The sequence below is a fragment of the Haliotis rubra genome, unplaced genomic scaffold, assembly GCF_003918875.1.
Source record: "Haliotis rubra isolate DU_JTF1 unplaced genomic scaffold, ASM391887v1 Scf591, whole genome shotgun sequence".
Taxonomy (NCBI): domain Eukaryota; kingdom Metazoa; phylum Mollusca; class Gastropoda; order Lepetellida; family Haliotidae; genus Haliotis; species Haliotis rubra.
The window spans coordinates 239,804-528,161 of NW_025767292.1; the positions used below are offsets into that span (position 1 = coordinate 239,804).

General features: G+C 39.8%; 5 protein-coding genes and 2 long non-coding RNA genes across 8 annotated transcripts; 3 read left to right on the plus strand and 4 right to left on the minus strand.

Annotated features, from left to right (window-relative positions):
- The first annotated feature begins 55,985 nt into the window (after positions 1 to 55,985).
- LOC124255066 (glutamate receptor-interacting protein 1-like) lies at positions 55,986 to 122,679 on the plus strand. Its single transcript, XM_046688900.1, is given in 22 exon segments — positions 55,986 to 56,224; positions 99,295 to 99,351; positions 103,244 to 103,315; positions 103,960 to 104,023; positions 105,212 to 105,357; positions 106,082 to 106,241; positions 106,727 to 106,876; positions 107,382 to 107,522; positions 107,964 to 108,012; positions 108,015 to 108,162; positions 108,605 to 108,772; positions 109,439 to 109,631; positions 110,433 to 110,572; positions 112,207 to 112,284; positions 112,808 to 112,877; positions 114,155 to 114,300; positions 115,070 to 115,211; positions 115,386 to 115,528; positions 116,079 to 116,104; positions 116,932 to 117,094; positions 117,849 to 118,441; positions 121,381 to 122,679. Coding segments are annotated over 22 exon segments (3,198 nt in total). The 5' UTR covers positions 55,986 to 56,076; the 3' UTR covers positions 121,582 to 122,679.
- Positions 102,989 to 112,639, minus strand: LOC124255068. The gene is made up of 3 exons (XR_006892618.1): positions 112,627 to 112,639; positions 104,358 to 104,365; positions 102,989 to 103,092 (listed from the first exon to the last, which is right to left on the minus strand). It is a non-coding gene; the product is annotated as an uncharacterized LOC124255068 (long non-coding RNA).
- On the minus strand, positions 116,800 to 126,316 carry LOC124255067. The gene is made up of 3 exons (XR_006892617.1): positions 126,211 to 126,316; positions 124,116 to 124,117; positions 116,800 to 116,835 (listed from the first exon to the last, which is right to left on the minus strand). It is a non-coding gene; the product is annotated as an uncharacterized LOC124255067 (long non-coding RNA).
- Positions 126,317 to 141,043: 14,727 nt separating this feature from the next.
- Positions 141,044 to 172,814, minus strand: LOC124255069 (ceramide kinase-like). Of its 2 annotated transcripts, none has more exons than XM_046688901.1 (12): positions 172,625 to 172,814; positions 155,028 to 155,300; positions 153,688 to 153,816; positions 152,849 to 152,912; positions 152,194 to 152,336; positions 149,132 to 149,206; positions 147,876 to 148,028; positions 147,230 to 147,335; positions 146,320 to 146,396; positions 145,726 to 145,934; positions 144,732 to 144,943; positions 141,044 to 144,022 (listed from the first exon to the last, which is right to left on the minus strand). In XM_046688901.1, the coding sequence occupies exons 1-12, from the start codon at positions 172,773 to 172,775 to the stop codon at positions 143,923 to 143,925; spliced, it is 1,692 nt and encodes a 563-aa protein (XP_046544857.1). In that variant the 5' UTR covers positions 172,776 to 172,814; the 3' UTR covers positions 141,044 to 143,922. The 2 variants fall into 2 exon arrangements, with proteins under 2 accessions (XP_046544857.1, XP_046544858.1); XM_046688902.1 differs by having other exon boundaries at positions 145,726 to 145,931; positions 172,625 to 172,813.
- Positions 172,815 to 182,238: 9,424 nt separating this feature from the next.
- Positions 182,239 to 204,139, plus strand: LOC124255078. Its single transcript, XM_046688913.1, has 5 exons — positions 182,239 to 182,340; positions 195,821 to 195,938; positions 196,898 to 196,960; positions 197,497 to 197,526; positions 198,620 to 204,139. The coding sequence occupies exons 2-5, from the start codon at positions 195,917 to 195,919 to the stop codon at positions 202,855 to 202,857; spliced, it is 4,353 nt and encodes a 1,450-aa protein (XP_046544869.1). The 5' UTR covers positions 182,239 to 182,340; positions 195,821 to 195,916; the 3' UTR covers positions 202,858 to 204,139.
- Positions 204,140 to 262,566: 58,427 nt separating this feature from the next.
- Positions 262,567 to 271,071, plus strand: LOC124255076. The gene is made up of 4 exons (XM_046688911.1): positions 262,567 to 262,896; positions 265,090 to 265,344; positions 266,457 to 266,901; positions 269,353 to 271,071. The coding sequence occupies exons 1-3, from the start codon at positions 262,656 to 262,658 to the stop codon at positions 266,876 to 266,878; spliced, it is 918 nt and encodes a 305-aa protein (XP_046544867.1). The 5' UTR covers positions 262,567 to 262,655; the 3' UTR covers positions 266,879 to 266,901; positions 269,353 to 271,071.
- Positions 271,072 to 274,047: 2,976 nt separating this feature from the next.
- Positions 274,048 to 278,660, minus strand: LOC124255079. The gene is made up of 2 exons (XM_046688914.1): positions 278,450 to 278,660; positions 274,048 to 274,377 (listed from the first exon to the last, which is right to left on the minus strand). Exons 1-2 carry the CDS (start codon positions 278,646 to 278,648, stop codon positions 274,136 to 274,138), a joined length of 441 nt encoding a protein of 146 aa, XP_046544870.1. The 5' UTR covers positions 278,649 to 278,660; the 3' UTR covers positions 274,048 to 274,135.
- Between the last annotated feature and the right edge of the window lie 9,698 nt (positions 278,661 to 288,358).

A 288,358-nucleotide genomic window follows, 5' to 3' on the forward strand; every position in this document is an offset into this window, starting at 1 on the left:
CTGACATTTTGAAATATTAAAATGTAATCGTTTTATTATGAAAGATTTAATGATTCTATGTAGCCTCGGATATAAGTATGCTACTCGAAAGAAGTTAAGGAAAACCCGCGTTTTCGTATACCTGTGTTCATCGGGTGTTGGGGTTTCTTTTTCACTTCTTTTGAGTTTTTAATTCTTTTAGCATCGGGTCTATAGGCAACTTTCATATGACCACATGCTCGAGGTCCACACATATGGGACTTATGTCATCATCCGATGATCTTTGACTCGCGGTGTCGTTGAAATACGGCTTGCTCTCTCATATGATCTCGTACGACTGTATCCTTTAGGTGCCTCCAGTGCTCACATGTGTACATCTTTGCTAGTATACAATTTTGTGCTTTGAATTTATTTGACAATTGCTCAATTGTTCTTTGTAATATTTCATATTTTTATCATGTTTACTTTACTGAATACAGTTCTCAAAACATGTTTTTGTTGTTTGATTTTTGAGAGAATGTAATTTGTCTGATATTTTGGATGGCACGGGCATGTTTGAAGTGCCCCTGATTTAACAGTTCTTTCAGTGAATGAGTGAGTGAGTTTAGTTTTACGTCGCACTCAGCAATATTCCAGCTATATGGCGGCGGTCTGTAAATAATCGAGCCTGGAACAGACAATCCAGTGATCAAAAGCATGATCATCTATCTGCGCAATTGGGAACCTATGACATGTGTCAACCAAGTCAGTGAGCCAGACCACCTGATCCCGTTAGTCGCCTCTTACGACAAGCATGGGTTACTGAAGGTTCATTCTTACCCGGACCTTCACGAGTACAGTTCTTTCAGAACATACCCATGAAGATCGAGGTTGGAATTGATTTTCTGTAACCCATGCTTGTCGTAACAGGCGACTAACGGGATCTGGTGGTCAGGCTCGCTGGCTTTTAGGACACATGTCATCGTATCCCAGTTACGATGCTCATGATGTTGATCACTGGATTGTCTGGTCCAAACCTCGATTATTTACAGGCCGCCGCCATACAGCTGGAATATTGCGGCTTTCAACAACCAACACATGCGTCATTGGTAATTGTGAATTAGGCACTTGTATCGTTGGGCACATGTGTCATTGGGCTTAGTGCATTGGGCACATGTTTCATTGGATCTTTCATTGATCTTCAGCAAACCATGTTTATAGAAAGAGGCGACTAGCGGGTGAGGCTCGCTCACTTGGCTGACACGTCATCGTATCCAAATTGCGTAGATAGATGCTCATGTTGTTGATCACTGGATTGTCTGGCCCAGACTCGATTATTTACAGACCGCTGCCATATAGCTGGTACATTGTGGAGTGCGGCGTAAAACTAAACTCACTCACTCACTCAGTAGGTTGCAAAACTGTAAGCTTGTCTGATAACTAACGGTAAATTTCGCGTTACATAACAATCTCTCCCACGGGATTCTTACCATTTAACGACCCCGTCTATCGATGTGGAATCGATCTGCTTTGATAGTCAGATGATGATGGAAAACCCTCGTGGTTACAGTCCGAGTCTTCTGTCTTGCCCACCGAACTGACCCCAAGCCTTCAAATCTTTTGTCAGATGACAAATCTGTTTGGAATTCAAACCAGACATTTAATGGTGTTGCTTTGGGAAAGGGGTTCAAAATGAGAGAAGAGGAATGCGCTTGTGAGATTGTTTCAGTCTTTGGGGTAAAAATTCATCAAAGTTGCTTTCAAAGTTAATTATTTCAAGCGCCGGTTTTCGCTGGATTGACCTTGGTTTCAATCTTTCTGAGAAGGCTGTTTTTAGCCATTTAACTATATTAATCACGGCGTTTGGGGAAAGTTTGTTTCGTCAGATGTCGACTGGTGTCACTCAAACGGATTAAGATTAAAGTTGTGAGTGGATATTGGATGAAAGAAAAATGCAAAATAGTCGTTTCTCAAAAATTTGAAAAAACCCCGGAATTATGGAGTTTTTAGCATTTTTCTTCCAAACAATCAAACCGATATTTTAGGTTTTAAAGTTTCACTGATCTTAACTTCAAACATTCTTGTCGCGAAATTGTATTTCAAGTTTCGTTTTCTCAGTGGGTGACAGTTTGCTGACACAGCTGTTTTTCAATCTCACCAACCTTTCAACTGAACAAGGTATGATTGCACGGATCCCTGGGGAAATGCTACCTAGGACTTTCTTATTCGCAGTTCCAAATGGTGTTCGTTCTTTGAACAATATCCGGGGCGGTGGGGTAACCTAGTGGTTAAAGCGCTCGCTCGTCACTCCGAAAACCCGGGTTCGATTCCCCACATGGGTACAATGTGTGAAGCCCATTTCTGGTGTCCCCCGCCGTGATATTGCTGGAATATTGCTAAAACTTAACTCACTCACTCTTTGAACAATATTCAGGTATGCCAAGGCGTGTCAGCTTGACGATGGAAACCCGTGAGGACGAGTATGGTGCCGACAAACCAGACCTTGTTTTATTACCGCAATGCCGGGCGTGAGGCGGGACAACAACAAGTACCATCGTTTTAACGTCTTTCTGGTATGTCGTGGCCACAGGATCTAAACACCGAACTTCAACTTGTCGGGAAGACGCTTCTACCGGAAAGTGAGTGGGTGGGTGGGTATGTTTTAACGCCGCTTTTAGCAATATTCCAGGAATATCACAGCGGGGGGACACCAGAAATGGGCTTCACGCATTGTACCCATGTGGGGAATCGAACCCGGGTCTACGGCGTGACGAGCGAACGATTTAACCACTAGGCTCCCCACCGGGTTTACTCCCATAAGAACTACATCCCATTGGAACTAAATCCCAAATTAACTACAGGGATTAAGTAGGGATTAATTATCTGAGTAGAGGCACCCCCATGGCATGTAATGAGCACAGCCCATCAGCTCTCCCAGAAGAACTACATGCTTAAAATCCTATTGACCAGTAATTATGTTGTTGTAAAGGTAATCTAATAACCAGAAAGTAAAGGACAAGAGAGAAGGGTGTGTTGTAGTTAGTGAATGTTCTTGTATTCATGTAATCGAAAAACAAAACAAGCCAAGCTAAATATATTGGAGTAAAGGTAAAGGTATATTGGAGTAAAGGTGAAGGCATATTAGAGTAAGGGTAAAGGTATATTGGAGTAAAGGTGAAATACAAACGAATGAGTTTTTTAATTTAAAATAGTATTGCTATAGACTGCAATGCAGGACCTCGATGCAGTTGGCTACTTATTGAAGCTGGGCTAAACTAGTTCTACATTGATCAGATTGAACACTGAGGATGAAAGTGACACTAAATTATCACACTAAATATATAAGCCTATCTATAGATGAATTATCTATACTTCTATATAAAAAACTCCAGACTTTATCTGCAGAAAATCTTTCGCCGTTCAACAGCTCTTCATGTGTACAATGAACACTTCCATTTGTTTGTACAATTATGCCCATTATAAAAGCAAATCTTCCAATTTTGTATAAAAGTGATACTATGAAAAAAGGTTTAACAGTCAGTGTAACAAAATGTCAAACACCTCGATGTGGAACTTGTTCAATCATAACTGAAGACTGCAAATTTACATTTTGTGAAGGCAAACTATTTACTATCAAAACCAACATGAACTGCCGCAGCAAAAATGTTATATATGTTTTCTGTTGGGCAAATCCATTAAGCGGACGCAGATGACAGCATGTAGTTAATCTGTGCACTGGACCATAACATGTGTTGTTTTAAGCTGTAGTTCTTATGGGAGGACACCCCCCACCGCCACCCTAACAGAAAGCCACGGAGGGGGCTTTGTAGATACAGGTGTGAGTGTAGTGTTGTAGGTTGGTGCAGTGGATCAGCTATTGTTTGTGGTGTCGGTCTTGGTTGGTTCCTTGGAGGTATTAGTTTGTGTTGCCGTGGTTGTGGCTGATAATTGTGGTAGTGGTTGTGGCTGATAATTGTGGTGGTGGTTGTGGTGGTTTGTAGGTGGGGTTTTGAAGCGGTGGTGGATGGGGTACTCTTTGTAGTTGGACTGACTGGCTGAGTATGGTTTTACGCCGTTTTTAGCAATATTCCAGCAATATCACGGCGGGGGACACCAGAAATGGGCTTCACAAGTAGTACCCATGTGGTGAATCGAACCTGGGCCTTCGGCGTGACGAGCGAACGCTTTAACCAATAGGCTACCCCACCGCCCCCTTTGTAGTTGGAGGGCTGGTGGTGGTGCTGCTGCTGGTAGTTGGGGTTTAGGAGTAGTGGTAGTGGAAGTGCATGGTGCAGTCGTAATGGATAAGTTGTTGCTGCTGCTGCTGCTGGTTGGAATTACCGTAAAGTCAAAAGCTTGCCTATACCAAGCTTTCTGGTGCAGCAATCGGTATAATTATTGACGTGTTCAACATGTTCAATGTGTATCTAAAACAATCCCCAGTGAAGAGCCTCTCACTTTCAGCGAACCGCCTCCGTGGTGTAGTCGTTAGAGCGTCCGCCCGGAGAGCGGAAGGTCGCGGGTTCGATCCCCGACCGCGTCATACCAAAAGACGTTAAAATATGGTACTTGTTGGTACCTGCCTGGCGCTCGGCATTAATGGGTACAACAAGGACTGGTCGGCTCGGAGTCAGTATAATGTGTCTGAGTGGGGTATTCATGCTTCACTGCGGCATGGTATCTCAGTGAGCTAGCACTATAAAACCAGCTTAAGTCTGGGCTAGTACAAGCAGCCACACATACACATACACATGCATGCACGTCATCATATGAGCGAAATATTCTCAAGCACGACGTAAAACCCAGTTTCACCTCACTTTCAGCGAAATCGTTCTCCTGACCCTGTAAGTAGGGGACGTTAAAGTGAATGGGTGAGTGAGTTTAGTTTTACGCCGCAATATTCCAGTTATACGGCGGCGGTCTGTAAATAATCGAGTCTGGACCAGACAATCCTGTTATCAACAGCATCATCATCGATCTGCGCAATTGGGAACCGATGACATGTGTAAACCAAGTCAGAGAACCTGACCACCCGATCCCGTTAGTCGCTTCTTACGACAGGCATGGGTTACTGTAGATCAATTATAACCCGGATCTTCACGGGTAAGGGGACGTTGAAAACAATGCAAGACACAGGCTGATGAGATTATTTTGGAGTGCACATGCACTATTACGGTAGGACATGGAGTTTTAAGAACAGCCTAGCTGTATGGGATTCTGACGGATTTATTGATAAGGCCAATTTCAACTTAAATAAACCCATTACATTAGTGGGGATGATAAATGTCCGCATGTCGAATACCGGACAGTTATGGCAGATTCGCCCTCGTCCCGCTAAGTAGCTTTCTATGGTGAAGTCATCAATGGCGATACAGTTGCAATAAATAGTCTGTATAATCCAGAGACATAAAATGGTTCACAGCAAATTGTCAGACACCCCATTTGTCAAACCCAGTTTTGATGAGATTGACATTTTGGAAGTCTTGTTGACTTTTCTTTCAGAACACATGCAAAATTCGTTTTTGTGAATTGGGCACATGTGTCATTGGACACAGTGGACTGGGCACATGTGTCATCGGGCACAGTGGAATGGGCACATGTGTTATTGTGAATTGGGTACATGTGTCATTGGGCACAGTGAATCGGGCACATGTGTCATTGGTTATTTTGAACTGGGCACATTGTCATTGGGCACAGTCAACCGGACACATGTGTTATTGGTTATTTTGAACTGGGCACATGTGTCAATGGACACAGTGAACTGGGCACATGTGTTATTGGTTATTGTGAACTGGGCACATGTGTTATTGGTTATTGTGAACTGGGAACATGTGTTATTGGTTATTGTGAAGTGGACACATGTATCATTGGGCACAGTGGACTGGGCATGTGTGTCATTGGTTATTGTGAATTAGGCACGTGTCACTGGACACATGTATCATTGGGCACAGTGGACTGGGCATGTGTGTCATTGGTTATTGTGAATTAGGCACGTGTCACTGGACACATGTATCATTGGGCACAGTGGACTGGGCATGTGTGTCATTGGTTATTGTGAATTAGGCACGTGTCACTGGACACATGTATCATTGGCACACAGTGGACTGGGCATGTGTGTCATTGGTTATTGTGAATTAGGCACGTGTCACTGGACACATGTATCATTGGGCACAGTGGACTGGGCATGTGTGTCATTGGTTATTGTGAATTAGGCACGTGTCACTGGACACATGTATCATTGGGCACAGTGGACTGGGCATGTGTGTCATTGGTTATTGTGAATTAGGCACGTGTCACTGGACACATGTATCATTGGGCACAGTGGACTGGGCATGTGTGTCATTGGTTATTGTGAATTTGGCACGTGTCACTGGACACATGTATCATTGGGCACAGTGGACTGGGCATGTGTGTCATTGGTTATTGGTAGTGGTAGTGGTTGGTGAAGTAATAGCGGTGGTGGTTTGTGGGGCCGTGGGGATTGGCTAATTGCAGGTATTGGTTTGTGTGCTGGTGGTGGGTTTTTTTAGGAGTGTGTTGTTGTTTGTTTGGGTTTGTTTGTTGTTGTTGTTGTTGTTTGGGTTTTTTTTTGTTGCGGCGGTTAATGAGGTACTTTATGTAGGTGTAGGAGTTGTGGTGTTGGTTTTGGGGTGGTTAGGCTGCATTAAGGTGAGTCTTTAGTAGTGGTGGTGGATGGGGTGCTTGGTGTAATCGTGATGGATAAGCTGCTGCTGCTGGTGCTGGTGGTTGGAATGGTTGTAGGGGATGCAGGCTATAGTACACCAACATTGCATACATAAACCATAAAGTCTAAAAGCCTGCCTACAACAATCTCACTGATGCTGTAACAGTTACTTGTAGTAATTATTCATGTCTACAAGATTATATGTCAAATGCAGTCCCCGGTGATGAACATATGGGAAGCGATTAAACCTTTTTCCTGCGCCCTGTAATGCAAGTGCGCACAGGTTGATAGAAAATACAAAACACAGGCTAGCCAAGTAGGCACAGGTTGATAGAAAATACAAAACACAGACTAGCCAAGTAGGCACAGGTTGATAGAAAATACAAAACACAGACTAGCCAAGTAGGCACAGGTTGATAGAAAATACAAAACACAGGCTAGCCAAGTAGGCACAGGTTGATAGAAAATACAAAACACAGGCTAGCCAAGTAGGCACAGGTTGAAAAAAATACAAGATACAGGCTAGCCAAGTAGGCACAGGTTGATAGAAAATACAAAACACAAGCTAGCCAAGTAGGCACAGGTTGATAGAAAATACAAAATACAGACTAGCCAAGTAGGCACAGGTTGATAGAAAATACAAAACACAAGCTAGCCAAGTAGGCATAGGTTGATAGAAAATACAAAACACAGACTAGCCAAGTAGGCACAGGTTGATAGAGAATACAAAACACAGGCTAGCCAAGTAGGCACAGGTTGATAGAAAATACAAAACACAGGCTAGCCAAGTAGGCACAGGTTGATAGAAAATACAAAACACAGGCTAGCCACGTAGGCACAGGTTGATACAAAATACAGACTAGCCAAGTAGGCACAGGTTGAAAAAAAATACAAGACACAGGCTAGCCAAGTAGGCACAAGTTGAAAAATAAAACAAGGCACAGGCTGATGAAATCATTTTGTAGGTCACATACGCCAATTACTACAGGACAGGGGGTTTTAAGAATAGTCCAGCTGGAATGGAATTCTGACGGATTTATTGATAAAGCACATGTCAGCTTAAATAAAACCATTACATTAGTGGGGATGATAAGTGTCCGCATGTCGAATACTGGACAGTTCTGGCAGATTCGCCCTCGTCCCGCTAAGTAGCTTTCTATAGTGAAGTAATCAAAGGCGATATAGTTGCAGTAAACAGTCTGTATAATGCAGAGACATAAAATGGTTCACAGCAAATTGTCAGACACCCCATTTGTCAAACCCAGTCATCAAACAGACCAGTCAATTAATTTCTGAATATTGGTGTTGTGTAAGGTTTTTGCGTGGGTGTATTTTTGTCTTGGTGCGCTTGTTTGTGTTTTGGGGGGTTTTTGGCGTGGGTTGTAGGTGCGTGCGTGCGTGCGTGCGTCCGTGCAATGACATTAGGTAACATTTTCATAGAATTTTCTTAAACATTTTCCATACAGACAAACTTTATGGACAACAACTTCTTTATTGCGAGAGTGCGACGTTTCGATACTGATTCCTGCTTGACAACGATACAAGAATATGTATCGAAACGTCGCACTCTCGTAATAAAGAAGTTGTCTATATTGTACTCCCAGCTTCTAAAATGCCACACAAAGAAACCAGTAATCCAGTAATTCATGCAAACGTTTGGTAAGTGAGAAAAAATCCAGCGTTCCAATAATCTGGTGGTGTTGGTGCGTGCGTGCGTGCGTGCGTGCGTGCGTGCGTGTGCGTATTGGTCTTTGAGTGGGTGAGTGAGTATGGTTTTACGCCGCTTTTAGCAATATTCCAGCAATACCACGGCGGGGGACACCAGAAATGGGCTTCACACAACGTACCTATGTGAGGAATCGAACCCGGGTCTTCAGCGTGACGAGCGAACGCCTTAACCACTGGGCTACCCCACTATTTGTGTTTGATCGTGGGTAAACATAATAAGTAGCAGAGAACACAGAGCGAACAGTTTTCACACATATTACCGTGTTATCACTCTTGTTGTGTTAAGATCGATCCCTCTAGTGGCATTTACTTTAACAAATGAATATGATAAGGGAGCTTTTGTGTTTCATAACCTATCTGTGGCTTTCAAGAGGTGAAATTGCAAAAGTGAGTGAGTGAGTTTAGTTTTACGCCGGACTCAGCAATATTCCAGCTATTAATATTCGAACAGACAATCCAGTGATCAACAGCATGAGCATCGATCTGTGCGAAATTGGGAACCGATGACATGTGTCAACCAAGTTAGAGAACCTGACCACCCGATCCCGTTAGTCGCCTCTTACGACAAGCATGGGTTACTGAAGGCCTATTCTACCCCGGATCTTCACGGGTGGAAATTGCAAAAGCGTTTCACATAGATTCACCAGCTATCTCAAAACTGACAGGGGCAAACCCCTTCACACACACACACACCACTCCCCAACTACCGGATAAACATGATGCGCGTGCGTGCGTGCGTGCGTGTGTATGTAGGGTTTCAGATTGACGTAGTAACGAACACGTGTGTGGATGTGGTCGTTGACATTGGTAGTTGCGGGTATAGAAGAGGATTGTGTGACAGTTTAGGCATTCAACTTGAGTGACAATAGATACACATGCACACAAGGATGTATCTCTAAAATACAACAGTAAATGTGTCATCAGCCATATATACGTCGTTTATGAAAACCATCAGAAATGCAAAAGAACTGCAGTTGTTGTTTATACGTCGTATGTGCTTACCGGATGCTATTTTACGTGCGATTCTTCCAATAACCCGTTTTGGCCAACTTTTGCCAGCAATATTCACAAATCACGGCGGGGACACCACAAAATGGGCTTCTTTGTACAATCGAACCCGGATGTTCGTGAGGTGAACGCTTTAACCACTGAGGTGAGGTGAAGTGAAATGGGGTTTAACGTCGTACTTGAGAACATTTCGCTCATATGACGACGTGCATGCGTGTGTATGTGTATGTGTATGTGCGGCTGCTTGTACTAGCCCAGACTTAAGCTGGTTTTATAGTGCTATCTCACTGAGATACCATGCCGCAGTGAAGCATGAATACCCCACTCAGACAGATTATACTGACTCCGAGTCGACCAGTCCTTGTTGTACCCATTAATGCCGAGCGCCAGGCGGGGACCAACAAGTACCATTTTAACGCGGCCGGGGATCGAACCCGCGACTTTCCGCTCTCCGGGCGGATGCTTTAACCAGTACACCACGGAGGCGGTCTTCACAAAAGAGAGTCCTTTATAACCTTAGAGACCAACCAATAAGATAGACATGAGTAGATTTGTTTGTTTGTTGTTTAACTCAACAATATCCCAGCTTACAACGGCGGTCTGTAAATAATCAAGTTTGGACCAGACAATCCAGTGATCAACATCATGAGCATCGATCTACGCAACTGGGATACGATGACATGTGTCACGGGTAGGGAGATAAGAAATATAAACCGACAAAAACGTGAATGAGAAAAAGATTAACAATAACTCATGTGCTACGTGCACGTCGATTTCTCTTTCTGTAGTACGTCAACACCGTGTATAAAAGTAATGTACAGCGTCTAAGCAGTCGTAAGTTGGGTGGTCATCCTTAAAGAACATCCCTCAGGGAATCCTAACTTCACCTCTTGATGGCTAACAGTGAGTGAGTGAGTGAGTATGATTTTGCCCCGCTTTTAGCAATATTCCAGCAATATCACGGCGGGGGAAACCAGAAATGGGCTTCACACATTGTACCCATGTGGAGAATCGAACCTGGTCTTCAGCGTGACGAGCGAACGCTTTAACCATTAGGCTATCCCACCGCCGCTGGATGGTTAAAAGGTAAGGGATTAAACAAAGACCCCACAGGACTCGCCCGTGTGATTCACAATCCCAACCAACACTGAGCTTGATGTGTTTTTTGCACATACCGACAGATAACCATGAATCATGTGACAATGAATTGAGGAAAATGTACTACATATCAAGCAAAGAACTATATTTGAGTGGTTTCAAATTTTAACACAATGTACTTAGCTATATTAAAGTGCGAGTGTTACGACGTAAATTGTAATAAAAACGCAAATTGTAATACTTGCAGCAAATTGTAATAAACTTGATGTAAATTGTAATAAAAACGTAAATTGTAATAAAAATTGACGTAAATTGTAATACGCAAATTGTAATAAACAATGACGTAAATTGTAATAATTTTCGTTGCGGTAAAATGTAATAAATATTTACGTAAATTGTAACAACAGTTTTAATCACTCGTAAATACGCGGGTGTCAAATAAGCTTGTTAGGGCGATAACTCAAGAAAGAAATGATGGATTTTGTTCAAATTTGGTACCAAGGTATATTGGCGAGATTCACCGACACAAGAGAAATGGAGTGACCTTGAGATAATTTTCAAGGTCACAGCAAAAATCTGAGGATTTTGCCAATATAAAGATTGTTAGCGCGATAACCCAAGAAAGAATTGACAAATCTTAACCAAATGACGAAAATGATATTCGTCCTGATATATAATCGATATAAAACCTCCTACTGTCCTCTGTATCATGTCTTTTCGCAAATATCTTTGAGGTTTTGATATGTATAAATATAAAGTGGGGTGGGGTGGGATGGGGGTGGGTTTCTAACGGGTATATCAAATCAAATCAAATCAAATTAGACATTTGTATAGCGCTACATATCCAGAGTCCTGCTCATGTGCACTTAGTCGAATGCTTTGAAGAGGATGGTTTTGCGACAAGATCGGAGACTGTTGATATTTTCCGATTTTCTGACATTTTCAGGTAATCAATTCCAGAGTACAGCACCCGGTCTGCTACATGATCTGTCTCCGTGTGTTTTGGTTCGGACAAATGGAATAGCCTAGCTGACTAGCAATAAAATGCATCACAAATTAAACTCAAAGGAAACAAAATATGCAAGAAACATTTTTGTATGTTTGAGATTGGTAGAGGTCGGCTAGAATCAAACTTAGATATTAAACTGCACAAAAAGGCAATTTGAAACTACAATCGCTTGTTCAATGACTCCCCTTCGGTTTACTGAAAAGAACTCGAGAAAGAAATGATGGATTTTGTTCAAATTTGGTACCAAGGTTTATTGACGAGATTTACCGACACCACTTGAATTTAGTGACCTTGATGTTAATTTTGAAGGTCACAGCAAAAAATATCTTTGAGGTTTTGATATGTATAAATATAAAGTGGGGTGGGGTGGGATGGGGGTGGGTTTCTAACGGGTATATCAAATCAAATCAAATCAAATTAGACATTTGTATAGCGCTACATATCCAGAGTCCTGCTCATGTGCATATGCTCGTTTGAAGAGGATGTTTTGCGACAAGATCGGAGACTGTTGATATTTTCCGATTTTCTGACATTTTCAGGTAATCAATTCCAGAGTACAGGACCCGGTCTGCTAAATGATCTGTCTCCGTGTGTTTTGGTTCGGACAAATGGAATAGCCTAGCTGACTAGCAATAAAATGCATCACAAATTAAACACAAAGGAAACAAAATATGCAAGAAACATTTTTGTATGTTTGAGATTGGTAGAGTTCGGCTAGAATCAAACTTAGATATTAAACTGCACAAAAAGGCAATTTGAAACTACAATCGCTTGTTCAATGACTCCCCCTTCGGTTTACTGAAAGAACTCGAGAAAGAAATGATGGATTTTGTTCAAATTTGGTACCAAGGTTTATTGACGAGATTTACCGACACCACTTGAATTTAGTGACCTTGATGTTATTTTGAAGGTCACAGCAAAGGTGTAATAGTTTTGCACATGCCAAGCTTGGTAGCCGCGAACTTAGGAAAAAATTAATAGATTTCGATCCAATTTTATATCAACCCCCTTTCAGTTGACGTCATCATAAGGATATAACTCATCCTAAAGTTTTCACTTATTCATACATGGTGTCAAGGGTTCAAACTAAATACTGAATGGTCACACAAGTGTCAGCTCTCAATATGTTGTATATCTGGACACAATGTTTTTGAAAATTTAAAATGAGGGTGTCCTGAAAAAACAGTCCCCGTCTAAATGTAAATCAAGCAATCCAAATCTTTGAATGTTGATGATGACGGGAAGTCATCCAATACTATGCTGAACATATTTTATATGATATTATCTGAGGGTATACCATTATCCAAGAGATAGCAATAGTGCAGTTGTAAGGCGTCTGCCTTTCACGCTGAAGGCCCGGTTTCGAGGAGGAACCGAGGTTCGTTTCCCGAGATGGGCACATTTGCGTAGTATCCTTGGACAAGATACTTATATCTACACTGTCTCAGTTCACCCAGCTGTAAAATGGGTACCCGTGAGTATGTGCTGGCAATGTGAGTGTTTAGTTTATTGCGCCTAACAGGCAGCATGGCTGTACAGTCCCCAGGGAGTTAAAAAAGTATCGGAAACTACGATAGTGTCCTGTGATCGGGGAGAGTAATGTACGTAGCGCCGTGAGCAGGCAATGTGCCTGGATGTGAGCGCCATATAAGCGGACTATTACTATTACTAGATACCAAATGGGAGATCGTTTTCCATTTTCTGCAAATTTGCAAGAAACACAATACCCCAATGTTGTGATGACTAATATCTCGTTAACCACATTACCCACATGAAATTTTGGATATGACTTTGCTAATGATTCCTTCAAAATAAAATGGAAGCTTTTTTCAAAAGACATTGGACATCGAGAATATATACTGAAAGGCAAAAGAAACGTCGTAATATTAGAAATGACATTTGAGTATCAATGGAGTATTTGAACCTATTTTTTTAATTATACACCAGAAGTCAAGTTTGAGGAAACATGAATCGTGGTCGTATAGCCTGCATTGCCCCATAAAGTATTGTTTGAGATTGAAGTTAGAAATGTTTTTGTTTTTTGGAGAGGGAAATGTTCCCACAAACACAACATTGAAATCGAGATGCACGTGCATCATAAATGCATTCAGGCATAAATTGCCGGCTTGAATGGCAATCGTTCACTTGTTTTCTGAACACAGCACCTATGATTAGGTTAACGAGAGATCAACCACAACAAGCTATTGGACGTCTGCACGCTGGTCAACATGCTCGAGTCATTGCCTAATGACTTCAGTTGCAGCGTACGAACGATAGAACGTCTTAGAGTGCGATACAACGCCACCAGCAGCACTGATGACCGTCCACGTGGTCTAGAAACCAGACGCCCCAAATGGTGAAAATGTGGTGCAGTTCTGGCGACCAAACGGGATGTGATTTTTCACAATCAGGAATGATTTAGCTTTGATTTAAAGCCGGTTGTCATCAGCTACCGTGCGTGACTACCGTACAGAGGCCCTTTTAAGGTGCAACATGTCATGTCAGTTATGGCAATATTTTAACCGATAACTGGGTGGTTTAATTTAATAACTTTGGTTTGGAGTGACCGATTTTCATCAAAATAGTAGTTTTGGAATGGTCAGATCATGATTTAAAATTGTGGACAATATTATTACATATATGCTCATCGTAAAAATATTGAGGTAAGGTCAAAGGTCAATTTTAATAGAAAGGGCATTTGATGAGAAAATATGAGTTGAACTTTACAAATCAAAGGTAATTGTTTCCAAAATTATGTTTTTCTAATTCAGCTATATCATTTGAAGATCACGTATACCTTTGGTTTGCACTGTATGCATGAAAAAAACATTACAAGGAAACAAAAGTTGGTACTTTGTATTGAGATCAGCAAAATATTATATAATGTCTGTTCAACAGTAACAGCTCCATGCTTTACATAGTCAACGATACCAAATATGTCGATGATACTGTTGGACTATCATTAAAATCACACAACATAACAGAAAGCTCTTAAATGTAAAATTCTATTATTCCAGATGTCTTTCTTTGCTCATCAAATAATGATGAGTCAGCCATGTCATCATAATACAAGCAACATTTCCTTCATATCAATTCGTGTCTATTGTTCCTAATAGTCATAGTGTATTCCCAGTTGACATGTTAGCCAATGTCAACAATGTCAAGATCACGGGAACATGTTTCAAGTCCACATCCACATGCCGAAGTACACAACAGGTTCAACCTCTTTGACACCTTCCTGTACATTGACTTTTACATGCACAGTTATGAAGTTGAAGAAGGTCCACGGAAACCATTTAGTCTTTACTTATTTGCAAATTTATCAATTTTACAAATTTAAGGTAATTTTACCAAAATTATGTTTTATAATTCAGCTATATCATTTGAAGATCATACATATCTTTGGTTGGCACTGCATGCATGAAACACAACAATTCAACTGATGTCAGAAGGAGATATGTTTTGATAAGTGTCAATATTGTTTATATATGTGTCACTTCACGCTCCAGCTGCAATGACATGCTGTGAAACACTTAAAGTTGATGGATAATAATATGACATCCTAATGAAAGGTTTACAAGTGACATTATGGTGTTCCATTTTTTCTGTTTACAATGTGAAATATTACGACTTTGGTTTTATTTATTTATTTTACACCGGCAAAAGATATGACACACTGATCAGAAAGGCGTTATGGTATCTTACCACCAAATATACACACCCGTCATATACCTCTGAAATACACAGTATTCCCAATACATTCCTTTTGATTGTAATATAGGTGATGTAATTTCCGACTCTTTTCTAAGTTTACTTGGGTTCGAAATATGAATATTTCCTTAGGTGGGAAAACATTTGTAAATTTGCAAGTTTTCAAATGTTTTCATGGCTTAAAACCTTGTGCATCATTCCGGATATCAAGGGTATGTATTTGAACACTTTTTATATGCTCATGTTACCAGTACTAAAACAAAATGGTCACAGAAAATCTGGGTTCATATTGTGTTATTCACATTGAGGTTTGATAGTTGTTTAGGCTATGCAATATGTTATTACTCTCTCCTGGTTTATTGGGAGTTCACTGACAACAACATTACAGTTTGCAACATGTTTCGCATCCATGCATTATACAGCGCAGTTCTTGATTCATGATTCATGCATTCAATCAAAACAAAACATCTGTAAAAATACTTGTGATCGGAACCTGCTTAAAACTGCATTGCTCACAGGTACTTTCACACAGTGTTGTTTTACTTTTCAAAGTTCTTTTAGGTAAGCTTGTTTTCAAATGTATTGATTTAGTATTTCAAGCAACGCAGCAGGTTATCTGGATGTCTGGACGTATCAACGCATTAACGCCTTGAACATATACCTCCCATCTTTCCTCTATCTCCACTACCCCATGGATAATTGAAGAAAATAATCATCCTGATTAAGAGATCGCACAAGCAATCGTACATACAATGTACTTGGATTAACCTTTCCATATTCCATAAAATATCAAGCAAATATTCATTATCATAAATACACAAAGTTTCTCGGCTACTAAGAAGCAGCCTAGAAACGTTGTGTTGTAAATAATAAAGAAGTTGTAAATCCATACCATACGTTGTTATGTTATCTTCCAACTTCTAAATGCCTATCAAGCATCTACATGTTGATCAGTTTACAGTGCAAACATTATGAAAATTTACCCATGAATAAATATAGTGATTACGATGTAGTTGTGTGGCATTTCACCAATCAGCACACACACACACACACACACACACACACACACACTCTCTCTCTCTCTCTCTCTCTCTCTCTCTCTCTGTCTGACGTAACAAGGAAAAAACGGGAGCTTATGGTACAAACAAAAAGTAGGTGTCTTCATTCGCTACTCACTGTGTTAGTGAGAAAATAATCAATTAATCCTGCTTAGGTGGATTTCATCTTGAATAGCCCCAGCCCATACAAATACAACAAAGAAAATAATAAACAAACGCACGCACAAAGCCCAATGCCATAAGAAAGGCTACACAGCGTGCAAGTTTAATGTTGGATCTAACAACAGTTGTTTAATGTGGGAGAAATTCAGAAACATAGATATGGTCTTGAAAAAACAATAAACATATCCGGAGCATGTTTGGGTCCATAATTACAGGATCCTGGCACGTTATACCAAGCGGAAGCCTCTGAAAATAGGAAATTTTGATAGCAATATATAACTCCGAATATACTGAATTAGCCCCAGTGAGTTCGAGATTCAGAACTAGACTGGCTTCATTTTGGACTATTGCATTACAGAAGGGGTTGGGCCGAAAGTTTGAAGTATGAGACAGACTACTGGCATGTGTAAGGTCCCAGTGATACAGAGCGAATGTGGTTCTTACAAGGAGGGAAACGCATTTAAAAACCTTAATCCTAGAAATATTAGCGTACGTATTTCGGAAACTAAATATATAGATCTGGGCAAGCAGGAGATGTCCTTCATTTGAAACACACTCTGCTGATCACAGCTGGTGGCTTCGTTATATCTGTTGGAACAATGCAGTTGACTACAGCTGACTTGGTAATGTTCAACTAGTTGAAGTCTGTCAATATGTTAAAGCTGACGTTGTACTGTCGACGTGCATCAGCTGATGAAGATAGTGATTCACGTGAGCCAATTCCATGATGCGATAACTATTGTCAGTTCATTCACTCTCTGCTTGAAGGACAACGTAGTCATGCGACATACTGAAATCGGGAATGGAACGACAGTTCGTCTTTTAGTATCCATCTAGACGAGGTCACTCAATACTGTCAATATGTATACACGATTCAAGGTTTTCCGCGCAAAATATAATTCTAAAGCGTCTGTCAACGTATATACCAACTTCTGTGCGTGTACGAAATAGCTGATATTAATTAAATGCAGGCTGACAATTGGCTCTCTGAGGTACGACTTATGCAGAGACCAGAAAAGATATTGGCGACATACATTCTGTTGTCAGTAATAGCATTTGGAATGATCTACAATAGATATCATGATACTGACTATGCATTTATTCATTAACCATTCTGGCAGCTTCACAAATATGTTAATTGGGTCAAAATTGATCTTCAGCAACCCATGTTGTAAGAGCGAACTAATGTGATCGGGTGATCGTTCTCACTTACTTGTTTGATGCATGCCATCGTATCCCACTTGTGAAGATCGATGCTCATAGTGTCATGACCATGCTATGTGTAACTCTTTTGTGTATATCATTACATATTACTAAAACCGAGGTATGCATATTTTTATGAACGTTACAGTAGAAGCAAGATGTTTATATGAATATTGTCTAGGAATTTCTTTTTGAGTTGTCCACAAAACTAGGCACTTAATGTTTTGTATTCAAAGCAGTACGTTTCTTTCGTAATATATCTTCATCAAATGTTCCTCTGTTCCTCTGTGATAAGGTTGCAAATAAGTTAAAACTAAATCGTGTCCGTGGACCTTCTTCAACATATCTGTGCATGTAGACGCCAATGTACAGGAAGGTGTAACTGCAAGAGGTTGAACCTGTTGTGTGCTTCGGCATGTGGATGTGGACATAAAACATGTTCCCGTGATCTTGACAATGTTGACATTGACTAACATGTCAACTGGGAATACACTATGACTATTAAGAACAATAAATACTAATTGATATGAAGGTAATGTTGCTTGTGTTCTGATGACATGACTGTGTGTATATTTGGTGGTAAGATACCATAACGCCTTTCTGATCAGTGTGTCATATCTTTTACAATGTATCAATGATTGCCGGTGTAAAATAAAGAAAGAAAATCAAAGTCGTAATATTTCACATTGTAAACAGAAAAAATGGAACACCATAATGTCAATTGTAAACCTTCCATTAGGATGTCATATTATTATCCATCAGCTTTAAGGGTTTCACAGCATGTCAGTGCAATATGTCCTTCTGACATCAGCTGAATTGTTGTTTCTGCTAGAATGTCAATAAACGAAAATTTGTATGATAGTAAACAGTATCTTCGACATATTTAGTATTGTTGATACTTTGTAAAGCATGGAGCTGAAATTATTTTATGTTTTGCTGATCTAAATACAAAGTACCAACCTTTATTTCCTTGTAATGGTTTTTCATGAATACAATGCCAACCAAAGGTATATATGATCTTCAAATGATATAGCTGAATCAGAAACACATAATTTTGGAAACAATTACCTTTAATTTGTAAAGTTCAACTCACATTTTCTCATCAAATGCCCATTCTATTAAAACTGACCTTTGACCTTACCTAAATATGTTTGCGATGAGCATATATGTAAGATCATTGTCCACAATTTTAAATCATGGTCTGAGCATTCCAAAACTATTTTTGTTATGAAAATCGGTAAAACCAAACCAGAGTTATTAAATTAAACCATCCAGTTATCGGTTAAAATATTGCGATAACTGACATGACATGTTGCACCTTAAAAGGGCCCCTACACGGTAGTCACGCACGGTAGCTGATGACAACCGGCTTTAAATCAAAGCCAAATCATTCCTGATTGTGAAAAATCACATTCCATTCGGTCGCCAGAACTGCACCACATTTTCACCATTTGGGGGTCTGGCTTCTAGACCAATGGAGAGGGGTTATCTTCTCTGATGAAAGTCGGTACTGCATTTCAGTGGCGTATGATTTAAAAAAAATAGATTCAAATGTTCCATTGATACTTAAATATCATTTCCAATATTACATTTCTTTTGCCTTTCAGTATAGTTAGTTTGACTACTTTTTCAACGCCCCTCGTAACATAGTTAAAAGAAAAGAGAACGTCTAAGGAAAAAAGCATTTCGATCTCTGAATACTTCTGAGCTATTTAAATACAAAGCAAAGGAATAAAGTAAATAATCTAAAAAGAATAGCGAAGGAAAACTTTATATCTAATTTTCATAACTATTTATCACCTCAGTCTACTCAATCAGGTGGTTACTACAAATGTACTTGTCACTGATGATTCTGGGATACCTTCAGTTTTTACAGATTTGGATAAAGCTCAGACATTAAATGAATATTTTGTATCTGTTTCAAATGTTACTGATGGCGGCAAGACTTTGCCACTTGTTAGTCATCGCTGTGTTAACAGTATAACAAATGTCATTGTAACCGAAAAGGAGGTATCTGATAAGACCTTACCAGCAAACAAATCTAATGGACCTGATTGGCATTAACATGAGGGTGTTAAAGCGAATTTGTACATCTATAGCTGAACCTCTTTGTTTGTTGTATAATATATCACTGAGTGACTGTATTTCCTACATTGTAGAAAACGGGTAATGTTACTCCTATTTTGAAACAAGGAGATGCATCCCTCCCAACTAATTACATACCTATTAGTTTATTACCTGTCCTTTGGAAAATCCTTGAAAGAATAATGGTAAAGCATGTGCACGACCATTTCCATGAACATAACATTTTAAGTAAATTCCAGTCAGGTTTTACTGCTAGTCATTCTACTACATCTCAACATAGACATTTATCATAATATATGCTCAGTCCTAGATAATCACCACCTTTACTGTATGCTGTTTTGTGATATTTCAGCTTTTTACAGGGCATGGCATTCGTGGAAACGTACTTAGTTGGTTAACTAACTATCTATCTGGTCCCGGTTGTTCAATACTCGGTTAACCGGCCGTTAGGTAACCGAACGTTAAATATGCGTTGTTCAAAACATGGTTAGTCATGCCGTTAGCTAACGTCGCCGTCAAAGTTTAACAGTGTGGTTAACGTCACTGGTTAGCTTAGATATATCCCATAGTTCCGTTTTCTGTTTACTTCCGGTTTACCAAAAATGAAAACGCAAAATGTCGTCTGCACCCCAAGTAAAAACAGAAGTTGAAATTTCTCTGCTGACGAAGAGAATGTAATCCAGTCAATGGTTGAGGCCAACTCTATAGTTTATCATAGGCATGCGAATGTCGTAGCGTTACGATTGTTTTGTATTGGAACACAAGGTTCCAGCCGTTTGCATAATTTATATTTTAAAGACATATAATCCCAGCTCTGTGTTGGACTTAATTCAATTCCAGCAACAGAAAAGACATTTTAATGAAAAACTATAGCACAGCTATAGATAAAATATGATGAATCCATGAAAATAATATTAATATTAGAAGCATGTTGTCCGTGGATAGAAAATGTATAAATATTACACGCAGAGTTACGCTTAGACGGCTACAGTCTTAATGAATCTTTGAATTCCCACAAGACCTATCGCTCACTTTTCACTCCTTAAATTGTCATGACTGTATGGCCAAGTCGTGAAGATGCTGTCAATATCATTTATTAATTATTTGCTAAGTCTGTCAAAAGTTGTAATGTATGAACACACATTGCCAAATCTTTTAACATCAAACAATACAGATGTTGTGACAATAATACCATTAGCTTTTTATCTGAAATATGCATTCAATGCCAATAGAAACTAATATGTTACTAGCACCACGTGCAAGTAATCAAACTGTAATCGTACTATAGGCCCCAAGGCCAACACTACTGAATTTAATCGATCTATTATCCGACCTTACTTTTGACAGGAATCCCATGAATAATACTGTGCAATTCGTCATTATCTGAACGCCTTCACAGACGCATATTCCTGAAAGATGTCTTGAAAAACATGAAGCTGCGTCTAATTTATAGATGAACATAATTTCCTCGATACTCATTAATCAGATGAACCTTCATTTAGTTCAATTCACAAGTGACTGCAGAAAATGCATAATTCTTGTTAATGACTTCACGGTCGGAAATCATATATTTATATTTCATAAGTGCATTATAGAACGCTGTAGTAGATAAACATAATTTCCTCGATACTCATTAATCAGGTGAACCTCCATTTAATGCATAAATAGTTCTTTTCAATGTCATCAAGGACGGAAAACATGTAATATTTCATAAGTGTATTATAGAACGCTGCAACGATTCGGCATTCAGCTATTGTTATAAAATAAGTTAAAAATTCCAAATATTATCGAGTAATATGACAAGAGGTTTCGATATTCAAATATAACATTTAATCAAAGTGACTACGAAGTAGGTCTGCATATCACTCATAACAGGAATAGATACATAATAATGTTATGTTTATTTTCCTACACATCAGTTGCGAGAGGAATGTTTATGCTAACTAAGTTTTCATCAATTAATACAGCATTTTTAAAAGATGATTTGCTTCAATTAAACATTCGAAGAATGAAAAAGAAATTATGCCTATTGCTGAAATGATTAGTAGAAATATAATTAAAATCCATCTATGGGAAGGGATGCCAGACGGACATATCAAAACAAAATCGGATAATTACTTGGAGTATAGACTTTCAAAAATAGCATATTAATTAACAATGATATCAGTTTTTAATAAAATCACTAATAATTCTGAAACGTTGCCGATAAGCCTGGAATCGTGCTCAGATGTTTTCATAAATACACTCACACGAACGCCCATGTGCACTTTGCGCCCTATTGGATAGTGTTTACAAAATCACGTTTCGCGAAGGCCGGTATTGAAACGCCAGTTACATCACTTGTACTTCATATTCAGCGGCGACAAATGAATCACTGCATTCTAAGGCTGGGACGGGTACTCGGGTACTCGAATTTTCAGACACGCATTTGCATGGAAAGAGCATAGTAGCAAGAAATAGGAAATTAAAAATAGATACAATACAGGAATGTGATGTGTTTACACGAAACTGTCAAGTTTCTGTGATGCGTGACGCCATGACTGACGCAAAATCAAGCAGAACGACAACGATAATAATCGGCATTTCTGGCTTCTTCTCTTTCTTAAAATGGGAATGCATTTGGCAATTTCTCTGAGGTGAAGGTCGGTAGAATAAGAGTATACACAATCACCATATCCCGCCGATTACACTTTCAGTATCATAATGTAATCGTTCGGATATTTTTTCATGAAACTAATTTAATTATCTACATGTAGCCTTGTTCAATATCATATCATACGTGGGTATAGGGTGTACGTGTTATATTCCTTGAAAGTGTTTGTTTGAATAATATTTACAGAAGAAATTCACACATTTAGTGTAGTAAAGCATATATAAACCTTTCCACAAGTGTTAAAAGATGAAACGTAGGCATCATGTACTCGTACAACATGTATTTTAGTTCCTATGATGTGCATAGATACAGTTTCGTACGTAACTCTTCGTGAGAATAATTTCCAATATCGAAGTCCAGTCCACGATACACCCTATCCTGTCTTTGCTGAACTGGCATCATGAAAGCAGTGTTAGCCATGAACGCCATTTGCGAGTTAACCACACTGTTAAAAAGTTAGCGGCGGTCCTTAGGTGTGTTAACTTAGCGTCACGTTAACAGCCTGTTAAAAGTTCACAGAGTTTTGAACATTGTCAACAAGATAACCCTCTGTTATTAGGTAACAGTCGGTTAAATGTACTTAACGGCTGGTTAAAAGATAACCGAGTTTTGAACAACCGGGCCCTGATAGACGACAGTGTCTCCGTTAATGGAACATTATGAAAAACTAAATGTTACTGCAGGGGCTCCTCAAGGATCTCCCCTTGGTTAATTTGTGTTCTTTGTATATATCAATGATTTACCTGGAAATTTACAAAATATAATACAATAATGTTGGCCGATGACACATCAATCGGTGTTGCGGGAAAATATGTAAAATCCATAGAAGCAACTCTCAACTATGATTTAGCCCAATTGAATAAATGGGCAGAAAAGTGGTGTGGTGTGTTCTAACGGTTATATCTAGCATACTTTAAGACATAGAGGGGGTGGTGGTGGTTCTAACGGTTATATCTCAAATACATGTAGAGGCGGGAGGCATAACGGGTATGAACAACAATAGAAACTTTCATGCATTTATGACCCACATTTTCGAACCTTTTATCAGTCTCTAAAAGGGAGCTGGCAATAGATTTTAATGAGCTTCGTCCTTCAAGCCTGAAAACCTTTTAATATGGTTGATTAATCCTTTGTCATTTATCAAAAAAAGTAGTGAGGTTGTGCTTTATTGTTATAGATTCCTAAAATATATGGACACTATTGGGACGTTGGTAACTGTCATCAGACATTATTTGACGACATTTCTCATGGTTTGAATATAGCCGACTTTATAGAAGATAAATATCAGTTTACAACACAACTGCCTAAATCTTGGTATTTTCGGAACCAGAGAAGGGATATGCCGATATTTAGGTCGTTAACCTAGCATATTATGGTCACGAATATAATTTTCTATTTAATACCGAAGTCTTTAATTGCTGAAATTACGCGATAATCTACTTGGTACTACCTTTAAGCAAAACGTATTAATTCTGTCTTGTATTTTAACACTGTGAACTTAAAATGAGCACAAGTTTCCCAATCAATTGGTGTTGGGGGAATCCCGCCAATACACCTTGATATAAAATTGGATCAAAATCTATTAATACTTTCCTGAGTTCGCGGCTACCAAGCTTAGCATGTGCAAAACTGTTACACCTTCGCTGTGACATTTAAAATGACCTCAAGGTCACTAAATTCAAGTGGTGTCGGTAAATCTCCAATCTCCAGTCAATAAACCTTGGTACCAAATTTGAACAAAATCCATCATTTCTTTCTCGATCCGAGTTCTTTCAGTAAACAGAATGGGGAGTCATTTGAACAAGCGATTGTAGTTTTGAAATTGCTTTTTTGTGCAGTTTAATATCTAAGTTTGATTCTAGCCGACTTCTACCAATCTCAAACATAGCATATTTTGTTTCCTGAAGTTTGTGATGCATTTGATTGCAGATTTTACGTTTTTGGGGTGTACCAAGCCAAGATACAAAGTCTCACAAAATGGGGATCGTGAGGCTGCAACATAGCAAAACCAATTTGACTGAGGCCGACAGATAATATGTAGAAATATAAAACATAAAACAGCTGCATTTGTATCATATTCTAGGTGAGGCTGACTACTATTTGAACATCCCTCGTAGTTATACCCGTTAGAACACCCACCTCTCCGACTCTACATGCATGCAAGTGTGTTAGATATACCCGTTAGAAACCCACCCCTACCCCACCCACACTTTATATGTATACATATCAAAACCTCAAAAGATATTTGCGAAAAGACATGATACAGAGGACAGTAAGAGGTTTTATATCGATTACATATCAGGACGAATATCATTTTCGTCATTTGGCTAAGACTTGTCAATTCTTTCTTGGGTTATCGCGATGACAATCTTTATATTGGCAAAATCCTCAGATTTTTGCTGTGACCTTGAAAATTATCTCAAGGTCACTCCATTTCACTTGTGTCGGTGAATCTCGCCAATATACCTTGGTACCAAATTTGAACAAAATCCATCATTTCTTTCTTGAGTTATCGCCCTAACAAGCTTATTTGATGTATGAAATGCAACGAAAAACAAACACCCGCGTATTTACGAGTGATTAAAACTGTTATTACAATTTACGTAAATATTTATTACATTTTACCGCAACGAAAAGTATTACAATTTACGTCATTGTTTATTACAATTTGCGTATCACAATTTACGTCAATTTTTATTACAATTTGCGTATTACAATTTACGTCAATTTTTATTACAATTTGCTGCAAGTATTACAATTTGCGTTTTTATTACAATTTACGTCGTAACAGCGAGTTTGACGCGGGAGGAAAGCGCAGTGGCGCGATTTTGTTGAAACCCGCGACTCACAACCAACCAGCAGGATCCCGCTGCACAAATTGATCTTGGCGCTACGACCTGTGTTAGAGCATGGGAGTTGCGATTATCTTAGCGCTACGATCGCAGCGATAATCCGATAAATGTCGAATGCCAGAGCCCCGTTCCACAAAGCGATCTTAATGTTACTACGACCGTTAACCCATGTTAAAGTATGGGAGTTACGGCACCTAAGATCTCTTTGCGGAACGGGGCCCTGGGCTACGATGCACAAAGCGATCTTAACGCTACGACGATCGTAAGCCCATGTTAAAGTATGGGAGTTACGATCACCTTAGCGCTAAGATCTCTTTGCGAAACGGGTGCCCTGGGCTACGATGCACAAAGCGATCTTAGCGCTACGATGATCGTAAGCCCATGTTAAAGTATGGGAGTTACGATCACTTTATCGGTGAGAGAGCTTGGTGCATCGTGAAACAACAAGCACCAAATTTGAACGTCTTGATGCGACTGGGGATCGAACCACTGATCATGACCTTACTCCGCTGTCCTCCACTCGTCAAGTAGACATTCCGACCATCTTTCCACTACAGGGGCGGTGGGGTAGCCTAATAGTTAAAGCTTTGGCTCGTCACGCAGAAGACCCGGGTTCGAATCCCCACATGGGTACAATGTGTGAAGCCCATTTCTGGTGTCCCCCGCCGTGATGTTGCTGGAATATTGCTAAAAGCGGCGTAAAACCAAACTCAGTCAGTCAGTCAGTCTTTCCACTACAGAGGCTGTCAGTCGATTCAAAAAGATCAGTTGGTTACCTGTGACCTGGCTTATTTGAGTCATCAGTACTCATACAATCAAACCACTTGTATACTTTGACTGGTTCGTCTGCCCTAGAGCGCTTGTCGTTAGGATGCGAGTGAGTGAATTTAGTTTTACGCCGCTTTTAGCAATATTCCAGCAATATCACGGCGAGGGACACCAGAAATGCACTTCACACATTGTACCCATGTGGGGAATCCAACCCCGGCGAACGCTTTATCCACTAGGCTACCCCACCGCCCACGTTAGGATGCGAAGGGCAGGGTACCAGTCTATTGTGTACTAAGAATCGGTGGTTTATAGAAGTAGGATGTAGACAGAGACAGAAAAGCATTCACGCAATCACTCCTTGGAAATGACTCTGATACTCCCTACTTGCTTGAGAAATTGAAACTAAGAAAAGAATGTTTTGTCACAAATTCAATATACGGGGAACTAATGTATTATTCTAGGGTGTTATCATTTTCCCTTTCCCTACAGTGTTTTGTGAGAGACAGAGAGGTGCAGAGGTTCCTACAACTGTCCGACTATTTCATCTATATTTCACCCACATCACGCACATTCATCGCGAGTTTACTTACGCCTTGTCCCAAGGTGCCAACTTTTACGTGCAACAATTTAGACTTTAATCGATCCATTATGTTACCCAAGTTGTTTTGTTAGAAGTCTGCTGAACATTTCATTTGGGGAAACAAATGGGTGAGTTGGGTTTAACGCACCTTTGAACACTATTCCAGACGTGTCGCGGTATGTCATGGGTTCGAACCCACGATCGATGGTTTCTGAGCACCAAATCCTGGCGCAATAGACAACTGTTGTTTAACGCCGCGAAAGTGAGTGAGTGAGTTTAGTTTTACGCCGCACTCTGCAATATCCCAGCTATATGGCGGCGATCTGTAGATAATCGAGTCTGGACCAGACAATCGAGTGATCAACATCATGAGCGTCGTTCTGTGCAATTGAGATACGATGACATGTGTCAACCAAGTCAGCGAGCCTGACCACCCGATCCCGTTAGTCGCCTCTTACGACAACCATGGGTTGCGGAAGACCAATAACCAGGATCTTCAAGGGTCTGATCTAAACTGAGGGGCAAAATTAAATACAGGTGGCCAAAATTGAATAAGACACGATGTTGTTGTTTTTTCAACAGGATATATTACAAGCATCATATCATTGGGTATCTCACATGCAGCAGGTAATGTACTGATGACATCTAAGTACACTTTAGGGATTGCAATTTCAAATCCAAGTTTCAAATGTACACTTTCTTTTGCTCCGTAGTGTAATTCCGATAAAAATATACTGGACAAAATAAGTTAGGGATATTGGTATTTTTATGATTGATATTTTATCAATGTGTCAATGAATAAATACATCATTGTTCATAATTTCAAAATTTACATATATCCCTAACTATTTTGGTCCAGTATAGGTGCGTCACCAGCACGCTTTAGTTATGTCCGTCGACAACAACAACCAATGTGTGTGCATGAGTTGGTAGGTACAAAGCACAACTGCACATAAAAACAAACATTATCTTAACACAAACATCACCCAAAAATAATTGCTTGGAAGCTAATCAAACAAATTTCAGAGCCATATCGCGATATTTTAAGTCCGCGTCGTTCAATGATATTTACCAAAGCGTACATACAATATCTTCGAAAGGGGAAGGTTCCCAAATAAAAGGGTCGTTCTAAAAAAATATTAATGTTGTTGTTTAAACATAACACTGAGTTGCGAGTGAATACCATCCAGGGAACGCTTGGTGAAAATGGGGAAGTATTGGTCCCCGATCTGTACTGGTCGTACGACGACTGATGGGACCGGGGGGTCCCACTCCGTGAATTCACACCCGTGAAGATCTGGGTTAGAATTGGTCTTCAGCAAAACATGCTTGTTGTAAGAGGCAACTAACGGGATCGGCTGGTCAGACTCGCTGACTTGGTTGACAGGTCATCGTATCCCATTTGCATAGATCGACGTTCATACTATTGGTCACTGGATTGTCTGGTCCAGACTCGATGTTTTTTTAGACTGCTGTCATATAACTGGACTATTACTGAGTGCGGCGTTAAAAAACAAACAAACCGCGACATGGCTGAGTGCTTGCCGTGGAATACGAAGGACACGTAGAATTTATATTTGATATTAATTCCTTGTACAAACAACTGTCATATAGATGGAATATAAGCTGACCGTGGCCTTTAACAACAAAGAAATAGGGTTCTTAAGAGAAGGGACGATAATTTATTGGAGACACAACAAGGCTATTGTTAAGAAAATAGTGTGTTACTCTCATGAGTAGGGCTGGGACGATTCACCGATGCACCGATACATCGCGGTACTTTTAAGTTTGATACAGCTATCGTGTCGTCGACTGTATACTAAGGCTTAGTCTCTGAATATATATAATTTTGATAGTAACAAACAAGCCCATTTATATTGAAAAGGAGCCCTAGGGAGACCAGACTCAGAAAATCTAGACTTGCTTTATTTAGGGCTTTAGCGATACAAATAATGTGGTTCGATACGTCGACTGGTGTATCGATACAAAACGATACACGACTTTTTTTCTAAACAGTATTATCTTAAACATGACAATGTACATATTTAAGAGAAAATTACGCAAGTATGATAGAGTTACCTGTTTATTTATTACAATAGTGTTATTGTTATACACAAATACCTTGAAATAAATCATTTTAAATCTTAATACTGTGTCATTCTTTCAAGGTGTATGTATCGTGATACGTATGGTATTGCAGGTAAAATATCGCGATATGTATCGTATCGTGACATACTGTATCGTCCCAGCCCTACTCATGAGAGTACAAACAATCATTTGTGTTACTTTTAATAGGAGTGAGTGAGTGAGTATGGTTTTACGCCGCTTTTAGCAATATTCCAGCAATATCACGGCGGGGGACACAAGACTGACTGACTGAGTTTGGTTTTACGCCGCTTTTAGCAATATTCCAGCAACATCACGGCGGGGGACACCAGAAATGGGCTTCACACATTATGCCCATGTGGGGATTCGAACCCGGGTCTTCGGCGTGACGAGCCAACGCTTTAACCATTAGGCTACCCCACCGCCCCGGGGACACAAGAAATGGGCTTCACACATTGTACCCATGTGGGGAATCGAACCCGGGTCTTCGGCGTGACGAGCGAACGCTTTAACCACTAGGCTACCCCGCCGCCTAACTTTTAATAGGAGATATGTTGAAATCTATATGTATGTTGTGCGAAAATCAATATTTATGTCGGCATTATCAGTTTCTAATGTTTATGTGTGAAATTACAAAGTGATTGGTTGATATTAAGAACAATTCAAGTAGATATTATAAAATATTTTTTTATATTTTAACCACACACACACACACACACACGCACGCACGCAAGCACGCACGAACACACACACACACGCGAACACACACACATATTAACTCACCCACTCACATTATTAACTTACAGACGGATATGGGGTGGGGTGAAGAGCTGCCCTACAAAATTCTCCAAAAGCTCCATATCCGTTTAACATATATCTCAAAAGGTAAATGCCACAGCTGTGAGATAAAACACAAAATATTGAAAACACTAATTTGTTGCAGCAGACATCACTCGTAGGGATCGGTCTTGACACAAAAAAGCGACAACACGGTTAGACTGAGTGAAAACAGTACGCTTTGTGTTGCCTGCTACTTAAACGTTTACCCACGATCAAAGAACCCGAAAAGAAAGAATCAGCGTTCCGATTGAAGTGCATTGCCAATTGACAATCCTATTTTCTTCGCCACAATCACGGTAGCACATTATCACACAAGCTGTATCTTCCCATTAGTCTGTTATCATTCCACGTCTATTTACACAACAGACCATTGTTTTGTTTAACAGCGTTACAAGTCGTGGGGAAGACAGTCTTGGAGATTGGGATGCTGCAAGGGCCAACAGAAGTTCGTTTTCCGTCGGTGCTGATAGCACTGTTTACCAGTTGTTAGGAAAAGCTTACCAGACTCCATCGTGAAGTTGGAACGAGAAGAAGTGCAGGGGATGCAAAGAAAAAGTTTTGGGAGTGTTACAAACTTCTCTATGGGACGTCGATAAATTATAGAATGCCAGGTTGGAGGCCGGATTGTTTCCGAGGGTCGGTTTATGAACCATGTAAGTACATGTTTGTTTTGTAATCTTTATTGACATTCACGATTCCCCGAAGACCCATCGAAACTGTTGATTCAATCGCATAATGTTATTTCGCTATGTCCTCTGTCGGGTTAGTTTATGAATTGCAAAAAGCTCCCAACTACCCTATGTGTTCGTGATGTATATCGGCACAGTATCCACACCACGGATAACGTTGACGATCTTTTGTCGATCGCTGTCATTTCATGCCGCACGACGGGGGCCCTGTTAGGGTGAAAAATCAGCCATCCAGAACGGTGAACTATTTTACAACGAATGGTACAAATTCCTTTCACAGCTGACCTTTACAGATTGTTTATATGTAATTTACTCATTTTCAGAATATTTGACCGTCAACTGAATTGATGTGGAATTGGCAAAGAAATTATTTCATCAGGAATAATATTTATTAAAATCATGCCCAGTGTCAGGTAAAGTGTTTACGGTAGATTACACTGTTTTATAGATTTTTTTCTAGCCAATCATTCAGTTGATTTTGGCATGATAAATATTTTATATCATTTATATTTAATTAATATCACAAAGATATTTGGTAAAATTAGAATTAGATTAAAATATTTATAAACATTTCTGTTTAGGGTTGAGATTTTTCAATGGATCGATGATTCCTGTAAACTATTGATTAACAAAATTCAGCTATAACATTCCTGGGAATAATGGCTGAATGATAACATATTTTGAACAATGTTGATATCAAGTTCTTCAACTGTGTTACTATAATGCTGCATGCATCATTTATGACACTGAGATAACAAATGACCAAGATATTGCAACAGGGTTGTATAACAGATACAAATGACACCTTTGTTCAACATGTGTTGTATTTTGCATTTTATATAATCATATAACTGGTGTCTTAATGGATGTTATATCATTTTAATTTTTAGTGATTATTTATTTAAATTGCATCAGTATGTGAAAGTGTAACAGAACAATTTGATCATGATTCAAACACAATGGTGCAAATGTGCACTAAAACTATGTAAATATATTAAATCATACACTTGTTTCATAGTGAATTTTGGTCAATCTTGTCAATGTGTGCTAGATTAATCTTACATACTGAATCACCAGACTAAGTTCATCATACTGGCCAAAGTAATGATGTCTGTGTACTTGAGATGATCCTCCGTGATCAGCAACCATATGCTATGTAAAATAAACATGAACACGCTTCTAGGGGTTGTATCATAATTAGTTACACATAATTCTATTCTTCATAACAAACTCACAAAATATTGTAAGTACATTCACTTGATTTATTCCAGCAACAATGTTTCAATGAAATATTCATAGGCACAAACTCTCTGTGCCCTGTTGGTTTTTAAAGTTCAAAAGAAACTGTCACCCTTGAGATGGTCCCTTGTGTTGAGACAGCTGTGTGGGAATCCATGTGTTGTGAAAGGGGACCTCTCCCCATCAGTTCAAACCATTTGTCGTGGAGAAAAGCCTGCAGAGATAAACATTTAAAATGTTCCAATTAGAAAGTTGAATGCCCCATTACTGGTCTGTAACCAGAGAAAACATGGGAGTAGGCTGATGTTGTACAGGGCTTTGCAAGGAAACAATTTTTAGCGACTCCCAATTCTTTTTTTAATTGAGTGTCTTTTTTGTAAATTCCATGTTTTAACAAAATTTAACACTGAGTGGTTTAAGCAAAGTAAACTGTAAACAAGATAAATAGATTTATTATTTATGATGTATATTAGGTGTTTTAGAGATGTGAAATTGATCTGTTTTATGTTACCATGGTTACGTATATCACAGTAGACTAATGCTTAGTCTCTGAATATATATAATTTTGATGGACACAAATAATTCCTGTTAAATTAAAAAGGGGCCCCAGTGAGATAGGAGATTTAGAGAATGAGGAAACCTGGACTTGCTTTATTTAGGTGAGGTGAGGTGAGGCGAAATTGGGTTTAACGTCGTACTTGAGAATATTTCGCTCATATGACGACGTGCATGCGTGTGTATGTGTATGTGCGGCTGCTTGTACTAGCCCAGACTTAAGCTGGTTTTATAGTGCTAGCTCACTGAGATACCATGCCACAGTGAAGCATGAATACCCCACTCAGACACATTATACTGACTCCGAGCCGACTAGTCCTTGTTGTACCCATTAATGCCGAGCACCAGGCAGAGACCAACAAGTACCATATTTTAACGTTTTTTGGTATGACGCGGTCGGGGATCGAACCCGCGACCTTCCGCTCTCCGGGCGGACGCTCTAACCACTACACCACGGAGGCAGTCGCTTTATTTAGGACTTTAGCATTGCAGAAAGGGCTGGGCAGAAAGGGAAAAGAATGTGATTCAGGGACTGTGAGACAGACTAATATTACAGATAAAATAATTATTGTCAGTTGATTGTTTTTAATAATGGTATGGACAGTTGTAATTTCAGCCCAGACATACTGCTGATCTGTTACTTATACCAACATATGGTATTCATATAACATATTCCATTTTTCATGTATATTCCTACACAAACAGCTCAAATTTAATTGGGTAATAGGGAATTTCTTGTGCACGTTTTGCAGATAGAAAGCTTATCTCTAAACATGCACTACTGTAAATTAAGCTTGTGACAAACTTAAAGGGATGACAAATTTTAATTCCATTAAAGTGCAGTTCATTACACGCACATTAACTAAGATAGACATCAAGTAACCAGGACAGAAATATCAGTCTTTAAATTTGTTTTTATCCAAATTATATATATTCAGAAACTAAGCATTCGTCTAACTTGGAGCTGAATAACGTCCTTAGACTAACGCTTAGTCTCTGAATATATATAGTTTTGAATGAACAAATAAATCCATTAAATTGAAAAGGTGCCCGAGGGAGACCGGAGACCCTGAACTTGGGGAAATTTTTTGCTTCATTTAGGACTTCAGAGAAGGCTTGGCTGAAGGGAAAATAATATGGTTCAGGGACTGTGAGACAGACTATAATGGCCTCTGAGCAAGTCTAGTTTAATCCCTGGTCCTAATGTTTTGTCACTAGTGTAAGGACAAGAGAAGGATATCTATTGTGGCATTACTCTGTCTCATAGTCCCTGAACCACATTATTTTCCCTTCTGCCTAGCCCTTTCTGCAATGTCAGACAGAGACAGACTAGAACAGGGCGTCACTTTACGTCCACTTCACTCTATGCTTCACAAACTAGCTTTCTTATTTGCTTGCGTTTTCTGTGAGCTCAAATGGCATGATGGATGATATGTTCATGCTGCTTGATGTATCTTACATCTGGTATTACCATGATTACCTAGCCTATGTTTTATACAAACACACGTCATCTTTGGACATCAGTATATGCCTCAGAAAATCTTTTGGACCATATCCAACTGTCTAAACTTCCGAATGGTTCTAAACAGTGATTGTTATTTCAGATCATAATTACTAGGTGATGTGAATCAGAATGGGTTGTCCATCATGGAAATACTGGTGCCCAAAGATCTGCTTTCCTAGACTTGAGACCCACTGAACTGATCTGGCTCAGAACTGGTCTTCAGGAACCCGTGCTTGTAAGCTTTGACCATGTCACTCTAGAATGTTGTCCCTATTGTGATGTCACAATATATATGTAATGACGTCATACTGTAACTGCTTCAATCTCCCTGAAGAGTAAAAAATGAAACATTTTGCGTAAATCGTCAGGATATCTTGATTTCTGTCATCAAGGCTTAGGTGTTGAAACGGTAGCGAGCATATACTTCTGGTTTAAAATCACTTCAAAAACAGCGTGGTCATTTTGATTTGCCAATTACAATTCACTCAGTGTCAGATAGGCCTACTAATTACCACTAATACCCTGCTGATCGGTCATTAATCCGGTTTAGCAGACCTTGTGACAAGACACGTGGGACTTTCGCGCTTCACTTCACACGGTCAGCAGAAGATCAAGGCTTCGTACGGATAAGTGAGTCAATTTTGTGTTGATTTAGCCAGTTGGTTTGTAAAATTTACCGTCCGGAAACGGAAACCGCATATCTGCTATAGACAGTCACTTTTATAACGTAAGACATTGGTTTATAATGAAAATTGACCAGAGGATGAGGTTTCCGGATATCTAGGGTCTGGTTATCCGAGGTCTCACTGTATATTGTCAGTCACTGGATTGTCTGGTCTAGACTCGATTATTTACAGACCGCTGTCATACAGCTGGAATATTGCTGAGTGCAGGGATAAACAACAAATAAATCTGCTTGAACAAACCTAGACGTGATTATTATTGAGATATACATCTATGGGCTTATCATTTAGCAAAGACTGAGAGCAATGCTACCGACTTTAAGTACCATCCCAAAAACGCCAGCCTTTGACAAGACCACTGACATTAAACAAGAAGATCACAGGCTGTGTGTAGAGGTTGTGTTCACAGGATGATAATCAGGAGAATGCCAAGAGGACAATTTGCTTGTTAGCTTGCTATCACACCCACGCGCACTCAGCATTAGTGTGGCAGTTACTGTTAATGCAGAGTTAAGTGTGGGTGCGTGTCAGTCATTTTGTTATTACACCATGGTGGCTGACTGTGGAAGGTGAAATCTTGCCACTGAGTGCAGACTTTGTTATTTTGGCCCCATGGTCGGTTAATCTGGTGTTGTGATCTACTGGGATAACTGATTGCCTTCTGTAGTGCATGTCATTGTGTCCTAATTGTGTGGGTCAATGTTCATGATATCAGTCACTGGATTGTCTGGTCCTGAATTATTTACATATAGCTCTATTGTAGCAGGAGTATTTGTCGGTTCTGTGTTTAACAACAAAGAAACAAATCTGCAGCATAATGGGATGGTAATAATCAGGTGTGTTGTTATTATTATCCATTTTTGTACAAAGGTTGACAGTTTTTGAGGAATGTAATTGAATTGAATTTATTTCAGCAAAATAATATGAGGGATTTGGGCTCAGCAAATGAAACAACTGTCAGTGTTTCAGAACATCACAACCTTGTTAAGAGTTTAGCTTCCACATGTCATGGACCGCCTCCGTGGTGTAGTGGTAAGAGCGTCCGCCCGGGAGAGCGGAAGGTCGCGGGTTCAATCCCCGACCACGTCATACCAAAAGACGTTAAAATATGGTACTTGTTGTCCCTGCCTGGCGCTCGGCATTAATGGGTACAACAAGGACTGGTCGGCCGGAGTCAGTATAATGTGTCTGAGTGGGGTATTCATGCTTCACTGCGGTGTGGTATCCCAGTGGGCTAGCACTATAAAACCAGCTTAAGTCTGGGCTAGTACAAGCAGCTGCACATACACATACACACGCATGCACGTCGTCATATGAGCGAAATATTCTCAAGCACGACGTTAAACCCAATTTCACCTCACCTCACCTCCACATGTCATGTGTTAGATTAACGCTTAGTCTCTGAATTTATAAAATTTTGATAGTAACAAATTGACGAATTTAACCTGAAAAGGAGCCCAGTGAGATAGGAGATTCAGAACCTGATGAAATCTAGACTTGCTTCATTTAGGGCTTTAGCATTGCAAAGAGGGCTAGGCGGTAGGGCAAATAATGTGGTTCAGGGACTGTGAGACATTCTTTCTAGTCATTGATCGCTGACATTAAATGTTTACTACTCTGGTGAAACCCATGATCGTGGAGCACATCAACGGGAATCTTGGATTCAAACCCACAGACGTTACTAAGGATTCTGTCATGATGCATTTATGCACAGCTGAAAACTGGGCCACTTTGTTGAGGCTAGACACTAACGTTTAGTCCCTGAATACATATAAGTTTGATAGTAGCAAATAAACCCATTTAAATTAAAAATGAGCCCCAGGGAGACCAGAGATTCAGGAACCTGAGGAAATCTAGACTTGCTTTATTTAGGGCTTTAGCATTGCAGGGAGGGCTAAGCATTGGGGAAAATAATATTGTTCAGGGACTGTGAGACAGACTATCTTGAGGCCAATGACCCTAGATACAGCCTGACAATTTGGTCATATTAGTTGAAAACCCAATTTGATAAAGGAAACAGCATACAGGCAGCAACAGATTGTTTCCTGTCTTTGTTTCCTCTTTTAGTTTCATTCTGAAGGATAATAAGCATGATAAAGGAGACGTGATAAGGAGCTGGGAGGTCATGATTAGCAAATTGTTTGTCTTTTATGACATAAGGTATCGGAATATTGAGGATGTACCATATTCACCAAGAACAAAACACTGACAAGATGGGGCACTTATTAAATCCTTATAGACAAACTCTTAGTGTATGAATGTATATAATTTTGACAGAAACAAACATTTCCTTTTAAATTGAAAAGAAGCCCCTGTAAGAAGGGAGTTCAGACTTGCTTCAATTAAGGCTTTACCATTGCAGAAAGGGCTGAACAGAAGGAAAAATAATGCGATTCAGGGACTGTGAGACAAACTAATTAAATCCGTTCTCAATGATTTAAGTTGTTTTAAGAGATCACGTTGTAGTGGTATTAAATGTGAATGAAACTGAAACATTTTTAACAATAAATGGACAATTATATCGCTTCTGTATTGTTGTTTTCTGTAAAAGAAATCTGTTGTTTTTACCGTTAAAATTGACTGAATAGTGACAATATTCTGAGTATACATGAGGCGTTTTACTTAACATACGGGATCGAGTGGTCAGGCTCACTGACTTGGTTGACACATGTCATTCGGTTCCCAATTGTGCGGATCGATGCTCATGGTGTTGATCACTGGATTGTCTGGTCCAGACTCGATTATTTACAGACCGCCGCCATATAGCTGGAATATTGCTGAGTGTGGCGTAAAACTAAACTCACTTACTTAACGTACGTATGGCTGCTGCCAGGGTGGTAGGGTAGCATAGTGGTTAAAGCGTTTGCTCGTCACACCGAAGACCCGGGTTCAAGTCCCCACATGGGCACGCAGTATGTGAAGCCTATTTTTGGGTGTTCCCGCCATGATATTGCTGGAATATTGCTAAAAGTTGCGTAAAACCAAATTCACTCACTCACTATTGCTGCTGCCACCTTTTTTGAGTTGAAAGGCGACTAATGGGATCGGGTGGTCAGACCTACTGACTTGGTTGACATCATATCCCAGATAAGCAGAATGATCAATGATCATGCTATTGATCACTAGATTATTTGGTCCAAACTTATATACAGCCTTCCACCATACAGCTGGAATAAATTGCTGAGTGCTGCGCTAAACAACAATCAAACAAAACATATTTAGATGACAATTGGGTTTTTTTCACAGGAAGCCTGATACTAAACTGTTATAAAATATTATAATGTATTTGTTACTCATTGAACTTGAGTGGACATTTACAGATTTCAAATTTAGTTCTGTGTGAACAAATTTCTGGGTTAACCTTTAATTGCACCTTAAACATGATTAAATGTTAAAGTTAATGCCAGCATGGGTCAGACAGTTTGGTTTCATTAATTTCACAGTACAAGAGTCCTCCATGCTGTGACGGGCATCAGTAATAATGGAGTTATTATGTCACAGTTTGTATATCCAGCATTTAACATGGTTAAACACTGCCTATTATTGATAGTTATTTTTGGAATCCAAACTGAGATATAATTGTAAATATTTCATGGGTTAAATCATTGCCTATTATGAGTCCAAGCTGGAAATGCTGGCAGGTCAATTTGGGTTCGGGATATCTAGGATCTACAGTCTGTTTGAGAAAAAATGATACCGATGAATTGCAATCTAACACAAAAACAAATAGATATAAAAGAATGAAACCAACGCGGACTGCAATAAAAACAACATATATTTTCCCTACATACAATATGGTCTTAACATCTTGATTTTATCCATGGCTACTTGATAAAATGTATTTGTACACATACGGCTACTTGGTAAACAGTACCCTTGTGGTTTGCTCTCGGTTACTTACTCCATCTCCTAGTATTTTGCGACCACCTCCGTGGTGTAGTGGTTAGAGCGTCCTCCCGGAGAGCGGAAGGTCGCAGGTTCGATCCCTGATCGCGTCATACCAAAAAGACGTTAAAATGTGGTACTTGTTGGTCCCTGCCTGGCTCTCGGCATTAATGGGTACAACAAGGACTGGTCGGCTCGGAGTCAGTATACTGTATCTAGTCTGAGTGGGGTTTTCATGCTTAACTGCGGCATGGTATCTCAGTGAGATAGCACTATAAAACCAGCTTAAGTCTGGGCTAGTACAAGCAGCCGCACATACACATACACATGCATGCACGTCGTCATATGAGCGAAATATTCTCAAGCACGATGTAAAACCCAATTTCACCTCACCTCACCTCCTAGTATTTTGCAGTATATATTGTGATGCGAATACCTGTACCTGTAGCATGGTACAGTGCAATACAGTTTCTGTGTCTTAAATGTCAAGTCTAGTCTGGGAATGTCTAGCATCCAGCATGTCTAGCATCTAGCTTGTCTAGGACTGTAATATCTAGCATCCAGCTTGTCAAACATCTAACACTAGTACAATCTAGCATGTCTGGCATCTGTGGGTGGAGTTCCATGGGAGTCGATCAGATCCTGTTTTGTCAAGTTTGTTGAACAGTCACCAGTACAACAGAACCCTCAAAGCTGTAAGCACAACAAGCATGTAGAGGATGTTGTAAGATAAATGTTATATCTCAGGGGTCAAGGGAATTCCGTTGTTATTGCAACAGAACAAGAGTTTCTTTCATAAGAACGGCTTCTGCCTGGGAACACCTCATGGACGTGTGAAGGACTTAGTGTTAAACATGTTCAGTGTTTATCAGTAAGTGACAGAACACGGAAATTTCATTTTTAAATTTTGTAAAAAAAATAAAATTAGTTCAGCCTAGTTGCAGTTCATCGTGATGTTTCTAGAACTAAAAAATCTTGTCTCTGGATCTGTGCTAGCAATGCGTGAAGAAGTGCCTAAGAAAAAGGTCGACTTATCTACAGACAGAATTTGGTGGAAATGAAGTGCACAGCTATTTAGGACAAGCTGCCAGTGACAATTGTCTGTTCCATCCATCCACTGACTGCCATGTTTTTTTATGGCATATCACAGGCATTGCATCACGACCTCAAGACAATAATAGGGACGTTTTCTTTGGAAAGAATATCAGGTTATTAATTCTGACCAAATATTTGTGTGACATAAAAACCGTTACATTTTAATTTGCACTCTAAATTCGATAATCATCGATAATTTTGTGTGTGAGTTATTCCACCGATATTCCATCAATATTCAACCATTATTCAACCAATATTCTATCAATATTCTACCATTATTCAACCAACTTTGCATCAATATTCAACCATTATTCAACCAATATTCAAACATTTTCCACCAATATTCTGTCAGTATTTTATCAATATCACAGCAGGGAATGCCCTCAAATTACTTACATAATACACTGTACCCATTTTGGTATTGAACCAATGTTTACACATTTCTAACCCTTTTGAAGACAACAATTGTGACTGTGACCTATCAGCCTTGCTATTTTAGAATGATTACACACCCCAGTAATATCTGTGTTATAAATGTCTATGTACTACAAAACATGAAGGGAAATACCACAGGGGAAACTTGGGATTCCCCTTTGTCTACGGACCTAGGGGGCAGTTTGATCTGGGCCTGGCCTTTATGGCACCTTTATTGATGATAAAGGGCACAGGCTTGGTCCAGTACAAGCTGAATATTCAAGGGTATCTGTAGATTGCAGTTACAGGGGTATCTGTAGACAGAGAGGCCAGACAGAAGAAGGAGGGGAGTGTCGTCTGCTCAGATGCAGTTCAAGAGGCTCATTCATTCGGATAAACTGGTGTCACTTCTGTGAAATGTTGGAATATTGATAAAACTTTTGTGTACCTGCCTCACTCATTTAGATGGACTGAACTGATGGTGAACTTGGGCAGTTCAAGAATCTTTAATTTACAAAGAACTCTGTTGCAGAGTACATTATTTCTGTGCAACAAAATATTGAGTGTTTCTTTTACTGAACTTGGCTTGAGATCATTGGATCATTCATGACCTGTGTATACCAAATATTGCATCTGCTGGTTTGAACTTTCCTTTTCTGATTAGTTTGGACTTAAGAAACGTTCCACTGAAGACTTGGGTTTCTCAGAAGAGCCTTATCTTGATTCTCAGAGTTTGATGTTTTGATGATAAAGATGCTGAATTGATGTGTTTGATAGTTTGATGGCCAGAACACCCCATGTGTTGACCAGCTTTATGGCGGAAATGGACGGAATATCTGCAAGCTGTCGCACCATCACAGTCTGGCTCAGATGCCGAGTCTGAAACTTTTTAAAGTGTTGAGTTACTTTCTAAATTCATGGAGAGCTAGTTTGCTCGTTCAGCCAAATTATTTATGCCTTTTCACCAACAAATCCAGCATATCGCAATTGGTCGTCCATGGAATATTAACAGGATAAATGCTGCACTAACAGCCAAGGTCCACAAGATGGGCGGCAGAGGTTTGTGAATGATTGTAATTGTTTGTTTATTCCCTGTCTGTCGTGTTTGTGTTAGTCCTGTTTCAGGGCAGGTCATCCTGTGCTACCAGCATGTCTGATTCTAATGAGGTTTCGGAATGTAGTCGTGTTTCAAGTGAGAAAGCTGTAATGACTCAGGGATTTCTCTGGACCTGCTTTGAGACCAGTGTTCGACCCCCATTTAGTCTTCAGGAAATGTCAGTATAATTTCCTACAGCAGGGCCCCGTTTCACAAAGCTCTCATAAGCCTAAGATCTTGTAACTTTCCTCGTAGCATTCGTACCTCCCATACTGTAACATAGGAGGTACAACGCTACGAGAAAAGTTACGAGAACTTAGGTTTACGAGAGCTTTGTTAAACAAGGCCCAGGATCGTAAATACCTAGCTCATGTTAATATTGTTTGTTTAAGTAATGGAAAATTTAAGTAGTTACCTGGGCAAAGGGAATTGTTATTTGGTGATAACAGGATAGACTAGCATCAAGTCTTTGAAATGAGTTTATTACAGAAATCGGTTCCTAAATTATATTCATAAAATATATTAAAAAGGAGCCCAGAGATTTTCTTTTTTTTCAGAAACTGAAACTGTGGTAATCTAAACCCTGCATTTTTTTAAGCATATGGGAACCTGTAATGTGAGGGTATGTACAATGAACACTTTTTATTATCATCTGCCAAATTTCGCTGGTTTACAACGTGATTAACCTGAGCACAACAGCAGATTTATTGATATGCTATTTCCAATGACTTGAAAATGTGTGATGGCTGGGGAACTATTTTTTAGATTGGAGCCACAGATTACCCTGCTAACTGAAACCTCGGTATCCCAAAGGGTGTTATTGCGAGGGATGACTGTACCACACATTCTAGTCGTGCATGGCCTGTATTGGGTATAATTGTTTCAGAGTCTCTATGACTGACTTTTACAGAACCAAAACTGTTTTTGAGGAATTTACATTATTAAATTCAATGTATAAATAACCCTCAAACTGAGAAATTTGTCACATGAAAATACATCATTTTGAAAAGGAGTTCCATTGAGAAGGGAGATTCAGTCTGTGCACAAACGAGATTTTAAATGCTTCATGTATACATGTAGTTAGTAATTAGTCAGTTTAATTTTATGCCGACCTCAGCAATATTCCAGCAATATGGCAGCGGTCTGTAAATAATTGAGTCTTTACACGACAATCCATTGATCAACAGCATGAGAATAGATCTACGCAATTGGGATATGATGACATTCACAGTAATGCCTGGGAAGAGGGGAAAATGATAAGGACTGTGAGACAGAGTAAGAAAATACATTCAAGTCATTATGTTTTCCAAATTTGCCTGCCAAGGCCCCAATTTTTGGAATCGTGGGACAATCCCTGACATGTATTGCAGTTCAAGGTGACTTTGCCCTGCTGGTTTTTGATTCCTTGTGAGAACTAGGCAAGCATAATAATCTCTGTTTCTTGAATTTTTCCAAAACAGTAACCTCTGTTTCTTGAATTTAATCTGACGATTTTTTAAATCTTTTCCAAATATTTACTATATTCTTTTCTGATCATGCTGATATATGTTGAATTTGCAGAAGAAATATTTTCTTAATATACATGTGATGGTTTTGAGGTGTATACTTTCAACATCATCGGTTGACGTCTGTTGTAGATTTTAGATAAATATTTCCTCGAGTCTGATATGTTGTAATAGCAACACTGACATTCAAAGCAAGTAGATATTGACATTTCGTCCCTGTGTTTGGATAGGGTATGATTCAGGGTTGTTGTAATAGCACCTGGGAACTGTTAGTGCCACGGATTAAGTGTGTTGTGTTTTGAGCAAATTATTTCTGGAAATTCTGACAGGAATATGCACTTGTCTGGAGAAGTTTCAAAACAGCATATTCGGGCATGTTTTTCATGCATGTCTGCATGTTGATATTATTTATCATTATTTGTGGAGACCACTTCTTTGGTCACAAACGAATTGGATTTTTGAGGTCTAGGATTGAGTGAATAGTCTTTAACCCTGCATTAGCAGTCACAGGACTGACTGACTGAGTTTAGTTTTACGCCGCTTTTAGCAATATTCCAGCAATATCACGGCGGGGGACACCAGAAATGGGCTTCAAACATTGTGCCCATGTGGGGAATCGAACCGGGGTGACGAGCCAACGCTTTAACCACTAGACTACCTCACCGCCCCGCAGTCACAGGAACAACAGTTACATTGAACTGAAAGTGATCACTAATTTTAGTTTGTAACAACTTTAGTTCTTTACACACATTTTCTGGTTTAACGTCACACTGAGCAATATATATATTGGCTACCATGACATCACAATCAAATGACATCACTAATCTCTTAGACTAATGCTTGGTCTCTGAATATATAATTAGACCTGTGAAGGCCCAGGTTAGAATATTGATCTTCAGTAACCCATGCTTGTGGTAAGAGGCGACTAAAGGGATCAGGTGGTCAGGCTCGCTGACTTGGTTGACACGTCATCGGTTCTAAATTTCGCAGATCGATGCTCATGCTGTTGATCACTAGATTGTCTAGTCCAGACTTGATTACTTACAGACCGCAGCCACATAGCTGGAACATTGCTGAGTGCGCGTAAAACTAAACTCACTCACTCACTCACAAAATTTCAGATATTCTGGACAAGCCTGAGATATTTGTAACAGATTGTATGGATATATTTGATCTCAGAAGACACTAGTGTGAGAATCCTTATTTAATCTTTTGTTCAGCTTCATCCCTCATTGAAATGCTCCGAATTTATTGCTTGTCTGAAATGCATCCTGAATCAGGTGATTGATGGCACTGCACTGTGTGATGGAAAAGGCATTGTGATATTCCGACTCAGCTGTGCTTCCTATAAACATGATAAAGCTTTCTTCCCCAAGGCGTAATGGGTGTTCATGTTGATGCCACGCCTTCCTTTGTCACGAGAAATAACAAGCTTGAATAAACAATGGTATACAATTGTATTCAGTTTTTCACTTGCCTTAAATTTAATACTCGCTCGTAGCAAAATCCTGGCTGCTATAAAAGCGTTTGAAGTCACTGCTGGAGAATTTTTAACATGGTAACAATGCACGAGTAGAAGCTTTAAGAGCTTCACCCTTCAAATAGGCTTTTCACATCTTGCCCAAAATTATGTGGATTGGAATTTCTTAGTGCTATTTTGTTATGTTAAAAAGCATTAATTTTGATTATGTTGAAAATATTTTTGTAGTTTGGGTTTGTTAGCTTAAGAACTTGGTTATTGATAATGACTGTATATACATATATAAGTTAGCTGATAATTCAGTCAAGCTTCACTTCATTATATGGTCTGTAAGCAATTATTGTGAAAGTTAAATATGTTGGGTAATATTTCTGTTAAGTCCCTGAAGATAAAGTTGGTCATGTAAATCATGTAATGGGCTGACTTATATGATCGTTGTTGATGTCGTAAGAGATGTGTAAGTAGATCAGGTGGTCAGACAAGATTAGTGATGTCATGATGACATGTCATCATATCTAACTTGCATATGTTGATGCTCATGACGTCAATCACTGATATGTCTGGTCCAGACTATTGTCATTTATTTGCCTGGAATATTGCTGAGTGCAATGCTTCACAACAAACAAACAGAAGAAACTTGTTGATTTTTTTAGAAATGATAAAATGTGCTCTGTCAAATATGACCCGTTGGAAATATAATTTGGAGTTTGGGGATGGAAACCGCTTCAAATATGACTCACTGAAACTATCATTTCTAGTATTTGTGATAGAAATTGTTTAAACTGTGACTCATTAAAAATCTGATTTGCAGTATTTTGGAGGGAATTGCATCAAATATGTATGATTCATAAGTCAATTCAAACAGTAGATCATCTTTGGATACTAATATGGGGATGAACATAGAAAGGAAAATACCACAGGCTGAATGATGCTCAGCCTGCCTCACAGTCCCTGAACCACATTATTTTCTCTATTGCCTAATGCCCTTCTTGCAATGCTAAAGCCCTAAATGAAGCAAGTCTAGATTTCCTCAGGTTCTGAATCTCCCATCTCACTTGGGCTCCTTTTCAATTTAAATGGGAATATTTGTTATTATCAAAATTATTTTATGTTCAGAGACTAAGCGCTAGTCTAATGATACTGGACATTGAGCTGGAGAAACCTGCATTAGAGGCTGCACGCTGCTGCTGATGGATGTGTTGGTTGCTAGTACTTTCTGGTACTGATGTTGATGTACAGTTTCTATGCTTTTGTGGCTTTCCAGACAGGTTGAGATAATATTGACAGAGTATCAGCTCCACCCAACCATGTCTGTTGTTCCACATAGTACTGTATGTGCATTGTTTTAATGTGAAGTAGAGCTACAGTCGAGCACCGTTGTCTCGATATTCATGGGACCAAGGAAAAATATTGAGTTATCCAAACTTCGAGACATCCGACCAGGGCATATCATCACATATCACTATGAAAGAAAACAAAACGCTTCTCAGTATGTTTGAATTCGAAACTATAATCCGTTATCAGTAGTGTTTATTCGTAACAGTGAGTACTTCCTGATTAATTCCTTCTTAATCAATCCTAATTAAATAACAAACAAGTGACACTTTCAACTCAATTAGCCCTAATTAGTTTACACTACCGCATCCCTTTGATTCATGCTGGTCCTGTATAAACGTGTGGAAACAACCCATGATAGGCAGGTGAATATCGAGTTTCCTTTGCAAATATCGAAGTTAAAAGGGTAATTTTGCTTGTTGGGACCATCTAATTATATCGAGATATCCCAAATATCGAGACATCCATATCGAGTTAAAAGAGGTTGAATAATGATAAATTATGAAGGATTTTTCCAGGACCAAGATGTTATATATCGAGACAACCGAGATATCGCGTTATCAGAGTTCGACACAATGATCCTCGGCTGTATGTTCATTACTAAGCACTGATCCACTACTGGCCCCACCACTAAGATGTCCCACCCCCCATCCAACCACTCACTGTACAAAGCACCCCAGCCAATAACAATCCACTAGGGATAAAGACCCAAGTCCACTGTTGGTAAAGACCAAGTCCACGAGGGCTGAAGAATAAGCCTACTAAGCCTACTAGGGTAAAGACCAAGCCTACTAGGGGTAAAGACCAAATCTACAGGGGGTAAAGACCAAATCTACAGGGGTAAAGACCAAATCTACAGGGGGTAAAGACCAAATCTACAGGGGTAAAGACCAAGCCTATTAGGGGTAAAGACCAAGCCTACTAGGGGTAAAGACCAAGCCTACTAGGGGTAAAGACCAAATCTACAGGGGTAAAGACCAAATCTACAGGGGGTAAAGACCAAGCCTACTAGGGGGTAAAGACCAAATCTACAGGGGTAAACACCAAGCCTACAGGGGTAAAAGACCAAGCCTACTAGGGGTAAAGACCAAGCCTACTAGGGTAAAGACCAAATCTACTAGGGGTAAAGACCAAATCTACAGGGGATAAAGACCAAGCCTACTAGGGTAAAAGACCAAGCCTACTAGGGGTAAAGACCAAATCTACAGGGGGTAAAGACCAAATCTACAGGGGTAAAGACCAAGCCTACTAGGGGTAAAGACCAAATCTACAGGGGTAAAGACCAAATCTACAGGGGGTAAAGACCAAGCCTACTAGGGGGTAAAGACCAAGCCTACTAGGGTGAAGACCAAATCTACAGGGGGTAAAGACCAAGCCTACAGTGGGTAAAGACCAAGTCTGCTAAGGGTAAAGACCAAGGCCCTTATTCTTGAAACGTTTGTAGCCCTAAGAATTCTTAACTTTGATCGTAGCTAATGTGTCAAGATTGGGCTAGAAGTTTGTAGGGCTACGAACGTTTTGAGAATAGCTAGCCAAATCTACTAGGGATGAACACCACGTCCTCAGTAGGTAAAGACCAAGTACCCTGTTGGTAAAGACCCAGTCTATGATGGTTGAAGACCAGGCTAACTATTCTCGAAACGTTCGTAGCCCTACGAACTTCTTAAGCCCATTCTTAACACATTGGCTACGATCAAAGTTCAAAGTTAATGGCTACAAACATTTTGAGAATAAGGGTGCAGGCCCACTGGGGGTAAACACCAAGTCTTCTAATAGTAAATACCAAGTCCTCTATTGGTAAAAACCAAAATCCCCTGTTGATAAAGACCAAGTCTACGAGGGGTAAAGACCAGTTGACATGGGATAAAACAATACAGCAAGGTACCGATAAATATATCAGGATACATAGGTCCTACTCTGCTTTAGAGTTAAATCACTTGGAAACTTCTTGACTGTGCACATTTCAGAGCATGTTCCAAAGGAAAAAGTTGGCTGGCTATGTATCTATCTTCAGTAGTGAACTCGAAATGCTATTGCTAATTGCAGTTCATTTTGTGATAATTAACTGACAAAATATTGGGAAGGAGTATCCTTATATGAGTAGTAAGTATTTTAGCCAATGTAGGTCTTGTATGATGCAGAACAAAATGTATCATGTATCATATTGTTCCATGAAAACAGTGAGGCATTGATGTATTGTTTCACCCATAAAGTCTACCGGCCCGACATACCACTGTACAGGTATTGACCTCCTGTGGGGACGAAGACGTACATAACCCTCTGCCCCTCCCAGTCTGCCTCCCTCCTCCTCCCACCTTCTGCCTCCTTCCCCACCCCATATACATATGCCTCCTGGGGGTAGAGGTAAATGTGAGCACCTTTGATGTTGAGAAAGGTACTTGTTTCCTACAACCTACAATGGCTCTACACATCTGATCTCTTGGTTTCTCATGCTGTGTTCAGCTCCCAGGCTCCCTACGCTGTCCTACATCAGGGAATGTCTTTGAACATGCGATGTACAGACTGTGGGGAGTACACAGCAGATGGGTTGCTGCAGAATGTTTCCTAGCCTAGATTTTTCTGTTAAGCTCGTCAACACTTAAGTCGTTCTGTTTTAAACTGAGGTTTTCTGAGTTTTCTAGCCGCAGAGTTTAGTGATGTAATCAAATATGTTCAGTAGCCCAGATTTGAACTATTTTCATTGCCTCTCCTCATAGAACTGAAGAGTTGAAGCTATCATGATGATGAGAATATCTTTGTCCTACCATGTCTACTGCATCTATAGGATTTATTATTTACAATGTCATAAATTTGGGGGAGGTTCCTTTGTTTACTGGGGTGGTGGTGGTGTGTGTGTGTGTGTGTGAGGTAGCTGAATGGTTTAAGCATTCACACATCACGCCCAAGACCCGGGTTCGATTTCCCACATGGGTACAATGTGAAGCATTTCTGGTGTCCCCCGCCATGATATTGCTGGAATATTGCTAAAAGCGGCGTAAAATCAAATCACTCACTCACTCACTTTGTTTACTGTTTATTTACTTTGTTACACTCACACATGAACAAACCCTTAAATTATAAGTTGTGAAAATAATTCAATTTTTAATTGATAATGCTATAAACAATTGTTTGTTAATGTACTTTTCAATACTTGTTCATCTGTTATGAAGTTGACAGGAACAGTCAGTTTAAGTTGCCCATAATTCTTATCTTCTAAATGTGAGTGTCATGAAGAAATGTGTGTTGATAGTTTTGTGTTGATCTCAGAATGGTCCTTTGTTGATATTTATGTTCCTGGCCTGTGTGTTTTGGTTCTTTACCTCCCCTTGCAGTCTCATGAGATTTTAACTGAAGAATTCTTAGATGGTCATACCATAAGAAAAGCAACCCCCAAACTCCTGAGAAGCTGATGTACATTGATCCTCAAGCAAAATCTGGTAATATACACAATGCTGTATAATATCTTGTCCATTGGTGATTATTGGTAAATTGTTAGATTGGCATTCTAGAAGTTGGAAAGACTATAATGAAGGAAGGGGTGGTGGGTAGCCTAGTGGTTAAAAGCGTTTGCTCGTCACACGAAGACCTGGGTTCGATTCCCTACATGGGTACAATGTGTGACACTCATTTCTGGTGTTCCCTGCTGTGATATTGCTCAAATATTGCTAGAAGCGGCGTAAATCCATACTCACTCACTCACTCACTATAATGAAGGATACATTACTTTATGGATGAAAGCTTCTGGTATATCACATCAGCTTCATACCAGTGTAAAAAATCTACACCCAAACGTTGCCGTTATGCAAAAAATAGAAGTTGTCATCGATATTGTTGTATGCTCCATTATTATCTTTTTTAATTGTTTTTTTAATTCTCCCAAGAACATTTTTCTTCTTGATTTGGTATTTTTAGAGATGAAAATATATAGTTTAACAAATATTCGTATTGCTCTGACCTAACTTTCCTTTCAATTATGCAGTGATCGAAGTGAAACTGACAAAATTGACGTCTTCAACACCACTACACACTGTATTGCATTTAAACTTTAATTAAAGCATAAAATAAGTTTTGATACATATATAGGTGAGTCATTATCAAGTTGGAACATTTGGAATATACACCTCAGGCCCTGAAGTGATACTACTCACACTTTGCTAAGGATCACAAAATTCCCAACTTTACTTAAACATAGATTTATGATTTTAAATTGTATCCATTTAAAACTAGATAAATAATGATATGGTAACGTCTCTTTAGGCAAACAGCCACTGTAATCTAAACTTATGCACTTGATACATGAGTAACCATAAAAATGGTTTTCATGGCACCAATCAACCATTTTGCAAATCTTGGAACGAGTCATTGACAAGTACACCTGTCAATAGCAGGTATGGGATCCACAAGATGCAGTGACGTACTGAAACCTAGGATCCATGCATACAATAAGCTTAGATATTTAAACCAAATTAGACCCCACATCATAATTTTCTGTTGAATCAATGGTTTGATCCTTAGCAAAGTGTGAATAGTATATATTATACCAGTTAGAAAACTCCATCTGTCATTGAAGACTTTTGCTCTCTGTGTTCATGAAATAGAGGAGAGACATGGTGAAGTGCACGCACCATCAGTGATGGAATGGATTGAGGAAACCGATGTCAGGAACAAGCCAATTGGTCACTTGTCACGCCAAATGCACACTTATGTAACGCAGGGGGTGGCTGGCCCAGTGATAGACATTCCACTCCAAACTCGGAGTCCGTGTCTACACCTATTTCCTGAACAGGCCCAATAGGATGACATTATCAAGTGACAGTCTATTCCTGTACTGCCCAGTGGCCGGGTCGCGGTGACCTGCGCTATTATTGTAAATGCTGTGAGGGTGTTTGAGAAGCTACATAATGTCAACTCCATGTTGGTGTTTATCTGTTTTTTGTGTAGTTTTTTGTTCTATGTTTTTTTAAATAATGTGAAATGACTGTCAATATAATCAGTGGTGTGTACTGATGATTATCTTCATGTTCTATGCCATGACTCTTGAAGGTCTGGGTTAGAATTGATCTTCAGTAACCCATGCTTGTCGTAAGAGGCGACTAACGGGATCGACTGAAACATTATCGGTCAGGCTCGCTAACTTGGTTGACACATGTTATCGGTTCCCAATTGTGCAGATCGATGCTCATGGTGTTGATCACTGGATTGTCTGGTCCAGACTTCGATTATTTACAGACCGCCCATCATATAGCTGGGATATTGCTGAGCCATATAGCTGGAATATTGCTGAGTTTTTGTTCTATGTTTTTAATAATGGACTGTCAAATTATAAACTCACTGGCTCTATGCCATGATTCTTGTTTCTGGAGCCTGTGAAGATCCTGGTTAGCATCTGGCCTTCAGCAACCCAGCTTGCATAAGAGGCCACTATAAAGGGTGGTCAGGCTCGCTGACTTGGTTGACACATTGCTGCCAAGATCGATGATGCTCATTGATGTTGATCATGATATTGCTGGAATATTGGCTCTGAGTGCAGCGGGTACATTGTGTGAAGCCCATTTCTGGTGTCAATATTGCTAAAAAAAACCAAACTCAGTCAGTCAGTCAGTCTGTTCATATCTGATCATTTACAAACCCGCCAGTCATATTGATTGCTGGTGTGATATTAAACAACAGACTCAAAATGGAATTGATTACACATCCTATGATATAAGACTTGGAGCAATGCTAGCAATATTCAGGAAGAAACAAACAAATCTTGTATCTGGGGGTTAAGTTGTAAAAATTTATGCTGATTATTAGAGCCAGCAAATATAGAGAATTGGTTGGTAACAATATGTGGCCTGGATGACGAGGCATCGTCGAACCCATGGAACCATGCCCATGCTGTAGACTGCAAGTTTGCATAGCTCAAACTGAGTTGTTTACAACATGATGTAGTTGGAATTATAATTATTACTGTGGCTATGAATGCTGTTCCCACAATGTGAGTGAAGTTTATTTTCCAGCTCCATAATATCAGCTATATGGCGGTCTGTAAATGTCGACAATGTGGGGTTAGAATAGGTCTCCATCATTTACCTTATGCTGTCTAAATGGACTAGCCTCAAGCATTAAGCTCAATGGACCGGGTTTGATTCATGGGCACAATGTGTGAAGCCCATTTCTGGTGTCCCCTGCTGTGATAATGCTGGTCTTTGCTAAATGACGGCAATAGCTCAAATGGACTAATTATATATTCTTCTATTTTACCAAGATCTACACCTCATGATACCAATCACTGGTTTCCCTAATCCCTTTCTAGATGATGATTAAGGAGTGCTAATGTTTATGTAGCAAGGGGTGTTTAAGGTATGAAATACTAATGTTTGAGTTAAATGCAGGTTATTTCTATTGTAACATAATAATAATAGAAATAGAAATACATTTAGTTGAATTCAAGGAAATTCAAAATATGAGGGTTGATGTAATCACTCTGACTCCTTTGGACAACTCCACAATGTGACAGGACTTGCAGTGATGTTCATCATGTTTGTCATCAATTCATGTTCATCATGTTGTTTGTCACAAAGAACATGGAGTCACAAAGGCTGGACACATGTGGCAGTCATGGGTATATCAACAAGAACTGGTTGTGAAACTGTACCCCCAACGTTTACACCGTATCATCCTCAGCTAACAAAGAAACCCAAACATGTGACTAGTATATAAATCATGGTCTCCCAGCCAGAATCTGTCCCCAGACAAGATCTCAACAGCAGCCAACAATGAAAGGCACTGTACACATAGCCTTGACAGTGGGGGTTGGAATGTTTCAGGAAATGCATAACCAATACCACTGACAATGAATTCTATTCTATTTATGCTTCTGCTGTTAGTGAAAGTTGTCAAAAGAAATTCTTTTTTTCACACTGGTTGTTCGCAACAGCATTCAGTAATATTCCACCTGAGATATATTCAAGCTGTCCAGCCGTCTGTAAATAATCCAGTCTGGACCAGACAATCCAGTGATTGACGAGAACAGTCCACACCAGGTATAATGACATTCAATCAACTATGTCACAGAGACTGACCACCAAATCCACTTAAGACATTGTGTGTAACTTTAAAATCTGCTGTATGTGTAGTTGATAATCGATAAATATAAAAATAAATATCAGAGAAGTAACTTTGATCAAAAAGAAAAAAACTGGAAAGAAATCAACATATTTCGAATGGTGTGCGGAAAAAAAGTACCAGAAAAAAGTCCTAAATTTGCCTAGGAAAATAGTCCTCTGGAAAAAAAGTCCTATTTTGAAAATGGAATTTTTGACAAAAGAATAAAAAGTATTTGTTAGTTTTTTATAGTTTTTAATAGCGTTTATTGACTTTCATGTATTATATATTCATATAAGAAATGTAAAATAGCCAGATCCTGTATAGATTAGAGGTTTTCAGCTTTATTCCTACTACAGAATATTGATGAATATTAATGTCTACTGACTCGTATTTATTCATATTTCAAAACATTGTTCTAAAGATCAAAACATTGTTTTAAAGATCAAAGATCAATTTGACTATCTAATCTGTCCGTTATAATCACAAAATGTAAGTATTTCATGTAAATGTAAGACACTTTGTCACTTACAACACATGCCTTTGAAAACATTGTATTAAAGATATAATCACAAAATGTAAGTACTTCATGTTTCTAAATGTCATTTAAAAGATCAAAGACCAATCTAAATATTTAATATGTCCTTTTAATCACCCTTTGTAATGTGAGTACTTCATGTTTTTATAAGTGTCATTAAAAGATAAAAGATCAATTTATCTATTTAATAACCCATATTGTGAGTTATCAGTGATTTTCTAAAATCTTTGACCTCAAAGTTAATGAATAAATTGGTTTTTATTACAATAGGACTTTTTTCCTGGAGTACTTTTTTCCGGCACTTTTTTACTTAGGACTATTTTTCCTACAATCTTTCTAATCACTGGTGAGTGGCGATATATTTAGGTTTGGATTACTAACAGAACACTGACCTGAACATCTTTAGAAGCAGCACATGAATAATGAATTATCTATCCTTATGTATTGTCTGAGTAAATTAAAACGTTATTTCATCTCAATAGTTTATGTACGATATTATCAATGACAAAATTTTCATATCGATAATCATGATGATTACCATCGACAATATTTCCAGTTATCAATCTATCTTTTAGGGAGCCTTGGTGTGTAGGCTGAATGATAAACTAGAAGGCAGCAATCTTTTGAGAAAATGTTCTGCCAATTCTGCACCACATCAAAGCATTCACTCACAGGATTCTTTAGCATGTTTAACAAAGTTCATGCATATTCATTAACAAACCACCCCTCGGCCTTGAATTTTAGAACCCTTGCCCAATCTTGTGAGTGAATGAATATTGTTTTACACTGCTTTTAGCAATACCACAGCAGGGGACACCAGAAATGGGTCTTTCACATTGTACTGAGACCTGAACACAGGATTTTGGCATGATAAGGAAACGCTTTAACCACTAGACTACCCCACCGCCCTCTGAACAATCTTCACGTGCTCTGTTCAAGGCTATAACAGTACAGTTGGGGCTTGCTAGCCTTGCTCTAAGGCTTTACTGAATGCAGGGGTGGAAATAACTTTAAAATTGCTGGTGTACTCCGGTACAGTGGCACATGTAAAATCACTTGCCATGATAATTTTTCCACTATACCGGCCATTTTCTTGTTGATTTTTTAAATAAACAACATAATTAACATTGGACACCGGTACAGTGTGATATACAAATTTGCTTGCCCGACAGAAAAAAACACTGGACTGGGGCGTCGGGCAATGGGTTATTTCCACCCCTGGAATGATACAGTCAAGAATGTTTAGTAAGTCTATCCTTATAATAAGCAAGTCTAGATAAGGATGCCCATCTTTCACAGAGGAAACCTTCTTATTGTTTATATTATTGAAATTAAGATTTAAACTAATAATTATTACCTTAAAGACTTGTACATGTGTAAGACAGTCAGAAGAGAAAATATTATGTCTGAAGGACTCTGAGCCAGGATAGGCCTCCCACGTCATGTTTCTTTGTCATGATAATTGTCATGCAGCATCATGAACTGGTCACATGACATGGAACTTCAGAGATGCGATCTGTAACAGTAAGTAACCACCATCTTTAAGATTCTGTTGACCTATTTTATGCTTATGTCAGATAAGAATGAAATAAAGCTTTATCGACATGACAGAGTTATTCACAACACAGTAAAGATAAAAGAATGAAAAAAAATGACATCCTTTGTGCATGTCTTCAAAAACAAGTTTCCAGAAAGGTTACATGGGCGTTGTTAACCCTTTTAGGTCTGGTTCAAATGAATTATGTCTCCATGCACAGATAACATGAAAATGCTAACAATGTACATCCTGCAATAGATATCTCTCTCTTGTCTTTCTACTAGTGACAAAAGTTATGGAGGAGGGATTAATCTAGACTTGCTCAAAGGTTGTTATTCAGCCATATGTTAGATGATTGCTAAGTGTCTCTGAATATTTATAATTTTGATAGAAACAGATGTTTCCTTTTAAACTGAAAAGTAGCCCCTGTGAGATGGGAGATTGTGAGCAAATCTAGACTTGCTTCATTTAGAGCTTTAGAACTAAAGGAAGAGTGAGTTTAGTTTTACGCCGCACTCAGCAATATTTCAGCTGTATGGCGGCGGTCTGTAAATAATCGAGTCTGGACCAGACAATCCAGTGATCAACAGCATGAGCATCGATCTTCGCATTTGGGAACCGATGACATGTGTCAACCAAGTCAGCGAGCCTGACCACCTGATCCCGTTAGCCGCCTCTTACGACAAGCTTGGGCTACTGAAGATCAATATTCTAACCTGGATCTTCACGGGTAAACTGAAGAAAGAGCTGGAGCTGCACAGAAGGGAAAATGATACGTTTCAGGAACTGTGAGACAGATTAGGCCATAAGTCTGCAGAAACTGACAGTAAAACTTCTGAATTTGAATTACCGTAAAACTTTCCCATTTCCTCAGACTTTATGAAAATAAGAAAATATTAGAGATATCGAGAATTTTCTCAATTTGCCAGCTCAAGACAGACACTTAGTTTTAAAACCCTGATTAAGCCCTGTGGGCCATGTGATTCTATTATATTTATGTGGTTAATCTGTCATATGAAAAAGTGAGGGAGTGGTTTTACACCACTTTTAGCAATATTCCAGCAATGTCATGGCAGGGGACACCAGAAATGGGCTTCACACATTGTACCCAAGTGGGGAATCAAACCCGGGTCTTCAGTGTGACGAGCGAACGCTTTAACTAGGCTACCCCTCTGCCCCATCATATGAAAGAATGTGAAAGAATCACATGGTCCATGAGTGTTTTTATAGAGAGGGATGCCTTGCAAACTGAGGCAGTTTCAATTTGAAATGTGCTGGTGGTCTATTCACTGTGTTGCATCTCATACGAATACCAGAGACCTGTTACTGTGGGTTGTGGTGCCAGATTCTTTGATTATGTTTCTAGGTTTGTCAACCCCATGCCCATTTTTGTGGGCTTCACCAGGGTAAATGTCTTAGACCAGCGTCATTTAGGGCTATTTCTTTACCATTTGTTTACAATAAGCTGACCTGATGTCATGTTAGTTGAAAGTGGCATGAAACTCACGCACTCACTCACTCACTCACTCACTCACTCACTCACTCACTCACTCACTCACTCACTCACTCACTCACTCACTCACTCACTCACTCACTCACTCACTCACATGGTGTTGATCACTGGATTGTCTGGTCCAGATTGGATTATTTGCTGACCGCTGCCATGTAGCTGGAATATAGCTGAATACAGCATTAAACAATAACGTACAAAACAATCATGTTTAAAATGCCAGCACTGAATGCTAAGGGTTAAATCGTATATTAACATGCTGATCCGGATGATAATATCATTCTGTAGACACGAGAGATTTATAATAGTGGGAGGGACACATGCCCTTGTGCCCTTGTGTCTCTCTGTTAAGGCAGGTTTAGGATGATATCAGGGTGAGATTTTCACCAAGAGTCTGGCACATAATCCGTGCATCATGGACGAGGAGTCCGATTATCTACGTGACGTGGAGGACATCTTGAGGCGGTGCAGTGTCCAGCTAGGTGACGGGAATCTGCCGGCGGAGTCAAGGAGGCGGTCATCGCTCTGTGTTACTGATTGTGGAAGTGTGTGCTTATATGAAAGTAGGTCCTTTGTGGAGAGTTAAGTGATCAATTGTACATGTGGGACAGGGATGTATGTCAGTGTGGCTCTGGATGTTGGAATTACTATAGTTTAGGATTTCATTGCCATAGATAAGGGTCAAGTAAACCATGTGCATATGTAACAATTTCACAATAATCATAATCATCAGTGTCATCATCTCGGACATACACAGAAGACATTGTTGACATGTTGAGGCAATACATAATGGTTTTATGTAGGGTCAGGGGCGTAGCTACCATACCAAAATAAAGCCCGGGCTTACACATGATTTTGAAAATGAAAGTTGGACAAGTCCTCAATACTATCTAAATATAAGCCTTTGCAACCTATCTGGCTTACACAAATAAAATGGCTTGCTATGTGCCTGAGGGTGTTTGTGTGTGTATGTTGAAGTTGGGGCGGGGGTGGAAGCAGTGGTAATGTGACCTTGTGTGAAGGCTAGATACACGTTCACCTACAACTATAAAACCAGAATTAAATTTTTTTTTCTCATTTCTCAAAACTCATTTGGTCAAAAATACTTTTCAACAATGCATATCTTTTCTGTGACAGGCGGACCGTCTCCGTGGTGTAGTGGTTAGGAGAGCGGAAGGTCGCGGGTTCTATCCCCGATCGCGTCATACCAAACACCACTATTCTGCTTCAGTGCAATCTAAGCAAGTCTAGATTTTACACAAGGTCTGAATGTCTCATCTCACTGATCTCCTTTGAAATTAACATGGAGATCTTTATTAGATAAAAAAGATATACAGCAGTTGCCAGATACTGTGTGTTAGTACATTACTACCATGCTTCTCTGTGTGGTTGATTATAACAATCGTGTAGATTGGATGCTCATGATGTCAATCACTGGATTGTCTGGTCCAGACTCGATTATTTACAGACTGCCATCATATAGCTGGAATATTGCGGAGTGCGGCCTTAAACAACAAACAATCAAACCGGCCTCTCTGTCCAATGTTTCTGCAGTACACAACATACCCTAAACACAGTATGAACATGGTAAAACTCTCTATCTCCAACACAGCTGAGTGTCTCCTTGTAAACCTGTTAAGTACTCTAGTTCTAGGTTTGGGTCTGTATAACCCTTTGATGGAGCAGTTTAGTAATCTCACACCTGTTGCCATCAGCTATTACGACAGGCGTCAGATAGTGGTCAGGTGCTACTGGCGGCAATGGAACGGCAGAACATGAATGGTAAACCCTTGGTTAATGGCTTGAGTTGGTGTCTGACTGGGATTGTCGGATGTTGATAGGATGTTGATGGGGAGAGTGCTGGAGTGGAAAAACAGTTTTGAGGAAGGAAGCTTCAGACAGCTCTCATGATGAGGATGATGCTTTTAAGGTGCACCAAGCACAGCACTCATGATGATGATGATGATGACGACAATGACGATGATGACTTTAAGGTGCACAAAGCACAGCTCTCATGATGATGATGATGATGATGATGACGACAATGACGATGATGACTTTAAGGTGCACCAAGCACAGCACTCATGATGATGATGATCATCGTTGCCATCGTAGGATTCAATTACAGATATTTTTCTTTTAAGAAATGCAATATCGTGCATGGTGTGAGCATGTATATTACTCTGCTGCCTACGTCTTGGCATGAAATGAAAGGAAACTGGTCAGCGACCTTTGCCCTAACAATTGTTGTAAGTCTAAGCTATAAGTGTCCTGAGCCCTTGCCTAAACAATGTCTTGAATGCTTGTATGTTCAACTCAACAATTCACATTCCCCAAGGCAAGATGATCAGTTCTGACCCAAGGCAACTCTCATTACTTCAGCCATCATGGACTGAATGTATGGATTCCACATCGTCAAGCCTGACCAACAGGAGGTCTGTGTCATACACAAGTGGTCAGCAGAATCATGTTACTCCCAATGATCACTGTGAATGTTAGGAGCTCGAGTTCCATCTCACCTAGATAGATTCACATTACCACCTGTAGCACTCTGTCTCACAGTCCCTGAACCACATTATTTCCTACTGCCCAGCCCTCCCTGCAATGCTAAAGCCCTGAATGAACCAAGTTTAGATTTTCTCAGGTTCTGAATCCAGTGGCGGATCCAGAGGGGGGTTCAGTGGGTTCGAACCCCCGCCCCTTTGAAAACGACTAAAGACCACATTGAAGTTAATGTTTTGCAATGGCAGAGCCAAGGTGGGGTTCAGGGGGTTCGAACCCCCTGAACCTCCCCCTTTGAAAATTTCTGGATCAGCCTATGGAATCTCCCATCTTATTGATGTTCATTTCTTTTTTAAAGGAATTATTTGTTTCTATCAAAATTATATATTGTCAGTAACTAAGGGTTAGTCTAACTTAGGGCTGAATAAGAGCCTGTGAGCAGGCCTAGATCAATCCCTAGTTCAAAATGTTTAGTATATCATCTGATGAAGGCCTTGCAGCAAGAGGCTCCAGGTCAAACCATCCAGTGGTAGAGGAGAAACTGTGAGTACATGTAAGGATTCAAATGATAAACCAGGCCTATATCAGATCTATCTGGTGAATATCTGCATATATTGTGATTAAAACCAGTGTAGCTGCTAACAAGAGGCATGTCTAGCAAGCTTTTTACCGCATCAATATTTCGTTGTTTAAAAGTTTTCATATATTTTGTGTTATTTTTATTTTCAAATTCATAGACTTGACATTAGTTCAATCATAAACCACCAATGACAAATACATAATTACATTCCTTCTCATGTGTCATTTCATCATTTGAGAGCCTCCCCACTCACCCCAGATCTATTTTAAGAAATTACTAATGTGCCATTTCATTCATTTAAGAGCTACAATACTCACCTCAGAATTTTATTTTTTTTAAAACATTACTTGCTTCTGGAAATCTGACTCGCCATTGTTTCACACTTACCACCCAAGTGTTTTTTTGACATCTGGAAACAGTCCTCTAGGAACCCATTTCTAACATTTGGAAAAAAATGTTTTAACACTGCTGGGGCTATTTTTACCAACAAACTCAAGAAACATGGAGAGTACCAGAAGTCATAGACAAGCCATGAATGTGTTGAAGGTTATATAAAAAATTCTGAATGAAAAGAGTACCCTTAGCAAAAGAGTGAATGAGTGAGTTTATTTTTACGCCGCACACAGCAATATTCCAGCTATATGGCGGCGGTCTGTAAATAATCACGTCTGGACCAGACAATCCAGTGATCAACAGCATGAGCATCGATCTGCACAATTGGGAACCGATGACATGTGTCAACCAAGTCAGCGAGCCTGACCACCCGATCCCGTTAGTCGCATCTTACCACAAGCATGGGTTACTGAAGATCAATATTCAAACCCGGACCTTCACAGGTATGCCTTAGCAAAGAACAGAAATATAGTTGTTTAGGACATGTTCAGGGGCAGTAGGGTAGCTTAGTGGTTAAAGTGTTCGCTCATCGCGCCAAAGGCCCGGGTTCAATTCCCCACATGGGCACAATGTGTGAAGCCCATTTCTGGTGTCCCCCCCTGTGATATTGCTGGCATATTGCTACATCGGGGTAAAGCTAAACTCACTCAGTCAGTATTACATGTTCACTTAAACACAACTTTTTGGGTTTTCACCCAAGACTAACTTTGTTTAGGATTACATGAATATGTTTTATGAATATTCTACCGTCATTAAATAAGATTAAGTTTACACCATATATTAACTAATCATAAATGTGTTTATTGATACAATTTAGGAGTGAGTTCTAAGCCCACAATTTCATCTCCAATATCTTCAAAATGTTATATGCTGTAATATATCTCCGATTGTACCAGTAGAGACTCTAATTGCAATCTCTACTAGTAGGATCGGAGATTCTACCAGTAGAGACTCCGATCTCAATCTCTACTGGTAGAGACTCCTATCGCAATCTCTACTTGCAATCTCAACCCTGACATATATATTTAACTAGGGCTGTGTATTGACAAATGAATTCTATTGCAATATATTTCGATTCAGGTACCTGTATTGTGATACATATTGCGATATACAGTCAAATCCCCGATGAGTCGAATCGCTGGGGACCAAGTAATAAATTTGACTTATCAATGTATTCGAGACATAGGTATGTCTATGAGGGTAGAAAAAAAGATGATCCAGTCCTAATTCCTCCGCCTAAGCATTTGTTTATCTAATGATTTCCATATTACTAATAGGGGCACCTTATCAGTTCCAGTCTGATTAGCACAGACAGTGATTTCCGTAAAATCACTAATCTGCCTTTTGAACTCACCCATCAATGGCGGAAAGGTGTGAGCCGCGCTGGTTTGTTAATTGGATCAGTTTGCTACACCAATCAACTTCTCATTGACTGACTTCGGCTTATGTATACAAGATTGCTGTTGTTTGAATCTCATGGGACCAAATTTCCTTCTCGAGTCATCGTGTGTATTTATGAGACGAATTCGTGTAACCGGTATTCAAATGATGACAACTATAACAGGGAATGGTCGGGACCGACAGGTACTTCGAGTTATGCATAATATTCGAGACACCGGCATTCGACTCATCGGGATTTGACTGTATTGGGAACTTAAAGGTTTGACAGTAAGTGACACTAATTGTACATGTCGATCCTATTTTCTACATTATAAGTCCCTAAACATAATGGTTCTGATAACCGCAATCTCAAAATAAGGTTGCATAGTCATGGATTCTGTTCTCTTTTTTTATGCCATTTATAGTATTACAGTATGCAGTTTTGTCATTGAATAACGAAAGAAAACATCTGTTGTCAATAAAAGTATGTGTAGATTTTAATTTAAACCATGATGATAATCACAAAGAGTGCATACATATTCTTTACCCAATACACCGGTTCTCAGAAAAAATATTGCAGTACGTATCGTTTAAGAAACGTATTGCGATGTACCGGTATACCGGTAACACCGTGCAGTCCTATATATAGCAATGCATTAATAAAGGGCTATCACATGCAGGGTTTTATGTGACTTCCAAAGTATGGAGGCAAAATATTAATATGCTTAATAATGAGACAGAAAGTTGTATTTTGTCCAGTTCAGATGTCTACGAGCACTTTTTTTGTTTAGTTTGTCTCATAGATTAAGCAAGTCTAGATTTTCCTCATCTCACCAGGGATCCAGATGGAAAATAACATGGTTCAATGACTGTGAGACAGCCCAGACATTAAGTGTACAAATAATATTATGTTAGTGAAGTCTGTTACAGAGACTGGGCATGTGGTTACTTAGTCTGTCTCACTGACTAACGCTTAGTCCTTGAATATATATTATTTTGATAGTAACAAACATACCCATTTAATTCAAAAGGAGCCCCAGTGAGTTGGGATAGCATTGCAGAGAGGGCCAGGCAGTAGGGAAAATAATATGGTTCACAGACTGTGAGATAGTCTGTCATACAGACCCTGAAGCAAATATATCCAAGAAAGCTCACGCAAGTCTAGAAAATGTGGCAAGTCTAGATTTCCTCAGCTTCAGGTGAAGAAAGTCTCAGGGCTCCTTTTCATTATATTTTTTTTTTTACTATCAACTATTTTTTCTGTAAAATATGTTTTCATTTCAGAGACTAGTTGTTAGTCTAACTGTGAGACAGCTCCTTTTCTGTTGAAATAGTTATGTGTTTCTAGCAAAATTATGTATCTTCAGAGACGAAGCATTAGGTTAAAAATGGCAGAGATATGTGGCCTATAGAGAGTAACCTAATAAAAATTGTCCATGGCATTTCTCATGCTATTCCTGATGCAGCCATTAGAGGACTATTAAGCTGAACGTATCATCTGATAGGCCTCACGCTTGAACCATGAACTTCCTCCACAGATGCTCTTACATCATGGGTGTATGTTTGTATACGGAGGCAGAGCTGATGATAAGAGCTGACTATTGAACTTGTTCCGCAACACAGTTTGACAATAGAGATAATCTGCTTTGTGGGTGTGTTTAACAGGCTTAATAGAAACACCAGGACGTATAATCATGTTGATAAGAGATGTGTTCTGTTGGAACTTTGCCTTCAGCATCAGACTGGGAGATATGTCTCTTTAAATTACGTCCTCGGGAAGATCAGGGTTAGAAATGGCCTCTAGCAATTCATGGTTGTTGTAAGAGGCGACTAAAAGGGTCGGGTGATCGGACTTGGTTAATGTATGTCACTGACTGCCAATTTATGGATTGTTGCTCATGATGTCAGTCAGTGGATTGTCTGGTCCAGACTTGATTATTTACATGCTGATGCATTGGAATTGTGAATTGACACTCACCGATGATGCCAGACATTTGTTTGTCAGTGGTTCAAACTGGATTTTTTACAGATTTTTGTGTCATATAGCTGTTAATATTACTGAATTCATCATTAAACAACCACCAAACTTTAAATTACCTATTGTATAAGGCATGTTTATGGAGCAAGCAATACAGAATTTTGCAACAATTGATTGAATTCAATGTTTTGTTAGCATTTTGTTCTGCCTGAATCTGTGACATATAAATGTCAGTCATGAATTTTATATCAAATTAGGCCAGACCAATTTTATTTCTTGTTTTACGGATCCGCCGGTCGTATTTTTTCAAGAGTAATAAATTTCCCACTAAAAAAATAAAATCCTCATGTTTTTATTGGCCAAAGATGTAAACTTACAAGAAAAAATGTTTGGATTATTTTTTGCCCCATATACATTTCATAAATTGCCAAAAATAAAATACTTTAGTATTTAAAAGGAATATTACTTTGGCTGGTGATTTTTATTTTTTATTTTTTTCCCTCCTGCCTTTAGGTTTTCTGAGGACAAAAATCCGTAAAACAAGAAATAAGATTGGTCTGGCCTATCAAGTTATTTCCATATCAAATTATCATGTCAGTTAGGCAACTTTCCTTTGAGCTGTCTTCAATAAACTAATGTGTCTTTGCTTTAGTTGATAGTACATATCATCGATCATTGTCCCACACCATGCTCATCTCAATATCAATTTTGGTTATGTCTTAGAAACAGCAGACCAGCAATTTAGAAAAGAAATACAAAATTCATTAAAGGTTGTACTCTGTATGATGAGTGAGTGAGTGAGTTTAGTTTTACGCTGCACTCAGCAATATTCCAGCTATATGGCGGCGGTCTGTAAATAATCGAGTCCGGACCAGACAATCCAGTGATCAACAGCATGAGCATCGATCTGCACAATTGGGAACCGATGACATGTGTCAACCAAGTCAGCGAGCCTGACCACCCGATCCTGTTAGTCGCTTTTTACGACAAGCATAGTCGCCTTTTACGACAAGCATGGGTTGCTGAAGACCTATTCTACCCCGGATCTTCACGTGTCTCTGTGTGATGAACAAGCAAGTCAAAATTTTCTTTCCCCTCAGTTAGGCTCCTGTTCAATTAACATGATTACAATGGAGGTGGTTTTGCCTATCGAATGTATAATTTGTGGGGTTTTGCCTGACTTCTTAAGTAGGGTCCAAAAACTAATTTTAATGGTCCTTGCAGGCAACATGAGACCGTCTTGTAAAGTACTGAAATGTGTGCACTGTAAGTATAAGTCTAGTTTGAAACATACACATCAAACTCAGAGTTGGATAAGTTAACCTGAGATAATATGAGCTGATCCCCGACATATCTTGGCATGGTGCCGAAGCTCAGATTTGTAAAGTGAGGTTTTGACTGTAGCAGCTATGCTGGCTCTAGGTATCGGTTTTCCAATTACTGGTGCTAGTATTAGTCATGTATGAAGAACATCTTCGGAGTTGTGTTGAAGACACTTGTTGGAGTTGGTGTAGTTTGTGGGGGACCACCGGGGACGGACAGGTTGCAGCAAGCGTAGACGAGGATGCTGCTGTGGAGAGCAGCCTGCTGACTCAGCATGTTTAGTGGAACTAAACCATAACAGTGAGTGAGTGAGTGAGTTTAGTTTTATGCCACACTCTGCAATATTCCGGCTATATGGCGGTGGTCTGTAAATTATATAAATCGAGTCTGGACCAGACAATCCAGTGATTAACAGCATTAGCTTCGACCTGTGCAATTAGGAACCGATGACATGTTTCAACCAAGCCAGCGAGCCTGACCACCCAATCCCATTAGTCACCTCTTACAACAAGTATGGGTTACTGAACGTTCATTCTAACCCGGATCTTCACGGGTGTAAACCATAACAGTTAATTTGGAGAAGGGGCGGTGGGGTAGCCTCGTGGTTAAGATGTTAGGTTGTCATGCCGAAGGCCCTGGTTCGATTGCCTACATACCGGTAGGTACAATGTATGAAGCCCATTTCTGTTGTCCCTACCATGATGTTCCTGGAATATTGCTAGAAGCGGCATAAGGGGGTATTTCATTTGATTTTGAGAGTCTCATAACAAGTGCTTATTTACACTTATTTTCTTGAGAGTCACTGTTATTACTTGAGTATGCTATAACAAGTACAGATTTAGCTTTGCGGGTTTTTTATTGTTTTTTTTAAAACAGTGCAGATTTATTTTTAGCTTCTCAGCATTTGTTAGGTTTATCATGATTATTAGGCAGATTTATGCTAGTGGTGGTCCGATTACTTGAAATAATCAAAGATTGGTTGCAATGACTAAATGACCAAGCAATCGATCATGTTTTCTTATAATCGAACACAAACAATTCTGGAACACTTGTTTTCATTAACAATATTTTTCACATGGTTGGTTTTGTCTGTTACATTTCATAAGCACTACAAGCTCATTCCAAGTCATGATTGAATTTATCTTAAAGACTCCAGGAAATTTATGTTCCAAACATACTAATTATCCTTTAAAGATGTAAAATTTGCAAATGCATTTTGTGCAATTTGCAACAAAAAAACTCAAAAGAACCAAATGTATTTTCTAGATTTTTTTGTGCATTAACACACACAGGAATATTTGATAAATGATGCTAACCAATTATTTTCGATGATTGATCGGTTGTAATGGATCAATCATCAGTTATGAAATTTCAACCAATTCCCAACACTAATGTATGCCTCTGTGGCATGTTTAGACGTTTTTGTTGTTAATGTTCTATAACATGCAGATTCAGACTGTGTCTTTGCTGCTCTATGGATTGGGATAACACTAAATTACAAATTACTTTAATTTAGCATTCACTCACTTACTTTTCAAGTTGTTAAAACAAACAAGTTTCTTGAGAGTTATATAACTGGGGCAGATTTACACATTTACACTTATTTTTTGGAGTGCAGATTAAGACTTACACTAAAAGATTAAGATTTTTTTAGTGTATTCTAACATAATTTAACATGAGATCAGACAAGAGAATTGTTTAGAAAGTGAGTTCTGCAGAGAGTCATTATATTTTGGTGTGTTATGGACAGTTCAAACATAGCGTGAGTTTCTTGAATGTGATGCAAGTGTCAAGTTGGCATTGTTATGTTTTCGTGTTACTTCCCCGTGTGTACTAAATATTACAAACCGCCTCCGTGGTGTAGTGGTTAGAGCGTCCGCCGGAGAGCAGAAGGTCGCGGGTTCGATCCCCGACCGCGTCATACCAAAAGACGTTAAAATATGGTACTTGTTGGTCCCTGCCTGGCGCTCGGCATTAATGGGTACAACAAGGACTGGTCGGCTCGAGTCAGTATAATGTGTCTGAGTGGGGTATTCATGCTTCACTGCGGCATGGTATCTCAGTGGGCTAGCACTATCAAACCAGCTTCAGTCTGGGCTAGTACAAGCAGCCGCACATACACATACACACGCATGCACGTCGTCATATGAGCGAAATATTCTCAAGCACGACGTTAAACCCAATTTCACCTCACCTCACCTCACTAAATATTACTGGTTATAACTTGCATGTATCTGGAGTGGAGGCTGTTGGCTGCAGCACTCTGACTTGTCTCCAGTATCAGGCGTTCATGCACAGTGAGTGAGTGAGTTTGGTTTTATGCCACTTTTAGCAATATTCCAGCAATATCACCGAGAGGGACACCAGAAATGGGCTTCACACATTGTACCCATGTGGGGAATCGAACCCGTGTCTTCAGCCTGACGAGCAAAGGTTTTAACCACTGGGCTACCCCACCACCCCATATTCATGCACATGGTATGCATGATGCATAGTATCAATTCAGTTGGACTCACTGGTGTTCATGTGTACTGTAACCGGTTGAACATATTCACTATTGACATACCTTCTTGTTGGACTGGGCTGCTGTCACGTCTGTGTTTGGCCTCATGAGGAGGTCCAGTCCTTGTAGCTCCTTCTTCTTCTCTGTCAACTGAGGGCTCCATCCCAACCCTTGCTCCATATATTGGCTCCATCATGGCTGCATGTATATCTACACTCTATTGGTGCCTAGCGCAGTCTTCAGGAAAAGTCCTTTAGGAAAAAACCTTGCCCCTGGCAGCAATATGTGCCTATGGCTCCATTACATGCCATCTCTGCCAGTGGCTCCACACTTGGACTGCTTCACTGTTCCCTTTGGTTCAAATTGGGCCCTGGGCTCCACATCTACTGAATATGGCTCCATGAGCTCTACTACTCTGTTCTGTACATCAATGTCTATCACCATCCTTCATCTCCTGTCAGCCTGTATTGTAAACAGACCACTGTCATCCAGGGAAGATTGTGCTGTCCTAAACACTGCTTCTGATAAATCCTCCCTGACACACCATCCACTTCCATCTGATCCATGCCCTGTAAAGAAATGGTTCCTGTCAGAATTGTCTTAAATATTTCATGACAGATATCAGTCTTCATCATATAATTGTTAGATTTCTTGGCAGGATCTACACAATGGGATAAATAAGGATGGCTTTTGGGGGCATAAAAATGTAATAAAAATGCAAATATGAAAGGTCAGGTAGGTACTTCTTTCAGTGTTGACAAACAAACATGGCTTCACCATTTTTGGTCAGTGATCAAGTCAGAATTAATTAAATACATAGAAATTACTGAGATAATGCAATTATTATAACAGTAATGGTATAGCAGGGATTTACGGGACGCGAATTCCTGCGTCCTATACTCATAAAAATTGGCAATGGACGAAATCTTTATTATTAGCGCATCCACAGGGATGCAGAAAAAGTCTAAATACTTTTTGTAAAAATTCCATTTAAGTAACAATAAGTTATTACTGAGTTTGCTACTAGCTGGGTTATGGTATCATTTGCAATTTAATTACTGTAACAATGTGATGATCATGATACACAATACAATAACAGTATTAATAATAATATTTAAGTGTCTGGGACCCCCATCTTGTAGTCCAGGACCCCTGAAAATTAAGAGTATGAGTCCCAGGGACCCTGAAATACAGGACCCCAGGTAAATCCCTGGTATAGATGCTGACAATCAGTGTGCAACTGTAAAAGAGCATTTACACTTACACAACCATATATTCTTACACAACCACTTGCAGTTGGGATCAGGGGTCAAGCGACCCTTTGTTTGTTTTATTGCAAGAAACCACTTATTGGAGCAGACAGAGAAACTTTTTTGTTTGATTGTGTCTCATAGTACTTCCTTGCTCATGATTTTGATCAGTGGTTTGTGTCATTTCCTCTTACTATCATATAGCTAGAATATTGCTGAGTACAATATTTAACAAACAGGGTTGTTTTATAACACTACAATCATAGTAACAATGACTTGTCACCTACCCGTGAAGGTCCGGGTTAGAATGAGCCTTCAGTAACCCATGCTTGTCGTAAGAGGCGACTGACGGGATCGGGTGGTCAGGCTCGCTGACTTGGTTGACACATGTCATCGGTTCCCAATTGTGCAGATTGATGCTCATGCTATTGATCACTGGATTGTCTGGTCCAGACTCGATTATTTACAGACCGCCGCCATATAGCTGGAATATTGCTGAGTGCGGCGTAAAACTAACTCACTCACTCACTCTTGTCACCTGTTGATGACATTTTGAGGTATCTCGTTAACATTTGAACTATACCTTTTCTTACCTGTTGTCGACGTTTGAGGTATCTCAATAACGTTTGACCTGTACCTTTTTTCACCTGTTGTCGACAATTTGAGGTATCTCATTAACTTTTGACCTGTACCTTCTTTTACCTGTTGTTGACAATTTGAGATATCTCATTAACGTTTGACCTGTACCTTCTTTTACCTGTTGTTGACAATTTGAGATATCTCATTAACGTTTGACCTGTACCTTCTTTTACCTGTTGTTGACAGTTTGAGGTATCTCATTAATGTTTGACCTGTACCTTCTTTTACCTGTTGTTGACAGTTTGAGGTATCTCATTAACATTTGACCTGTACCTGTCATTGTTTCAGGGATATTGAGAACCACACACTACTATGTGACCATGAGGCTGCTGGTCTGTCTCACAGTCCCTGAACCATATTATTTACCATATTTGGTCTCCCCATAGACTAATGCCTAGTCTCTAAAGCATCTATATATAATTTTGATAGAAACAAATCTCACTTCCTACGAAACTCGTTAAATCAAAAAGGGTACCCATTGAGATCGGGATTGGTGGTCAGGCTTGCTGGATGATACGCGGTTGGCTCATATAAGAAACCATGGCCGAGGGCATATGTTCTTTAGGGTTAAAATAGATCTAGGGCGATCAATGAGACTCTTATTACTAGATACCTGATAGAATGATTTATTCTGCCTTACTTATGCAAAGAAAGATCAGCGGTTTTTAGCGGATCATCTTACATCGTTTCAGCAGCACTGACCTTATGGCTTCGTCGTCAAGGCCTCCGCAAAGCCTCATTGGGGAGGAGGCACAGCACTTTTATACAGCCCATTAGGCATCCATCTTTGGCTGGGATCTGACCAAAGGTGCGTAAGGAAGTCTAAGGATTCCAGGGGAAGTCCTTATGATTAGATCGAGGCTGGCGTCGTGCGTCAGACTATCAGGCAGATCTAAGTTCGGGCCTACAAAGAACAGAGACAGGAAGATAGCCAGCTCTAGAGGTAAAGATTCCGGCGCTGGTAGCTGGCAACTTCCTGAGGAGGATCAGGAAGAGGCAGGACTACGAAGTTTGCCAATTTATAGGCGGCTGAAACACAGGTTAGGAGCGACTGGAGTCTTCCACCCCCAGCCGTTCCAGTACAACTGGCGCTCAAGTGGGTGGGCGCCTCCACTACACTGGGAAAACTGGGAATACCTCCTGCATTCGGCATTATTCCTACTGATTTAGTATCCCTCTACAGGACAAACACTTTCATGATCAAGCCCCCAGATTCGATTTTACAAGCAGCAACTACCAAAGATAAAAGAGGCTGTCTCATCCTCCTATCCGAAACAGGCCATAGTAATAGATCAAACCAAGAAGCGTCGAGACCGGTTTCTACTCCCAGTTTTCCTAGTTCCCGAAAAGAAACTCCGCGGAGAAATACAGACTCATCTACAACATGAGCTTTTCAGCAGGAGCTATCTCGCCAAACATGATACATTTTACCTCCAGTTACGCCAGATGGTTAAGTCCCTATGAAAGGAACTGCATGGGCAGCATAGATCTACAGGATGCCTACTTGCACATCCCCATTCATCCCGATTCAGGAAATACCTACGATTTACTCTAGAGGGCTACATTACCGGTGGAAAGTATACATTGAATATCATCCCAGCCCCTGGCTGGGACCTGCCATCGAATCAAGATCGCAAAGATATCAAACTACAGTTGAAATTACATCATAAAGCTATGCTACAACTAGGTTGGTTAGTAAACTTCGCAAGTCGGGACCTAAAGTACTCGCCAAGACCACAGTTCCTAGGTATTGATTCCAAATCGCAACCGTATTATGGTACCAGAAGACCGTTGGCTCAAGATACAGCAGACCATTCCGCGAAACTTCTACTCTACTCCGTTACCACTCGACAATGAGAATTTTAACATCAACTAAAGATGACTATCTGAGCAGATTACAGTTACGATCCCCTACAGGTCTCATCAGCGCACATCTCAGCGATGTACAACCATTCAAGTCACCGAAACATCTCCGACCACATCTACTATGTAAATTTGGACCAAGAAATGCGAATGTCTCGCGAGAGTTTGTTGCGAGCAGGAATACCCATATCAGTGGAATCAGCAAATGCAGAGCTCCATATAAACGGTCTGAAATGGCTGTAATCAGCGCCATTTCACATTGGAGCACATTTCACGAAATAAGCCTGATCCATACGGAACGAGACTAGTGATTCTGCAAAGGCTCCAGCGGATGCGTGAACCTTTTGAACCTAAGCTTTCAACTTTGTTCGAATTTAATACAAGATCTAAATCTACATGTCAGAGCGATTACATTCCAAAGACCTGAGAAATATACCTTGAGCGCTCTCTATACCGACTCATCACCATCGGACAGATGGATGATCGGCCATGCGATTCAGCAATCAACTACCGACATTGGTGTCACCGGTCCCGAACCCCAAGCGACTGACGGGGCTCCTAAGTCTATCATGGAAGGCCTCAATGCGTCGAGCGTTTCCGCCGCCAACAATAATACCTCAAGTATTACAGAAAATCGAAGACAAACACAGGCCCTACGACTCCGCTGAGGTCAGCCCTACTGGCGGCCAGGCGTATTTCCATACCTAATTCAAAATCGGTCAACCAACACTGGAGCTACCCAAAGCGGCGCCAAACCTGTTAATTCATCCTCACACCAAACAGAGTGCGGAAACCCAACGATATTTCCAACTACTGCATTATGGACTGTATACAAGGTTTAAACAAGAGAGGATGGTCAGGCTTGCCTTCACGTTACTCAACTGCACAAGTATTGTCTGACGACAAGAGTGGCTTTGGTTCGAAAATTATGCAACTTTCGAAAGGAGGTTTAAATCTTGACCTGTTTGACAACAATTTGACCTGTACCTTTTCTTACCTGTTTGACAACAATTTGAGGTATCTCTTTAACATTTGACCCCTCCTCTGGTGTGCATGCATGTAGCTGGACACAGTGACAGTGACCAATGACCAGACTGATGGATGGCTACAGTGGCAGGTCAACAACACCTGATACCCTCCCCCTTAAGATGCCTGACATTCTCCAGTATCACCAGCACTGCAGCCACATACCTGTCATTGTTTCAGGGATATTGAGAACCACACACTACTATGTGAACAGATAGGGCAACATGAGGCTGACAGCTAGTCTGTCTCACAGTCCCTGAACCATATTATTTACCATATTTGGTCTCCTTAGACTAATGCCTAGTCTCTAAATATATATAATTTTGATAGAAACAAATACTTCCTGTTAAATCAAAAAGGGTACCCATTGAGATCGGGATTGGGTGGTCAGGCTCGCTGACTTGGTGGACACATGTCATCGGTTCCTAATTGTGCAGATCGATGCTCCTGCTGTTGATCACTGGATTGTCTAGTCCAGACTTGATTATTTACAGACCACCGCCATATAGCTGGAACATTGCTGAGTGCGGCTTAAAACTAAACTCACTCACTCACTCACTCACTCACTCACTCACGTAAGAGGCGACAAATGGGATCAGGTGGTCAGACTTGCTGACTTTGTCATGACACATGTCAGCACATCCCAATTGTGTAGATCGATGCTCATGCTGTTGATCACTGGGTGGTCTTGTCCAGACTCGATTATTTACAGACCACCGCCATATAGTTGGAATATTGCTGAGTGCGGCGTAAAACTAAACTCACTCACTAAACTGTATGGAGGGGTAACCTGTTGGTAATAGCTTTTGTTCATCATCCTGAACACGGGGTTCTATTCCCCACATGGGTACAATTAGACTAACAAGTAGTCTCTGAAATGAACATATTTTACAGGAAAAAAAAGTTAATAAAAAAGTAAAATATAATAAAAAGGAGCTCAGAGACTTTCTTAAGCTGTGGAAATCTAGACTTGCCACATTTTCTAGACTTGCGTGGGCTTTCTTGGATATATTTGCTTCAGGGTCTGTATGACAGACTAGGGTACAATGTACAATTTCTGGTGTCCCCAGCCATGATATCACTGGGGCGGTGGGGTAGCCTAATGGTTAAAGCGTTGGCTCGTCACGCCGAAGACCCAGGTTCGAATCCCCACATGGGTACAATGTGTGAAGCCCATTTCTGGTGTCCCCCGCCGTGATGTTGCTGGAATATTGCTAAAAGCGGCGTAAAACCAAACTCAGTCAGTCCGAGTCATGATATCGCTGAAATGTTAGTGAAAGCTGCGTAAAGCCATACCAGCTCACAAACTCAGTAAACTGTGGACAATCTTCAGTAATCTGATATATTCAAAATGAAAATACAGCCAATTAGAGATTGTGTGCCATTGTCTGAAATATGATCCCTCCGTGTCATGGCATGGATCAATATATAGGTCCAGGACCTTCATGAAGACAGAAAGTAATTATATTAGGTGTTCAGGAACTCAGTATGCAGGCCGATGTTGGTGATGTAAATGGCTGATAATATTTTCCTCCACATGGCCGATGGGTTTTATGTTTATGTTGTTATTTCTAACATGTGGTTGTCGTCAAACAGGCTTTTATGTGAGTGACGTTTTACTATACTGGTGTAACTCAAGCAATAAACTTCTACTTCATAGCCCTTTTGGGAATAGAGCCCTGGTCTGTGGGGTAACCTAATGGTTCAAGCGTTGTCTCGTCACACACCCCCACATGAAGACCCGGTTCCCCGCCTTGAATCCCCAGATTGGCACAATGTGTGAAGCCCATTTCTGGTGTCCCCCGCCGTGATGTTGCTGGAATATTGCTAAAAGCGGCGTAAAACCAAAACTCAGTCAGTCAGTTGTTTTATGGCTGATATATCAGTGAAATATAAGTTACCTTAGCAAAACAATACGCACACATTGCCACACAGGCAGCTTGGGTTGTGTATACTCCCAAGGAAGCTGAGATTGAAAATCAAACGCATACATGTCCAGTGCCTGGTAATGATATATATTATGGTCCAAGCTCATTTGTTTCTTTGTTTGTTGTTTAATGCCACACTCAGCAATGTTCCAGCTGTATGATGGCAGTCTGTAAATAATCTAGTCTGGGCCAGACAATCCAGTGATTGACATCATGAACATCAATCTACGAATTTAGGATACAGTAACCACCTGTTCCATTTGGTCACCTCTTACTGGGTGATGGGGCAGCCTTGTGGGTAAAGCATTCACTCATCGTGCCAAAGCAGAGATGCCAACCCATACGATTTTATCATATTCATTACGAAAAAAACCCATAAAATACGTGCCTACGATAGCAGTAAAAATATACGACTTTTTAAAAATAATACAGTAATTAAATTATCAAATATCATACATACCATGCACAATAAATTTTATTATTATATTAGGCTTTTTATATAGCACACATATCCAGGCAACTAGTGCATGCTCAAGGCGCTGGTATTTTTAACCACATTTTATTCAGTGTCAAACTATATGTAGATACTTACCACTGATTTAGGTGAGTACAATGTTAAGAGCAAGGTCTCAGACTATATATTTACATTTTTTATTTAATATGAAAATTATTTGGAAACGTTAATACTAAGTTTTGCATCAGTTTTTGGCCAAAATACTAATTGGGCTAAATTAGGGTTGGCATCTCTGCCAAAGACCCGGGTTTGATTCCCTGCATGGATACAATGCGTGAAGCCCATTTCTGGTGTCCCCCGCCAAGATATTGCAGGAATATTGCTTAAACCAAAGTCACTCACTCACTAGTCACCTCGTACAACCAAAATGGGTTGCCAGAAGCAGATAAAGCAGAAAGCATGTGTGATGCTTATTCTTATTCTGGATGGGGGTCCCTAAAAAAAACTTGACTGAGTGACATGGACTGTCTGAGCTTTAACTGTATTTCGTAAAGGAAATTGACATAAATCTTCAGAAAATGCCTCTATTTGATCAGCTTTTATCTTCAGTCCAGCATCTTTCCTTCCCAATGAGTTGTAGGCCCAATAGTATCTCCATTCAATCTCAGTATGTACACATACTGAATACAATATTTGTCCAGTAAAAACTCCATGGCAAAACCATCAACTCTTCAAAGCCTCCTGGCTGAAATAGTCAGGAATATCTGTTTCACAGATTTTGATTAAATGTACACACGTGTTGGTTATGACAGCACAATCACAGGCAATGGGATAAAAACGGGTCTAAGATGCTTGTCAATTCAACATGAGTTTTGTCAACACATGGCATCTGTTACACTTGGATACAGATGAGGTGGAATTGAGGACATGACCCCACTTGGTTCCACTTGCTGGGAAAACTTATCCATATGGACATGCTAGGATAGACTTGCATAAGTCTCTGAGGTAAAAATTAATAGTTTAAATGATAATTTCTAAAGTATAATACATAACTGACAGGTCTCCTTACTGTCCGCTTATCTAGACTTGCCTCTTTGAAGGATAGAATTACTATATATTCTATACTATAGCATTCAGTACAGCCTTGTAGCAAGGCTAATGCTGGGATAATGTTGTCCATTCACATGGATGGAGACAGTTAGACTCGAACAAGTCTCTAAGGAAGTGATTATTTGCTTCTATGATTTAAGTTTTAATTTCTAGATTTTCATGATTACTATCCCAATAAAATACTAGTGGACAATTCTCTTGGATATTTATTGTTAGTTTAAGTTTTAATTTCTAGATTTTCATGATTATATATAAAAGAATAGGTTGTCCCTATAAAATACTGGTAGACTTTCACAAGTCTATAATGTCTATAGCAAGTTTTTATTTAGTTTAAATCATAATTTCTAGATAATGTTGATGATATAATTGTACTATCTGCTTTAGAATTGCACAAGTCTCTAACATAAAAATTAATAGTTTAAATCATAATTTCTAAAAAATATAATCTCTAACAGACTGGCATCCTGAGACTGTATTTTCCTCTTATCTAGACTTATTTCTTTGAAGGATAGAATTACTATACATCTATGGGACTTAGTATTCAGTACAGCCTTGGAGCAAGGCTATGATAGTGACATCTGTGTATCTAGACTTGCCCATTATAGAGATAGAATTAATATACATCCATGGAGTTAGAGAGTAAAGACTTGAAGCAAGGCTAGGGGACTGTGTTGGTGGCAACAATGGTGTGACTTCATCTCTGTGGGTGGTCAGGAAATATACTGATGGTCTGTCAGGGTCAATCTATTGAATCTGAGTTTCTGGGTAAATAATCTTTCGTGGGGATTGTAGACACACATAAAGTATCATGTGTACGTGTATGTCAGCGATAATTGAATTTGTTGTTTTTCTGGTTATATTTGTGAAAAAATTGATAGAAAACTTGTCAGTCTGTCTCACAGTCCCTGAACCGCATAATTTACAGCCCAGCCCTTTCTCCAATGCTACAGCCCTAAATGAAGCAAGTCTAGATTTGTTCAGGTTCTTTCATCTCATTGGGGCTCCTTTTCAATTTAAAAGGAATTATTTGATTCTGTCAAAATTATATTTATTCAGAGACTAAGCATTTGTCGAAAAACTTGTGTTGATTCGGATTTGTTGGAGGTGAAAATGCCAGAGCCTGAACACAAACAAAACCTCCAAACAAATGTCCAAGTAAGTCTACAATACACCAACAACAATTTGACAGTAACAGATTCTAATTATTGCCTTAGAGACTTGAGTAAGTCTAGTGTAACACTTACTCTTGATCACAGCTGTTGAACATAACACATTATCACTGACCTGTGGGAGATGTCCAGATGTCAGACTGGTCAATCTGACACCACAATAAGCAGACTAACGTTTAGTCTCTGAATATATATAATTTTGATAGTAACACATAAACCCATTTAAATTGAAAAGGAGCCCCAGTGAGATGGGAGAATCAGAACCTGGGGAAATCTAGACTTGCTTCATTTAGGGCTTTAGCATTGCAGGTAGGGCTAGGCAGTAAGGAAAATAATGTGGTTCAGGGACTGCGGGACAAACTACACACTAAGGTACATTCTCAGTAACCAGTGATAACAGGACTTCTTGCATGGCATAGATACCACCCACCCAGCACCCTGACACACATATTCCACCCTGAAGTTTCAAGGATCTTCCAGACAGCAGCCCCCCTCTCCATGTTTGTATAATATTACAGTGTCACCCTCACAGTGTGAGCTGCAGTGTTATTGTTTATACTTACATGTTTCCGCATAACACCTGAGTTACATCCAAGATGTTGCAACAGCATGCTTGTTCAAGAAGGGCAGGGTTTGAAAGGGGATCCCCTTGACTGGCTTCACTGACATGAATGATGGCTCAGTATGAAAGGATTATTGTCACCACAAGAATTTATATTGAAACACATAGCTTTACTCTTGCATAGCTGAGGTTAGGGACAGTGAGCTTGGCTTGGACAGTGAGCTTGACTTGGACAGGTTGTGTGGAAATAGTACTTGAGTTTACTGCTGTGATAGACTTGCAGATGAACAGTTGGAGTTAATGGAGGATGGTCTGACTTTATGTCAGTGTGCAAATCTGAAGAAGAAATAGGCAGACGTGTATTTATTAACCTTTCTGGCTGGACACATGTTGAATGGAAAATAGTTTTGCTGTTCGAGATGCAAGCAGATGGATGTGATAGTCTATTATTGCTGAATGCGTAATCAGGGAGTACTGTGTACAGCGTACGAGGGTCCCATCATGTTGAATGGAAAATAGTTTTGCTGTTCGAGATGCAAGCAGATGGATGTGATAGTCTATTATTGCTGAATGCGTAATCGGGGAGCACTGTATACAGCGTATACGATGTGTATATGACACAGGTTTCTGAAGTCGATACAGTGAGATGTGATTGCTACCTGAATTATTGACACGCGTCACACGTGGTGAGTGCAGGCTGTGCACAGAACAGATCATCACACCTCTCTCCCCACAGTAAGACAAGCTGAAGAGGCTGCTGTCACGTTGTGTATGCTGCATTTACTGTTACAGCAGGTGCCCTGGAGCATTCATTGGGAGATAGGAGAAGTGTTGACTGTCGGGGGACTCTACAACCTGTGTGCCTTGATTGATTGAAGACTGTTTGGCTCAAGGATTTAAGCTTAAAGTTACTGTCTTACACTTTTGTCGTATGGAAGAAGATGGGACTCTATGCTGACTTCTGAACCCTTTTGACTGGTTGATGTTCTGGTTACATTGCAACCTACATGACTTGATTGATTGAAGATTGTTTTCCTCAAGTATTCAAACCTACAATGACTGTCCTACACTTTTGTCGTGTGAAACTTGAAAGAAAAAGGGATTCTATGATGACTTCTGAACCCTTTTGACTTATTGAGCTTCTGGAAAGGGGATTCTATTCTGATTTTTTGTCACCATTTTCCACTTGTTAGCTAGACATTGTGATGAAATAAGTGCATATTGTTTTATGTCAGAGCTGAAGGACACCTGCTCCAGACTGACCCAGTTTTGTGACCTTAATTTTCAGAAAAGTTGTCAATGGAACACTAGACTCATACTTGGTCTCTGAAGATATCTGTAATTTGAATAGGAACAAATATTTCCATTTAAATTGAAAAGGAGATCAGTCAGTTTGGAGATTCACCTGAACCTGAGGAAATCTTAGTAAGACTTACTTTATTTGGGCTTTAGCTTTGTAGAAAGTGTTAGGCGGAAAGGAAAATAATGTGGTTCAGGGACTGTGAAACAGACTAAATGGAACAGAAGCTTGGTGAATAGTGATTAGCTCAGTGTTCTAATGTTTCTCAATTTGTAGAAGTGCATCATATTGCTGTGTCGGAACCCATGACACTGTAACATGTTCCCCTTGGACGCATTTCATTTTCCCAGAATGACCTCAGTGGAGCTATAACATAGTGGTTTCATATTTCTAACAGCTGTCAGATGACTTACCACTGGCACAGACTTGCACTTGAAGGGACACAGTAATTAATTATTTGGTTTCCTATGTGTGGCAGAAGTGATTTAGCTAAGCAAGTTTAATTAAGGTCATCAAAGAGAGATGTTTTGGTGTGATTTATCAGCCAGATCTGTGTGCAGAGTATTCATGGGTGTAGTACCGTGGGTTATGTCACTGTAAACAGTCATACAGCAAACATTACTCTGAACGATGAACTGTGTTATGATTCACTGGCCTACAGTCTGCCTAAAACATTTATATTAATGGGAAAAGACTGGCTTAAGACACACAGCATACTGCTATAACAAAACTCTAAAACAAGGCACACTGTCGGAGCCATACTCCCAAAAAGACTGTCTGAAGTTACATACGGCACACTGTCATAGCCATATTCCCAAAAAGACTGTCTGAAGTTACACGGCACACTGTCGGAGCCATATTCTCCCAAAAGACTGTCTGAAGTTATAAGGCACACTGTTGGAGCCATACTCCCAAAAAGACTGTCTGAAGTTATAAGGCACACTGTTGGAGCCATACTCCCAAAAAGACTGTCTGAATTAACACGGCACACTGTTGGAGCCATACTCCTAAAGACTGTCTGAAGTAACATGGCACACTGTCAGAGCCCAACTCTTGAAAAATTGGAACTGAAATAATTAAAGCTGACTCAGGTTTCGTTATTGAAGTTTAAAGAGGTCAGAAGTCTGAGATTGAAACTCCATATCTGAAAACATGAAATGTGTGTTGTACAAGCTTTCTGCTCCCACTGACTCAGATATGGTGGTGTTAATAGCAGTGATAAAATCAACAGGGTGCCTCTAGCAAGTGGAATTTGGATTCTTGTGAGATATGAGCTGGTTTTGCAATCTTGCAGAATGCAAGATTTGTGCTGCTTTACCTGGTATTCTTGTCTATTTATATGTGATGTTTGTTTGTGTTAGTCTACACTGTGAAGAGCTGACATCTTCATAAGGAGTTTACAAGGAAGGTATTACTGGACTTGGAATAATTACTGATTCACTTGATGGAAATTGGAAACAGTGTTTGAAGTGTTGAAAGCAACGTTCTCATCAAATACTATCTTTTAATACAGAAAAGAATTGAAACTTGGAGCCAAGATTCTCAGAACTGTGTTGAAGCAGTACCAAGTGTTTGAGGTGTTGAAGACAACATTCTTATCAAATACTATCTTTCAATTCTGAAAAGAATTGAAACTTGTGACAACCTGAAAGACATTCTAACTCTGTGTTGGAGTAATTCTTGTTATCACTGAGTTAACAATATCTTTCAATGTTGATAATCAAAGCTTGAGACATATGGATAAGACAACCAAGATGGACATTTGTCATCTAGCTCCTACGGATGTTCACCAACCACCAGTTGAGAGATACCAGACCTGTTGATGGTGGGTTAAGTTACTGACACGGCCTCTGTGTACCTTGCTGTGTTGATTTAAGATTAATCTAGCACCAACTATTGTGTCGGCTACACTAACCAGATGGTCACGCTCCTGTCCACAGGATGTTTATGATATAAACCACCCAGTGTTGTGGACAGAGCTTCAGTCCAGGACCAGGTGCTGACCAACCAGGAGCTGACCAGGCGGAAACTACAACCAGGGCTGACCGCAGGATGCTCAGCCGATGAAGGGAAGGATTCCTGGATAAATTGTTTGTTTTATTCATCATAGGACACACATGACTGTGAGGCTTGTGTTGTGTATCTCTATTGTTGAAGCTGTATTTGTTTAATAATTTCATGGTTACAGGGTTAGCTTTTTCAAAGGAATGTTTCACTTGGACATAAACCCATGGAGGGATGTTAAAGTCTTGATGACAGACTTTCGTTTGTGAATTGTGAGCTGTGAGGGATGTGTCAGCAAATGTGACCTAGGATCTGAAAAATGAATTAGCTGAAAAACTGTGATTGTCAATTGGGCGATTTGGATATCTGGTTCTGACATCACACGTTGGGCGGCGAGGCGACACAGGATCGTAACGGCACAGCGTTTGCACTGGAGAATGTGAAGCTGCCATAGTGAAGTATAAGTAAGACTTGTTTATGGGGGATAATAACGTGGATCTTGTTACCTGCCAGGGATGCTGACTGTATTACCTCAGTGGAGTATTCTAAAGGCTTGGAGGGAACATGCAACAGCTTGTGTTTAAACTGATGGTTGGACCCATGGATGATTTTATATACTTACAAAATTTACTTTGTTGGATACTTTGAAGTCATACTGTTGATGGATACTGTGAAGTGATGCTGTTGATGGATTCTTTGAAGTCATACTGTTGTTGGATACTTTGAAGTCATACTGATTATGGATATTTTGAAGACATATTGTTGATGGATACTTTGAAGTCATACTGTTGATGGATATTTTGAAGTCATGCCGTTGATGGATACTTTGAAGTCATACTGTTGTTGGATACTTTGAAGTCTTGCCATTGATGGATTCTTTGAAGGCATACTGTTGCTGGATACTTTGAAGTCATACTATGGATGGATTCTTTGAAGGGCATACTGTTGCTGGGTACTTTGAAGTCATACCATTGATAGATACTTTGAAGTCATACTTATGAAAGATACACTAAATTCATACTGTAAATGGATACTTTGATGTCAAACTGTTAATGGATGCTTGAAGTCATACCATTGATGGATACTTTGAAGTCATACTAACAGTGGATACTGTTAGTGTTATGTCATACTAACAATGGATACTGGACTGCTCTGATGACAAATGGATACTGTTGTCTATAAACTTTACCCACCATGTAGCTGATAAAAGTGATCCATTGTGACCATTGTCAACTGTGGCCATTCCACTTCGACAACACAGCTATTGTTCATTAATCAACTCCTGCACGTAACCCTGAGGGACATAAATGTACAGACTTTCAAAGAATGCTTTTAGTCAGAGCTTTGAGCGTTCAGAATGCACAGAGAATTGTTGTAATCATATAAAGCAAAATATTCACAGATTCTTGAAACTGTATGGCATCTTTGCACCTGAGTGAACTTATTTCACATTGAGGTGTTTGTGACCACAGTGGATGACATTTTCCTCATCATCAAGGCATCTTCTGAGCAGCTCCAGAGCTTGTTTGTCTTGTGAAGGACACTGTCAGGTGATGAATCAGAACTGATTAAGACAGCTCACATATCAGCTTTGATTGAAGGAATAAATCTTCTGGCCACAAGGAATTCAGTGAATGGCTGTCAGACCATAATTCTCGCATTTGTGAAATAAACATTGTGGAAAAATCCAGAAAATCTGTGTGGTAAATTATAAACACTTGTCTTCAAGCTAGTGGTGAACATACCACATCTCAGAGGAACCTACTAACCTCGCAGTCACGTGGAGAGTGCTGACAATAGGATTGTCCCAGTGTAAAGCTGTCCAGGGTTGAAAGCGGATATATTGGCATCGCAGGCCCTAATCCCTCCACTACCAATCCTCATCTCAAGCAACATTAGCTGTATTGCAGGATAATGTCTTCTAATAGAAAACAGGCTAGCATTTACACCATGTGTCTCAGGTGTGAGAGAGGTCTACGCTGACATTTTCATGCCGAGTTTACGCGAGTTTACGCAAAGATGTTGTGTCCGAATGTAAGGATGAACATAAACCAGCAGGACCTGGTCCGATTCTATGCATGACGTGTTTAAATCGATCATCTCGGTGCACTTACTCTCACAGTTCTTGGTTGGAGTGATGGCTCATGTTATATGAATTGAGAAGGAAATCAATATTGATATATCCTCAACTGTGAGTTATGTGACTGGATGAGTTTTCTGTAATGTTGTGGAGGAGATTATAGCCTTGTGAGAAGAAGATTGGATGATACGAGAGATATTGGATATATATACAGTGTGTAGCTCCTGATGAAGTGGTTCGGGTGTTTCAGTGGCCGGAGCCACAGGAGAGGTACCAGTACAGGTGGGTCTCGTGCGATATTGATTCCAGCGTATTTATGCAACATATAAAGTGGTAGTGAATGGCTTTATCAGACCACGTGGTCTATCGGATAGAGCGTCAGCCAGGAGCATTAAAGGTTGGTTTGAATCTGGGACCATCATACCAAAATATGTTATTAAATGTTTCTTGTTGTTACCAAGCCTGGTGTTTAGTATTTAAATCAAATATAAAATAGAATTTAGTATATGTGTGCATGTCACAATGCATGTGCATTAATCTTAAATGCAACATTAAATCCCAATTTTGGTTTATTGGGTTAGTATTTGTTATTTTAATTTGTTTTGCAGTGGTTTGACATATGCAATATTGAGGTACATGCCTCACATGCTTTGAGCACATGGCAATATTTGACAATATTTGTTTTGTTTGTCGTGAACAAGTTGAAGACAATAGTTTTATCTTTCTCTTAGTGTCTGTTTTGTTTCCGCATATACATTCTGCAACTATCTATGTGTTCAACAAAAGAGGTATTGTTTTTTTGAATGGTTGATTTTATTTTCCACAAATGATATGAACTAGTTCAATTAATATCAACTAATGAACTCAATTAGATACATAATTACATCAGAGCTCCCTGATGAAAAACACAACTGTTCATAATTCATATCTGCACCTGACGCTCTAAGCCTGCTGTACTAAAAAGTATCCAGCTGATTTAATGCTGGCAGTGATTAGTATGCCCATTCAGGGCTCATGTAAGAAAAAAACAGCCCCAACTAAGTACATCATAACATGACCTCACAATCATCATGGTTTCAGACCACGCTTTCATCAACTGCTGACATATTTGTTGTATAAAATTACGGACTCATAACATTCTGATTTTCTATACATTCCATTGTCAGTAACTGTATATTTGTGTAATTGTCGACACCATTGTATGCATTATGACAGTATGCTCCAAGGCTGTACTGTATGCTAAACCCATGGATATATAGTAAATCTATCCTTTAAAGAGGTAAGTTAGTCTGTCGTACAGACCCTGAAGCAAATATATCCAAGAAAGCCCACGCAAGTCTAGAAAATGTGGCAAGTCTAGATTTCCTCAGCTTCTGAAAATGAAGAAAGTCTCATTTTCATTATATATTTTTTGTTACTATGAACTTTTTTCAGTAAAATATGTTCATTTCAGAGACTATTTGTTAGTCTAGAGGCAAGTCTAGATAAGAGGACAGAAAGTATGCTAGACTAATGCTTAGTCTCTGAATATATATAATTTTGATAGTAACAAATAAACCCATTTAAATTGAAAAGGAGCCCCAGTGAGTTGGGAGATCCTGAACCTGAGGAAATCTAGACTTGCTTCATTAGAGTTTTAACATTGCAGGGAGGGCTAGGCAGTTGGAAAATAATGTGGTTGAGGGACTGTGAGACAGACTATAAGGACACCAGTCTGGGATATGTATATTTGTTTTAAATTATCATTTAAACTATTAATTATTGCATTAGAGACTTGTGCAAGTCTAGGCAGTAGTCTATGTCATTGTCTGTGCTGGGTTCAGCCAGGTGTACTGTGTGTAGTCTATATATTGCATGAACAGTGTAGATACCACACGAGCAGTGTAACGTGATCTGGGAAAACGTTTCAGTGTGGAGGACGAGGGCTAGCAGTGTGAGGATGTGTGGAGAGAACTGTGGAGAGAGTGTGAGAGTGTTGGCACACATGGGTATGGCTGGAATGTGGGTTCCTCCTGCAGAACGGCCTGCCCTGACTTACTCAATGGTTAGAACTGTCTCTCTGTATGTCAGGAGAAGAAATTGTTTCACCTGGATTGGGAAGGGTGACACGAGGTCACTATTCTTTTCAGGATAATTCTAGACCTGTTGAGAGGTTGATATTCAGAGTCTGCAGATGTCAGTAAAAATTACCAACTTGGAATTACACATTTCCTATCTCATGCTGTGGTATAGTCAAATAAAAAAACAACATACCCACTTCATTAGGTGAGTGAGTGAGTGAGTTTAGTTTTACGCCGCACTCAGCAATTCCAGCTATATGTCTGTGGTCTGTAAATAATGGAGTCTGGACCAGACAATCCAGTGATCACACTTCATTAGGCTAAGACTGAGTGCTCACAGACTAAAAGTCCCGTGAAGGTCTGGGTTAGAATGAGCCTTCAGTAACCCATGCTTGTCGTAAGAGGCAACTTACGGGATCGGGTGGTCAGGCTCGCTGGCTTGGTTGACACATGTCATCGGTTCCCAATTGCGCAGGTCGATGCTCATGCTGTTGATCACTGGACTGTCTGGTCCAGACTCGATTATTTACAGACCGCCGTCATATAGCTGGAATATTGTTGAGTGCGGCGTAAAACTAACTAACTCACTCACTCACAGACTAAAAATTGAACTGGGTAGAAGAGCTACACTTCTGGAGGATAATCTCTGTGATCAATGCTCAGGACACTATTTCATGTCTTGTATGGTCTGTCATACAGACCCTAAGACAAATATACCCAATGTAGCCCATGCAAGTCTAGAATGTGTGGCAAGTCGATTACCACAGTTTCAGGAAAATGAAGAAAATCCCTGGGCTTCTTTTTATTGTATTTTATTTTAAACTTTAACTGTTAAAAACATTTCTGTAAAATATTTTCATTTCAGAGACTAGCTGTTAGTCTGTGTCTTGTAGTAAATATTCAGATGTAAGACACATATTATTCAATGCCCGTAGCTCTCAAAATACTTACTTCAAAAGCCATACCATCACTGAACAATTTAGACTCGTTTTTACAAATAATGAACTGTATAGCCTAGAAATAATTTGCTATCGTACATATACCTTAAAACAAATCTGAAATATCTGTAGATAATCCTTGGTCATCATACAAATAACTTGAATTAGTGTGTGTATTTTATCCTGATTTGTTGTGTATAGTTTTTATACAGTTATGTACAGAATAGACACTGTTTCTACATAGAATAATGCTTGTCAAAAGAGGTGACTGGCTGACTTGGTTGACAAATGTCATCGTATCACAATTACGAAGCTCGATGCTCATGCTGTTGGTCACTGGATTGTCAAGTCCAGACTCAATTATTTACAGACTGCTGTCAGGCAGATGGAATATTACTGATTACAACAAACACGTTAAAATTTGGTACTTGTTGGTCCCCGCCTGGCGCTCGGCATTAATGGGTACAACAAGGACTGGTCAGCTCGGAGTCAGTATAATGTGTCTGAGTGGGGTATTCATGCTTCACTGCGGCATGGTATCTCAGTGGGCTAGCACTATAAAACCAGCTTCAGTCTGGGCTAGTACAAGCAGCCGTACATACACATACACACGCATGCACGTCGTCATATGAGCGAAATATTCTCAAGCACGACGTTAAACCGAATTCCACCACCACTGATTACAACAAGCCAACAAAACAAATCATGCTTATGCATCTTAAAAGCCAAACAAACAAACAAACAGAATACATATCTTGTTTCTTGCAAACAGGGCTTGAAAATTGACAAATACTGTTGTGCCCAAGGCACTTGACCTGTTTTCCAGATGTGCCATTTTCAATTTAGGTGTGGCTTGCCTTTACTACTAAATAATTTGAGCAAAAGGCAGCATTTATATTTTAAATGATATAAACATGATTAGCATGATAAATGTTGTTTTATAGTACAGAGTGAACATGTCATGAGCTATAAATTCTCACTAATAGGTTTACCAAGTTGTTTCATGAAATACACACATGAACTGATAATGATCATAATGGGATCATAATGACATCATAATGATGACAGAATTTGTTATCACTGACAAGTCACATGTTGACTTTATACTGGAACTCTGTGATACAGGCTGTTTTCCTTGCTCCTGGTTTCCTAGAACTTTATCAGAAGTTCCAGCAGTCGGTGTGAAGAAATATATAGAGCAGTTTTTCTTATTGAGTATTTCATTTGACAACCAGAAATAGGCCAGGGTGATCAGAAAGAATTGTTACCAGTAAGACAATAATCTTGACACTTTATTAATGAAATTAGCCAGATTTACAGATAAACAAACAATGGATATTTGTGTCTATTTGCCAAGTCCATTTGTACACTGCTCGAAAGAAGATAAACATGTTTTTGATAGGACTATAGTTGTGTGCTGTGTCAAGGCAGATTAGCTAATGACATATGAAAAAACAGTTGTTCTTAAACATATTTTATGGGGTGTATATGAAGATGTTCTCACCAGTAATTACCTGGACTGGAGGTTAACATTGTAGATGTACAGGATTGTATTGTGATATGAGGCTCATGATACAATACATCCATTTACAAATCCTGTATTGCAATACATATGATTCATTACGTTACAGTGAGAGAGAGAGTGAGGGTTTACGCTGCTTTTAGCAATGTTCCAGCAAAATCATGGCGGGGACACCAGAAATGGGCTTCATACATTGTACCCATGTGGGGAATCGAACCTGGGTCTTCGGCATGACGAGCGAATGCTTTAACCACTAGGCTACCCCACCGCACCCATTATGTTACAAGATATTCAGATATAAACAAATGTAAATAACAGAAACTGTCCGAGATCCAGTTTCTGCAGATTGTTTGTTATTTTTTGATTGGCTATTAAAAGCAGCATCTACACTAGGGCTGCGCAGTATAACCGGTTTACCGGTATTAACCGGTTCAGACATGAAAACGATACGTATTGCGATATGCTGATCGAAAACCGGTATTTTGACATGCATTCGGAAAACTTCATATCACTCGGAAATCTTGATGATTGTGGTGGCAATTGTGGTAATGGTGGTGGGAATGATTGTGGTGAAAATTACATTTAAATATTATTTATATTCTTAAAGTTTTTGTAGCCAGTTATTTTGTTGTGTTTTTTGGGGCATGATTAAATGGGCAGTGTTATGCCCATTTTATTAAAGCTTTGTTATCTGCGAAACCTTGCTAGCGCAGCAGTTAAACTTTATTGTGTTTTTTTTGTTTTTACAAATAAAGTGTTAACTCGATTATAAGTAGTTTATTGTTAAAAAGTACTTTTTGCAATATATTGCAATACATATCACAATATATGCTTTCGCATCGCAATATATCGCAATATAAAAATTCTCTGCAATACCCACCCCTAATCTACACAGTGCCCCCAAGCTTTTATGTTTCACCCCCACAATATCCCACCCTCACTGTCTGAAATCTGAAAACAAACTGTTCATTGTTGTGATCATGGCGATTCACCTGCAAAAAGGGAGAGAATGTGAACGCATAAAATATAAGTACTGTATCACGATACGAGTCATATCACACCCATATTATCTTGATACATATTGTATCACAGCCTCCTTGTATCATTAGACATTTAAGCTGAAAGTGTGTTCAGAATCTGAGAACCGTGAAGATCCGGGTTAGAACTGATCTTCAGTAACCCATGCTTGTCGTAAGAGGCAACTAATGGAATCAGATGGTCAGGCTCGCAGACTTGGTTGACACGTCATCATATCCCCATTGCGTAGATAGATGCTCATACTGTTGATCACTGGATTGTCTGGTCCAGACTCGATTATTTACAGACTGTGGCTATATAGCTGGAATACTGCTAAGTGGCGGCATAAAACTAAATTCACTCTCTCACTCACTCAGAATTTGAATGGAAGCTACACAAGATATATGAGCCTGTGCATGTTCTTAATGAAGGTTGTGAAGTGTAACCCCTGAATCAGAAGAAACCATCATTTAATTGCCAACAGCCAATCTTCATTGTCGGAAAATATCTCATAATTAATCCCCTTGGCTATATGTTTTGCATTTTGATAAATTATCTCAGTTTTAGAACACCTGCTTTATCTCACAGTTAGCAGTTGGTCCTTTTTATAGGAAATATTAGTTCAACATGCTTCAGCATAATTTCATCATACTTTTAAGTGATATGATATGTTAGACAAGGAATGATTCCCCCAAGTTTGCTGATAAGATAACCGTCCCAAGGTCCATTAGACTAACTTCTAGTATCAAAATATACATATTTTACAGAAAAAATATTAATAAAATAAGAAAAAACTACAGTTAAAACAAATTCAAAGGGACCATTAATTTTAGTTCATTATAACCCAAGTTTGTTGCACACATTTCAACTAAATCATACAGTTGGTTGGTTGGTTGATGTTCAATAACACGCTCAGCAATATTCCAGCTACATGACTACGGTCTGTAAGTAATCGAGTCTAGACCAGACAATCCAGTGATTGACATCATGAACATCAGTGTACAACATCAGTCAAACATCCAGTGGTTATACATCTTTATAGATAGTTTACTGTATAATGAAATGGAGACTTTCTTCATTTTCAGAAACTTTAATAATCTAGACTCGCCAAATATTATAGACTTTAATGGGCTGTATTGGATATATTTGTTTCAGGGTTTGTTGCTGTTATTGATTATTTGCTAATCCATCTAACATCGACATAGTAGAGTGGTTGGATAAAGTATGGAATTGAACTGCTTTCTTGTTTTTATTATTGCTTTAGAACTCAAGTTCGACTAGTTAAACATCCTAAATGCTGTAAAACTAGCATCAACTAGCTGCCTTTGGGGATTTTCCCCTTATTCAGAAGACTCTTGTGTGATAATAATGGTAATATGGAAATACTTTTCACAGATGGCATGAACCAACTTGGGTAGAAAAAAATAAGAAAGTTGGTTCCAATTTCAAACATTTATTTTTTAAATATTTTTTAACGAGGCTGTTAGGCCATGTTTGTGTGTAGGCATAGCGAGTTTAGTTTAGAGTGACCTCCCTTCCATCACAGGAGTGTTGGGATTGTTTGTAACTCATCTTTTGAAGTTTTAAGATAAATTTTCAACAGGTTTTAACGATGGATTTAAAATTGTATAATTATTAGCAACAGTAAATGAAGTTTATTTTAACATTTTACTTATTTGTGGTCATAAAATACACCTTTCTGACATCTGCAGAACACAATGGCAATCAGTAGTTACCATCATACGCTTACTCCAAGATGGTGGCTATGAGTCCCACATGGAACAGACTCAGGTGCTAGGGAATTACGGTGTTTATACTCTCTCTCTTCACTGGAATCAGCCAACAATGTCTCGCACCTGATACAGGCCATTCAACACTGCCGCCACCGGCAACACCTTGTACTGGGCAGATAGTTCAGTAATGACGGTGTGTACATAGCTGGTCCAGGGAAAGAATGGCAGGTTGGGTCGGAGGTTGTATCTTCAGCATTGTAGGAGCCATCTGTGCATATCCTGCATGGGGATGTTGAGAGATGTTTGTAAATTGTGTACCTGAAATTTTTTCTGGAAGTGCCGTATACTTACCAGTATGCTTTTGTTCGTATTTTAAGACATGCTGTCTTTGTGCTGATGTGAAGACATTTCTGAATGTTTTGTCTGATATTATAAGCTATAACAATGGTTTTGTCTGATATAGCTATGACAGTGGTTTTGTCTGATGTAACTGACAATGGTTTTGTCTGATATAGCTATGACACTGCATGGTTTTGTCTGATATAGCTATGAGAATGATTTTGTCTATATAGTTATGACAATGGTTTTGTCTGATATAGCTATGACAATGGTTTTGTCTGATATAGCTATGACAGTGGTTTTGTCTGATGTAGCTGACAATGGTTTTGTCTGATATAGCTATGACAATGGTTTTGTCTGATGTAGCTGACAATGGTTTTGTCTGATATAGCTATGACAGTGGTTTTGTCTGATGTAGCTGACAATGGTTGTGTCTGATATAGCTATGACAATGGTGATGTTGGTTTTGTCTGATATAGCTATGACAATGGTTTTGTCTGATGTAGCTATGACAGTGGTTTTGTCTGATGTAGCTATGACAGTGGTTTTGTCTGATGTAGCTATGACAATGGTTTTGTCTGATATAGCTATGACAATGGTTTTGTCTGATATAGCTATGACAATGGTTTTGTCTGATATAGCTATACAATATATAGCTATGACAATGGTTTTGTCTGATGTATGTAGCTTATGACAGTGGTTTTTGTCTGATGTAGCTGACAATGGTTTTGTCTGATATAGCTAGCAATATGTAGCTGACAATGGTTTTGTCAATGCTATTTGGTTTTGTCTGACACTTTATATAGCTATGACAATTGCTACATCTTCATAGCTATGACAATTTTATCTGATTAGCTATGACAATGGTATATAGCTATGACAAAGGTTTTGTCTGTTTTCATGACTATTTGTGATATAGATAATTAAACTACATTGAACTTGACTTTAAAGTTTATTGACATACCACGATTATTTATTGAATTTTACATTGATCATTTATTTTTATCCCTCAAATTTTCTGAAATTTCTAAAACTGAACACATCTTGACTTGGCCAAGTATTTATGTTAAACAGGTGATATTTGAATGGGGTTTTAAGGGTCTTTATGACATCAACTGCAGCAAGAGTGATTCCAGGTGGTCATACGGCTTGTAATGTTGTACACAATATCAATCACAGGTTTGTCTGGTCCAGACTGAATATGTGATTCTCACTATATATTGCCAAGGGCAGTGATAAACCAGAAACAAAGTTTGGGGAAAGAGTTCAAAGACTATTTATGGCATATCTGTTAAACATTGCATTTTCTTCTTTTAAACCTGTATTTCATTCAGTGTTGAATGTACAAACTCAGGGAAACATCGAGTTATTAAAGGTCACATGCAACGTAAAACACAACTTTGCAGATTCTGATACCTTTCGGTATTGATACAGATACAAATCATCAAAAATGCAAATTCAAATTATAAAGTTGAAAAATAACGCGATGAGAAAACCCTCGCGAAATCGGTGTTCAAACGATTCACTAAATTCACCCCAGCGCTTGGGGTGAAAAGTGGTTTCAACAGCTGGGCTGCGCTCACAGCACATGCGCAGTGAAATAGGTTCACGCAGCTTGGAAGCGGGATGTCCGGATTATAAGGTCGTGAACAGGAGTAGTCTATCAAAACAAATAGTAAATAATCTACTCATTACATAAAAGAACCTTGTTAGGATCTAGATCTACTCAGCTATGTGTCAACCAGTGAGCTGTTTGACATTTCAAGACGGAAAACCTCTGTGGCGGTGAATACTCGATGAAGGCTTTGATGTGAGCTATGTTTTTAATGTTTTGTTGATATTTCACAGGCGCGAGCTTTTTATATGTTATGACAGTAGATTACCGATTTAAGTGTTTATATAATTTCATTTGTCTATTTCACCACACGTTCTTCTTACCGAGTCACTTTCGGAGTTCGATACTTAAAAGCAATGTCATTATTTAGGGTTGACAGAATTTCTAACTGTGATATAGATATGTCGTTGTCACAGACAAAACTCAGTGTCTGTTTTATTGACACCTATGTGTCTGCCTGCCTGTCTGCTCATGACAATATTCAATACACAACTTCGATCACTGACCACATGTATTTTGAACTTAACACCTATCAGGCTATGCACCATAAACAAAATGCATTGATTTATGGCCCGAGTTCGGTCTCTGTCACATTATGTAATTACACAGACAGGCAGGTGTGATACTTGTACACATGACATGTTATGATGTCTGTTGATTGCAAAATGTTATACACAAAAAAATGAGCATGTATTTACAAAACCCAACATCTCTATATACACACACACACACACAATACGCCGTGAGGGCATATGCAAATGAGCCAGCCGTTACTCTTGAGTGCACACCCACCCGCTCTGACTGGGTTCGGTATCCCGGGTGCTTGTTTCGAGGGAAGTAAACCCAAGTACAAAATATTGCACTTTTGATTTGCGATTGTACGCTTATAATTTTGTTTATATGTTTTTTTCATAATCAGCAATGTATATTATGTCATGAATAAGTGATAATTGTGTTTTAATTATGTTTGATTTTTTGGTTGCATGTGACCTTTATGACTTCAAACTGACCTTCTTTGAAGCCCTATGTAAAAATAAATGCATATTAATCTTTATCTTACCTTCATTGGTCAATGTTGTGGCTTTGTGGAAGTGACTACAATGTATTTCGCTGACCAGTAGAGCTGTAGACATGATATAAAGACTTTTTCATAAATAGCTCCAAGGCTGTACTGAAGGTAATCGGGGAAAAAGCTGAATGCTAAGCCCATGGATGTATAGTAATTCTATCCTTCAGAGAGGCAAGTCTTGATAAGTGGACAGTACAGTATAAGGACATCAATCTGTTTGAGATTATACTCTTTAGCAATTATCATTTAAACTATCGATTATAACCATAGAGACTTGTGCAAAGGGAATTTTGTTGGGAGGCTAGGATATTCTCTGGGTATGATCGATACTGTAGAGATGATACAAATTATACTACTCTGAATGTTCATTTAATCACAGATATTTATTATTAAGAACGAGTTCTGGTGATGAATGATATATTCATGTCTAGTGATTTTATAATCAATCCCTTCAATATTAGCAGGGGCCTAAATTGGGTTCTTGAACTCCTGTCGTATTTGAATACAGGAACCCTCTATCTTTCACTTTTAGCCTAAGGGGCCTAAATTGGGTTCTTGAACTCCTGTAGTATTTGAATACAGGGACCCTCTCTCTGTATTTGAATACAGGACACATTTAGCATTAGGATTATGACAAAGACTAGTCTGTCATACAGACCCTGAAGCAAATATATCCAAGAAAGCCCACGCAAGTCTAGAAAATGTGGCAAGTCTAGATTTCCACTGCTTCAGGCTGAAGAAAATCTCAGGGCTCCTTTTCATTATACTTTATTTTTTTCACTATGAGCTTGTTTCTGTAAAATATGTTCGTTTCAGAGACTAGTTGTTAGTCGAGACAAAGACCTACTAACTTTCTTTAATTTTGAAAACTGATTCCTCCTTTCTTTTAAACCATGCTGTCAAATCCACACACACATATGTATTATAAGACATATCACTCTAGGGGAAGTTCTGTATCTGTAGGTGATGTTCATTTCACTGTGTGACATCTCATTGACATGTATGTAATACGAAATATATCACATCTCAAAACATTCTTTCAGATCCACACATACATATGTATTATAAGGCATATCATACTAGGGGAAGTTAATTTCACTGTAGGGATGTTCATTTCACTGTGTGACATCCCATTGACATGTATGCAATACGAAATATATTACACCTCTAAACATTCTTTCAGATCCACACACACATATGTATTATAAGGCATATCACCCTGGGGGGAAGTTAATTTCACTGTAGGGGATGTTCATTTCACTGTGTGACATCCCATTGACATGCATGTATTACGAGATATATCACACCCCATGATGTATATTTCACCATGTAATGAAATCGACACATCTGTCATATTGATGCCTCACACAGCTTGTCACCCTAGGATTCCTCAGTGATAAAACCATGTGTGCAATATGTCAAGTTGAGGTCAATGCATGTGCTGATTAATTTGATGGATGTGCAATCTAGCTGACATGAGCCTGTTAAATTTAATTGTATTTTAACCATACTCCATAGCTGAATATTCACTTATGTCAGAGTTATTTCCAAAATTTATACATACACTTACCATGTATCCCAGGTGCTTGCTTCCAGTGTCAGATGAGAAACGTTTCTTGTATGATTCCGTGAACAGATGTTTCCTCGACTTGTCTGTAACGTGTCACCTATGATTCTCTAGTATCTGTTACAGTCATTGACGTGCATCCTTCCTTGTTCCAACGCATTCATTACAACGGATACTTGTCTCTTGTAACGGAATACTTCTGTTAACAGTACAGTATTAATAGCAACTGTATTTGAATTTGAATACAAGCGTGATCGTTAGTGTAATTATTACAATTATCTGCCGATTGCTCACCAATTAACTCGGCCGAGGGTTTTACCACTGAGGTTGGATTGTGTTGGAGTGTTAAGTTGTTACTTCCTATTTATTCGATTTAGATCTTAAACTTGAAACTTGTGAAAAAGACTTCCGGATTTTTAACAACTGACGAGGCTGGAACAGCAGAGGAAATGAAATCAACACATCACTTGGGTACCAAACTCCTGGGTTGCCAATTACAGGCATCTGATGAAATTTTTTTGAGGAAGTATGGTATAAATATAGTGTCGTACATTTGATATATATGCCTGTGCTTTTGTGACTTGCTTGGAATGCTAACCGTCACATTCCAGTTTCCATCAGTTAAATTAGCCAGACTCTCTAAACGCACATGGCGAAACAATGACCAAGTTCGGGATTTTCAGGAAGTTAGTGTCCAAGCTGAAAGGATTACGCAAACAGGAGGACAAGTTTTACTATTACAGTTACAGCGTTCATTATAATTGCAGTCTTGATGCCGGTAAGTGAACGTGGGATGTAGTGTTCGTTTAAACTGTAGTCCTGATGCTGATGAAGTGACTTCCTGATTCTCCATGTTGGTTTTGTCAACTTGCCAACTGTAGTATCTGTGAAGATATGATAGTCTGTATACCAGAACCTTACCTTGACTTACAGTTCCCTGTTGATTTATTACTAGGGTCAAGACTCATGTTAAATACTATGATGGTTTAGTGTACTGTATAGTAATATTTCGGGCGGTGGGGTAGCCTAGTGGTTTAAGCGTTGGCTCGTCACGCCGAAGACCCGGGTTCAAATCCCCACATGGGTACAATGTGTGAAGCCCATTTTCTGGTGTCCCCCGCCGTGATGTTGCTGGAATATTGCTAAAAGCGGCATAAAATCAAACTCAGTCAGTCAGTATAGTAATATTTACTTATTATGTGGCATTTATACTTTTTGTCAAGAATTTTATTTTTCATGAACTTCTTCAACATGTTAAATGGAAAGTATGTCATATTGTGGAATTTTAAATATGAAAAATTTGGAACATTTTTTTTATTTTTGTGAACATGAGATTGAAGAATATGCTAGTCTTGCTTTCTAAGAAAGAGGGGCAGCTGGGGTAGCCTGATGGTTAAAGCCTTCACTTATCACACTGAAGACCCCGGGATTGATTTCCAATATGGGTGCAATGTGTGAAGCTCATTTCTGGTGTCCCCCCATGATATTGCTGGAATATTGCTAAAGGAGGCGTAACACCAACTCACTCACTTCATTTGTCCTGCTTGTCACGATAAAAACCCAACTCACTCACTCTAAAGAAGAAAGTTATTTTGTAAGACGTGTCTGTGAACACAACATTTCACATTGTGCGAAAAGAAGTATGTTGCTCGATTTAGTGTTTTAATTCCATATGATCTATGGATGCAATTGTAAAATATTGTGGAAATCAAACTGGGGAAGTTTGTGATTCATATATTTTTTCAGAATAGTTTTTAAGCAACAATATATGGTTTGATTAATGTTTAGTTCTATATGATTTTGGGGCGGTGGGGTAGCCTAGTGGTTAAAGCGTTCGCTCATGTAGCTGAAGGCCCAGGTTTGATTCCCCTCATGGGTACAGCATGTGAAGCCCATTTCTGGTGTTCCCCGCCATGATATTGCTGGAATATTGCTGAAAGCAGCAGAAAACTAAACTCACTCACTCACTATATACAATGTAGTAATAATTTATACCAAACTTCATTATTCCATGATAGTTGTATTCTAAGAACAAGGCAGCTCAGTTGTACTACACAGGTGGACATGGTAGAAGGTATTTCATTGTTTACCTGAGTTTACCTGTGTTTACTAGCCGACTGCACCTCCCGCTGTGTATCACCTGGACCGGTTCCAGCAACCCTGGCATCTTGAGATGCCGATCTCAGCATTCCTTAGCTGCATCCTTACAACATGACGGTTAGCTTGGGTCTGTAGAACAGGGCTGACTGTCATAGTGACATACCATTACCAGTGCTGGACAGCTTGTTAACAGTCTCTCATGAGGTTTTGTTTGGTATTACCTAGACTGACATATACGGGAGGCTTCCGACTTTCAGTGCCATATCAACTTTTGAAGTTAATCTTGCTGTGCAAATAATTCAAGATGCCATGTGAAGTATTTTCCTTCAAGGGGTTTTAATACTTTTTGATATCAAAGCCTCAAAACTTGACTATTGCAACTCACTGCACGGGAACATGTCATCCAAATCAATTCAGAAGCTTCAATGAACTCCGAACTCAGCGGCCCGATGTATCTCCCGTTCTTCCCGCTATGACCATATCTCTCCTGTGCTTCAGTCACTTCACTGGCTTCCCAATCTCTGCAAAGACCTGAATCACCTTCAAACTCCATTTCTGGTGTCCCCGCGTGATGTTGCTGGAATATTGCTAAAAGCGTGAAAACCAAACTCAGTCAGTCAGTCTGTCACTTCTGTCTCTGCACAATAAACTCACGACTCTCTACAATAAAAACTTTCCATCATATCTCAAAGAACTTATCTCCCCTTACTCACCTCAGCGGAATCTCAGATCCTCCAGTGACTCTCTCTCGACTCAACCAAAATCACTAAATGGACTTTTCGAACGCGCCTTCTCTTTCGTCAGTCCACAACTCTGGAATTTGCTTCCCCAAAACCTCAGAAATACAACCACTAAAGACACCTTTAAATCACAGCTTAAGACTCACCTATTTCTATCTGTGTACCAGTAGATAATCATTCTCTGTTTTATGTATATATGTTCAGTTTTATCACTGTATTAGCGCCACTGAGCATCTGTAAGGTTGATAGTAGGCTCTTTACGAATGTATTATTATATAGAACAAACTTTATGGATAACAACTTCTTTTTATTCGTGAGTGCGACGTTTCGATACAGATTCTTGTACCGTTGTCAAGCATAATGGAACATGAAGAAGGGGGAAGTGTATATATACTGGATGTAACAATGTAACAAAGAAAACAACATAATTAACATAATTGGCTAGGCAGAAAGCTGATGAAGCCAGAGAGCAAAGAAATGTATAATTATTATTATTATATGCATTTTACAGGTTTTACAGGTTGTTTTATTATAAAAACAAGCTTTACTGGGCATGAACATATTGTTGCCATGACTATCAGACAATCAGAACCATTGCCACTTCACTGCAAATAAATCACAGCTTGCAACATTTTGCCTGGATACCTTGCAATAATAAGACAAAATCAGACAACATACAGACCCTGCGTTAGCGATCTTTTCACTTGGAACTATATTTGTTTCTCTTAATCTTATCACAGACCTAACTTTACTTAAGACCTTTTAACACACACCCTGGTAGATACAGGGGATAATATATTTGTTGACTGATTTATATAAGTAAAAAAATAAATAGTAAAAATAAATTTAAGATGAATTTTTTTCCTTTTAATCCATTAAATGCAAATCTGCTTCCCACAGAAACAACTGTACAAACAACATGGTTAAAAGTACACAGATGACCACATCATCTAATTAGGAAAACATTTTTCTGCTATTTTGCCTTTCTGATCAAAATGTTTCACAAGCACTGTAAATTCAAGACTGAAAAAGGGTTGGTTGGGTAGCCCATTGGTTAAAGTGTTCGCTCATCACACTGAAGACCCGGGTTCAATCCCCACATGGGTACAATGTGTGAAACATGTTTCTGGTGTCCCCTGAAGTGATATAGCACAGATATTGCTAAAAGCAGCATAAAACCAAACTCATTCACTAACTTAAGTATGAAAAAATAATCTGGTTAAGGACATTGATACAAGTGCTTAGGAGTAAGATACAAGTGCAACATGTAATGTAACAAGAATATCTGTGACCTTGATAGCAAGTTTCCATCAGTGCAGCCCGAGCAGCACTTGATAACATGCAATAATCTTACTGGTACAAGTACATATTTGTGTAAACAACCTCCCTCCCTCCCACCACCAGGGAAGGAATACAATTGCCCCTCTCTCCTTCATCCCCATCACATGATGTGGGCGGTAGACTGAGCCAGATGTCGGGAGATAAAGTCTTAATATGTTGTTCTGGTTCACTGTTCAACCATATCGTTTTATGACATTAGGGTGATCAGATAGCAATTATTTTTGTGACATGTATTTTATTGAGAATATCCAGCTGTTTACTATGTAATTATGTTGGAATTTGATAAGATTGTGATTAGCTATTAGGGAAATAGTTTTTGTGATCATGTATAAGCATGAATTGTTTTGTTTGTTTTGGAGTTTGTGGTTTTTTTGGTTAATTTTTTGTTTAACCCTGCACTCAGCAATTTCCTGGGTATATGGTCAGTAATTCGGTAAATAATCAAGTTTTGATATGATGACATTGTGTCAACCAAGTTAACAAGACTGACCCCCCGATACCACCCAAAGCATGACAGACTTGTGAAGGATTTATCTAAGCTTGCTGAGAGGCCAATTTTCAGCTCTAATCTGCCAAGAAAGGATGTAAAGAATTTCAGTTAGAATTATGATTTTTAATAATTTTTCCCAATTTGTATTACAACTTTTAGGATTATTTTAAAGGTGTTTGTCATAAACACCAAAGAAAGTGTAGGTCAAACTGAACCATTCCAGCTTCCTTCAGACCATATAAAAATAGTAGAAGCGGAATGGTATTTTGGATAAAAAAATACTTTCCAATTATTTTGAACAATGAGGAGAGGTCTATCGATATAAATCGTCCAATTATTTTGTGGAAATGTTTCCATAGACTGTGAATTAATCAAAACTAAATAAATTTTCTTAACAAAGAACAACTTTTCCTCAATTTGATTGCAATTATTTTGGAATTTTAAAAAATTCTTGAAGCTGAAACGGAACAGGTACTGACTGTCACCTGCAGGATGTTCCTCAGACTGTTCTAGTTCCAGCAGCAGATGCATCTGTGTGGCAGGTAGCAGCGACAGTGCATCACTGCGACTGCACAGAATGCAGGAGGGCTGTTTGGGGTTTATTTACGCTGCAGTACCATTCTGCTCTGTTGATGTGTCTCTATCTCCATCTTACATTACAAGCTTTGAGTATAGTGAGCCAAATTCTCACTTGTCAAATACACTTGTTTCAGTTCCACTTTCAGCTTTCCTTCAGGCACAGGGGTGGTGGGGTAGCCTAGTGGTTAAAGTGCTCACTCATCATGCCTAAGATCTGGGTTCGATTCCCAATGTTGGTACAATGCGTGAAGTCCATTTCAGGTGTCTCCAGCTGTGATATTGCTGGAATATTCTAAAGTTGGCCTATGACTATACTAATTCACTCACCCTCCCGTTGTGATGAACATCTAACAGTTCTTTCCCCTTTGTATGCCATGCAATATTTGTAAGCCAGGCATAGTCAGGCATATCATCCACAGTCTGTGGCTTCTCATGTGTGTAATCCATCATGTGACTGATGTGTGTAATGTGTGTTTCAGACCCAGTCCAGCTGCGGCCAGTCACCGATGCCCCACCAAGCAACCAGCTGATTGATGGTAAGTACAGTCACCACTCTCCTACCCAGAGTTCCATGCAACTAGCATAGTACCCAGTCAGAGACGCAACGTGTACGCAAGATGGCCTACCGTCTCTTGTACACAAGACGGGTGCACTACACGGTACTAGCTGAAGCACTTGACCCTAATTAATTCAATCACTGTGGAACCAACTCGATTGGCTGCGAACACGGCGCGGGATGATTAAAGCGTCCCGTAAAATCCCCAAGCATGGTGGTTACTTGACAGTCGTGAATAAACAGGTTTCTCGGGAAAGCAGAAACACCACGCTGAGGGTCGGTTGTTTACATATGCAAAGTACATAAAAACAATTAATCGCATTTGAAAAAGTGATTTATTTCGTGGAATGTCATGGCTAATTTTAGAAATGTTTAAGTATTCATCTTTGCAGTAAGTTCTGGAACATTTTGAAACTAATATGACCTCTACCGCCATTGCGTCTTGCGTGAATCAAAACTTACTTCATCAAGAGTAATCCTGCGACAACTATAAAGTCATTTGCGTATTTTCCGGAAGTGACATATTGTGTAACTTCACCAGTAAATTCAGCACATGGAAAAAAATTATTGTTATCGTGTATCCAAATGAATAGAAGTCTCAGATGTTTTGGTTAAAATATGATGATGCTACTAAAATCAATTCTGTAATTCCTAAATATTTATTTTTAATATTTAAACTATTTAGATTCGTTACGTGTCCTAAGTAAACATTTGACAATGGTTTGTATATTGTGATCGTGTTGAACGAGTTGCGACTATCTGACACATTATATGAGACAGAATTGAAGATAAAACATCAGTCAACTTAAAATATGTAAAACATGTCAAGAAGCATTCATAATCCCGATACCGATAACATTACCTATTGCGATAATGGAGGGGTCCCATGATGCATGTCTCAGCTACCCGGGACTAAACAGCTACGAAATCTTACCTGTTCACCTCATTAATTTTCACGTATTTGTAATTGTTAAAGTAACCTGACAATTCAATACTAACGTTAAAGTTGTTGTTGCTTGTTATAGTGTGTAAAGACACTCAAGGGTATATTCGGAAATTGAATCCGAAGGCATTAGAAAACCTGAAAAAAGCCCACACTGCTTTGATACTTTATTACAATCAGACGAACTACTCGAACTACATAGAATCGTCTATGAAAACAAGTTGTAACTCGGAAACTAGGCAAAGCAGGAGACAAAATTAAATGACAGTAGATTGTGAAAACATATAGCTTTCATTTTTCACAGCAATTGTCGCGATTTCAGGTTTATACAAACCTGTAAACAAGATAATTTACCCCCTGAAATGTACTTAAATTCTGCATCAGCCCTCATATCTATTCCTCATATGACGTCACAGAGACACGCCGCTCTGATTGGTTGAAATTTCGTTCGCGGGAGAGAATTGTGTACTGTTGTCAAAAAGGTCGATTTAAGTTAATTAATGATCGAAATGAGTAGTTTGAATGACGGGGTTTCATTTATAACGATGCCAATTAGTGATTTATGTATTTGTACCCCCTAGAGTATATATGTGATCTTTAAGGTTTAATTTTCTGCCTTCTTTTGGCCTAGCTGTACCATGATATCTAAACAAATATAAACGTCTCGCCAATACCTCTGCTACCTCATCTCCTGTACTTTCGTCAGCAGTCCTCTTCAAGGTAAACTTAGATCCATAAACAGTTGAGCAGGAAATAGTATCTTGCTACCAACTACTCATGGTGTGAGACAATCAATTATTTGTTTAACCTCCAGTATGAATATTCATTAAATTGTATAGATATAAATGTATAGATACCAGGCTCGTAGCAAGCCAATTTGTTTTGTGTAAGCCCGATAGGTTGCAAAGCTTTATATTCAGATAGTATTGTGGGCTTGCCAATTGTTTTAGCAACAATATGTGTAGGCCTATGCTTTTTTCATAATGGTAACTTTATGCACACTGGATACACATTAATGTCAGTATTGAAAATCAATTTATGTCACATTGCAATGAGGTGCTGGTTTTAGGTGAAGTGAGGTGAAATTAATGCCAAGCCAGCGTATGACGGGCTTGAAAATATTTCCGCTCATATGACCACTACACATGCATGTGTGTGTTAACTTGCTACAACCAACATCAACAAAACAAATGTACTTTGGGAAATAAAAATATTTAAAAAAACAAAAACAAAGAAGAGATATAAACTCTTCGATGTTAGTGATACTCCAAGACTTTGATGAAGGTCACAATGAATTATGTACCATATTTTCATGCTGACCTTTTGATAAGGTGTGTAAGTGTAGATGTGACATTTTGGTTACAATAACGTTGATAGATGTGATTCACATGTAGGACATATTTTTGCTTGCAATATGAATATGATGGGTTTGCCTGGATGTACTTGCAGAACAACAAATTGATCTGATAACCAATTCATCATGCTCCAGCTAAGGAAATTCAAAACAATTCCCGTTCGATTCAAAACTGTCCCCAGCAACCAATGCAAGTTGTAAGATGCGATAGGATCCGGGTTAGAGTTGGCCTCAAGCAACCCATGCTTGCCGTGAAAGGTGACGAATGGGATAAGGTGATCAGGCTTGCTTATATATTGACACTTTTCATCGTATCCCATTGCATACTCAATGCTCATGATGGCAATCACTGGATTGTCTGGTCCAGACTCAGTTAATTACAGACTATTGTCATATATCTGAAATATTGACAAGTGTAGCGTTAAACAAAGAGACAGACAGACAGGCAGACAGACAAACATAGACAGACAGACGTAAGAGGCGACCAAATGGGTTCGATGGTTTGCTCAGTGACATGGTTAATATAAAGGTACTGCTATGTTTGAGGGCATTATCATTTGCAGAAGCCCGAGGTCTTCCATTAACTGATAAATGGCAAATGATAATGCCCTCAAAAATAGCATTACCGTTATTATTGCTAAAATACATGGAATTTGTGTTGAAAAGAAAAAGGAAACAATGAAGGAATTTGACTGTAAGTTTACTCAAAACCAACTTCTGACAGGGTTGACTGACCGAATGCAATTATGTCATCGAACAATTCAAGTGACGTCACAACAGAACGATACGATATTCGACCTTGGCCTTGACCAATGGCCTGCAGCATGTCAAACTATGTCAGATACAACGTCAGTTGTCAGTGTTCGGTTTTGGTCCTACAACAACGCTAATAGTGCAATTGTTAAGGTTAGCATCAGCAAGAAAGGCAATAGTACCGCTACTTAAAGCGGGAATTAGGGTTGCTTTGACTTTTTTGCCCCAGAATATCTGCCAGTCCAAAGCCAAAGTCAAATGAACCGACGCACCTGCTATGACGTCACTTGACAACAGAACTGATAGTGGCCCGTCGTTAAGGTTGAGCGGTCCAATATCATTTGCAGCAGCCCGCAAATTTCTGATAATAGGAGGGCCGTTTCATGATAATTCCATGTGTTTTAGCTATAATGGCATGTAATTGTACCCAGACAGCGACAATTGTTGCTCAGAATATCGACCACTACATTGTCTGGTCCACACATCGTATCCCAGTTACGGGGATCCAGGTTGTGGGTCCTGATCAGAATGTGCAGGCTCTATATTTTAGCCTCAATATAAGTAATTCCCAGCTATCAAGGCCATAAGGACCTGCAGAAAACAGAAGCTGTGTGTCCAAGTGGTTTTCAGTCGGCTTCGGGCCCAAGGACCGATGTTAATTTTGAACGCTGCTATATTGCCACCATATAGCCAAGTTAAACGAGAAATAAATAAACAAATATAACTGAAATATTAGAGTGCAGAGTTAACATAAAAACAAGCTTTAAAAAAAGGAATTGATGAAGGAACGATGCATGTGACGTGGGTTATTCTGTGTTTCAGAGGAGAGGCGGGGCTTGGCCTATGTGGAGCTACAGAAGAAGGAAGGCTATGGCCTTGGCCTCACTGTCTCAGGTAGGTCCCGAACACACGCTACAGCTAGGGGCGGTGGGGTAGCCTAGTGGTTAAAGCATCTGCTTGTCATGCTGAAGACCCGGTTTTTGATTCTCCACATTGGTTCAATGTGTGAAGACCATTTCTGGTGTAGCCTGCAGTGATGTTGCTGGAATAAAAGTTGCGTAAAGCCATACTCGCTCACTAAATCACTCTTCAGAGGCCACCAATCAGGTGGTCCCTCTTTGTGACTTGGTTCCTTTGTTCTCAGCATCATGGATCTATGCTCAGTCACCGGTTTGTTTGGTTTGACTTAATTTACATGTCACCATTACATAGGTGGAATATATTTGGGAATGTTGACTTTTATGACAGTGCACAAGAGTGAGTGAGTTTAGTTTTACACTGCTTTTAGCAATATTCCAGCAATATCATCGCAGGGGACACCAGAAATGGGCTTCACGCATTGTACCCACATGGGGAATCGAACCCAGGCCTTCTGTGTGATGAGTGAACGCTTTAACCACGAGGCTACCCCACGGCCCCTGTTGCACAAGATATAAATTTCCTTGAAACATATGGTGATAATATTTGTAAATATGATGTTGTTGACTCTACTATGAAACCAGATATATGACCTCACCAACTCTCCACTCTAACTCCAGGTGGGACAGACAAAGGAACAAGGCCACACATCTCCAACCTCAGACCAGGAGGAATAGCACACAGGTATGGCAGAGTTACCTACCTTGTTATTGCACACCACTCTCTGTACAGTCTCTGAATCTATATACTTTTGAAAGAAACAAATAATTCCTCTTAAACTGGAAAGGAGCCCAGTGAGTTGGGGGATTCAAAACCTAAGGAAATCTAGACTTGCTTCATTTGGGGTAGGTAAAAAGGAAAATAAAGCGGTTCTGTGACTGTGAGACAAGACTATTGCACAAACTGTGTTACCAAGCTGTCCAGTAGGAATATTGAAAAATTCAAATGATGTCCTCATGTCTTGGCTTATTTTGTAAAAGTCATACAAACACAAATTTTAGCAATTGTTGTCTTAGACCATGTATCCTTCACATGAGAAAGGCAGCATGTGTATGTATTTGTAAAGATATTTATAGACTGTTTAAAAGATACACAGGTACTGTGCTGGCCTAAGTCAGTGACAGTGGTGACTGTGTTGCTGGGTAACATGTTCTATTGTGTACAGGTCAGACTCGCTAACTGTAGGTAACTGTGTTGCTAGGTAACAGGTTTTATTGTTTGCAGGTCAGACTCGCTGACAGTGGGTGACTGTGTTAATAAGTAACATGTTCTATTGTGTACAGGTCAGACTCACTAACTGTAGGTAACTGTGTTGCTAGGTAACAGGTTTTATTGTTTGCAGGTCAGACTCGCTGACAGTGGGTGACTGTGTTGCTAAGTAACATGTTCTATTGTGTACAGGTCAGACTCACTAACTGTAGGTAACTGTGTTGCTAGGTAACAGGTTTTATTGTTTGCAGGTCAGACTCGCTGACAGTGGGTGACTGTGTTGCTAAGTAACATGTTCTATTGTGTACAGGTCAGACTCACTAACTGTAGGTAACTGTGTTGCTAGGTAACAGGTTTTATTGTTTGCAGGTCAGACTCGCTGACAGTGGGTGACTGTGTTGCTAAGTAACATGTTCTATTGTGTACAGGTCAGACTCACTAACTGTAGGTAACTGTGTTGCTAGGTAACAGGTTTTATTGTTTGCAGGTCGATTCGCTGACAGTGGGTGACTGTGTTGCTAAGTAACATTTTCTATTGTGTGCAGGTCAGACTCGCTGACAGTGGGTGACTGTGTTGCTAAGTAACATGTTTTATTGTTTGCAGGTCAGACTCGCTAACTGTAGGTAACTGTGTTGCTAAGTAACATGTTCTATTGTGTGCAGGTCAGACTCGCTGACAGTGGGTGACTACATCCTGTCTGTGAACGGAATCCGCACGGCTAACCTGAAGCATGACGAGATCGTCAACCTGCTAAAGAATGCCGGAGAAAGAATCATTCTGGAGGTGGAGTATGAGCTGCCAGAACTAGGTGAGCTATAGGATGCTGTTACCATGGTGATTGATTCCAACTGTTTTTATTGCGTTTTATTGACATTATTACACATTGACATTCATTACCAATTTACAACCAGGAAATATTTTGATAAAGAGTCAATAGAGCAGCTGAATGCAAGTTTGGTCGTGCAATCCCTGGCTGTCTTATACCGAAAATGTTAAAAGATGGTGCTTGTTGTTGTTGGACCAAGGACCAGTTGGCACAGAGTTAGTGCACTGTGTGGCTCAACCTCGTGCAGTCATCTAGAATACAGCATTAAAACGAAGTCTGAAACGCCATTCCCTACTGATATTTTCTTCAGAGACACCCACCGTGATAATGCTGGAATATTGCTAAAAACAGCGTAAAACCACTCACTCACTCACTCACTCATGCGTTTGGCATTAATGGGTATAACAAGGACTGGTCATCTCAGAGTCAGTATAATGTGTCTGAGAGGGGTTTTCATGCTTAACTGCGGCATGGTATCTCAGTGAGCTAGCACTATAAAACCAGCTTAAGTCTGGGCTAGTACAAGCAGCCACACATACACATGCATGCACATCATCATATGGGCGAAATATTCTTAAGTGCAACGTGAAACCCTGATTTCACCTCCCCTCACCTAACCTCCACTGTGAGGTCTGGCCAATGACGTGTCACCATACCTATTCAAACTTGTTGTACATGTTATATGAGTGTTGTCTCATGTTTGAAGGTGGGACATCATTCAGTGTGCAGTGCAAGACGGCGGAGGTGGTCCTTGAACGGGATGGAATGGGCTTCGGATTCACGCTCCGTGGGGGGATGAAGATAGACCAGATGAGGGCCCATCCCCTCACCATCACCAGCATCCGGCCCGGGGGGTCGGCTGACAGGTACAGCCTCATCTCTCTGACAGGTTATTCCGCTTCATGACTAAATAGTGCGTTGCGTAGCCTAGTGGTTAAAGCGTTCGCTAATCACGCTGAATGCCCGGGTTTGATTCCCCACATGGATACAATGTGTGACGCCCATTTCTGATGTTCCCTGCTATGATATTGCTGGAATATTGCTAAAAGCGGTGTAAAACCATACTAACTCAGTCATGAATTAATACAGGTCTGGATGTTTGTGATGTCTGTTTCACAGCTTTGATATTTGTTAAATTTATCAAATATTCATTTAAAATGTTTACATTTTACTTGCTTTTTATTCACAGAATAAGAACAACAGTATTTCATTAATGATACAGTTATGCATCTATTTCTTCAGCAAATTCATAAAGAAATTTTTAAAAGAAGTCTAATGGCTCAATGGTAGTGTGAAAGAGAAGAGCTAGTTTATAAGTGTGGCTATAGGTGTGTGATGCTGTTGCTTTCAGGGAGGGTTCACTGAAGGAGGGTGACCGCATCATCTTCATCAACAACTACAAGGTGACACACCTCAGTCTGTCTGAAACCATGGCATTCCTGCAGCAGTGTGAGCAGGTCGCTACCTTCTCCATCGAGTATGATGTAGCTGTCATGGGTAAGTGTTGAGCAGGTCGCTACCTTCTCCATCAAGTATGATGGCAGCTGTGAGTGTTGAGAGCGCTGTCATGGGTGAGTGTTGGACTGGGCTGTGATTGTATCCATTTTGTTTTCATCAGGTTCCATTTGTAAGTGCCTTTTACGTGTTGTGAATATCATCAAATAACAGTTTGAAATGGGAGGGCAGTGGTTTGCTTTATATGTGAACACTTGATTCCGAACCTGGATCAATTCCCACCAACTTAAAAGACTCCAAAAGGGACTGTAAAAAGTTGCATTCCATTGGTAGGCCAGACACTGATGAAGTCACAGATATTTATTTTGTCAGCAACATTCCCATGTTTATGGGTTTGATTGAAGTAAAAACACATTCAAACTTTTCATAATTTCAGATTTTCTTTCCACATGAAGCTGTGTGCTATGAGACTGTTAAAAGAGGCATAAACCCAACCCAACTGATATAGTTCATACATGAAGTTGATCATCTTAATCCCTCTCTCCCCAGAGTCTGTACAAAAACGCCAATGGCCCCTTGCTGGTGGAGATTGACACAACACCGGGTCACATCTCGATCACACTGTCACAAAGTGCTCACTAGGGTCGCTGTGTTTGTGTCGATACCATCACACCCATGAGTGTAGCTGACAGGTGAGACCACAGCAGAGCACAGCCACACACCACAGCAGATCACAGCCTCACAACAGCAGATCACAGCCTCACAATAGCAGAACACAGCCACACAACAGCCACACACCACAGCAGATCACAGCCTCACAACAGCAGAACACAGCCACACACCACATTAGAACACAGCTACACAACACAGCTACACACCACAGCAGAACACAGCTACACACCACAGCAGAACAGTTACATGTTAGTGTAACACAACAACCACAGTACACAACAGCAGAACACAGCTACACTCCACAGCACAGAACACAATTCAGCCACACAACAGCACACAATTTAAAACATATTAGATAAAATTCCATTTGAAATCAGTAATCACTGAAAACATGTTTGTACTTCAAAACTGTTCTGACATCTGTATCAAGTTTCAATGATTCACTGTTTATCCCTTTACAGGAGTGGTGCTCTTCATGTTGGTGACCATATTCTGGCAATAGATGGCAATAGAGTGTGGAACATATGTCTGTTGCCGAGGCAACCCAGTTAATGAAGTGTGGACCAGAGGAGGTGATCAAGCTGGAGATCTTGCCTGTCACCCATCTGGAGTACAAGGCATCCCGGGAGGCGCTGACCAAAACAGGTGATTTAAATATCCATTCTATCATGTTTGATGAATACACTCACCTCGATACAGTATTAGCAAAAGGATATTTAAAGAGGATTCTTTGATCTGCAATGAATTTGGACTATCTATTTTAAAAAATTACTTTTTCTGCATTTTTAGCCTTTAGGAGGTAATTAGAATATTAGTACACTCCATGCAGATAATTTGTAATTTCAAGTTGTTATATTAAAATATCCATAGAACTTTCAGTGAGAATGTGTAGATAAATGTCAGTAGAAATAGTAGCAAATCAGCAGAAAGCTTAAAAATATTATTCTCTATGATAATTACACTTTTACCTGTGTCTGTGCAACATTAGGTATAGGAGGTTCTCCAAGGTCCCAAACATAAACACTCCCCCCTCCTCCTCTCTTGACACATCCTTCCAGCACTGGCCAACGCCCCCGCTGCCTCCTCCTCCCCAATCTGCCACAGTTGCCGCCATCCATTTCCTCCTTCAATGGCTTTGGGACCCTCCCCAGCCGCAGCTACAACACCCTTGGGTCCTCAGCGTCCGCACCCTTTGGCACTCTGCCGTCAAGGGGCTCGGGGCGTAGCAAGAAGAACTGGACTCGATCGGACAGAAAGATATCCTCTTGCAGTGAGTAGCCCATCACCTGGAACTGTCTCTGTAGTATAGTGGTTAGAGAATATGTCAGGGGACTGCTGCCATGATGCAGTGGATAGAGCAGCTGCCTCAAGACCGTGTCTTTTGTATAGTAGGAGGGGTGTCTGCCCAGAAAACAGCGCCATCGTGTAGTGGGTAGAGCAGCTGCCTCGAGACTGTGTCTTTTGTGTCGTAGGAGGGGTGTCTGTCTGGAAAACAGCACCATCTGCCTCGACCGTGTCTTTGTATAGTAGGAGGGGGTGTCTGTCCAGAAAGAACAGAACCATGGTAGCAGAGTGGATAGAGAAGCTGAGTCAAGACCGTGTCTTTAGTAGCGTAGGAGGGGTGTCTGTCCGGAAAACAGCACCATCGAGCAGTGGGGCCTCTTTTATGTAGTAGGAGACTTTTATAAACAAGACATCCTATGCTGGGTGGTAAAGGTGACTAAAATTAATCCAGTGGTGTGGGACCCAGGTGCTATCACGACCGAAATCCAAATTAGTTACATGCATTCAATTTGAAAATGAGCAAGTCTTTCAACCAAGAGCGTATAACAGCCATTAAGTAACAGGCTTTTAATTAAAACATAAGCTTTAGAAAAGGCACTATGATATGCACTATACTGGACAGTTAAAACCTGTGTCTTGTTCCTCTATCCAGTGTCCATCGCCTCCAACACCACATCCGTCCTGACCGCCAACAACCAGGTGTGTCACCCTGAAGCCACTGAGGTCATGTTGTTCTGTGACAAGAAGGGCCTCGGGATCCAGCTAGAAGGGGGTGTCTTCTCCACAGCCACCTTGTCCGAACCTCCAGTCATCGCCTACATCGACCCAAACAGCCCAGCTGAGCAGTAAGACCACGGAGCTGATTATCTGTTGTTGTTGTTGTTGTTGTTGTTGTTGTTGTTGTTGTTGGGGTAGCCTAGCGGTTAAAGCATTCACTTGCCATGCCAAAGTCCCGTGTTCGATTCCCTATATGTGTACAATGTGTGAAGCCCATTTCTGGTGTCCCCCGCCATGATATTGCTGGAATATTGCTAAAAGTGGTGTAAAACTGGACTCTGCTGATCTTGTCATGCATGATAACACTTACTCATTGTGTACTCGGGTCACTCCTACATTAAGTTGGTATGCTATGATAACAGAAGGACTGTTCCAAAGCACAATAGGGCCCCATAAGTAGGTCACGACACTTCGCGAGACCTTAGTACTTCTGGTGACAAACATTTCATACCTTTTCGAAAGGTCTCATGGTTGTCAGTTGACAGTAAGGAACCAATAATCCTTGCAGAAATAACAAATTTCCGATCTAACTATCCCCAAATTAGCCAGCTATTAGAATTATCAACAACCGTGACAACCAAGAATGTTTGTACGCTTGGTCCGGTCTAGTAAAGTCTTATTTGGCGGTAGCGCAATTTGGAACCAGAACTAGTTCTTGAATATACGCTTGTCACCGGAAATCTGGTACCGAAGTTAGCTGGGACCCGTATTGCATATCGAAAGTTGGCGCTCGCAAAGGGTGCTGGGAACCAGCTTAGTTCCGGAAGTAGCACCTCGGCGAGACTTACAGGCTCTATCGTCACTCTATTGTCACACCAGCTCTGTAATGTGGGATTATTGTGGCCACTAACTTCTGGCTGTATCTTCAGGTGTGGAGTGATCCAGGAAGGAGATCGCATCCTGACTGTCAACGGCGTGGACCTGTCGGACAAGACTCTGGAGGAGGTGAACCAGTTGCTGAGAGACTCGCGGCCGAGGTGTATGATGGAGATAGAGTTTGATGTGGCAGGTGGGTTGGAGATTGAGTTTGATGTGGCAAGTGGGTTGGAGAATGAGTTTGATGTGGTTGGTTGGAGATTGAGTTTGATTTGGAGATTGAGTTTGATGTGACAGGTTGGTTGAGAAATCTTGATGTGGTTGGTTGGAGATTGAGTTTGATTTTGTCCAACTCTTTAACACAAAGAACAGATTGTCAACTGGTGCTTTTTACTGTTAAGGGATTTCTAGAATTTTTATTTTCCTGTTTCAAAGCAACAAAATTGACTTTGACTTGGCTTATATACTCACACGCATAAGAAACGCAAGTTTTTTATCCAAATAGGAAACAAACTCGGACCCTAAATTGATACGGGTTTTTGGCATATAGTGAAGTCTGACAGTGTTTTCATTCATTTTTGTTGCGTTTTGGAAGGCCTAAGCAAAAACACATCAATAGAAGGAATCACCAAAATGCACCATACCAATGAACATGTGGATATCATGCACATACTTCTCGTGAAATCCAACATGCACGAATTGTCACCACCATTAGTGGGTATAAGACTGCACAAAAATTAGGTCTATTACTCCTTGTTCAACAATGCCACGCTTAACTCAAATTGAAAGAAACCAGGCTATCAGACGTTTGGAAGCTGGAGTGTCTGACCAAAATGGTGCCCGTCCATTTCGATGTAAACATAACCACTATTTACCGTCTCCAGCATCGATACAACGCCACAAAGACCACAGATGACCTTCCTCGGAGCGGTCGTCCAAGGGTCACAAACCCTCGACAAGATCGGCACATTACCCATAAACACCAGCGAGATCCGCTCTTGTCAACCCCTTTACCTTCAGAAACTTAATGATGTCATCAGTCTTAGTAGCCAATGAAATGTCTTCACTCAGTTTTTTTGTCTATCTGACCCTGTTTGCATTTCTTGTGTTTAATATTGAAAATTACATACATATCTGCTTTATACTTGACTTGCGTTACTTTTGTGTGTGAGTATAGTTGTGTCCTTGTCCGGACCATATCTGTAAAGCTAATAAGTATTCATTCACCAAACTTTGCACAGACGTTGGTCAGGTTGCCAAGTGGTGCCTTTTGATATTACAGATTTTTGGAATTTTAAGAATTTTTATTTTCCCCCCGTTACCATGGCAACAACTTAGACTTTGACTCTGTTAATAGTAGTGTCCTTATCCAGATCATATCTCTAAAACTGATAAGTATTCACCAAACACTGCACACACATTGATCAGGTGGTCAATTGGTGCCTTTTCATAGTTAGGGATTTTCAGAATTTTATTTTTTTTTCTGTTACCAGGTGCTTTGTAACATATTATATCATTAGCCATCTACTATTTCTGACATCCACTTGATCATCTTAACACAATAAAACCTGACATACAAACACAAAGCACCTTATCCCTATTCCTTTGTTTTCAATAGCTCAATAACCTGGAGATGGATGGATACATACTGTCATGAAGTTGGACGTATGACTCTTGTAGGACTTGATGAATACCCTTATCAAATTTGTGGGAGACGGGTGATTTGTCATCTCTTGTTAAATTAAGATGAGAGTTGGAATAGAAATTTCTTAGACGAAGTTTCCAAGTTTGTGACATTAACATGACCTGATGTATCTGTTGTTTCAGAATCAGTTACACCAAGTTCCGGAACCTACGTTGTTCGCATTCCGAAGAAACCCGGAGGTCTGGGCATGACCATCATTGGTAGGTCCAGTAGCCAGGGATGGACACTAGCCAACTGCCATGCTCCTACATTCTACAGACCCATGAAGATCCGTGTTAGAATAGATCTTCAGCAACCCATGCTTGTCGTAAGAGGCAGCTAATGAGATCAGGTGGTCAGACTCACTGACTTGGTTGACACATGTCATCGTATCCCAATTGGGTAGATCGATGCTCGTGTTGTTGATCACTGGATTGTACTTTAATGAAATATGTGAAGCCCATTACTGCTGGAATATTGCTAAAAGCGGCGTAAAACCAGAGTCTCTCACACACTGTGCCTTGAAAACATTGATATATATTGTCCGAACTAGATTGTCCAACTTGAATTTTCAAAAATACTCCCAATATCCATACAACACACACCATCTATCATTCAATACTTGTTGATGTACCTTCGCCTTGTAAACATTACAATATATTGTTGGATTGTCCGAACTAGATTGTCCGACTAGGAGTTGGGTTCAAGACAAGGCTTTGAGTGATGGGTGTCCGCCTTTTACAGCTCCATCTCAGCGGAAGCAGGGAGACCAGCTCATCATCACGGGTGTGAGGAAAGGCAGTGTCTCATACAGGTCAGTCATGGGTGTGGAGCAGCGGACATGTAGTCTGTCTCACAGTCCCTGAACCAGTGTGCGAAATAGTTTCCAAATTTTGCTTGCCACTCGAGCTAGCTATGCCTGAAAGTTACTAGCCCACAAAATGATTCACTAGCCCCAAAATGTAGAAACTAAGCAAAGATTACAAAAGGTAAAATACCATCATTAATCAGGCCATTATTTTGCATGATTTACAGACCGTTTGAGTCAGAAGCGGACCGATGAATTGCAAATTTTATCATTGTACAAAATTGCCCCATAAATAGAAATAGTACACATGTTTATCATTTACTAATACCCAACAGCTTTCTTATATTTGAAAATTTTCCGGACTCCACCAAAGAAGTTCTTTAAGAAACTATCATTAAAATTTGACACAGTTCACTATTTCTTACGAGGGAGGAGTGCAGAGAAAGGACAGCCAGGTGTTAGAGAAGCATGTGCACAAGTGCCCACCAAGTTATTGATTTATTAGCCTGTGCTGTGCCGTCTCCATCCTTTCGCACACCTGGCTGTCCCTTTTATTTACTAAATATTTCCGAATGCAACATTACACAGCAAACAAATAGCATGGGCAGACAGATCTGGAAAATTTAATCCAAGAGTACAGTTCTGGTACTGACAAACCAAGGATCAGAACTGACAGATCCAGACTTTCAAGGGAGGCAACTCTCCAGTACTGACAAACCAAGGATCAGAACTGACAGATCCAGACTTTCAAGGGAGGCAACTCTCCAGTACTGACAAACCAAGGATCAGAAGTGACGGATCACGGACTTTCAAGGAGGCAACTCTCCAGTACTGACAAACCAAGGATCAGAACTGACAGATCCGGACTTTCAAGGGAGGCAACTCTCCAGTACTGACAAACCAAGGATCAGAACTGACAGATCCGGACTTTCAAGGGAAGCAACTCTCCAGTACTGACAAACCAAGGATCAGAACTGACAGATCTGGACTTTCAAGGGAGGCAACTCTCCAGTACTGACAAACCAAGGATCAGAACTGACAGATCCAGACTTTCAAGGGAGGCAACTCTCCAGTACTGACAAATCAAGGATCAGTAGTGACAGAAGTGACTTTCAAGGGAGGCAACTCTCCAGTTCATCCACACACCTTTACTTATTTTATCGACTTGTCACAGCAAAACAGTAAGATCAACAGACTTAAGCGTTTGTGGATATACCTCAGTGTAATGTCCATCACAAAAGATTTCTCAATTCCTAACAAGTGTGTATATCTGCCGTCTGTAGATGCGGCTCGGTGCAGCCTGGTGACAAGCTGTTGGCCGTCAATGACATCCGCATGGAGAACTGTACAGTGGAGGATGCTATTACTCTGCTGGAGTCTTCCGATGACATCATCAAGCTCAAACTGAAGAGGGAAGACCCTTATGCAGGTAGCCCTCACAGAATTTCCACCCCTACGTAGCTTAGAAGTCAGTAAGTGAGTGAATGAGTATGATTTTATGGCACTTTTGGCAATATTTCAGCAATATCACAGCATGGGACACCAGAAATGGGCTTCACATATTGTACCCATCTGGGGAATCGAACCTGACAAGCAAACGCTTTAACCACTAGGCTACCCCATCGCACCAGAAGTCAGTAAGAATGCCCTGAAAGAATTTCCACCCCCTTGGTAGCTTTGAAGTATTTGAGTGAGTGAATGAGTATGGTTTTATGCTGCTTTTGGCAATATTCCAGTAATATCACAGAGATGCCAAACGCTCCGATTTTGGAGGAGTTACTCTGATTTTCAAATACAAAATCCACACTCCGATTTGTCTATAAAAACTCTGATTTTTAGAAAATACAAATATCTATGTAAATATAGAATGTTTGTAAGAATTTTTTGTAAATATGTTCGTTTGAGTAATTATCTGGTTAAGTATGCCCAGAAATTTCATATTTCCAGGCTATATCTAAAGATTTTCATAGGGGACCCCCACCGTCAAAAAGCGGCCCCAGCCCCCTCTCAACCCTAGCTTTGCACAAGGCAGTAGGCTACCACACCCTCCCAGAAGTCAGTAAGAATGTCCTATTTAGAATTTACCTGAAGTAGCTTAGTTGTGAATTTTATGGCTGTATCTTAATACAATCTGACAAGACACCACGATATGTGTGTATTCTTATCAAGGGAGATAATCATGTCTTTTATCCCGACAGAGGACAACACAGAAGGCTGCGTGACGTACACAGTGGAGCTGCAGAGACATGGGGGACCGCTGGGAGTGACCATCACCGGCACTGAGGACCCTCTTGACCCCATCATCATCTCGGACCTCGTCGAAGGGGGACTTGCAGAGAAGTAGGTCAATTTGTAAAGGTTACAGATTTATACAATAAGAAATTATTGACACAATTTTAAAGATACTTGAAGCTCAATTATTATTAAAATAAAGGTGTGATGCTTAACTTCTTTCCAGCCTTATAGTATGTTTGATGGTTAGCTGCTTAATAATTTATATTTTTGGTTCATCAGGACGGGTGCTATTCACATTGGAGATCGTCTGCTGGCTATAAATGGGAAGCTGACCAGAGCGAAACCTTTGTCTGTGGCCATCAACATGCTGCAGATGGCCGGAGATGTGGTCACTCTCAAGATAGCCAGGCCTATGCTGATGGGTGAGAAATGATGTTATACCGAAATAAATGATTTATCATGGAAAGACAACATGAATCATTTTGAAGATTATGATCCAGCTACATGTGTCTGCACAATTTCATTGTACATATTGTTTGGTAGAGAGTTCAGACAGTATTATTTTTTTTCAGATTTTTATTGTTTTTATTGTCAGAATGTCCCTGTTAAAAGATTGAGGATCACCTCCAGGGAAAGGGTGACTCTCATTTGTACCGTTTGAAAGCTTATTGTCAGAAATTCTGACAGTTTCTAAAACTAGAGAAACTCACTCACTCTCACATTCATACCAATACTGTTGTAAGTTTAAAATACACTGCTAGCTGTTACTATGTGTCTGCTTTTCACTTATACTTAGCCTAGACTAACTGAAAGGTGGATGATAGAATGCCCACTTTGTGTAAAATGTATTGAGTTTATTTCTGCTTGAGAAACTAATTTTCTCAGTAGAATACCTCATTCAGACAGTATTCTTGTATTCAAAGACATGTTTTTTGTACTCATATCATAGACATCTTTGTTTTTGTCTTTCAGGATCTAAACATAGATTGCTGCAACTGGTAAGTCTGACAATGACAAATGTTATAAGTCATCCCCAAGTTTTGGTCTGAATTAGTGAAGGGTTTAACGTCGTGCTTGAATATTTAAAGGGCATGCTTACCTGCTTGTATAGCCCAGACTGAAGCTTTTTTTGCTAGCCCACTGAGATACCATGCCGCAGTGAAGCATAGAATACCCCACTCAGACACATTATACTGACTCATTCATTTTGGTGAACCCGACCTGCTCTCGGGTGGGCTAACCCTACAACACCACCCGAGGCCCGGTCCATTAATTTTACCAATGTGCTCCTGTGCTGACATTCATTTTGGTGTGTCATCTTACCATGCCGCGATATGAAGCAACTGATTCCCTACCTGAGGAACTAATCCTGAATACATGCCTCTTTGAAAGTCAGTAAGGTTTTCTGTGACTGTAGCAATATTCCAGCAATATAAGCGGTGGGGGACACCAGAAATGGGCTTCACACATTGTACCCATGTGAGAATCGAACCCAGGGCTTCGATGTGATGAGCAAACGCTTTAACCACTAGGCCACCCCATTGCCCCTCTTATATAGGGGGGGCGCGATGGGATAGCCTAATGGTTAAAGCGTTGGCTTGTCACGCCGAAGACCCGGGTTCTAATCCCCACATGGGTACAATGCGTGAAGCCCATTTCTGGTGTCACCCGCCATGATGTTGCTGGAATATTGCTAAAATCGGCGTAAAACCAAACTCAGTCAGTCAGTCTTATATAGGGGCCTTGAAACCTGATTAACGACTAGGCTAACCCAGTGAACCGCCTCTTTGACAACATTTGTTAATACCAGTGTTGTTGATTCCAGTATGAGGGAGAGGATATGAAGCCGGCCACGCCCATCCCCAGCGTGGATAGTGCTCTGGAGTCGTGGGACAGTTCCGGACAGGATATCGGTCACAGCCATCTCAATGGGAACTCTCAACCTCTGGTCGTTGCAGTACCGCAGCCAAGGAACAAGAAAATGATGGGTAAATGTCTAAACTGATTCTGTATCTTTCCTTGAAGTAACAGAACTCTGAAAATATTTTTAACGTTTCTTCAGAACCTGCAGCTGTATATTTTCAGGAATTGATCTTTAATGTGAATTTAAAGGATTTTTGTCATTTGCATGCTGTTATTACATTTCTCTTAAGATTGGACTTGTGTTTCTCTTTAAATGCTCATCTTAGAAGTAGACACACCATGTGACTAAAGTAAGGTTAGAGTTACCTGTCCTTGTCATGCGCTAGAGTCTTCCGAAAATGCTATAACTTAATACCATCCCAGTTTAATGCTTGTTTTTGTTCACAAACACAAGTTCACAGTTTTACATAGTCTAACAAATGCAAATGAAGTTTGTTTTTACAATAAAGACCTCAATCAGTTTAGGGGCAATACTGTAAAATGAATGTTGATTTCTTGTCAGCTTATTGGACTTGTGAAGGTCCAGGTTAGAATTTGTCTTCAGCAAACCATGCTTGTCGTAAGAGGCGACTAACAGGATTAGGTGCTCAGACTTGCTGACTTGGTTGACACATGTCATCGTATCCCAGTTGCGTATAACGATGCTCATGATGTCAATCACTGGATTGTGTGGTCCAGATTTGATTGCTTAGAGACTGCTGCCATATTGCTGGAATATTGCTGAGTATGCATTAAACAACAAACAAAACAAAAGTTAGCTTATTGATCTGACCTATTTTTGTTTTCCAGTTGACCTATTTTTACTGCTCTCTCTTCCAGACTTGATGCGACCGATGTCGACAGACTCAGCAGGGGTCCTGGAAGGTAGCGGGGAAGGAATGGCAGACATGCACATGTCTGACGAAGAATGGGATAACGACTCAGGCAGTGACTGCTCCAGCTTCGAGCCTGACGAGTGGGCCAAAACTCTCGCCGACTTTGAGAAAGGATCTGGTTCAGAGATGTTGCGACAGATCGGACTGAGCCTTCGAGAACGCAGCTGTGCCAGTTTGGATCGCCGGTCACGTGCTTCGGACGATGATGCAAGGAAGCCGAGATCACAAAGTGCATGTAGAATGAACCGGAGCGCCATGTCGCAGGATTGTATCAGTCGGTATAACAACTCGCAGGTGAAGTCACGGTCCAAGGAATCGTTGCCGGCGTCACGCACCTTCCAGGAACACATGCAGACCATTTTCACGCCAATGCCAATACAGTTGCATCGAGTGACGGTGGAGAAAGATACCGCCGTGGAGGACTTTGGGTTCAGCCTGTCAGATGGCATGTACGAGAAGGGTGTGTTTATCAGTGCTGTGAGGCAGGGTAGTGCGGCTCAGAGGGCTGGACTCAAGATGTACGATCGGATCTTGCAGGTGAGGTGTGACTCAGGTTGTCGTAGTTACATGAGGGTTGGAGGCGGAGAGAATGGGGTTAGGAGTAAGACTAAAGTTTCAGAGGTTTATCTAGGTTTTATGAAAAGAGTGTTGGAGATGGTGAGGTCTGAGAGTTTGTTTGGTTGGAAAGATGGTGAAGGTGGGGTTAGGATGAGTGTGAAGTTTAAATTTAAAGGATTTATGAAACAGGTTTGAGTGTTTGAGATGGTGAGGTCTCAGAAGTTGATCCAGGAGTTATGAAACAGGAAAGTTTGAGGGTCGGAGATGGTGAGGGTTGCATTATGGACAGGGTGAGGGGATGAGATGGTAAAGAAACTGGGAAAAACAGATTTATGAAACAGGGATGAAGTTAGATTGATGGAGGGTGAAGATGGAGATGTTGCAGAAGTTGATTCAGGATTTATGAAACAGGGATGAAGTTAGAGAGGGTGAAGATGAGGTTCCAGAGGTTGATCCAAGATTTATGGACAGGGTTAAGGGATGGAGATGTTGAGGTCTCAGAAGTTGATCCAGGAGTTATGAAACAGGAAAGTTAGAGAGGGTGAAGATGAGGTTCCAGAGGTTGATCCAAGATTGATGGACAGGGTTAAGGGATGGAGATGTTGAGGTCTCAGAAGTTCATCCAGGAGTTATGAAACAGGAAAGTTAGAGAGGGTGAAGATGAGGCTCAGAGGTTGATCCAAGATTTATGGACAGGGTTAAGGGATGGAGATGTTGAGGTCTCAGAAGTTGATCCAGGAGTTATGAAACAGGAAAGGTGAGGAGTCTCAGAGAGGGTGAAGATGAGGGGTGAGGTTTGCATTAGGGGTGAGGGTGAGCTTAAAGAAACTGGGAAACGATTGATCCAGAGGTTGATCCAAGATTTATGGACAGGGTTAAGGGATGGAGATGTTGAGGTCTCTGAAGTTGATGCAGGAGTTATGAAACAGGAAAGTTAGAGAGGGTGAAGATGAGGCTCCAGAGGTTGATCCAAGATTGATGGACAGGGTTAAGGGATGGAGATGTTGAGGTCTCAGAAGTTGATCCAGGAGTTATGAAACAGGAAAGTTAGAGAGGGTGAAGATGAGATGAGGCTCCAGAGGTTGATCCAAGATTGATGGACAGGGTTAAGGGATGGAGATGTTGAGGTCTCAGAAGTTGATCCAGGAGTTATGAAACAGGAAAGTTAGAGAGGTGAAGATGAGGTTCCAGAGGTTGATCCAAGATTTATGGACAGGGTTAAGGGATGGAGATGTTGAGGTCTCAGAAGTTGATCCAGGAGTTATGAAACAGGAAAGTTAGAGAGGGTGAAGATGAGGCTCCAGAGGTTGATCCAAGATTTATGGACAGGGTTAAGGGATGGAGATGTTGAGGTCTCAGAAGTTGATCCAGGAGTTATGAAACAGGAAAGTTAGAGAGGGTGAAGATGAGGTTCCAGAGGTTGATCCAAGATTTATGGACAGGGTTAAGGGATGGAGATGTTGAGGTCTCAGAAGTTGATCCAGGAGTTATGATACAGGAAAGTTAGAGAGGGTGAAGATGAGGTTCAGAGGTTGATCCAAGATTTATGGACAGGGTTAAGGGATGGAGATGTTGAGGTCTCAGAAGTTGATCCAGGAGTTATGAAACAGGAAAGTTAGAGAGGGTGAAGATGAGGTTCCAGAGGTTGATCCAAGATTTATGGACAGGGTTAAGGGATGGAGATGTTGAGGTCTCAGAAGTTGATCCAGGAGTTATGAAACAGGAAAGTTAGAGAGGGTGAAGATGAGGCTCCAGAGGTTGATCCAAGATTTATGGACAGGGTTAAGGGATGGAGATGGTGACCATGTGGTTAGGGTCAACAGTGACGTCTCAAAAGTTAAGGAAGGATTTTATATAGGGTTCAGGTTGTGCAGATAGTGAGGTGAGGTTAAGGGTGAGGTGAAGCTTCAGAGATTGTTCCATGATTTTTCAAACACTGTTCAGGGTTGGAAATAATGAAGGTGAGGCTAAGGGCTGATGGAGAGGTTGATCCAGGATTTATGTAACATGGTTCAGAGTTACTGAGGTAGGGGTCAAGGGTGTTGGCGATATTTCATTCACAGGTTGTGCCAGGACATACTCAACAGGGTAGAGGATGACAGTGGCACGATCTTTTCATAGAAACATGTGTTGTGATGAATGTCAAAGATTATGCTATTTTCTGCCATATTTGCAATTTTAAAAATCTATGACAAGCACCCTTCATTTGTAAGCCACTGTAATTAAGACTTGATGTTTGGTAGGGCTGGCGATCAACCACAGAGATCAGTCAACCTTCAGATCTTTATATGTATCACCTCTAAATGCCATTAACCCATGAAGGTGCGGGTAAGAATGAACCTTCAGTAACCCATGCTTGTCGTAAAGAGGCAACTAACAGGATCGGGTGGTCAGACTCGCTGGCTTGGTTGACACGTCATCAGTTCACAATTTACTCAGGTCGATGCTCATGCTATTGATCACTGGATTGTCTGGTCCAGACTTGATTATTTACAGACCGCTGCCATATAGCTGGAATATTGCTGAGTGCAGCGTATAACTAACATCACTCACTCACTCACTCTAAATGCCATTCAAAGACCCTTAAGATCTTTAACCAAAAATCGATCAATATTGATCAATAGCAAGGAAGTTACTTCAAATAAAAAGTTTAAAATCCTCAGCTGATTCATGTCACTGGTGAGTTGTGACAGATTTATGCAACTACTAACAAAAACAACATTCTGAACAAAATCTATAGTGTTTCTGTAATCTGTCTATTTCGGTAAATTACATTATTTATCACAGTTTATGTCTGATGCTATCAATGATAAAACAATTTTCATGATGATAATCGTAAATATTTGTTCCCATCTACGAATTGTCAATCTTTTTAGCCAGCCCTAATGTTTTTGTGAATGTTTGTATTTTGGTTGCAGGTGAACCGAGTGAAGACGCGGGACTTCGACTGCTGTCTGACTGTTCCGCTGATTGCCGAGGCCGGCAACAAACTTCACATGGTTGTTTGTAGAAACCCACTTCTGAGACAGAAGCTAAACCAGAAGGAGTTGTACGTGACAGAGACACCCACTGCTGCCAACACCACGCAGTCTAGTGGCTTGTCCTGCAAAACTGTGTAACCATAGCGACATGTTTGCAAACTGTGACTACTCATTGCTATGGCTGTAAAAGAATGTGTTGGAACATCTCACAGTGCATCGACTATATGGAACTTTTTTGATAAACTTGTTCAGCCTGTTTAGTGGCTTTTTCTACAAAATTGTGTAGCCATGGCAACATGACTCCATTTCCCAGACATCTTGTTGCTATGGCAGCAAGATATTCTTGTGAAGCATTCTCCAAATACTTTGATTTTATTGCAATAAGATATCTGGTGATGCAGTCTGCAGTATTATGTGACAGTTGGTTACCATGGCAATATGTAAATCTAGGAACACTTTCTAAGTAATTCTTTGGCCGTTAGTTGCTATGGCAACAGGAACCTAGTTCTACAGAACATGGTATAAATAAAGAAACAACTAAACTGTTTCAATGAGGGCAAAATGGTTTGTCAGCCATGACAGTCGTGTAATATGTTGCCATAGCAACTGCTAGAAAACAGTCAAGTAACCCAATGAAATCGTGACATCATTATGATCTAGTCACAGATAGACAAGCAGGGTAAACATGGCAATGTTGTCATTGTGCCTGGTCCTGCTATGTGTCACCATGACAACAAGCCAGGGTTCAAAGTTCATCAGCATTATACATATTCAATACTTACCCGTGACATGTGGTGTCACTACAGTGTTCTTGTTATCTGTAATAATTTAAAACTGAGAGAAGATTGCGTGCAAGATGAATAAATGGCCAAACTATACCCATCCTCAAATCTCCAGTATGTATCTCCATTCAGTTATTATAAATACCCTGGCCCCATTCTTTTTAAGCCAAATTCAAATTACACACGTAAACTTTAAGTCAGATAAGAAAGATGAGAGTTACGATCACCTTAGCACTATGACTGTCGTAAGTTAAGGTATGGGAGTTAAGATCATCTTAGTGGTAGTTATAATAAACCTATAGCACTGCACTGTGACTGTCGTAAGTTATTGTATTGGAGTTACGATCATCTTAGTGCTACAACTGTTATAAGTAAAGGTATGGGAGTTACGATCACCTTAGCACTGTGACTGTCGTAAGTTATTGTATGGGAGTTACGATCATCTTAGCACTATGACTGTTGTAAGTTAAGGTATGGGAGTTACGATCATCTTAGCACTATGACTGTCGTAAGTTATTGGTATGGGAGTTACGATCATCTTAGTGCTATGACTGTCGTAAGTTAAGGTATGGGAGTTACGATCATCTTAGCACTATGACTGTCGTAAGTTAAGGTATGGGAGTTACGATCATCTTAGTGCTATGACTGTTATAAGTTAAGGTATGGGAGTTACAATCACCTTAGCACTATGACTGTCGTAAGTTAAGGTATGGGAGTTACGATCACCTTAGTGCTACAACTGATGTAAGATCACCTTAGAGCTAAGATTGCTTTGTTCAACTGCACCCAGGGTATTTATCATAATAGGATGGAGATGAAATCCTCTGGATAGTAGACCATGAATCATGACATGCTTTACTTGGTCAAACAGTTAGGGACCAACCATTTGATGTTTCAGGGGGTGACGGGAGGGTTTTGCTGGGATGTTGAATGATGAATGGATATTTGCCAAGCTAAAGATGAAAGACCATATTTTTCTTCAATTTTAACACCATGAGCCTTGATTTAAAGGAAAAATTATGTTTTTGAAATGTGTTTAATCAGAACCATTTTTCTGGCAGACATCATGTTTTAGCAGTTTAAATCTGAAACATAAATATTGTTTTCAAGCATTTTCTGGGAAAATATTCCCCTAACCCTCAGCGACCACAAATTTCAAATGGTTGGTCCCTAATCTAATTGTCAGTCCCTAAACTAATGGTCTGTCCTTGAACTAATGGTCGGTCCCCAAACTAATGGTCGGTTCCTAAACTAATGGTCAATCCCTGAACTAATGGTCGGTCACTAAACTAATGGTCGGTTCCTACACTAATGGTCGGTTCCTGAACTAATGGTCGGTCCCTAAACTAATGGTCAGTTCCTACACTAGTACTCTAACTTAATGTCAGATGACTACTCAATGATGTATATAATTTGTCAAAAGCAGTCTTCATGATTCTTCATGAAATTTCTGTTAAGTCATGTTATTTCTGTTTGTGTACGATCGGATGACTTAACCAGCTACTTGATTACTCACGTGATCGTGTTACTCATCGAGCCAAGAACTAGTCGCACAGACAGAGGTAGCGTCACATGATAAGGTTACAAACTGTTTACTTACTTGTACAACCTTGGACATATTTAAGATATATTTCTGTGTGTGTCATGTCAGCCTGTTTTACCTCGTGTGTTTGTGATGTAGAATATGTTTCTTTGTGTTTGTATAGATGATAATTTTACAACCTGGAAAAAACCTCTAACAAAATGTTTTAAGGGCATACAAAATTTGTTCCTGTTTTTCAGATATTTTTATTTCAATATCAAAGAGCTCTTTTTGTTCATTTAAACAGTCATCCTGTTACAATGGGATATTTAGGCAATATCTCGGATACAGTGAGTCCTAAAAAGAACCACTGTTTTCAGGGTCCAAGGCTCCTATATAAGAAGGCAATGGGGTAGTCTGGTGGTATAAGTGTTCGCTCATCATGCCGAAGGCCCAGGTTCAATTCCCCACATGTGTACAATGTGTGAAGCCCATTTCTGGTGTTCTGATGATGTTGCTGCAATATTGCTAAAAGTGGCATAAAACTAAACTCACTCATTCACACACCCTTATATAAGATAAGCACCAAGGTTCATGTATCTTGTTTACAGTTCAGTATAAATCAGTGCTTACATTTTAAGGTTGCCAAAATATACATATATTTTCATTTTGTCTGAAAAAGAAGTCTGTAAAACAGGAACAGATGTTGTCTGGCCTGGGTATAGTAAGTCTATAGCCTGGGTATAGTAAGTCTATAGCCTGGGTATAGTAGGTCTATAGCCTCGGTATAGTAAGTCTATAGCCTGGGTATAGTAAGTCTATAGCCTGGGTATAGTAAGTCTATAGCCTGGGTATAGTAGGTCTATAGCCTGGGTATAGTAGGTCTATAGCCTGGGTATAGTAAGTCTATAGCCTGGGTATAGTAAGTCTATAGCCTGGGTATAGTAAGTCTATAGCCTGGGTATAGTAAGTCTATAGCCTGGGTATAGTAAGTCTATAGCCTGGGTATAGTAAGTCTATAGCCTGGGTATAGTAAGTCTATAGCCTGGGTATAGTAAGTCTATAGCCTGGGTATAGTAAGTCTATAGTCTGTGTTCAAGGCTTCCTATGGAGAGCCGTGGTATTTCCCATCTCAGTTCACAGAGACTTGAACGTTCTGCATACCTCTCAGTACCCAGTTGACCTCACAATTTGTTTTCCTCATAAGTTCTATGGGGCGATGGGGTATGGCGTTCGCTTGTCACGCCGAAGACCCGAGTTCGATTCCCTATATGAGTACATTGTGTGAAGCCCATTTCTCGTGTCCCCCGCCGTGATGTTGCTGGAATATTGCTAAGAGTGTTGTAAAACAATACTCACTCATAATTTTGATGTATTTAAGCTCAACATGTCCTAGATTCAGGACTGTGTTCTAAGATCTTATAGTAACACTGCCCTAAGATTGTACTGGTTATTGTATGTGGGTGTTACAGAGTTCATGCCGAGGTTCTCACATTTGGTGAAACATTTGCAGATTAATATTTACAGTTTGAAAATTGTATATGATATTCATTTGATTTGCAGATTAATATTTACAGTTTGAAAATTGTATATGATACCATTTCATTCAGTTTGTAGTACCTGTTAGATGTTATTAATACTTTGTGAGATATTTGTGCTTCTCCCACCCTTCATATTGATACTAGGATCTTTATTTTCGTTTTCGAATAGTGTGAAATCTATTATAAATGTCCTGATGTTGAATTTTAAACTTATAGGTGAAAAAGAAATCATCCTAATGCTATTTGGATATGTCCTTAATGTTAATTGAATTATGATACTTACTTAATGCTAGCACACCAGGTGGTCTAATTGCCATGGTGATCCACACTCAGGTGGTGGTCATCTTAGTTGGCCATGGCTGGTCCTGTTGCCAGGTGGTCCTGTGGTCATCTAAGTTGATGCACATCAGGTGGTCCTGTTGCCATGGTGATCCACATCAGGTGGTCCTGTCATCTAAGTTGATGCACATCAGGTGGTCCTGTTGCCATGGTGATCCACATCAGGTGGTGCTGTCATCTTAGTTGATGCACATCAGGTGGTCCTGTTGCCTTGGTGATCCACATCAGATGGTCCAGTCATTAAAGGTGATGCACATCAGATGGTCCTGTTGCCATGGTGATCCACATCAGATGGTCCAGTCATTAAAGGTGATGCACATCAGGTGGTCCTGTTGCCATGGTGATCCACATCAGATGGTCCAGTCATCAAAGGTGATGCACATCAGGTGGTCCTGTTGCCATGGTGATCCACATCAGATGGTCCAGTCATTTGAGGTGATTTTGCTTTATCCATTGTCACAGGACAACTGAGCCCACTTGCACAAAGCGATCTGAGCGTTACGTTGATCTTAACTCCAATAACTCTAGCAAAGACTTAAGACGGTGTTTGTGCTAAGATTGCTTTGTGCAAGTGGGCCCTGACTTGTAACACCACGATCAGGATCCTACAAATGCCCCTGAATATAGATGATGCACTCGGGACTCCGCTGGACCGTCTTAGCATTGCGACTGCCCCAAATGTTGAGAACCTGCATCTGACAGCTGTAAAATTGTTTTCTGGAACAAGACGTTATCACTGAAGATCCGGGTTAGAATTGGTCTTCAGCAACCCATGCTTGTCGTAACAGGCGACCAAAAGGAACTCGTGGTCAAGCTCGCTGACTTGGTTGACACATGCCATTGTATCCCAATTGCGCAGATCGATGCTCATGATGTTGATCATTGGATTGTCTGGTCCAGACTCGATTATTTACAGACCGCCGCCATATAGCTGGAACATTGCTGACTGCAGCTGAAATAAAACCTCAGCACATTTTCTTTGACATACCATTATCGGCATTATCAGATGAGGCCAGGATTGTATGGTAACCAATGGTGACAGATGGGTACAGTCAGAACTTGAGTCTGGAGACAGATTACTGTATGGTTACTTGTGTTCAGATCTGAGAGGACCGATATTTTTAGGTAGCGATCAAGTTGCCCTCACATCTCTGAGTATTTCTTATCTTAGACTCTTTCATTTCGTCACATAGACTACTCTGTCTGAATACTCAGCTTTAGAATCTCTGCAATCTTCATGACCATGCTGGAAGTTCTGTGGTTTTGAAATTAATCAGGAGTCATTTCTGTCAAATGTTTTGTTTGAATACTGGCTGAATGACCGAAATAGGTTCAGCTCTAATCACCTGTGTTTTAGTAAGTAGAGGTTACGAGCTCCAAGGAAGCTGTTATAGTGATGCAGACAGATCCAACTGCCAGCATCCTCCGTAGTCAGTATTAGAGACAATGCAGAGATTTTAGACTCTTGGAGTCACCACATACCTCATTGTACATACCATCCATCAAAATCATAGCTGTGTGCTGCTCCGCTAAACAGCCAATACACTCACACAGTAATATTGTATTAGAGTCCAATGATTTTGCACATTGTATCCCAGTTTTGTTGATCGATGCTCATGCTAATGATCACTTGATTGTCTGGTCCAGACTGCTGGCCATTTAGCTGGAATATTGCTGAGTACATCGTTAAACAAACATCGTTTGCATGGACCTCCGTAGATCTGTCAATGTTCATTGTAAAGAATATCTGAGTTGACAGCCTGCTGCTGTAACTATATTGATTCAGCAGCCAAGGCAGTATCATCCATCCCTTCTTATTTTCAGGTTCATAAGACATGACAAAAAATAAGATTTTCAACTGAAATATTTGCTGTACTTGAAGATAAATATGTTTTGGAATTAGGGGAAATTAATATTACCACAGTTGTTTGGTATTTTTTTCACTTTTGACCAATTCTGCAAATATCCATCGGTCTCAATCAGAATGTTACTGTTGAGTGAATCATAGTTATGTCTGAGTGACAAGTAGATGACAGATATTAGAGCAGCACATATCCCTATGATCTTGTAGCTAGCCAGCCTCCTACATGTAGCCTCATCTCTTTACTGCTCCCAATAAAACATTTTGATATTGACTTATGGCTACACAGACCTATGGGCTGTCCAAGTATTTTCGTAACAATTCCCCAAAATCTGCACCATACTTTGTATTCTTCGGCAAAGAGCAAGCATCATGTTCTAATAACAAGGACGGTGAAGGGTAGCTAGTGGTTAAAGAGCTCATCATGCTGAAGACCCGGGTTCGATTCCCCACATGGGTACAATGTGTGAAGCCTATTTCTGGTGTACCCCGCTGTGATGTTGCTAAGCGGCGTTGTTGTAGAACGATGGCAGATGAAAGTCTTTACCCTCTCAATGATTCAAACCGGATAAGTACATAGAAAGTTCAAAAGTATAAGTGCGCACTTTTGAAAGCAAGTGTTTTAGGTAGAGAAGCAGTTTTCATTTTTCGGGGGATTGCAATTTGTGTTCATTATGGCAGGCTCGCAGCGAATAGCTGCAAAATTGCCAATGCGGCATAAAATAACTTTCACTCACTTATTACAGCAGGGTTTGTTCATATGAAATGTTCAGGAATGTATAAGGAAAAGAATGTGAGCAGCCTGTAGCTCTGTGTAGCGACAAAATCAAAATCATCATCCCTTATAGTGAGCAGTAGAGATCTTGTTGCTGCAGCTGGAGACCTCCCCCCACAGCCTGTGTATAGTGCTTCGTCCTACAGTATCGGACGTGTGTACATGATGCTTTGTATATAGCTATATGGCTTTGTAAGTCTTTGCAAAATACTTCTGTACATATTTCAACTTGAAAATAAACATATTTATTAATAGATTTATAGAGTAGACTGTTTTGTTTATGAGTTTTTCTGATAATATGTGCTGTTTTTTGTTATTTGTCTGATGTTCTTCTGATTAAGAAATATTGTTTGGTGTCGAAAAATGAAAAATTATTTTGATTCCGTCTGAGAATTTAATGTCAACAGTCATATATGCTGTACCTATGTTCTTTTTGGTGAAGTCTGGAATTTACGTCTACCCATATTGCAAAGCAACTGTTGGAAGTATATACTGTTCAGAAGAAGTTAAGAACACATGACTTTTCTTATAATTATTGTTAATGTGTCATGTCATGAATAACTGTTGTCATATGAAAGAGGAAAAGGTTCCTTAACTTGTTTTGGGCAGTATATGATGCAAACTGCATGAGAGTATGTTAGAGGATTATATTTATGTGTTGTGTGTTGTCTATAAGACAAGATGTGGAACATGCTTTTTTATGTGTTAGGATTAGGTAATGATCATGATACTATTTTCCTGATCTTGTCGGTATGCATTTTCAGGATCAAGACATGTTCATGATACTATATTCTTTTTCTTGTCGGTATGCATTTTCAGGATCTAGAATGTTCATGATACTATTTTCTATATCTTGTTGATATGTATTTTCAGGATCTAGAATGTTCATGATACTATTTTCATGATCTTGTTGATATGTATTTTCAGGATCTAGAATGTTCATGCTATTTTCAGGATCTTTTCGGTATGAATGTTCATGATACTATTTTCTATATCTTGTTGATATGTATTTTCAGGATCTAGAATGTTCATGATACTATTTTCAGTATCTTGTTGATATGTATTTTCAGGATCTAGAATGTTCATGATACTATTTTCAGGATCTTTTCGGTATGCATTTTCAGGATCTAGAATGTTCATGATATTATACTCATACAAACGATGAAAGGAACACATGAAAGTACAAGTGTTCCTTTATCCATTCCTAGAATTACACTCAGTGCAATACATACCTTGTGAAGAAACCTTGAAATTAATAAAGGAACACTTGTACTTTCATGTGTTCCCTTATTCGTTTCCATGAGTATATTTTCTTTATCTTCATATGCATTTTCAGGATAAAGAAATGTTCATGATAATATTTTCTTTATCTTGTCGGTATGCATTTTCAGGATCAAGAAATGTTCTTGATGCTATTTTCATGATAATGTTGGGTTCCTTTTTCCTGACCCAGAAATGTTAATGATGCTATTTTCCTGATGATAGCAAAATGCTTTTCAAGGGTCAGAAGTGTTCATGATGCCATTTTCTTCATCATGTGGGTAAGCTTTATCTTTATCGAAAATTCTTCTTGATTCTATTTTCTTAACATCTTTTGTTGTATGGGATTTATAACTTATTTTTTACTAGTACTTATGAAATTTCTCATGTTTCATGTAGACTTTTTTAGTGGCATTTACTTCAGGGTATCATTATAGTGTGTCTAGAGAGGTGTGCTATTACGTCCTCAGATATTTCCAGGGTTACAAAGATATTGGTGAAATCCTTACCTAAAATACTCTTTTAGTAGTCATGACTAAACAATGCTATTTCTGTTTCATATTTGTCTGCAACATTAGCTTGTCTTCACTATCAGCAAAAACTAACGGTTGACCTTCAAGATTTTTCAAAGTAGCATACCTGTCCCTTGAAACTTAGACCAAAGTCACAGGGTGAACTTTCTAATCAGGAAACATGTACAAGCTTCTAAATTCTCAGTATGATGGGGTACAGTGGGGTTAGTAGTTGGCATTTCATGGAAGGTACCACAATTTGTGGAGAGAATTGCCTCCCTTGAGCATGCCAGGAGCTTATGATTTCTAGGTTAGTCAGCACCATACCCAGATCGTGGGTTTCACTGAAGTGGTCAACATCTAAGACTTGCATCCCTTTATGCTTTTCTCCCATATCAAGCACAGATCAGATTACATTTTGGATTACTGTTCAAATCAGCATCAAACCAAACCCTGAGTTTGAGTTTGAGATTTGGGAACTACATGTTTGATTTCTGTATTTTGAAAATGAATGATTGTATTTGTTATACTTTTGTCCATGTCTTTGTAGGGATGAGTGTGTGCATGGACTTGCCTCAACATTTCACGGTGCTATATATACATGTATACTTGTCACTGCTGTGTTCCCGTGTTTTTATGTGTAAGATTTTTGTCACTTGCTAACATCATTAACACTTTCTCATGCAACTTAAACCCTTCTTTGATCCTTTAACATAGTTTCTCATGCAACTTAAACCCTTCTTTGATCCTTTAACACACTTTCTCATGCAACGTAAACCTTTCAATGATCCATTAACACACTTTCTCGTGCAACTTAAACTCTTCTGTGATCCATTAACACACTTTCTCGTGCAACTTAAACTTTCTGTGATCCTTAACATAGTTTCTCATGCAACTTAAGGGGCGGTGGGGTAGCCTAATGGTTAAAGCGTTGGCTTGTCACGCCGAAGACCCGGGTTCGAATCCCCACATGGGTACAATGCGTGAAGCCCATTTCTGGTGTCCCCCGCCGTGATGTTGCTGGAATATTGCTAAAAGCGGGGTAAAACCAAACTCAGTCAGTCAGTCATGCAACTTAAAGCCTTCTGTGATCCTTTAACATACTTTTTCTCTTCCATGATCCATTAAACACTTTCCCACGCAACATCAGCCTTTGTGGCCTCCATGAACAGTCTCTCATGCAGCATGAACCTCCCTCTATTTATGACAGATGTTATTGAACTTTTTAAATTATATCTGAAGTATTTTCTTTATTTTTTCATTGTAAATCATATTTTATTCATTATTATCATCATTATTCAAAATGAAATTTCATTGAACGTATTTCATCATTGATCCCATCTCATCAGTTCGCCCACATTCGAAGAGTCTGCATCCAATATTGACAGTGTCCCTCTCCATGTGCCTTAGGGATTGTGTCAAAAGTTGCATCTCAAACTTCCCACAGACATTTTCCTAGCATAATAAATACAATGAAATGAATATTCGTAGATCAGTTTTGTAAGTTTTGATTATTTGAAAATAAGACAAGACACTATTGACACAGTCCCTCAATAGTTCCTACTGAGTTGCTATTTCACATTCAGTAGAACATGATTTATAATATATTGCTTGGTTTTAAGAATGTCACAAATCATTGATCATATGATGTTGCTGCTGTTCTTGCCACTTCCTGTCACATGACATACCATGTGACTAATTGACATGTATTTGAAGTGATGAACTGCTTCATCATCATCCTCATCCTCATCCACGAAGTTGCAATAATGCAGAGATTTCAAATACAGCATTAAGGTTTTACTCATTCAATATTTAGTTGCAAAGAAGAGAATTATATCAAATATAGAGACAATTTTGTAAACACACCTATTTACTCTTAAGTTTTAAGCCTGCAATGCGTTTCGTCATACAGGCATCGAAGTCTGTCATCTTTCAAGCTCAACTGCAACAGATGTTTATCTTCGTCATCCATTGTCTTCCATTGTTACAACATCTGTTACAACCATCTGTTATTTCCCTGCAAATACGATCATCTATTTTGTGCAAAAATAAAATCGCCAAACATCACTTGTGTGTTTCTTATTGTAATGTGTGCAACAAAGGTGATACTTTCATCAGATATTAACTTGGGTCTTAGGTTCCAGAGCAATCGTAACTTCCATACTTTAAATAGACTTACGACTGTCATTACGCCATTATTGCTTTGTGGAACAGGGTCCTAATCTTCAAAGTGATCTTAGCGCTAAGGCAATCGTAACTTCCATACTTTAACACAGACTTACGACTGTCATTACGCCATTATTGCTTTGTGGAACAGGGTCCTGTTCTTCAAAGTGATCTTAGCGCTAAGGCAATCGTAACTTCCATACTTTAACACAGACTTACGACTGTCATTACGCCATTATTGCTTTGTGGAACAGGGTCCTGTTCTTCAAAGTGATCTTAGCGCTAAGGCAATCGTAACTTCCATACTTTAACACAGACTTACGACCGTCATTACGCCATTATTGCTTTGTGGAACAGGGTCCTGTTCCACAAAGCAATCTTAGCGCTAAGGCAATCGTAACTCCCATGCTTTAACATAGACATACAACTGTTGTAGCGTCTCAATTAATATTGACCAAACTTTATGGATAACAACTTCTTTATTTCCTGAGTGTGACATTTCAATACAGATTCTTGTACCATTTTCAAGCAGTCAATGGATGTTTGCCGAAACAATTACAAGTTGCTTCCTGCAGGACAACAGTATTTTCATACACAGGAAGTAGTTAATTGGCAATAAAAGATATGTGTGCAGGATTTCTTGTGACTAGGTAAGGTAACATTAGCCTGAACAACTGTTTCTCACCATGTTTTACCACAAAACCAGAATGTTGACCAAGACTAAAGTGTGGCAGATTTCCGGAAAACTGATACCTCGGGTGAGGATGTGTGTAATAAAAGGGTATGTTTGTTAGGTTGAAACCAGAACAAATATTTCAAATGTTTTCAGAACTACATAAACATATAAGATAACAGACCTGTGAACAACTGGGTTAGAACTGATCTTCAGTAACCCATGTCTTGTCGTAAGAAGCGACTAACAGGATCGGGTGGTCAGGCTCAATGACTTGGTCGACACATGTCATCGATTCCCAATTGCGCAGATTGATGCTCATGCTGTTGATCACTGGATTGTCTGGTCCAGACTTGATTATTTACAGACCACCGCCATATAGCTGGAACATTGCTGAGTGCGGCATAAAACTAAACTCACTCACTCATATAAGATAACAAATACATCGTAATATAGTTTATTTCTATACACCAGATGTCTATACAATATAATCATAGCTATGATATGTACAACAAATCATCTTAGAATGGCTATAGCATAGTAGAATGATTACTGAATTATTGAAAGACTCCTTTCACAATGTTGAATTACAAACATGACATTCAACACAATTCAACCAGAAATTCACTCTTCAACTTACTGATCAAATATATTTGATTAAAGAGGAAGAAAGTACATGTCCTTTGAGAAAGATACTGCACCATATTTTAATGCTTTGTGATTAGTTTACAAACTCTTTTCAAACCAAACAAATCGTACATGTATATAATGCACTTTTCACATAAATCACAAGATTCAAAATACCAACAGTTCAAACAATACATATATACCTTAAATTATCATTTAAAAATTCAAATTTTACAAGAATTAGCTTCGGTTCAAGATTTTAAAGCTTCAGCAATATTACAAAACATTACTGTAAGCAACAGCCCATTGGACAGTTTTATGTTACAAATTTAACACTAATGTAGCACAGTTGTTTAAACCACGCGTATCACTGAAAAGTTTTAGAAAGCAAGCATTCATCTCAAAATTAATGAGTAAATGGTAGAAATCTTGATAAAGGTAAACCTTAAAGATATGGAAGGAAAACAGTCCAGAATCAATTTCAACACCAATTTAAACACATCAACAAAAGGATCATAAAAAGATTTCACCATGGAACAAGAATTGCTCTCATAGAGAGATGTATTGTTAACCATTTCATGTTGAGAAATAAAATATGAGCTGATTTGACATCAAGCAGATTATAGACAGCATCCTTATCTTCATCCTTATCTTCATCCTCGTGACGACACACGGCAAGACATGGAGCATTAACACTTTATACACACTGTTGTTCCTGGATCGAGGTTGTGTGGACATACATACTGGAAGAATCATGTGAAGTCAACAGAAACCAACACAGAACACCTCATCAAGGTCAGACATGTGCTTGAGTGGGTGCAGGAGTTGTGTCCCTTTGACGTGTCAGAACCCTATGACTGGGTTTTCCTCCCAAATCTGCCCTGCTTGTGTTTCATGGTTTGTCAGCATCATACTTGTATTAATGGGTTCTACCTTAGTGGTTCACATCGAAGACCTGCATTACTTTGAGCTTTCCTCCAATATTATGTGATTCAACTGAAATACTGCTCCCTCCCTCCCTCAACTCACTCATTCCCTCCCTCACTCATTCCCTCCTCCCTCACCCACTCACTCACTCACTCACCCAGAGAATGAAGGCCATCCTGGAAAATTAACATGTTTGGAACAGGATAATTGGTCCCGTTAAACAGTAAAGTGCTGGTCTGTTTCTCCAATACATATTTTCTGGTCTGTTATTGGCCATTCACTGTTTGTTGCGTAACTCCTCACTCGGCAATATTCTAGTTATATGACAGGGACCTGTACATAACAAAGACTGGACCAGACAATCCAGTGATTGAGATTGTGAGCAGCAATCTATTGTTATATTGATGAAACAATGCTCACTCCAACACAACCGTGGGATATCATTGTGTCTGAAACTGGTCAAGACCAAGCACATCTCCTCCATCTCCAAATGAAACAAGCAGAACTCTTTGGGTAAGACCACCATATTGCTGGAATATTGCTGAGTGTGGCGTAACGCTAAACTCACTCACTCACTCTAAGACACTTACACATGCTGAGATATGACAATCACCAGGGTATGGTCAATTTCTAGAATTCCTAACTATATCTACATGAATCATGCTGACACACCAAGGATCATAATCTGGGATTCCTGCCACATCTAAGGGACACTACTCTGCACAGCAATTGTACCACTTTGGACCGCTTTAACTTTTAGAAAAGTTCTCACAAATCCTGCATATAATCACCACTAAACAAAGGCTGAACATTCATGAGGTGCACCATCTCAACTCCTGCAGTCTCATTGGCAGAAAATGTGGATCATGCAAGTTGGTTTCCTGGCAAGGATGTTCTGAAGAACAGTTTGGCCAGGACTTGTTAAAAAAAAGACAAATAAAAAAAAAGACAGATTCCGTGTTATTCAGCTGCCTATCAGCCGTTCTGATCGCAACATGTCCTGATGACCTGTTTTCGTTGTATAATCCTGTCCTTGCCAGGAAATCAACGAGATATCAATGGCATCAGCTTCAAAAAATAAATGTACTCAGTTCTGTAACACACACAGACATGAGACAATTATTGTCACAAAACCTCAAAACCTTCACTGAATGATAAAAAGTAACAAATGGGGTAGTTTCAGTCACTAATTCTACCCAAAAATATTTGGACCCTTCATACATGAAAGAAAATAATCTATGGATTTCTGCAAGCACGTGAGAAAATCCTGGGAAGTCAGTTTATTTTGATTATATCTGAGGGACTAGTAATTTGCAGTGGGGCAAAACTGTATACAATTGTGTCATTTCTGTTCCCCTGAACCAGGTATTTTCTTTGCTACTTGATTCCCAGCACTGATTTTCTCTGTATGACACCCCACCCTTCATTCCCCACCCGTCTTTCCCCAATCCAACATTATTTTCCCAACCCCTTCCTCCTTAGATTCTATCTAATTTTCTTTCCCCACCCCAATATTCTTTCCCCATCCCCACCATCTTTCCCCAACCCACCCTTCTTTCCCCAACCCACCCTTCTTCTTTCCCAGTCAAACATTCTTTGACCACCCCAACCGTCTTTACCCAATCCAACCTTCTTTCCTCATCCCCCCAACCATCTTTCCACACCCCACCTTCTACCCAATCCGTCTTTCCCCACCCCAAATATCTTTCCCCAATCCAACCTATTCCTGGAACCCAACCTATTTTCCCTAATCCAACCTTCTTGCCCCATCCCAAACAGCAAATGTCCAGTCCCTTCAATCAGAACATTTTATACATGTCTTCGGCTCTTGATAGCAACATGTGAAGAACCCATGTATAAGGAACATATTTAGTGTTTCATTCTGCAACATTTGGCACATTTCTATAGAAACACCACATAAGAATCACACCAAGAAAATCATAGTTTTGCGTAGGAATGTAAGCACAATAGACAAGCACCACTGTGTTTGCATTTTACATCACTGATGAAGTTCTCCTTCATCTACTAATTGCACAAACTGAGGGAAATATACATTAAACATAAACATTTTCTAGCTAAACTAAAATTTCTTAAGCAGTCTAACATAAGAAAAAATCTTCAACATCCAAGTCAGCTATATTGAAGATGTAATGGGGAAATTACTCGAATCTGTTGATCCAAATCCCAGAATGAACAGATTTGACTGATTTCTCTGAGTTTAACTGTTACCAGGACCTATAAGTTTACTACGATATTGCATAATGGCTTACTGTAGTGCCAGTTTCTCAAGTGCAAAGTTGTTCAGAATGGCCAGTGAATTCCTGACTTGAAATAAACTGTGATGTGATGATATTATAATGGCTTAATACTGTAACAGATACTGAATAAACCACACTGGTGAAAGTCTAATATTTATCAACAGGTTATAGTTTTTAGAAGGTCAGTTAGTCATACAGATTCAATATGAGGAAACTGGGATGATCATACCGTACTCCTTTAAACTTTTATCACTACTCGTTAACTTCCTTAAGTGGCATATAGAAGCTGGTATGATGAAGTGGAACACTTTTATGGATAGACAACTTTTTAGTTGCAGTAGTAGTTGCGACGTTTGGGTGTAGATCCTAACACCTAGCACCGTTATCATTTGCTTGATAACGGTGTTAGGATCTACACCTAGCAACGATCTACAACTACTATCCATAAAAACGCCAGTCTAACTGACTGACTGACTGAGTTTGGTTTTACGCTTTTAGCAATATTCCAGCAACATCCATAAACACCAGAAATGGGCTTCACACATTGTACCCATGTGGGGATTCGAACCGGGTCTTAGTTGATAAACTAGGCTACCCACTGCTCCTAAACAGTCTAACTACTGCCATCTTATGCACATTAGTTGTATACAGTATGGATTGATCTGAAAATATATGATACAATGTCGTTACCGATCTCTTCACTATTGCCCTGTTCACACTTTGAGGAACCTGACACAATGACCTTGACAGTGGTCACAAGGTAGAGCTACCGGTAAAGTCACACACAAGTCTTTTACTGAAAACAAGTCCTGTAACTTGTGACCGACAAGTTTAGTTTTACACCGCTTTTAGCAATATTTCAGCAATACCACGGGGGGGTCACCAGAAACTTGTGAACATGGAACAGTGATATTTTACGTGCATCTCGTAGGGTGCAATAATATGGATGGGTATGATACAATACGTATTGCAGTACAATGGTCATAATACAATATGTATCACAACATCAGCATGAAAACACAATGGCCATGAACTGATATGGTTACATAGTTCGGAGGAGTGACAAACTGGAAACAGACTGTTCTTCCTAGTCCCCTGTTTTGAAACCATCATTATATGAACTAACTTTAAGCTAGCATGGTCCCGGACGGTTGACTTATAGGTGCTTTTTCAAGGTCTTATTTATCCCTTCTGATAGAATATTTTTAATTTAGCAATACCGGCAAACATGTTTTGCATATTACATCAAAGGTTAAGTACAGGTGTATCATTTCACTCTCAAGATATAATGGGATTCCGTCCAATCAGCTCTTCAGATCCTGAATATCCAAATCATGACATATGTAACTTCGATTATTTAAACCTACTCAATAATAACTAAACATCCATAATGAGAGAGTTACCTACCTTGGTGTCACCAGTATTTCACATGCATGTACACACTATGTTCCTCAATCACCTGTGTATACACTGGGCCAATATGCATCAACAGATGTGGGGTTAATTTTTATCAGCTAATGAAATAAAGCCATGAAGAACTCCACTGCCAAAATAGAACTACTACTAAGGCGAATTTTGAGAGAACCGTCTCCTTGCCTGTATCTGAAGCCATGAGTAGAACAAACAAAAACAATGCTGTTTGTGTGATGAATGACAGCTGATAAGACATTTCTTGTTGGTTTACTTCTCCCAAGAAACCCATGTAGGTCCGGGTTAGAATGAACCTTCAGTAACCCATGCTTGTCGTAAGAGGCGACTAACGGGATCGGGTGGTCAGGCTCGCTGGCTTGGTTGACACATGTCATCAGTTCCAATTGCGTAGATCGATGCTCATGCTGTTGATCACTGGGTTGTCTGGTCCAGACTCGATTATTTACAGACTGCCGCCATATAGCTGGAATATTGCTGAGTGCGGCGTAAAACTAAACTCACTCACTCTCCTAGAAACAGCGTTCATTTGCTTTCATCATAAATAGCACCTACACCACAAAAGAGATTTATGTGGGCTGTGTGATGGAGGAAAATGGAAGATTGGCGAATACATACTTGTGAAACACTGACAATGATTTCAAGTGAAACTAGCTGGATTTCAAACTTACAAGTTAACATGTCACTGAAGACTGTGTGAATACATGCACAACTTCCTAACAGTAACAATAACAGGTGGGATCTCCAGATCAACAGAATCCAGATTAAAGACGTTTCACCATAATTCAATGGCCATTGCAGCATTCAGGACTGGCCAATCTGAGATCAAACATTCATCATCAAACCCTAAAAAAAACCTGGAAGCATTCACGCCAAAATATTTTAAAGGCATTTTCAAGAGGTAGTTTTCTTGGCATTATTCTAGTATTCTTTAAAAAGAGCCATTTGTAAAACTACAGAAAATACATATTTGTCCTACAGAGGTAGCTGGCCAGACAATCTTCAAATTTAGTTTTACCCATCAGTAATACCGTATTTGTCATAATAACCTCCTGGGGCTTAAATTTTTTAAAAAGGATGCCATAAAACAATACACAAAGAGCTGAATTTGTTTTTACAGATCAAACATCTGTAAACAAACTTGTTTAAATATGAATGACACTAAAACAATTTCAATAATTGTTTCTTACAATTATATATCAGCTCTGCGCTGCTACTATCAATAAAAAGGATGTGATATACACAAAAAGATTTGGACTGTCACAAATTTCGATCTCAGGGGCACCTAAAACGATTTTGACTGATGGGTGGCTTTTAAAGATGGGTGTCTGTTTAACATGGCAAGTACGGTAGTAAAGATACATAATCTGCGAGATGTATATGAAGATAGGTCCCCAAACTACAAATACTACCTTCCACATGACATAAATCAATGAAAATATGCCGACACCTGCAATTTAATATTTGCGTGGTAAATTCCGACACCAAGACAACACATTTAACACACAACATACTTTTTGTATTTTGGTAATTCCAGTTTTGGTCAGTTATCACATTTGGCATGTGTGTATCACGTGATCCTCACACCATGTATATCACATACACTTGAAAATGGTTGGATAGCGATAGTTATGAAATTCGAAACCATCACTTCCTATGGTAACAGACAACAGTTAAAATAAATCTGTTATCATAAACATTGTTCTACTTCAGAAGACAGGCAAAACTTTCCTTTTGGCTCATGACTGAAATAATTGACAAAATTCACCCGAATGAAAGTATCAAATTTGACAGATCTGTTGAACAGATAAATATCATATCTTAAAAGAAAAAACCAATGTGCTATAGATTACATACTCCCTTAATGTTTCAATAATCCTAACGTGTTGCAACTTCTGCAAGATGCAAGTATCGTAGTTTTTGTGCAAAACGTTAGTTCACTTGAAAAAAAACCCTATCAATTTTACATTTGTTCATAAAAATACAGCACATCAATAAATACAGAATAAATACACACACACACACAAACAAGCAAATGCACACACGCATCCATCCACACATCTGTATTACAAGAATAAATATATATCTGTAACTAGAAACTAGACAATACACCGAAACAACAGAAGAGTAAACATGGGTCTTCATTTCTAACTATTCAACATAATAATCCCAATAAAAATAAAATACTGAAAAGTTCAATGCTGTTACAGGAAATAAATAACCCATAACCACAAAATTCTTATGTTATCTAAGATTAGAATTAATGGATATTTTAACATGTTTTTGATGCAGATCAAGGAGATATTAAAAAGCTGACCATAGAATAAGTTTTGTCAAAAACTGAAACCTTAAGCCTTGAGGTTTGATCATACATTGAGTCACTCAAACACAAAACACCTTAATTACAAAATGTTTTTGTTAAAAGAATCAATAACTGCTAACTAAAGCTTTTGTTCTCCCTTACAAAACCTCTTATCGTTATTTGCATTATTGAAATTGTTATTTAAGGAGCACTCAGGCATAGAATTAGACAGTGTATGTCTATCTCATTCTGTGTCTGATGTGAAAACATTTACATAATGAAAGGGAGTAATTAGAAGCACATTCAGTGCAAAGCATTATTACCCCCAAAAGCTTATATTTTCATGCTGTTTTGGGGAAACACATATTTAGGTCACATGTTAGTTAAGGTCTTCCAGCCTTTGGGTAGGATTTGATGTCTACCTCTAATGGATATGTCACCAAGTCTACTGACTAACTGACTGAGTTTGGTTTTACGCCACTTTTAGCAATATTCCAGCAACATCATGGCGGGGGACACCAGAAATGGGCTTCACACATTGTACCCATGTGGGGGATTCGAACCCGGGTCTTCGGCATGACGAGCCAACGCTTTAACCATTAGGCAACCCCACCGCCCCTGACCAAGTCTAAGTTTGTCTGACTTGTCATGTATCCATAATTAACTATCATTATATTCTTTAGAGATGCAATATTTAGAAATGAGAGTACCCTATATAGTTAATGAATTTTGCAGTAGAACAGTGAAGGAAGTTTAAAGGTCAAGGTGACTGCTATGTCTATTTCATTGGACACAGGAAATCATAGACAATTACATTTATTGATTCCTGCATAAAATACTTGCCTACCGTAACAGGAAATTCAATAACAGATTTGATACTTGTCTAAAACCAGGCTCGTATTTTACACACAAAAAACAATTATCAAATTCCTTGACCCCAATCATAATTTCACACACCTACAATTTCTACCAAACACTAAATCATTCAGTTTTGATGTTGCTCAAATCAGTACTTTGATACAATGATTAAGATTTAAAACAAACAAAAAAACACTACAGTTCAATGTTTTGTTTCATAAATGATGAAGAGAAAATAATTTGTGAAAATTATCCAATCAAATTCCTCCATGTACAGACAAATCTTTCCATGATATCTTGTGTATATTAGGATATCTTTAACACGATAACATGTTTCTAAATTGTACCCTCAAGGCCATGAAGACATACTCAACAAATATCGTCCTTCATGACGAGATGATACCAGCATCAAACGACCTTCATATTTCCTGATGTATGAAGTAAATGTCATGTTTAGAGATGAATATGTGTCCTTATTTAACATTCAATAATGGAACATGGTCATCATGTAAAATATTTATCCAAACAAGCTCTCACAAGCTTCAACAATTTGAAAGATGTTTTCCATGCAACTAATAACATTACTCCAACCCTGAATTGAATATCAATGGCACATATCATAAAATATCATCTAAATACCTTTGTAACTGATATTACTGATAATTGCTAGAGTAAATACATGTTTAGTTTCTCTCTCTTGCATTGATATTTGATATTTAACAACTGACCTTTTTCCAACAACAAAAAGAATTGAATTCTGACACACACGCACGCACACACACACATAATGCTAAATAGTTTTCCTGTTTCATGTTATTCATAACATAACTTGCAAGGATACACATGTGCTGGTGTCAAGAAATCATTATCTGCATAGTTGATTATGACTAGGCTCGGGAATCTACAAAAAAACTTGGTCTAATCCCTCCTGGATATTCATCCTACTTCACAATTTCCCCTGTGGACTGAGGATGATCTACTCAACTTTTCAATATGTTAAAAAACAAGTTAGCAGCTAGCATACTAATGAATGTTCTGGGTCCCAATCCACAAAGAATTTGTAACGTTACAACCTGACGTAACTCTATAGTTTATCATAGGCTTACAAAAGTCGTAGCTCTACGAACGTTTTGTGGATTGGGACCTTGTATTCTAAGCACTAACTGTACTGAAATAAGACAGTGTTGCCAAGCTGCAGTATTAGCACCAAAATCAGGCCTGGAACCCAAAAAATCTTTTCATCGAAAAAAAACCCACACTACCAAAAGAACAGAAGAAGAAGCAGCTCATATCCCATGTACACTATATGATACCTACTTTGGAAGCAATATTTGTGATTGCCATTTAGATAATAATCAGTTTATGGGAAAACATGATCTTGTTCTTTTGCAACTTCCCATGCGAGATATAACATTTGTACAAACAACTGCACATTGAAAAAACATAAACAGCAGACAAATAAGAAAATCAACTCAACAATAAAACAATCAACGGAAAAATGCCTATGTTCATTAATAAATGCAAAACTCACTACAGTATACAATCAGATTTTTGTATCCCAAATCATCATGTCTAGTACTAATGCTGCATACTGTTATCCCAACACCATATTATGTGTCTCCTTCATCTTCATCAGTAAAATCTGTATTATAATAATAATTATTATTATATCAATATTCATGACTTGATAACCTAACATGTTAAACTTGAACATATCTCGATCATTTTCTCAAGGTATGTCATTTAATTCACTATTTCTAAACATCAATGCTCGGAATGGCTGCATTCATTTTTCATGGCCATCATTTCAGTTGTAAAATATTTATCCAAACAAGCTCACAAGCTTCAACATTTTGAAGATATTTTCCATGCAACTAATGTTACTCTAGACTAATCCATGGTACCAAACTGACGTTTAGTTTTCTGTCAAGTTGATTTACTAGAAGGTAATTTGTAGTTATTGTAAAATAATAAGCTGCCATTGCAGTCGTATTGTTACTATACATTTGTCAATGTGCATTTGAAGGACACCATTGCTATATCCCAACTATTGATATCCATAGCTCATGAGATAAATGTTGATAACCACAGCTCCTGTGATATCTGTTGTTATCCATAGTTATAGAGATATCTGTTGATGTCTACAGCTCATGATATATCTGTTGATATCTTTAGCTCCTGTGATATCTGTTGATATCCATAGTTCATGATATATATGTTAATGTCTACAGCTGTTCATTTTGATAACTCATGGCATATCTGTTGTTATCGATAGTTCATGTGATATCTGTTGAAATAAATAGCTCATATCACATCTGCTGACAAACATATCCCAAACTTAAGTGATATCTGTTGCTAACCATATCCCAAACTTAAGTGATATCTGTTGCTAACTGATTTCGCAAGCTTACATGATATCTGTAAATAACCATATCACAAGCTCAAGTAATTTATGTGAACAACATCCCAACTTATGTTCATGTTATGTTTGTCAAAACAAATCAACAGCTCGGATGACATCTGCTAAAACCACATCTCACGCCAATGTGATATCTGTTCCAGGCTCAGATGATGTCTTGGCCATCTTCATATGATGTGTGTTTCCAGAGAATGTTCAAGCATTCACCATTCACATATTCACGTATTCACTATTCACAACTGGTGCAGCATGGAGGACAGTTGAGCACCGGGTCTTTGCCTATCTTCTCCACGCCTCTAGCAAACAGGGAGATGAGTTGTGTGTGTACCCTGGAACAGATCACAGATCACAGATTACAAAAAGAACAGGTCACACAAATATAGAGAACAGATCACAGATCACAGATTACAAAAAGAACAGGTCACACAAATATAGAGAACACAGATCACAGATAACATAAAGAACAGGTCACACAAATATAGAGAACACAGATCACAGATAACATAAAGAACAGGTCACACAAATATAGAGAACAGATACATAGTTACATAGAGAAAAGATCACAGATCACATGGATAACAGGTCACACATAGAGCACAGATGACAGATCACATGGAGAACAGGTCAAATCTAAATAGAGCACAGGTCAAAGAGTTATTGAGGTCACAGATACGTAGAGATCAGATCACAAATACAGAGAAAACAGATCACAGATCCATTGAGGTCATAAGGAACAGATCACATGGAGAACAGGTCACAGATACATAGAGAACAGATCACAGATACATACACGTGTGATCACAGATACATAGAGAGTGGCAATATATAGAGAATAGATCACAGATTTATAATGAAGAGACCACAGATACACATGACACTGAGAACAGATTACAGATACAGAGAACAGTTCATATTGCCTAAACATATAAAATCTCACATGATTTAAATACATTTACGATTGATGACTACAGAAAAATAAAGCTCATGCATGAACATCTAAGGGCAGGCAACTCTAATTCAGCTACAAGCTTTGCATACCTGACATGAAGATCTGGCGACGTGACGAGCTCGCCGTCAATGTTCCACACACTGTTGTGGGGGGACTTGAGCTGTTTGTGACCGAGACGATTCCTTACGACAGTGCTTGAGGCCGAGGATGTCGCTTCCTCCGCTTCCTCCACATCTGACTCAAAAAGAGGCTGGAATCGGAACTCTTTGACTCGGTACACCTGGATGAAGCTGAAGTCAAACTGGAATACAAGCAAAGATGACGCAGTTTTAAACACCTTCAAGCATAACATAAACCAAATATCAAAACCCCTTTCTGTTCACTGGTCTTGTTGTCAGTTAAATACAGGTTGCACCTAAAAAGCCATACATATCAATAAATTAACACGACGTTGAACTGATATTCTTTCATTCCAATTTGGGATTCATCAGACATTGGTCTGAATACATGTATCAGTTTCTGTGCAGAACCGACTGAAGTGATTCATGGCTTCAATAAATTATTGCACATTTGATGAACTCAATACCATGAACAATCAACCTAAAATTGCCATATATCTTGCTCATTGCTGATAAGACATGTATATGGCTGTTTTGAGTTCATGCAACAATCTACCCACTTGAGAAAGAACACAACATAAACAAATAATAAGAAATCTGAAACAGCACATAAGCATAATTATTTTTAAAATAGTCCAGACACTGATGTAAACATACCCAACAGACAAGACCCAACAGAGTAAAAATATGCTGAATACACAAAAATAAACTAACACCCATTGTGAATAGTTCGTGAGTAAATAGTATCCAAAATCCTACAACAGCATCTGGTTCTATGGGAGTTAAGAAGTCACAATTGCATATCTCCATTCTCTTACCTGACACTATCCCAATTGCGCAGATCGATGCTCATGCTGTCGATCACTGGATTGACTGGCCCAGACTTGACTATTTACAGACCGCCGCCACATAGCTGGAATATTGCTGAGTGCGGCGTTACACAACAAACCAACAATTCTCTTACCTGGTCTGCCTGTTTGTCAGCACACCGATGTAAATGTCGGAGGAAGTCGATTCGGGAACAGTTGTAGATGATGCAGAGGTCGAGACAGCCATCTCCGAGATGTGTCGCTGGAGACACCCCCTCTGGCGTCATGGCAGTGCGACAGCTCATACTGAATGAGTTGATGCCGAGAAACTTGCCACGCACTTTATGCCAGCCATCGGCCCCTACAGACAGTTGGAAGACGTTTTCAAATAATTGGTACATTTAATTGGATTCATTTGATGCAAGAAAAACAAATCACGTACTTCAGTATTTTTCAAGTCATTATACAACACAGCAGTTTTCTTCAATCAGCATCCTATACTAACACAGCATCTCACTACAATCAACCTACCTACCCTAATGAGTTGAACCCAACCCCATTTGTACAATATGTGAAGCCATTATATTGCTGGAATATTGCCAAAAATGGCATAAAATAATATTCAGTCACTAATTGTACCCACATTTACAGAGTTACCATGAGACTAAATTCTATTAAAGGGGTAATAACTCTGTATGAAGATTACCCAAAGTGACACCTGTAACACCTGAGACACCTGTAACACCTACCTGGAGAAAATGGCCGAGTGACACCTGACGTGCTGTGTTCTCTGTTCCGTTCTGATGCTTTGGCACACATATTACACCTGCAAGAATAATAATAATTTTTTAATATAGCACTATATTTTCAAAACACACTCCCCAAAAGATTCTTCATATGCTGACATGTGAGTCTCAATATGAGGTGAGGTGAAATGGTTTCAGATACCCAAACGTATCATAATGAATCGCTGTCATTGCAGATGTTGGAAAATACCCTATAGGTCATATTTAGCTCTTATCTTTCGACCAGTGAGTGATGACTGTTCAGCAGGCCTGGCTTGTCTTCGGGCAGCCATTAGGTGAGGTGAGGTGAAATTGGGTTTTACGTCGTACTTGAGAATATTTCGATCATATGACGACGTGCATGCGTGTGTATGTGTATGTGCGGCTGCTTGTACTAGCCCAGACTTAAGCTGGTTTTATAGTGCTAGCCCACTGAGATACCATGCCGCAGTAAAGCATGAATACCAAATTCAGACACATTATACTGACTCCGAGCAGTAAGTTAATGAGTACTGTTTAATGCTGCTTTTAAAAGGATTTAGTAATATATTATTGAGTGTATTCAAATGTGACATTAAAGCACGAAGTGATGCAGGTTTTAGACAATCACCAATCATGGCCAGAGTCCTGACAAACCTAGAAACAAAGTCAGGATTAAGCTGGAGCTATGATAACAGATATCCTGCACATCTTTGGTACACAACTCATCACAGCAAACTGTCGCAACGGGGACACCCTTTTCTACCCAAACATTAGTGACATACAGGATACATACAGGATCCATCATCACATGCATTATCATGACAATACCACTTTACAGTCATCATGAATAATTTTGCTTACAAGCATAAATGATAAGGACTAAGAGAATTACCCTGCATTACACCTGGTCCCATCACGAGGATGACTCTCACTTTCCGCAGACAACAGGAAGGACACTTCCCCTTCGTAAGAGTTGTTGGCAAGAAACTTCTTAAAACCTGGCAACCATACATGAATATATACAAATGGCAGATGAAATACAAAAATACCAAGTCTTGACCAGATAAACAAATGATAGATATTATGAGTTACATTCAATGTCACAGCAACAGATGACAAGTTACCATGCCTGACCTATTAAATCCAACTGCATTGCCTCTGCCACAAGTAGGATGTGCATTCGAGCCTAGGGCCCTCAGGGATGGAAACAATAATGAGCATCCATCAGTGTTGTTTGTTTGTTGTTTAACACTACACTCAGCAATATTCCAGCTATATGGTGGCGGTCTGTAAGTAATCGAGTCTGGACCAGACAATCCAGTGATCAACATCATGAGCATCGATCTACTCAACTGGGATACGACACATGTCAACCAGCGACCCTGACCACCCAATCCTGTTAGTAACCTCTTATACCAGAATAAAAAATAAGGATCAAGAGCATTACCCTGCATTACACCTTGATTTTATTTAGGTAGCACAAGGAGGAGATTAAATACACATAAAGGACAAAATATAATCAACTGATAAATACATACCACACCAGTTGTACCTGGCCGGTCCCATCCAACGGAGCCCCATACTGTCTTCTAGGAGGTCGCCATAGTAACCATAGGCAATCATGGACACACTGTACTTGATAAACTGGTTCCTGTTGTACAGTGCACACACATCCATGCCAACAGAATCCCCTGCAAGAAGACACAGGCAAGTTAGAAAGTTACCAAAATTTCCTCTACTCCATGATCTCCAGGAAATGCTAGCCTTAAATTCAGGCAGTGTCATATGTTCTGTTCAAAGATGGAAGCTGGGTCGCCAATTAATTATCCATATCAATTTATATTTCGACATGTAAATCTGGAGTCTCTAGATCCTGATTTGAAAATTGATTTGTCTCCTGTTAACACTCGACCATAGTTGATATTGTAAACAAAGTGGTACATAACTATCGGTAACCATTTCACTGAATCTGAACACCGGACTAATGTTTATGACGAGTATGGGTTGCTGGAGACCTCTAATCTTACCAAAAACCTGCATTGGGTCTTCATGTCTGAAGCTACTTTGTGAAAATAACATGATGATATAACCAAGGTGAGTGAGTGAGTTTAGTTTTACCCTGCACTTAGCAATATTCCAGCTATATGGTGGCGGACTGTAAATAATCGAATCCAGTGATTAACGGTATGAGCATCGATCTAGGACAAGCATGGGTTACTAAAGATCAATTCTAACCCGTATCTTCACGGGTCGATATGACCAAAGATTAATATGAACAACAACACAAGTTGGCAGGGTAAGTATGTCAATGAGTCTGACAACTAATTTTATCAACTCTCCTCTCACAACAAACACAAGTTGTTGGGGAAACATTACAAAAAATGAATTCCCACACAGGAAAAGGACAAGACAGAAAATCAGTTTGCAACTTAAGCACATATCTGAAGCCGGTGTCCAGTAATATTAAGCTTGGTCTAGTAAGCACAACAAATCATAGTCTAATAACACCAACCTAATCTGCAGAAAATAGAAGCCTAGAGGACACAAAAGATTATGGCAAAGACTGGTAAAGGAAAGAGGTAACCAAATAAAAATTCACTTTAGCCATGGGCAATAATTTACCTTCAAACATGAGAATAAATGGACTTTAAGAAATAGATTCACAAGGACTTGATCATGTTGATGTGTATAATCGCTGATTTATCCTAACAGGTGACAAGCACAATATTTTGCTGCCCATTTCAAGACAAGGATTGGATGTCTTAGTGTCTGAAACTGTAACAGCAACTCTTACCTATAATGATTTGTATTGCTGACGTTATTGGGTCATTGATTCCAACACTGGTATAGACAATAGCGTCTGTTGACCCTGTAACAAAAATTCGCTGATATATAAATGCTTTAAGAGTTGGGGCATGGGTAAAAATATTAGTTTTCCCATTGTATATATCTCATTTTGATAAATAATACCCAAATTAAAAAAGTAAAACCACTCCATTTAAAAAAATAATGAATACAGCCAAATCCCGATGAGTCGAATGCCGGTGTCTCGAATATTATGCATAACTCGAAGTACCTGTCGGTCCCGACCATTCCCTGTTATAGTTGTCATCATTTGATTTCTGGTTACACGAATTCGTCTCATAAATACACACGATGACTCGAAAAGGAAATTTGGTCCCATGAGATTCAAGCAATCTTGTATACATAAGCCGAAGTCAGTCAATGAGAAGTTGATTGGTGTAGCAAACTGAGCCAATTAACAAACCAGCGCGGCTCACACCTTTCCGCCATTAGTGACTTTACGGAAATCACTGTATGTGCTAATCAGACTGGAACTGATAAGGTGCCCCTATTAGTAATATGGAAATCATTAGATAAACAAATGCTTAGGCGGAGGAATTAGGACTGGATCATCTTTTTTTCTACCCTCATAGACATACCTATGTCTCGAATACATGGATAAGTCGAATTTATTACTTGGTCCCCAGCGATTCGACTCATCAGGATTTGACTGTATTCGATTATAGTGATCATAAACAAGCATTGTCACTAAGGTGACATAATCCCCCGCCGCAAATTATCAAATCAAACTTAAAAAGTAATGAAAGTGAAGGTCGTAATTTAAGATGAAGTTAAATGTCAACAAAAGCATGACTAATCAACCTCTCTTGATATCTTGCTCTGTAGTTGTTCAAACGCACAAATATTTTCAAGACTCACTTTGACCTTGACATGAATGTCTTAGTGTATGAAATATGCAAAAATAGTAATAAAGAAATTGCTTATTGAGAAACATGCAAGAGAAGTCTTGAAAGTCTATGAAGAAAATCCAGTGAACTGTTCTTGAGATATCTTGCTGACAATCTTAACATGCAGTTTAACATGCTGAAATCTTCAGTGTCGTCGTGACCTTGAAAATTATGTGAAGGTCACCAAAATCGAGTGGAACTTGCACCTTCCCCAGATGAAGCTTGGTGTCAAATATGAAGAAAGTCCAGTGAATGGTTCTTGAGATATCTCGCTGACAAGGGTAAAATGTTAAATGCCCCTTGTGACCTTGAAATGAAGGTCAAGGTCACCAAACCTGACTGGGACCTTTCTTTTACTGTGATGAACCTAGGTACCAATTATGAAAAGAATCCAGTCAACGGTTCTTAAGATATTCCAATTCGTATGGACGGACGGACGATCGGACGGAGCTTAATACTATATACTATAAAGGAATTCCTGAAAGTTTACAGTTCAATTCAACAATACCTGGGCCCACTTGCACAGAGCAATCTTAGTTACAATCAATCTTAGGGCCTTACAATCAACTTTACAATCACCATACAATTGCCCTCATCCACTTGCACAAAGCTGATCTTAGCTCGATTGTAAGACCGCATGGATTTAAGATCGCGATCTTAGCTAAGATCGCACTCTTCCACGGTGGAGGTGCGAATTTCTTAAACTCGACTCCTGTCTACAGTTGTCTGCAAGTGCGCATAGCATACTGCGTAAATAGAGAGTGATACTGGTCCCTGCACACAATACATACCTCCCTCAATCGCACTTTGCAGAATTTTCATGACAAACATTCCAAGAAATCTTCAAAGGAAACGATTACGTGGACGATAGCATATATTTTTCTACATTTTAACTGTCTTGATTTATGAATTGAGAATGTGATATTTCAACCACGAAATACCTACCCATGTTTTATGAAAATATTGAACTGCTAAAAAATACATTCATAAATTTGGGTCTAGATTTAGTGACTTAATAATTATGAAAATTATAATAATATATCAAATATCGACAATATTTACTTATGATATAACACCTAAATGCATGATTTGCCACTGGTTGTCAATGAGACATTGTTTAATGCACAGCTGTTTTTTTTTTTCCTTTTGTTTTTGTGTGTGTAAAATCAAAAATATACCCTAGAAGTATTGGTTTTCTCACAATATAACCAGAAAATGTAATATGGCTACAGAAGTGTTGTAAAGAATTCATGACAGGGAAATACGAATATCAAATAATATATCGAGAGAGCAGTTGTTAAATACTCATTCACAGTATATTAATGATATGACCCTATTATGTTGATAAATATTTTTCTTAAAGTGAAATTAAAATTGAATCTTGATTTTGCACGTTAACTTGATTACTTTAATGATAAACTAAGACAAAATCACTCCATCACCTAAAAGAAAAATATCTTGAGCTCTGCGACAAGGGCATGACAGACTCACGGCAACGGCATAGGCCAGGGGAAACCACTCCCATCTTGCCCATGAACTAAAATTATCTGCTCTTGAGTTAATGAAAAGGTCACGCCATTGTTAATCGCACGCGACACCATTTGCTAGTATCCTTCCGTGATTATCAAAGAGGTATGTTGTTTCACACTTATTCCAACATTGAATCGGGTGGGAATAGTACTTTGTGATATCGACTCGATAGTTCTGTGGTTCACTACAGCATATAACAATGTATCCGACGTTAAATCGGTTGTGCATTCTCCGTGTTGTTGAAGTGTCGAGGCGAATCATACAGTACAGTTTTATGCAATATAAAAGCACGCTAACTCCAAACGTAAAGCTGATTATTTGCGTGAAACTTGAACACCATTTTGTCACAGACTACAATGATCTTAGCTCCTTACAATTGGTCCGGACCAATTGTAAGTTTCGATTGTAACTTACAACGATCTTAGCCTACAATCGCTTTGTGCAAGTCGATGGCGATTGTAGCCGAAGCCTAAGATCGCGATCTTATGGATTTACAATAATTGTAGCGCTAAGATCGTTCTGTGCAAGTGGGCCCTGGGTGAATCACAGCCCTAAATAATATATTCCTATTTACCTGCAGGAATGATTCCGACCCGAAGTTTTGGCTGTATGGGATGGTGGTGAGTCTCCTGATTGACCCCTCCTTCTTTCGATGATCTGTCAAGCAGACCATTCAGCACCTCGGAGAATGTACCGTCACCACCAACACACACCACCCTGGGGGTACAATATGGCACATGTACATTAAATGTACCACAGATATGTTTAAGAATATATGGAATCAATTTCTATGAATAAGCTGGATGGGCTGATAATAGATATTAGGACAGTCAGTGTCAAGCTCACAAGAGAGGCTGAAGGTGCTTTTCTGTGAATGAATCAGTTTGGTAGATGTTGGAGTAATGTCATAACATTTCAGTTTCTTGTAGCAGAGAAGCTCTTGTAGCTCACAGAAACAGGTTCTAGATTACAACTTTGGTCACCCCATGACGACACAGCAGGGTCCAAACAGGATGTTCAAACTGACCCTCAGCTATTCCCGATGCAGTTAAGGGAGGCAATTCTGTGTAACAAACTACCTAAGAGCAGTGAGGGTAGTTTATCTCGAATTCTTCAAACTGAAAAACTGAATACATCAATTAACTCACCTGTCTACAGGAGGTACCTATAAACTAATTGCATTCTTCAACTACAGTCATGTTGCCTATCTGCAGTAGACATCGACTCACCCGTCTATGGACTCCAGGTTGTAGTCCTGGAGGACCTCCTTGGCATGGTTCTGCCTCTCTGTCACTGAAACACAGGAATATCATCAGGCTCATTCTACCATTGGGGCAGTGGGGGTCGCCTAGTGGTAAAAGTGTTTGCTTGTCACAGAGAAGACCCAGGTTCGATTCCAAACATGGGTACAATGTGTGAAGCCCATTTCCAGTGTCCCCCCACTGTCATATTGCTAAAAGCGGGGTAAAACCACACTTATTCATTCAAAAACTGCTTATTTCACAAGTGAACTGTTAAAATATTTCTTACATGACATGTCCCTGGATATGTGTCAGCTTTGGCTTACATCTATACTTCCCATCAAAAGTTTAGACTCACTTAAAACACTCACTATATGTTATGGGTATATATATACATGGTTACATCGAAGATTGATTTCTCCACTAACTTGGGGGAACCAACTACAAACTTTATGCAGATGAACTGCACGAGGATCATGCATCAAATTGCTGAAAAGCATGTACAAAAAATAATATAGTGCATGTGTGCAAATATCGTGCATGTGATCAGCAATTTTTGGTGTAAAGTTTGTTAAGAATTCGCCAATTTTCACTGATTTTTATTACTTATTAAACTCATGACAATAATCTTTTCAATGTTACGAATTTGTTGTACATTACATCAGTTCATGTGTAAACAGTACCTTTAAACAGTATGGAATCTTTTAAATGGCTATATTTACTCTAGTGAGTCTCAACTTTTGATAGGAAGTATATATTAACTATGGCAGGAGAAAGCAGTCCTTTGGTTTGAAGAACTTGAACAGATTCTGTCAACGCTCACTCACTGATGACTTCCGTGCTGATCCCTGCCAGTTCAAACAGTGGCGCCACCTTGCTGTTGTACACAGATGGGCCCTTCTTGCGACCCCCAAAAGGGTTCACGAACACCAACAGCTTCTTTGGTCTATGGAATTCTGTAACAGTCAAACAACACGTCAATCAACTGCAAAAACACTTCCTTACATTTGAACATATGCCTCTCAATCCATACTGTGGACATCACTTGCTTGATAACAGTGTCTGAATACATGCAGAAACCTTGCTCTTTATTTAATGAAGAAGATGTATATGCCACGTCGTATCCCAATTGCTTCATTCGATGCTCATAATGTTGATCACTGGATTGTCTAGTTCAGACACAAACACATACAGCATGTACAGTATTATATAGTATTAGACAGTATTACATTACATTATTACCCTTAATATAAATTTGTCGAATTCTGATTGGTCAACAGCCAAAGCATTCGAAACCATGTAGGCAGATTGGCCTTCAAATCTGTCATGTGACACACTACAGGGGTTGAACGAATGACTTTGAGCTTAGTTGGAATGTGGCTGCCAAACGGCTGATCGCTTGGAAATTTTAGAGTTGGCGTATACAATTTTGAGTATAAACAAAAATAATATAATTGTTGCCATAATTTCTTATCTGTTTGTGTCAATAAATATATCCAAAAAATCAAATGTTTCCGTATTTCACTTGTCATTTAACAACACCTCAAATTTGATAATTTTTATCTTGACTAAGCCATCCCAAGTTATCTCCCTTTATGACCGTTCAGGAAAAATCATGGCGGAGCGTTTTGAATCTCATTCTGCCGATAACTGAACGTTGTTGTTTTAAGATAGCTCTATAAATAAAAAGATCCTATTACAAGGGTAATAAATTCGTTACATGGGTGTACGGGACTCTAAGACCCTAGTAAATTCCATATTTCCTGAGGCACGGTGTTTTGATAATCTGTACGGGACTGTAAGACCCTTGTAACTTCCGTATTTCCTGAGGCATGGTGTTTTGAAAGGGTGCACATGACTTATACAAACCTGTAGAGGTTATGAATTCTTTGAAAAATGTCCTCCTTGGGGTACATTTAAGCATTAAAATGTCCATTTTAAATACCTACGACAGTTGTAACAATATTTCAATCAAATATTTTACAAAACAAAAAACTCGTTTTTGTCTTGTGAGACCACCCCTACAGGGCCCCCTACAGCCAAGAGCGGTAACTCTGGCTGCTTACCTCGTACCTCACTTTTCATGCTTCTTCTGAAAAAGAATGTAAGACCCGTCCCAAACACCCTTTCAAAGCACTGTGTAACTAATAGTATAAATGAGTACTACCTGGTCCCTGAAGTAGATACAGAATCTTGTCCACCCACATCTGTGCTGTGCTGTGGTCCTTGCAGTTGAACACCATCTTCTTGTGGCGCCACCGATGTTTGGTCTGGCGCTTGACATAGTACACACAGAACGCATTGGAATGCATCTGCTGCATCTCGATGCATAGGTAGACCTTGGTGCCATCTTTCCGCTTGAAGCGATCTTTGTTGACATTCTGCTGCTCCAGCTGTACCCCGATCACTTCCTGGAGCTCCAGAAGGTTATTTAGGCGACCTGGAAAACAAAGAAAGTCTTCGGTCATGCTATGTAAATAATACTAACAGACTGGTTTGCCTGCCCGCCATCAGGTGTTGTGACCTAGAAGTCAAAGACGTCTTCCATCATGCTATGTAAATAATACTAACAGACTGGTTTGCCTGCCAGCCGTCAGGTGTTGTGACCTAGAAGCTGAAGACGTCTTCCATCATGCTATGTAAATAATACTAACAGACTGGTTTGCCTGCCAGCCGTCAGGTGTTGTGACCTAGAAGTCAAAGACGTCTTCCATCATGCTATGTAAATAATACTAACAGACTGGTTTGCCTGCCCGCCGTCAGGTGTTGTGACCTAGAAGTCAAAGACGTCTTCCATCATGCTATGTAAATAATACTAACAGACTGGTTTGCCTGCCAGCCGTCAGGTGTTGTGACCTAGAAGTCGAAGACGTCTTCCATCATGCCATGCAAATAATACTAACAGACTGGTTTGCCTGCCCGCCGTTAGGTGTTGTGACCTAGAAGTCAAAGACGTCTTCAATCATGCTATGCAAATAATACTAACAAACAGACTGGTTTGCCCTCCCTCAAGCGTTTGCACTCCTCACTACATTACAAGAGCAAGCCAGGGCTGGCATTTTTGGGAGGAATTTCTCTATGTAGATTTACCAGGGCTCCAGATAAGTTTTCAACCTCAGGAGTATGTACTCCTTATTGTCTTCAATATAGAAGTACTGGAAAACCTTATGAGTACATTTAGAGTACTGAATGGAATTTAATGACGTATCAGTAATCTTGTGTTTCGTTTCATTATGCACCACAACATTGCTACTCTTGTGTAAACAGGTCAATAAACAATAAAACAATACTTTTTCAGATAAATCCATCTTAATGATTCTGAGGCCGTACACCATTGCTGTGGTGTGTATCTGCTACATTTTCTTAATTATTTCCTACCGTATCGTGCATATTGTTTATCCGTACATACACTGATACAGCCCTTATCTGGATCCCTGTTTACCATTGATGCAACGCCTCGACACATGACAAGATAGGTGTCTGGCCCCATTTTCATGAGGATTTATGACGGCAAGGCCAAAATGGATATCTGTTACCATGTTAGCCTGCTCACTATGGTGAAACAAACCAGTTTCAGATACCCAAACGTATCATAATGAATCGCTGTCATTGCAGCCATGTTGGAAAACACCCTATAGGTTATATTTAGCTCCTATCTTTCAACCAGTGAGTGATGCCTGTTCAGCAGGCCTGGCCTGTCTTCGGGCGGCCATTAGGAGGCAAAGGGGAGGGTACCACTGTATACAAATAACAAGGTCAAGGTTACAAGGTCAAGGTTACAAGATCAATATGCAAAGAAAGTCATCAGTAATTTGAGGGGTAACAATGCTGCGAGTATATGATACGATATGCACCCTGATAATATGTGTGTAACATTATTTGTATCCGGATACCGTACTTCCATTTCATATGTTTAAATTATCTCCTGTTCCTCGGGTAATTCTTAAACCTGAATCATTTGTTTTCAAATCTCAAATGGCGAGATGGGAAATTGTGTTACAAAAAAAAACATAAGCTTGGGGGCGCTATGAATATTCTGCTATATACCATCCTGGACATACCAGAGGCTTTGCATGAACTGGTTCTTGAAACAGTTCCTGTAATTTTCCACTGATTTTACATCACTATATTTTGTAATGTAATGTATTGTATGTATTACAATAAGGGGTGACTACTGCGGGGGGAAACAACTATTGTGATAGTGATAGTCTATTGCGATACTATTGCTATGAAATACTATGAAATAAAAACAAGTTGAAGTAGATTCAGTCTCTTTTAATAACTGTCAAGAAACTTGAAACCCAGATCAAGTAAACAGTTAAAACATAAACTTATTATTATTCACAATTTCAAACTCAGAGTCGCATGCCGTGTTTGCCGCCATGTTTGTATAAAAGGTAACAGGGGCGGAAAACTCTAAATCAAAGTGAACGAATCTGGTACTTCCTGTATTTTGCTTTGTCCATTTATCAACAGAAGTCAATTACTAAAATATCAATAGTCACACATACTATCAATGCATTGATAGTTTTTCATGTCTACCATCGATTCTACTCAACAATTGCAATTTATCAATAGTTCGATGCATCGTTGCAGCACTAATTTAGGAATTACAGTACACAAGTTGTAAAATGATGTATTATATTGTGAGCCTTGTATCATGATACAATAATGTATTGAAGTATCGTTATAACACTAACAGCCATGCTATCAAATAATTACTCTTATATGGTCAACAATTCATTTGCAGCTAACCCGTGAAGACCCAGGTTAGAATTAATCCCATGCTTGTCGTAAGAGGCAACTAACGGGATCGGGTGGTCAGACACATTGACTTGGTCAACAAATTTATATCATCATATCGATTGTGTATATCGATGCTCATGCTGTTGATCACTGGATTGTCAGGTCCAGACTCAATTACTTACAGACTGCCGCCATATAGCTGGAATATTGTGGAGTGCGGCATTAAACAAACAACCATTTGCAACTTGGAGCATTGCAGAAGTAAACTCTCGGTCAAATTGTTAACAAAATGTTTAATTCCTGACTAGAAATATTAAAATGTGAATTAAGTAACACTAAAATGTTACGCACAAAAATGAAGAGTTACAAATATATACATTCAGAGCTTAGTAGTGAGGCAATTAGTTAGGCAAACATTTAAAGCAGGGGTTACAGGAGACATCTTTGTGCTGCAGACAGGATTAACTAGCTGTTGCTAATCCTGGGTAACAATAAGATATTCTTGGTCAGAATATAGATTCCAAGTAATCCATGCTTGTCTCAAGACGTGACTAAATAGATTGGCAGGTCAGGCTTACTGACTTGATTGATCATGTGTCCTCTGATCTGTGAAGATCCAGGCTAGAATTGATCTTCAGCAACTCATGCTTGTCGGAACAGGCGACTAAGGGGATTGGATTGTCAGCCTCGCTGACTTGGTTGATGTATGTCATCATATCTGAATTATGTATGGATACTTGTGATATTGATCACTGGATTGTCTGGTCCAGACTTGATTACTTACAGACTGCAGCTATAGAGCCAGAATATTGATGAGTGCTGCCTTATACAACAAACAAAATATGTCCTCTCATACAAAATGTATGGATCGATGATCATAATGTCAATCACTGGATTGTCTGGTCCAGCCTTGATCATTAACAAACCGCCATCATGGAGATGGATTATTGCTGAAAGTAGTTTAAATTCAAATGGTAATTATTACCTTGCTTCTTTACTTGTATACAGTTTATTTACATTTACTGTTATAGATTGTTCCAACCATATTTTTTTTAATATACTATCCATCAAAAGTTTGTTCACTTAAAGCCCTCACTATTGAAGATAAATTTCTCACTAAAATTGCTGAAAAGCATGTGCAAATATCGTGCATGTAAACAGCTGCATTTTGGTGTAAAGTTTTGTTAAAAAATTCACCAATTTTCGCTGAGTTTCATAATTTATTGAACTCATGACAATAACATATTGAACATTACGAATCTGTTTCACAATACATCAGTTAATCTGTAAACAGTACCTATAAAACAGTATGGAATACTTTGCAAAATCTAGTTTAAAACAGTTGACTGAAGTAAGTGGCTTCATTTACACTAGTGAGTCTAGACTTTTGATTGGCAATATATTAAGTAACAAATACCCATTGAATAATCTGTATACATATAAAGAAAATGTAAAACACCTACTATTAGACATTTTCTACAAAATAGGATCACCCATAGCACGGTTTTACCTCGACTCACAAACATGGGGGTCCCAGGAACCCCTAATATTAGTTACAAGGGTCCCTGCTGGCAATACAAGGGCCCTGTGAAGTTACAGTGTAGAGAACTGTTTGCTTTGATAGTTTCTTTAGAGCCTGGAATGAATCATTGATCAAGTGGACTGATGGATGAAATGATGCACGTAAATGCTCTGAAAGAATCAATCAAACACTCAACAAAGTCAAAGATGCGTTGTGGGTAAAATCAATAATATTGTGTGTCTTGTGAACAAAGTAAATTTGTTTTCTGCATCTATTCTCTACATCTGTGCGTACTGGACACACATTTGCACATCGCGTAAAACCCTGCCCTTAGACTAACGCTTAGTCTCTGAATATATATAATTTTGATATAAACTCATTCAAATTGAAAAGGAGACCCAATGAGATAAGAAATTCAGAACTTGAGGAAATCTAGATTTGCTTCATTTAAAGCTTAAGCATTGCAGGGAGAGCTAGGCAATAATGTGATTGAGGGACTGTGAGACAGACTAGACCACCCTCTTTACCTACTTATTGTACATCAGAAATAGGCTGCTCAATACCATTGATTACCACCACAGAGAAATGTATAGATGCAAACCCTATATTTATTTTTTTTATTCCGGTACTGAAAAGGCCTCAGGCCTATAGTACACCATATACATTGCTTTATACACATTCAAAGAACAATACGTTTTCTATGTACAAATGAGCAGAAAAAATATACATGGACAGGTTTTCAATTTCTTTAGGATTTGAACTATTTAGCAGTAGTGAAAAGTCTTAAGCCTGTTTGGATGGACATAATATTTTTCTCTTATATATTTGCTTCGAAGATTACTGTAGTTAGGGCACACAAGAAGATAATGATACTCGTCTTCAATTGCATTTGTATTACATAATTTACAAGTTCTGTTTTCTCTATCCATATTTACATATATACCTTTCTCAATTAGAAGTTCATGAGATGAGCATTGGAATCGTGTTAAACTGTATTAAACTATAAACATTAAACTATAGTTTTCAATTCAACAAGTCAACCAATCAACTGATCAACAGCCAATTTTGTTATCAAGGAAAATATTATGAAGAAAGCTGTTAAAATATTTGTATTCTAATGAGTTTGCGTGAGTGAGTAACATTTACACCGCTTTGAGCAATACTTCACCAATATCATGGGGGTGACCCAGTAAATGAGCTTCACACATTGTACCCATGTGGGGAATCAAACCCAGGCTTCGGTGTTATGAGCCAATGCTTTAACCACTAGGCTACCCCACCACCCTTTATAAGTTTGATGAATATATCAGTTATGATGTTTAACTCAAAGGCAAAGTTGAAATGAAATTTTCAAACATTCATCCATGTTACGAGAGAAATGGCAACGCTTCACTAATAAGAGATGTTTATCACGATTCATGTTTAACATTCGGCCAAGTAACGATGGTAACACCAGCAATAAAAGATACTTTTATCTGGTCGCATAAACATATAAAAACAGAATCGTAATGGGTAACATAAAACTGCAACTCATCGTCAATAAATGCAACAGATACAGATCGTGATTACCTACAACAGATAACATCAGATGGTGTTACCATGGCAACAGTCAAAATACCACAGGTGTCACAAACATAACTCGATCCAGAGATGAAAACAAAGCAAAGCAAATGCAGGATCAATGATACAGGTTCTTTTTTATCTGGGGCACAATGAAACCCGTCAGAAAACAAGGATGTATACAGGATCCCAAACAACTACCCTTGGTGGACAATTTTGGGAAAACATGTACTTCATTTAAATTTTTTGATATTTTTATAGTTTTTATTTTCTTAATTTAAGGGTGTTTTAACATTTTGGTTGAACAGTGGATTAAAAGCAATGATGTTAAAATATCCATTGAAGCCTTTTTCTCCTAATTTGAGTTGAGGTGGGGTAGCCTAGTGGTTAAAGCGTTCGCTTGTTATGCCAAATAAAGAGTTTGATTCCCCACATGGGTACAATGTGTGATGCCCATTTCTGGAGACCCTCGACGTGATATTGCTGGAATTTTACTAAAAGTGGCATAATACCATACTCATTTCATTTGTCTTGCTAATCTCACTAAGGCTGAAATACTGCAAAAAGACTGAAAAACTCACTCACTCACTTGTCATGCTATCAGTGAAAAACAAGTCACCTAAAGACACATTGATTATATAATAATTGGGAACCCTTCTGAGCATTAAGCGACAGAGCACCTGCCTGGTGCTCAGATTTAAGGGGATAAAACAAGGTCTTTTAACCTTAGAGAAGGTACACTGTGCTTGAGTGGGGTGTCCATGTTAAACTGCTGTACAGATTCTAAGTAGGCCATAAAACCAGCGTTCGAAATAATCGCTGGCCCAGAGGCCCAGCGCCGGTTGTTATTATATTGGGCTGGCAGTTTCAAATATTTGCAGGCCCTTGTGGCCTTCAGTAAATTATCTGGGTTTTTTTTTCAACTTTAATCTTTCCCATAATTTTTTTCCTTACTAACATTCGGGAATCATCCATGATCCATCATGTTACGATAACTTACAGTTTCACTTTCTGGTATTTCAGAGCTTTGCTCATAGGAATGTCAGCACCAGTCTTCAACAAATAAAAACTTCTCCCTGCGCCATAGACTTGCTGATTGATTTTGTGGAAATAGTGTGAAACTGTGTACAGTGTAGACTTTTTCGGTTTGACTTCAACAAATTGGGCCTGCAGATATCATTCAGGGCCTGTAGATTTTAAAGCCTGCAGGTGTCAGCAGGCCCTGACAGCCAACTGGCAAATTAAAGCATTGCAAACACTGCATAAAACCAGTATTAATCCAGACTAGTACAAGCAGACACAAACACATGCCAAGTCAGGGCAATGATCTTGAATGCATCCATTAACATGATAAAAACCCAATTAACCTCATCTATATTTACCTGGGTCTAGATTTTTGAAGATCTCTTAGCACTAAGATAGTAATAACTACCATATATTAACATTAACTTCCAATTATCTTAGTGCTAAGAGAACTCTAAAATCTAGGCCCTGAGCTGTAATTTCTAATTCCCCTAGGGATGTTTAATGACATTTTCTATATTAAAGGTGCTGAATATTTGCCCTGGGCAGGACACACATCTTTAAAGGTGAGCATTAAGTTCATCCATTACAATGTGTGTCCAAGCCTACTGAACTTATAACGGACCTGTGGACTTGATCATGACCTCTGTAATCACAACCCGATCCTTAGTTATGTATAGTCTAGTGAGTCCATTAACCATTATCGATCACCTGACGTGACTCAGGTGGGACCTGTTATCTGTATTACGTACAGGGATTTGTGTCTGGGTAGAAATAACTAGATACGGCTCGCTAGTATGGATGTGGTGTATGCCCTTGGCCGAAAACTATAAAATCATCGAAACGACATGCCATAACATTATTCTAGTCATTAAAATACCTGTCATTGTGCTGGGGTCTATTTCTTTTATGTTTGTGTTCCTGTCCCAGTGAATGGTGAGAACTCAAGTCATTGTTGGGGCGGTGGGGTAGCCTAGTGGTTAAAACGTGTGCTCGTCATGCTGAAGACCCTGGTTTGATTCCCCACAAGGGTACAATGTGTGAAACCAATTTCTGGTGTCCCTGCCATGATATTGCTGGAATATTGCTTAAAGCGGCGTAAAACTAAACTCACTCACTTACTCAAGTCATTGTGACAGCATTACTTTGTTATATGAAGTTGTGCTTGTGCTAAAACTTATTTTACTTAAGGACTGGGTTGGTTGGTTGGCTGTTTAACGCCGCACTCAGCAATATTCCAGCTATATGGCGGCGGTCTAAATAATTGAGTCTGGACCAGATAATCCAACAGCATGAGCATCGATCTAAGCAATTGGGATACGATGAAATGTTTCAACCAAGTCAGCCAGCCTGACCACCCGGTCCCATTAGTCGCCTCTTACGACAAGCATGGGTTCCTGAAGACCAATTCTAACCCGGATCCTAATGGGTTCAAGGACTGGCCAGGGACATGGATTGTATTTAGATGAGTCAGTCCATCCGACCAGGGGCAATAACCCACATCTTCACTATTTATAGGAAACCATTGACCATGGTCAACAGGTAACTGTCCCAACTCTGCAAGCAAACAGTAGCACCTAAGATGACTCAGCTATTTACTAGGGCTGCAATGAATACACTATTTTGTGAATACGACACTTATCAAGAATAGAGGGTTATGAATACAAATACTTGTTCATGAATACTTTATGTTTAATATGAAAGTAGAACATGTCATGTTATTGCTTTGATTGAAACATTTCAATGACATCTTGTCTACAGCAAACGCAGTACATTGTAAGTTAATGTAACAATGCTGCTTATGGCTTAATGTCAATACCGCAAGGGGCCTTGGCAAAATATACAAGTTACACAACTGCATGGCTTGGATATATTCCATTTTGCATCTCACTTTGATAAATAACAGACGAAGTTTCACTTAAAAGCACTCCCATAAAAACTGTTCAAAAACATTTAATTCCAGTGAAAACAAATAAATAATTGAATTGAGGAGCAAGCGTGATTCGTTATCAGGACTAATTCATATTCCAAGCAACATAATCATTCATTTATCACGATGATAACCCAAATTATCTCTCTGCCTGTTACTAACCAATGGTTACCATGGTTACAGGTATCAGTGCTCAAAGAATCATCACATTACAGTCCCTATTGGTAGGAATGGAGGAAAATGATCCTGTTTCTATGGTAACATCACAGCTCGCAATCTACTTGGCAATATCACATATTCTATTTATGTACTGAACAGCATTAATTTATTATCATATGTACATCATATCGATATCATTTCATAATTGATTCATATGTCACATAGAAAATTCATATACCTCCTGGATATATTGCAAATATTTTTCAGGACGATACTATTGATAGTATTCTATTCCAAAACAAATCAATGAAAGAATATTCGATTTCATACATAAGTAACATAAGTTTTGACATGTCATGATTTCATGTTCTGGTTTTATTTTGAGTGAGTGAGTGAGTGAGTGAGTGAGTGAGTGAGTGAGTGAGTGAGTGAGTGAGTGAGTGAGTGAGTGAGTGAGTGAGTGGAGTGAGTGAGTGAGTGAGTGAGTGAGTGAGTGAGTGAGTGAGTGAGTGAGTGAGTGAGTGAGTGAGTGAGTGAGTGAGTCCATTTTAAATACAAAGTCACATTTTTATATACAACAATGGACTGGCAGGCATACAAAAGCTGTCATGACACCATGACTCATGTTTGAAACCAACCTTTTAAAGTCTCCTTGGGAAATTTCAGTTGACTGTGTTCATGCATTGTGACTGCGAGTTGCCAATTGGCAGTGTGTTTGTCGAACATGCGAGATACTGCTTGTCCATACAAACCATACCTGTTTCTCCAAACAGCGACAGCATTCAGCTGACTCCAAACAGGGTCATGTATTGACCTCTACTACTTACACAACACCATTAACATAAAGGCACTGCAGAGAAGGTTGCCCATTAAGCTGAATTGATCTTGGAAATCGGTTATTGCTCTTTTCAAACAACAGCTGGTTGCTTTTTAATGCTCAAAACTTTCAGTAAGATACCACAATATAAAATCAGAAGAATGATATATGCTGAGGTGAAACTAGACTTGATGTTGAATTCAAAATATACTGAATATATTACGGATGGAATGAATCCACTGTGAGACAAATGTGATTCATATCATAATTATTGGTAACGAATATGGTTTGTTTTGTTTTGTTCATTTGTTATATAATGCCACACTCAAAGCAATATTCCAGCTTTATGGTGGTGGTCTGTAAATAGTCCAAACCAGACAATCCAGTGATTAACATCATGAGCATTGATCTATGCAACTGGGACACGATGACATGTGTCAACCAAGTCAGCGAGCCTGACCACCAGATCCCATTCATCGCCTCTTACAACAAGCATGGGTTGCTGAAGGCCAATTCTAACCTAAATCTTCACCAGCTAGTGAATATAAATGTTGATTAACAAATACAATAACAAGTCTGTAGTTGATGTATTATTCATTGTATTGAGTGAAACATTAACAAAAAAAACATTTTTTTTATCTGTTTTCACCATGTTGACAGTGTTAACTTATCACAACAATGACCAGTGACCACATTACTGTCAAATATACTGAGGGAAACAAAAAAGGGAATATCACTTCATGGCAATGTTCCTTTACTTATTTTCAGATTTCTTCCCCCAGCACTATTCAAAGCGGATGATGAAAACTGGAAAATATTAAATCCATACTTGAATTTTCCTGTTCCTTTATTTGTTTCTCTCAGTATATATAATAGTGTTGACTATTCTCATGATTTTGCATATCTCGCTTTGATAAATAAGATCCAAATACAAATTTGAATTCATGAGGGGATATATTTCGATTTACAGAATATGCATGTGAATCGTAACAGCCATAATTCATATAGTAACACATGAGAGTATGTCTTTGTGACTGACTGATTGTATTAATCTGGAGTCCAGTGAGATATTACCGACAGTTTAACAGGGATACCCCACTCAGACACATGATAGTATATTCGATCAAAACCTCCAGTCCTGTTTTATAATGCCAAACACCAGGCAGGGTAACAAAAAGTACCATTTTTAATGTCTTTTGACGTAGCCAGGCATCTAAACACCAGCCTCTATTTATCCGACAGACATTCTATCCACTAGGCCACTTTAATTTGATATAATACATCACTTGATCAAAATACATCAACATCAGGTATACAGTATGGGAAAGATCATATTAATATAATCAGGCCATATATAATACACAGATGTTCAATTCAATACTGAGTGCCTTTTCAACTGTGGTGACCATAAGGATTCACAAATGCACATAACAACAACAACATGCCCAAGAGATCAGAGGTTACATGTTAAGTGAAAATGAAATCTGAACGGCTGCATAATTCACAAGCAGTAATTCAACCAATTGTGTGCCAAAATAATCCCTTTGAAGCATATGGGGTTGATAAGTGTAAGGTTATCATGACAAATACAGAAACAAAACATATGAAGGCGACACAATCAACAAATCAATACATACCTGCGTCCGTGTCAACCCTGACCTTACTTCAGCCTATCCTACTCAGTGTATGAAATACTGTCAAACTATTGCTAGCCAGCTGTCCCATGTATCCTGAAAAGTCTCCTACCATGGAAAGGAAGATATTTCTTTTCGCAACAGGTTTTTCATACTTCCGTATTAAATCCTGTTTGTCATCAACACTTATCATTCATATTTTTTGTTACGATATTGAAAAGGTTTCCCTCACCCAAAATATGATAAATTCAAATTAGACTTTTGTGAAATTGTGCTAGCCACAAGCTAGAGTGTAGACAGTTACTAATGCATGTTCATTCAGCACACTGATCAAACTGTATCTACACTATGGCGCAATCTTATTAAAATCAGATCTTAACTCTGATCATTTCGACCTGTTGAACCTGGTGAAGACCCAAATGTTCATGACATATAAACCTGAATCGTTTCTAGAAGGCTGATATCTGAAGAACTCAAGCATGAACATAAACATTTCATATTTCCTCAAAAAAATCCACAACTGACTTTCAATCTTCCTAATGTGAAAGTGGTGCTTCACAAGGAAATGTCACTTGTCCTTCTTTATTTCTACATGTTACAGAAATGCAGACTTATGTTGATTTTGAACCCTGGCAATAAATTCATTTGATTACCAAACATGATCTAAAATTATGCCTCAGTCATCAATCATATGAGAGCTACCGTATTAGCCACAAAGATCACCCAGACCTATTAAAGCCCCCTGATGATTTCCTCATATACAGGAACAAGGCATGTAATCATGTCAAAAGCATGCTTTCCACAAGAAACAATGAGGCTCATTAATCAAACTGGGTCCATCCCTGCATAAATGCATGAAGCTTTCCAGTGCATCACACAACTGATGCATCAGCCACAGGCTAGCATTGAATCATCAGAGAGAAGGGATGTAGTGGCTTTATGTTGTCACTGGCTTTCACTGTACACATTCACTAATTCATTCCAAAGAGCTACAGGGAAACTAAACACACTAATGCAGAGTTAGAAATCGGGAAACCAGTCAAACTGTCCTTTGTCATAATGCTGAGGTTAAGAATTGATTGTATAAATACCATAACGGGTCCGAAAATCAAATCTTGTATCTATGAACTAGGGCTGGACAAGTCTAAATGTACAACCTGGCATGACACACCCTATAACATGATTTGGTTGGGTGGTTAGTTGTTTTATGTCACACTCAGCAATATTCCAGCTACATGGAGTCAATCTGTAAATAATTGTGTCTGGACCAGACAATCTAGAGATTAATAGCACAAGCATCAATCTATGCAATTGGGATACCAAGTCAGGGAACCTGACCACCCGATCCCGTTAGTCACCTCTTACAACAAGCATGGGTTGCAGAAGATCAATTCTAACCCGACCTTTCACAGGCCCTATTACATGGGTACCTGCTGAAGGTCTCAAGACTTGGGACAAAATGTCTGATTGGGAGCAGTTTTATTTGTGACCTGCAAACATTATTTGGATAATTATAAAAGGATCTGATCATGCATACACTGAATTTGACTGAAGCTTCATGTTTACTGAAGGTGGATGATATTGTGTCCTATCATATTGTGACTACAATACACTGACTGCAACATTGTACTTTTAAAGACTAATCTGTACCAATGTTTATTGTTCTGTCATCAAAAGGGGCCGAAAGGAAGCTCTTTACAAATATAACCAGAGTGAGTGAGTTTAGTTTTACGGTGCACTCTGCAATATTCCAGCTGCTGTCTGTAAATAATCGAGTCTGGACCAGACAATCCAGCGATCAACAGCATGAGCATCGCTCTGTGCAATTGGGAACTATGACATGTGTCAACCAAGTCAGCGAGCCTGACCACCCGATCCCGTTAGTCACCTCTTCCGACAAACATAGTCGCCTTTTGTGGCAAGCATGGGTTGCTGAAGACCTATTCTACCCCGGATCTTCACGGGTCAACATAACCAGAAACACAGACTCAAACTATGATCATAGGAGCCTGCTACACCTAAGGGACACAACTCTGCACATCAGATGGGGCCACCTGTTCCCCATAATACATTCATATGCCAAACCAATATCAGCAGATCCAGACAAGCACATAATAAATCCAATTGTTTTTTATTTTTAATTTACTTGCATACAAATTCTCCTGAATACTTTTCAAAAATACAATGCACTGTGCCAAAATACCCAATGTGGCCCTTCAGCTGTTCATTACAAATCAATATCTACCAATCAACTGAAGGTATCACTGTACATGAACTCTACCACAGTGCATAATTAACGAAAGTGCTGTGTCTCATTTGCTGCAGCTGAGTACTGATGAGTACTGGTCTGACTTCCATATTGCAAATTATTGCAATGATGATTTGTGTATTGGGATACACACCACAATATATTGCATGTTTTTTCCCAATTTGTTATGAACCAAAATGAAAAAGGAACAAACATCTGACTTCAAAAATTTTGTCAGTTTGTTGGACTCACGTCTGTGCGTAAATTAATAGTGAGTGAGTGAGTATGGTTTTACACCGCTTTTGCAATATTCTAGCAATATCACAGCAGTGGACACCAGAAATGGGCTTTGAATATTGTACCCATGTGGGGAATCAAACCGGGTCTCCGGCATGACGAGCCAACACTTTAACCACTAGGTTACCCCACCGTCCCTGTGTGTAATAGACACAGGAGACTAATCATAAATAGTTACACATTTTCCTGCCAGATGAATCAAGACGCTAGCCCTTAATTTGATTTCACCCTCATACTAACATAAACTTTACCCACAAGTTGAAAACTGCATGATTTTGAAATATGCAAAATAGCAGTATTTGCAAACATATTATTACATGCCTTTGTTAGCGTTTCAAAACATGGTACAATGGTGTAAAACACTGCACATACGGAGGGCAGTGGGGTAGCCACTCACATTGTACACTCTTTTCCATAAAAGTCACCATCATCACACACACACACACGCACCCTAGCCATAAATTATGAACGGTCCCTTACCAGTAAAATACTGGTGAGTGAGAAAAGAAATCCAAACAACCAATTTACTACATCATTCAAATAAACCCTAAAACAGCTATAATCCCCTGGCTGATAATTGATTAATTGCCATATGGCCCCCTTAGGGCAACCATTATCACTTACACAACCCATCACCTTTAAGTATATAAACTGACATCAAAGGAAATGTAGGCAGGTATTTGAATCACCTGGGAGATAATTAGTTCTAATTACCATGATTACTGCTGAACTTATCACTTAAGCTCCAAGAGATAATAAATTTATGATGTGCAGTAATTCAATTACCTAACAGTTGGTATTTACCAATATACCACAAACTATCCTGCATTCTGAGAGGAAATAATAAAAAATAAACTGCTGAGACATTTCCGATTTTTTTTCTGGAAAGGATATGTTAATTGATGGTAATGTTTAGCACAAAAAAGAAAGATAGTTTCCCAATAAATTGCAACAATAATGAAGAATGAGATGTGGTTATTTTCATGATAAACCAATTTTCTATCGTAGCATCATTTCTGGAGATTTCAACACACACTTGCAACTTAATGATTTTGTTCAATTAATGATACTATTTTTACGAAGTCAGTCTGTGTGCTCAAGACTAAAAGATATCTCATCATTTTTCTTCCTTCTTTTTCACACTTGTCACAATGTTCAGGAAATGCCAACATTAACCCCTTTTTCATATCCTGGGATTGCCTGACACTGCATAGATCAGATTGTATTGAGGGAGTCACCACTATCTAACTACAGGTAAATATTTTCAAAGCTTTTAAATTTTATAATAATCCTTAAGAGACTGTATATGATGTTGAGATCTCCTATAAAAATAAATAGCTTGATAAACATACACACCATAGCTATGATGCCGTTTAGTATTGTCATCACTGTCATGAAAATGAGGACAAAAGCCATGTGCAGGGCATTATCTATGATTTCAAACAGTGTGCCTTGGCGGGCATTTTGGGAAAAATATTATGTCGTCCATAATTTCAATTTGTCAAGTTCTTATTTGTGAAAATTCTGAGGAATTGCAAAAGTTTCAATCAAAAGAAATGTTAGGCCAAAATAAGAAATATGTCCGTTTCCGGTTACCCGACCGACCCTATCCTAACACCCCCGACCCTAAATCTGTTTTTCAACCAAGTCAAAATCATTACTGGTAGAGTGCATTTCAACTCATCATTTTCATCAAAATCGAGTATGATATTTTCATGTTTTCCAGTGTACATAGGGCTAAAATGGATTGCATTGAATTGGCATAATGTGCTCTCACTGACAATTGCAAAACCTGCAAATGAATAACATGAATAATGATTTGATATAGAAATCTTTCAATGTTTCGTCACAAGGCATTGTAAGAAATGATGTGGTATCCTTGAAGACATTCTCAGGTACCCACCTGGTGCTACTAAAAAATAAAAATAAAAGTTAAAAAAAAAGATAAAATCGACCCACCTACCCTATTTTTAAAAAGCATGTAATAGAAAACGGACATATATTTTATTGTTGGCCTTATAGTCTTTGGCTGCAGACTTGGGTTGAATATTGAAGTGTTGATAAATCCCTTGTGTTACTTATATATTAATTTCTCTCTATTATATCAGTTTTTTACTTATCAAATGACACACATTGACAATTTTGAAATGTACATATCCTCAACAAAACATAGTATTAACTCGGTAACTCTTACATGAACTATACAGTTAATTACAGTCATAATGAACTCAAAGGGACAACTCATTACAGTCTGTTATAAATGTAGTTCGCCATATGCATTTCGACTGAAATTTACAGCAAGTGGTACTAGTGCCAGTGGCAGAGGTCAGACAAACAGTCTGGTTTCGTTTTTCCAATGTAAGCTCAGAAATATCCAGCTACCATAGTACAATAAGACTAAAACTGAGTAAAAATTTTATGCTTGATGACAGGTTTGGACTAGTAGCCTCAAGGTGTTTGGCACTGCTGAATTTATATTCATCCACTAAAGTAGCAGCTTTTATCCCAACAACATTTTACAGCCTCTGACAATTTGCAAAACCAATTGCAAACACATATCTGACAATTAACATGATTAATACAAACATGTTCTGTTGATTGATTGAGTCTGTATGAAAGTTAGTAGAGCATGACTGAGCGTATTAAGCAAAATGACATACATGATGTAGACTACAATCAATGAAACATTTTGACTGGAATTTTAAACATAAAGGTTAACATTGAGATGCAAGTTGAGATGACAAGTCAGACGAAATGCAGAGGTTCAGATAAGCTGCGTATCTGCGTAAATTACGCAAATGTTTATCCAAAACGTGCAGCAATTCCTATTAAGTCTATTATGCATAAGTATGCTTGGAGTTTGGTAAATACCAATAAATGTGATCTTACATGCGTACAAACAAAAATGTCAAATCTTAGCTTGCGTAACGGTGGATAAAATAAAATAACTGCGGTATACTGAGAGGTTCTATTTCAGGACATGAACTTGACAACCTGCAGTCTTTCTTGGTATGCCCTTTTCATCATTACAGATCAAATAGTTGTGAAATAACAAACACTAACATTTAAACTTTTTATATATTTGTAAACATTAATGGAAAATGGAAAAATACCTAATCCCGGCCTCTGTTTGAGTAGGTGAGTACAATTTATTTGGTTACTCAAAGGAAAATTAGAATACCCAATTGAGATGAACACAAGTTGGATTACATAACTCAATGATCCAAAAAGTTATCTGTAGCTCTGGATGTGTAATTTATGGAGAGATACAATTTTGCAAACAAATGAGTTGACATTTATCCATCCACATGTTCGTAATGAGGAAGAAATTTCATCACGATCTGACATTAGTTTCAAGCCCAGGAGAGATTTTAGTTTCAGCTCACAGAGTGAGCAGTGCAGTGAACAAAGATGAACAGATGTGAAGGCATGCACATTTTGAGGCGAGGGGGCCACAGAGAGGTACAGCCAGTTAGTGTTACACGACACAGACAGCTGTCTGACCTGTATCTGCTACCAATGCACCAGATGGCAGACAACCCCCTCTCACTTTCTTTGTCCAGCAATTCCCACCTCGAGAAGACGGACGTAAATAGTAAACAATGACTGGAAACTTGCCAAGAATGACACAAAAAATGCCAAGCAAGTTCACGGTTGCACAGTGGAAATATGGTCATGTAAAATAATAATATCAGCTGTTTTCCTCTTTAACATCGATTCTAGATGACGGGAATTTTGGAAAAGAATCGTTCGTGATCCGTTCGCACTTGTCCGTTGTCAGCTGTTTGTTGACAAATGGAAAATCGAATTTCAGGGAGGCATACTCACGAAAGACGGGTTCTGGGGTAGTGGAATCATCTCCAGGGGCTCGCCAACATCCTTCGACAATGATCTGAGTGGGTGTTAGTGATATGACATGACTCTTATTGTCTATATCAACTGGTGACTGCAAGATCACAACATCGTTGGCAGCCATCATCGGACTAAGTCTACTACTTTCTTGACAACTGCCCTCAACTACAAAACGGTCGTGAATCGATTGCGCGACCGATCGAAACTCCACGCACGGCTCGTGTCTCTCAGTGAGTTAACAGCATGAGATCCGCAATCGCTGTCACGCACAGTCAGGAGTCTACGCTTCAATTCGAGCATTTCATTTTCACAACTCTCACGATCTACAAATTAGCACATATTCTACCTGTATGTACGCGAAACAGCAAATCTGACAAATGCCAAAGCTTTGACATGAAACAACGTGACTAAAATTAAGAAACCTGTTTTACTACTTCCTCAACGAGAATTATTTCCCTTTGTGTAGACACCCGGTCGTTTAGGGTCGTAGTGTGTAGATGATCTACGGTAATTTGAGTATGGACTGATTTCAACCTTATATAATGATTGATAAATATGCTGTAGAATATTATGACAATTTTCATCATCGTTATTATTATCGTCGTCGACGACGTCGTTGTTGTTGAACATTATTATTGTTGTAAAGATAATCGATATTATTGATGGTTGATGGAGATGGTGATTAAGAGTGATGACGATGTCGATGAATCACTACGTGGAGATATACATACACCCGTGCGCGCACGCACACACACACAGGCACATGTATGCATATATATAGAAGTCACCTTCAGTACACTATTATGTGTACACAGGAATTAAAAAAAACAAACAATAACCGTTGTCTTTTAAGTGTATCAATACACAGTTCAGATCGACAGACTCGTTTCCCATCAATAACCCAAGCAGGCTAGTTTAATACTGCTGAAAAACAGTTGTCCGCCAACTCACATTAAATATGCATTAGATCCACCCACCAGTCGAAGATTACCCTAATTATATTAATTACGATAATATAATATAATAATTACACCAAGAAGCTTTCAAACAATTCACCAATTACAAGCTCTATACACCTATATATATAAGAAAGCCTTGGATTAATAACGTCTCGTATTTTTAATATTGACACACATTGAATAAATATTTCTCGTCCACTCAAAATGGATCTTAAAATAAAAATACATGTTTATTAGTGAGTGAGTGAGTTTAGTTTTACGCCGCACTCAGCAATATGGCGGCGGTCTGTATATAATCGAGTCTGGACCAGACAATCCAGTGATCAACAGCATGAGCATCGATCTGCGCAATTGGTAACCGATGACATGTGTCAACCAAGTCAGCCCGTTAGTCGCCTCTTACGACAAGCATGGGTTACTGAAGGTTCATTCTAACCCGGACCTTCACGGGTGCATATTTAATAAGTCAGTATTCTCTTACTATGGTAGATACTGCGATTGGATATTTTGATCCTTTAATATAAAATAGTATGTATGTATTTGTTTTCTACAGAATCATTATTATCTCTTCGCGACTTAAAAGGATCTAAAAATGTAAAAAACATATTTATTCAGTCAGTTATCTCTCAAAATATGATATATAGATACTACGGTTGGACATTGTTTTCCTTTAATATAAAGTGGTATGTGGAGAAATATGTTTTGGTTTTCTAAAGAAATATCCAAATAATATTATTCATTTCACAATAGTCATGGATACAGATAATTTCAAATATACCAAAATTGTTGAATTCCGGGCACACACACAGTCAATATACATGTATAACACGCGGTGTAAATCTGTCTAAGACACATTTTATGATTCTGTGATTGTCATGTGTATCGCGTTGTAACGAGTATATCAAACCTCTGTGTATACACCGCATGACTTGCATATAAATTAATTATACATTTACAGTGATTGTGTTAAATTCATATTGTTGCCTACTGAGTCGTATTTTTATGCTTTACTGTGGGATTAGTATTCTAGCGATATCGCCGTTAGGGTTGCATCTGTATGTTCGTTTGTTGTTTAACGCCGCACTCAGCAGTATTCCATCTGTATGACGGTAAAGACCATGCAGACAATCCAGTGATTGATACAATGAGCATCGATGGACTCAAATGTAATGCAATGACGTGTATCAACGTCAGCCTGACCACTGATCCCGTTAGCTGCCTTGACAGGCACGTGTTTTTGGAGACCAAATAAAATTCCTCATCACGGGTGTTGAATGTAATCAGACCTGTTTTTCGGCTTGAAGTCCCCTTTGTCCCGATCTCATGTAGCTGGATTGGTTTGCGTTTTGTATTTTGTTGGTTGTTTGTTTTTTTTTTTTTTTTTTTTGTTTTGTGTTTTTTTGGTTGCTTTTTTGTTTTTGTTTTGGTTCTTTTGTTTGTTTTTTTTTTTGTTTTTGTTTTTCATTGTTATGTGTCATCTTCCCGAGGCAAGGGAGATGCCTGACTGCAAAACCCAGTCCAAATAATTGGGTCTAGATTATAGAAATAATAACAACAGCTTGTGACTGCCACACTGTTCCCTTATCTAGACTTCCTTATTTTAAGGATGGAATTATTATACCCCAGTGGAATTATCATTCGATACAGCCTTGCAGTCAGTTTACTCCCTTGACTCAGGAAGATGTCTGTGTGTAGTTACAATAGAAACATAACTTCCACTAAATACAGTCAGAAGGTATATGGGTCTTAGATGTGAATTCTAATTTAATGCGTGCTACTGGAGGAATCACGTGCCGGCTCGCACGGTCAAGGGGCCTTCTGTTTACTTGACGTTTGTTATCTACGAGACGTCTCTGGCGGCTGAAACCTCGGCAATGATATCGCTATGATTCTCTCTCTCTCTCTCTCTCTCTCTCTCTCTCTCTCTCTCTCTCTCTCTCTCTCTCTCTCTCTCTCTCTCTCTCTCTCTCTCTCTCTCTCTCTCTCTCTCTCTCTCAATTAAATAGATGCGTGGAAGGTGATTCACGAGCGGTGTTAGTACAAGTAATATATATGTGGTGTGTCAATACTACTAGATCGACCCACACCGGATTCCTGCAATGCTGCACACGAACAAGATCGTATCTCACACAACAACAGCCGTCCCCTCACGTATGTACACACGTAACGTAGCCTTCGATAAAATCAGTTACCGTCGTCGGTTACAAAGACCACGGCAACTTGTAACCTTAACCGATAACTAGGGCAGAATGTTAATTCATTCTGTGCCCTGCATAAATTGTTACAATACGTAAACTGAAAGAATACGTTAACCAAAACGTCTGTACGCAGTAGAATTCAATTTGAAACCTACAAACAACAAAGAGTTTATACAAGTAACAACTAGTTTATAAAATTTTGTAGTTTTGCAAATTAATAAAAATGACTGCAATGTAATCATCATTGCATTACACAAAAGAGAGGCAGTAAAACAAAAAATGCCAGTACAATTAAAACTGCAGTACATAATATTATAATAGTGAAAATAGCAATAAAGAAAGGGACCAAAATATTCACCTTGCAGCAACAATAGTCACGTTTCCAAAATAGGTCAAGGCTAGATGTCCAGGGTTAAAAAACAAAAGCGGAGAACATGAAACACAATTTTAAAAAAATAAATAGAGACCGAGCATGCAACGGAATATACCAAGATATAAAAATGTCCTTTGTACAAAAGCAAGGCCGCGGTTGGGTAGCATGGTGGTTGAAGCATTCGCTTGTAACGCCTAACACAGTGGTTCTTTTCTACGTGGGTGAAACATACGAAAATTATTATTTGTTTCTACTTTAGTGACAATGCAACGATTAATTATAAAGAATAACTCCAAAGTAAAGACTTTTAGGGTTTTTTCAGATATTTTTACAAAATTAATATATGTCTACATATGCATATTTACTGTTAATGTATGCTATATGTATATGTATCATAACTTACATTGCTTGTTGGCAGCTATTATGTAAATACTGTTACTATCTACAGATATAAGTATATCTCTGATACTATCACACGTCCAACGTGTATGGCTCTTTTGTGAGTAGATATGTTAAAACTCTACGTATTAACATGCCACACTTAACTCATTGTGCGGTATAGTTGCAAGTAGATTTTGACACGCACAGCAGGCCACCGGTGTCTACACGACACGAGACTTCCACTGACACTGTACTGAGGAAAGACAGCGCTCTCAGATAGGAGTAACTCAACAGCGGTTTTAAATTTATATTTTAGATATTTATTTCACTGCTATTTAACTTAACCCTGTTTAAGCGTATAATCGAGACTGGGTAATCTCTGGCATTTTTAAATGTTGAGGGTCTATTGCAGCAGTCAGATATACTTTCATTGGCAGCTAGCTTACGTTGCCTGTATGACACAAATAACCTGTTGATTTGAACACAGGGGCTTGTAACGCTAAAAACTGCCATCAAGGTATATACTGTCACTGACGGGGTCTTAGCACTATATAAAAGTACAGTGCTAAGACCCCGTCAGTGACAATACATACCTTGATGGCAGGATACGTTACAAGCCCCTGTGGATTTGAAGCTCTTTACGTTACGAGTGAGTGAGTGAGTATGGTTTTACGCCGCAATATTCCAGCACTATCACGGCGAGGGACACCAGAAATGGGCTTCATACATTGTACCCGTCACGCCGACGACCCGGGTCTCGATTCCCCACATGGGAACAATGTGCAATGCTCATTTCTGGCGTCTTCGGACTTGCCTGAAGTACGTAATCTGAAATGCTGAAGTTTAAAGTTTGGTATGTTTCGTCTCGTTGTTTTTTTCTGACTTAGAATGACGCGCTTTAATCGTTACTCAAATGACGCACCTGTAACCACACACGTGGACATGACCAGTCGTGAGGCTAACAGTATGTGTAAAGATAACGGGGGCTAAGTACAGTAGATCTACAGTAAAAGCTGGATGCTTGTATTGCTTCTTCACTGACGGTGTCACATCCGATAGTACTTTGTGTGTAATGAAGAGCCACATCTGTTTTATCTGTAGGACATTAAACAGATATGGTCAGAAATAGATCGCTCGTACTTCTTTGAAAGGATCAGTAAACTGATTTTTCTCGATGACATATTTAATTGCACTCACGGAATCTTTTTGTTTTAATTTTAAAATGATTAAAGGGAAATAGTAGTCCACAAACACATCTTTAGTTGCCCGATTTAGATTGCCAGGCGAAAAAAGTATACTCCTGTGTTTGATAGAGGTGATAAATGACAGGCAGACAAGTTAATGAGTAAAAGGCAAAGTAATGGTTATATGGCGGGGATGCAATTGTTACGGATGTGATATAATCGTGATATGAACCAAAGTTCGCAGTGTTTCGGGGACTGGGGTTTATTTTTAAGGCCAAAAGAGTTTAGATAACATTTGTAAATTTTCTGTCGAAAATGCTACTCTCTCACTCACTCATTCTCTCTCATTCACTCTCTCTCTCTCTCACCTCTCTCTCTCAGGATATAAGGGGTAACACTTTCCGCCCCTGATAAAAAACAATTACCCTTATGCTTATCGACAAAGACGTCATTCAAAAGTATAGAGGTAGTTCCTATTGTCAGAATTCATTTTGCAGATTTTTCCTCTGCTTTCAACACCAGATATCCACATTTACAAATGTTTAAACTTATCACGTTATAATGTCAGTGAATGGTATAATCTAATTAAATGGATACAATCCACAAAGACTGACATGCCTCGGGATGTCACTGGTAATCACACTGGCTCTACCGTTACTTCCTTGTCTACAGGGGCACCACAAGGTCGTGTCATATCGACCATACTCTTATCGTTTATTTGTTTTGTGAAAAGTTTTGAGATACTGCAGCAATTGTCTCCCTTATAGATAACACATAATTGGCTTACAGAAACGCAATCATTCAATTTCAAATTAGCGCAAAGAAAATTATTTTGTGTTAAACACAAATAAAACCAGAGAGATGGTTATTGCTTAAATACACCCCTTCCCCTCCCCCTCCTCCCGATCCGCTTTCAATCCAAATGCAGAAAAATGAAGTTGTTAGCACCTGCAAGTATCTAGACGCTATCACTGAATAAACATGAACTTAACTTGGAGATACGGAAGGAGAGTAGGAGTGCTAACAAAAGTGTTCTTATGAAAATTGATTCAACTTTTATAAGGCTTTTGTTTTACAAACATTCAAAATTGATTTAACTCTTATCATGCTGTTTTTAACAAAACATTCAAAATTGATTATATTATAAATTCTTATAAGGCTTTTCTACAAAACATTAATTCAAAGCATATTGACTAGTGTTGTTGGTTCGGCAACCTTTCTGTTCAAGAAAACAATAAACTAACTATACTCGTAAACAAAAGCCATAGAATCACTGGTTCGCATACAGACCCTGAAACAAATATATCCAAGAAAGCTCATGCAAGTCTAGAATGTGTGGCAAGTCTAGATTTCCTCAGTTTCAGAGAATTCCAAGAAATTATCGTTGTACAGATTTGTTTAGTCTCTGAAAATGAAGAAAGTCTCTGGTCTCCTTTTCACCAGATTTTATTATTATAATTAATGAACCGTTTTTCCTGTAAAATATGTTCATTTCAAAGACTAGATGCCAGTCTAGTTTAACTCCTACAGGTTTACTTTACGAGCAGCACATTGTTAAAAGGACAAAGAATTTTTTATACAGCTGTTCCCACGTTCTCTTCAGCGAATTTGACTCTTTACCTTCAGCACGTCGCGTGTTATTGAGAACTGACAGATCTCACCATTCATGTATCCCAGCCAACATCAGACCTTTCAACAATAACTAAGTTATTTTTTGTTAACAGTTCTGTCTTACCCTATTAATGTTTTTTTCCTCTATTTCTTGACATTGACACCTGTTACCTTTTAGTGTTTCACTTTCCACTGCATACGTCATTATATCTTGTCAATCCCAGCAAGTATCTCAGCTTCCAATATTAATGTATTGTTATAATGGTAAACTGCTTTGCTTTCATTATTATTATTATTTATTTTATAGACGTTACTTTTTATTTAATTTTATCATCATCATCACCATCACCATCATCATCACCACCACCACCAACATCATTATCGTCGTCGTCATCATCATCATCAACAATAATAATCAGCGTTGTTCTGAGAAATTTATCGACAACGCAAAAGCCAGATGTAGCACGAGTGAGTGAGTGAGTATGGTTTTACGCCGCTTTTACCAATATTCCAGCAATATCACAGCGGGGACACCAGAAATAGGCTTCACACATTGTACCCATTTTGGGAATCGAACCCGGGTTTTCAGCCTGACAAACGAACGTTTTAACCATTAGGCTACCCAACCGCCCCATATGTAGCATGAAGACTCGAGGGAAATGTTATGTGTTCCTACGGTTGCGGGTTGGACAGATTCTGGTTGTACTACCAGTTGGGGCTGCGCAATATAATCGGTTTACCGGTATTTACCGGTTCAGACATGAAAACGATACGTATTGCGATACGCTGATCGAAAACCGGTCTTTTGACACGCATTCGGAAAACTTCGTAACACTCGGAAATCTTCGGATATTTCCGTTTTTAAATTGTTCCTTTCCTTGTTTCATTTGTGCCAAACATTATTTACAATTTTATTTTGTCATGATTAAAAGTTTTTATTAAAGCCTAATCAAGCATTGTGATTTTGTTGTGTTTTTGCTTTATAAATCAAGCATTAACTCGACTATATAAGTAGTTTTTTGTTAAAAAATAACTTCTTGCATTATATTGCAATACATATCGCAATACATGCTTTCGTATCGCAATATATCGCAATATGAAAATTCCCTGCAATACCCACCCCTACTATATTGATAATAACGGTAGTGTAATGTGAAGCAATCCAGTGGTCGATTTTGTGAGCTACCGCCCACCCCCAGTTAACCATGCCCGACTACCCGGTTTGAGTGTCTTAAGTGTCCACAAATCTAATGACCCATAGGACCTGATAACAAAATGGACTTGTGGAGCATCCTACGATGAGCGACGGCGTCGGATCGTTGTTTTCAGTGAAGATCTGGGTTAGAACTTGTCTTCAGCAACACATGCTTGTCGTGAGAGGCGACAAACGGGATTGGTTGTCTTGCTCGCTGAACTTGGTTGATGCATGTCATCGTATCCCCATTGCCAAACAATGTTTATCACTGGATTGAATGACCCAGGCTCGATTATTTACAGACCTCAGTCATATGTATAGTGGAATGTTTAGTTCAACCAAACATCCAAATATGTTGGACAACAAGTATAGCACTACGAAGGGAGATAACTCTCATCAACTGTATTAGAGTTAGACGTGTGGAAAGAGTCTTCATCAGTTCAGATTGATTTGCTTTAAGTCATGGCTAAAAACATGATATAATACCATCGTCCGTGGGTGAGATCATCGTATTCCAACAATACGGATCAAGCATAAAAGAAAAGGATTAAGTGCTGTTCCGTTCATCTGCCAATGAGTTAGACCCGAGAACATTTTGATGACGTACGGTGTCACGTGACCGTATGTACTGTTGGGTGTCCATAGATGCGGATTTAGATCAAGTGATTGAGTTCAGTTTTACGCCGCTTTTTAGCAATATTCAGGTAATATCACGGCTTCAGGGGTTAACTGACAAAGTATGTTTTGCATAGCTTGACTTTCGATAGGAAACCCAGAAGGCCCAAGACAAGTATCATCTTTATATTATATTATATCATTCTATATGTGTTTCGTAAAACCTTTTTATACGTTCATTACCTTTAGATTATCGCCATTCTTACTGGTTTACTTTGTAACGGCAATATTTGTTTGGTATTTGCTCTTTGTACTGATAAATACAAGAAATGACATGAGAACATAAAAATCGCAAAGTTCATAACAAAGAATTATGTTCAAGATCATGTCTTCGTGTTCAAGACCTTGAATGATTTAGCTCCACCCTGCATTGTCCACCATTACATAACTGGAGGACCCAGAACATCACGAATATTGGAGATACCTCCCACAAAAAGTCAGACCTTTTGTGACGGATCTTTTTCCAAAGCAGGACCCATATCGCGGAACAATCTCACAGCATCCTGGACATGCGAACTCAACCAATTCAAGCGAATGCTAAAACACAGCCTTCTCACAGTACCTTTGCTTGAGCGCCTCTGAGCAATTTGTTGGAACAGGCGCTATATAAATATTAACTTGATTTATTGATCATAACATTCATAACAAACCTAATCGTGAAGATCCGGGTTAGAATTGGTTTTCAGTAACCTGTACTTGTCGTAAGAGGCGACAAACGGAATCGGGTTGTCAGACTCGCTGACTTGGTTGGCACATGCCATCGTATCCCAACTGCGTAGATCGAGGCTCATGCTATTGATCACTGGATTGTCTGGTCCAGAATAGATCATTTACAGATCGCCACCAAATAGCTGGAATGTTGCTGAGTGCGGCGTTAAACCACGAACCTATAACAAACCACAGTCATTCTGCAGTCATGTGAGTATTCGGCAAATTGCACAACAACCGTCCATATCTCCGTCAGCATTCGGAAAAGAACGAGTGATCACGGACAAACGGGTATAGTTGAGTTACGTCAGAGGAAGCCCACATTTTGTCACAAGCTGAACAGCCATTTTAGCAATGAACTCATCAAACGATTATAGACAGGTCTCCACATCTCTCTGATACACAATAGTGAGTATTCTGCTGTTTGGATTCCATGTTGAATTTGATTTCATCGGGAGAGGATCTTCAGTACCTTGAAGACTAATCCATTCCCTGTATATGTATTCACAGCCATCGTAAAAATATGTCAAAACTGACGCCATGGTGTACTGTGGTATGTGCATGAGTACATGATTTGATTTACGCATGTAATGTTCGATATATCTGTTTTATTTCTCTGAACTGCAGGCCGTAAGCCCATTGTACTGTATTAACAGAGGTTACAAGGATGATTGGGTGGTGAGCCTTTTTTTAAGAAGGCATGATAAGCGAAACAAAGCAAGGTTACATAAGGTTCCTTTTTGACGTAAGCATACAAAAGGTTTGCTTGGATGACAATTGGTATATTAAGTGGTATGTAGCGATGTCTCAACTCGTAAAAAATCACATACCAAAAGAACATGATATTCATCTTAGCAACATTACGACACTATTTATTTATATTTTTAATTGCATGAAATTTTCAATTTTTAATATAAATCATAATAACAACAGAACTGGGCTAATGATGTTCTTACTGATTTAGTTATTTTTATAACCAAATCATGGTTTGCTGAAGACCAATTTTAACCAGGACCTTCACGGGTCTAATTCGTAAGAGTCCTCATCTATTGTAAATTTATCATGCCTTTGATCCTATGATATAACCAAACTTATGCATTTCTCAAATTGGCGTTGTGCAACATGTTTTGACGGTGCAGAGGTTGACAAGTCGTATGCCTGATAGCCTACTTTCAACACATGACAAACATGACCGGTAATATTGGTGCATGTCATTTGAAATATATTTCATAAATTAGTTTTTCATTGTTATAATTTCGCCATTACAATGCTGGTTTGTATGGTTAACATTTCTGAGCAGGGGCATTCCCTACATAAGGCCATTTTGTATTTTCTACTTGGGAAAACAGTACCGACAAAAATGTCTATGTGACTGAAATATAACTAATGCGAACTGGTATTGATTTATTGATATACATACATGAATATGTTTCAATATACATCGTCAATACGTTTTGCTTGTTTGATCCAGTTAACCCGACACCTCGCTATTCGGACGATTTCATAGTGTAACCAAAATGTCCGGATAAACCAGGTTCGACTGTATAAATATTGACCCCTGAGTAGTATATACATACATACATACACGCACACACGCACGCACGCACGCGCACGCACGCACGCACGCACGCACGCACGCACGCACACACACACACACACACACACACATACATACATACATACATACATACATACATACATACATACATACATACATACATACATACTAACATTTGTATAGCGCCGATATCCAGCTCAGCTCAGCTGCTCAAAGGCGCTTTGTTTTTCCCTCGTTCACTGGATGTCAATCTCAACGGCACATCGTATTGTCAATCTCAACTCCCTGGGGATCATACAACTCTTGCAGCCACTAGGCGCACCGAGTTATTGTGGCATTCCCATCCTTACGAGGTACCCATTCACAGCTGGGTGGACTGGGACACATAGTCACAGTACTTTGTCCAAGTTTACTGCACGTTGCTGTACCTGCAACTGGGTGTTTGCACGTATTCATGTGGCCACCATCTGGTCATATACCAACGGATTCGTGGGTTCTTTTAAGTGCACAGGGTTGTGTACTGTACACTATATAGAATAGCGGTACGAGATCACTTCTGACAAAAGACTCTGTAAAGCTTTATTTCATAAATAAAGCTTTTGTGAGGCCCTTATCTCTCTCCGCTAGTGTGCATACCACTTTTTGCTCGCCCCAAAACTTCCTGGTCACTATGAATCGGCACTTTCCTGGTCACGCGGCCTATGACTCAAGCCAACACTTCCTGCACTATTGTGACCACTCGACAGGGAGGTAAGTGTTGTTTGTCCTAGCAATAAATTTTCACATCAATAAACTATACAATGTTGATCTCAGCGAAACAATTTAATGTGAATCTCCTATGATTTCTTTGGTTTTCGTAATGAAAGCTTGTTGGGCTTGTTGTATCCCTTGTTCTATGTACTTTTTTCTCGTCTTCACTGATGGCAGTGCTGTTACGAGACTTGGTTCGAATCTCTTGTTTCATTCTGTGATATTTTGCGACTTCAGAGAGGACCAAACGAAATTCTTCCTCTGAGATTTTACTGTCAGTGAGTGCGGTGGAAATACGGTCGTCTATTGTGTTTAACTTTGCTTCGGCTAGAATTCTAATTTCGTCGTGTTTCAATGCTTTACGATGTAATCTGCGGGATGTAAACTTAAACACCAACCCCACCAACCCTGATACCCCAGCTTTTATTTCAATGCCCAGCACTATGGTTGCGGCTACGATGGTGGTCAACAAACCGACACCTGCTGCTCCTAATCCCATGCTGGTTGCCATAAGGGTGGTATCAGCCACATCCACGAAATTAAAAGCTTTATGGTATTTCTTACATAATGCTGCCCGTATGTCTCGATCTTGTTCTAGTTGATGTTTTATGTCGCATAACTGTCTCAAACGAAACCCGTCTACGGTTTCCATTGTTTTTGCTACTTCTTCTACGACTGGGTACAGCCCCATCCTGTGTGTATAATATATTTTATAAGATATTTTTTAATTGGGTTTCATTTAATTTTTGATGAGTATATTTGAGGCTTATAACGTTTATATCATCGCACAATACGTGAGACTCTAAGTAAATATTGGTTCACACGAAAGCTATAGAGGGGTATGAAGGGGGGGGTATAACTCTCAGTAAGGGTTCCGATCCCAGTTGTATGATGATATGGCAACGATGGTACCAGGGTCTACTTTCCAAGTGTATTGTCAACCCAGGTAAAAGTTGTCGTTCTGAACCATCACGAACCTCTCTGAGAAAGATTTCTATTACGAGTGTGGAGTTTGGTCTTATAGCCATAAGGTCTGATTGGTAATTGGGGAAGTCGACCCTTAAATGCGAATCCCCGTTTGAATCTAACATGCTGCCCAGGTAACCTGGTACTCGTATAACTTTTACATCATCAGAATCCGGAATGAAAGACCCGAGAATGATACCGTTGTTCTTAATCTCGGAGACGTAATCATTGTATTTAAACGAGATATGAGGTGCGGTGAGGGTCATGTTGATCAACCATTCGGGCTCTTTAAAGTCTGCTAGCGACACCCGCTCGTACACGTTGTCTTTCAAATGTAGGTCGTACAATGTGTTTTCCTCACCAGGCAGATCGAACCCCTCTGTGTCTCTTAAATCACCGAGTGTGACGTTGGGATGATGATTGTTCATCGTCTATATAAAAATGTTATAAAATAGTTTCCAATTGATTTTCTGATAATTTCTCAGATGTGCACTTCAACCCCATGAGATGTATGTTGTCGGGTAGGAAAATTTTGGTGAGTGATATCTTGTCTTCCACGGTAACGGTGACTCCCTGCAGACTGGTGTGGGAATCGACGTTCACCCGCACGTAAACAGAACAAATGTGATATTGATGTTGTTTGGTCCACCAGAGTTTGATTCCTTTCACGATTTCGACTTCGCCCTGCGATGGTTCACCGAGGTAGACTTGGATGACCAGCGTGGAATTCGGCGGTAGACTTTCCACGATGTTGACCACGCCGTCAAATTCAGACACCACCTGCAACCCCACGTTTTGCTCCCCGGGTTTACTCGATAGAATGTGGGCTGCCATACTCGAAAGTGGACTGATGATTACACTGCGCCTATGCGTCGGGACGTAAGCAACGAGCAGGGTTCCGTTGTTCACGACTTTGTTTAGGTAGTGGTCTTTGTTTTCCGTGAACACGTAGGGAGAGCCGAGCGTGATGTTGAGAAACCAGTCGACTCGAGATTGTGTTAAAATCCATTTGTTGTCGTCGGTGAAGACGAGGGCATACTGCTTGTTTCGAACGACGACCGTGGTCTCGACGTCGTCTAAGTTGAACAGCTTGCCGCCGAACGCTGGGTATATCATCCATTCATCCTCGTCATTGCGGACTAGGTCGTACCGAGTGTTGCTGACAGCTCTTGATGTATCGACGATATCGTCTAAGTTACTGCCAGATCCACCGACGTCGGGGACTTCAACGCGTTTGTAAATATTGTTTTTCAGTTGCAAGTTTCCAGTTTACCATCTATTCCTGGTTCATCGAATGCGCACGTGTCCCCGAGGCCGGAGACCGCTATATTAACGCATTTTTTCAATCGCATGGCCGTTCCAGGACCTTGGGCGCTAGTCATTATCGTACGTGCAGTGTCACGCTGAGGTATCCTATATTCACAGGATTATGTTTTATATCTAAAACAGATACTTTTAATTCCGAGATGGTGCCTCGGGTTAATTTCGAAAACGATTCGGTTCTGCCATCGTTATACTTTTCCGTTTTCACCGGTACAGCTCTCGACAGCGTGGAATGTCATTCGAAGTAAACCTGAGCGTTTTAGTCAATGGCTTACTGTGTCTCAAGTCGTTTTTCCCATTGTTGGCTAACACGACCGTGCCGTTCGAGTCGTTCATTTTGAGTTCGGCTCCCACGGGTTCGAAGATTTCTTCGTTGAGAGAGCACACACTGTAGTAGCCGTCCGTTATTTGGTTGCGTTTGTCGTTGACGAACAGCCTGTTGTTTTGCTGTTGATGTTGGTCCATCGCGGGTAGTAGGTGACATCGCAGAGTGCGACTTCGAGTTGGGCGGACGTGTTATCGATCGCGTGCAGCAGTTGAGCGGCCTCACTGCTCATTATTCCCGGAAGCGTCACGTACATATTGGAAGTATATATTATATATTATATAACAATTCAACATGTACAAACCGGGAGTGTTTTATTCTAAAAGCGATAAGTAAGAGCTTCCAATTTCACACACATGAAGATCGTGGTCGATGCAGATGGGTTGCATTTCAAAGCACCACTTATTGATGTGTTTAAATATTACAGGTTTTCGGTGACGAACGTTAAGACGGTACACGCTTGGTTTAACAACCCAATGCAGTTCTGGCAGAATCAATTTAATTATGCCGTGTGGTGCGCTACAACGGGGTGCGGTGTGACGTTGAGCGACACTCAGTGTGGCCCGCTGAGTCAGTCTGTGTTTATGTTTCACGTGTACTACCAGATCAGGCGTATCCTCAAAGAAATCAGCGCTCCGCTTCCACAGGACAAAGCATGGGATGCGGTAAACAATCCGTACGATCCACGGGCATACGATAGAATTTGCAACGAATTCGAAATCAATCCAACACAGATTGGTGTTTGCCAGGCGTGAATCATGGTTTGGGTATTCCTATGGTTCACAATATGCCCCTCGTAGAAGCCAGCAAGAAGTTGAAAGAATAGGATGGTAAAACGTATGCAGGTGCTTACGTCACGAATAACGAGTGGAGAGATGATCTCATGGCACCGAACGCTTGAACGACTCGATTCGAACGTATGTGTTGGCGCTGCTGGGAGCGCAGACGCAAACGTGTTCCGACATCGTGGGTAAAGGGACGGCTTACGACGTGCAGAAACAGTTCTTGGTCAACGTCGAGGATGCTATCAATGCTCCAGTTGATCTACCAATTGCTATCCAACGCTACCAAAACATGTTGGAATATGCCCGGTCGAAAGTCAACTACGTGTTCGGAGTGGGACTGTACATGGCCCCGAGCGACATGCAACTGAGAATCCATAAAGTGGTGGGCTACATCAACGAAATAGTCATTGCCACCACCGATCAAAAGTTGGGTATCAACCCGGGTATCAACGTCTTAAACGTCACACCCAGCCAAAGGTTCGATACAGCACCCACACCAAGCCCCTTCCACCACATCAGTGGCTGAAAATAAAGAACACCAGCGATCGTAAAACAGTGCTAGTGGTTGGCATCACGGTCGGGTCTGCCTCATTTGGTTAAGAATTCCTTAGCGGCCACGTACACCAGCCTGGCCAAGGCGATGATAAACGCCCACAGGTTTTGACTGAGCCATGTGACAGTTTTCGACAGCGTACTCAGTAGCCACGAGACGATGCTACACAAGATTCCCGGAAGCGCTTCGGCAGCTTTACCGGCGAGTTTAGCCAGGGCTTCTCCGAGAGATTTCAGGTGGTTTTTTTACCCAGTCTTTGACGTCGCCACCACTTGGTGGGGTTGGGGGTGTGGGTGTACCTCCACCCCCCGCCAGCCCTACGACCAGGGTTGATATGATGAAGCCCAATGCCGTAAGAACGCTGGCGATGGTAATCCCTTGCTCTCGGAACAAAATTCGGATCCTGTCCGCCAACGTGGTGTCTTCGTTCAGGACTCGATCGATGGTTTCCCGCACGCGGCTGATTTGGGACCAAAGCTGTTCTCGATTAGAGGGAGCGGATTCCATTCCAGTCCGTATCTCGTCTTGTAAGTCGTGCAACCGTTTTTCGATGATGGTTTTCAGAGACTCGTCATCTTGGACCTGACTGAGTTTTATTTTCTTGCGAGCGATGTGCTCATCGATTTCGTTCAGTTTCCCCATATTGTTCACGAGTTCTCCACGAACGATTCGCAATGCCCTGTCTAGCCCTCGCAGTTCTCGAACAGGAAATTCGAAACCCGGCAAAGGCTCGTTCCAGTACGTGTCTAACAGTTTTTTGATGCTGTCCAACGTTTCTTTAGCACGTTGCGGTACATCTCCGGCATTGCTGAGTTCGGTCCAGACATTTTGCAGATCACAAACTACTTTGGGTGGAAGTTGTTTGGGTCGTGCACCGCCGTAATCTCGCATGTTTAATTCATCGCGGATCAGTTGCCCACCATGACGACTGGCTACCATAGACAAGGCAAGCAGTTTTCTTGTGTGTTTGCTCATGAAATCGATCTCTGGATGAGCTTTCAATCGCAGCGTCCCTTCGTTGTCAATTTTGAACTTGGAATAGTCTCGTCCCAACGGTTCGACGTAATTTTTATCTCGCCTCAATGTGTTGTAATATTCGTCTACGGTCTGCTTTAAAAGTTCATTGCTAATGGTGTCGCCCATGAATGAGGTGTCTTCAACGTAATCCCCATCATCGAGCCCACCAGCACCCAAATCATCCATCGGAATGTCATCCATTATATTAATTATATTAAACTTATATATTTCATGTATATAACAATGTCCCAATACGGAAGAAAGTTAGATCCTTTCCGAAGATTAAGAGAGCCTCTCGACATCAAAGCCGTGCGTCAGTCGGTGACCATCACCAATAATCCGAGCAAGATAGATCAAAACCAAACGCTGTTGGTTCGATTCCCCAACCTGGGCGAGAATGACGTTATCGTTCCCGGAACGGTTCGACTGGCATTTAACATCGCGTTGACTTCTGACAACGACAAACGTGAGCCCGTGAGAATGTCGGTTGTGCCATCGTCAAGAAAACCACCATCAAAATCAGCGGCAACAAGGTGTTGAGTATAGACGACAGAGATATGTTTTACTGTTACATGGATCTTTGGAAAAGAAAGGGTGAACACGATAACGATGTGTACCAAGGCATCTGTTCACAGAACTGTAAATCAGCGTCCGAACGAGCCATCGCCGAAGCGTACGGGAAGCGTTTTTTGCCTGCCGCTCGGGATACGCGCGCTTTACCAGGCCGCGCTGGGCGATTGGCTGGAATACGAACTCACGTTTAACGACTACAGCAAAGTCGTGCATACGTCGAACGGCGATGATGGTAGTTACGCCATCGACAACATCTCACTGGATTTCAACATGGTCACGAGTTCGGAGCTGGCCCGGCAGATTCGAAACCAGTACTCTGGGAAGCTGTCCATCCTGTACGATAGGGTCCTGCGGCATAAAACGATAGTACGGGACAAGAGTTACACGTTGTGGAATATCAACTTGAATGTGCCGGCGCGATCAATGAAAGGCATCTTGATCATTCCAGTGGAGGAATATGTACCATTCGAAAGAGACAGCGAAAGGTTTTTCAATCCTGAAATCACGAAAGTGGAAGTGACCATCGAGGGCGTGCCCAACCAACTGTTCAGCCAAGGCATGAGGGCATACCAGCAATGGGACGAGATAAAAAAGCTACCGACTCTCAAACAACACCCACCGGAAGTCAACAACGTCGCCAAGGACCTGGATCTATCCTCCATGCAGATCGGGGAATACCTGACCACCAAGTACGCGCTGTGGTTGGACATGCGATCCACGTATGACGACAGGCTACACGGAAGCAGACGCCGCATTGACAATGGCAGCGAGGGGATCACCATCCAAATCGTCAAGAAGGCTCAAACCGCAGGCAAATTAAAACTATATTTGTACGCGACTATGGACGCGCAACTTAATATCGACAATGGAAGATTCGTGCAGGCAATTTATTGATCTACCTCGCGATCTGAACTGCGCTTTAGTGTGCGGGCAGACGGGCTGTGGGAAGACCGTTTTCGTGCTGAATATGCTGGAGGGATACTACCGGGATACCTTCGATAACATCGTTATCATGTGCCGTACTCTGCACATCAACAAAACGTACACGGAAAGATCTTGGGTGATGACGGACCCGGACGTGCACAAAGTCAACCCGGGAACACGTCTGCAGGATTGGCTGAAAGCTTATCACAACAAATTTAAAGGGAAGTTGACGCTGTTTATCCTGGACGACTGCAGCACTAATAAAGAGATAACAAAAAAGAGAGACATGCTATGGTATTTAGCGTTTTCTGGCCGACACGCAAAGCACAGCGTTTGGGTGCTAACGCAGAAATTCAACTCGGTGTTGAAAGACCTCAGGGAACAGACGCGATGGGTTGCCTTTAGTCTCTCGTACAGACCCTGAAGCAAGGTTGCCTTATTCACTGCAAGGACAGGGATTCGTTCGAGGAATGTTTGAGAGAAAACGACGTGATGAGCAAACTAGAACGGGAACGAATGAAAAAACAACTCGCCGAAACGAAACAACCCGCTCGGGATACGCGCCGCTTTACCAGGCCGCGCTGGGCGATTGGCTGGAATACGAACTCACGTTTAACGACTACAGCAAAGTCGTGCATACGTCGAACGGCGATGATGGTAGTTACGCCATCGACAACATCTCACTGGATTTCAACATGGTCACGAGTTCGGAGCTGGCCCGGCAGATTCGAAACCAGTACTCTGGGAAGCTGTCCATCCTGTACGATAGGGTCCTGCGGCATAAAACGATAGTACGGGACAAGAGTTACACGTTGTGGAATATCAACTTGAATGTGCCGGCGCGATCAATGAAAGGCATCTTGATCATTCCAGTGGAGGAATATGTACCATTCGAAAGAGACAGCGAAAGGTTTTTCAATCCTGAAATCACGAAAGTGGAAGTGACCATCGAGGGCGTGCCCAACCAACTGTTCAGCCAAGGCATGAGGGCATACCAGCAATGGGACGAGATAAAAAAGCTACCGACTCTCAAACAACACCCACCGGAAGTCAACAACGTCGCCAAGGACCTGGATCTATCCTCCATGCAGATCGGGGAATACCTGACCACCAAGTACGCGCTGTGGTTGGACATGCGATCCACGTATGACGACAGGCTACACGGAAGCAGACGCCGCATTGACAATGGCAGCGAGGGGATCACCATCCAAATCGTCAAGAAGGCTCAAACCGCAGGCAAATTAAAACTATATTTGTACGCGACTATGGACGCGCAACTTAATATCGACAATGGAAGATTCGTGCAGGCAATTTATTGATCTACCTCGCGATCTGAACTGCGCTTTAGTGTGCGGGCAGACGGGCTGTGGGAAGACCGTTTTCGTGCTGAATATGCTGGAGGGATACTACCGGGATACCTTCGATAACATCGTTATCATGTGCCGTACTCTGCACATCAACAAAACGTACACGGAAAGATCTTGGGTGATGACGGACCCGGACGTGCACAAAGTCAACCCGGGAACACGTCTGCAGGATTGGCTGAAAGCTTATCACAACAAATTTAAAGGGAAGTTGACGCTGTTTATCCTGGACGACTGCAGCACTAATAAAGAGATAACAAAAAAGAGAGACATGCTATGGTATTTAGCGTTTTCTGGCCGACACGCAAAGCACAGCATTTGGGTGCTAACGCAGAAATTCAACTCGGTGTTGAAAGACCTCAGGGAACAGACGCGATGGGTTGCCTTTAGTCTCTCGTACAGACCCTGAAGCAAGGTTGCCTTATTCACTGCAAGGACAGGGATTCGTTCGAGGAATGTTTGAGAGAAAACGACGTGATGAGCAAACTAGAACGGGAACGAATGAAAAAACAACTCGCCGAAACGAAACAACCCAAACTCGTGCTGAAAACCGACCAACCCGTGGCTTATCGAGTGTTTGAGTTTAGCAAATGCTTAGCAAATTCTTAGCAATGCTTAGCAATGCTTAGCAAATGCTATATTTTTTGGGTGGTAACATTGTGTCGTGAGTTATGATCAATAATTCCTCTCTGACGAAACCTCTCGGCGGCCCATAGTGCAAGTTCGGTTCGTCGTCTTTGATGTCCACTTTATCTACGTTGTAAGTTTTGACCGACCATGTAGGATCGGTGGCTCGTTTATGAGTGTCTCCTTCGTGTTCTCCTGGCTGATATAGGTACCTCACAAGAGCCCGGTCGGGTATTTGTTTCTCTTTCCCACGCGACGGTGCAGCTGATTCAGCATTCACTGATTTCAATTTAATAGCGTTGGCTGTTTTTTTATCAGTGACACGAGTGATTTCGTGATTGATAGCCGACACCACTTGAGGTAGTCGCACGACCCATTCGGTGTTGGGGGTGTTTAGACCTATTTCCTGTGCGTACTGATCCCCAAATAAGCGCTGGGCCAAAGTCCTATTGAATCTCTCGACTATGGCTTGACTGCGATGAGCTCCGGCCGCTCCGCGCCTGACTTAGATGCCGTGCTTGGCTAGCAGTTGTGACACGGCACCCATGAACTCCCGTCCAGCATCGACTTGCAGCTATGTGGGCCATGTCAGCCGACTGCGCTTGTATATGCCCTCGAATCCGCATGCTACTTGGGTCGAATCTTTCGCGGTTAAGGGTTCAGCTTCTTTGTAGCGGCTGGCCACGTCAACGACGGTTAGGGCGTACTTGTATGTTTTACGTCTCACCATGTCGTGGGGTAGAAACAGGCGGTCGGCTTGGTGAACGCGATTGGGCGTCGACACGTCATATATTCTTCTAGGTACATAGCGCGGTACCGGTAGGTAGATTTGCCACAGGGCTTGTTTTTCCAACCACGCTTTGGCTTCGTTTTGTGATACTCTTGCTATCTTGGCAAGTTTGTGTATGGCGCTCGCGCCTTTCCAGTACCTACGCAGACTGTAATAAATGTTTTCAATTTTTTTTTGATGTCGTGACATTATATATATATATAATTATTCTTTTAGTTCAATTTTTCGTGTCCGACGTGTACGTGTTGATTCCGTTGATGGCGATCCAACGTTTCGTGTCCGGCGACAGGGACGTTTTGTTTATCGTCAGTCCATATATCCTGTGTCCGTCGCTTCTCAGTGTATTCATTTGATGTTTGAAAGTGCGAATCTTGAACAGGGCTTCCTTGAATCTGGCCTGTTTGATTTGTTTTTTCACCACATATTTTTTCACGCCTTTCGCTTTTCTGATTTCATTATCGTCTGCTTTCAGGATGGAATACATTTTGGGTCTCAAGCCGATGTATTCCGTGATCGGTGTTCTGGCGCATTCGTCTTTCATCTTGCCGAGCACTTTTTTATTGATAGTGTCATGCATCGGGTGGTCCTTGGGGTTGTCGCTGGTGTCGTACAAATCGATGTGTTTCTTCATGTCCTCGTACATGTCATTGGTTCGAATTTCCATCAGCAGGGAGTCCGTGTCTGTGTACAGCACTTCACACCGTTCGCCGTACTGTTTCTTCAGTTCGTTGTAGTAAAAGTCGTACATCAGGTGTTTGGATAAGTCGAGGATGCTCATCCCCTTTTCCTCATGTGCAGGGCCACCCGATCGTCGCTGAATATCTTGCTCCGGTTGGCCGACGTGTTCGAGATATTCAGAAAAACATATATTCGAAACAGTACGACCTAGATCTCCTATTTCTCCTCCTCCTGAGCTTATTTTCCTCTTTCGACCGGACTAGCTTCACGTGTTTTCTCAAGTTCTCCATCGTCTTACCGAACACCAAGTTGTTCATGAGCTTGTACAGGTTTTTCTCGAAATCACTGTTGGCCCGCTTTCACAAGTCCGTGTTCATTCTAATGTAGGGCTCCATCCACGGACTCTGGTCGAACTTGAGCACCCTATGAATTTTCGTGAGTTTCATTCCCAGCGACAGGTACAGTTGCAGGTTGCGATAGTGAACGATATATTTTTTCTTCTTCATCAAGTTGGGTACGAGTTTTTCAACGTTAGCCGGCTTATTTTTCCCCAGCAAGTTTCGTTGGTAGTTGGACATCCAATCTGGGTTAAGTGTCAAACGTTCGGGAGCGAGTGGATAGCTTTTGTGTGATTTGTGTAATTCCACGGGATATTCCAAGTCCACTTCGAGTATGTCGCCTTTTTTCGATTCTGACACGATGCCCATGACGTCGATCGTCTCGTGTGTCCACTCGAATCCCCCCGGTGGGTAGATACTGGCTCATGGCCCAGCCGTACAGCTTGTTGGTGTCGAGATAGAGGATATCGGTGGTGGGTTGATTCGGATTATAGCCCTTCACGTACTTGTTGTTGGCTTTCGTGTAGCGTTTGGAAGCCATGGAAATACCACCTTGGAAGACTTTTTCGATGAACAGGTGCATGTCGTAATCCGTCAATAGTTTGAGTTTCACACCAGTCTTTTTCAACAAGGCATCCCGAGAGAGACCCGGGGAGGAGAAATAGGAGATCTAGGTCATACTGTTTCGAATATATGTTTTTCTGAATATCTCGAACACGTCGGCCAACAGGAGTACATCTGTTTTCAAGTACAGGTTGTTGTAATCACCCAGATTCTTGCAGCCCAGTTTATTCCATAGGTTAATCGCGTGCGAGTAATCGTCCTGGGTGATAGTCGAGTCGGTCAAGTTGCTGTAAAATCGGTTGATGGGAGGCAGTCGTGTCTCGTTGGACTTGGCCCAGCTGTCCATGTATTCATAGGGGTAAACGCCCTTCCTCATTAACAGAGGTCGAGTCTCGGCGTCGGTGTATCGCAGAAGACCAATGCCAACCCGGATCTTCACGGCTAGGGGTAATGTGGCTCTGCAGTTGGAACTGGAAAATGCATTTGGATTCAAAATTAAATGCTAAAAACATCTATTCCCTGGATAACAAATGGTCCGGCCCTACAAGCAGAGTTGATCGGACGTTTCAGTCTTTTATGCGGGGGGAATCGAACCCGGGTCTTCTTTATGACGAGCGAAAGCTATAAGTTTCGGCTACCCCACCGAGACCTGAATGATACAGCGTGCAGCTGCGGTTTGGTTTTTATTACCAGTGAACAGTCTGTTTCTAACTTGAGGTGTTACGGCTAAAATCTATCATGTTTTTGTTTCAGATATTACCTATTAGGATACAGAGACACACGGCATTAGATGGGAATACGTCTGCAAAACATGCGAGATCAGACTCCTCAGTAGAAGCTTCTCCAGAAATGTCCCAACCACACTATACAAGTAGGTATATTGGAAGTAACACGTATTATTTGGGATTACACTTTCTCAGTAAAGAACAGATTCTAGTACTTCTCTCGTGCCTGACTCTGAGGGTGTGGTTTCAAATCAAGAATGGGTCTCGACCCAATTAAAGTACTAGAATCTGTACTTTACTCCGAAAGTGTGATCCAAATATAATGCGTTGCATGTGATGACTTTCTAAATGACATTTAGGAGATAAACATCATGTGTTGGCCAATTTCCGGGTGCTATTGAGTATTTGAAGCACGGGAATTCATTTGGAACCGACGACGTCAAATGAAATATTCCCGTGCTTCAAATACTCAATAACACCCGGAAATTGGCCAACACATGATGTTTATCGACACAAAAGTAAACCAAAAGGTCCACACACGTTTTTGTGTTTGCACTCATTGACATCGAGTACGGGTACAGCAGTGAAATATCATCAGCCGGCCGTTTCGGCTGTTTCCCATGGTAGCATCTGGAACTGCTCATTTGTGACGTCATTCGGACTTTACGTCACAATTTGATTTTAATGACGTCATCACAGCTGACGACGTAACAATACAATGGTGTGAGCGATGTTTGCATGTATTAATACGCAGCGAATTTCCGGGAATCGAATACCATTTGATCACGTTTTTCAACCAATCAGATTAAAAGATTAAAGAACACAGTGACTCTTGGTTTACAATGTGTATTCATAGATATTGGAGTTCACTTGATTTTCAATTAGATACGTAAAATCCTTTATGCCGAGTCTGCTCCCTAGTTTGGGACTTGGTTTAGGCATTAACTTATGTCAAACTAAAATTGGAGTTTGCACACAAAGTCTATCCTTAATGACTTCAGTCAAACGTCCTGGGATTAACTAGAGGTCATTGTCTAGTCGAAGTGTCCTATTCTGTATTCCGATGCAAGTTTGAATGTCTTCATAATTGTTCGTGAAATTTCAGTCTCACAGACGGGTATGATGGGAGGAACTGCTATCAACAGCACTGTAGCGGGTGTTATCAATTGTAAGTTCCTCAGTGCACGTGTTTGAACATGACGTTGTCTTATTTTGGTAGTTGGTGTCAGTTATGTGACCTCAGTGACAAAGCCAACATCTGCACCCACCAAGATCCTGGTTGGAATTGGTCTTCAGCATCCCGTACTTGTCAAGAGGCGACTAACGGGATCGGGTGATTTGGTTGACACGTCATCGTATTGATCACTGGATTGTCTGGTCCAGACTCGATTATTCACAGACCGCCGCTATATAGCTGGAATATTGCTGAGTATGGCATTAAACAAAAACGCAAAAACACAACCTCGCAGATCGATTGCAGCTAATTTCCATTCTCTTCCAATAAACCTAAGTGTGTGTTGTAACATTTTGCAAAAGTATGACTGTCAAGTAACTATCAAATTATATAATTATATTATGGAATGCAATGTTACAAATTATTATGTTTATGTCCATAAGACAAATGTGTCTTATTGTGTCGCCTGTATGTTTAAGATGACTTAATTATATATTTCACATAACGTTATTATTTTCACATTCCGGCAGATGGATGGTCGCCTCTTTCGGATTTGATAGGTGAGTAGTGTTGCACTGCATTTTCGTGTCTTCTTTACTATTAATTCCGTTTCCCAATGTGTAGATCGATGTTCTTGCTGTCAATCACTGGATTGTCTGATCCAGACCCGATTATTTACAGACCGCCACTGTAAAATGAATATCGATTTCTAGTTAGCTTAATGGACCCGTAAATTTATTCGGGTTAGAATTGGTCTTCAGCAACCCATGCTTGTCGTAAGAGGCGAAAAACGGGATCGGGTGGTCAGGCTTGCTAACTTTTTTACACATGTCATCGTATCCCAATTGCATAGATCGACGCTTATACTGTTGATCACTGGATTTTCTGATCCAAGCTCGATTATTTACAGACCGCCACCATAGCTGAAATATTGCTGAGTGCAGCTTTAAACAAAAGACAAACTAAACAAACAAGCAAACAGTAATATGAATCACTCTCGCTTTCCAAATGTATATTCCAATATATAACAGAATCTATGCCATGCTGATATATACATTAATAGAATTGGTAGTTGTCAGTTGAATCCAACCCTAAATGCCGTTGTACAAAGGTAGTCGTAGCACTAAGGTTGCTTTGAACAACAGCACCCGCGTATTCAGCGTGACGTGCGGACGCTTTAACAACCCGGCTATCCCCCGCCACAATTTACCTAGAACTACGCAAGATTCCATCTGCGTGGAAACAAATATTTAACACTTAGGATTTTCGTAAATACAACTCCTCTTAAACTATTGTTTAATATTGGCAGTGTATTTCCTTAATAGTGGATAGCGGCTGAATATGTTGGAAAATGTACATTTAAAAATCCCATATCATAAAAATATACTGAACATCACGAAATAATCGGGATTACGCTTCGTAAGTTTCTAGAATCTTAGAAATTCCCTTTCAGACGAAGATAAACCTTAAAATACATGTAGACGCATGTCTTTCCCCATTTAAATAATTTAACTTTAGAATGCTGCTGTCGTATATGTTAACTATAACCCATAATGTTCTCGTGGCTGAATGTGTTTGGTCTGAAGAGTAAGCAATAAAACCGTACAGATGTGATACATATGATGATTTGATTATGTTATTTATTTTCTTCAGCCGAAACAAACCTGAAAATCCAATCGACACGTGCGAAAAACCATGTTTCGACCCATGTAGAAGATGTTGCCTACAGACATCTGACAGAGAAAGGCTGTGTGGTCATCAAGGGAAGGTCAGGAACTGGCAAGTCACATCTTGGCTACACTCTGTTAGAAAGAGTATCAAAGGCGTTCTCACGACTACCGCTAAAAATATCCTCCCCTGACGAATGGGCCTATGTACCGAAATCAATGCCCTGCGATAAGTATGTGGTTATGATTGACGATATTTTTGGTTCTTGTAATCTAATAAAATACAATCTGGACCAGTGGAGACCGAGGTTTGAACTTGTGTGGCCTTCAGTTGAAGCTGGTACAATCTGGATAGTGATTACGTCAAGGCCTGAAATAATTTCTCAAGCAATGCCAAACTTACAGAGATATAACATATTCAGCCTTTCAACAGATATCCGATTGGATGTTGGAAATCATTGTCTCACAGTAGACGAAAAACTACAGTTTATTTCCACAGTGTGTGGAAAATATGTCCCTCAAGGACTCAGAAGAGAGATTGCAAGTATAAACACTGCTCTAGGCTTCCCTCAGTGCTGCGTATTTTTTGCTTCAAATGAGCATGTTCAAAGAAAAGGACTGGAGTTTTTTCATAAGCCATTTGAGTATATCAGTTTTGAACTTAATAGTATCAAGAAGGAGCAAAGGGAATCGTTTTATGTTTTACTACTAGTGTTATTATACAATGGGTATTTACCGATCAAAGAGTTGAAGACATTAAATCATTCTCGGGATTTTAAAACTCGGTGCAAGCAAATTAAAGAAGTGTGTGGTTTGAAACAAAAGCCAGTCATTAGGGAAATTGCTGAATTTCTCTGTGAGATTTATCTTGTGAGTGACGGAAAGATGTACATGTTTTCGCACAGGTCGATACATGATGTCTTGTTGGTGGATTTGTGTAAATCATACCCAGATTTAGGAATCGAATTCTGCACCCCATCAACGTTGGTAGAATTCGTCAGAACGAAAGACGAGCAAGTTGAGATTTGTGAAACAGCAAATGCAGTTGTCCTTAATGAAGATTTGTATCCTGCATTTGCAAACAAACTCAAGGAGTATTTATCAGAAGAGGACAGTCGAGACATAGTGCTGTCTCACCCTTCTCTAAATAATGTTGACATCTTAGAGGAAATGTTCAGAGAATGGGATGTTACAAATATTCACAGGATGTCAATGCATGAAATGTCCTCATATTTGATATTAGCAAACGACATGTTGTCAGAGAATGTTGTCCGCCGTACTTACGTGTATTGCTTATCCCACATAATCTTCAACAAGATGACAGAGTTTGCAAAGCTAATTATTGAATCATTCGGAGCTGCTACAGATGATACCCAGTCTGTCTTGGATGAAGCGTTAACGTGTGCTGTAGACAGGAGCCAGAATGATTTAGTAGAAATGTTACTCTCCCACAGAGCACACCCCTCAAATGAATGTTTTCGACTTCTAGCTGGAAGGCCATCCATCGAATCTGATAATTGCGTAAAGCTAACAGAAAAGATGAAACCAGAACCAGAAGAACTGAATCATTTGCTTCAAATTGCAATACAGAGCTGCAATGTGATATGTGTCAAAAGGATAATTGATTTGTGCAATACACATATACAAGATCCCACACAGTTATACAGTCAGTATCTACAAATGTGTATTGACAGACACACTCAGAAATGTTGTGTTCCAGGTCAAGAATGTATACGCAAAGAGGATAGGATGGCAACAACTGACATATCCAAAGCTGTTGATGTCATAAAACTACTTCAGGGAGAAGGTGGCACCATGGATCTCGATGAAATGTTGATTCTTGCCTCATGTCAACATGAATCAGATAAAGTGCTTGAGCTGTTACACGAGGTCTTTCAAATTCCCCATTCTGCTCCAGATGATGTTCAAGAAAGTTGGTGTCACAGTAAGAAGCATCACCAGTTCTTGAAGTCTTTAAGAGATATGGAAACGTCAGTACAGGTGCAGCCCAAAACAGCCAGTGTTCTTCTCCAAAGGGCAGCATGGAAACAGTGTCAGGAATGTGTTAGCATCTTCCTTTCATGGCCTGGTGTAACTGACCCTGATGACAAGGGTAACACAGTTTTTCACTATTTGGTTGGTTCTTGTGAAGTCCACCACCATGATGTATTGGAGTTTCTACTAAAGGAAAGGGTGTCTGGAAAGCAGAAGCCTAATAATAAAGGTCAGTTACCTCTGCACGTTGCCACGATTGTCAAGTGTGTGAAATGTGTCAGTTCGTTGTTATCGACTTCTGACATAGATGCCCAGGATTGCAATGGTGACACAATAGTACATTGTTTGTACACTTATGGCAGGCTGGGTACCCCTTGGAAACAGGAAGTACATGAGCTATTGCAATTGTTTATTGATAACAGGGCTAACGTTCATATAAAAAATGGACTGGGTAAGACAGCCCTGCATTTGGCAGCAGAGAGACCTTGTGTGCAGTGTGTTCAACTTTTGGTGCCTGTGTCAGAAGTAAACGCCCTTGATAAAGCCGGTAACACTCCTTTACATTCTTTACATAAGGGCAAAATCCATATATCTGCATCAAGTGTAGATTCCTGCCGTATGATCTATCAACTAATCATCGAGAAAGGAGGTGATAAACATATCACAAACATAGAAAGACAGTCAGCGTTACATTTGGCAGCGCTGGGACGGTGCACGGAAGGTGTAAAACTTTTAGCAACTGAAACAGGTGTGAATGGACGGGATAGACATGGTAACACACCTTTACTCTATGTACACCAATGTGTGCATCCTATTGGTTGTGCAGGTGACTGCAGTGAAATGCACAATGTCCTTGTTGAAAATGGAGCAGATGCTAAAATCAAGACCAAGACTGGAAAGACAGCTCTTCATTATGCAGCAGCGATACAGTGTGAAGGAAGTGCAAAGATCTTACTACCTCTGTCCGATGTAGATGCCCAGGATGCACGTGGCGATACAGCGTTGCATTGTATACATGAAAAATGTCATGGTTCACGCCACAAAGAAATGTATAAAATGTTCATTGATAAAAAGGCAAATGTAGAAATAAAAAATAGGTCTGGACAGACCCCTCTTCATATGGCAGTAGAAAGACAGAATATTGACAATGTTAGACTCCTGCTATCTGTGGCTGACCCAAACGCTCAGGATATGTATGGTAGGACAGCTTTGCACTATGTACGTCACAATAATGAAGAGGATAATTGCCATGAATTATGTAAACTCTTTGTGGAAAAGATGGCCGATGGAAATATCAAAGAAAAGACTTATGCAGAAACGGCTCTGCACGAGGCAGCAAGGAGGCAATGTCCAGAATGTGTGAGACTGTTGCTTGAGGTGACAGACGTGAATGTCAAAGATAACAAAGATAACACAGCTGCTCATGGCATACACGATACAAGTATATTTACTACAGAGGAAGATAACTGCCACGAAATATTACGCCTTCTTATTCAGAAGGGTTTACATGGCCATCTCAGAAACAAAATGGGACAGACAGTGCTGCATTTAATAGCAAGTAAGCAATGTTTTCAAGGTGTCAAATTGTTACTTGCTGTGTCAGACGTAAATGCCCAAGACAATGCAGGCAACACAGCTTTCCACTGCTTGCATTCTGCACACTTTTGTAAGGACGGATGTGAAAAGATTTACCACGATCTTATTGCTAAAAGGGGTGATGTTCAGATCAAGAACAGAAAGGGACTGACAGCTCTGCACAATGCAGGAAAAAGTAAATGTACAAAATGCGTAGAGCTGATGCGAAAGGTGTTAGATGTAAATGCCAAAGATGAAGATGGCAACACCGCCCTCCACTACATACATGACACATACTGTACGAAGCCGTGTCGAGAAGTACACCAACTCCTCTTTGAAAGGGGGGCGGATGGGCATGCCAAGAACAAGTGGGGACAGACACCTCTGCATCTTGCAGCACGAGAACAATGTAGAGAAGGTGTAAGTGTGTTGCTACCTGTGTCAGACGTGAACTCTCAGGATCAAGCTGGCAACACGCCTTTGCATTGTGTTTATGATATATGTTTTGAAGAACAGGATGATAGATATCGCGAGTTATATGAACTCCTTACTGAGAATGGGGCTGATATTCATATAGAAAACGGGAGAGGAGAGACGGCTGAGCAGTTGACGAAGAAAAGACGTATGTTCCATGGACAAGTAACAGAGGACTAGCGGTAATCGGGCAGCATTATTATGTGCAAGCAAAATCCATAACATTTGTGAAGTGAACATCATCTGTGTTTTGTAACTGTGGAAGATCAAGACAAGGGAATGCAGGACCCCAAAAGAGAAGATATTGGATCCAAATATTTCAATCAACACATTCTCTCATGACATATCCAAGAAGAGTTTCTTTGTGGTGTATATAGAATAAATTTGATGTGTTTGAGTGTAAATATGTTATGCAAACCAGTTTACTTCAAATCAGAGGATATACACACATAAAATGCACTGATCATTTGTGAATTACCGAATGTGAGTATGTGTGTGTGTATGTGTGTGCGTGTGCGTCTGTGTGTGTAACCTTGTTAATATGTACATCGGTTTCATTGAATCAGAAGATGTATATGACATCTTTATATATCGCATCAATGCAGGATGTTCAGTGGAGGATTGTATTGTGATGCTATTGTGCACTGAAACACTATGTCACATATAATGACACTGCAATTGTAACCTTGTAATACAACAACATACCTATATCATTCCATCGTGTTGCATTCAATTACAAGTTTCTATCTCTGTACATAATTATTCTTAGAATATTTTATGCCCAGTCATTTTATGATACTAATGTGACTAAGCTCAATGAATATTTTACAGGCTCTTCAAAGAGAATATATATATATTTGATGACTATTCACATGTCTCCTGCCTTGGCTATGCCACAAAACTGGAAAAAAGTATTCACATAATGCTTTTTATAAGGGTAGATGGATGAGGTGCACCATCGGATAATTTAACATGCAATGGAACCGATTTGGGTGAACAATATTCTCTACTGATATGCCACTCCTTGTAACTATACTGCGATAGAAATGGCCAGTCTTATCAATGCTGTTAGGTAAATGCGCCCTTTAAAATTAAATATTGTATGTGAATTAAACCTGGCATCTCAGTCTATTGCGATTATTATGATAATCATGATCTCACAGTAGTCAATCAAAAATCACGCCCTAATCTGAAGCTGTAGAAAAGGTGAATCTGAGTTTGGAATCGCATCACATTATAATAAACACATCACATCGGAAATGTTTGTTCAAAGCGAAGGGTTTCTATTCGCTTCCACGTTGTTCATTAAACGTTTAATAATATTTTCCTTCTCATGTAGAATGTGAATAATATTCAGCTATTTACTAGCTCTACGTCTTTATCAAACATGAAAATCTTAAGAAAAGGAATTTTATTGCTTCTAAATATTCACCTTGAAAATGTGAAGTTTTCGATTGTGGGAGCCGTGTCAATCGGCACTCGCAAAGTACTTGATCAAGACAACCAGTTGTCAGACTTCCATTTTTAGTGGAAGCCTGGAAGTGGCTTAGTGGGTTAGATCGTTGACTTTGTGTTCTGGCGATTAGGTTAATGACTATGAGAGTATAGGTTCGAATCCCGAATTGGAGTCAAGCCCCCAAAGTACTAGAAACTGAAAAAGTATAATCCCAAATATAACCGATGCATAAAATGAAACGATAACTATTTATCACTTTCCAAAATGCTATGATTGTTGTTGTTATGTATCAAACACAGAGAAACTAGTACATGTTCATGGTTTCAACTGACATAGATTTAGGTTAAGCGCACACGTTTTCAACTACCGGTCATGCATACATGAGGTCATCTCGAGTATTAGCCACAGTCAAGGTTTACTCACAAATATCTACATACAACAGATGAGGATGAGCCTCAAGTATCTTAGTGTATCTCTTGTGATAAATAAAGTACTTGAAAGAAATTGTTCAGAATCATAAACTGTAAATATGTATGTGTATAAATAATAGCTTGTTTTTCAATTTGAGCTTTTAGTCCACTTTGAAAATGTAAATTATATTGTTATTTTAGAATGTGTTGAACAAAAGTGCATCGTATTTATAACAGACTTGTGTATATGTACCTTGTTGCTTTAAGGCTGAAATAATGTTGATGCGATGATAAATGTTAACGCATTCACATGTTTTCAATGGCCAGGATAGCATAGAGTGCTTAACCTTTTCTTGGTGTCTACCTTCATTTGGCAGAAGAAAACTAAATATTCTTAATGCAAAGATAAGATAAAGGATGAGCAACTAAAACATTATTGATTTACCCAAGGCACCAATGAAGATTCAAATTATTATTGTGTTGATCGATGTTAAACGCAATTATTTTCAGACTGTATAATACCGACGTAACAAACTTTTAATCTGGTTTGATTTAATCTGGTTTGATGTGTATTGTTCATAGAACGTACTCCAATACTTTGTAATGGTGTTCTTTCTGCCTGCTTATTGTATATATTGTAATTGAAAGTTGTAAATATTTGGGAGGGTCTACGAATTTAACAACACCAGCGTTCGAAATACCTGCTTACCCGACTGCCCGGGACGGGTTATTTTCAACACTGACTGCCAGATTCTCAAATTCACCTGCCGGACGATCGAGTTAAATTGTGAACATATATATGAAGACATTTTGTGGGCAGGTAGGTTAGGTCAGGGCTGGCAAGGTTTAATGAAATTTTAACATACCCTGACAACATGTACCCAGTCTGTTTCAAATATATATGAAAACATTGAGAAATGCTATGACATATCAAATATTCTCTATTAAGCCAATAAGAGAAACTTTACCCTTGAAGACACTTAGAAACACAGACGGTTTTAAATCAATACAGGACAGTATACTCTTTAATCAATACAGAATGCCACTTGTTTTTGTTAGAATCCACAGACAGACAGTATAAGGTTTAAATCAATACAGCCCTGTGCCACTTTGTTTTTGTTAGAATCTACAGACAGTATACTTTTTAATCAATACAGAATGCCACTTGTTTTGTTAGAATCCACAGACAGACTCTTTAACATGTAAATCAATACAGTTTGTTTCTTGTTTTGTTAGAATCACAGACAGTGTATTGTTAGAAATGTATACTTTGTAAACAATACAGTATGCCACTTGTTTTGTTAGAATCTACAGACAGGAGTAAACAATCTTTGCCATTGTTTTGTTAGAATCTTAATAAATCAAGACAGAATTGTTTTTGTTAGAATCTACAGACAGTATACTTTTGTTAATCAATACAGAACTTGTTTTGTTAGAATCCACAGACAGTATACTTGAAAAACAATACAGTATGTCACTTGTTTTGTTAGAATCCACAGACAGTATACTTTGTAAAAAACAATGCCCCTTGTTTTTGTAATCAGTATGCCACTTGTTTTTGTTAGAATCTACAGACAGTATACTTTTTAATCAATACAGTATGCCACTTGTTTTTGTTAGAATCCACAGACAGTATACTTTGTAAACAATACAGTATGCCACTTGTTTTTGTTAGAATCTACAGACAGTATACTTTGTAAACAATACAGTTTGCCACTTGATTTTGTTAGAATCCACAGACAGCTTTCTTTGTAAACAATACAGTATGTCACTTTTTGTTAGAATCCACAGACACTATACTTTGTAAACAGTATGCCACTTCCACACTGAGATTGTAGCTGCCATCAACAAGTTAAAGAATAACAAAGCAGCTAGTAATGACCTATTAATAGCCGAGATGTTTAAATGTGCAAGTGATTTATTGGTACAATTTATTACTTTGCTGTTCAACGCCATGTTCGATGCAGCCTTCTTCCCTAGTTCCTGGACAGTAGGCCACATTGTCCCAGTCTTTGAAAAAAGGTGATGTTATTCTTCAGGGAACTATAGGGGTATCACATTACTGTCTATCATTGAACGCTATCTGTCTAAGAAGAGTGGTAAAATATATACATTTGTAGACTTTTCCAAGGCGTTTGATTCAATTAACAGGTCTAAACTCTAAGCAGTTCTGAATACAATTGGTATATCCCCCCAAATGTATAAGAATGTATATGCTTGTGTAAAGTTTGATAACATTTTTCAGATATCTTTCGTTGTGATCTTGGGTTGAAACAAGGTTGTATTCTAAGCTCATTGTTGTTCAGTCTGTTTATTAATGATTTGGCTTCAGCTATAGAGTCGGAGTGTGACCACGGTATACAACTCCACCCAGATATAATTCAAGTGTTCTTACTCTTATTTACTGATGATGTAGTTCTTATCTCTGACACCATATTTGAATTACAAAAGAGGATTGATACTCTTTGAAAAATAGTGTGATAACTACTCTTTAGCTATTGATATGGATAAGACAAAAGTTGGTGTATTTAAAGGTGGCGATGTCCAGTTGCAATGTCTTTTTCAAAGAGCTTATCCTGGTCAAGACACATCGTCAGTATTGTTTTACAAGCAAAACGGGCTCTCTTTGGCATCTTACACAAATTAAACCATTGCCTTTGAGATTGTTTTTTAGTATCTTCGACTCTATGGTCCTTCCAATTCTGCTGTATGATGTTGAAGTTTGGAGATTATCTGCTTGTAAAGAAATTGAATCCGTCAATGTTCTGGCCTGTAAACGTGTCTTGGGTGTAAAATTGTGCAAGGGAATGTGGCAGATACCCTTTTTATAACACAGTTTATATCCTCTGCTTTAGGTATTGGTTAAAGCATATTAGTATGCCAGATTACCGTTATCCCCCAAAAGAGTTATGATATGTTTTTACAATTGACGATGAATGAGTCGACAACCTGGGTGTCGCTGTATCTCTTCTGTATAATCACGGTTTTGGCTACATTTGGGAAAGACAAGTATAGCTTTAATAATGCCCCTATGAACAGGAGTGGCACGACAATATCCTTAATAGCCACAAATGCTATAACTATTCTATGTTCGAGACTGTTTTCCAACCTGAGCTTTACCTCTCTGCTATAACCATAAATCAATTTAGAACGGCACTTGCTCTGTTTCGCTGCAGCTCCCATAAATTAGCCATTTAAACTGGCAGGTATCTTGATATCCCAAGGAATGAAATACTTTGCAGAGTAATTCCGGACTCAACAGAATATCATTTTTTCTGACCTGTGAAGTCAATTATAATCTCCGCCAGAAATATATCCCTTTGAATTATTTTGAATTCCCAACTCTGGCTAAGTTTTATTTACTTATGTCTTCTCAAGAAGAATCTGTCATCAGAAACCTAGCCTGTTATATATCTTCCATGCCTCAAATCTCCGCCTTAAACCTCTTGTATATGTACCTTGTAAAATTATGTATCACTGTATCACCCCATAGCTTGATACACTTGTATAAGTACTCTGTAAAATCAATGTATTACCGTATATGGACTGTTACATCTTCCATGCCTTGATGTACTTGTATAAGTACCTTGTAAAGCTAAGAGTCACTGTATATGGACTGTTATATCTTCCATGCCTTGATGTACTTGCATAAGTACCTTGTAAAACTATGTATCACTGTATATGGACTGTTATATCCTCCATGCCTTGATGTACTTGCATAAGTACCTTATAAAACTATGTATCACTGTATATGGACTGGACTATATCCTCCATGCCTTGATGTACTTGTATAAGTACCTTGTAAAACTATGTATCACTGTATATGGACTGTTATATCCTCCATGCCTTGATGTACTTGTATAAGTACCTTGTAAAACTATGTATCACTGTATATGGACTGTTATATCCTCCATGCCTTGATGTACTTGCATAAGTACCTTGTAAAACTATGTATCACTGTATATGGACTGTTATATCTTCCATGCCTTGATGTACTTGCATAAGTACCTTGTAAAACTATGTATCACTGTATATGGACTGTTATATCCTCCATGCCTTGATGTACTTGTATAAGTACCTTGTAAAACTATGTATCACTGTATATGGACTGTTATATCCTCCATGCCTTGATGTACTTGCATAAGTACTTTGTAAAACTATGTATCACTGTATATGGACTGTTATATCCTCCATGCCTTGATGTACTTGCATAAGTACCTTGTAAAACTATGTATCACTGTATATGGACTGTTATATCCTCCATGCCTTGATGTACTGCATAAGTACTTGCATAAGTACTTGTGAAAACTATGTATCACTGTATATGGACTGTTATATCCTCCATGCCTTGATGTACTTGCATAAGTACCTTGTGAAACTATGTATCACTGTATATGGACTGTTATATCCTCCATGCCTTGATGTACTTGCATAAGTACCTTGTGAAACTATGTATCACTGTATATGGACTGTTATATCCTCCATGCCTTGATGTACTTGCATAAGTACCTTGTAAAACTATGTATCACTGTATATGGACTGTTATATCCTCCATGCCTTGATGTACTTGCATAAGTACCTTGTAAAACTATGTATCACTGTATATGGACTGTTATATCTTCCATGCCTTGATGTACTTGCATAAGTACCTTGTAAAACTATGTATCACTGTATATGGACTGTTATATCTTCCATGCCTTGATGTACTTGCATAAGTACCTTGTAAAACTATGTATCACTGTATATGGACTGTTATATCTTCCATGCCTTGATGTACTTGTATAAGTACCTTGTAAAACTATGTATCACTGTATATGGACTGTTATATCTTCCATGCCTTGATGTACTTGCATAAGTACTTTTATAAAACTATGTATCACTGTATATGGACTGTCATATCCTCCATGCCTTGATGTAATTTTGCATAAGTACTTTGTAATGTACCACTGTTTATGGACCAAGTTGTACACAGGACTGATGGCCCACACCACTGTACGCCATGACATATCCAAATATATGCTATTAAGTAACTCTTAATGGTAATAAGTCGACGATGGTAATGAGAAACTATCGTTTTGTAGAAACTTGAAGAGACTATATAGTTTGTAAGCAATACACTATGTCTCTTCCTTTTGTTAGCATCTACAGGCAGTATTCTGTGTAAACAATAAAGTATGTGGCACCTACTTGGGCCAGGACTTATTTGCCCAAAGTGTATACTCATGGATAATGTCTATGTAATGTCTATGTTTGAACAATCTGTAAATTACTGTTGGTAATGTTTCGAATCTAACGTCCTACCATTTCACTTACATTACAGATATAAAAGATTGACATAAAGACATCTTCAAAATAATTAATGATATCAGTATTTTGATTGGTGGTATCAGCAACTGTCAGAACTAATGATAGCTTGAATTCAGTGAAGGATATCACAAATTTAATTCAAAAGAGATCTTAAACAAAGTACTGATATCTGTGATGCATTTGTAAATATGCATAAACTATTTCATCTTCAATTAATGTACAGTATGTAGGTAAGTGTCTTTAATGATATCTTACACACATTTGGAGATATCATGAAATATTGTTTCTGATGTCACATGAACATTTGGAGATATCAGTAGTTATCATTTGAATATCAGAAATTAATGGAATAGATCTTCAAATACATGTTGTTACTGATATTTTAAATATTATTGATATCTTTGAATGTAATGGATTTTAAACAAGATTTAAAGATATCTGCAGTTTCATGATAAGTATTTTTTATTCTCATTTCTGATTCACATTTTGTACATACTTTCTTCGTGCTCCATCCATACATATGTTTCTTTATCAAAACCATATATATTTTATGTATATCACTATATCTATGTAAACGTTAACTGTACAAACGTATATATGAGCTTTTATAACATTTTGGTTACAAGCATATTGCATTGTTGATACATTGTTAGTGGTGCTGAGCACACTAATGTTACTCTGATATATTTTCACATGCATAAAGGATTACAACTGAATGAAACCTGAATGTTTTGTCTACACGCAGAAAACTTTTGGCAGGAAGTCTGAAATATGTATGGTTATTTCATGATAAGGAATTCTACTTTTGCTCTTTGTGTTTGTTTGTTGATAGTCAGGCTTAACTTGATTTAACTTCAATTAATTTATGACCGGTGATAATCCACGCTTGTCGTAAGAGGCGACTAACGGGATCGGGTGGTCAGGCTCGCTGACTTGGTTAACACATGTCATTGTATCCCAGTTGCGTACAGCGATGCTAATATTAATAATGTTTATAACAGGATTGTCAGCTCCAGACTCGATTATTTACAGGCAGCCATCACAGATGAGGATATTGCTGAGTGCGGCGTTAAACAAGCTATATAGTGTTGTTACATGCTCACGTTGTTGATCACTGGATTGTCTGGCCGATTATTTACAAACCGCCGCTATATAGCTGGAATATTGATGAGTCCGGTGTTAAACAACCAAAATCAAAATCATAAAATTGTGTGAGTGAGTTTGGCTAAGTTACACTCTGAACAGAATTTCAATCATATCAGTTTGTCTGCTTTATTTCGAAGTAGACCATTAGGATGCACACAATACCAATTCCGTGGAACCCAAGAGCAGGGCTTTGGTTCTGTCTAACAAACTTGGAAGATTAATAATGGCCATTATTAGATCCAAGCTCCTGACACACCCAAGGGACGCAACTGTGTTTTGCTACTATAGTAACTATAATTATATCTATTATTTTGCATTCTAATCCAAACTTTTGTCTAATGTGTATTAGTGAATGGTGTGGTAACCGTCATTACATTTGCATCCTAACATCCTTCCATATCTGAATCGATGGACATAGCAAATCCAAATGTCAATTCATGTTTTTAATAACGGTAATATCTTGTAAGGACATTATATGCAGGATTTTAACTGAAATCATTTCCATAGTGTATTTTTGTCACTGTTTGACAGCCTGTTCTCCATAGGACCTGGACCTCCAAATCATCGTTACGATAGAGCTTAGTAAACTGGCATCTGTCCTTCGTATAATGTGTAGTTCTTTTAAATTTGAGAGTTTGATTTAAATGGCTTTGATTTATTAAATTACAAATGAATGTAATTACAGTGTGAAATGATAACTGGCTGAGAGAAATTGGAATAAATATGTATACGAACATTTCGCGTTGCTATATTTCGACAACCTCCGGACAGCGCCGTCTATCTGGAAGGCAAAGCATAGTCGCTGGTTCGATCCCTGGCAGCGTCATGCCACCGAATGACGTGCAGAGATGGTACTTGGTGTTTCCGTTCCTGGCGCTGAGATTTAATGACGTTTAGGGAGTAACACCAGGACTGGGTGGCTCGGTGTGTTGTATGGGCATCTACGGCATGGTATTTCAGTGGGTTAGCACTGTAGCAATAGTCCAGTCACGGAAAGGCACACTGGCCGTGAATTCTGTATTTCTGATCAAACTACTTTTGGGACGGGAGTCGGATGACGCTCTTTGAAGTTGCCGTAGAAAGAGCAGGGTCGATTGCAGACACAGATGCGGGAGCAGACGGAATATCGCTGGAAACAAAGGGCAAGTTGACAATTGGGAAGGTAAATGTCATCTCTCTTCTCATATTTGACAGTGGATAATTTTTACGACACTTAATCTGTTTACATAGCCTTCAATATATATCAGATGAGGCAGCTTCATTGGTTTTGTGAATTTCAAGAAAGTTTGCGGTTCGTTTGTTTAAAGAGACCAGTCAATGCAGTGACTGTTCAACATCGATCTCTGCACTTCTATGCCAACCTGGCCACCTTACTACTACTACTACTACTACTACTACTACTACTACTACTACTACTACTACTACTACTACTACTACTACTACTACTCTCACTACTACCACTCACTACTAGTACACTACTACAAAGTGACTAATACTACTACTACTACTCACTACTAGAGTGTAACATCTCTATGGTGATCCGATCGGCTTGTCTTCACCACTAAGGGTATCGGGTAGTCAGGCTCAGTGACTACTACTACTACTACTACTACTACTACTACTACTACTACTACTACTACTACTACTACTACTACTACTACTACTACTACTACTACTACTACTACTACTATTACTACTACTACTACTACTACTACTACTACTACTACTACTACTACTACTACCACTACTACCACTACTACTACTACTACTACTACTACCACCACCACCACTACTACTACTACTACCACTACTACTACGACTACTACAACTACCACCACCACCACTACTACTACTACTACTACTACTACTACCACTACTACCACTACTACCACTACCACCCACTAATACCACCACCATTACTACTACTACTACCACTACCACCACCACTCGCTACTATACTACTACCACCACCACCACCACCAATTCACTACTTACTACTACTACTACTACTACTACCACTACTACTACTACTACTACTACTACTACCACTAGTCACTCAGTGACTACACTACCACATCACTACCACTCACCACTACTTTCACTACCACTACTACCATAGTAAGGCCCAGTAGAGTACCACTATTACTATTTTTATTATTATTATTATTATAGGATATTTATATATGCACATATCCAGGCAATCCAGTGCATGCCTGGCTAAGTGCACTGTATTATCAATCTCAACTCTTGGGAGTATACAACTCTTGCAGCCACTAGGCGCAATTGATGCTGTATTCTCTCATCCTAACGAGGTACCCATTCACAGCCAAGTGGACTGGGACACAGTCACAGTACTTTGTCCGTTCACTGCACGCTGCTGTACCCGCAAATCCGGGTGTTTGCATCGCATTCATGTGGCCACCACATCTGGTCATATACCAACGGTCTGTGGGTTCTTTAAGGCACAGGGATGTGTACTGCAAGACTAGGGGTTGTGGACAACACTGAAAGAGTCCAAGCACAAGAAAGTTGACTCCAAGGTTTTTACACCCGGTCACAGGTGGGTTTCCTCGATCCCCGGCACCTCAACCTCGCCGCTGGATCACTAGCCCGCGTCTAGCCAGCTTCCCGCCCACTGCGCCCCACATACACAACCACCACTACCACTACTACCACTCACTACTACCACCACCACTACTATTACTACCATTCTACTACTACTCACTCACTCACTTCACTCTTCTACTTCACCACTCAGCCACACCACTACTACTACCACTACTAATTTCTTCACTACTACTCACACATTGCTACTACTACTACTACCACTACCACTACTCACTACTACCTCCTCTCACTCACCACCTCACTACTACTACCACTACTACTACTCACTACTACTACTACAACTACCACTACCACTCTCACTACTACTACCACTACTACTCACTACCACTACTTCACCACTACTACTACTACTACCACTACTACTACTACTACTATTATTACTCACTCACCACTACCACTACCACTACCACTCACTACTCATCACTACTACAACCACAACTCACTCAATCACTCACTACTACCTCACCAACACCACTCACTCACCACTACTCTCAATTTCAATTAGTCTCACCACTACTCACTACCACTACTCACCACCACCACCACCACCACCACCACCACCTCACCACTACCACCACTCACCACCACTACCACTCTCACCACCACTACTACACCACTACCACTCACTACTTCACTACTACTACTCACTACCACCTCACCACCACTACTACTCTCACACTCATTATTTGCCACTCACTACTCACCTCACCACTCACCACTACCGCTACTACTACCACTACCACCTCCACCACCACTACCACTACTACTACTACCACCTCCACCACTACACCACTACTACCACTACCACCACCACCACCACTACTACTACTACTACTACCACTACTACTACCACTACCACCTCCACCACTACTACTACCACTACCACTACTACTACCACTACCACCTCCACCACTACTACGACTACTACCACTACCACCACCACTACTACGACTACTACCACTACCACCACCACCACTACTATACTACTACCACCACCACCACTACCAGTACTACTACTACCACTACCACTATCACCACTACTACTACTACTACCACTACTACTACTTCTACTGCTACCACTACCACTACCACCACTACTACTACTACTACAACCACTACCACCACCACTACCATTACCACTACCACTACCACTACTACTACTACTACTTCTACTACTACTACTACTACTACTACTACTAGTACAACTAAGGTTGCTGCTGGATGCCCTGTAAAACTGTAAAGCAGGCTCGATTGCCGTCTCAAAACGTCATGAATACCAACACAGGAATTCATTTAGCAACATATTGCACCTATGGTGCAAGGGTGACTGAGTTTGGTTTTACGCCGCTTTTAGCAATATTCCAGCAACACTACGGCGGGGGACACCAGAAATGGGCTTCACACATTGTACCCATGTGGGGATTATGGTGCAAGGGTCTGCATGCGTCAATATGAAGTTGTTACTGACGATGGCATTACTGCACATCCTCAGTTGACGACATCGTTCCACCTACTGTGCAAAGCAAAATGACGTAAAGTGACTTTGGAGCAGGAAAATGTCTATCCACATTTAACACGTAACATACATTTTGGCAGCATGACGTAATTGTAGTGCCAAAGCAGTTTCTTGAGAAAGTGCGTGCGTGCGTAGTTGGTGAGTTACATCAGTTTAATCAACACATGTTAACATGGATGGAAAGCTTGCTCATTTTGATAAAACCCTCTGGCATAGGAACATGACTTTAGTGTAGCGGACTGTATGTGGAATTCAGAGTTATCGTATCTTTATATGATCTGGATATATAGTGATATGCTAGTGCTATAACGATATTTTACTGCCGTTTCCTTCAGCCTCCTCTCAACGACCTTCAGTACTGGATGGATTTAAAGCACACGAACCTTTATGAGATTATCAGATGTTCACACTGTTTATATGTAGATAGCGTGTGTATTTTGTAGTGAGTGAGTGAGTGAGTGAGTGAGTGAGTGAGTGAGTGAGTGAGTGTACATTTCACGTTAAACCAGAAGATAGAACACTCTTCAGCAAATTGCAAAGCGTTTTTATTCTGAATTATAAACTCCGAACCGGAAACTAATACAGCATGAAATGTATAGTTCTTTAATACGTTGTAGGACGAGTTTTAGAATCTGTCCGTGTTGAGAAACAAAGAAATCATTTAATCTATTTAGTCAGGCAAGTAGAAACGAGCGAGTGTCAGAAAACCCTAACAACGACCATCTTGTTGGCTTATATTTGGAGACCCGTGAAGGTCCGGGTTAGAATTGGTCTTCAGCAACCCATGCTTGTCGTAAGAGGCGACTAACGGGATCGGGTGGTCAGGCTCGCTGACTTGGTTGACACATGTCATCGGTTCCCAACTGCCTAGATCGATGCTCATGTTGTTGATCACTGGATTGTCTGTTCCAGACTCGATTACTTACAGACCGCCGCCATCTAACTGGAATATTGCTGAGTGCGGCTTTAAACAACACACAAACATATTATTAGCACTAGAGAAGGAGTGTCTAACAACATACACCAACCAACTGGATGCGAAAACATTCCAATCGATATGTGCATGTAACCGTGCTCACATTAGTCTCAAAGGTTATCTCGGAACTATATATATTGAAACGAAATTTACTAGTTTCTCTTGTTCACATGACTATACACAACATGGCCATACAAGGTAGATACCTGATGCTCGACACTCTATGGCATACCCAGTTCATATCACCTGTAAGAACACTAAAAATTTCAAAACCCGTGAAGATACGGGTTAGAATTGATCTTCAGTAACCCATGCTTGTGGAAGGAGGCGACTAACGGGATCGGGTGGTCAGGCTCCCTGACTTGGTTGACACATTTTATGGTGTCCCAATTGCGCAGATCGATGCTCATGCTGTTGGTCACTGGATTGTCTTGTCCAGACTCGATTATTTACAGACCGTCGCCATATAATTGGAATATTGCTGAGTGCGGCGTAAAACTAAACTCACTCACTCACTAAGTATTTCAAAAACGCTGTAATTATGCTGAAACACATATGATTTAATGAACAAGTTCATTGACTCACTGATACCTGTGGTAATAAAGAAGAATGCAAGTAATGGGATAACATTGTGGACCAGTCACGGTATTTGAGCATTTGACTCCTACGTCCTTTTGACTATATGCCGCCCCATATTGTCGCACGTCCACGTTAATTCACGATTGAAATTGCGGAACATCCTGATGTATAGAATCATTGCTTGAGTCACTTGCCTATGAACACCAACGACAGAGATTGTGGAACATTGTAATGTTTAGAATGACTGATCTGTCTGCGAACACCAACGACAGAGATTCTGGAACATTGTAATGTTTAGAATGACTGGTCTGTCTGCGAACACCAACGGCAGAGGTTGTGGAACATTGTAATGTTTAGAATGACTGGTCTGTCTGCGAACAGCAACGACAGAGATTGTGGAACATTGTAATGTTTAGAATGACTGGTCTGTCTGCGAACACCAACGACAGAGATTGTGGAACATTGTAATGTTTAGAATGACTGGTCTGACTGCGAACACCAACGGCAGAGGTTGTGGAACATTGTAATGTTTAGAATGACTGGTCTGACTGCGAACAGCAACGACAGAGGTTGTGGAACATTGTAATGTTTAGAATGACTGATCTGTCTGCGAACACCAACGACAGAGATTGTGGAACATTGTAATGTTTAGAATGACTGGTCTGTCTGAGAACAGCAACGACAGAGATTGTGGAACATCGTAATGTTTGGAATGACTGGTCTGTCTGCGAACACCAACGACAGACATTGTAGAACATCGTAATGTTTAGAATGACTGATCTGTCTGCGTACAGCAACGACAGAGATTGTGGAACATTGTAATGTTTAGAATGACTGGTCTGACTGCGAACAGCAACGACAGAGGTTGTGGAACATTGTAATGTTTAGAATGACTGGTCTGTCTGCGAACACCAACGGCAGAGATTGTGAAACATTGTAATGTTTAGAATGACTGGTCTGTCTGCGAACACCAACGGCAGAGATTGTGGAACATAGAAATGTTTAGAATGACTGGTCTGTCTGCAAACACCAACGACAGAGGTTGTGAACATTGTACTGTTTAGAATGACTGGCCTGTCTGCGAACACCAACGACAAAGATTGTGCAAGATTCTATTGTATGAAATCACCTGTCTGTCTGAGAACACCAACCACAGAAATTGCGGAACATTCTATTGTATGAAATGACCTATTAGTCTGGACGATTGTATGATCGTACGCCAATTAATTGTATTATGGAGCTGTTAATCAAATGTGATTCAGCATGACACTGTCTCATTTGTTGTATCATTAAAGTGCATTTGAAATAAAATGATTTAGGTCTACCTCATTCCATATCTTCCACACTGTAAAAAATACCCTTCTAAAATGCATAAAATATGAAGTTTCACATTCTTGGACGGGCTGTTCTTCAAAATATTATTAAGCATATCTGTAATACAAGTAAAGCGTGCCATGAACAAATGTTTTAACCAATCCTGTCTGGTTTTACTTGATTAACAAGTTGGAGGCAAAGGCAAAAACTCTAACAGCAGTGTTTGTAGAAAGGTTAATCTGTGCGGCGATATTAAACACAGCGGCCCTGAAACAATAGCGCCGGCAAAATCCGTCAAAACAGAAAAAAGTCCATGTCCACAGAAACAGGCGTCACGTGGCGACTACAGCAGTGAGACGATGGGTACAGCTGTAGAGGAGTATTGGTTTATTGGGCTGTTAGATGTCGGTGTTATTAAATTGTTAAATTTGGTTCTTTCAGTCGTCACGCAATCTTCATTCAAATATTCATTAAGTTATTTACATTCTAATTCATGCATCGATTCCCCTTAAGCGTTCATTATCCTTTCTTTGGTGTATCTATTGCTAAGTGAGTCAGTCAGTCAGTCAGTCAGTCAGTAAATAATTATCTTTCTACGATGCGTTTAACACGATACTACGACGTGGAAATGATCTTCACACAGAAGAACGGAACCTGGGTTCCACATAACCACAAAACTTCCACATCGCTCCTGTTTCCACGATGAAAATATACTATTGAAGTAATGTAGTATATATTCTTTCCATTTTGGAGTGCTATTATATGGGAACCAAGTTGTATGATTATATGTGGATGTAGAAATGATTATTTCACTCACGTGTAATGAATTATGTGCAAGCGTTTTCATGATGTGCACGTGTAAGGCTAAAATTCGAAATTTACGGTGAAACGTGCTAATGTGTTGCTGTACATTTCAGCGATAAAAACCAGACTTAAAGTTGTTCTGATATTGTATACACTCAATTAAATGTTTTCTGACACATGTCGCCTAACATGTCAGGAACAACAATTTCATGTGGCATGTAGGAACGAGACAGAGCATTGTGGTACGAGCTCTTAACGTTTCACAATCAGCAATAAGCAGATTACAATCACAATATTGACAGTCAAATTACGTTGATGACAGAAGTCGATCTGGTAGAACTACTAGACCAAGGGCGACAAATAGCTCCGCAAGACCAAAGGACACAGAAGGACAGTGGTCAAAGTGCCTCTCTAATTTGAGATGAGTTACAGAAAGCTACATGTGTTAAAGTGAGGTGACCGACGATTCGTAATCGGTTACACAGATGGACAGCTCGACGTCCTTGCGTTTTCCCACGACTGATGGACCTTCACACTACTGCAAGAGCGACTGCGTTGATGTCAAGAGCGACTGCGTTGATGTCAAGAGTGACAGCGTTGATATCAAGAGCGACTGCGTTGATATCAAGAGTGACTGCGTTGATGTCAGGAGCGACTGCGTTGATGTCAAGAGTGACAGCGTTGATGTCAAGAGCGACTGCGTTGATGTCAAGAGTGACTGCGTTGATGTCAAGAGTGACTGCGTTGATGTCAAGAGTGACTGCGTTGATGTCAAGAGTGACAGCGTTGATGTCAAGAGCGACTGCGTTGATGTCAAGAGTGACTGCGTTGATGTCAAGAGCGACTGCGTTGATATCAAGAGCGACTGCGTTGATGTCAAGAGCGACTGCGTTGATGTCAAGAGCGACTGCGTTGATGTCAAGAGTGACAGCGTTGATGTCAAGAGTGACTGCGTTGATGTCAAGAGCGACTGCGTTGATGTCAAGAGTGACTGCGTTGATGTCAAGAGCGACTGCGTTGATGTCAAGAGTGACTGCGTTGATGTCAAGAGTGACTGCGTTGATGTCAAGAGCGACTGCGTTGATGTCAAGAGTGACTGCGTTGATGTCAAGAGCGACTGCGTTGATGTCAAGAGCGACTGCGTTGATGTCAAGAGCGACTGCGTTGATGTCAAGAGTGACTGCGTTGATGTCAAGAGCGACTGCGTTGATGTCAAGAGCGACTGCGTTGATGTCAAGAGTGACTGCGTTGATGTCAAGAGTGACTGCGTTGATGTCAAGAGTAACTGCGTTGATGTCAAGAGCGACTGCGTTGATGTTAAAGAGAGCGACTGCGTTGATGTCAAGAGTGACTGCGCTGATGTCCAAGAGCGACTGCGTTGATGTCAAGAGTGACTGCGTTGATGTCCAGAGCGACTGCGTTGATGTCAGAGAGTGACTGCGTTGATGTTAAGAGTGACTGCGTTGATGTCAAGAGTGACTGCGTTGATGTCAAGAGTGACTGCGTTAATGTCAAGAGTGACTGCGTTGATGTCAAGAGTGACTGGGATGATGTCAAGAGTGACTGCGTTGATGTCAAGAGTGACTGCGATGATGTCAAGAGTGACTGCGTTGATGTCAAAGAGTGACTGCGTTGATGTCAAGAGTGAGCGACTGCGTTGATGTCCAGAGTGACTGCGTTGATGTTAAGAGTGACTGCGTTGATGTCAAGAGTGACTGCGTTGATGTCAAGAGTGACTGCGTTGATGTCAAGAGTGACTGCGTTGATGTCAAGAGTGACTGCGATGATGTCAAGAGTGACTGCGTTGATGTCAAGAGTGACTGCGATGATGTCAAGAGTGACTGCGTTGATTGATGTCAAGAGTGACTGCGATGATGTCAAGAGTGACTGCGTTGATGTCAAAGAGTGACTGCGCGTTGATGTCAAGAGCGACTGCGTTGATGTCAAGAGTGACTGCGTTGATGTCAAGAGCGACTGCGTTGATATCAAGAGTGACTGCGTTGATATCAAGAGCGACTGCGTTGATGTCAGGAGTGACTGCGTTGATGTCAAGAGCGACTGCGTTGGTGTCAAGAGCGACTGCGTTGATGTCAAGAGCGGCAGCGCTGGACCAATCGTTCCTAGGCAAACGTTATGTTTTCGGATGAATCGAGGTTTACTTTGGATGGACTTCTTTGACAGGTGCAACAGAATGTGGCTTAGACAGAATGGACGTTTCATACCGTTTACGTTAGACAAAACTATCATTCTGTGGATGGCTCAGTAATGTGAAGTGGGATCACTATGACTGGCAGAAGACCTTTACAAATGTTATTCACGGACATCTCACTGGGTTGTACTACTGTGATAAGAACCTGGAGGCATTTGCGCGCCGACATGGATGTCGTTTTGGTTTTCAGGATGCCAACTCAAGAGCACACGGGTCTCGTATTGTTACTGAGTACTACTAACAAGAGAAGATTACCACGTTACCATGACCATCACTCAGTTCAAACTTGTGAACCCGTGAAGATCCGGGTTAGAACTGATCTTCAGTAGCCCATGCTTGTCGTAAGAGGCGACTAACGGGATCAGGTGGTCATGTTCGCTGACACATGTCATCGGTTCCCAATTACGCAGATCGATGTTCATGCTGTTGATCACTAAATTGTCTGGTCCAGACTCGATTATTTACAGACCGCCGCCATACAGCTGGAATAGTGCTAAGTGCGGCGTAAAACTAAACTCACTCAGTCACTCACTAAAACTTGTGATGTCCGGGATATCCTTGGAGGCGCGTTCGTCACCGTCAACAACAACAGACCATCCTCAACGAACTTGGCGCTGCCCTGCAGGAAGAATGGGATGGAATGACACAAACGTTATGCCTTGTCGACTCCGGGATTGTCTGGAGAACAGAGGCGGATGCACTCGCCATTACTGAGTTTGACATAATGGGCGGTTGGCCAATCATCCATGGTTATCTGACATCCAAGGAAAAATGCAAATCTTAGTCAGATGACCCTGTTACAATGTTAAACTATTATCTCATAAAAAATATCCAATATCAGTACTTATGACACTTTTATACGTCGATTTTAGCAATATTCCAGCAGTATCATGGCAGGGACACCAGATAAGGACTTCATACACTGTACTCGGCAAACAATTCGCCGTCACATACCTGTGTACACTAAAACCTCATTGATCTGAACGGAAATCTCCCTGTGATATTATGAATCAATATAAAGCTATTTTCATCACGTAAAGACGTTTTCAGCACATATCGTCCGGAGCATGAGGTTTCCAGATTAACAGAGTCTGGACTATTAAGGTTTTACCATAAATATATTTGTTTAATTTCTCAAACGCGACAATGTCAATTCGGAGATTCTAAAACTTTGCAATGGCAAAAAAGGATGGAAGCATTTCTAGTCAGGCCTGCTTTAATGGGATGTCTTGTTACTGTCTATTTCCAAGTTGAAACAATAGTCAACCGGAAATCTATACGCAAATGAATTTGGTGTGAAACCAACAAAAAAACAAAACATTGTTCAATATATATTTTACAAACCAATACAAATTACTGTACATTAATTACAATGACAGTACAAATGACACAATCAGCTAAACTTCAAAATAGTACAAGGGGCGATGGGGTAGCCTAATGGTTAAGGCGTTCGCTCGTCTCGCTGAAGACCCGGGTTCGATTCCCGACATGGGTACAATGCCAAATTCAATTTCTGTTGTCCCCCGCCGTGATACTGTTGGAATATTGCTAAAAGGGGTGTAAAACCAAACTCACCCACTTAATATAGTACAAAATCAGCGACATATGATTCTAGCAATAAATACAATGATGATAATTTTCACCTCGCTCGGAGAGTGGTGAAACTTACAAAATAGACCGCGGCTGGGGATCCAAGGTGAAAAGTGATCTTCAAGAAGCTGTTTTTCATGGAATGTGAGGTAAAATGACCCAGACAAGATTGTGACACCTTTTATAAAGACTCTTGATGTTCCTTCTCTGAAATGTTCTCTGTCTCGACAGGTCAGACTACTCAAGAACATTTCAGATCAGTCTTGACTCCAGCTGACTAGCAAACACCGACCTTCTACTCAGTCTCGACACAATGTAACATAATCACACCAGTGAACAATCCTGCTCCAAAACAGTTTTTAGACTTCTTTATATCCCCATCATCCAACCAGCTTCTGACAAAGGATTCTGCGATTCAACCTTAACACCACACAAACACGACAAAGACCCATCAACATACATGCAGAGCGAAGCACATTTCCCGACAAGACACGAAAAAATACAAACCTGCACATCTACAAAAGAATTCGATCTATTTTTTTGTAAGAAATGTGAAAATACACTTTAACTGATAAGTCATGATACGGTCTGTTTTGTCCCTCTGGTCAGGATGGTATTAAAACATGAAACTCTACTGGTTTATGAAGTTATTAATGCTTCACTGGTCAATGTTGGCATTAAAACGTTCAGTCAATTGTGGTATTATAACGTTCAACCAATGTTGGAATTATTTAACTTTCAGTCAATGGTGGTATTAAAACGTTCAGTCAATGTTGGCATTAAAACGTTCTGTTGTTTTCCTTGACAACATGTTCTGGTTTATCCCTCTGGAGACTTTTCGATCTGGATTCTCACATCGCTTTTCTTATTTATACGCCATTAAGAATTCCAGTCGAACAGATGGCATTACATTAGGATGTACAAAGTCATCAAACTATCATAACCTGGTATATTTTGAGTGCATAATCCCTGTAACGTGTTAATAAATAAGTATATTTTCCTCAAATTTCCACTTAATTCTGTGCTTAGCAACCAAGCTGTCAGTCCTTCCTGTCTTCTGCCAAGTGGTTTCATGATGCAAGTGGTTTGATCATGTTAAGCTGTTTGATCATGAGCGGTTCTCGTATGGTAAAGCATAATCACCACATACGCCACTTACGACGTTCATTATGTAATGTACCTTTAATGTATCCCGCGAACATCCGGGTTACTATAGGTCTTCAGCAACCTATACCTGGCCTAAGAGGCAACTTATGGGATCAAGTGGTCAGGCTCGCTGGCTTGGTTCACACATGTCATCATACCCCAGTTGCGTAGATCTGTGCTCATGATATCAGTCACTGGATTCATCTCGATTAACTACAAACCATCGGCATATAGCTGGGATGGATTCGATGGTGATGAGGTTCATTCGGATATCAAAGTTGTGTTGATAATTAACCTGCAGTGTTTCAGTAACTGTGCTCAGCATTTGTTTTGATCAGATCCGGGCGATGTGGTAGCCTAGTGGTTAAAGCGTTCGCTCCTCACGCCGATGGCCCGGGTTCGATTCCCGACATGGGTATAATTTGTGAAGCCCATTTCTGGTGTCCCCCGCCATGATATTGCTGGAATATTGCTAAAAGCGGCGTAAAACCATACTCAGTCAGTCAGTCAGTTGATCAGATCCAGTTTTCAAGTTTTCTATGAACTGGCAGTTTTGTATCAATATTTCCTAAATAGTGTAGATCATTAAAACTAAAGGGGAACTTACCATACCTTGCCCTAGTTTGGCTGGAAATCTAATAATACCCCGGTCCTTCTGTCTTGATCGAGTACGGTACACAAACAACAGTGTTAGACACAAAAAGCGTTTTACACTTAAAAGGTGCAGAAGTGGCAAATGAAACAGAAGATATCGCGAGATTTACCTAGTTTTGACGAGACTTTAAACTGAAGCTCTTGTGATCCTACTGTTCTACTTCCTGTGTCGGTGGTTGCAGGATGTAAGTCCTATGTATGCAGTGGCTCTCCAATACCGCAGTCCCTTCCTCGTCACAGGAACAGGAAGAAGACGACGGGGTTTACCTAAAACTATACTCGTCCATATACTGCTGAATAAATGCTGACGCGGAATTTACTTTCACTCAAAAAAGCCACTGAAAAACAAAAAGGTCTGCCAGAAAATAATCAGTCTAGAAAATTCATCGAAAAAGATTCCATTTTGATAAGAATGCAAAATAGTGAACATTATATATATGGATCACTGGAAAACAAGGACACCGGGTGTTCGCGAACAGGGTAAGCATGTCCTGAGCTGTCGGTAGCAACCTAAAATGGAAAAATTGTTTGTCTGACCCCTCACTGCAGTACTGAGGCGGTGGGGTAGCCTAGTGGTAAAGCGTTCACTCGTCACACAAGACCTGGATTCGATTACCCACATGGGTACAATGTGTAAAGCCCATGTCTGGTGTCCCCCGTCGTGATATTGCTGGAATACTGCTTAAAGCGGCGTAAACTCACTCATTGATGTTTGTGACTTTGGAAAATACTGTGAGTTGTTTTATCTTTGATTGAAAACTGCGATGTTGTTGCACAAGAAAACAAAGGCAGATTCCCTTCACACTGTATCTAAAACATTATATCCTAAACATTATCTCTCTCTCTCTAAAGCACAGATCCAAAGCCGTGAGGAAATCATAAGATCGTAGAAAAAGTATTTAGAGAAAATTGTTTTCCGTTATGGACGATAACGGGGAGTATATTTTATGGATTACAATTTGTAAGTCACTTCTGGACATTGATCATGACAGTTTATGTGTGCGTATACCCCCTGCCTGATGGTTTTGAATGTGAGGTGAGGTGAAATTGGGTTTAACGTCGTGCTTGAGAATATTTCGCTCATATGACGACGTGCATGCGGGTGTATGTGTATGTGCGGCTGCTTGTACTAGCCCAGACTTAAGCTGGTTTTATAGTGCTAGCCCACTGAGATACCATGCCGCAATGAAGCATGAATACCCCACTCAGACACATTATACTGACTCCGAGCCGACCAGTCCTTGTTGTAATAATATTAGATGTACAATGCTTACCTGACTGAAGTATACTGGACATGGTAAGATTAATAATTGTGGTGTTAAAGTCACCGAAATATGCAAAAACTTAAACCTATTCATCTGTAATTGCGGTTTGGGTAAAGACAGAAATATTGGTAAATCAGATTTTAAAGGGAAATCATTTTTTGTTTATGTTATTACATCTCCACTGTCCCTGGAACTCTTCACAGATTTTGAACTTAGGAAGTGGAAGTCGCGCTGGCTGAGTGGGGTAGATGGCTGAGTTTTTATGCTGGCGATTAGGTTTCTTACTCTGAGAGTATGGGTTCGAATCCTGGATGGGACAAATCACTAGAATCGGGGCTTTACCGAGACAGTGTACCCCGAATACAACATGCATGTATCTTACATTTGACCACTTTCTGAATGGCATTGTGTACTTCATATATTCAGTTACCATTAATAACCAGTTCTCTGACGATTTCATTTGTCACGATGTAGTATGACAGGGTGAAAACCTTTCCCCTCTTCTGTTTACTTTATTCCTAACTGACCTTGAACAATGCCTACTGAACAATGAATGTAAATGTGTTAACCTTGAAAAAAATTATTAATACTAAATTAAAGGCACAATGTCACACATTTTCGACAATATTTGGCCCTATATTGTATATACATGTACTGGGGGCATATGCAATAAAAGACTTATTATTCCTTACGACTTGCCTGAAATCGATAATTAAAACTTCGAGGCGAACAGCTACCAAACAGATAACACTTGCCATATATGGAATGTAAACGATTGCTCCGTAAATCGAAAACTGTTGCCTGTTCTAGGTATTTCTAAAAGCGGCGTAAAACTAAACTCACTCACTCACTCACAGCAGTACTGCTACCATGCGCCAGCAGCTTGTAAACAATATGGAGGTCGACGACGCGGAAACCCCAATGAGATAGTAGTGAATGTCGACAGCTGTGTGGAAGTACAGAAATTCCAGAAATAGAACGTCAGTGCAAATGAATACCCTGCCATCTTCAGAAAAATCCTACCCGTGAACATCCGGGTTAGAATTGGTCTTCAAACGGGATCAGGTGGTCAGACTCGCTGGCTTGGTTGACATGTGTCATCGTATCCCAATTGCATAGATCTATGCTCATGATATCAATCAGTGGATTGTCTGGTCTAGACTCGACTATTCACAGACCGCTAGATATTGCTAAGTGTATTTAACAATAAACAAGCAAATTTAATTCCGCTGAATGTACATGTGTGTATATCTTACAATTTCTGAGACGACAGTTACCTTTAATGAAAGTCTTTATTGGAAACAAAATGTCTCTTTCAATAAAATTTGAATAAAATGCTCATGACGAAAGAAGAAACTGAGAAATAGAGACTCCACAAACTTGAATTGGTAGTGTATGCTCCACATGATAGAGAAATTCGAGTTTGGAAAACATCATCACCAATGTGCTTGGTACTCAGGCTGCCGATATTTGAATTCCTATGCACATATGAAGGTAATATTTGTCATATTCGTATCTATGCCTCAGGAGAAATTAGACCCGTTAAGGTCCGGGTTATAATATTGATCTTCAGTAACCCATGCTTATCGTAAGAGGCGACTAACGGGATCAGGTGGTCAGACTCGCTGTCTTGGTTCCCAATTGCGCAGATCGATGCACATGCTGTTGAGCCGCCATATAGCTGGAATATTGCTGAGTACGGCGTAAAACTAAACTCACTCACTCAGGAGAAATTAAAAAGATGAGTGAGTGCTCTTTCTATTAGGATTTCAAAGAGCGTCATACCGCTCTTGGTCAGAAGTTGTTTGATCAAGGTTACAGCATTCAAGGCCTTATTAACGGGTGCCACCCGTGGGGCAGGATACGCTCACCTTTTCGCGAACACCTGGTATCATCACTATGTCATAGTGATTCATAAACACATGTCATCGTATCGCATGGTGACAGTCACTGGATAGTCTGGTTCAGACTCGATTTGTTTGCAATCAACATCGTACAGCTGTAATACTGCTGAAACAAATATTTGCTCATGATATTGTCACAGTTGTACAATCGTCTCTGCTTTTGGCAGAGATTTCTTATGAATGCGGAAAGGGTTTTGGGTGTACCCCTCTTTTAACAGTATTCCAGTTTATATCACAATGTCAGTGAAGTGTGGGTGGATAATGCGTAATGACATGCACTACATGAGAATGAGTAATGGCTGACACACCAAAAAACATCTCGCTTCCCGGAATTAATTCCTTTACACAATTTAAATCGCAAAGTAAAGAAACACTGTGTTTGTACAACAACATATTTTAACGCTTTGACGGCGTGTCAACAGGTAGCAATTAGGCCAGTCTGTAAACGAGGGAGGAAAATCTGGTTAAAAAACACAGGTAAATATATCAAAGCATTTCCAACTTACACCGAAGTGAAGTGGACGTTCGACATTCCCGCGTGAAATCAACAACCGCCTTGATGCATTTTAAACACTTGAATAGGCGGTGGGCGACTTAACTCGCCGGAGTAGACACGGAAAACCCTGAATTAATGCATACGCTTATCTTACAGGACTGGTTCATCTGACTTATTTCACTTGTTACATACCCGAAATAGTTTTTACTTTGATTGTCCGACTGTACACTCGAGTGTTGACTTGGCGAAGTGATACTGATTGCACGAGGCATCTTCACACGCCAGCTTCAGACTTGCGTTCAAATAATTCCGCGGGTGAAAATAGTCAAAAGGTGTCAAGGGGTTGTAATGTTTCATCGCAACACATGACACCTGCGGCTTTCGGTTGAGGTATATTTTTTATGTGTCGATTTATGTAAATTCGAGTTGGTTCAGAATTTCACTCATTTGGTGTTACTGAGCCATCAATATTTAATATAATTCGTCAAAGCAAGAAAATAATTGGTCTCGATTATCCGACGATTCTTAAGGTGATCAGACAATCAAATATTGCTGACACAGCATAATCCCAATACAGTGACCAGACAATCAAATATTGCTGACACAGCATAATCCCAATGCAGTGACCAGACAATCAAATATTGCTGACACAGCATAATCCCAATGCAGCGACCAGACAATCAAATATTGCTGACACAGCATAATCCCAATACAATGAGTGAGTGAGTTAGCTTAGTTTTACGCTGCACTCAGCAATATTCCAGCTATATGGCAGCCCAAATACAATGACCATACAATATGATATTGATATACATAATAACATATACAATACGTGTAGTGATATGATTTGGTAGTATTTTAACAATTATAAACATGGTGTAGTACATCATATTCATGTTTTTCTAGTTACATCACCACATTTCAGCATAATAGTTTGGGAAAGTTGAAGTGAACATTTTAAGGAGAAATTAACCTGGGTTATTCAGAGATGATACAAGACCAATTGTTTATCTATTGGTTGCCTCCCAGTTCCTGCTCACGAGCAGCGGAACACAGTTCAAGTGTGTTATAATGAATACCTGACATATATTGTCGCAAGTTCGTGAAAGTAAGTTGCACAGTCTTGCTTTTATAAGGAAGACATATTCAAAAAAAACCTTCCCGGCTAATACGTGTATGCCTGATGGTATGACGGAATAGGAAGGATTGCTATGATTACCAGTTTAGACAACCCGGGGTGAATACTGTTAGCAGTTTCGTGGAATAACCGAGACGGTCTCTCTCTCTCTCTCTCTCTCTCTCTCTCTCTCTCTCTCTCTCTCTCTCTCTCTCTCTCTCTCTCTCTCTCTCTCTCTCTCTCTCTCTCTCTCTCTCTCTCTCTCTCTCTCTCTCGCACGCACTCACGCCCCCACACACTCACGCTCACACACTCACACACTCACATTGCACGTACACATACATACATACATACATACATACAGACAGACAGACAGACAGACAGACAGACAGACAGACGTACATACATACATACATACATACACACACACTCACACATTCATACATACATACATACATACACATACATACATACATACATACATCATACATACATACATACATACATACATACATACATACACATACATACATACATACATACATACATACACATACATACATACATACATACATACATACATACATACATACATACATACATACATACATACATACATACATACATACATACATACATACATACATACATACATACATACATACATACATACATACATTGTACACTTACAACAACTTCATGTTTATGAACTACAATAAAAAGGCTTACAGGGAGATTATTTTTACAAAGCATTCTCATACCCCACGTATGAAAACATCAATGACACAGAGTAATCGGTCTCGACTACCGAAATATGATCCAGAGTATGTACACTTATCTCAATGAATCATGACCTTCGTTTTTAGTATTTTAATATAATTTAAAAATGATATTTCATATGACTCTGGAAAGTATTTTTCATTTACGCTAATTTTTTACAAATGTTTTGCATTCACGTATACGAATAGAAATACTTCAACCAATTGTTTTCAAGTGTGGACCATGATTTTTTTAAATGTCTGATATAAACAATGAAATGTGCACTTTCGTAAAGTTCGCATGCTTCTGGAATCAAATAATCACCGTACGACATTTCGCTAAGCGCCAAAAAATGCCATCGCAATGCATCTTACAATCTATACTTGCACTGCAGTTGAAGGGTCATGACAGTTGCACACTTTTTATGTCACATTTTACCCTAAGCTTGTGTACTGGAATCTGTTTGTTTTTTCATTTAAAAACAACCTATGATACATTTCCAAACAATAATAAAACTGTTTCAGTGCAAAACTTTAATCTTATGGATTTCTGTATGGAAAATATGAAATACCAACAGCATAATCGGTTTATTCTTGTGCGAAGTCCTCACGTAACTCTCAAAAACATGTTACTTAATTTGTCAATATAGAATGCGGTATTTTGTTTTATCTAATAACATTTATAACATTTGTGAATATTTATCTTAATTTATGTCACGTATTTCAGTTGTCACTCAAGTAATACATTTCATCTGTCGCTTCATGATATATATGATTGATATGAACAATTGTATTATGAAATTGACAAATACTTCAAGTGGGACAATACTCTCAGGATTGTAGAAATGTAAGTCACATTGAAAGAAATCCGAAATGTCAGTTTAAAAAAGATTTAGGCTGGACGCGTAATGTAAACACCAAGGAGCGTGATTCAACTGCAGAAGGGTTAGATATTTTATATTTGGTCTCAAATCTCGACGGTTCGGGGCCGAATAAGCACTGACGTGAACTGTATGCTTTGAACAATGTGATTATAGGAAACGATCATTTTGCGTCTGTGTTTTGTAAGTTCGTAACATTTACCTTCCAACTGACGTGTCAATGTCAGGAATTAGCATACAATCAAACCCATTCACTCGAATTTAACTGATTCTGTTTTTCTTAAAAATGATGTAATTTGTTGTCCCGTTTTTATCAGTTTAAGGATTTGTTCTCATTTTGCCAGTCGACAGAATGGATTAATGGTATTTCCATAATGCTCGGCTGGATTAGTGTTAATAGAATAATACTCTCAGTGTATAATGAAACAATACACTCTATTCGACATTCATTTAATCAGTGGGCATCACTAAGTATATTTCAATTATAGTCATTATTTAACTATCAATCCCTATTTTGACCCGTGTCGTGTATTTGTGTTTTGTATTGTATATTTTAAAGTGAACAATTGACTTGGTTTTTCATGTGTTTGTGACACTGCCCGAAATGGTACAGGATAAGTTCCATTTTCGCATATAGGCGGTATTGTCACTATGCGATAGTGATTCATAAACATGCGGTATTTATAGAGTTGGGGTCGTAGAATGGATTTCTTATGATTATGTAAAATGTTTTGTTGTTTTTATGAAAAAAATGAAAATGAATTGTCAGCTTGATTATAAAACATTTTGTCAGCCAGTTCATTGACAGCGTGAAAGAACGTTGTCAGAAGATTGTAGTAATATATATATGGCAACTTTTGCGCTACGACTGTCGTAAGTGTAAGTTAAGGTATCGAAGTTACGACCACCTTAGTGCTGACATCGCTTTAAACAACGGCATCCTGATCAGCATCTTATTGGTGTTCCACAAAGACACTTCGCGGATGTTGAGTAATATGCTATTAAGATGATACTTATTATCTTGCCTTGCGCTCGGCTAAGGGGTGAAGATAATGGCTTGTAGGGACGGAGCCAGTATAGTGCGAGTTAACAGGGTACCCACGTTACACTACTGATGGTGTTTCATGGTATCAATAGTTCAGATTTGTTTAATCGACCACACACATTTACACGTCGGCATATACGTGCAATTATCAAAAACGCGACGTTAGAACCAATGTAATCCCACCATACTCTGTTATGTGGACACCTAGTGTACTGTCGTTGCACTTCTGCACTGCGAACGCCCGTTTGTCCACACACCCAATTAAGTACCTTACATCCAGATTAGATATCCATACGTGAAAACTGTTAACTCCTTGGTTGTATTGACCAATGAGCCTGTCAAAGGATACTTGTATATTTACATGTGTACTGGATATTCGTGGTACATGTACTGGTATGTGTACTGGTATATGCATGGTTTATAGTACTGGTATGTATGCTGGTATATGCAGGGTTTATGTACTGGTATACGCAGGGTTTATGTACTGGTATATGCAGGGTTTATGTACTGGTATATGCAGGGTTTATGTACTGGTATATGCAGGGTTTATGTATTGGTATATGCAGGGTTTATGTATTGGTATATGCAGGGTTTATGTACTGGTATATGCAGGGTTTATGTACTGGTATATGCAGGGTTTATGTACTGGTATATGCAGGGTTTATGTACTGGTATATGCAGGGTCTATGTACTGGTATAGGCAGGTTTATGTACTGGTATATGCAGGGTTTATGTACTGGTATAAGCAGGGTTTATGTATTGATATATGCAGGGTTTATGTATTGGTATATGCAGGGTTTATGTATTGGTCTATGCAGGGTTTATATACTGGTATATGCAGGGTTTATGTATTGGTCTATGCAGGGTTTATGTACTGGTATATGCAGGGTTTATGTATTGGTATATGCAAGGTTTATGTACTGGTATATGCAGGGTTTATGTACTGGTATGTTGGTGTTTGGTACTAATATATGCACAATAATCACGCAAGAGTGAGCCTATTTACAAAAAAAAAGATACACAGATAATTATTTATATTATAATGTTCTTCGGTGAATTCTATAAATACACACACACACACACACACACACACACACACACACACACACACGTACCTTCAATTTTCAGTTCTACACAAAATAAACCACAAAAATACATTTCCATCTTCCCACGCAAATAACTAGAAGTGCATTTCAACAGCCGACAATGTACAAAAAAAATATTTGAACAACATTTTTTTCATCCGTTGCGTCCCAACAGCGAGACGTTGAAGTTCATAATTATTAATTGCATGCTAAACCTTCCACAATGCCATAAACACATTCCCCTTATCCCCCTAAAGTCAATTTTGTTTATAATATAATCCTAAGAACTGAATAGAATGGCTAGCTGAAGCCCAGAGAAAATCAAAATGACGGCGCGTACGATCGCCAGGTAAACACGAGTACCGTTATCATTCCCAGTCACGTTACAGCGTGGCTCATCCCGTTAATCCACTGCGGCTCTTTTTCATCTTCAGGCTATGGATGTGAAGGGAATACTGGCTTTTCTTACAACTGGAATTGTCATGTGGAATTGGCCTGGATTCAAAGTCAACACCGTTTAAGTGTATATCGGAGCCACGGTCATCTTTCCTTCATTCCGCATTTCGCTTCGGAAGATCCGAGACATCTTTTACACGTGCTCTTGGTTGAAAGGTTGGTGATAGTTGTTATCTACTTTTTGAGGTTATATGTTGCGTATGTGCATGCCGTGTTGTAATTTTAATTCAGTATTCGTATCAGCAGACGTGGATGTGTTTTGTACAAACACATGCTTACAAGAGGTTGAACTGGGTTTCGACGTCGTGTTGAAGATTATTACACTTTGACGTATGTGTCGGTGTGTGTCTCTGTGCGTGTTCGTGTGCGTGTGCGTGAACTGTGCGTGTGCTTGTTCTCAATACCGAACGCCAGACAGGATTCAATTACCATATGGAAAGTTTTTTTATTATTTTGGTATGACGGGGCCGGGAATCGAACGCCGGCCTTCCGTTCTCCTGGCTGACGCTTTACCCTCTGGCCCGATGCGGCCTACTGACAGAGCTCATTCTGTCACGCTGAAAATGCTTAAACATTTTTATTGCAAATATATATTATCACCTGGCTTTGATAATCAGTAATTAATACAGTGTAGAAAGCTAGCATCACTATGCAAGAGAATGATCTTCAATAACAGTGTAACAGTAAAACGTCATGTTGGTGATTCCGGCATAGAACAGATCCCAGTAACTTATACTTCTTGTAAAGCGGGGCGGTGGGATAGCCTAGTGGTTAAAGCGTTTGCTCGTCACGCCGAAGGCCTGGGTTCGATTCCCCACATGGGTACAATGTGTGAAGCCCATTTCTGGTGTCCCCCGCCGTGATATTGCTGGAATATTGCTTAAAGCGGCGTAAAACCCATCTCACTCACTCACTTCTTGTAAGCAAGTCGGATCAGGTGGTCGGGATGGATGACTTGACAGAATGCCCGTGGAATGATGTTCATAATATCAATCCCTTGCTTGTCGTTTTATAATTTGATCATGCACCGGCGTCACACTGCAGGGATGTTGCTGTTTGTGGCGTTAATCAGCAAGTAAACAAAGCATGTGAAACGATTGGCCTGAGTTTCTGAAGATGAGAAATTGTTGCGTTACCTAAGTATGTTATGACATTTGATTTCTCGAAGCAGAGAGCACAATTTCTGATGCTGCATTTGTTTGTAGTTACTGGTCTCAATAGAGACAACATTCTAGTTAGAATTTTCTATCCATATTATTTTTCCATTTATGTCATTTATAATGTTACAATCAAAGACAAGATGTTATTTGTTCATGTGTTTTGCTTGCATATTTAACAAGAACGTAATAATATAAAATAATTAAAATTATGTTAATTTTATTTGTTATTGATAGCAAGATGGTACAATGCCATTTAACGACAGTATATATGTGAATGAAAAAAAAGTTTTTTTCAATTCCTTTTTATATATATCTCAACTCAGCTGCCTTTAACACAGTAAGTATATTTCAACATGATCTAAGCAACCTAAACATGTTTTCCGAAAAAATTATATAAATTAATTCAATAAACACCCTTTCTTACGTCTGGTTAAATATTAATCAATTAAATATATCAACATGAAATATCACTGTTTAAAAAATTCTCTTTAAAATCCTTTTGATTGATCTTATTTTTAAAATACCATAGATGAATGGACTTTCGATATTAATTATGGCATAAGTGGTGAATTAGATGTCAAGGTCGTTGGGCGTTTGCCTCTGCCATTCTTCGTCTTAAACAAGCATAAACAGAGTTACCCTTTTCGGTGCACTCCACTCGCTCAGTCATCGTCGGACTCTGTGAACTGAGTTTTTTAAAATGCGAAACGAAACGCAAGCATTCCTCTCTAGACATATGGTACAATCGTGTAGTTTGTTGGAATTCCAGGTTTCTTATCTAACGATTTCATCGCGTGTGTTGGAATAGTTTAAACGCTTTAAATATGCATAAAAATGCAGTGAATTCAAGTATTTAAACAATTCTAACTGACCGTCATTTTTCGTACTATAGTTCAGATTCCATTGTCCTCATATTTACATCTTTTTAAAATAATAAAATACAGTAAATATTTATCTCTTTAATAGGGTTTTTTATTAGCGAAAACGAAATTCAAACTTAACGTGTATCTTCCCACACATAAATTTTACTTTCATGAGACATTTTTGTGTGATCAACCGACTTGTTTACAGGGGCACCGCTGATCGACGTCAGGCAACTTCTTTTTTAGGCAAATTCTTTGACTGCCACCCGACGGGGCTGGGCATTCGTACCCTTTTCTCAAAACACCTGGTGTCATCACTGATTTTCAGTGATCCTTTGATATAATTTTACCTCTATTCTGCCTTTGGAATCTATTTCTGAAGATAATCAAAACTGATCATATTTTGGCATTAGCGTTTGTATTTACCAAGTGCACATATATCCGGTTCAGTGAACCTTTGGACGTCATTTATAACTGTTTGTAAGAGCTTCTAAACACTGTTAACCAAATAGGCATTACAGAATATGCCAATTTATTTGTTTCGCCTCTCTAACAGATCAGAAGCCTATCTTCATATGGAGAAATGTTTGCCAAAACAAACTCAAATTTTAATTCTGGAACGATGTATTAAGGATGTCCGGTTATCACTATTTAGATTATTTTTTAAAACAGTAATTTTGAAATTCAAAATAATTTCATCTTAATCCTATTGAAAAATTCATAAGTCGATGTTTCGTCCATTGTACCAAGTACAGCACGAGGTCATATATGCACATTGTTAATAGAGAGAAGGGGATCTTGGACAAGGACAATATGTGCATGGATATTGGATTTATACAAAAATCATATTTATAACTATCATGGTCTCTTAATGTCGATAATTTACCTTTTTCTACAAGGTATGATCACGTTTCACACATAGTTCATGACTTACAAATGCGTCCCACCATACTGCAGTGCCCCAATTGTCATCCTGAACTTTACGCCTCTTAACGACAATCAAATACTATATTTTTCCACAAGCCGTTAAACCAGCTAAACCACCCTAATCACTGACGCGGTTCATTCATAGAGTCAATCCTACTGTAACCACGTAGAATAAATACAATGGTTAGATTTCGTTAATAAAAATGCCCAAAGCCAGGTTAAGCCACAATTGTGTGCAAATTGCAAAACCGTGTACTCATATAAATCCCGGAGAGACAAAAACATGACCACAAGAACTCTCCTCCAGAAGAGGAGATGATTCTAGAATTAAATGCAGATTAGGCATTTCTTTAAATACATGCTAATGGATGGAACGTGTGTGCTTATGAGTAAGTCAGTGGTTTTTTTACGCCGCTTTTAGCAATATTCCAGCAATATCACGGCGGGGGACAACAGAAATGGGCTTCACATATTGTACCCATGTGGGAATCGAACCCGGGTCTTCGGTGTGACGAGCGAACGTTTTTAACACTAGGCTACCCCACCGCCCCGTGTGCCTATGAATCTATGTACATGTAAATAAATATATAGAATATAAGATGATAAAATTTAAAAAATTATAAGAAAAATCTGTTAAACGTAGTCCGACTGTATCATAAGTTTGTAACAGTAACGATAAAACCCTTTCAACACCCATACGAAATATCTGCTTAGAGAAGAGTCGATTGTATAATTCTGACTATATCATGAGTATGTGAGGTGAGGTGAGGTGAAATTGGGTTTAACGTCGTGCTTGAGAATATTTCGCTCATATGACGACGTGCATGCGTGTGTATGTGTATGTGCGGCTGCTTGTACTAGCCCAGACTTAAGCTGGTTTTATAGTGCTAGCCCATTGAGATACCATGCCGCAGTGAAGCATGAATACCCCACTCAGACACATTATACTGACTCCGAGCCGACCAGTCCTTGTTGTACACATTAATGTCGAGCGCCAGGCAGGGAAAACAAGTACCATATTTTAACGTCTTTAGGTATGACGCGGTCGGGGATCGAACCCGCGACCTTCCGCTCTCCGGATCATGAGTATGTATTTGTTTGACGCCACATACAGCGTATAATATCTGTATTACACTCTGTAAGTCAGTAAGTCACCGTCAAACATTGATAATTCCAGGTGTTCGGGCAAATATATCGTATTCTGCCCCATCGGTGGCACCTATCACAAACACACGCAAAGGCAGGTCAATTGTGCACTTGAAAAACGGGAACGCATCGTACAAGTCAAAACCTTTCCAGACATAACATTGTGAAAAGAAAACACGTGAGACAATATGTCATGTAACAACCCCATGAAACCAACGTCTTAGCAAGGACATGACATTGCGAACGTCTTGACGCTGTTCCTTGCTGTAGGTGTAGGAGCTCACCCAACACCTGAGTTATGTAGTCAGGATCCTTGGAATTAACATGGATATCCGAAATGTCACCCTCTGCCAGTTCTACAGTGGGATTCTAACACCAGATAATGCCGCTTTCCGCTGTATTGATTTATGATATGACATTGTTTCGGGCTTCAAGAATTTGGCCGTGATCACTGCTATAAAAAGGGAGGCAAACTGTCCTTTTCAAAATAGTAACTTGTTCCCGTTCAGCAATAAGAACACAAAAACAACATCATTTTCGTCTCTATTCCTTGGACAAATGTATATACTGAAGGTAACAAATAAGGGAACACCACTTCGTGGCAATGTTCCTTTCTTTATTCCCAGAATTCTGCGCTATTAGCTGGTGATGAAAAAATATTAAAGGAACGCTTGAATTTCCCAGTGTTCCTTTATTTGTTTCCGTCAGTATATGTACAAGCGCTTCAAGAGTAGGTGTAACCGTCAGAGAACGTCATGCCTCACGTCAGATATGATTTTAACCTTTGCTTGTTTTGACTGCAAGAACATGGTATATGATTATTTATCATAACCTTTGACAGTGACTCATAAACACATGCTTATGATTTGGCGGCATTCTACAATCGGCTCTACTTTTAACAGAGATGTCTTGTGGACGTGGAAAGGGTTTTGTAGCTTTTGTTTATTATCGTTAAACGTTTAAGTGGTTCGTCGTGTGTTGTGTACTTGGTTTTGCCTTAACGTTACATTGAGAAACATGTACAAACATACATGACAGTTACTTTTCCAAGCCTTTGTTTGAATAAACTCTTTGCAAGAATATTTTTTTCTTTTCTGAGTAATTCAAATTAGATACGAACAAAAAATCTCTACCGTTTAAAAATCTGTATTGGACCAAAAAGCAGTATGACCTAAATGTTCCTTCAGATGACGTGAGTTAGGAAACGGACGCAGCTTAACCGTCACCTTAAGAGTACACACGCTGGGGTCTTCGTATCGATAAGCGTACCCTCAAGAACAGGTGCAGTTTGGTTTTTATCAAAGCACTTAAGAAACCACTGGCTTTTCAGTATGCTTAAGGTTACACTATGGTATACTCGCGAACAAATAGTTGAAATGTACAATGCCAAGCCTTGTTCTTCAGTTAACAACTTGGTGCCAAATGTGACAGGTTGTTGGTTGCAGGCAACAGGGACATGGTGAGGACTTTTATTTGTTCCCGATGTATCTGTGATTTGTATGTGAAGATTTGACTTACCTTTTCTTTTGTGTGTGATGAGTACAAGTGGGTGAGTAAGTTTAGTTTTTTTACGCCGCATTCAGCAATATTCCAGTTATATGGCGGCGGTCTGTATATAATTGAGTCTGGACCAGACAATCCAGCGATCAACAGCATGAGCATCGATCTACGCAATTGGGATACGATGACATGTTAAAACCAAGTCAGCGAGCCTGACCACCCGATCCCGTTAGTCGCCTCTTACGACAAGCATGGGTTACTGAAGATCAATTCTAGATCAAGATCTTCACGGGTCATGATGAGTACAAACGGTGTTACGGGATATATTACCATTTCGCGAACACCTGGCACGATCACTGTTTGAAAGACACCCATACGAACATGTCCGCGATCTCATAGTCTGAATCGTATAATCGACTCTGTTTTCGGCAGACATTTCTAATAATTGTGGATACAGTTTTGACGAAATGTACAAAAAATCTGTTTTGTGCAACTCATATTGAATAATAGGACAACTATATAGGGAATTGTTTATTGGATTCGCATGAAAGAGTAGATCCTTAACAACAGCAAACCAAGTATTATGTAATTCCCCCAGTGATCTCAAGACGACAAAACCCTGACACGGGATCCACTGTACGTTTTCTTTGTCGGTTTGTTTAACGCCACTCGCAGCTATATTTACGTTTCCAGTGATCAACATCATGAGCATCAGTTTACATAACTGAGATGCAATGACATGTGTCAACCAAGTCAGCGAGCCTGACCACCCGAACCCGTTAGTCCTCTTACGACAATCATGGGTTGAAGACCAGTTCTAACCCGGATCTTCACGGGTGCGTTTCCAAATAAATTTATTTCATGAGCATGTGTTTATGAATCACTGCCAGATGATACAAAGTGTATGATTTGTTTGCAGTTTAAAGCTGCAAGTAAATCTTTTCACGGCGGCCTTGCAATAAACAAACCTGGATCAGATATTTAGTGATTGGCATGATGATATTGGTATCACTGGACTGGAATAGCATGGTTCCTAAACCAAAACGAATGTTACCTGTGCTGTAGGCTTAATGTATATTTGTAATTAAAAAATATCAAAAACCTTTGAAATGACAGTTAATACCGTTTTGTCGATGTTTGTGTTGAACCTACATTGATGTGTCGAACCTACGGTTGTGTCGAAGTAAAAGCCTGGTGCCTTCTCTATTTCTCTGCAGTATTAACTACAGTTAACTCGAGATATTTACGCGGGTCCATCCAACTTCGACACAACAACGTTTGACCGTATAACGGTATATTTACACAAAAATGGAAATATTTAAACCTTACAAATTCTGCATTACTTATCCATATCCTTTAAACGCCTAGACATTGTGAAACCATTGATCTAAAATACAGTAACGATGGAAGATGATTTAATATCTGAAATAATATGAAAGTTTACACTATTGACCGTGGCAAGTGCTCTGAATTTGTTTAAAGGACCTAAACGCACAGTCTTCACGACGGCATGTCCACGCGTGTTACAACATCTCAGCTTGACCACATGGTCAAGGCCAAGTCAGATAACCCCAAAGCTTGTTCTAACACTCACACAATCTTCCAAATCGTTAAAATGACCATTGGTCATCGATGGTCATCTGTTTATGGTTGACAGTCCACTGAAACATTCCTGAAAGTCCGGTTCATCCAGAGTCGGTGTGTATGCAGTGCAGAACATGCAAGCATTATTTATTCAATAGAAATTTGTCAACGTAATAACGAGGCACTCTCTCCACATTCTGAGAGCTGTGCACCACGAGGTGGAAGGTCTACATCGTGCGGGATGAAACGCTGAGGTTTTTTAACAATAACCAAACATTGACTTTGGGGAATGCAGCGCAGTCTTTAAGTCTTTGAACGTTTGCAGAGGTTTATATTACCTTATCCTGGCAGCTCGAAGTGTGTTTGTGATGTAGTTAGGCAGTTTGCTGGGCAGGGGGCGCTGTACTCAATAGGAGCCGTATATCGTGCATAGCCATAACGTTGGGCCTGGGACTGAGGAACGAGGTAGGGAAAGTCATAGAAATATCATGTGTTTTTAAGACAGATCACCTTCCCTAATATAGTATCATACTGATAAATATTTTCCCTTTTGTGGTATTAATTGTGCTAAAGCGTGCTACATAATGTTATGTGTGACCTCACGCCATAACAAACATATTTGAGAAGATGGCTCACAGGAAGTGGAAGAAAAAGAAATATCAGCTTTCTTTGAAGCTTTTCAAAAACGTATTGATCTTGTGAAATACTTGTGCAAATACACTTTACTTAAAAAGACAAAAACTCAATTGAAACTTAAAAGCATTGTTTGGAAATTCAAACACAGATTTCACATAATTGTTTAAAGGTTGTTGTTGTATTTAGATGGTTAAAAATGTTGCATCGTTGTATTTATATCACTCGCATTGTACTGATGTGGTTGATAAAAGTCACTCGTTCAGTTCGTAGTTTAGTGTAGTGGATGGAGCGTTGAGCTCGACAGCGGAAGTGTTCGGTACCAAATGGCGTTAAAATATGGTAATTGTTGTTACCTTGCCTGATGGTCGGCATTGGGGGATAAAAGAAGGCCTAGCCTGCTCGGATTCAGTATACTGTGTCTGATTGTGGTTTCTATGTGGTGCCTAGTATCGCAGAGGTCAAGCACCATAAAACCGCCGTTTCCCTATTTGTAAATATGTTTTCTGTGACCAAAGTGTCCGATGAGTCGTGATCAATGAATCTCATGTAAACACACACTTCCATCTGTACACATTTTATACAGATTTTCGGATTGGTGGCAGAACAATATTACCCTTTTCGTGACCACCTGGAATCATTTTCAGCAGATAATCGAGACTGGCAGCTCTCAGGCTTTGACGCTTCCTTTCTTTTACTGTTTCGGTTGGGTTCAGTCAAGTTTAGAATATATGTCTTCGTTAAACCACAGTCAGTCTTCCCAAAGAGGTATAGCCTTTCCGAAATGACACTCATGGATAACTTATCTTCTCTCTAGAGAATTGTACAAGACATTTCATCTACCACATCGTTTAGCTCCGTCTTTGAAGAAACTATATTAAGTATATCGACTTTTAACGCAGTTAAATTCACACTCGTATTACATTGCTGACGTAGGTATGTTCTTGTTTTTCACGATTGTAATGGACCTTTGAAGTTAAATGAGCGTTGTTGTCAAACGGAATCATGGAATTGGACGACAAAATTTAAACCCAGTTATATCCGGATGAGATTTTAACCAAAATCCATAGATTATTTACAGACAGAGGTAATGCTCTCTTCGAAATACGAAGACGTTATCTGCCTTTTCTTGTAAAATACATGTCTATCTGACAAAGCGGCGCAACCAGGAGTAAATCTGTGTACGTCATCAAGATGAATGTTAATTTATTTACGTACTTCTACGTATTATTATGTATTACTGATTTTCACGACTTTACTCTAAAGCCATACTTTAGTTGATGCAGTGTTGAGGTCGCTACATGCTGAAACAATGTCGTTGCAATGTTTGAGTGAGATTTCTATATATTTTTCTTCTGGTATATTTTTGTTAGTTCTTTAACTTATTGCAAAAACTGTCAACATGTAACTGATTCTGTTACATCATTAATGCACACCATGATAATACAAATGCTTGCTGATATTTGCTTTTAAAAAATCATACAAGCAACACTAAGCTTTTTGAAATTTAAGGTGTACTATTACAGCAAATTATGCTTATAACGAACTTAAAGGGACCACTTAGTTCGTGATACACAATTCAACTAAAATTTACAGCAAGTAACCAGTTCGTTGTATCCGTCGGTTCGTTATAAACGTGTTCGTTATAAACATGGTTGACTGTATGTCCAAACCCACACAGAAATCGGCATTATAAACACTATAACAACACACAATTGTAATATACTGGACAAATTAAGTTAGGGATATTGATATTTTTATGATTTATATTTTATCAGTGTGTCAATGAATAAATAGATCATTATTCATACTTTCAAAATTTACATATATCCCTAACTATTTTTGTCCAGTATATGAAAACGTGGAGGAGTCGTCACTTCACACCCTCTTCTGTAAATCAACATTTAGACCAATCCCATAGTATTAACGGTATGTGCCATTCAGGACGAACACATCTACAAACGTACATAGTAAACCAAAGTAAGTGCTTTATAACATTAGTAGATTGCCGTCAGATACATGTTCTCGACACATTAGCCTACTTCCCCCAAAATTAATTCCATTGCATCAAAGGAGCAATTAAGAACAGAACAACAACATTTGTCCAAACCTTAAATGGCATGTCTTAATGTCACGATGAAGTGTTTGAATGTACGGCAATAACCATAGAAACAATGATCTTGTTGAAACAAGTACCCGAACCAGTAATACCTTTGAGGATGTGTAGATACACAAACAAATCTGATTGTGGGTCGAGAAGATGCCATATCCATCCTTTCAGCAAAGTCCTCAATTGTTCTGACCTCTTCCTTGTCCCTATGAGAAGGTGGCTGGAGTAAGCATTGTAATCCTAAGCTAGCTTTTGCCATCGACCCAGTGGCTCAAAGAACATATGCCCATCCCACATCCTCATCAGCATCGCAGCAGCGTCCGAGAAGCAAACAAGGAATGCACTTGACTTACATTACTGATCAGCCCTGTGTTGGTTCGTAGACTTGTTGTGTTGTCCTTTAATACCTAGTCACTCGGTAACCTCAACTGAACTAGAGTTCACCTCTGGACGAGACAACGTTACCAATGAGTCTTTGTGTGGGTCAGTGGAGCTGTAGGTGTCTTTGGCAGCTCACTTGCTGCTAAGTCTTGCTTGCTTGAAAATGAAAGCTGTTTCAATGCCAGCAGTTTCTTTGACGCTGCGGGTACAGTTCTGCATACCCTGTTAGTATTACAGCTTCTTTTATGAAATGGACCCGTGAAGGCTCGGGTTAGAATATTGATCTTCAGTAACCCAATCTTATCGTAAGAGGCGTCTAACGGGATCGGGTGGTCAGGTTCGCTGACTTGGTTGACACATGTCACCGGTTACCAATTGCGCAGATCGATGCTCATGCTGTTGATTACTGGATTGTCTGGTCCAGACTGGATTATTTACAGACCGCCGCCACATACCTGGAATATTGCTGAGTGCGGCGTAAAACTAAACTCACTCACTCTTATATGAAATGGAAATATGTAGACTAGGACGAATACTGCTGACAATTCAAGACAATGACGTGTACAAATAGTTAAACGACACTTTCTTCATTAATCAGTTGCATCCATACTTGAAATACGACAAGGACGAGGATTAATGTACTGCCGACAATTCATGATGATGGCTTGTACGAACATTTCTAAAACGGCATTTTCTTAATGATCAGTTAATGATCAATATCCATGATTGAAATATATAATGCGTTTTGCGACAGTGGTGGTGGTGGAATTGGGTTTAACGTCGTGCTTGAGAATATTTCGCTCATATGACGACGTGCATGCGTGTGTATGTGTATGTGCGGCTGCTTGTACTAGCCCAGACTTAAGCTGGTTTTATAGTGCTAGCCCACGGTGATACCATGCCGCAGTGAAGCATGAATACCCCACTCAGACACATTATACTGACTCCGAGCCAACCAGTCCTTGTTGTACCCATTAATGCCGAGCGCCAGGCAGGGACCAGCAAGTACCATATTTTAACGTCTTTTGGTATGACGCGGTCGGGGAACGAACCCGCGACCTTCCGCTCTCCGGGCGGACGCTCTAACCACTACACCACGGAGGCGGTCATTGCGACAGTGAAAATGTAAAGATTAGAAATAGGCATTTCAGTGTATTGATATTCTCGGCTTCAAGCACTACGGAAGAAACTACCAACAACACAATTTTGAACACAAGTGGAGAGTGAATGATTTGGGATTTACGCCACTTTTTATTTAGGCAATATCAGAAATAGACTTCACAAATTGTACCTTTGTGGTTAATCAAACCCGGGACTTCGGCGTTACGAGCGCATGATTTAACCATTAGGCTACCCCAAAGCCCCCCTTTCCATAAACTTACCGAGTAAAGTGATAAGCCGAAATTCCTATGAGTAGTTCAGCTGATCAGGTCAATTTGGCATTCAACCCAATAACTCTTTACAACTAGAGAACATTATCATCAAACCATTAGAAGTCCACTGTAATACATAGACATGCATACGTAGTTAGTGAAATGATACGGTCAAAGACCTGCGGATAGACATGCTGACCAAGATAAGTTGGTCTTCATTCCAAGACCTCAGCAGCAGCTGCTGTAACACCCAACGGAATTGGACGCAATGGCCAGACCAACCTACGTCTACAACGAACCTTTGAAGTAAAACGTAGACAAACATCTGTATGGCAGTTTACTGTTAAGTGCTTCATATTAGGTCATGGCGTTTCATTTTTCATATGGTTGTGACACTAACCTTGGCATCTGGACGACTGACACTGATTCTAAACGGAGGCAATCCCATTTTTTTCATGTATTTGTTCGGCAGATCAGACAAATACCTGCATGAAGAACAAGATTATTTTGCCTTGAGAAATAAGCGCTGTGCACTTTTATTCCTTTTTCAGAACACATTTGTTTTGAAAATGTTCCCACTTTAACGCTTTGTAAATGTTGGGATCATATTTTGTGAGTGCAAGAGCAAACTAAACCCGAGCAATATAAACAGACATATGATCCGGATTGTTTTATAATCGGAAAGGATACTTGACATTATTTATAGAACTAAAAAGGAATACCTTTGGGTGAAAATGTTTTTCGGTCATTTTCTATGACCGAGAGAGGTGAACTTGAAACCCTAGCTATTTATTCCATATATAGAACTTAGATCAGGTCAGATTCAAAATTGCTCATGTCATGATATAACTCATTTACAAGGTTAAAGTGCTTCTTCGCATTTACATAAATTGAACACAGTTAACCAGACTTACAAGGTGTTTCTGATGAATGTAATATTTTTTCCTATTCAAGCTAAAGGTACTGTCCTGTCTCATATTCGTGGTTTATCCGTGAAGATACGGGTTAGAATTGGTCTTCAGTAACCCATGCTTGGCGTGAGAGGCGACTAACGGGATCGGGTGGTCAGACTCGCTAACACATGTCATCGTATCGCAGTTGCGTAAATCGATGCTCGTGCTAATTATCACTGGATGTTCTTGTCCAGGCTCCATTATTTATATACTTCTCATCAAAAGTTTAGACTCACTTAAAACACTCACTATATGTTATGTTATGTGTGTGTGTGTATATATATATACACACACACACACACACAAGGTATATATATATATATATATATATATATATATGGTAACATCAAAGATTGATTTCTCCACTAAATTGGGGGAACCAACTGTAAACCTTATGCAGATGAATTGCATGTGGATCATGCATCAAATTGCTGAAAAGCATGTGCAAATTTCGTGCATGTGAACAGGTGCGTTTTGGTGTAAACTTTTGTTAAGAATTCGCCAATTTTCACTGATTGTTATCATTTATTGAACTCATGACAATAATCTTTCCAACGTTACGGATTTGTTTTACTGTACAATACATGAAAGATAATCGTGGATAAACAAGATTAATAGTAAAAGATTAAATACCCGCACCCCTAACTGCATGTATACATTGTTCTGTGTCTAATCGGACTTTCCACGTCAACCATCTTGGGGTGCTACAAAATCGCAAATTCCCAATTCCTAAGCAAATTATTGTTGCTATCAAACCTCCAATTAGCATTATATACCTGCATTATCTAACTCCGCTAAGGTAATACAACACTCCCACACTTTTTTCCCAAATTTTTAAAGAAGTTTATTCAAATAACACCTGCAAGGTCAATTTTCGAAAAGAGGCTACATGTAAAAAGGTGTATTTGTTGGGATTGTTGAGGTGTGAAGAAGACTATGTTTGGAACATCCAATGTTATCAGAAGAGCGTTAACACTACAAGACGTAATACCTGTCTTTACCCTGAGCATGTGCCAGAGTGCTGTAAAACAGATATTTGGCGGGTACTTAAAGGTCTGATGAACTTAAATCGCGAGTTGTTTCCGGAATGTAAAGTTTTATGAGACGCATGAAACGTTTCAAGGTAAATTCTTGTCACGATGAAACAGGTGAGCGGGGAATAACAGATATTCCCATGAGACAGAATCAATCTCAAACGTTAGAAACTAAATCTTAGGGTGGTTCAGAACAAGCGGTCGTTATCCCCTTTCAGATAATGTGTTATAGGGCTATTTTATGTAGCTATAGGCTCTGTCTTGGACTTGACTTCTATCCTTCGGTGAGACAAAAATTGTAAAAGAAAATAACCACAATCTCCTAGTGGTTTTTGATATTTATTTACAGCCCTTAATAAATCTTTAATTGTGTGTTTAATCTTTAAGGTCTAATGCTCGTACTTTATGTACGAATATAGAAATGTATGAGTTGAGTTGAGTTGGGCTTTACGTCACATCGGCATTATTTCAGCCATATAGTGACGAGAACAAGTCTGCATTAATAAACATTGTAAGTACAGAGTCAAAATGAGTTTTATTTCAAAAACATATATTCGTTACATTGTCATTTAAAGACAGAAAAAGGCATAGCACTAAATTTAAAGGTAGGCAATTTGTTAGTCACATTACACAGTTACAATTTATGATACAGACCAACTTCCCTCAGGTAGTTCAGATGAGCACTCACGCGGGAGAACAGATTGCATTAGAGTGTGAGTCCCTTGCAGACGATAAGTCCACACAGTCAACAAGAAAATACTTGATGGTGAAAACCTCATCGCAAGAGACACACATATAGGGTCCATCCCCATCCGTTTTCAGCAGATAGTCATGTGTAAATCCCCATGCCAATACGACATCGTCGTAAAATTACCTCATCACGTCTTGACTGACAACCCAAGTAGGTATAACCAATTGTTGGCTTCAGTTCATACAGTTTATTTCTTCCTACTTGAGTGTCCCATCTTTTTGCATGAGGTCCCGAGTATAGCTTTTGATAGCATATACAATAGTAACTGAAAGCCTTATCTATAGTTTTTATTAACAATATAATATCTTTTGACACTAAACATATAATGTAGAACCTTAACTATTTATGAGGTACTCCTTATTCTTAGAACTGAAGAATATTTACTTTTCAAAAGTGAAAATAAAACAAATTTGACCTGGTCTGTATACTCGAAATATGGAGAAGCAAAGGGTTGTTCTAAGTCGTTTGTCTTGATCTGTAATCTGGACCCGCCGTGATACTGCTGGAATAAAGCTGTATAAACTCAGTCAGTCAGTCTGTAACCTGGTAGATGATTGAGATTGAGTATTCCGTGGTGCTGATGCTTTTCATTTCATAGTGAAGGTGAAAGCATCTTTGTTGCCTGATTGGTGGAGGTGTCATTGTGTCATACAAAAGGCATCTTTGTTGTCTGTTTATTGAAAGTGTTGCCAGGTTATTGAAAGAGTTGCCTGGTTATTGAAAGTGTTGTCTGGTTATTGAAAGTGTTGCCAGGTTATTGAAAGTGTTGCCTGGTTATTGAAAGTGTTGCCAGGTTATTGAAAGTGTTGCCAGGTTATTGAAAGTGTTGCCAGGTTATTGAAAGTGTTGTTATTGAAAGTGTTGCCTGGTTATTGAAAGTGTTGCCTGGTTATTGAAAGTGTTGCCTGGTTATTGAAAGTGTTGCCTGGTTATTGAAAGTGTTGCCTTGTTATTGAAAGTGTTGCCTGGTTATTGAAAGTGTTGCCTGGTTATTGAAAGTTGCCTTGTTATTGGTTATTGTTATTGAAAGAGTTGCCTGGTTATTGAAAGTGTTGCCTGGTTATTGAAAGTGTTGCCTGGTTATTGAAAGTGTTGCCTGGTTATTGAAAGTGTTGCCTGGTTATTGAAAGTGTTGCCTGGTTATTGAAAGTGTCATACAAAAAAGCATCTTTGTTGCCCTTTGGTGGAAGGGAAGTGTCATACAAAAGGCATCTTTGTTGCCTGATAAGGGAAAGTGTCATACAGAAATCATCTTTGTTGCATGATTAATGCAAATGTCATACCAAAACATTGTTGTTACCTGGTTAGTGAGAGCGGCACACATAAAGACTGGGATATTTTTCGGTAGATTCTGCCGGATTGAAGACTGAACACAGATAGCAAACATATCACCCAAAACATCGTTATAAAACAATTATTCAACTGTTAACGCGTCGTGTTAAAAGCCAAAAGGCACAACCTCACCAGCTTTAATCCGAATACAAACTATATCGTAAGTCCACAATGTCTGGTCACTTTGTAGATGGTCAAAGGTATTTCCATCCCGTGTAAAACCATTACCCTGTATTTGTTCAGTACTCACGGTGATGTAAAAGGCTGTACCTCTGAATTCCTTACTTGCTGACATTTTGGTTTGGGCTTAGTAACACCAACACGGAGCCTCAGATCGCGACAAAGCTGTGATCACTGGCCATTGGTCAGTTGGTCAGCAGACGTTATGGGATATATCTCCCGGTATTGTCCACCTTCAGGTAGGCCTCACTGTAGTATATATAACACATTTAGAGTTCTTACATTGTAAGAGTTCCCGAGAGTTCTACACATGATGCCTGTGATGTTGTCTAAGCCACAATGCATACTACGTGTAAATCTAACACGCTTATAACGAACTAACGGATATGACGAACTTTTTGGTCCAAGTCACTGGCTCTATATTTTAGTCGAAATGTGTGTGGCGAATTACGGTCGTCACGATCTGAGATTAGTGGTCCTTTTGAGTTCGTTATATCCGTAGTTTAGAGTATTTGTTTATTCGGCTTAAAAACACTATTTGGTAATTGATAAACATTATACTTATACTGTTGAAGCAATACATGCCAAATCAACATATGGTAAACCGTCTTTAACTACTCGGTAGGTGGGGAGATGTAACTCTGGTTATTTAGACGGTAGGATGGCTAAAATGACTGAAAGCACATCTGGAATGAATGAGCATGGTTTATCTATATGTAAAAATAAATCTATACCAATATCACGGCGGGAGATAGAAGGGGATACCAGAAATTAGCTTCACACTTTGAACTCATGTGGGGAATCGAACCCGTCTTTGGCGACAAGCGAACACGTTCACAACTAGGCTTGTAAATTGTCAACAGAAGAGAGTGATCAATCTCGATTATCTGACGCAACAGGTTCCTTTGGGGCTAAAAACAAAACGTGATGACTGTTACATAATGAATCACTGACGATCAGTGATAACACCGGGTTTTCTTGAGAATAGTAAGGATGTCCTGGTAGCTTCCATGACTCATTTTGTAGCCAAATATTAGTGTTTCCCATCACCGCATCCAGCACATCTTCCGCCATACGGCGGCTAACCAATCTGGTCCGGATCAGACAATCCAGTGATAGCGGGTCTGAACCGAGTGACAAAACCACTTTTACGGATACCTGCAAACGCTTCACAAGTATCTTCGTGGTATGTATAGACGTACAATGGTCAATTAAATTAAATTGAACTTTTTTCAATAAACACAGCCCACAAATTCTGCCCCGAGAAGACAAACCACGTGTTTCTGTTTTCAATTAAAACCCAATCCTTAAAAGTTTAACAAATAAACGGTAACTTTCTTCACAGTGTCTTTAAGTACAGTTGTACACAATTAGAAAAAATCTCTTGGGGTGTATTTTCTTAAGCGCCGTTAAGCATAAACAACCCTGTCAAGCAAATAAGAATGTTGGCATTGTAGAAGGGATGAACTCAACATGGAATCAATCTATTCCATGACTGGTCGCAATGTCAGGATCATGCAGCTGTTATCATTTGAAAACAATGGGTTTGCATAAGTGATTGGCATGCTCTGTGTGATGTCGGAATGCACTGTATGCACAGCTGCATTGGGACAGAGCGTTTCATGCACGCATGTCACATTTGCAGACCTTTTCTTTGAGACCTGTACAGTCAAATGACTTTCATCTTCCCGTTTAATCAAACTTGAGAGCACACTGCAGTTGGAAAGAGAGCGTAAGATTGTTCACGTACGCTATTCTCACAAACAAATAGACAGGAACAGGGAGTCCTATTCAGCTTAATGTGTTCGAATTATGAAATTTGATTACAGATTTATCGATGATTTTGTATGACTGATCAGGAAATAACACTGAAGGCCTTTGTAAGACTTTCACCAGTTTTAGACGCATCCGCGAACAAAATGACGCCTGATGAAAGTCCTTTAGACTAAGGCTTAGTCTCTGAATATATATAAGTTTAATGGTAACAAACAAGCCCATTTAAATTGAAAAGGAGCCCCAGGGAGACCAGAGATTCAGAACCTGAAGAAATCTAGACTTGCTTTATTTAGGGCTTTAGCACTGCAGAGAGGGCTAGGCAGTAGGGAAAATAATGTGGTTTAGGGACTGTGAGACAGACTAAAAGTCCTTCTGTGACTTGTTCCACGTGACCGCTCGATGTCAGCTGAACACGTTGCTTTCTTCGCACGTGGTTGTGATGGCTGGAATCGTTATCCCTCCGCGAACACCTGGTGTCCTCAATGTTTGATAGTGATTCCAGACCACGTGCTTATGCCATAGTCGGGATCGGACAATTACCCGCTTACAACAGAAATGACCCGAGCACCTGTCCAGTGATTCATCCATTCTTTATGCCAGTATTTTTCACCGAAGGGAATCCGTTTATGCGGCTAATCGAGACTGGTTATTTTCTGTCCTTGACGTGTTATATTTAACGAAAGGTTTACTTCGCGGTCATTGTATTTTAGACATGTTTCAATCCAGTACGACATACCTTCACTGGTATTGGCATATATTTTTTTATATGTAACAAAAAGAGCTAAATGAAGTGCACATTACTTTATATCACTGTGAATTCGTGTAAAATAGCACTCCTCTTACTAAAGATTGGTTTACGTTGGAGGTTAAACAGAAAGGTACGGGCTCTCATAATGCCTTGATTTTGTAAAAGCTGAACTTTCATTTTGAGTTTATGTAAAGTTCAGTTATGTTAGGATGTTGAGTTGGTACACCTACATGTACGGTTGACGCATACATCGTGGTATACGATGACGTTCACAAAAGAAGACGCAAATATCTGGTTAGTAAGTGAAAGGACGGCATGCCAGTTAGGAGTATCAGTTTGGTTTGCATTCATTCTGTGTAACGGTACATTGTATTATGCACCTACATATGTAGCGGGGGAGGCGGGTGTAGCCTAGAGGGTAAAACGATTCCGCAGATTGGTTCAATGTGTGAAGCCCTTGACACTTCAGGAATTTTGTTAAAAGCGACGTAAAACCAAACTCAATCACCCCTTATGTTGCGACGTCCGTGTGCGTGCGTGCGTGCGTGCGTGCGTGCGCGTGTGTGTGTGTGTGTGTGTAAGCAAATTTATTTGCGCTTGCCCGTGCAATTTAACACAAACATTCCACTCAGGAACAGTATACTGACTCCGAGCAGATCAGTCATTGTTTATCCCTTGATGGAGAGGGCCAGGCAGAGTAACAACAAGTCCCATATTTTAACGTCATTTCTTATGACACGACCAGAGAATCGAACCACCGACTCAAGCGCTGTGAGAAAATGCTTTTTCCACTAGACCACGGAAGCGTTTTGGTGTTTTTTTTTGAAAGGATAATACGAAACTTCTGGCAACAGAAGAGGGGAGATTTGGAAGAGTTGGGGGAGAACATCCCCCCTGCAACTTACCGGATTACCTTCAAGAATCAAAACCGAATTGTACCATGCTTAATTATCACTGTCGTACTTTGTCTTAAGTGATAAGCTGCTTTCTTTCTGAACCTCATCAAATACAGTTAATTTCGGTTATGCCGAACTAAATGGGGCCACTAATATTAGTTCATTATACGCATTTCGACTAAAGTATACAGCAACTGGTTGAGACAAAAACAGATCATTATATAATTACATCCGTCAGTTCGTTATGAGCGTGTTCGGTATATGCGTTTACTGTGTATGTGATTTGAGGTGAAGCCTATTAGTTTAACATAGAGAATCAGAGAGAAAATTAATCGTTACAATAACGAGGTCCCACCGTATATAGGTAACTGTCCCTTTATACAGCATAACCTTTCCCACCTACCTCCCAAAGAAGTAACTATTTTGTCCGGCCACAATCACAATTAACAATGTGACCACGTGTCCGAGCGATGGCCAACAACACTGCCCTACTGACCACAACCTGTGTAAGTCTCACATCACAGTGTTACACTCTTGTCTAGGTCACAGCAATAGGTCCTCGAAATGAATCCGGCGCGGAGGTAAGTCTCTTGTCCACTAAGCCAGTGACCACTCGCACACGTTATCTCGTGCAAATATTGACCAAAGCTTCATTCTCCTCGGATCCTCTCTCAACAGATGCAAGAAACACTGGCTTTAATGTTAGAGGAAAACAGAGCCGTATTTGAGTTGCCATTGTGGCGGCCGCGTCATTATTTCCCCTACGTATGTATTCAGCTTATTGCTTTGTGTTAATGTCACGACAGGCTCTTGTATTTTTAAAGACTGGCGAATCTTACGCAAAGTTTGGGGAATATTTATAGGTTAACTGAATACACTCTTTGAAAGCGAAACGGTTTTTTAGGACAATTGCCTTTTCTGTTGATTTTCCACTAATTGGGGATAAAGAATAGATATTGACAGGCGGTGCCGTTGGTTCGAAGGAAAATGGTAAAGTTAGTTTTTGGGAAGGCTTTGGTGAATCGTATTGAAACCTCCGTTCAGTCCGTTTATATGCTTTGTATCTCGGGTGAATGAAGATATTTTACGGGCACAGTGCCTCCCAAACAGCCATCACCTGATCTAGTTATCTTTTACCACTAGCTACACTGTACGAAATGCACTGTAAACGCACACAGTTAAATAGAAACTGTCAATAGAAGAGAGAGAGAACAATCTCTTTTATCAAACGAAACAGTTTCCATTGAGCGTAAAGGGCAAAAGAGCTGAGTAAATTTGATCACTGGTTCACTGAAAATCAGTGATGACACCAAATGTTCGCAAGGGTAAGCATGTTCCGCCGTACGGGTAACACCCGCCACTCCTATAATTTGCCTAAAAAAGGAGACTTTCGTTGCCAAGATGTAAGCATGCTTAGGAGAGTGTTTAAATCCATAACGAAATACACATTTGGTGTGTTCAACGTAAACCCATAGAGCTTATACACACTAAATTAGCTATCGTGTCACAGCTTAAACAGACTTAGAGACAACACTGCAGTATTTTTCTAGAATTTAAATTTTAAATACTTTTAAGACAAAGCGCATATCATTGAGCATTGTTCTAACCATATAAACATTTTTTTTAGAATTAGTTGTTTTGTTTGTTTGTTTGTTTGTTTGTTTTCTAACGCCACAATCAGCAATATTCCAGTTATATGGCGGAGGTCTGTAAATAATCGAGTCTGGAACAGACAATCCAGTGATCAACAGCATGAGCATCGATCTGCGCAACTGGGATGCGATGACATGTGTCAACCAAATCAGCGAGCCTGACCACCCGATCCCGTTAGTCGCCTCTTACGACAAGAATGGGTTACTGAAGATCAATATTCTAACCCGGATCTTCACGGGTTTTTTTTGTCTAGCAATATTTAGTAATCCTTGTCCACCGGATTTGAGAAGGTGGGGGGATGGACGGCACTTTTACGCTGCTGACTAAAATGATATGATAATTGGTTATCACAAATCGACAATACAGTTTGAGCCTTGAACACAAGGAGTACAGACCGCTGATAACAACGGCACAGCGGGAGGCGACTTCCAACACAACTTTTTGGATTCGATCTTCCGACTAGCGGACGCTGGTGCATTTGGCTAGCTCATCCCTCCACCGTTTTCGAGTAAATATATTCATAAAAAATCTTCATGGTTTGAAAAGACGTAACACTTTTTTATGTGAAGCTGAATATTAAATCTGTTAAATTTGAGAATTTTTCATAAATAGCAATCCTTTCATGTTTGACACATAGCGATGTTTACTTTTCGCATGATATGTAATAAACTAGTCTTCAAAATAACACGGAAATCAGTTTGTTTATACGAAGGTGATAAAAACCTTTAGAAGCTAAAATAATAGGCTCCTTACAACCGAAGTCTCGCTACAACCAACATTGTTATATAAGAAGACGGTTCCCAGTTGCGCAGATCGATGCTCATGCTGTTGATCAGTTCTGCAAACCCTGTTAGTATTACAGCTTCTTTTATGGAATGGACCCGTGAAGGTCCGGGTTAGAATATTGATCTTCAGTAACCCATGCTTATCGTAAGAGGCGACTAACGGGATCGGGTGGTCAGGCTCGCTGACTTGGTTGACACATGTCATCGGTTACCAATTGCGCAGATCGATGCTCATGCTGTTGATTACTGGATTGTCTGGTCCAGACTCGATTATTTACAGACCTCCGCCATATAGCTGGAATATTGCTGATTGTGGCGTAAAACTAAACTCACTCACTCACTGTATAAGAAGTGCATTCTTCGCTGATATGAAATACATTTTTTGTAATCATCTAAAACAATTAAAGTTGATGGATGTATTTCGCTAAAGTAGACCTAACATTTACATTGTTCTGCTTGGCACATTCTTCTGTGACATCCTCTACATTGTAATTACCTTAATCAATTTAGATTTCGTAAAAAGGACCCAACGTGTACTTTTTTCTGTTGGCAAACATTGTAAGGTTTAATGTGGGTTAATTGTATTGTATTTAAGGGATCGTTGAAATTCAATATTTTTATACCATCGTTTTGTGGCTATTGGGCTAGGTAATGATCTCCCGTTCTTGACAAGGTTTACGGAAAGATATGTAAATGTACGTTAAAGATGATAGTGGTGAATGCGTGCAAATAGTTGCCGTGTCACACCTAGGGCAGGATAATATTGACACCTGGTGCTTTGAAGTGGCCATTTGCGGTACTGGACACATGAATAAACATACACGCCTAACTTGGCGGAGAAATATTGGACTGGTTTATCTCCAAATATTATGAATATGTTCTTTGGTCGATTATGTAAACTGAAGGTGTTGAAGAAAAGGAAAGAGTGTTTCATGTTTTGACCTTAATTGAAATCTGTTTATACAAGGGATGTCAGTTTGAACTTCTAGGTGAGGGCTGTTGAGGTTCATTGTAGCGTTATACGATGTAGGTGCGTTGTTACGGAGACCATGGAAGATATTCAGGTTAAACGTAGATCGAGACAAAAGGAATACTGATGTACCACAGACCTCTATAGACCATAGTACCGATCTGAAATACTATAGACCATACCAGCGATCTGATATTCTATAGACCATAGTGCCGATCTGATATATTATAGAGCAAAGAGTCGATGTGATATACTATATACCACAGTACCGATCTGATATAGTATAGACGGTAGCAGCGATCTGATATACTATATACCACAGACTCAATCTGGTATACTACAGACCACAGACTCGATCTGATATACTATAGACCATAACAGCGATCTGATATACTATAACCATAGTACCGATTTGATATGCTATAGACCACAGACTCGATCTGATATACTATAGACCATACCAGCGATCTGATATACTATAGACTATGGTACCGATCTGATATACTGTAGACCATATCACCGATCTGATATACTATAGACCATAGAGTCGATCTGATATACTATAGACCATAGTACCGATCTGATATAGTATAGACCATAGAGCTGATCTGATATACTGCAGACCATAGCGCCTTTTTGATATATCACAGACCATTGACAGACTATGAGTGAGTGAGTGAGTTTCGGTGGACGCTGCACTCAGCAATAACGTCAACCAAGTCAGCTAGCCTGACCACCCAATCCCAGCCACACATGAAGTTATCATTGTAGTTTGGGAGGAAAGACATAATCTCATGAAGTTGGCCACATAGATGACGGAAGGCTGGTATGAGTGATGGGCAGATATAAGCTTTCAAAATGCTTGTGGTTTGTACGTCTAGGTTCGAATCCCACAGGGATACTGTATGCTGGGTTTGTTTTGTAGTTCACTGCGACGATCTGGATCCAACTCAGCCTTTAGTGATCTTCGACCAGTGAAGATCCGGGTTAGAATTTATCTTCAGTAAACCATGCTTGTCGTAAGATGCGACTAACGGGATCGGGTGGTCAGGCTCGCTGACTTGGTTGACACATGTCATCGTATGCCATTTGTGCAGATTGATGCTCATGCTGTTGATCGCTGGATTGTCTGGTCCAGACTCGATTATTTACAGACCGCCGCCATATGGCTGGAATATTGCTTTGTGCGGCGTTAACCAACAAACAAATAGACAAAAACAAAACTTCTACGTCTCAAACAGCGTGCAAGGGAGCATGGCTGACATGATCCGGTAATCATGGGTTCGATTCCCGTTAATACCCTTGGTTTTTCAGCACCATTTTCGTGGGTTTCATCGCAACTGATAAACGTCAAAGACATGCAAATTATTCCCCAAACATTACACTGACACGTCTTGAAATGCCACGTGTACTCTGACAAAGGGACGGACGCAATCAATGGCATTTTGACTTTTCCCCCAAACTATCAACTCACCACAACGTCCACTCTGCTTTAAACTAATTACCAGAATGACCCATACTACAGTTTCAATGTACACCCAAAGCGACACGTCACTATACTCACATTCTGATTATATTACCTGGTCTAAATGTCACCTACACATCAATTACCGTTACCAATTGTGTCCACATCTGTTTGCCAGTTTAACCTGTGATTGGATATTCAGTAAACACAGAGCGCGCGATCGTATTGTATTATGCCGCTGACTCAGACATTTGGTTGACTTTGTTGAACGTTTTGAGGTAGAATGAACGTCTATATGTGTTATCTTACGTTCTGATATAGAATACAGACTGGTCTCACTGGGAACCCCTTGATATATTGACGTAGAGTGAGTGAGTGAGTTAAGTTTTACGCCGCACTCAGCAATATTCAGTGAGTGAGTGAGTGAGTTTAGTTTTACGCCGCACTCAGCAATATTCCAGCTATGTGGCGGCGGTCTGTAAATAATCGAGTCTGGACCAGACAATCCAGTAATCAACAGCATGAGCATCGATCTGCGCACTTGGGAACCGATGACATGTGTCAACCAAGTCAGCGAGCCTGACCACCCGATCCCGTTTGTCGCCTCTTACGACAAGCATGGGTTACTGAAGATCAATATTCTAACCCGGACCTTCACGGGTACTTGACGTGAAAGGAAAATTGACTATTGGAAGTTGAAGTCTTCCATCTTATCTTGCAGCCTCTGAATCTTTATTCATCACATGATGAGAAGAGTCAAATAAAGCAAGTTTATGATTATGATTGTTGTTTATTTTTCACGCCGATTTCAGCTATATTCCAGCTATATGGCGGCGGTCTGGACCAGACAATCCAGTGATCAACAGCATGAGCATCGATCTAGGCAATTGGGATATGATGACATGTGTCAACCAAGACAGCGAGTCTGACACCCGATTCTGGGTTACTGAAGATCAATTCTATCCCGGATCTTCGCGGATATATTTTGATTGTGTAAATCTAAGTTCCTATTTATGGAACGATATAGCACACAATCAGCTGTAATAAAGCGAGTGCGTGCTATGTACTGCAGTGAGATGGTGTTGTAACGTACAATTGTGACATATACTATACATCTTGAACTGACACGTTTCTTCACGTTTTTATCATATTTCCTTTCCCTTTTCCAGCTAAATTCAAATGTACGTAGTCTAGCTACCTGTTATAGGTGCATTTTTGCGTTCTTTTTTCAAAAGCAGGAATATTGACACACTGAACCCTTGACAAAAACATTAACGCTTCTCTTCAAACAGGCCAATAAACCTAACCCACTAATCCCGCAGGTTGCACTTCCCCAATTAAAGTCAGACTCCTGGTTTTATAAAATCCCAAATTCTCACGTTCGCGTCAAAGCTGCAAATAATCCCGGAGTATTTTTGACATCAGACTTGGTAATTGGTGACCTCGGATTTAACCTGGGTAGAGGTTACATTGACAGTTGTCGTCAAGAAACTTGCATATTTCATTAGAACCCGCCAACCCATATACAAATACAGAGGATGAACTGTCCTCGTTTTTAGCATGGTTTTGATGAACGAACTGTGTTGATAGTTAGACAAAAAGAACTTCATACAAAGGAGACAGTTTACTTCCGAAGGGAGGCAAAAGAGTCTACTTGTGTTCAATGATAACGTTAGCTACTCTATACACAGCTAATGTTTACCTATGGGTACATTGCTGCAGAGTTCGTGAAGATATGCAGGAGAAAATGTTTGATTCTTTAAGAAAGGTGTGAAACAATAATATATTTAAACTTTCTTCTGGCATATATGTATTCAAGCATTAAGTACTTTTGTGAGATGAGGATGTTGAAGAGGTATAATTTTGGAATATGTAATAGCGAAATTGTCAACACCGACGATAATGATAGCGTTTGTATAGGCGTTTGAAAGATGGTTTCAGCAGTGCTTAAAATCTAAAGTAAGTTTATGATTAAATCATATTTTGTTGTAAAACACGAAATTAGAAACATAAATTATATCGTCGCTTGATTCAAGAGTTGAATCATGTTTCTACTTTGCTTTCAATGTCGTTCCACTGTGTAGAAACTTCACTCTTAAAACTAATTTAAATATTTAAACTAGGGTTTTCGGTGCGACGAACGAACACCATAAGGACCGTGCTACCCATTTTCACGCTAGTGGTATGGATAAAGGTGTACACATTTGATTGAGGAATTACCTACCTGCTAAATCGCAATGCATTGAACTGTTTATAATCTACCCATGAAAAGAACAGAGTTGAGTCCCTTTGGTGTTGCCAGGATCCGAAGATCGTAGAGGTCATTTTTGGGCCCTTTCTCGTGACGTGCTATGGGAGAAATGCTTCGGGGTCTCTAAAAGTAATTATAATTGAAAAAACACGTTAGTGTTTTAAAGGTAACATTTTTTGTATCACACCAAACGGACATTGAATCTGCAACGACAAAACGAGTCATAGGTGTGCACATATGCATGTCGTATGTAATACACAATTGTTTGCAGAATTCGTTCACAAAAATCGTCCCAAAGGCAGGGCGGTGGGGTAGCCTAATGGTTAATGTGTTCGCTCGTCACACCGAAGACCCGGGTTCGATTCCCCACATGGGTACACTATGTGAAGCCCATTTCTGGTGCTCCACGCCGTGATATTTGCTGGAATATATCTTTAAAACGGCGTAAAAAAACTCACTCACCCTAACGGCGGAGTGGCTACACTAGTTTAGACTTGCTGGAACCGCCGTGAAAGTAATAACACAGGTTACATTATGATACATTTGTAGGTATAGCAAACGGTTTACCGGAGGTACGCAATTTGTGTTTCAACAACAAGCTGTTGTGTAAAGTTTTAAGAGGATTGTAAAAACGTCCTACCCAACTTTAAACGTTCACTGCCGGATTACTTACGTGATTTATGGGTGATGTTTATATGTTGTTGCTCATTCGATAGGGTTTTTATTGATTTCAGTTCTGACAAGGTTGATTTAATGATCTTTAGGTGTGTCAGGTAGGCGATATAATGACGTGATATTTTGCACTGTTCAACCCGGTATCTTCGTAGAAGATGTCAGCCTCGTTTACCATGAGATTGTAGGGAGTGAGTGAGTGAGTCAGTTTTGAACAGTGTGCAGCTCATATCACAGTTTATCATGGAGGAAAACTCTCTCTCTAGATACAGTATACACGGACTATACCTAGATACAACATTATACATGGGTTATACCTAGACACAACATTATACACGGGCTATACCTAGATAAAACATTATACACGTGTTATACCTAGATACAACATTATTCACACGTGTTATACCTAGATACATTATATATTGGTTATACCTAGATACTACATCATACACGGGTTATACCTAGATACTACATCATACACGGGTTATACCTAGATACTACATCATACACGGGTTATACCTAGATACAACATTATACACGGGTTATACCTAGATACATTATACACGGGTTATACCTAGATACAACATTGTACACCTGTTTAAAGTTAGATACAATACCACACAGCAGGTTATACCTAACTACAACATTATACACGTACAACTAGTTATACCTAGATACACTATACCTAGGTTATGCCTAGATACAACATCCAGCATATACTGATACAACATTATACACAATGTTACACTTAGATTAACATCATACACAATGTTAAACCTAGATACATCATACATCAGGTTATACCTAGATATAACATTATACACCAGGTTATACCAAAATACATTATACACGGGTTATACCTACATACAACCTAATACATCAGGTTATACCTAGATATAACATCATACACGGGCTTTACCTAGATACAGCATCATACATCAGGTTATACCTAGATACAACATCATACACCGTATTATACCTTGATACAACATCATATACCAGGAAACACCCAGATACAATATTGAAGGATATATTTTACCCAGATACGGACAAATTAAGGAATTGCACTGGGCTTTTCTAGCCTGAGGTCACCAGTGCAGCAAATAGACTTAAATATCTTTATATCTTTGAACGCTACCTGCGACAGATCATAGACCTTCTACATAACTGGATATTCAAAGAATGACTTCTGTCTAAACAAAATACTTCGGCTTCACGCTCGGTATCAGTATTCTGTTCGTGGGAATATTAAGCCAACATCAAACAGACAGCCAATTAGTAAACACGCACCACAGATAAAGACAAACACGACACTTCAAAGTATATAGACCTGCAAGAAATAAGAAAGTGCGTTCGTTGGAGAAAACGAGCAGATTTGCAACAAAACTGTGAGTGTTTGTTGAGGTCTTCAAGTGTTTTTCTTCCTCGTCTTGACACCCTTTAGTGGAGAGAAATACCCTCTTAATTTTCGCCCCACGTCTCAAAGTCGAAATGAGTAAGATAAAGGATCCGCTTTGTCCACCCACCCTGTGTCAACACCGGCAGCAGGTAGGCCGTTTATATCCACGGGCATCGTATTCATTGAACACCGCTTTCCAAGGGGGTGTCTCATGGCTTAGTTTTGTTACAACTTGGGAAGAAGATCGTAGCGTTCTTACATCAATATTATTCCCATCTTCACTTCCTTAATCGCTGTTTAATGTGTAAACATGTGTATTTATGATCCAATTGTTCAGATTCCCTCAAACAAAGACCTTTGGCTTATATATAATCGCTAAAATTTGTCTACCTGTGTTTGACTCGGATAATGTCCAGTTTGTTGACGGCTTTGCGCCTTTCTTTCGAAAGATCCTACCAGAAATGGGATGGCTGATTTTGCCACGTGACGTCACAATTGTCGTGAAACTGTATCCGGCTGCACGAGCTATATAAGACACGGGTTATTCGTCATGGAGTAATGTGTTCAGGACGCGGTAACTTCAACAACGTCTTTCAAATCGGACTGTCACAAAAAACAACACGATCTTGTGCCAAAGGAACATACCCATTGCGACTTACAATTACAAATTTTTTGCAGGCTTTATTTATCAAGAATGACGCAGACGTTGTTGCTGATGCTGTCGCTGGCGGCGATGGCGTGGACGCAGGAACAGTTTACGCCGCTTTGTCAAAGACCATTCCAGTGGATTCGAGACCGGAACGACTGTGCCCGGTACTGGCGGTGTGTGTGGGGACGCCCGGTAGAGATGCCACGATGCCATCCAGGCACCATCCTCTCCGCGAGGCTCAACGTCTGCGTCTTCATCGGCGGCATCTGGGACGACTGCGGCAGAGGTGAGTACAACACCATTGTGTCAGAGGTAGCTTGAAGCTATTGATAATGACTATGATGATGATCAAGTATCAAGTATTTTCAAACACCGCGTCATACCAAAAGACGTTGAAATATGGTACTTGTTGGTCCCTGCCTGGCGCTCGGCATTAATGGGTACAACAAGGACTGGTCGGCTCGGAGTCAGTATAATGTGTCTGAGTGGGGTATTCATGCTTCACTGCGGCATGGTATCTCAGTGGGCTAGCACTATAAAACCAGCTTCAGTCTGGGCTAGTACAAACAGCCGCACATACACATACACACGCATGCACGTCGTGATATGAGCGAAATATTCTCAAGCACGACGTAAAACCCAATTTCACCTCGACTCACCTCGGTATTGCTCGACTTACAGCATGGCTATCTATGAACAAAATCGCACAGTTTGACGTCATCACTGGAATTGAGACATATTCATTGTGACAGATCACGGAACTGAATCAATGCCTTTGGCCGTTGACACAATCCTGAGTTAGGAAACGTTTCGTTAAAATGTTCAGGTGTCTCTGTTTCCAAATAAAACTTATATAGTCATAACTACCAATGCCCTTGGTCATTTGAAACAATCCTGGTTCAGGAAATGTTTGGTTAAATCAAAAAACGTATTCCATCACAGATATAATCAATCCAGGACAATACACTAATATTTACTATATAATCACATGCACTCTGTCTCCCACAGTTTAACCTTAGAAAGACGAAATTCGTTAACTTGCAGCATGACAATAGGCAAATGTACGTAAAACCGACGATACAATCTTGAAACACCGTAAACAATGAGACAGTTAGAATGTGCGCAATCCCTGGTGTCAATGTAGTCTCGCAAATATTGGACCAAACCCACACTCCAGTGTCAACCCTGTCCAAACACGCACCACGTGTCTCAATGTACAATTATATACGGGACAGTTTATTCATTTAATTTCCCGAAATATTTGTCAATTTGACTGGGCTTTTAAATTTGTTTTACTGTTTTATTATTGATTTTACTGTTTAGTGTACAGTTTGCATATTTCTTCAATGTTTTATCGTTTGTTTTTACTAATTCTGTTACCATTTGTTTTACTATATTTTATCGTTGGTTTTACTAATTTTGTTACCATTTGTTTTATTATAATTTATCGTTGGTTTTACTGTTTAGTTTACCATTTGTTTGATAATTTCTTCCAGTATATTAACACTGTTAGACGTACAAAAGAAAGTAGTATTAAATTTACCATCAGGTTTGGTGTTTATCTGATGTTTTACTGTTTCTTTCACCATTTTGTATACTATGTAGACATGTAAAAGGAACGGATATATTGAACAGCCCGTGTCATGTGTAAACAGAAAAATACAGGAAACCTGAACACCACAGAGTTATGTTATGGCTTATAGAGCTCCAGATAAGATTTAGCTCATGTGGGTACTGTACCCACTGTATTTGTTTGGAGTGGGTATTATGAATTTTGAGTGGGTTTTTCATTTTCCGTTACCCACCGCTTTCAAATATGTGCGTATTTCACATATTTCACGTATTTCACTCATTTTACTCACGTAAGTATTATGTCATTGAGTAAGTTTACTAAGCAGGTATGTTCTGCCTTATGTCATACCTAATCAAAACCAACTTAAATATAATGGAAATGATTTCATAAAAAAATCACTCATCCTATACTGACAGTACAACACTAGTCCGATACTAACAGTACAACTTGATAGCAATCGATGTCTTTTTCATTACGCAAGCAATTTTTATAAATATATTCTTTACGCATTTGTTTAAACTTTTTTGCGTATCTAACATTTTAAATGCGTAATTGGTATGCAACAATTATTTTTCAATGCGTAATTGGAAATTTTCTATGCGTATTTTACCCGGATACGCAGCTTATCTGGTCGTCTGCCGGCTTAGTTTGTTAATTGGAGGCAACTGAATTCGACAGCAGCAGTAAACAGTATTCCACGATGTCTGTGTTCTCTTACTTGTTTCCAACAAAATACAAAGTGAAACCGTTTAACTCGAAGTCTTAGAAACAGATTCTTTCGAAGTGCATTGTTCAGATTAAAACTGTAAAACGATACATCGAGTTAATGAAGTTCGAGATAAAGATGTCTACTTGTAGCTGTAACTCTCGTCACGCCTGTTCATAACGCTACCTCTTGCATCCCAGGTACCCCAACGGGAACGGTCGCCCCACCCCCGCTTACCGTGGAGGACCGATGTGCCCGTGGGGAGACTGTGTTTCCGCACCCAGACCACTGTCAGCTGTACTATAACTGCAGCCAGACATACGAGCATGTCCCCCGATACTTCAAGCAGTATTTGCGGGAGTGCACCTACCCCCAGCTGTTTGACGTGAGGTCGAGCCGCTGCCAAGACTTCCAGGAGGTCGACTGTGGCACTAGGGAAGAGACCATCAATGCTTGTAAGTATATGTTGTCAATACGTATGGAGTGAGTGAGTGAGTGAGATTAGTTTTACGCCGCACTCAGCAATATTCCAGCTATATGGCGGCGGTCTGTAAATAATCGAATCTGGACCAGACATTCCAGTGATCCACAGCATGAGCATCGACCTGCGCAATTGGGATACGATGACATGTGTCAACCAAGTCAGCGAGCCTGACCACCCGATCCCATTAGTCGCCTCATCGACAAGCATAGTCGCCTTTTGTGGCAATCAATACGTATCTATAAGTTGTGAATGATTAGTCTTGATTGATAATTAACAAGTCAAAACCAAGTCAAAGATGTTTTATTGTATCAAAGGCCATCAGCCCATATGCAAGTTTACATAAATACACTGGGTGAGAATATACCGATTGGTAGATACAGTGGAAATGATCAAAAATATCAGTGCTGAGTGCGGCCTCAAACAAAACAAACAAACACAATGTTTGATAAAATGGAACCATTATTTTAATTATGTCACCTGTATTTTGGGTGTTTCAGCTAAATTGCCCATCAAATGAAAGTACACAAAAATGTTTGATGGTAGCTGAAATAAAAGAAGGCAGGGTTTTCGATGATAATGTTTTTAATACCGATAATATTGTTATATTTTAGACCTTCAGTGTGCACTGTTTCGATACTGTTTATATTTTTGGGTAAAAATACCCTACATAACGAATCCGAGGCCCTTATAATATTGTATGGCCAACTGATTGTTATAGTACAGGGCGGTGGGTTAGCCTAGTGGTTAATGCGTTCGCTCGTCACGCCGAAGACCCGGATTCGATTCCCCACATAGGTACGTCTGAAGCCCATTTCTGGTGTCCCCTGCCGTGGTATTGCTGGAATACTGCGGCGTAAACTCACTCACTCACTCATAGTTCAAAGAAGTATCAACTTTCCTGTTTCACAACGGTGGGGTAGCCTAGTGGTTAAAGCCTTCGCTTGTCACGCCGAAGACACGGGTTCGATTCCCCACATGGGTACAATGTGTGAAGCCCATTTCTGGTGTCCCCCGCCGTGATATTGCTGGAATATTGCTAAAAGCAGCGTAAACTAAAAACCTACTCACTCACTCCTCTTTCAGGCGATTACCGTCAAAACTGGTGTCCCGTCTCCCACTGCATCCCCTGCGCTGTCAACCTCCCGCCGTGTCACGGTCGTCCCGACGGACGCAACCCCTTCCCCGGGAGGGAGTGGAGCCCCTGGTACGTGGAGTGCCTCAAGGGACGAACCATCACCACCGCACAGTGCACAAGGGACATTAACTTCCGGGTACCTCAGTTCTTCAGTCTGGAGACAAACAAATGTATAAACTTGTTCCGCATCCCCCGAGAACGTGGGGGTCTCATGCCCTCGTGTGATGGTCTGTTTGACGGGACCTACCCCGTGGAGGAAAAAATACCCGGGGTCTCCTTCATATGCTCTGGGGGTAGGTTACTGAACCTCAGATACTGCCCCGACGGGTCAAGCCAGCGACCAGAGCCCAGAACTTGTGTATACTCGTAGCGAGGACGTCAGGAATACGTTCAGTAAGTATGTCTTAAATTATTTAGTTAATTATTGCATGTTATTTTTCACATTGTGACCTAAACTGAACGTTTATTATTGCATTCCGGGGGATATAGTCGTCGGCTCGTCCGTCCGTAATCATTTCGTTTCTGGAGCATAACTAAAAAAACGTTCAATATTTTTCAACAAGAATTGGTACATATAACAAACAGATCTTGAAGTGTTGCCTTTTGCTATTTGCAGGTTTTTGGCCTTTTATATCTTTCATTTCATGATTTCCTTGGACTAGTCCCAAAAAATCAAGCTGGACTTTAAGTAACTGTCAGAGGATTTGTTCTTTCAAATTTATGGGGGCCAGTGGGATTTGTCATCTTCTGATGACTCTTGTTACATTAAGGGTTACAGCACTAGTATACAAAGGTTAACCAAGAACATGTACAATGAAAGACCGTTACGGCTTCCGCTTACAATATTCCCTGTAGTTGTTCCGTGTTTACAATAAGTTCCATAGTTCTTGTCACAGTTTGCTATCGTATTGCAACAACTAATTGTAACTGCTGATTTTTTAATTTTTAACAACAACAACAACAAAAAAATGTTTTACCAGTTAAAATAAAGTTAAAAGTATAGTCACATCGGCAATATTTCGGCCATATCGTGACTATAACATGTCTTTTATCAATTATTGCAAAGGTAATGAAAATATCCTGGGTTTAGTCATCTCTACACATAACCTAACACACACGTTTTTCCCAAGGCTGATACGGGTTAGTCAATTTGCTCGTAACATCGAAGACCTTGGTTCGGTTCCCAACATGGGCACAATGTGTGAAGCCATTTCTGGTGTCTCCCGCCGTGATATTGCTGGGATGTTGCTAAAAGCGGCGTAAAACTAAACTCACCCTAAACGTTTTCAATGAACGATTTAACCATTAGGACCCCACCGACCCAGATTTCTTTAGAAAGAGACTACTGGCTGGTCTACAAAATAAACAACGAGGAATAACATACATTATTTGAAGAATTGTATTCAGGGTTATCAGCCCTTTAAACCAAATAAAGTAAATTCTTCTGTAGCCGTGACCTTAGGTAATTGCGTAAACAAACGCAGACGTATGCACTAATCACGCGGCCTGTTAGGTGTGACAGGTTCATTTCGAGCTCATCACGCCGAAACAAAGGTAATCTCATTTTAATCACGTTTGGCGACGCTTTACATAAGAATTTCAAACGGGAGAAGATAAAGAGACCTCAAATGAGAAGAATTTCGATTCAAACGAACCACCAATCCTTATAAACGACGTCATTTGACGTGTTCCAACATGGCGGTCGATTTCGTAATGATAGTACCGATTTGCCCCGTGACAGCTAAATCAGGATTTAGTAGACACGGAATGGGCTCACATTGTTACTATAAACATCAGTCTTATATGAAGATTCTACAATAACTGTGACGCTCTATGAACTAGCGGAAGATCGAAATCATCTAAACCAACACGTCCGCGTGTTGTTGATAGGCGGATTACACGTTAAGCCCGTGCACGGCTTCACTAAGCTGGGGCCATTGGCTTCACAGACTGGGGAAAAGAGAGGTTGTTGTTTGAAACTGGGACACAGACAAACATTATATGTGTCGGACGAACGGCTTCACAACTACTTCGCAACTACAAATTGATACTCTCCCAACGCCGACGACGTCACGGAAGACTGTGACTTGAATCTTGGATGACAACATAAAACTGCGTTCTCTTCATTATTTTTTTTACTGCTTTAATGTTTTAAGTCAAAGCTGACATTGGTCGTTAATCCGTGCCAGCTAAGGCTGTAAGCTGTTTGAGGTCTCAGGTACTGTCCTTGATTTAGAACTTGGCCTGTTAATGATGTTTTTTTATTGACCTTAACTGGGTAGGTCTCCTCATGCTGGCAAAACATTTGAAAGAACAAGATTATGTCCAGACACAAGTATGTCTGACCTTCATTCCTTTTAACCAGCAAAACTGGTTGTTTACATTATGGATTTATTTGAACTAACATAATCTAGCTTCACATGGCATTGTCACCGTCAAACAAACACATACTCGTGACACTGACAGAGTTGTACAATCAACTCAGCTTTTAGCAGAGATTTCTTATGGATGTGGAAAGAGTTGTCGTTTCTATTTGAATGAAACGCGCATGTCATCCGATGAATCAATTTTTGTACTTAAACTGTAAAATTTACTTGGGACAATTGAATATTTAATTGTACATAATGCGGACCTTTTATTAATGAACTGATTACTTTTTCGTAGATATAATACAAGACCATAGCGTCGTTGATCGAAAAGAAAATAGGAATACAACTTAAAAATGTTTAAGAATGAATATGCTGTATCTGTATTATGTGTTTCCTGAGTGTTGCCTGCCTTCATGATTTACATTTTATATAATAAGATTATATTACACTCACTCACTCACGTGTTTACTTTCAGGAACCAGGATTGTGATTCCGTCTCCCACCAACCAATGCATAAGAATAACTTCCGTCGTGTTCTCAACAGTCCGTCGTGTTCTCAACAGTCCATCGTGTTTTCATCTGCCCGTCATGTTCTCAGCTGTCCGTCGTCGTCAACGTTGTAATGGTCTTTTCTGCCGTTCCTGATGTACTGAGTCCTGTGAAGTCGTATTTACTTACTGTGATCGTTATCTAAGCTTTCTAAACAGATGCTGATGACCCCATCTTTCTTTTGTGTCAATATCCATGGATTCAGTTTACAGAATGTTTCTAATTTTATTCGTCCACAAAAATACATAGTTGTAAACGAGAGATCAATATTATTGTTTGTGACCAAATACGTCTTTTATGTTGTTGCCGACATTGCGTACTATAGATAGGTGGTAAGAAAGAATTGTTGCGTTTCTTTATTGTTTCAGTATATATTGGATATCGACTGCATTCGCAATGTTAGAGGTAACCAGTTGTTTCGTGTATGTTCATTTACTGTTGCCCTTCTCGTGATAAGTGTTCAAAGATCCGCTTTCATTTTGAGTTTTTAGTTTATGTTCAGTGTGTCTTGTTCAGTGTTCAACAGTCACTGATCTATAAGTGTCCTCAATGTAAGAACAGGCTTCATTTAAATCGCTTGTTCACTTTTGGTTGTTCACATATTCTGTTCAGATATTCTGCTCTCAGCAGTGTTTACTTCAGCGTTAACGTCGGTGTGTAGTGTCTACAATGTCGTGTTCGCAAGGCAGTGTCACGATAAGTGTTCACGTCAGTATCAACAGTAATATATCAACTTCCAGTGCAGTGACAGCATTGGAAGTAGCTGGTAAAGCAGTGTTCTACCCACAATATATTGTTCACAAGTGTTCACTGCCGCGGACATTGTTGTGTTCACGTCACTGTCCACAATACACCGTCCACAGTGTAGTGTTCACGTTAGTGCTAAAAGCAGTGTTCACATTAGTGTCGAAAACGCAGTGTTGTAATAGAGCCCACGTTTCCGTTCGAAATGTAATGTTCACGATTCATGTGTCCTTTTCACTGATCTCTACTTTCAATTTGTATATAGCATGTAAGTACTATGAGCACGATCAATTATATTGTTTACCAGATATCAACGGGGTCAGATGCACACTATCCCTGCTAACTGGACGCTGCAACTCTTTGGTATCAAGTTCAAATGTATTGTTTTACGCCGCACTCAGCAATATTCCAGCTATATGGCGGCGGTCTGTAAATAATCGAGTCTGGACAAGCAATCCAGTGATCAACATCATGAGCATCGATCTACACAAATGGGATACAATGACATGTGTCAACCAAGTCGGTGTGCCTGACCACGCGATCCCGTTTTTCGCCTCTTATGACAAGAATGGGTTCCTGGAGATCAATTCTAACTGGGATCGCAACTCTTTAGAGGGATTGGGGACAATTTATTGAAATATTTCGATTTTAATGTAATATTTTATGCCATCCGAGACCATTCGTGTCATTTCGGGACATGTCGAATGGCGGTTACGGAAAGAGGCGAGGTTTGACGATTTGATTTGATACAGAAAATTGCCCGTCTCCAGTTAATCGGTTGGTTGATTCTGATGAGGATGAAATAGATGTGTACATATTTTGTAGAATATGTTTCGTGTAACATATATGTACATAATGCTTTCAGATTTATTTATTTCAATAAAAACCTCTTTACAATGAATGGATGTTGTTTTAAGTTTACCCAAACATCGACGCAGCTGGACGATGATTTTTTTGCAACATACATGCCCGAGTGAGTGAGTGAATTTGGTTTTACGCCACTTTTAGCAACATTCCAGCAATATCACGGCGGGGGACACCAGAAATGGGCTACACACACTGTACCCATATGGGGATTTCGAACCCGGGGTGACGAGCGAACGAGCAAGCGCACTCACCCACCCAACATTGGACTAGTAGCAGCGAGGAAATTGAAGGACAACATGAGGAAGATGGCGAGAGAGGAAGCAGTTCCTATGCAGGTCATCTACGAGGAGAAGAAGGTTCGTCTTTTGACTAACCAGTTTGATGCCACCCCATAAGAGACTGCTACTATTAATTAGATTAAAACCAGCTACAGGGGAGTGAGTACAGCTAACAGAACAGCCAGGCGAGGGGCTAGAGGTACTACTTAGTGGCTTGTAACAACAGGGGGACGGGGGCTAGAGGGGTGGAGTCCTATAACCAGTGGGCTACCCCACCGGCCCTATAGAGACCGAGAACCTTGAAAACACAAACTCGAAACACCTGAGACTGGGTTCGATTCTTCACATGGTTACAACATGGGGTGCCTATTCTTGGCAATGCTGTATCATTGCTATAATGAGACACTACCAATATTGTGGTATGTCGGGGAATCACAGGCAATGCAACAAACCATCGAGCCTGACCACTCGTCACGACTATATTTTTCCTCAAGCCATATTTGTCTTCTTTCCATCTACACAAAATACATATTGTGTTTGGTGTCATGGACATAATCACAATAACAATAAATTATTATTTGTACCGAAAACAATTCAGAAGGTCAGGACAGACAATAAATAAACTAACTTGTTATTTCTTAATGTTAGAAATGTTCATTTTCACGCACATTGTGTTTATCGTCCTTTGTTAACACAGAGACCATGGAGTTACCATTGTTAACACAAAGTGCACGTGTATTCTCTGCTAACGCACAATGCGTGGACTTGCCTTTGCTAGCGCACAGTTCATCTATATGCTTTAGTTCACACACCGTGCAAGGCCGTCCTTTGTTAACACTCGGTGCAGGGGCGTCCTTTGCTGATACCGAGTGCGTTGATCTTCCAAAGTGCGTGTGCGGTCCTTTGCGACCTTCCTTAACACACAAGTGCGTTGATCTTCCTTTGTTAACATACAGCGAATGGGCGTCCTTTGCTGATACTGAGTGCGTTGATCTTCCAAAGTGCGTGGGCGGTCCTTTGCGACCTTCCTTATCACACAAGTGCGTTGATCTTCCTTTGTTAACATACAGCGAATGGGCGTCCTTTGCTGATACCGAGTGCGTTGATCTTCCAAAGTGCGTGTGCGGTCCTTTGCGACCTTCCTTATCACACAAGTGCGTTGATTTTCCTTTGTTAACATACAGCGAATGGGCGTCCTTTGCTAACGCACAGGTGAACGAACGTTCGGAATATATATTCCAAGTAAGTGTAATATCCCCAGGGTTTTTTGTACAGCAAGATAGTGGCGATAGTACTGCGCAGGAATGTTTTCACTGCAAAAACTATGACATCGTCTATATTTGGCATTTAGCCACAAAAACTGCCTTCAGGCCATCATGAATATAACAGTAAATGGAAATGGGACTCAGGCGAACATGAAGTGAATTTAAATTCATATTGTTTGCTTCCTTGCCATACATATTTTTATAGCTAAGTTCGGTTCTTATATTATCGATCAGTCTTTTATTAACTCGAAATTTATTAACATCTATTATTGAGCAAGAAAAGCTTTCTCTAACAATCACGGCATTATGGGGATGAATTTGACGGTGTTTTTCACTATATTTCATTTATATCACGGATTGTCGACAAAATATGGATTGTGTCGGCAAATGAAGATTGTGCTAGCTCCGTATGGTTTGTGTCCACTGAAATACATGTATGATTGTGTCGACTTAACGTGGATTGTGTCGGCTTAAACCCCATAGTTTCTTTGCGGTGCCGCAGAGTGCGGGTGTCGTACTGTCAACCCAAAAAATCACATTAAGGTAGCATGTGGGATTCGAACCAGTACTCATCGTATCTTGGCACGCCTGAAAGAAACCTCTATTCACGGCGAATAGTAGACATACACAAATGCCTCTTGATTGTGGCGGTATTACGAGATTAATTATAAACGTCAATACTAAAACCGTTGTCTCGAAGTTAAAGCTTGGTCCAACTTTACCCATCATTTTGCTCAGTTATCATTCGAACCACGGATAACTCGAAGTACACACACCGAAAATCGTGTCCATATTAAAGTGAGTGCATTTAGTTTTACGCCGCTTTTAGCAACATTCCAGCAAAATAACGGCCGTGGACACCAGAAATGGGCTTCACACATTGTACCCATGTGGGGAATCGAACCCGCGTGACAAGCGAACGCTTTAACCTTTAGGCTACCCCATCGCCCCTCCATATTAAAGAGTGAGTGAGTGAGTTAATATTTAACGTCACATCGGCAATATCTCAGCCATATCGTGACGAGAACAATCCAGACAATAAAAGGTGAAAACATTTGGAAGATTAAAACCTGCCGACGATGGACAGTAAAAATACTAGAGAATCACAGATATGAATATAAAACTAGCGAGCAAAGCTAAAAAATTACAATTAAAGACGACAATACAGTATAAAACACGGGCTATAGATCGCCAACAACTGAAGGTAGATCACCATACTAGGAACCATGGGGACTTACGTTACTTTTGCTACCTGCATGGATCCTAGCTGGATTTACACCGTCCCTTCAGCCGCTGGCGATTGTAGGAATCCATATTGAAGAGAACATCTTAATTAGGTGATTATATGGGTAATTTAGTATTGCTTTTTACGAGTATAGCTAACAATAAATATATCATACTGAAGAAACACACAAAAGAAAATGGGAAAAGTGTTCGTAGTATTATATTTGCATTTTATTTGTCCATACATGTACGGTTTATTGATTAGATATTTTCAAATGACCTTTGAAAGTTTATCTGCAGACACATTACTTTGTCTCAAGGTTAGAGAGGTCTAGGAAAGGGGGACCCTGACTTCACACTGCCTCGTGGTGGGCGAGAACTCCGTATAAAACAGTCCGTCCGTACCACAAATCTGCAGAGCGGCAGTTCTCTCCCCTTGACAAGTGACGTAATGGGGTGAACCCTCTCTGGTTTTGAAGACGTTCTTGCCGTCGGGAAGACCGACACAGCTGGCGAAGTTGTTGTCTTGGCAGGTGGCGCAAGGAGGGTCGGGGCACGAAAGCTTGTAGTCACCTTTAAAAGAATGAGTATTTCTTCAATAAAGTCCATTAATGCAGGGCCCACCGCTAAATGTGTATTCTCTCTATTAGGAGTGCAGTTGGTCGATTTGCAAGAGGCGACTAACGGGATCGACTAGTCAGGCTCTCTGACCTGGCTCATGCATGTCATTGAATCCCACCCGTGAAGATCCGGGCTAGGATTGATCTTCAGTAACCCATGCTTGTCGTAAGAGGCGACTAACGGGATCAAGTGGTCAGGCTCGCTGACTTGGTTGACACATGTCATCGTATCCCAATTGCGTACATCGATGCTTATGTTGTTGATCGCTGGATGGTCAGGTCGTCGAATATTTACAGACCGCCGCCATATAGCTGGAATACTACTGAGTAAACTCGTAAAACTAAACTCACTCACTTACTCACTCTAGCGTAAATTGCTGATGTCAGTCACTGGATTGTCTGAATCAGACTTAATTATTCATATAGCTAGCATAACTGAAATATTGCACAGCGTTGAACAAGAAACAAACAAATATGATCTTTGAACAAACAAAATACTCGACAAAACAGACCCGAGAAATTAATTCCGTGAAGCAAAGTGAAGAGCAAAAATTTAGTTATACCTCAGGTGTTTCAAATTTCAAATTGTATATCGCAAATGAGAAATGAAATGAATAGCATTTCACCAGAGTTACATGTAAACAAAATCAATTCTAGGCAAAAAATTTGAATTCAACATTTAGATTTTCTTTTAAACATATATCTGTAAAACATCTCTATCCTAATTTAATTACAAGTTACATGCGTGTAAAATAGCAGTATGTTAAACATGACCTTGATATATTTCGCCTTGAGTATATATCGACTGATCTTTTTACAGAATGCCACAATGATTTTACTCCTGCTTCAAGGCGCCACCAGTCTTACTTGAGTAAGATATTTAGACGAAATCAGGTTTCGAATCGTATTTGAGTAAAATATCTGATTCCGACACTGTTCAAGAATGAGTTACTGACATTTTGATTATTTAAAGTAACGTCAGGTAAATTAATTACGTTAAGCAAAAATACAATGTCGAGTGGCAGGTTTACTTTAAAGGTCACATGCAACCAAAAATCAAACATAATTAAAACACAATTATCACTTATTCATGACATATAATATACATTGCTGGTTATGAAAAAACATATAAACAAAATTATAAGCGTACAATCGCAAATCAAAAGTGCAATATTGTGTACCAGCCGGGATACCGAACCCAGTCAGAGCGGGTGGGTGTGCACTCAAGTGTAACGGCTGGTTCATTTGCAGATGCCCTCACGGCTCATTGTGTGTGTATACATGTATATAGAGATGTTGGGTTTTGTAAATACATGCTCATTTTTTTGTGTATAACATTTTGCAATCAACAGACATCATAACATGTCATGTGTTAAAGTATCACACCTGCCTGTCTGTGTAATTACATAATGTGACAGAGACCGAACTCGGGCCATAAATCAATGCATTTTGTTTATGGTGTATAGCCTGATTGGTGTTAAGTTCAAATTGCATGTCGTCAGTGATCGCAGCTGTGTATTGAATATTGTCATTAGCAGACAGGCAGGCAGACACACATGTGTCAATAAAACAAGACATTGAGTTTAGTCTGTGACAACGACATATCCATATCACAGTTGGAAATTCTGTCAACGCTAAATAATGGCATTGCTTTTAAGTATCGAACTGAGAAAGTGACTCGGTAAGAAGAACGTGTGGTGAAATAGACAAATGAAATTATATAAACAGTTAATTTACTGTCATAACATATAAAAAGCTCGCGCCTGTGAGATATCAACAAAACATTAGAAAAATAGCTCACACCAAAGCCTTCACCGAGTATTCACCGGACAACCGCTTCCAAGTTGCGCGAACCTACTTCACTGCGCACGTGCTATAAGCGCAGCCCAGCTGTTGAAACCCGTTTTCCCCAGAAAAGTCGGGGGAAAATTAGTGAAACGTTTGAACTCCGATTTCGCGCGTTTTTTTCGTCGCGATATTTTCAACTTTATAAATTGAATTTGCATTTTTGACAATTTGTTTTGGTAAGTCCATACCGAAGGGTATCAGAATCTGCAAAAATGTGTTTTACAAGTCAGGGATTCTGTGTTAGTCGTCCTCTCACGACAAGACACGGATCTATAAGACTGTTGCCTGCGCCCCCACCCCCACCCCCAATCAAATCTGGACTTGATGATTCAGTGATTAGCATCATTAATATTTATGTACGTATTTGGGATACGATAAAAAGCAACAAAGTCGGGCATTGGCCCTGCTCTACAAAGCGATCTCGGCGCTAAGGTGACCGTTGTCCCCATACGTTGATATAGGCTTACGTTCATCGTAGGTCTAAGACCCGAACCCGAACCCGTTCAAGTTAGTTGCCAACTGGTACACACAGTGATAACTTACCATAACATCATTGCCACAGGCAAATTTGCATATCACGTGACCGGACTTTGGCCTTACGCAAGCTTTTCGGCGCGCTCTTCACAATGTTTTACATTGTTACATATATGTTCTTCCACAACTACGACAGTAAGGTTTATGACAATACATATTTAGATATCAAACTGGCTGCATCGTTTGCTCTCAAGCGAGGCTTCGATGACGTGGAGCCGTACAACTTCGCTACGCAAATGGAAAAATAGTGTTGCATGTTTTAGGATATTTTCTCAGTGAAACTAAACCATTCTATCAAAGATGTTCACTTAGATGTGTGGTGGTGGTGGTTGAATTAGGTTTAACCTCGTGCTTGAGATATTTCTGCTCATAACGACGTGCATGCGTGTGTATGTGTATGTGCGGCTGCTTGGACTGAAGCTGGTTTTAAGCTAGCCCACTGAGATACCATGCCGCAGTGAAGCATGAATACCCCACTCAGACACATATACTCACTCCGAGCCGACCAGTCCTTGTACCCATTAATGCCGAGCGCCAGGCAGGGACCAACAAGTTATTTTAACGTCTTTGGTATGACGCGGTCGGGGATCGAACCCGTGACCTTCCGCACTCCGGGAGGACGCTCTAACCACTACACCACGGAGGCGGTCTACTTAGATGTGTAGACTCGTCAAAAATAAAGGAGTTAAGAAATATTTACATAGGAGAGTGCAACTTAAAGGGCCTGTAAGTCTCGCGAGGCGCTACTTCCGGTGCTAAGCTGGTTCCCGGCTCCTTTTGCGCGCGCCAACATATGCCAGACGGGGCCCAGCATACTTCCGGTACCAGATTTCCGGTGACAAGCGTTTACTCAAGAACCAGTTTTGGTTCCAAATTGTGCGACCGCCAAATATGACTTTACTAGACCGGACCAAGTGTGCAACCATGTGTGGCTGTCACAGCTGTTGACAGTCATAATAGTTGGCAAATTCGGGGATGGTTAGTTCGGAAACGTGTTATTCCTGCAAGGATTATCGGTTCCTTACTGTCAACTGACAACCATGAGATCATTCGCAAAGTATGTTCAACGTTGTTTGTCACCGAAAGTACAAAGGTCTCGCGAAGTGCCGTGACCTACTTACGGGCCTTATTGTGTTAGCGTAAAAACGCGTTTGTTTTGCGCCAGTTTATTAAATCCAAAGTATGTTAATAATAATAAATAATCCCAAAAGAGCGATTAAAAAAGCCAGCTGAACATGGGAAATATTACAGCCACGAATACTTAAACAATGAGTGACAGTGTTTCATGCAGCTTGTGTGAAATATTGGCAACTCACTGAATCCAACACACGCACGCACGCACGCACGCACGCACGCACGCACGCTCGCACGCACATCCATTTAGGATACCAACTCGTAATGAGAAACAAATATCTTCATAACAATTTCATGATTTAACGGTCCGTCATCAGACCTATATAGAGGAAGATGGGGTAGCCTTGTGGTCAATGCGTTCGCTCGTCACGCCGGATCCGACTTGGGTTCGATTCCCCACATGGATACAAGTGTGAAGCCCATTTCTGGTGTCCCCCGCCGTGATGTTGCTGGAGTATTGCTAAAAGCGGCGTAAAACTAAACTCACTCATACATATATACATACTTACACGGCCGCTTTGTCTCTGTCCGCACCCCACAGGACACGGTGGTGTGGGGCTGGCACCGCAGGCTGACGGTGGAGAAGAGGTCGGGGTAGTCGCACTCCTTTAGGTAGGCGGGGTAGACGCTGCTGTCGCCGCCGGTGTATGCAGAGCAGTCGTAGTAGCGGTTACACTTGGTCGGGTGCTCTACCTTCGTAGCACCCATAGCACAGATGTAGCTGATCACCTCTGTGGGTAGAATTGTTTGTTTGTTTGTGTATGTTTGTTAATTCTAACCCGGAACTTCACGGGTACAACATGCATTAAAAACTATTATCATTGCCAGGAAATTTATTGGAAAGTTTAAAGCACATAAATCTTGACTCTGAGTGAGTGAGTGAGTGAGTTAATATTTAATGTCACATCGGCAATATCTCAGCCATATCGTGACGAAAACAATTTACACAAGAAAAAGTGAAAACATTTTGAAGATTAAAACCTGTCGACGATGGACAGTAAAAATATAGAGAATCACAGATTTTAATATAAAACTAGCGAGCAAAGCTAAAACATACATCATAAAACACTGGCTATAGATCGCCAACAACTGAAGGTAGATCACCATACTAGGGACCATGGGGAAATCTTGACTCTGACTGATGTTTAGGGAGATAACACGAGTGACAACTTTCAACCATTCAAGGCTACCTTCAACTCCATCAGGTGAAACGTACAAATTAAATAATACTCCCAAGAGGGATACAATTGGAGAGAGTGATTGAGTAAAAACTGTTTAACGCCGTTATTCGCGGCGAGAATAAGTCTTTTGAGTTACACAATATTAGACATAACATAGTGACATTGAAAATGATTAATATCGCAGTCAGATATCACATTCAAGGGTAAAAGCTGAATGCTGATATAAAATTCTATGTTATATCATACAGTGTGATTTTTCTCAAATGTTCCAAAATGAAGTTGGCAGAAACTGTTGTAAAGCGTTCAGATACGGCAGGCACATTATCATAAAAATGCTTTTTGATCAGTGATCACAGCAAAATCCACACATTCAAACAAAATATGCTTGATTGTTATTTGACTGTGAAGAATTGCACATAGTGAATGAGTATTGTTCTACGCTGCTGCAACAATATATATTATATGGCAAGTTGTTGAATACGATATAATTCTGCTCAGAGTACTGTTTACCCTGCATTCCAGCAATATCAAAGAAGGGATAATACCCATGTGGGGAATCGAACCCGGGATTCCGACGTGACGAGCGAACGTTTACACAACAATCTACCTATTGCCCCGGGTGCATTAAGATACATATTGATCAAGATAAAGCGTATGTTGAACATACGATAATCCCTATCGTGAAATCTCCTGGGCTGTATTTTTGGTTATTTTCTGCAGGGCTGATTTGAAAAAATGATTCTGATGTTATTGCAAGATTACATGTCTCACCTGGGTAGGTTTTACGTGAAACGTGTCATCTGCATATATGGTCTACATTAAACATGTCTCACATGTGTGAGTTCTACATGAATAATTCCGTGGTGTAGTGGTTAGAGCGTCCGCCCGGAGAGCGGAAGGTCGTGGGTTCGATCCCCGACCGCGTCATACCAAAAGACGTTAAAATATGGTACCTGTTGGTCCCTGCCTGGCACTCGGCATTAATGGGTACAACAAGGACTGGTCGGCTCGGAGTCAGTATAATGTGTCTGAGTGGGGTATTCATGCTTCACTGCGGCATGGTATCTCTGTGGGCTAGCACTATGAAACCAGCTTCAGTCTGGGCTAGTACAAGCAGCCGCACATACACATACACACGCATGCACGTCGTCATATGAGCGAAATATTCTCAAGCACGACGTTAAACCCAATTTCACCTCACCTCACCTCTACATGAATAATTGTCTCACGTGAAACATATCTCACCTGGGTGACTTCAGCATGAAACATATCTCACAGGTATAAGGTCGACATTTAACTTGTCTTAATTGGGTAGAAGGTCTGCATAAAACATGTCTCACTTGTATAAAGTCTACATGAAACATATCTCATCTGTATAAGGTCTAGATGAAACATCTCACCAGTAGAAGGTATGCATGAAATATGCCTCACCTGTATAAAGTCAACATGAAACATATCTCATCTGTATAAGGTCTACATGAAACATCTCACCAGAAGAAGGTCTGCATGAAACATGTCTCACCTGTAAAAGATCTACATGGAAACTGTCCCACTTTGGTGAGTTCAGCATGAAACAAATCTCACCTGTATAAGGTCGACATGAAACGTGTCTTAATTGGGTGAGTTCGACATGAAACATATCCCATTTGTAGAAGGTTTGCATAAAACATGTCTCACCTGCATAAAGTCTACAAGAAACATATCTCATCTGTATAAGGTCTACTTAAAACATCTCACCTGTATAAGGTCTGCATAAAACATGTCTCACCTGTATAAAGTGTACATGAAACCTGTTCCACTTTGGTGACTTCAGCAAGAAACATATCTCATCTGTATAAGGTCTACATGAAACATATCTCACCTGTATCAGGCCGACATTTACCGTGTCTTAATTGGGTGAGTTCGACATGAAACATATCCCACTGGTAGAAGGTCTGCATAAAACATGTCTCACCTGTATAAAGTCTACATGAAACATATTTCATCTGTATAAGGTCTACATGAAACATCTCACCTGTATAAGATCTGCATGAAATATATCTCACCTGTATAAGATCTACATGAGACCTGTCCCACTTGGGGAGTTCAGCATGAAACATATCTCACCTGTATAGAGTCCACATGAAACATATCTCACCTGTATAAGGTCGAATTGAAACGTGTCTTCATAGGGTGAGTTCGACATGAAAGATGTCTCACCTGTTTAAGGTCTATATGAAACATATCTCCTCTGTATAAGGTTTACATGAAACATATGTCACCTGTATAAGATCTAGATGAAACCTGTCCCACTTAGGTGAGTTCAGCATGAAACATACTTCACCTGTATGAGGTCGACATGAAACGTGTCTCACCTGAACAAGTTCGACATGAAACGTGTCTTAATTGGCTGAATTCGAACATGAAAGTTGTCTCACCTGTATAATGTCTACATGAAACATGACTCACCGGTATAAAGTCTATATGAAACATGTCTCACCTGTATAAGGTCTACATGACCGTGTGTCCGGGTGAAACACTTGTCTGAGACCGCCTACATCAGGACATGAATGGAATCCAATTGCCCTTCCCTTGTCACACGTGACGTAGAACGCCGTCCCCTCCCTCCCCTGGTGGACATTGTCCCCGTCCTCCAGACCCTGGCAGCTGGGGTAGGACGACGCGCACGGGATACAGTTGGGCCCGGTGCACTTATTCTTGGCGTAGTCACCTGAACACAATCACAAGTGAGTGAGTATGGTTTTACGCTGCTATTAGCAACATTCCAGCAATATCACGGCGGGGACGCACGATATGGACTTTAAACATTTTCCCCGTTTTGGGAATCGAACCCGGGTGTTCAACGAGACGAGCGAACGATATAACTAACCACCATGCTACCCCACCGTAACGAATGCAGTCATGAACAGGCTGACTTTGTGCAGCGGCTGTCCTTCTGTATGATAAGTTAATATGGCTGCATTGTTTGGGTATGAATAACTGGAACCGAATGTATTTGTTTCTTTGTTGTATAATGCTGCATTAAACGATATATCAGTGTGTAAAAAAACTAATCTGGACCAAACAATTCAGTGATTTATCATAAACAAAATCCGGCGTCGGCGGGATGGGATGTCAAGCAAATGTTAGGAGTTGTATAGTTCAAATAAACACTTTTATATCCGCCCGGCCTTAATATAATGAGAGATTTTTTCGGTTCCAAGAAATCACTGTTGTTTACCAACGGAAGGACATTCGCAGGAAAGAACACGAAACCAGATCGCTTTGAGTTCTCTAACTCAGCAAGCACACACGCGCGGGCGAAGCCTACGTGTGCTTTTTTCAATCTTAAATTATTAAGAAAACCTAAATTGAAGGAACCAAACATAAACTTAGAGTCTAAAACACCAGCCTGAAACGGGTATCATTTACACCACCAAACGAAGCCATCAGAGGACATTAAAACTATAAAACACAGGATACGTGACATGTTGTCTTGGGTGACACAGGCCTTGGGCTTAATGTCCACATAGTGTGTCACGTGAGATAACATCACACCTGGAGGCAGACATTGTAATAGAATACATTCTGTATTGCTATCAATGTTACATCTCTGTACTGAGCAAACCAAAGGTCTAACCTTAAACAAAAAAACAAAAAGAAGAGTATCATCTTGTCTCATACATAAACTATGACTCCTGATTGACTTGCGAAGGGTGAAAAGAAATCAGTTGCATGTCTGTTTGGCTTTCAAATAACATTTCATCTTAACGACGCCACATGACGGTGGTTTGTAAATAATCAAGTCTCCACCCACAGGCAAACTGTAGCGCAAATAGGGTTGCGCAACAGAGAGAAAAACGACCAGTCTTCCTGTATGCGAGCGAAGAACGCAAAGGTTGGCAACGTCCTTTCCCCGCTTCGGTTCGAAAAATGCTTTTAATGTCAAAATAAAATATCGCCACCATCAAAGGTAGACACCCATTTCCTCACAGTGTTGTGCTCTCAGATTTCCAATCTCATATTTAACAATTCCCAACGCAAAATATATCTCATTCAACATTTTAAGCGCCACTCGCGGCCAAACTTTGCTCGCTTCGCTCGCATTTAGTAAGACTGGTCATTTTTCTCTGTTGCGCAATCCTATTTGCTACAGTTTGAATGTGCTCCACCTGACAATCTAGTGATCAACAGCATGAGCATCGATCTATGTAACTGACATATGATTACATGTGTCTGTCATGTTTTATGTGTAGTTGTTGAGTCAGGTGATAGACAACATCTTCCAAGGGTCAGTTACACTTTTTATTCCGCCACCACACTCGGGCGCACATGGTCAAGTGCCAAACATATCACTACGCCGTTGCATGCTATGCGGCTACAGAAAATAGTCCCTGCTTATAGCTTTACATAACTAGTCTAATTTGTCATAATGTTACATCCCCTTTCTTTTAAAAGCTAGAAACTGAACTTGTCTTCAGTTGAGCTTATTAGTACCCCACTTTTAAAATACTAAAATCCTTCAGAGTAACTCATTACAATTTCAACTTAAAGAGGTCTGTTGAGCAAAGAAGAAGAAATCGATAACAGGTTTCCTAACCTATATAACAACGTAAAAGCAATGTCTCAATGCTATCGTAATCAATAGTCAGTCAGTTGTTGTGTATCTTCAACGATAACACAATTTAACACGATGCACTTGAGAGTTCAGTCATTCACTGAAACGTTGTGGTCGTTGGATTACTCGGCCACTTCTGGTGTGTTGCATCAGTGGCCTGCTGTTTTTGCTTGATTTGTCTGGAGAGTTCTGTGTTGTATCCATTGAGCTGGGCTTGATGTTCGGCTCAAAGCTCACATGTTTTGGTTTACTGTCAGTGCTGGTTTTCAGAGCTGATTTGGGTACTTGTGGAGCTTCACTCTGAGGTTGAGCTGGAACAACATACTTAGGCTCAACAGTTGGAGGTATCGCTTGTGATTTTTCTGGAATCTCCCGTATTTGATGTCTGTTTCGTCGTATTGATGAACCCTCTCCTGTTTCCAGGAGATATGACCGTGGTGTGTCACAACCATTGGTGACCGTGGCTGGATACCATCGACCAGTTCGGTGGTCTTGGTACCGAACATTCTGATTAGGTAACAGAGAAGCTAGCTCATGGCCTGCTTTATTGTCGTGATAGTGCTTCTGGAGCTCTTGACGCTTTTCAAGATGTTGATGGATAACTTCTTTGTCACTGATGTGATTCCTCACCCTCATCGGCAAATTAGCTCTCATCTTCCTGGAGTTAAGTAATTCAGAAGGTGATGGAAGATGGTGGTCAATTGGAGTTGTGCGCAATATCAGTAATGCCATATCTGCATCTGTGTTGGTGTGTTTCGATTTTATAAACACATTCTTTACAGTTTGGATTTGGCGTTCAATGAATCCATTGGAGCGGGGATAGTGTGGACTTGATGTGGTGTGTCTGAAGTCCCACGAACTGACGAAATTGTGGAAGACTGCAGATGAATAGTGTGGCCCGTTATCACTTATCACTGTGTCTGGCACACCTTGTTCCGAGAATATCTGCTTTAACAGATGTACAACTGCTTTGCTTCCTCCATTTCCGTAGACTTTCCTCACAATGGGAAACTTAGCATAGTAGTCGCATACTATGAGGTATTCTTGACTGTCATGATAAAACAAGTCTGTACCTACAACTTGCCAATGCCAGTGAAACGATCAGGGTATGTGTCAAGAAAGTCTTGTTTACTGCTGACTTTTGCAGGTGTGATAGGTTCTGTCACTTCACAGTGTATTGTTAGAAGCCTTAAGTTTCTGGATGTTGGTAAGCCTACAATGATTGGTCCCTCTGCATCAGCTATATGAAAGACTGCTTCTCTGGAGTGTCCGTTGTAACTGCAAGGAATTGTTATTTTGCCATGTTGGGGTATCTTACTGCCATTGTATGCTCTCAGTAGTGTGTGTGACTGAGTAACACACGTTGCAAATGGCTTTCCATCCTTATCTATGTTCTCTGGGTACATCTTCTTGTACACTCTCAAGGGTATTAAATTACCTTGTGCTCCTGTATCAACCTTAGCCTTAAGCTTGGCAGGTTTTCCATTGACCTGAGTGTCAATGACTACGAATACTTCATCCCGATCATCAGTATCAGTACTGTCAACTTGTATTGTCTCGAATGTCAGGGTTTCGAAACTGCTTGTTGTGTTTAAGTTGTCAACTAACTACTCATTTGTGGAATTGATAGACTGTTGCCGAGGTGCTTGCCTCATGTCATTCTGACGGAAACGTGATTTACTTCTGTGGTGACGATTTCTCGAATGTGATCGAGGTGTATAGCTGCGCCCTCTCTCTCTATTCTGGCGAGACGGTCTCTGGGATCTACATACAGACCTCCAATGGTTATATTTACCACAGTTGTCATACTTGGATCCCATCGCAGGACACTTTTGTCTTTTGCCGTGATAGCCACCACATTTCTGACATGTGCTCTGATGTCTTATAGCATGAACATCTGCTTGTGGCAACTGTACATCCTTCAATTGGTTCATATGATGTATTGAAGCTTCTTCAGCACGTGCACAAGTCATGGCTTGTTCAACAGTTAAATTATCATCTTTACTCAGCAATTCCTTCTGCAGACTGGGAATATTTGTGCCAATAATTAATTGTTCTATTAGTCTTTCATTCAGTTCATTTGCACTGAATTTGCATTTAGCTGCCTGATTTTTACATCTACTCATGAAGTTGTCAATACTTTCACCTGAATTTTGTCTGAATTTCTGAAGATGAAATCTGTGTAATCTGTAGTTGACTGCTGGCTCTATTTGTGATTCGAATTTGTCAAAAATGACTTTTGGATCTTTTTTCTCTTCTCCAGTCAATGTCCATGAATTAAACATTTTGATTCCTTCATCGCCAGAAAACAGCAAGATATGATCAACTTGTTTATCTTTCTTAGTGTCTTTCACAGAGAAATACAACTGACAACGTTGTTTGAACGAACGAAAAGCTTCCGCTAGATCGTCACTCTTCCAGTTTAATCTCGGACTGATATTTGCCTCTGACATCATGAATATCATATGCGAGTTGTTTTATCATGAATTATGTCAATATGTTTGATGAGATTTCCTTATCTTTACCAGATTTGAGGTTCTTCAGTGGTTCGAGACATTTGTTTTGGTAACAGGGGAGCCGCCATTTTGTTGATCACGTGATATCTCGTTCCCGCTGACAGACAGAGTTTATCACAGGAAAAAGTTGACATACATATTCATGTGATTTACACTTCAGAGAGTTATTTGGTGCACAGTATAATGATATCGTCAGTTTAGACCCAAGCTGACGCACAGGTTGACGAAATCCACTGGCACTATGTCAGTGTGTTATACACATGTCGCCATCTCGATAACTAGCAGACGATCTGGCTGGCCCTCCGCTTTCTGATTCGGCATAGTCCTAAATACTGGTAAACCTGGTCGCTTATCAGCAATGTCGCGTGGCGTCCGTCACCCGCTAGCTGCCACCATGTCATGTTTTATGTGTAGTTGTTGAGTCAGGTGATAGACAACATCTTCCAAGGGTCAGTTACACTTTTTATTCCGCCACCACACTCGGGCGCACATGGTCAAGTGCCAAACATATCACTATGCCGTTGCATGCTATGCGGCTACAGAAAATAGTCCCTGCTTATAGCTTTACATAACTAGTCTAATTTGTCATAATGTTCCAGTGTCCACCACGTCAGGAAGCCTGACCACCCTTAGGCGCCTTAGTCCACAAGCATGGGTTGCTGAAAAACAATTCTAATTCATTAAAACTATTCGCTGAATAATGTTCCTTTGTAGCTATATAAAGACGTTCCACTCAGCCCACAAGAAGCTGGGATTTCGCTGCAACAACAAAATTAATACAAATGATATATTTACTCACAGTAATCAAACTTGACAGCTCTCTGCCCACAGTCTACCGTTCTGAAGTCCTGGCAACGTAAGTTGACGGTGGAGAAGGCTTGTGGGTAGTGGCACTCGGCTTCGAATTTTGTCAAGTAAAAGTCCGGGGTGGAAGAGGCCAGTGAGCAGTTGTAGTATTTGTGGCACTCACTCGGATGTGGAATGATGCTTGCATCACCTGAGCACAGCTGCTGGACAGCTGCCATGGTGAACCCTGAAAGATGTCACAGTGTACATTTTGCTTGACTACGACATAATAATCTATGTCGAAACGTCGCCTATACAGAATAAAGTACACCGTAGAATCTATGTCGAAACGTCGCCTATACAGAATAAAGTACACCGCTTGCTTGACAACGACATTAGAATCTATGTCGAAACGACGCCTAGCATAAAGAAGTTGTATATCTATACAAATGGTCCCCATTCTTCATCTCCTCAACTTCTAGAATGCCAATCAAAGAAGTGTGATATCCCTTCAAATACTTCCTCACCAAGTAATTCTATTTCGTTTGTTTCATTTTTACATGTGTCTATTTGTAAACGCTATGGGGATATGCGTCGGTGTTACATTCCTAAAACGGTCCATGGATATTACTATTCTCTCCACAGCATATGTACATCATCAGACATAAACATCATAAATAATTTTGTGAAGTTCTTAGAACATGTTTTCTCTGCTCCTGTTAGCGTTGTTGTGTGAAAATGGTAACTAAAACCACTATTGTACCACCTTGTACGATGGGTCGTATGGCCTTGATACAAATATAAACCCTTCTCCTTCTTTCATTTTTAGCCATCATCACAAATGAGTGTATACTTTCTTTTGACCATCAGTATATCTCATCTATCTTCCTTGTTCGCTGGTCACGCCGAAGACCCGGGTTTGATTACCTGCCAATGTACAATGTGTGAAACTCCTGCAGTATTGCTAAATTCCAAATACCCACCGCCTCCGTGGTGTAGTGGTTAGAGCGTCCGCCCGGAGAGCAGAAGGTGATGGGTTCGATCCCCGACCGCGTCATACCAAAAGACGTTAAAATATGGTACTTGTTGGTCCCTGCCTGGCGCTCGGCATTAATGGGTACAACAAGGACTGGTCGGCTCGGAGTCAGTATAATGTGTCTGAGTGGGGTTTTCATGCTTTACTGCGGCATGGTATCTCAGTGGGCTAAAACCAGCTTAAGTCTGGGCTCGTACAAGCAGCCGCATATACACACGCATTCACGTCGTCATATGACCGAAATATTCTCAAGCACGACGTAAAACCCAGTTTCACCTCACCTCACCTCCAAATACCCCCAC

Excerpts from the sequence above, each read along its gene's own strand:
- LOC124255076 (XM_046688911.1), top strand. The coding sequence starts at position 262,656 with ATGACGCAGACGTTGTTGCTGATGCTGTCGCTGGCGGCGATGGCGTGG. Across the intron at positions 262,897-265,089 it reads CTGGGACGACTGCGGCAGAG|GTACCCCAACGGGAACGGTC; the intron begins GTGAGTACAACA and ends CTTGCATCCCAG. Across the intron at positions 265,345-266,456 it reads GGAAGAGACCATCAATGCTT|GCGATTACCGTCAAAACTGG; the intron begins GTAAGTATATGT and ends CTCCTCTTTCAG.
- LOC124255079 (XM_046688914.1), bottom strand. The coding sequence starts at position 278,648 with ATGGGTGCTACGAAGGTAGAGCACCCGACCAAGTGTAACCGCTACTAC. Across the intron at positions 274,378-278,449 it reads GACAGAGACAAAGCGGCCGT|GTGACTACAAGCTTTCGTGC; the intron begins GTAAGTATGTAT and ends ATTCTTTTAAAG.
- LOC124255069 (XM_046688901.1), bottom strand. The coding sequence starts at position 172,775 with ATGATGGCTGCCAACGATGTTGTGATCTTGCAGTCACCAGTTGATATA. Across the intron at positions 155,301-172,624 it reads TACCCCAGAACCCGTCTTTC|GTCGCCTAAATAACCTTCTG; the intron begins GTGAGTATGCCT and ends TTTGTTTTCCAG. Across the intron at positions 152,337-152,848 it reads AACCTGGAGTCCATAGACGG|GGTGGTGTGTGTTGGTGGTG; the intron begins GTGAGTCGATGT and ends TTGTACCCCCAG.
- LOC124255078 (XM_046688913.1), top strand. The coding sequence starts at position 195,917 with ATGTCCCAACCACACTATACAA. Across the intron at positions 195,939-196,897 it reads GTCCCAACCACACTATACAA|TCTCACAGACGGGTATGATG; the intron begins GTAGGTATATTG and ends GTGAAATTTCAG. Across the intron at positions 197,527-198,619 it reads GCCTCTTTCGGATTTGATAG|CCGAAACAAACCTGAAAATC; the intron begins GTGAGTAGTGTT and ends TATTTTCTTCAG.